This window comes from Motacilla alba, chromosome 4 (assembly GCF_015832195.1).
Source record: "Motacilla alba alba isolate MOTALB_02 chromosome 4, Motacilla_alba_V1.0_pri, whole genome shotgun sequence".
NCBI classification, from domain to species: domain Eukaryota; kingdom Metazoa; phylum Chordata; class Aves; order Passeriformes; family Motacillidae; genus Motacilla; species Motacilla alba.
In genome coordinates, this window is record NC_052019.1 from 12,405,244 (window position 1) to 12,607,179 (window position 201,936).

A 201,936-nucleotide genomic window follows, 5' to 3' on the forward strand; every position below is an offset into this window, starting at 1 on the left:
AAGACTGGGAAGATGGCAATAAGTGCTCTCTTGGAGCACATCTTCTGGTGTTGTATCATCCAAAAAGTATCTGATTTGGGTGCTAAAGCATGTACCAAAATGCAGTAGGGCTGTAAGGTTAGGGCATTTACTTCAAAAATGCCTTCCCAGCCTCAGTGGAGGTGCTAGCACTGTGGCATCGTATTTGGTTGATGTACAAAATCCCCCAGAGTAGCTCTTCTTGCTCAAAATAAAGATTTTCTTTCAGATCCAGATCAAGGTCCAAGATCACCATGCATTTTGATTGGAAGAGAACAATAGGTGTTTCCAGAAATAATCTGAAATCTTATCTAGTTTGGTCCTTCCCAAGGGAAATGAATATCAAGTAAAAAAAAAAAAAAAAGGATGGATGGGAAATAGTTTATTCTGGACAATGAAATCTATCCTCTTTCCAGAAAAATTTTGCTCCTTTGCTTGATCATATGATTATTTCAGCCTATGAGCAAATTAGGCAAAAAGACCGATACCATGCTTCTGACAGACAAAAAATCTTTACCTTTGTATATTTGTAAACTGTTTGTTGTTGATGATATGGAACACGGTATCATTTCATGGAGTGATAAAAATCTGTATTTGTGAAAAAGTTGTGACCAAAATTACATATAACATGAGACAAAATTTACAATAGATTAAATTACAAAGAAGTTTGTTTTGTAAAAGGATGGAAATGATGCCATAAAAATAGATTATTTCAAATAAAATGTTTCTCACTTCCAAAAACCTAACCTATTTGTTTTAAAAAGTTGAAATAAAATTTACTTACAGGTGGTAACCCTTCAAAACAAAAGCACAAATGGACAGAATAAACATGCATTTATTATCAAAATGTGGATGTACAAGTTGCAAAATATCGTAAATGTATGGAATTTTGGCTGCTGTTTAAAATAAAAGGATTTCATGTCAGCAATATTTTGACTAAAGTAGGTTTCTTTCTATTCAAGATAGTTTCATCCAGAATAGATCCATGAAAACAGAGACACATGTAACTTTTTAATATTTTATAACACTTAGCTATGGATCTGAGCAAATTCTTAATGTTTTTAGCTCTCCTTACTAAGCTGCTTTTCAGCTCTGGCTCAGTCAGCCTATTGTTACAAATAAAAAGGTGTTTCTGATCCTGCATCCACTAAAGTCACTAGCAAAACTTTGACTTGGCCAGGGTCACACCTTTTACTACAAAGCAGAACACATGATGTTAAAGAACAAGGTGAATACACTCACACTGCAACTTTTTCAATGAGTTTCAGGTATTTAAATGAAATTATTCAGTGTTTGGCCTATTTGACACTACATTAATATATTTACATCATGTACATCTGTTATAAACTCAACAGCAGGTGCTTAGAGACAGCTGTGTCCAGCAGTTTGACAAAATTTCAAACTGGACCATTTTAATTAACAGAGAGATTGGGGGTAATATTAAAGCCTTCAAGATAAAGCTGGCCCCAGTTGTCTCTTGCAAATATCCAGGAATGTGGCAATCTTTGAGAGGCTGCCTAATGAATTGTTTCAAGTTTTCTTCCAGGATTTTGAAAACAAAAGTCGCACTTAAAAAACTGTATTTTGCTGCTGATGGTCATTTTTCCAGGGGCAGAGTCCAGAGGAGAGCAGAGTTGTACGTGAAAAATCTCAGCCAGTGTGCTGTGTGGTCTTGTCCTTGGCCAGGGATCCTGTTTTGGAGGGGCCAGGTGGGATGCAGGGGTGCAGAGGAAGGGGTGCAGGGAGGAGCCCCCCTCGCCCTGGCTGTGGAGCAGGGCTGGGGCTCACTAACTGCTGCAGCCCCTGGTGCAGCCGTGTCCCAGCAAATTGTTGTTCCGCCCGTCTTGGAGCTTCTCGTGGCTCTGAAGAGATGCTCTGCTGTCAATGCTGGAAGTCTGTCCACCTTGATCCTGCTGTCTTCTTAATCTGCCAGAGGTTAAAAACATGGATAGAGCTGTCATGAGCAGGTTGCTGTATGGGAAGGACAGCTGCCTGCCCTGTGGATAGCCGCATCCTCCTGGGTATAAAACACTCCTGCACCATTTCACCTGTATTAAATGCTTGAGCTTTATAGCTGCCATTTCCTCTAAACGCTGATGATTGCTTCCCCCTAAATATGTGCAATTAGGTCTTGGAAAAATCCTGCTGCCCTTAATGCCTACCATAAAGAGCCAGCAGAGGAGAGTGCTGGCTTTAGCACCTCTGCTCAGACTGCACCTCGGTAAAACCTCTAGGTAGCTGGAGGCTGATGAAAGCTGCTGACTGGGCACACAACAGCTGCTCCCCTCTGTTGTCCTACAAAATTATCAGTAACCTTCATCAGTAAAAGAGAAAAATCATGAGATGAAAGTATTTTCAGCATTCCTCTTGCTATCACTTCATGTTATCAAAGCCTCATGAGTGGTGTCCAGGAACATCAGCAACAAAACCCTATGTTTAAAGACTGCAAAGTTATCTTCTTTTGGCATAATTTTCTGGAGAACAGCAACAGCCCTAGAAGAACCTGCAATCCCCACCAACTGTGTTATCAAAGAGCTTCCAGCATTTCTGCTCAATAGCAATCAGTGATTTTACTGTGATTCATGTCATACGTATTTTCCTCCAAACACTCTGTAAACTCTGTAACACTCTGTAAATACTTTCACGAACGATATAAAGATTCATGGGGAAGCTATGTGATGGGAGTCTTTTTTTTTTCTTTTGAAACATGAACAGCTACTGTTTTGAAGGATTTTTTTCTCTGACTGTTTCTTTTCTCAAAATGGGAAATAGTATTCCTCAAAAAGGCACCAAGGCTTGGCACCAGAGACATTATGGAAGAGCCCCTGGTACAGCAATTATAAAAGGTATATATGCTATACTCCAAAAAAAACCCCAACTTTGCAAGTAATATAGAATACCTACAAAATAGTCATTAGTGGAAAAGCATGCAAAAATCAAATTTTAAGTAAATTTCAAAGCCCTAAATATTTCCAGGTGGTGTAAACAATATGGAGACACCATACTGAACATTCAGAAGAGAATGTTACAGGACATGAAAATACTGTAATTAAACAGATGAATAGGGGAGGCTATAAAGGGGAAAAAAAAAGGGAACACGGTGTAAAAGGGCAGACACATTGAATGAAAAGCTGTAAGGCAGACTGAAAACAACAATTTAGAGGAACAAATTGCCAAAAGCCTTTTTGGTGACGTTTTTCAAGTGCACCAGAAATTCAATGGATACCATTGAATGTACAGGTCAGTGTATGAGTGGATTATTAGAGGATAGCACAGAAAATATGAGTCCCCAGCTGAAAAGAAATTATCTTCACCAATGTTCATGACAAATGAGCTGAGGAAGATTCCTTTCCTTATGAGGAATTCGTCCATCCTCTGCAGTTAAAACATGAGTGAAACAGCTTTAGAACCAGTTGCTTAAATTAATGTTGACAAAGCATCAAGACAATGGATTTTCACCCTAGGGACTTTAAGAAAATTATAACTTTTGCACAGCTGAATGGAGAGTGTAGCTCTTCAAATTGTCTTGGCACCATGGAAGACAACAGATGTGATGATGTTGGTCGTTTGTTGGTTTGGGGTGTTTTTTGTTTGCTTGCTGGTTTGGGTTTTTTTTAACAAGATCTTCAAAAAAGTTCCAAGAGACTACCAGGAGAGCAACAGACTTCAACTTGAGACTTCAAACATCTCGGGATCTGAGCTACTGGCACAAGACTGATGTATTTTTGGAATTCAAGAGAAAAGACTGCAGTGCTTGGAAACTCACATTGTAAAGTGTGGGTGGCAAACCTTGCAAACTGCTAAATAGTGGAGTGAGAAAAACTTTGGCTCTATAGAGATCTGAGGAATCATTGCGTTGGTCCAAGACACGTAAGTGCTTTCTTCCTGGAATTGTATATTTCCTTTGTTTGTAAAATGCTGAAAAATAACTGCACTGCTCAATTTAAAAGGAAAATAAGAATTCTCTCAACATGAAGCAAGAAAACACCAATTTAATTTTTTTTGAGAACCACTTGAACTAGCACAAAGGCAGAATGTATGTAAGGAGGACAGTGGAAAAAGGAGAGAAATAAAGCCCATGCTGAGACCAAAAGATACCTCTGGCCAGGTTCAATTTTTCACTCTCTACAGAGGTGGTTAATAATGCTGATTTATTTCCATTATTTTCTTTTATCCTGTTCCTACTCCCAGGTCTACTATTGAAACAGAATAAGGGGATTTGGAAGTGCTAAAGAAATGCATTGTTTTAGCAATGCTTCACTGTATTCCCTTTTCAGACACTTTCTTTTTTTATAACTGGATTCACTATGCATATTTCAAAATATAAAAGTAAGCAGTAGGTTATTAACCTGATGATAAGGTAAAAAATAACTGCTATTTAACTCTTTGATAATTTATTAATCACTGTATTTAGTTATTAAAATTACATTAAGGATTTCACTCTAGGGGTTTATTTATTATGGGCGTACAAAAACCTGCTTACCAGTGTACCCTTGGGGCTGGCAAACTGGACTAAGAACCAGGAGATGCTGATTCTGTTTCTATCTCTGTCACCCTTTGGACAAATTGCAGCACATTTCTGTGTCTCAGCTTCTTTCATCAGATGTCAAGCAGCTGCTGTCAAGAATGATGGAAGCTGAGAACTTTGTGTCTCTTAAGTGCTGCTCTGCGTCTCACAGGCCTGAGTGAAACAAGGAATTACAGTCTGGTGTCTGTGATAATTAGAAAAGAAGGTGGCATGTATAATCAACCAAAATATAATTATACTGCTTGTATAATTATGCCTGTATGCATTATTGACTATATAAAAATACAAAAGTAAAGAGAGTAGCTGGCTTAAAGCTACCGTGGAAAATAAAATATTGAACAGAAAAGGACTGCTACAACTATGGCAGGACAGAAAGAAAATCACAAGCATTTAATGAAAGCCAGTAGAAAACTGGGGACGAGAAGGGAATTGCTTGCAGCTCAGCTTTGTTCTCTACATGAAGAAGAATATTGAAGTTTGTCTTTAGGCTGCGTAATAGGATAAGTTCAATGACAAAGAATGAAAAGTTGCAGATTCAACATAACTGTCAAAATTGCAGATTTGCTAACACTAAGCCCTCCTCCCAACAGCACTGCAGTTTCAGAAAAAATAAAATAAAGCAATTGGTTTGTATTTCTCTTTATCTCAAACCTGCAGATTCAGGTCAAGACAAGGAGACATATGTGTGCACAGTCTCTTCAGTTAAAATATTGGACTGTTACAGAAGTGAAATTTCTCTCTTTTTGATGCATTCTTGATTCCTTCATGTCAAACCCAGAGCACTTTTCTGTCAGATCTTCTAAGCTTTTAAAAATGTGAGTACCTTGACATGCTTCCTGTAATCATGGCAAAATAAATGCAGTCTGGGCCATTCTGTTCAAAAATGACACTAGTACAATAAATCATTTGTAGGAAGCTGCTCTCCAGTGAATGACTTATCTTGCTTTTAAGCTGATGCAGCTACAGGCTGTGATAACTTTATAAAGGCCCAGGGAGAATGAATGGATTGATGGAGACTTTGTGGTGGAACTGAAGCAGGTACCTGCTCCTGTGCTGAGCATTGTTGGCTAAGAATAAATAATAAAATGGCCAGCTATGGATGAAAAAGTGAACAAGTGGTTCTAGTGGATATAGTCATATGGAACAAAAAAAAACCTGCAGGGAAAAGAGGATGAAAATGAGTTTGAACAGTGTCTGTTGCATTCATTCCATGACAGTTCTGTGCAAATACATAAGGAGTCTCAGAGGCAATTATGCTGGGAACTAAGAGTGGTTCTGCTGAACCAACAAAGAGTTTTCCTTCCCTTCACTATTGATCCATGCAATATTGATAGTGTGTGACACTGAGCCTTGCACAGACTCCTCTCCATCAGTGAGGAAGAAAGAGGCTGTTCCAGCCGCTACAGGAATGCATCAAGAACAGTAACTGAACCTCCAGCCAAATCTTGGTTTTGTCAGTATTTCTGGCAAAGAGAAAGAGCCTGTGTGAGCCATGAATTGCTATTTAAGGTTCTTACTTTCTCAATACTCAGATACTATAGTAGCATTCCTGCAGCATTGATTTCTGATACTGGATCTTGAATCTGATATCAGTCATTGGAAGGGAATTCAGAGGAGAGGGAAAAATACTGGGTCCAAACCCACTATAGCAGTAGAGAGCACTGGCATCAGGCTTTGCAAAATGCAGTTGCTGTGTTTGAGAGCCATGTGGAGGCTGTTGCACTGCCTGGTGTGTGGTATCACCTTTGTGCAGCTGATGCTTTCCTCAGTGGGTCTTGCCAGGCTCTCAGGGCGAAACTGAAGCCGGAGGAATGCCAGGAGTTGTCTCAAATTGTGGGCTTGCTCTCTGCAAGCATGAGAGGACAGAAGAGACTTTCTACTGACAAAAGAGAACTCAAGCCAGGCACAGCTGCCCCTCCCCTGAGACTCCCACACCCAGCACCTCCTAAAGGAAACTCTTTATTGTGAAAAATCTGCAAGTGAGTTTGCCAAAGTTGCACATCAAGTGTCCTGAGCGTGGAGGAAACTGAACAGTCTGAGTGGGCAGTGGATTTGCTTTGCCATTTCTAGATTTAGGATTTTACCTTGGTTTCTTGATATTTCACTTTGCTGGAGAAAACAGATGCTTTTGCTTTTGGTCTGGGGAAAAGAACAGCTTAATAAAATGAATTATAGAAACTAGTTTTATTGCAGGAAACAAAATGAAAACTTTTACATCCCTTGGGATAAGTTCTGAGGAATAGATAAATCTGTGGAATATTTATCCCAGTTATTCTTCACAAGGGATGGGGACTGAGATCAGAACAGATGAGGCATGTCTATGTTAGCTTTCTGAAATTCATGAATCCTGGAGGATAGTTTGCTAAATAATCAAACCCATCTCAGTTGTATGATTTAGCAGCTACACAGAAGTAATGCTGATGGCTGGTGCAGATGGCCTTGCTGTAATGCTAATTCTGAACATGTCAGAATCAGAGGAAAAAATTACTGATCTGCCATGAGGAATGACTGTGCTCAGGAAGGAACTATTCAAACTACATGTCTCTGACCATGTCACGTGTTTTGTCTACTGGACCACAGATACAGAAGTCACAAAGGGACTTTTAAAAAAGCAGTAAATGTCCTAATGTCCAAATCCCATATTTTTAGAATTAGTTGGCAAATAACATAGCATAGAAACTTTTCATTCTCAATAGAAAAGATCTAACAATGACATTTTGTGAAGGACTTAAAAGAAGCTGGAAAGGGACAGAGATAGGCACTATTTTTTATATCCCAGCCATAGAAAATAGAAACCTGGAAGTTATGTTATATAACTAAAATTGCTGGTTGTTATCATGTTGAAAAACTTACATCCAAATAATTTTTACAGGGTGGTATAATTCTGTAGAGGGACTCCATAAAGTAAGAAGATCCCAAAAGTAGCAATGTCTCACAAGGATCCTGTCAGAGCTGGGGAAACCCAGCATGTCCAGCCAAGATGGGAGCAAGTTGCTAAGATAGCCAAGGATGGAGAGAGAGATTTCTTGGCACTGAGGGCAGGTAAGGTATCAGTTTGGTAACCACTACTCTTTCCCACTGTTTGTTTCTAATTTTAATTTTTATTCCGTGTGGTATTGATGCATCCAAATTTGTACACAAACATAACCAAAAAATGCCTGGATGAATAAACCACAACCGGTCAAAACAATTTCTTCCTCAAGCTGGTGACTCTTTCACTATTCCCACAACACCACTGCCTGTCCCTGAACACAACTAATTTGTCTGGCTGATAACTCAGCAATTTTACCAAATGGTGCAGAAATTGCTTCCAAAGGAAATGGAAGTAGTTACCAGCTGGTTATCAAACTGGCTTCAAGGCTTGATTCCACACAAAAGAAAGATGAAATGCTCAACCCAAAGAGTTTGTAACAATTGTGGCAGTCTGGAGCTCCACAGACTATATCCCCATCCATCTCATTTGTTTCCAGCCAAAAAGTATAAGAAGGAAAACTTAATGGGACTTTGGAGTCCAACTGTGGCAATAAGATTTCCTTATTATGGAACAAGTACAGACTATATCTCTGTGTTACTCACATTTTAAGTGGTTTTATGCAGAGAAACATGGTCTAGAAAGAACAGAAGTATTTGGACTGTGAGGATCCAAAAGGACTCACACTGGGTGTGAAAAAATTATAACCACAAAGCTGCTGGGTAGTTTGAACTGTACATGTTGGTATATCCCTCATGAAAAGGGAGACGTTTTGGTTTACAGCTCAGTCCTAAATAATAAGTGTTCAGTGGTAAGTAGGAGGTTGACAGGTAGAAATTAATGTTGGTCATACCAGCTCATTTTCTGCATCAGCTCACCCAGCAGCCCCAAAAGGACTCTTCCTTTGGCTTGGCACTGAGGATAAATGTTCACAACACCCACAATCTCTCATGTTTTAGCCAGAAGAAGAGTCACCTCCCCAAAATCATGAAAACCCCATCACTTATAAAACCCCTGTCTAACCTTTACAGCAGCTCATGCGCTTCAGTAGAACAGACATACTGTGACAACAGGGCAAGGTTTTGGCAGTAAAATGTAGGTCCTGCAGTGCACACATGTCTTTTCAAAAATAATGGGCTGTATGCACGTGCATCTCACACTCCACTTTGAAAACTTCATCCATTATTTTTCTGCCATCATTTTAATATCAACTGCAGGCAATGATTGTGGAAATACTGATAACAGAGCATGACTTCTGGGACAATGAGCAGCTTGGCTTGTCATCTGCTTTCCTCTGTTGGGAATAAGAATGGACTTTGATACACAGTCCCTTAATAATTTTCTGCCTGCATGTTTTAAGGTTTCTCTTGTAAATTGGTCCTTGCTGTGTTCTATTTTTGTGGAAATGGAAGAAGCTGGCAGTATTTTTCAATTGTAAATGAGTGTCACTCTTTCTCTTATATCTCCTTTATTCTGCTCACTAGTTCTCTTGTGCCAGGTTTTCATTCAACTAAATCTTTCAGGGAAAAGGTGAAATAAAGAAGGAAGAAGTGAGCAAGGGGTTCCGATCGAGTTATTTTTTAACTGAATAAGTATCTTGGGAAGAGTATTTTTACTTTTCAAAACAAAATAGCCCACAAAATTTGTCACAAAGCCCTGAAAATTCCCAGATTTGCTTCTTTGTTTTTAAAAAAAAAGTTAGCAAAAATGAGCCTATGAGTTGATCACAAATTCAGACAATTTGCTCACTTTACACTTTCATTCATAAAGAAGAAAATAGTAACTTTGCTCAGTGTCAATGTTAAGGAACAGAGTCAAGTTTGTCCAAATACAATTAAATTCAATTTGAAAATATGTGCTCTAACTTCTTAACAATATACAGCAGAAATAATTGTTAATCCTGCTTAGGTTACATGGTAACCTGAACATCTGACAAATTATTCATCCATTTCCTATTCTCCAGTGGTATCTGGGAGGGCTCTCGTGACAGGCAGCAAATAGAGCCCTGCATGGGAATGTAATTCCTGCGTTTTAGGTAGGGATCAATGCCTGGGAGCTGAGTGAGTGGCACAGACTACCTCACATCCTTCTGGCTAATCTCTAATCTGTAAACCAGAGCTGTTGTACTCCAGCTGCTTGTTGGGCAGCCTTTGGTCAATGATAACCCCTGAAACATGAAGGGATTTGTTTCAGAGAGTGATTTTGGCCTGGGAAAAATTATGCCAGGGACCACATCAACAGCTGAGCAGTATGGAAGACTGCTTGTATACTGCCTTTGAAAAACAGGTAGAAAACAGCAGTGAAGGTGGAAAATGCAGAATAAGAAAAAAAAAGGAGTAAAAATGAAGGAAGGAGAGTTATACACTTTAAAAATGATGAAGCATTCAAAAGAATCCCAACCATGGAGATCGAATTAATTAAACTAAGTAATTATATAGCTAATTAAAGCTATCTCAAAAGACAGCTGTATATAGCTAATTTCCTTATTGGTTTGTTTAAAAAAATCCCACTTTACACCTAGCAGAGGAGCAGAAAGCATGGGAGAGTTAATAGTGGGCTTTTCTTTTCTTCAGTCTCTGCACAGAGTGATCTCAGAAGTCTTTTCAGGAAAACAGAAATCACTGAAAAGTGTATGAATTTTCTCTGTGCCAGAAGAAGCTTGGGGCAGACCAGGGCAGTATCAAGGAGCTGCTGAGGCAGAGACAACACTCATCAGTCAGCAACATCGGAGCTGAGTCACACAACTCCAAAGTGAAAATGAGTCTGTAAATGCAGATAATTTCCCCTTGATCTGGAGTTGGTGTAGAGAACCAATGTGTGCAGAGCAGCTTTAAATGGAACACAATCCTCCCCACTGTCTGTGTTACAGCTGGGGAGTGTTTTGGGAAACCTGGGTCCAAGCAGTAACTCCATCTAACCACTAGCCAAGAGTGGATGTCATTAATCTTTGGCACTTCCTTGAAAATGCTTCCAGCTATGGCTTGCTTGTTCTTGGTCTCCTGCCCCCATGGCTGTGGACATACAGTCCAATGCAGCTGCCTCATAAGTGATGCTTTGTGCTGCATGAGATGCCCTTGACCACCTGACACAGAGAGGGTGGTCAGACCACAGAGCACCTGTGCCTGCAGAACTGACACTTAGGAATTATCTGAGTGCACAAATGTGGGATGGATTTTGTGCCAGCTAACTGCAGACAACTGAAAAATTAGTTCAGGCTCTCTCTACAGGGTAAATAGAATCACCAACCTAGATTAATTTCTTCAGGTCTAAGCTATCCAATATATGTGTCACAGATCAGTCTTGGGAGATAGAAGGCTCTCCTCCCTAAGTACTAAAGGAGTTTAAATTAAAGAAATTATTTTTAGATATATGGATTTAAAGGGATACAGGCTTGTTGCATCTCTAGAAAAACACATATGCCTTCCCTCTTAGAGAAACAGATTCAAGACCCTTCCTGTTTAGTGGCTCTACCAGCTCAGCACAGACTGCACTGCTTAGCAGAGCCAATTTACTGCTGGATTAGAGCTCATTTGCACCCACACAGTTCAGGCGAGCAGAAATTGAATGGTCCCATCAGTCTATAACACAGCACAAGGTGAAGATCTCTGCCAAGAGCTTGGTAATGAAATCACCAACAAGAACAGGGCTGCCATTGCCTGTTCACCCGTGCAGATATGCCTGCAGTGTATTCAGGCTCTGGCTCTGCCAGGATTGGCTATTCTGCATGACTTGGTCTATATCTTGAAAAATACTTGGTCATCTAATTCTCCATTTATTTCAGATATCTCTGAAAAACCTTGTGTAGAGCCTGTGGGTAGGAGTTGTTCTCTGTATAACTACTATTTTGCTCAGGCTGTCTTTGACCCCAAACATGCTCTCTTGGTACTGCCTGATTTGATAGAAACAGCCAAAATCTCAGGTCTGTTCTCATAATGCACTGTGATGTATGTGTTTGGATAGCTCAGTAGACTACCAAGTAATCATTCAAATAATTATATTTTAACTCCATTTAAATTTAAATGAATGATTTTCAGATGAAAAGTTATGCTTTATTACAGCTGAATGTGAAAAGTAAAATTTTGGCAGCAGTATCCCCCATGTAGCACATATGTCTTCTTTTACCATTGACACTCATGGCATTTACTCCAAAATTTTTCCCCAAAAATCCTTGGGGAAACATTCTTAGAGTTTGGATAATTGATTCAGGTTGATGGTTCCTGCTGAGTAATTACACTCAGTAAATGGCTGTGAATATAATTTTCTATCAACCAGCAATTTATAATCAAACCTAGCGGGCTCAGGTGCACATACAGCGTGAGCGACATGTGAAATAATGGTATGCAGAAGGCAAGTGAAAAACTGTACTGGGTGCTATAGTATATTGACCTGTACTGTCTTGAGATCTGAGGTTTATCCTGGAATTTGATAAAGCAAAATAAGTAAAGACATGAAGTAAATAAATGAAGACTTCAAATGATGCGGACTCATTTAAGAAAGCATGACTAAACCAAGCTAATAACACGAACACTAAAGCCAGGTTCAGATGAGTAAAACAGGTGTTTCTTAGAAGTGGGCTATTGTCTCTTCAAGACCAGGTGCATCCTACCAATGTCTGTCTTGTTCAGGCACATTTTAAAATGTGCACAAAATTTCTAGTTTAAAGTGTTTGCAGATCCACATCTACAAGGAACAGGAGAGCAGCTATGAAATTTCCAATAACATACTGTGTTTCAGACCCTTTGGGATGGGAGAGAACCCTCAGAGGGGCTCCTCTAGAAAAGCAGATTCAATTGGCCCCTCCCCCCAACCGGTTCGGGAGAAAATACCTCCTTAGAGAAAAGTGGGAAAAACCCTGTTTAATAAACAATAAAACCTCTTGCTGCTCCAAAAGAGATGACAAACTCAGAAAAGTCCCCTCTCCGGGTTGCAGCTCAGCTCACTCAGTCTCTCATCAGTCCCTCTGACGCTGCAAATGCCGCGGCCACAGGTGCAGCTGCCGGTGCTCTGCTGGATGTTCAGTGCAGAGCAGGTAAAACAGGGCCAAAGAAAAGGAAAAACCACAGTCCAGGGAACTTCTTTGCCTCAGCTAGCTAAAACTAACTAAAACAAAGGAGAGCTCTGTCCCGCTGTCTGTCCATCCGCAGGCAGCACAGTCCCAGAGCAGGAATGTGGAGCAGTGAGAGCAGTGTCTGAAAACAAACTGCACTTCTTCTCTGCCCCCTTCACTCTCTGGAACAAGTCTCAAAGGTGCAAAATTCATTATTCAGCATAAACAGAGCAAGATGATTGGGGATAAAAGCATCATACAGTCAACACAGGACACAGGGAAAAAAAAAATTCTTTCTAGTTAGCCACAATCCAGTTTTGGCTAACTAGACTATAGGCACCTGTCCACAAATGAGGCTATTTCTCAGCAGGGTGGGCCAACCACCATTTTTTAAAAACTACATTAATTTCCTAGCCTGCCTTTGGTGTGTAGCCTGCAGGGTGTAGGCTCACCCTTTTGTTCAGCTACCTGCAGATGGATAGATCACATGGAGGTCAAGGGACCCACTCTGTAGCAGTTCATGAAGAAATGCAGTTGTGTGAGGAAACTCACATTGGAGCAGGGGAAGAGTGTGAGGAGGAACAGCAGCAGAGACAACATGTAGTGAACTGACCGCATTCCCCATCCACATGTGCCCCTCTCATGGAGGAGGCAGAGGTTTTGGGAATGACGTTGAGCCCAGAAGAAGGGAGGGGTAGAGGGAAGTTGGGTTTAAGATTTGGGGTTTATTTCTTACTATCACAGTCTTTTAGTTATTGGCAATAAATTAACCTTCCCCAAGCTGAGCCTGTTTTGCCCACTACAGTAACTGCTGAGTGATCTCTCCTTCCCTGTTCTTTCCTCAACCCATGAACCTTTTACTGTACTTTCCTTTCCCCTGCCCAACTGAAACGGAGTGACTTTGGCAGGCACCTGGTGCCCAGAGCCAACACACCTCCAAACTCAGACTGGTTCTGCCTAATTATTTGACCTAACAATAAATATTCTCAGGCTGGCATACGCATCTAGGAGTAAGCAGGTTCAGCCCTGCCCTTCTCACAGCACCAACTTCCAAGAATTAAAGGCTGTGAGTTGCCAGGGAACAGCCACAATCTGCCCTCACCTCTCTGCAAGCTCATCCCTCTCCACCTATTTTTAATGCAAGATTCCTCTGCCCCAGTCCCAAACTTAGCTCAGAAGAAGTCCACTCAACTGTGCAGCTGTTTCATTCCTTGTAGGGTGGACTCCACAAAAGGAGACTGAGCCAGGAGTTCACTTGTGATTGCACAGCATAATGTGTAGCCTTCAGTTAATCACCAAACCCCTGCACAAGGTGTGGGAAAGGTGGTGCCAAACACAGGGATCCCCAGAAGTCACTCTCCTGAACACCATGTCCCCTAGGTTAGTCGATGAGGTGCACCCACAACAGGAACGTGTATTGAGCCCCAGGAGGGACACAGGAAAATTACATCCAAATGGGAGGTCTTCCCAAAGGATGGGGGGTGTGTCCTGGAACCCAGCAATGGACAGTCTGAATCTTACCTAAATCTCTTACTGGCCTAAGTCTGCATTTCTTTTCCTATTTCCAGAAGGATATATATATATATATATATATATATACATGCATACTTGCATATATGCAATATAGGCATACTTGTATGCATATTTTACTGTTCAACCCTTGTGCCATTGTGAAGACTATATGAAAATGGAAACCTTGAAAGCTGTGAGAAGCCATAAATGCACATACCCAGAAATTCCACCTAACAAAGATTCCCCTTTCTCATAGTGGCCCATTTCAGACACTAGGGCATGCTGTTGATGAATAAGCTGCGTGGAGACAAATGTCTGCTGTGGCATACTCGCCTCACTTCTGACATTTCCAGATTTCCTGAACCAATGACTGCATCAGAAGCTTCACATCTCAAGGACCTTGATGGATTTTTTCCCATGAATTTCTCTAATCCTTTTCTGAATCTTTTTCTATGTTTAACATCCAAATCACCACTCAGCAACATGCTGCATTTCATAAAAAAAGCATGATTGGTTTTCTTATTAACCTGCTGCTGATAACTTTGTGACCTTGAGTTACCACAAAGAGTGAATAGTCATTGCTTAGTCATCTTCTCGATAAGTTTCAGAACATGTTATTATTTATCCTGTTTCTGTCTTTTCAGTTGCCTCTTCTCTTAGTTTAAATTAGTTCAAGTTTATTAAACCCTTCAACATGACCCATGTCCCCCCCCTGGCCAATCCTCTTTTTCTTGAAAACTCTCTAAGTCCTTTTTAACCTTTTTGAGATAAGGAAGCAGAGCTCTACACAGAATGGAAGATGTATGTATATGAACATACATGTATCCTGTTTTTTGCAGGAACATATCAATACCTTTTAGTCTTCCACTAAGCATTGTGCTACCCACAGTCTTTTCAAACTCTCCCTCCTTCATAACTGAAGCTAATTTTGAGTCTATTATCCTAAAGGTAAAATTTAGATTTTCTTCTTCTGACTGTATTTGCATTTATCAGTACTGATTTTGAGCTGCCATTTTCTCACCCTGCAACTCAGAACCATGGCTATCATTATCTACTGCAGCTCTTTTCACTCAGACTTAGTTGTGACTCTGGTATCATAACTGAACTTTATGATACTCTGGTATCATGAGTGAACTTTGTGACCTCAGCATTCACCTTCCTTCCCAGCTCATCTCCGAATGTGTTCAACAGACACATGGACATCAGAGAGACTGGCAGTAATAATGTTATCTGATTGCTGGTTTCTTTCTGCATTGCTTCAGCAACTGGACACAAATTGCTGTCTTAAAACAGGACAGGAGTTCAGTCTTCGTAACTCAATTTAGAGACGCATAACAAGTGAAAATTTATGTTAGTGTGGGACATTGAGAGTAAGGAAATTACCTCATGCAGGTATTCCCTATGGTAATGGAACAGTCATGACCTGTTATGCAGCCTTAATTTATCACAGATATGATTTGTCCCATGTAACCTGCTTAAAAAAAAAAAAAGGTACTCAGAATTATACACTTTTGATTCCCCTCCAAAGTCTGAGATGCACAAATGAAGACTCCTCTTTCCTCTGCCTGTGAATTGACTTCCAATTAATTTTTATGAATTGCATTTGTGTTTAGTTTTCTGTGAATAGAAACCAGTTTCTGGCCTCCAGTGCTGAGGATCTCCATCTGTTATCCTGATCCTTTCAGGACCGCATTTCAAGGTGGAGAACATGCTGACATATGCACCCCCATGCAACTTTCATTCCCAAAGTTGGATGGTGGAGTGTAGCCATTATAATGACATCATTATTTCTTTGGGAAAACCTTGACCATTTTTGCTGGAAGACTTTTAAAATGATGCTCCAGATACTGATTACCCTTTGCAGTTGGTTTTTTTTTCCCTTTTTTTCCCTTCATGAAACTGTGAAGGGAACACATTATTGAAACAATGGCATTTGTATGACCACTCCTTTCTCCAATAAAAGTGAATTTGAAGGTATACCTATAGAAAAATTACCAGTTTGGACCTGCTATACTCAAACTTTTAAGTAGCTTGGCTCACTAAGAAGAGAGTGACGTTTGGATTGGTAATTCTAAACCAGTAATAACAAGCAGGAATCAGAGGCAGAAGTGAAAGGGCTCGTGTTGGCAAGCAACAGTCATTACTGCCCGAACACAAACCAGGTTCAAACATCACATTCAGAAAAGCATCTTTCCAATTGCAAGAGCAATCTTCTAAAGCAGACAGATCCATTACAAAAGGGAGAAGAAAGATTCAGTGAAGAGCAGTGTAACCACTAGAAATGCCCAGAAAGAAATAGATTTGAACTGAATTAAGGTCAGCAGAAGGGGCAAGAAAAGGACTGCAGCCTCATCCAAAAAGCATTCAGACATTAGAAGGATTATGATAAATATCTCCAGAGACACTAAGAGACATAAAATGCATATTAAGAAAAATACATTCAATGAATTACACTGCAAATCATTATGAATATTCAATTTCAATCAAACTGAAATGAAAGAGAGTACTCAGGGACTCTGGATTTAAATCTTAAAAGACAATTAAAAGGAAAGAAAAAGAACTACAATAAGAGAGAAAATAAATTTGATCTTATAAAAAAATGCAGAGAATATTAAGTAAGCTTTTCATCTATGATATGGAAAAAATCAGACAACAAGATTTTAAGCATCTTAATATGCTTTAAATATGCTCCCTCAAATCTGCTATTTATTCTGGGAACAGAGAGCTCTCTGTTCACCTCGAGCTGTTCAGGATCATTTATAAGAGAGTAGATATGCTCAAATGGTAGGAATGATAGCAGGAAAAGACAGAGTAATGTGCTTCAATTTGTGGCACATTTTTTAGTGTGCTAGCATTGAATAAATCCTGAGAAGAGGAATAAGGTGTATAAGTACTTAGGGCAGAGATAAGTCTGTTCAGATCAGTGGGGACAAGAGAGCTGAATATCATAACAATGTTATTGCAGCATATGCCCATTAAGTAAAAAACCTCCAAATTCAAAATAACTAGTAATGTTTTGAAAGTTTTTACTGGAATTATTAAAAACATGGATATTTTCCTAATCAGTTCATTGTATTTGTTAAAATAGGTTTGCAGAATTCTAACCCATTTTCATGTACATTGGATATATGAAATACATATTCTACTCAGTAAAATGTGGATGTTTGATTTTGTTTTCTTTAGCAGGCTGATAATTTTGATTCAGTTTGTGAAGCATCTAACTGAAGGATTATTCTGCCTGATAGGCAAATATTTCTTGTGTTTTCTTCTCTTTTCTTTGATTTCTCACATCTTCAATCCTAAAGGCATCTTTCAGGGAGAAGGAGAGGCTCAGGACCATAAAGGGTAAGAAATATGATTTCATTACATGCAAATATTGGGTCTTTTTCTTAATTTCTGTTCATTTCAGGTTTTAGATATTCTTAAAGATATGTAGTTATATGTGAAGATCTGTTTAGTGATAACAGCAAAAAAAAATAGCAAAATAATCTCTGCTCAGCTTTTTAATAAAGCTAAAAGCAAACAGTGTGTCTTTATCTGTACAATCTCCCCCAACACAAACACACACAAAATTGAAAAAAGAAAACTTGAAAATGTGGCCTACAGCTTCTAAATGATATTAAATTCTGAAAAATTGCTGGCAATTCTATGGGAATACACATTAAGATACTGCAAAATGTTTGGTGCTGCGTTTCTGGATATTAAAAGAAAAACTATATACAGAAATGGAATTAAAAAACTAATTATTTTGCCACAAAAATGAGCCAAACAGATCCCTGAAAACTACTGCAGGTACTATTTTCAAGTTAATCAGTGTGTGGACTATTTGTGTATCAGAGTTTATTTAGTTTATGTGTTCAAAAACTAAGAGACTACACTGACACTTTTAACAATAGAAAACAAATCCTGCAAAAGCATTTTCCTATGTTATTTTTCTTTGGATCAGGGCAGTGTGTGCCACTCTCTTGTAGGTTCTGGAACATAATGTCACTGTGGACAGATGCCATACCCCATGTCACATCAAAACACACACACACGCGCACACACACACACACACACACACACACACACACACACACACACACAGAGGTATTTTAATTTGTAGCTCACATCCACTGAAATATTCAACAGAAGATGCCCTCTGATCAGGATTGTGTAAAGGATACAAATCTAACTTTTTTACCCACAGCCGACAATCTAACTTCGTGTCTTTGTCCATGAAGCCCTTGCTTAAAACATTCCTACAAATACCAGTTTTCCATTACTTAAACACTGAAAGCAACAGAAAAAATGTGCACGTTCTGTCTCTGTCTTCATTAACAAAAACTTTTAACATACTTCAGTTTCTTCCACTATGTTTTAATTCTTTTTAGCATAGTGGGCCTTTTCTCTACCTCTCCCTGCTCCTCTTGCCTGCAATCTAAGAGTTTCTGATAGTCTCCTGAGCTTCTTGAGAAGAAAGCAAGTATGACACATTGCAAGATTTGCAGTGTCTGTTGCAGGATGAAAGACACACAGTAGAAAAGAGGCACAGTGTAGAACTACCAGCAAGGCATTCAAAAATATCAGATTTTGCTTTTCATAGCAGATATTTCACAAGTACTGGATGGCAAGATGTTGTGGAACTGGGATGGTTAACACCACAAAATTAACTACATATTAATTCCTGACTTTATGTTGCTCAGTTAGAAGCATCTGAATTTTATCCTTGCATCCCTGCACTTTGGAGAGTCTCATTTTTTCCCTTGAAAGACATGTTACTTTTTTCCATCCTTTATTAGGATTTATGTAGTGTTCTGTGACACTGAAGTAAACTGAGCAGAAGGCTTAAGTGACAATAAAATGTAGATTTTTTACTGCTGAATATAATGAAGATCTAAGGAAATACACAGATACTTTCAACAGTTTCTGTGTAGAGGAACACGGAAGAATATCAAAACATCTGGCTGGATTAATCTGAGAGTTATTTAAAGGCCTGTTTGGGATTGACACCTCACCTAATGATACAATCACATTTTAATATGTATTATATTTGTAGGAGCAAATGGTTCACATCTTTCATCATAACTGTTCCTAAGAACTTGATGGGCCATGTGGCTTTGAAACCCATGAAAGCACAGCCTCAGCTTGTACATCCAGTCCTGAGGGCACAGAAGGTCTAAGGAAACCCACCAAGAGTTCCTCTGTGTATACTGTGGAGCTTCTGGTATGATGGCATCTGTGCCAGCCGCTGCTCCTGTTTTGTTCTTGTTAACTTGAATTCACTTTGCACTTCAAACATTTGACATCTGCTTTCTCCTTTCTTAACATTTTTTTTCCTTGAAAAGTATTACAGAAGTCTCCCCATGTCTTTCTTAAGCTATGATGCAATTTAAAAGAGAAATGGTTGTGATCTGGCTTTAGAAAATGCAGGATCTGTTATAGGTCTAAACTAAATATTCTTCCTTTACTTTCTCAAAGCCAATCAAGCAATGAGCAAAACACACGCTTTTCTGATTGAAGTGCATGTGGTTTGCCTTTTGCTTCCATTTTACTTGTACTCCATTTAAACTTGATCTCTCATCAGCCTCTCCAGAGTTCTTTATAGCTTGTTTTGTTACTGTGGTTGTGCAATATGAAGCAAATGAAAAAAAATTCATGCATAAAAAGATTTAAGAATAACACAGTAAAATCCTGACAAGAAAAATTGTTCAAGGTAGTGAACACACCAATGAGATTTTGAATGTCTTGCAAAATCTGGTGTTCTAACTTCCAAAAATTACTGCATATTGGATATGCCTCCTATATGACTCTAGGGTAGGTAGGAGACTAATACATGGAAATGAATTACTTGTATGAACAGCTTCTAGGAAACTCATCAAATTGATTAACAATGTAATATTTTTCTAATCTTGTTATTATGATCTCAATAATTTTGAATTTTGTGCGTTAAGCTACAAATTTCAAGCATTCACTAGTTCAACTGATTCAAGGAATCCACCAAGATACTTCTCAAAACTTTCTATGGGCTGACTTTCTTGTGCTAAAGATCATGCAAAATAACATGAAGCATCTGCTGGACCTTCCTTTTCTTTGTAAGACCTTGCAGTTTCTGTGAGCAGTCTGTATCAGTCAGAAATGTCCCACAGATTGTAACAGGAAGGTAGATCATGGCAGAATTTCCTTCATGCTATTGTGTGAATTGTGCAAAGCTGACAGTTCCTTTTTCAGTTTTAATTACAGAGACAGTAATTACCTGCATTGTGTGCATTAAGTAAAATAGTCACAACTTTTAAATTAATTTTTAACATCTCACAACTCTATTAGAAAGGCTTGCATATATAATTAGAACAAATAAAAACATGGAATGCACTTGAATGAAATGCAATAATTTGACCAAAGACACAAACAAATCCATTGTTATGACTTGTATCTGCTAATACAAAGAGGTCCATAATGAATGCATTTCAGAGGTAGTAATTATGAGAAAGTGCATTAATTGAAGCACGAAGATTACAAATATCCTTGGGAATCAGTCTTGTGCTTCTGTCAACCCTGACTGACCCTTAGATTAGAAGTTCTTGCTTCATGTTTGGTAGAGGTATAATACTTAGCTTTATTGAAATAGTTAATGTTGGAATACACTTTTTCTTTTTTTTTTTTTTTTAATAGTGTGGAAGTATGAACTGCTTTTGCAAGTTAGAACAGTGCTGTTCATATCATTAACATTTCATGAGTTATGGCTTCCCTCGGTTTTGTTTGAGTTGTGAAAAAGCAGTAATTTTATTGCATTCCTCTGCTTAATTACTGACAGTTTCTCTGGGGAGTTCCAGTAACATTTGGTTTATATTTCTAGCATACTTTCATCACAAGGTCTTCTGCTTTCTTGCAGAGATGGAAGAACTACAAAACCATCACACCAGAGACTATAAGAGGAAGAAATCAATGGAAATCCAGTCTTTTAGGCTCTGCTGCTGTGATCATTAATCACCTTACCTTACACTGTGTGAAAAAAAAATAGTTCTCAATTTAATTTTAGTACTGAATGCTAAAGAGGCATTAAGAAATGCACTTACTTCTCTCTGTTGAATATGATGAATTCTTTCCTAACGGTTTCCAAGCACTGCTGCAGGTGTACGTTCTTTAAAAAACAGCATGGATAGGTTGATTAAAAAAGATGAGGAATCATAGACAAAAATCACAACAACACAAACAACACTGAACAAAATGCTCATGAATGAATGCTATCAAGAGGCATTTCGAAGACTCATTAAATTGGGCTGTGATAGCACAATCAATCTCATTCTTTTGGAAGAAGTTCCTCACAAAGAATTCCTGAGGATTTTTACATCTGATAGCTCTAGGAAGAACAGCTTGCATGAACACTCATAATCATTAGGAGCAGCAGCATAATTTATAAAACCTCACTGGAATGATAATTCGGGTCTGGAAATTATTATTAATCTTCTGACTGTTCATACAATGCATCTTTCTACATGCAACACATTAGTCAAGAGTGGAAGAGACAGCTTTAACATATTTATAAATAACAAGACTTTTCACTGCATACTTTTAATTTTTGGTAGTAGTAGCAAATAAATATTCTTTGTAGCTATTTGTCCGTGTGTGGGAAGTGTTTTTCGCAACTGGCAAGAGTTTTTCATACTTTAAATGAGCATCTGTGATAATCTTAAAGATTATTATAGCTTAAAGATGTTGTTACTCTTTGACTGAAATAAATGGTTGCTTTTCATCTTGCTTTGGAGATGATTTATGCAATGTATAAAATGACAGACAGAGAGGTTGAGTATATTTTCAGAGGTGATAAAGCTGAACATAACTGAGTTTGCCTATCAGAGTGTAAACAAAATGCCACTGACTGCAGTCACAGTCCTCATCTTACCAGTGGGCAGGTTTCCTTAGCTCCATCTTTGGATTTGTTTTTGGCAAGTCGCTTTTTCTTTTTATGGAGAGGCTTGGACTCCAAAATCATTTCTTCAAGTTCAAATGTGGGATCACAGTTCAGTCTTCCTTTCTGGTACAAAAGGATTCAAAGTTACTCTTTGAAGCTTTGTTCTGGTTTTTTTTTAATTTTCTTGGCAAGTGTTAAGAGCAGTAATAATGAACCAGCTCCTCAATCACATCTGTAAAATGGAAACTGTCTTTTTAGGCCTGAAGTGATGCTCAAAGTTTAAATAAGGGAGATAAGATAAAAATCATATTATAAAGCAATTATAAAGGGTTAGATCCTCTTCCTAGTTATAAACAGATATATTCCTAGAGTGACAAAAGTTATGTTACCCCAGTGAGAGAGATTAACCTGGCCCAGGGTCTTCATCAGAATATCAGTTAGTGCTGTAGAGTGATAGTGACACCAGTAATAGTGCAGAAGAGCTGAGGAGTACCTCTAAGACCTTGCTGAAATCTGATTTGCTGAAATGTTGCAGTGGATTCATTTACTTAGATGCTGTCCATGAGAACAAAGGAAGGAGCAGGCCTGTTTAGGTTAGCAGCATTTGTAGAGAAAAGGGTTCACAGTATTATAGAATCCCAGGTTGGAAAGGCTCTCAAGGATAATCTCAAGGTCAAACTTTTCTGGGCAAAACCACAGTCCCCAATCTGGACAAGATGGCCCAGCAACCTGTCCAGCTGAATCTTAAAAGAGTCCAGTTTTACAGAATCCACTGTTTTCATGGGCAGATTCTTGAAATGGCTGATTGTTGTTGTAAAAAATTTTGCTCTTGTGTCCAACTGGAATCTTCCCAGGAGTTAATTGTACCCAATACACCTTGTCTTTTCCATGTGACTCCCTGTAAAAAGAGAGTCTCCATCATGGTAGCTAACCTTTAGGTAGTGGGACATGGTGATAAGGTGTCCCCTAATCCTTCTTTTCTCAAGGAAGCCCAGTTCTCTCAGCCTTTCCTCTTATGGCCTATTTCCCACTCCTCTGATCATCTCTGTGGCCCTTCTCTGGACCCTCTCCAGCCTGTCCACACCTTTTTTGTGTTGTGGGGACCAAAACTGAACACAGTATTTCAGGTGTGGCCTGGCACGTGTTAAGTACAGTGGGGCAATGACTTCTTTATCTCTGTTGGTGATGCACCTGTTGATGCAACTCAACATCCTGTTGGCTTTCTTTGCCATGGCAGCACCCTGGTCACTCACACTGAGCTTGCTGTCCACCTGGACCTCCAGAGCTGCTGGAGCTGTTCCTCAGCTGGATAGATCCCACCCTGTGCTAGACCTCTGGACTATATTTTCCCAGGTTTAAGACCTTACACTTGTTGAACCTCATAAGGTTCTCGTCGGCCCACTCCGACAAAGGTCTTCCTCCAGGGTAGTTCTCCCAAGATGTCACATTCCCACTCAGTTTGGTGTCATCAGTGGACTTCCTCAGGGTACACTTGATCCCCATCACTTGTTAGGGTATTAGGCATTGTTGGACCCAATATCAATCCCTGGGGGACCCGACTTGTGACAGGCTCCCAGTTTGAGGAGGAGATTTTCCACCTCCCCCAGATGCAGCCCATCAGCCAGTTCCCCACCCCTTACATGGATCACTTTTCTATACCATAACACATAAATTCTCCTTCTCACAAAGGAGACAGTGGGAAACTGTTTCAAAAGCCTTAGAGAAATCCAGGTAAACAATGAGAACCCCTTGCCCCATGTCAGCTGAGCAGGTTACTTTGTCATTGAATATGATAAGGTTTGGAAAGTCCCATTTGTCCTTGGAGAATCATTGCTGGCTTTTCCCAATCAGGTGCTTCATTCTAATCTATTATTCTTTTTCTATTCCATCCACTTTATTAAGTTTTTCTTTATCCATTACACATATTATTTAAATATTTTGGTTTCTTCATTAAAAAAATGTTATGCTAATTTCTGGCGTTTGAATCAAACTTTAAGATTCTTTGTTATACCAGAAAGTCCTTCACAAAAAATTTGCAAACAATTTGAATTGTATGGTGGAAGATGTTAAAAGCAACCTATTTTCCTCCGGGACTTCTGAGAGTTCAATCACACCATTGTCATTGTCAAGGTGGAAGAACTAAAATAAGTCATATATAAATGACAGATATTTATAGTAAGCAAAGACACTAAGCAGCAAAATCACATCAGAAAATACTTGTATCATTTGTGGTGTCCTACAATGAAACATTTGGTTTAGAGATCACTCCATCATTTTTATTCCTAGCAAAATCTGTATAGGCAGAGCATAATACTTAGATATCTGATGCCTTTTCCTGTATATTATCCAGCCAACTTTAGTAGAATATATTTGGATTTTATTACTGGCAGGTCACAGCTTATTTATATTTATTAAAAAATAAATAATATCTTAGGTTTCATCAATATCAGTTCCTCCCTTGAGCATCCATAGTTTTTAGATTTCATTGAGTACTTAAAAATATATCACTTTAATTCTGAAGCTTTAAAAATAAAAGCAAATTGTATTTTAAAAAACCCTGCAGCAATTTATGACTCCAAACTAAAAATGAAGAAAGGAACTATGCCATAAAGAAACACATGTGCTAATTAAGTAAGAACTATGTTTATGGAATCAAATTAAGCTGTTAGAAATTAAGCTATGGGACATTGCTCCCATGGGCCTCCTGTGTGCCCTCCTCGCTGTAGAAGGCAGACAAGCTCCTGACAGTCAAGCTGTCAAAATTTATAAAACTCTCTGGTTTCAAAACACAGGTCACAGGGGCCTTAGTTCACCTTCTCACCAAAGGCTGAAAAACAAGAAATGTTATGTTGTGTGGCCTCAATTAATCAGTGAAAATTTTGCTGGTGCTACAAAGAGAAAGTTCCTGGAAAATGTGTGACCAAACTTGGTCTCATGAAACAGCAAAGTTTCTATAAAAAGAAATGTTGGTCTAGAAAAGACACTTTGGTTCTCACCTCACTGTTTTTCCTGACATACTTGATCGACCAGGTGGAACAAGCCCTGCAATATCAGACTCTTCATGGAAGAGTCTGGTAGAGCTTGTAGTGGGATTTTCAGACTAATCTGGACAGGTAAATGAAACATTTTACTCCTATTTCCTTTTAAATGAAGAATATTATTTTGCTTCACATATTATAGATTTCCCCTTCAGTTTTATAGATGCTGCCAAAACACAAATAAAGTGAATCCAAATGTGAAAAGAAGAGCTGTCTTTGCAGAGTCTGAGACTCCTGGAACCCCACCTATGTGGTATCTTTGGGTATGGGGAACTGGGTCTCCCTTATGAAATACCATTTTGTGAAGTTTTCCACGTGCTGACAGCTGTGGATTAAACTTTTAGCTGGGAGTAGGAAGTGTAAATAATTGGTTGAGTTTTGCCTGAGAAGCAAGTCCGCACCTCTGATAGCTCAAAGAGCAGCTCTAACTTGAAAAAAGGAAAAGAGGAAAGCCAGTCTCCACTCATCTTATAGATGCACACACCAGGAGAATGGAGTCCAGCAGGCCAAGAAGGAGCTTTGCTCTGCATTGCTTTGCTTAGGACAGCGACCTGAGAGGGTGTAGAGGAGGATCCTGAACTGGCTCTGGAGTGCCTGTAAGAGGGGCTGGCCTTTCCCTTCTCCTGTTGTGCTTGTTACCTGCTGTGTTTCTGGTCTTTCTCCCAATTCCCTGAGGGAGACCCTGCTTGCCCACCCACAGCTGTCTTCTGCAGGATGTTGCTTCCAGAGAGGTTCTGGTCAGGTGCCAAGAAGCCCAGCAATCATGGAGAGCAGTGTCTTGGCAACACACCTGGCTACCTTTGCTCCATTAGGCAATACTCTCTCACTTTGAATTTCTGAAGGGCTGGATCCTGTCCCCATCATGTTTATCATGAACTCTGATGTGCACCTGGATGAAGACAGGATCCACCTATTCCACCTTCCTCATCTTTATTTACAGTTGCATAATAAAAAAAAAGAAAAAAACCCAGAAACAAACAAACCTTTGTATGCTACAAATGTGTTGTTTAGACAACAATTATAGCGCTACATGGCTGAAAAAAATGAAGCAGAATATTAACATCACCGTCATTACTTTTTTATTCATGGCCCTCAAATACATTTAACTTGACAATGAGCAAAAAGGAAATATTCAGAAAATACCAAAAAAAATGAGACCACATTAAAAAAGAAACCACCAGATTCCCTCACAGAATCAGAATGTTTTATTGTAAGAAACTGTCACAAAGAAAATAGGTCAGCCTTTTGGAACACGTTTTTTAAGTGAAAAACTAACAGCATGCTGGGATGTTAAAAAGTTTTTCAAATGTTATTCAAATGTCTAACTTTCACAGTCACAACAGTCTTCTTGGTATTCTTTGTCTCAGAGTTAACTCTGACAATCATTTGCTCTAACAGCTGAAATGCAAAGTCTGGAAAATGTTTTCTTTTATTTGAAAAGGAACAAAAAGTGAACAAAAGTTAATTAATTTTTGTTGTGATATATTGAAATGGGACAAATTTTCCCTTAGCTTTGACTGAGTAAAAGAAAGTAGAATCCAAAATAAATCACTGAAGAGCAATAAATACAAGCATAAACAAGTAAAATGGCAGTGATAATTAAAGTCAGAATTTAAAAACACTGTTCACCTGGAATATCCACTTACGTTAGGAACGAAGCCTGGGGTCACAGCTTTCTCTAGAACAGCATCCCAGTTGACATCAGCTAGGTATGGAGAGTTCTGGATGTCTGCAAGGCTTGAAAGGCGACACTCTGGGTCCTTAATGAGGAGCTGTGGTCAAGCACAAGGCATTTTCTAAGGAACTGGATGCCATATAGAACAGTAAATGTATCACATACATGAATTGTATGATACATATTTTTAAGTAAGTAAATTGCTAGGGAATCTTCTAACAGATGCTAGAAGTCCCAATTAAAAAAAAAATAAAGTAATAATTCATAGGATACGAGTACAGTTTAATTGGCAGATGGCTGTTTCAGGCATGAGGTGTATAAATGTATTAGCAACACGAGTCTGCTTACAAATACACAGGAGCCCTCGTGAAATGAAACATCACAGATCAATGCCACCCAACAATTTGTATTTTCTCTTTAATTTTTTGGAAAATACAGTTACACTGAGAATCCTGGCAGCAATTAAAATTATCCACCTTACTGCTCTATCTATTCAAGACTACATTGTTAATTGCTGCTAAAGACATGTATTTTTTATTACTCTATTCAGACATTCACAAATATTTCCTGTTCAAGTATCAATATTGATGATCTAAAATACCTAAAAGAGAGAGATTATCTTTGTGGTGTAGCCAGACAATTAAAGCAAACAAAAAACTGGGATTTTAGGAAGAGAACAACATTCAGGGTTGCATGCTTTCAGAAAGAGCCCTGCCTTGTGGCTTAGTGATGTTTACAGCAAAGTGGCTCAATTTTTGTTGTTGAACTATAGTAACATGGGACAGGAAGAGATACAGCCATTTTAATTCTAATCTCCCTGTCTGGAAACTGCAGCAGAAATTCAGAGGGCAGAGTGGTCCTTCCTTCCCTGTCCCACTTGCATATCCATAGCCGGGGGGAAATGAGGCCAGAGCACGAACAAGGAATTACTGATCCCCAGACTTTTACTATCTCTAGTGAATCAGCTTTAAAATAAAAGAAATTTAATTTTTTTACTTCTTTGAAGCCATGAAAAGCCTAAGCCTAAGAATACTGCACCTTCTGAAGAGAAAATACCCCACCACTCACATTCAGAACAGCCTAGAAATAAGCTCTGCTCTCTTCTCCTTGAGATGTTGACTACCTAATGTGTGTGTTTGTCTGATGCCTTTTCCAGTGTTGGAGAGGCTTCTGGAAGAGGAGAGAACAGAGGACAGAAGGCATTTGTGCTTTCTTACCTTTTTCAGTAGCGCTATCATGCCCTTGCACCATGCGGATGAGTAGTGAACTCTTTCGATCTTGAACATGTTGAGTATCTCATCAATGGGGGTGGCTGAATGAATTTCATAGGGCCTCTGGGATAAAATTAAATCAACATCAAGTCAAAAAGAAGGATAAAAGAGCGCAGACTAGTCACATTTTCCTGAGCTCAGTATTGTTTGTCTTGAAAATATCAAAACCACGAAAATATTGTATAACAATTTCAAGTCTAATCCTTTGTGTGTGTGCTTTTTTTTTGGTTGTAATGAATGTAATTTCTCATAGATGCTTTTCCTCTGCAAATTTTTCTCTCATGAAAGGAAGTATCAGTTCAAATGAGATGAATAAATAATTTTGTTCCTGGGGCATTCCATGTGAAATGTGGATTGTTTACTGCTTTTTGCTTGTAACACTAGTAATCAGTTCTTGTGACTTAAACCAACAAAATTGTAAAGAGGTGGCTGAAAGGAGCTTTGTCATCCTAATTTTACTGAGTTGTAGACAAAGAAACTAAAAAATGCTTACATAAGTCTGTGTCAGAATCACAGTAAAATAGAAGACTCCAAACTCCAATCCTTCTCCTTTGCTTTTTTTAAAATCCAAAGTTAGCACACTACATGGATTTGCTGTCATGTGTTTGCAGTGCCTAAATTCTTCTATAGATGAAGAAAAGCTCTGGTCTTTGCAGAGCTTTGTTCATTAAGTCTTCTCTGATATATCTTTTATTACATGCAGAATTTGGAAATAAAGTACTACATATAAATATATATTCTTGCTATTTTCTGTGCACATACTTGTGTATTTGAAGCAAGTTTTTATAATTATACTTAATGTATTTTAGTAAACAAGTGCAGAGAGTGGATTGCTAGTGAATTAAGTTGTATCCAGCAGGTGATAAATATGTGATATGAGATCTGCAGCTAAATGCCATCCTAGCAGCAGTGTGCAAATTAATGCATCATAATTCATAAACAACATAGAGTTACCTATTAATCCAATATCCTGAACAGCAAAGGGCAGATGCTCATTATCTTGACTAAGAAATGAATCATCTCCTTGCTAGTATGTACTGGTAGAAGATTATAATTTAAGAATATTTCTAGGTGTTAGTTATCTATTCTGTTAAGGAATTGGAGTCACTATTCATAAATACCCAGGACATATTCTTATTCTGGGACGATCCATGCATACATTTAACTTTCATATGTATGAAACCAAGTGCATTCCAAGGCACTGGAGTGTTCTAAAAATAAATTCAAAGATAGTCTAAATCTTTTTGCTTTGATTCACATTCAGTTAGCCCATTATCATTTAGCTATACCATGTCCATATGAACTCCACAGGGCCTAAATATCTGCTTTTAATGCATAATTTTCCGGAACTGGATTCAAAATTTTTATTAGAAATAGTCTGTCATATGCTTTCCCCTACATGTGGTAATGTTGCCATAAAACAGTTATTAAAAATGAAACTTTTACATGCTTTCTGTCTCCTAGAAGCAATATACTGCTGACTTAACTTGCTATAACAATGATCAATAGGATTTTTGAGACAGAATGTACATCAATTGTTGAAAGTGGCAATTAACTCCAAAATTAGCAACTATAAGGAATTACGAACCATCAAAAGTTTTTCTGTTAAGGATGTTTCTGCCCATGCCTTTTTCCTGACAGGAAAATCCCTAAAATTTGCCTTAGTTTCAAGATTATTTGCATTCTAAAATCTTGATGGTTTTAGATTTGCAGAGATTTTAAATATTTCTATTAGGTAATTCAAACTATAAATGACCATTATAAGTTTGGTCTTTTGAGGCCCTTCATACCTCTATCTCACCTGTTTTCACCTATTCAATCCACTCAAGGATCCCTTCAGTTGTATTTTACAGAAAAAGGAAAAAAATCTGGTTTGCTTTTGTTCAGGATTTTTTATCAAAGTTTGTTGTTAATTGTTCACATTGCAGTGAAAGTCAGAATCTAGGAATCCCACCTACTACTCGTTCCTTCACTTTGTCTCTATTGAATTCATGGTATATATATTTATTGCAGCATTTTAGCAGTTGTCTGTAGCTCAGGAACAGACTGACACATGGCATGGTTTGCATCACACAGTTTAATTACAGTTTAATTTCATGGACTTTGTGAAAAGATCGATGTTTGATGCAAAGCTGTATGAAATTGGTTTTTTCTTGCTAGCTTTTTTAGCAGCAGCTGGATAAAGAGAAAAATGTACCTATAACTTATTGAGAGATGTTAGCTGTACTATGGGTAACCAAAAAGTGGTGCAGAAAGCTCTGTACACAACATGCTCCTGTATCTACAGACTCATTTCAAGCAGAACATGGTTTTGGCTGCCCAGCAGTGAGAAGCCAGAAATGAGAATGGCTGGAAAGCCTTGATCACCCTGAGCAGCAGATGCAAATAAAACCAAAAATTCAGCTCAATGAAAACCAACTCATTTTTACTCATTTTTTTCTTTTACTTATCACCTCTTGAATGCAGGCTGTCAGCATCATACGCTATGCACAGCTCCGAGGTGGAAAACCGAATTTGTGATGTTTCTCATTTCTAATGCTCCTTTCTTTCCTGGCTCCTGCCTTTCCCACGCAGCAGCATGCACCAGGCTGCAGCTGCAGAATGCCCCATGTCCTGTGGCTCTGCCCTGTGCCACAGCCTCCTCTTTGCCCAGGGCTGCTGCTGCTGGCATGGTTGGGCTGCTCCGAGAGCCTGCCCATGTTCAGGGGGCAGTGGGGCTGTTTCCTCTGCTGGACAGAGTGTGGGAGCCTGGAGGAGCAGGGCTGCATGCCTGCAGGTCTAGCTCACAGCCTTGTGTGCAAACTGTGCCTCCACAGCCTTCTGCTGCTGCGGCAGATGGGGCTTCGGAGCTCGCAGTCGTTGAGACGGCAACGTGCCTCGGGTTAAGCACATCTCCTCAACCCACTGCGACTGCTCTTGTCATCACTCGTGTCAGTTCAGGCCTTGTTTAGGCTACAAAAATTTAGAAAATACACATCTTTTCCTTGTCCATACGGTGGTGTGAGGTGCCAAGCCATCCTCTGGCTTGCTCAGGAGCCAAGAGCTGCTCTTCAGGAGAAAACAAGCAGCTGGCTTAGGTCACTTGAGCAGGTTCAGATGGCAACATTTTTATTAAAAAAAAAAAAAAAAACTAACAAGAAATTGATTCAGTCTCAACTTTGCTTTGTTTGTAGCCAGATTGACTTACTCAGGAAAGACTGTATGGATCTTGGCAAATGGATATCATCCTATATAATTTTTCATTTTTAAAGTGAATTGTCACATTAAAGTGATCTTTTGTGATTAGTCTTGGGAGTTCAGCTGTCGTTAACAATTGTTCATTGCTCTCCTTTCTTGGAGAAAGTCACTGGTGAAAGGGTTGGTGTAAAACCATCAGAATGTTCTCTTAATTTACTGTAAGTGCAGCTAGAAGTACAGTCTGTGACTAGGACTGAGGATGTATTCTGTTCATCACTGCCAGACTTTAACTCCTCCATTCCAGGAGTAATGTCAGTCTAAAAACTCCCTAAGGTTTGAGAAAAAAATGGCAGAGAAAATTGGTAATAATTGTTAGTTGGTTATTTTTGTTAAGAAAGGTGTTTAATACTCCTTTATTTTGAGAGATGAAACAGTCTTTGCATGGGAGAGATCTTTGTCTCAGGAGCATGACTTTTGTTGTTCCTATGGAAATACAAAACAAATTGGCCAAATTTTAGGCCTTTGAAAATAGTAGCTTCTGAAGTAACAATATGCAGACACTCTGAAAATAGATTTTCCATTTAAAAATAAGAATAATAATTATTTCTTATTTATATTTTCCTTTATCTGTTTTCCTACATGAAATTGTGAGGTCTTTGTGGGATGAACTGTCTGACAAGGCAAGGTAGCCAAATTGTATTAGTGTCATAATATAAAAAAAAACCATACTGCAATGCAATAAAATCCACTTTCCAAAACAGGCATGAAAAAATAATTTTAAAAACCCCAAACAGCTGCTTTAGCTACATCATCCTCCTGAAATAGTATCTAAATTACTGTTTTCTGTGGGGAATACTAAATATTTAAGCAACTGACTAAAATCCTTTGAAGCAAAACAGAAAAGAATTTTCCATTATCTTCTGTGATATTCAACCATGCTCAGGAAGATTTTTCATTAAGCTTATTCACATAACTGATTAGATAAGAAATGAATGCACTGGCAGATAAGCATTTTCTGTAGTTGGGCCAAGCATTTTAGGATATTTCATTAGATCTCTTACGGTATTAGCCAAGAGAGTCAAAGAGAAAATAGAGTGTGAAGTAACTCAACTTCTATTTGAAAAAAATACCATTGTTTGCAATTCAGCATTATAAAGAAGCCATAAGCATTAGGCCTTTCCTTAGCCAAACTGAGGCAAGTTTCCATAACGTATTTGAGTGAAAGTGAAACTTTCCCAAGAGTGTTTTCAGCTGGGAAAGATCCAGGACAGCGTTCCTGACCTGGGCCTAGTACACTCAAATTTTATCCTGAAGAGTGCACACAGGGCCACTGCAAACTTGAGATTTTTGTTAGATAACAACAAACTCCATCATTCTTACCCAGCCCCTCAGTAATTCATATGCTGTAATTCCTAGAGACCACCAGTCTACAGGGTACGAGTATCCTGGACCTCCATCCATAAAAGCCTGGAACACTTCTGGAGCTAAAATAGTAAATCAAAATTGAACAAAAAAGCATTCAGTTAAGGTTAGACTATGGGCATTATTTCACAGCTGAAAAATTAATAAGGACTCAACAAGCTGGAATTAAATAGATTTAGAAGCACAGCATTTTCAGGGTGTAGTCCCAGTGCCTTGTTTTACTCATTGCAAACAACCTCCGCAGGGCAGGGTATTTCAAAAGTCAGTAATTTCATATGTTAATTCTTACTTGGTTCATTTAAGTTTTAAGTTATGTGGATAAAATAAGTAATAGGGGAATTCTAGACCTGAAGTGTGACTTAGAACATTTAGGGTAATGTAAACATTTTATGGGAGAAATATCTGCAGGTGAGGTGATTCTTCATGATTGATGAAGATGTTGAATATGGTAAATCTCATCCTTATTCTACATTTGGATAGAACTAATGAGACAGGTTTAAAGGTATTCAACATAGGAAACTGGTATTTAGATAGAAATCCTGGCACTGATTTTATGACGTGAGAAACTGTCTCAACTGGAAGAAAACACTCTGCCAATGAAGTAATGACTTCCATAAAAGTAACTTCTGTGAATGAAAAGAAAATGTATTTTCAGAACAAGGATCCACTTTGTCTTAATTTTATTAATAAACCTGTACTAAAAAATGTTACTGTAATTTCTTCAGAAAATCAGATATAAATGAGTGGAAATGAAATGAAACGAAATGAAATGAAATTAAATGAAATGAAAACTTGATTGTGTTTTTCTAATGATTTAACAGCAGAATCTCAGGACACTTTGTTAAAACAACATTTTCACTGGAGATTTTCTAAACAGCACTGTTCCCACCCATAACATGTTGCTAGAATACCATGTGAGCCTCTTGTGGCCATGATACCCAGGCTAATGCACTACATTACCACTTACTACCATGGCCTCACTTTGTGGTGTGCACATTGCAGTGAATGATGCAGTCCGGTCACACTTCTGACTGGCAGTTTGGGATTTGACTATTTATGGCATTTAGAGAAGCACCTTTAATAAATAGAAAGGCATTCCTTTTAGAGAAGTTTTTGCAGTCCTCACATTATGGATGGCAGCCTAATTATTTACAACTCCAGACCTGACTTCAGAAAGTCTTCAAGAGCCAAATATAATAGAAGAGTTCAGCATCCATTCATTAGTTATGGCAAAACTCTAATCTGTAGAATAAAAAGCAATGAATATATGAAAGTGGTCTTACACTCTTTGACAGCAGGACCATGTCTAAACATGTTTAGTATGAGATCTGCAGGCACCTAAATAAACATTTTTCCTGAAATACATGTGTTTGGAGAATAGATGACCAGTGGATCTCTGGCAGAGGAAAAGATCTGATCCAGCATGACATAAATCAACAATGCCATAAGAGTCACAACACTGAGTTAACTCTTTCTCACCTCCAGATGACATAGCTCCTGTGGCATGCTCTATCTTCATGGGTATTTTAACTCTTAGTTGCGTGCTGCCGGTGTGCAGGCACATCTTACAGTGTATCACATAGGTGGTGAGAGCATAAGCAGGATTCTTTTTATTACTTTAGTGGATCAATGCACTTAAATTGCACATCAGGGACCTAACATACATTTTGAATATCACCACAGGAACCTTGTAGTGAAGATTTTCTTGATTTAGCCCCATTTGTTATGGTTTTTGCCCACTGCGCCTAGATGATGTACAATATCTCATTACAGAAAATAGCCTTTTGGCATTTTTACTGAACTATGCAGATATAATGCTGGTTTCCCTATTTCTTTTATAGCTTTAACATTTTAATAATGAGACAGATCACTATCTGATTTCTGTGAGATAGAGGTGAAGGTACTTTATTGATGTAACCTATGACATTACCAGAGTGGTGCAGCTGTTTTGCTAATTTAGCTAATTTAGACTGAGCTATTGACTTTTGTTTTATTTTATTGTTCTAAAATTTTCATCCTACATTGAGCAGATCAGGAGAAAATGTTTTCTTTTGCCCTGGAGTTTTGAAGCCGTTTTCTCAACTTAAGCTGATGGCATTCTGAGGATAGAATCTGAACAGTTAAAGTCCTGATTTTTAAAGCAGATAGCCCCTTTTTTTTGCCCACTTTAACAGCATTATTTTCAGTCCAGCTGGAATGCCTCTCTGCATGCCATCAGCTCCAGTGAAGTGGATGTCAACACTCTCTCTTCCCATGGCGGGGGGACTGGCAGAGGGTGCAATATGATTTGCAGTATCCTATATTCAGTTTTTTTCTCAGGGTGAAATCTCAACCATGTTGAAGCCAAAAGACCTTCCTCTAGTTTGACAAGGCTGCTGAATACCCATTTCACACTAAGCTTGTGCTTAATGAGTCCAAAAGTGTTTTTGAATTGAGACATTAGGTGCAAACAGAGGGTTCCAGGCTGTGTGCAGACTTCTGGAGTTTGCCTGCTCGTTCAGAAACAGAGCATGATCTTACAGAAAGACGGCAGACCCTCCAAGTCATGGAATTAGCAAAGCTCTGAAGAACTAGAGCTATGAAATACAGGACATAATATTAGGTTTTGCTGTGAGAAATAACTATGCCTGGAGAACCAATTCAGAGTGCAAACTGGTTAGGATAAAAGCAAATAAAAACTCTATAAGGAAAGATTAAATTCTACATTGATTTTCTTTAACACCATTACTTAAATATCTGTAATCTTTTAAAATTTGAATTTGATCCCAGGATCAGCTTGGACAGCCATCCTGCAGCCTGCTCTGGGTAGATTCTTCCAAAGGATGATCAGATCTGAATTTGCCAGCTTGGATTTCTCCAGGCAACAGCTCTGCTGTGTGTACCTGTTGTGAACATATCCTCTCTTGCCATAACAGATTTAGGATGAGAAGAATACTTCATCTTTTACCCCCATGCATCTACACAGGCAGAGGTATTCTGCCTTCAAGAGTTTGTGCAAACAAGAGGGAGAGTACCTGCAAGAACAAGAGTTTCATATATTTTTCCTTTAAAAGCTTCCACTGAACAAAGGCTTTTCAGGAAAATAAATTGGGTGTGATCCTGCAGTTTGTTTTGGCCAAGAGCTGTAGTTGCAATCACACACACTTAAGGGAAAGGCAGTAGATATTTGCATGGCAGAAGCTCAGCTTTTAAAGAGTGAGGATAAATAAAGCAATAGCAAGTCTAGCAGCAAGAGTGAATTCAAAGAAAAGTAGAGAAGCGTTGCGGTTGGTAGATCCCACAGGTCCTCACAGTTCCCCCTGACTCAATTTCTTTGGTGTGGTGGGGAACTGCATATTCCTGGAGCTGCCTGAAAATGACTCAAGAGCAGGAACCTGGTCCAGCCTCACTGCTCGCCCTGCTTTGAGCAGAGTTGGAGTAGAGGCTCCTGGGGGCCATGCTGTCACCAGTCACCTCCCAGTCCTGTGATCCTAATGAAGCTCAAGCAGAGAGCTGCTCACAGCACAGCTGAGGGGGATGACAGGGGCCAGAAAGCCTCAATGGGATCTTTACAGCTTCTTCCTCTGGGCAGTCATCATGAACTGCATTGGCTCCTCACCTCTGCTCAGATGCTCAGACACCTGGAAAAGCTGTCACCCAAAGAACTGGGAACTTCAAAGTCTGGGACTCAGAAGCAATGCAATCTTTTTGTTTGGGTTATTCCTTTTCATGTTTTGCAAAGTGTGATCTGACACCTTTCATGCAGCTTTTTGAAAATGACAAAGAAACACCCCTTAAATATCAATGCCATTCCAAGATGGGACATCTGTACTAATTTTAACAGGGCAAATAAAATCAGGAATGCCTCTTTGTCTTATATAATAATGAATAATTGCACATACTAACTTTGGCAATTAGCCAAGCAAAAAGTCCTTCTATTGTTTCTTTGCTGCATCTGTATTTTTCTATTAATAATACACTTTCATTATTTTATTGTTTACTTGCTTTGCTTTCTTGAAAAGTCATATAAATGAATCCACATTTGTACTGTACTGTGTGCTTCAGTGCATTTCTTGGTTGTCCTCAATAAAAATTTCCAGTCAACACTTTTTTCCAACTAATAAATTAAAATAATATCTCTTCAGACATGTATCTTTTGATGCTTTTGCACTGTATCTTTTTAATAATGCCATACTACTGCAGACTGTAGAAAGTAAATAAATGGTTATTTCTCTCTAAAATGAAACCATACTAGAGGACAACCTCTGAACAAATTGAATGTGAAAGCAAATCTAGTGGTTCTGCATCCATCTCAGAAGCAGTGGCATACTGGGATATCCTTATTCCTGTTCTGTAGGTTTGTGCAAAAGGGAGTAATTTCTGACAAATCCATTCATGTATATAACTATCCACTGGAATTTTCATACCAGTCATATGATCTGCAATGTGAAATATGTAGATGGTGCATCTCATATTGCATACATATTTTCCTAGAGATTTGTAACAAAAATAAAGTTATAAAAAAGGAAATTTTATGGTTGGTAATTATCTACCTTTATTTGTGGAAAGATATTAGTATCTAACAATATGATTCATGAGCTTGAAATACAAGAGAATATTAATGTAAATGCAAATAATTCTACACCAAATTTTAACTATTTATTTCTATTGTAAAAGTCCATTTTGTACAAAGAATAAAGTCTTTTAATTAGGGTTTCTGCAAATCTGCTGAGTATTCATTGGTATCACAACTTCATAAATTGTAAGTGGTCTGGGTCTCTGAAATTCAGACTATTTTTAATTTGGTGCTCAAAGGTGAATTTGAAAATGCTGTCCATGATAGAATGATCAATTTGAGGTCTATCTCTTGGCTGGCAAAAAAAGAAAAGCTGCTGTTATTTCTGATGGAGCATCTACAAATTAACAAATTAGTCTATTTAAGCCATAACTTGCAAGTCAGTCTTGCAAGATGGATTACTGTAAGGAGCTGACTGTCAATGAAAAGCTAAATATTGCCAATGACAGCTGGTGATCAGCTCCTGCACAATGCCCTATGCCAGTGTTATCAATATGAGAAACTGAAAATAAAACAAACAAACAAAAAAACCCCAAGTGTTTTTGGTTGGTTTTTTTTTTTTTAATTGATCCAGTTCAGGTGGATATGTCCAAAACATTTCTTAAGAATGAAATCCCTGACACTGCTCCTCCAGTTGTTGAGCTACAGCTCTCCGATGCCTATTTGCATCTCAGCAGAGACTCTACATGTCAGTGAGGTGGATCAGAGGTTTGTGGTTTACTGGAGGGGTTGCAAAGCAACACACTCTGCTGTAGTCATTGCAGCAAAACATACTTCAGTGGGGTGGGTCTTACTGCAATGCCCGAGATTTCAGATTAGAAAATACATTCCAGAGTCATTAACTGAGATTCAGCATAATATCCCACTGCCAGGTATCACTCTCCTTCCACATCTTAGTCCCTGATCTTGGGGAAGAAACTGTGTGTGTAAATTGATATATACCCATACATACAACACACAGAATAAGTGATGTTTTGATAGACTAGCACAGGACAAGCTGTGAAAAGGTTAGATGTTTACATCTAACAAGCTTGTGAATGATGACGTATAGAACACATTTACAGTTTCACCTTGCTGAATAAGGCTTAAAGGATGACAGATTGAGCTGAATAAAAAATGAACTTGATTTTTGGAATAATATTCCAAGAACCTTGAACTGAGATGTTTCATTGAAATATTAATTGCTTTCTCAGCACTGTGATGATAATGTAATTTTCACTTTCCCCTGAGAAGTAAATTCAGGGGTCAGTAATTTTTTTGAATCATGGTTTAAATAAAAAAAACAGAAATCAAAGTACAATAATAACCAGTGATCTTTTATCCAGAGTAGAAGCTGTTTCAAGAGCAAAATGGAAGAAAACAACTTCCCTCTCCCTGAATAGAAATGTGGATTTGGTAAACTATCAATTTAGCTCCTAGTGTTTACTTTCTTATGTGCTAAAAGGGTCTAAATTATAATGGTCAGTCTTCTGACTCAGAGCTTTAGACTAGCCAGCTGCTAACTTCTATTTTATAAGGCAAAATGCTGCTTAAAGCCTGGGCATGCTGGGATGGCAATTTTCTAGCATGAGGTTTTTACTCGTTATAGCCATGTAACTGATTTTGCACCACTATGCACATTATACACCTCAATAGTTTTAATACTCATATTTAATGCAATTATTCAATCAAAGTAAATAATTTAGATACCATTACCTGAAAACAGACGTGGCATTTAGAATGCCTTATTAGTTTTCCATATGGCTGTAGAACCTGTCCTGCCCTTATTCAGTGTGCTGTCCTCATACAACCCCCTGCTCTACTCAACCACTGAACAGAACTCACTTCTTCTCCTTGCACAGAGAAGCCCTTGGTGGCTGAACATCTGGATCACCCCCAGAGGAACAACCTCCAGTTGCTATCCCTGCTGAAAGCAAGCCCAGCAGCCACAAGCAAGTCATGGTCTCCCATTATTGAACATGAAATTGTACACGAGCACCTTCATTACAAAAGCTCACAGTGGCTGCAGGGCCAGTTTTCCTAGCAATTTTTAGAAGGGATTTTGTCCAAAAATATCCATTTGGTGTTTGGAAGATTGTATAGACAGCAGCTGCTCTGCCCAGCACTGAAATTAGTGGGTCTGTGTAATGGGATTTTCAGGACAGACTGTACCTGACACACCAGAAGGACTGTTCCATGCTCCTGCATCACATACTCCCAGCAGGTTAGAAGATATCTTTGCATCTGTTTATGCATGCAAAAACCTGAGGAGTTGGCCTGACCAAAAACCAGGAGTTATCCAGGGGGCAGAAGGGCCCTGCTGGGGCATTTACCACCTCTGCTGGACCTCTGCTCCCCGGAGATCTGCCTGCAGAGCTCCACAGCTCACCAGGCCCTTTTAGGCAGGCAATAAATAAATAAACAAACAAATTAACAAAAAAAAAGCCCAAACCAAAACTACCTCTTGAACACAAGTGGGGTATTTATTAACTGAAATAGTCAAAGAAATGATTGTATTAGTAGTTTTGCTGGAAGGTCTTAAAGGATGGCAGCAGGTCAGAGAGCACAAAGAGGTGAAGAGCAGATGGAGGTAATAACTTCTTTCCTGATCTCCTGAGGTTCCTCACCTGCTTCTGTTCCTACTCATTAGTGTCAAAGTGGAACCAAAACCTGAATGCCTGCTCACAGCTCAGTGTTTAATCCCCTCAGCCACGTAGCTCCTAGCACGAGCTGAAAATCCCATCAGTGTGGGGAATATTTATTTCAGCACCTTGGAGTCTCACACAGCCACTCTCAGTTCTTGCTGATCAGAACAAAGAGAAGCCTCCCTTGTCATGCTGCCATCGTGAGATTTCCCTGGGATCAAAAGGTCAGGTAATGATGTGACCAGAGCAACTCTGCAGACAGGTAGTCAAACCCCCTGTAGGATAAAGGTGAGATTTTTAAAAACCTAAACACTACCTTAACTGCATTCAAAATGCAATGAGCTGGAAAACAATATTTAATTTCAGAGCACTGTTTAATATGAGTGTAAGAAAGACCAAAGAATGATGACTTTTGAAAACTCAACTCAAAATTTTCCCTGCTATATTTTAAGCATCTGGGAAACAAATTTAGCTCCATGGGATAATTTTTTCTATGTGAAAGGTTTACACCAGGACATCCACTGGCTTTCCTCTGAGTTCAATAGTACACCTACAGAGTATTAATTAATAAATATGGATGACTCATACATTTTTGAAGTTCAGTGGACCAGTGTAAATCCACAATACTCTGGTAATCTCAGGCATACAGTCATTCTTCACCATGACAGCAGCCTCTGAAAGGAGCTGTGAAAACCTGAGATAACAAGCCTGTGAGATAGGAACTGGGTAGCTGAAACCTTTCACATAATTTATGACTGATTTTATTGACTTAGGATTTTTGTCAGGTGCATTTGTGTAATAAAATGTATTTTATTGGTTCGATTTGAGGTAAAGTCACAGTGCATCATTTGAATATCTTCAGTCTCTGGCTGAGAAAAACAGCAAAGGCTCTACCTAGTCCCCCCACACCCTCCTACCACTAAAACCAAAAGCTCTCAAAAATCAAAGCAAAAATAAACAACAGCAACAAAATCACACAAAAAAACCCACATCAAAAAAACCCCAAACCTTAACCCCCACCCCCAAAATATAACCTGTGAATGGAAAGGTTTTGCAACAGCCAGAAAAATACACAGATCTATAGAAATTGATCATCCAAAATATTTCAGTAAGGAAAAAGCATTTGCTATAGGACTCAAACACACATCAATTTGCCAAAGTGAGGAATAAAAAAAAAGGTGACGCCTGTCATGTTTTCTAGATGTGTTTTACTGTTTAATTTTTGGGTTTGCAGCTGAGCACTCTATTCCAGGGTAGAGGGCTATCACTGCAGATGGGTGCCCAGCACAGAGCACATTTGAGACACGCAGATATTTCTTGCAGCATTGTTCAAAAGGGAGAAATTGAAGATATTTCCTTTTGTTTGGTTTTTGGTTTTTTTTCACTCATAAAGATGGAACAGTGTTGAAAGCAGCAAGGCCTTACAGAGGTGCTTCCAGTCAGCAAACACACACTTCCCTTTCTCACAAAAGGCCAAAGCAAAACCCTTCTGCAGGCAGAAGGAGTCACAGCTGAACAGAGCAGCCCATGCACCAGGGACCATGTCCTGCCCTGCCCTGGCTCTCCTGCCCCACATCCCCATGCCCCACATCCCCATCCATGGAGGATCCTCCACAGTGCTCATGGTCATTTGCTGGCAGCAGCTGTGCCTGCCAAAAGCCAGCCTGGTCTCCAAGGACATTTTGCATTGCTTGCCAGGGCAGGATGACAGCCTGAAACCCTACGAGTTTACCAAGAGCTATTCCTACAACAAAGCCTTGACAACACCCTCAGTCACTGGCATTGTATAACGTTTGAGCAGTGAATTTGTGAAGGTGTCAGGCACAGGTGACACACAGGTTTCCCAAATCAGCAGAGGGCACACATTGCCTTCCACAGTCCCAGCCACCTGAACAGCGCAAGACAAACTCGGAGGACCCCTAAACTCTAAGAAGTTGATCTCATTCAGCTTTTCAGGTCACTGGCTTTGAGAGGAAAAGCTGCAGAAGCAGCTGGAAGTGTCCTGCATTGCCAGCCTGTTGGCCTTGTTCTTTTCACATATACTGCTGTCCCTGTCTTTGTTCCTGTGTGTGGTGGGTATTTCACTTGTCTGAATGAATTGGCTGGGAAGGGGGGAACATGGAAACACACAGGGTTTCTAGAGCAACATTCAGGTTCAGGTACAGTGCATTCTGCCTGAACTCTTAATAAGTAGGGAAATAGGCAGGGAATATTTCAGGCTGAAATATTTGGGGCTAATGTGAAGTGGGATTAAGCAAAGAGTTTGGGGCTAAAAGGCTAATGTGAAGTGTGATTAAGCAAAGGCTGCAGGAGCTGACTCACACCATGCTTAGCATTACAAGATAGTCATCTTAATCAGAACAGCTAGGGCATTTTTATAACACAATATCAATTCACTCTGTTTTTTTTCCTGGAAACCATTTTTATTTGGTCATGCTGCATGTGAACAAATCACTCCCTAGCAATTTCTCAGCCTATTTCAATCAGATTTCAAAGAAGAATGGAGGCTTTAGAGATAAAGTTTTTCTGTTTATTTCCTTAAATTTGCCATAGCAAGAAGTGAGAAATCCTATAAGTGCCTCTGCTAAGGGAAAAGCTGGAGAGTCCCCTCATATCTGATTAAACATAACAGGCTCCACATGAAAGTAAAAAATTATAAAACTTCAAGAGGGGGAAATAGCTTTCATCACATCTCATACTGTCATCATTGTGAAAATCAGCATAGCATAAGGCATGTCTTACAGAAACTGCTGAGTGTCCTTGGTTCTGGCACTCAGCAGGTACCATGCTTGAAGGTTACTTTGTTACACCAAGGTTAAATTGTGGTTTGAATTCCTGGTAATAGAAACTTGCCAGCAACCATAGAGCCAACCTCCCCAATTCTGTTTTTTTCTATTTGTCTCATAGTCTAAATGTCTCAGGAGAGGCCACATGGAAAGCCTTTGATACAGCCTTACAATCAGAAGTCACTGCAACTGAAAAGTCCTTGTAGCATTTCACTGAAGTTAGAATTCCTCACAAAATAAAAGGTATAAACTAAAAGAGGAAAGCAGCACTGATGAACGTCTGACCATATCTGTCACACACTTAGTATTTGGTTTGTTGAAGCTTTGGTGTCCAAACTGTGCAACAGAGAATTCTTACCCATCACTTTTCATCTGAAATAGAGGATTTTTACAGCTAAAAGCTTTTCTGTCTTCTTACAGCTCCAAATAAATGCAAAGATGATTCTTCTGACTCTTTCTGAATGGTAAATACTGCAGTTGGGGCTCTTGCAGCAGCTTTGCATTTCGAAGAGGTGAGAAAGGTGCAATGAAGAGAAGGTAAGTTGGTGGATGGTGTGATAGCCTTCATAAAGGGAAGGAGAGAACTTTTTTGGTACTGTTTCTTCTTGTGAGGTTGATGGATATGGTGGAGATCTGATGAGTGGGGAGGAGGCTCCAGGAGTGGAACAACTACATGAGCTGAGGTGAACTTAGACCAGATCCATTAGTGAAAAGGTAAAATATTTTCCCTGTCTCCCATCTTTGCCTTGACCTCCTAATGCTCTGTGTGCCATGCCTGTGCTGCTCATTTTACCTAAGCTATATCATATATCATATATTAAGATATATCATATATTCTTGTGGTGCAAATATATCATATATTCTTGTCTCAAGGTGTGGGGGTTTACAGAAAGTAACACAGTTGAATTTTTCCTGAATTTGAATTCACAAAACCAAACAGAACCTGACTAGAAGAGTGTAGAGATCAAGCTCCTGTATAAAAGAACATCCAAACAACATCCTCCATCTCTGAAGATTTTCACTGCTGACACACAAATATACTGTCAAAAAATAAGTTGATCACATCTACTTTATGCTTTTAGAACTTAAAATCCTTTTGCTATACCATTAGTCAGTCTTAATATGTAACTTTTCTTACATTTTTAACGTATTGAAAACTTACCCATATAGGGTTTTGTGCCAGCCATAGAAGAAGCTTTTTCTGATCCTTTCACTATGGTTGCTACATTAAAGTCAGTGATATGAACGTGTCCTGCAATTGCACAAAGTAAAAACAGAAGTTAAAATAGCACATCATACAAATATTCCTCACTTTATCTAACGTCAAAGTGAAAATGGAAAGAAACACAATTGGAAACATATGTAACATTAATAGGAGCTTAATAATAAATGTTACTCTAAACTGGAAAAATCAATTTGGAAGAACAGTGATGGAATACTTTCCTTGTGTGGTTGCCCACTACCTGTCTGCACTCCTGTACTGTTTCTGCTGATCACTCCTGAATCTTCTCATGCCATGAACAAGGGCAGGAAGTGTGCCCACAAGAGCCTCATGAAGTTTGGCAAGTCCAAGAGTAAGGTACTGCACCTGAATGGGGGCAATCTCAGGCATGAGCCCACATTGGAGATAACACATTGACAGCAGCCCTGGGGGGCAGACCTTGGGGGTTCTTGTGGATGAAAAGCTGGAGGTGCCTCAGCAGTGTGCATGTGCAGCCCAGAAGGCTGACCCTGTCCTGGACTGCATCAAAGGAGGCAGCCAGCAGGCTGAGGGAGGTGATTTCCCTCTGCTCTGTCCTTGGAAGACCCCACCTGGCACAGGCTGCCCAGGGGGCTGTGGATGGGCCATCCCTGGCAGCGTTCAAGGCCAGGCTGGGTGGGGCTCTGAGCCCTGGTCTAATTGAAGTGTTCCTGCCCACAGCGGGAGGGTCGGAGCAAGGTGATCTTGAAGCCTCTTCCAACCAGAACCATTCTGTTATTCTGTTATTCTCTCTGTCTTCTCAGAAGTAACATGCAGAAGCAGAATGTGAAGCTGGGTGTGAAATTTGCCTCATCTCCAGCTACAGTCACCCCTCACATCTCAGGTACTCATGACACCGTCTACAATTGCATCCACTACAGGTTACCATCAGCCTGACTTTTTCTGAGTCTTCTCAGGGCAAACAGGGAGAGGAGAAGAAAAATGGTATTTTTATCACACAATAAATATAACACTATATCCATAATAGCCGAAGATGTGTATGTAACAGGAGCAGATCCCAAATCATCACTCATTTGACAGCAGGTGGCAAGATGAGCAGTAAGAGGCAGAAGTCAGCCTGAGAATGTGATGCCTGACCAGCCAGACATGATTTAAACTGCACTAATGAGGCTGAATGGCCCAAACCTTCTATTACTGTTTTCCTGGGATAGATTATGATAAGCATAGGTTCAATTGCTCCATCACTGTGAAGTAAAAGCTGTTAATCCTGGTTTGTTATAGGCAGATAAACTGAATAGAAATACAGCTTGAAAATATGTAAATCTTTAATTCGACAAGTCTGTTAGGTTTTGCATCTTTGCTCAAGGACTAGTGTTGTGGAGTGATGCAGATGCTATCCTTGCTGTGATTACATCGGGCAGTGCCATGGAGGACAGGGGTAGGGGCCTCCCTTCCCCGTCTTAGCTCTGCACTCAGATCAGGATTAATATATCATGTGTTAAGCTAGACTTCTGAGTGACAAATGTGGGGGGGGGGGGGGTTTATCAAGTCTCAGTCTCATTCAATCCACAGACTCAGGCTTTGGGCATGATGCAGTTGTTAAGCGAGGGAGGTTTTTAATCATGTTTGCTGCCAAAGATGAAAAGAGTGTAACAAATGACTGATGGATTTTACCGTGGTGCCTGGTGGAGGAAGAGCAGTCTCAACAAAATGTCATGCTGCTCCAACAATCTAACCTAGATCCTGCTCAAAGACCACAGGAAATGTATCAGCCAACCTCTAATTGTGCAGCTGTGCATGTGTGAACTGAAATTCTCAGAGCACCCCAATTTGGCCAGATCTGAGCTGATGTTGAAGGGGGAAGTACTTAAGAAGGTACCTCCCACTGCTAAACTTTAAGCTGTTTCTCCAAATGAGAGACACAGTAGAAGTTTTCAATGAAATGGTTTGCCCACTTTTCTGCCATTTTTCAAAAAAACCTACTTGCATTTATTAACAGTCTTTTTCCTAAGATGCCCAGGCCAGGAAGCCCTCTACACATGACAGAGAAAAAGTGTGAGCCAAGGAAAGACATCCCTTTATAAGAGGTGGGAAGTGTTAGGCTGCCATGACGAGAATCAGTGTTCACAGCCCAGTTTGACATAACAATTCCAAGGTGGTATCCTACTCCCTGCTGGCTGGAGTGTAGCATATTTGCAGTTTATTTCTGCCATCATAAAACATTGCGGCAGAAGGCTTCCATAAAAAGATAACTGAACTGATAAAGCCACCTCATGGCAGTAGTTTAAAGCAATTCTATGTACACTGTAGAATGAAAGGTTACAAGGATCTAGGTAGCCTAATACTATCTCTCTTTTTTTTTGACAGATAATATAAATAGAAATATATATGAAGTTCTGCCACTTAAACAACAGCATTGTAAGTGATGCTCCATTAGAGTGCCAGTATGACTGTCCATTGCAAAACATCTGTTGCATCACCTCCATTCAGACTGATCCAAATTGGTGATTTGCAATGAAAATTGCCTCTCCTGCAGTGCATTATTTTCTCTCCCTTTAATTAGATTTATTTTCATGTAACAAAACCCAAATAGCACACATGAAATGTTGTATACATTGTGGGTTTTTTGTTAAAAATGCCTTCCTGGAATGTAAGGGATGGATCATGAAGGTGGATTCTGCACAGCTCCTCTGCATCCTGCTGCCCATACAGCAACAGGCAGCTCCTGTACATGAGGTAGGGCACAGTTTACTGCTAGAAAAGCTGTCCCTTTGCTTCTCCCCATCACTGAGCTGCTCCACAACTCCCAGACTGTCTGCAGGTTGCCTTTGCCTGGTACTTGAGGGGCTGCTAATTAGTGCTGTAGTGAATGGAAGGTGTCCTGCAGGCAGAGGAGGTGCCTGGTGGGGGCTGAGGGCATGCAGAGGGGCTTTGTGTGGGACAGAGGCAGAGCAGGGGTGAACCCTGTGTGCCTGTGGTCAGTGAAGGAGGGCTGGAGGGGTGTTGAGGTGGAGCTCTGCCTGTCTGTGCACACCACTGGATGATTTCTACTCTCATAAGCCTAAGGGCATGGGGAGGTTGGTTTTGGGGTGGAGGTTTTTGGGGTTTGTTTTTTGGGGTTTTTTGTTTTGTTTCATTTTGCCGTTTTGCTTTGCTTTCTTTTGGTTTTTTAAATTTTTCATTCCTGGTGTGAATATTTCAAGGGACAATTAGACTCCAGTTCTCTGTAGGAGACTGTCTAATCAGCCTCTAAGACAAGTTTTTACTGCAACTCTTGCACATAGGAAAAGGGCAGGTTGCTGTTGCTGCAGTAAATATGCTGGGATTCCACCTGCTTCTTACTGTTTGCAAAATTTCTGTTTGTGGGAACTTTTTCCCATCTGAGCTTCACACCTTGTAGTTGATCTCCCTTTCTGGCTATGTTTGCGAACAATTAAATGTCCAAACCTAGTCTGCACCTTGTTACAATATTGAACTAAACAGAATGTCACTGTCACTTGGATTGAGCTCTTATGAACAGTGAAGCAGAGCAGTGCACAACAGATTCAGCAGCCCTAAATAAATTCTAGTTAGTCCAGGTACAGAGCTCACTTCTTAATCCTTGAAGCTGCACGGCCCCATATATGATAGGATGATGATAGAGAGAAGGGAACAAAATGCAAATGACCCCATTCCTTTGACTCTCTGCAGAGTGGGTTTTTCAAACCATCTCAGACTGCAGATTTCACATACAACAACACATACATTTGAAGAAGAAAGTATCTCAGTGGAAATTGTTTCAAAATTACATTCCTTCAGTCAGCTTCCAGTTAAGGCTCTAACTACCCACGGAACAGCGTGTGACTTTGAAAAGCTTTACGTGATGTGAATTCTATGTCTCACTTTTCAACATGGCCTGAAATTGCAGTACATGAGGTAATCAGCAAATGATCTGCATTTGGATTTAATTTTTGAGCAAATCTTGATGACGATTAGAACAAGTCCTGAAAGTTGGCTGGGACTAGCTGGCTAACATTCAGCAGAGGAAAATGTACATGACTTCGAACCTCATTGAATTTCTCAGAGTCTGAAACCAAAGGGGTGAGTGTGATGTCAGAGAGAAGAAATATTATACTGGAGTTCATGCCATCAACTCAGCAGCACCAGAGCTGGTTATAAATCTCAAACAGTAACATTTTGAAGTGCAGTCAAATATGATTTGCTCTCAGAAATCAAACCCTATGAAGAATTTAAAAAGCCTCTCTGGGTTCATCTGTACTATGTATGAGAGGCTGAGTTTCTACCCACCTGAGCTTGGCAGTCTGACATTTGTCATTAGGGAGATTGGTAGAAATTGCATGGCTGTAGCAAAGCTATGCACTTCAAAATGTTAGGCTGTTGAATGGCCATGTAGGCATGTAAATTTTTCAGATCCACTTTCAAAATCTAAAAAGCTTCAGGTAAATGAATTATGCTGGAACCTTTTGTCTTATTAATCAACACTGGAGGGTTAAACAAAGTAGAGTCCCTGCAAATTGTCTCACAGACATCAGTACACAGCAATAATATTGGCAGTTCTAGTATTCAGAAGTTAATATTGAGATTCCAGGAATTTATTTTTGAGTAGGTTTTTTCATCCTGTTTTTTGGTTTTAATGCCAAGATTGCTCATTGGCTACATCTTTCAATTTTGCTGAGACATTCCAAATAAGAGCTGAAATGTATTCAAGGAAATAGAGTTTTAAGGAAAACTTGGATGATCACAAACTAATATAATAATATATAATAAATGAATTCCGGCTTCAATTAATTTAGTTCACTCATAAGTGAAATTATTTTACTGAGTAAAATTATCACAATCAGATACAAAAATCCATCTAAGAAACCCCCAAAACCCAATAACATGTAAATTGCCCTGTTAAGTCTAAGAGTGAAATACTAGATCTGTGATTTCAGTATGGAGAGCCATCAGGAGACAGTTTCAAGATTAGAAATAGCAATCATTCAGTGAACTTAGAAAGTCAGACCTTCAAAATTAACACCTAGATAGTGGGTCTTCACATAATCTGTATTTAAGCTAGGGATCCTAGCACAAGATGTTAAGGATGATAAACGTTCTCTTCACTCAAGGAAGTGCCTTTCTGAGAAAAAAATCTCAGAAATGGTCACTGGAAGCTGTTAAATATGTGATTACCATGAGCCAGGAAATGCTTCAGTCACAAGAAGCTGGAGGTTGGGCGAGTACGTGGGAAAAGTCCACGAAAACTAGCCTCTTTTTTATATTCTCCTTTGTCATTCACTTTTTGGAGACTCCTGGAGACAAGAAACTCAATTAGATGGAGCTTTGATCTAGTGTGGTTGCCCTTCTGCCCTGAAACTGAAAGCCTGGATATCTGTAACTCTATCTATAGCAAGAAAGTGAAGGGCAAAACATCTCCCCAGCAGGGAGACACTAAAAAAGCTGAGGGTCTTCTGCTGACAGGAGGGTGCTAGAGGAGTTTTTGAGTATCTTGAATCTGGTGATTGTAAGTTATTATGCATTAAATCCTGGAATTCTAGATGTTTGGGGTTTGGGTTTTTTTTTGAAAGAAGAATGTTTTAAAACATAATAAAGAAAATACTTTTCTTTCTTGAAGGAGGGTAAACTTCTACAATTTGTTGAAAATTGTGGGTGATAGGCAGCACTGAAGCATCTAATGGCAAAGTGGCAAAAGGCATGTTCCACAAATAATGTTTCCTCTTGTCACCAGTTGCAACAAAATGCTGGCCAAGGTCTTGGTTCTGACCTAGCGGGGAGTCCTTCCTCAGTAAACCAAGCATGGATTTTGCTGCATGAAACCATGTTGTGGAAAACTTGCCTGAGAGGTGTTCAAACTCTTGCAGGCTTTTTGTAAACAGATTGTATTGATGGTGTGGTCACTTAGCAAAAGGCTAAGCCTGGATGAAAAAGTAGAGCTTGTAATTTCTGCAGAACCACCAGCAGTGTTAATTTCAATGGTGCTATCAAATAGCTGTAGACATAATGTTATCATCTCTTAAAAAAGTCAGTTTATTACGCTGCTTACCACTGCTTGTTTTTCTTCATTTAAGAAATTCTATTTCTCTTTGACATCATAGTTAATAGATCGTGCAAACTTTTAAAGATATCTTTAATTTCTTTGATATTTAGACAAAAATACAACATGGACCATACTTAGTAGATTCCAGATCCAAATGCTGTAACTTCAGTTATATTGTTCTAAACCATTAAAATTAAAGGAATAGAAGAGGAACAAGAATTCTGTCATTGAGAGAATTCTAAAATGCTTTTCTCTGTACAATACAATTGTAATAGCTCCCCTGATACACTAGGTAGTCCCTTCAGCTGTCACTGGAATAATTCTATTTCAGATATATGTTAGCAGAACAGAGAACTACTACTAATATTAAAGATTAGTGTTAGTCATAAGAGGTAGAGCTTTCTGGGAAAGCTGAGAAAGAAACATTAAAAAAAGGAGCTTTATTGGTTGAATTAATTTCCTTAGAGGGTCTGATTCTGATTCAGAGAATGAACCCTGAAACTGTCCCTGCTTTCTCTCCTCAGAGATGGGATGTGTATTCTCTCCAGGAGACTGTGCAGTCATCCTCTGACTGGGGCTGAGCTCCATTTTTAATGGCTGGTTATCCCATTCTCATGTACCATTATGCTTTTCAGGATCATCAAACATTTATTTCCACTGATGCATCAGAACATGCATCAGATGAGCAGTCCTGAGATGTGGTTTTGATGAAAAGCATATGGAAAAATTCAGACTGCCAGAATTCCTCTGCCAGAATGATTTTGAATATGTTGTATATGTTTTTGTGGGGTTTTTTAATTTGTAAATTAGATTGATCACTTTTAAGAAAAATCTTCTGTTTTCATTACTTCTGTATTCCTGAGGTATGTTCCCTAAGCCATACAGATAAATTACAGTGAAACTAGTTATACTGAGCACAAACATCTATAATATGTGCTCTTGGTATATGTTATGAAAGTTAGTCAATTTAACTGCTTGAAGATGTAAGGCAATGTGAATGGTGTAACACTAAATTTTGACTTCAGCCAGAATAGGTTTCTTCAGTGAGGCCAAAGAAATCTGAGTCACTGAGACAAAGTCTCAGTCAGAAATGTTGTGCATATCCAATTACATGATACTTTTTATGAGCATAGTTTGTTTAATGAAATGTAAGAAAGACCTAGGGGTAAAGCCAAGCATATGAGAAGCTGTTGTGCCATCTTAGAGGCCACAGGCTAAAATAAAGTTTCTTCCTGTACACCTGGTTAGGCTCATGTTAGGTGAATTTGTTATGCTTACTCTGAAGCCAAATATATTTGTGGTGCATATATTCAACATATTTTTCCATTGAGTGAAATCTGGTGATTTCATTAAAATGATGTTGCTATGTTGCAGCTTAGTGAGAGCTGTTAAGGACTTCAAGAAAAGCTTTCTTCTTGAAAAGCACTTCTGTAAGGTAAGCCTGAGGTAATTAGCATGGGACAGGCACATGTCCTACTGGTATCACCACATTCAGTGAGTTGAAGCGTATAGACAGACTCCTTTACAGGCTTCAGGGAATTCCTTCCCCCAGCCCCGTGACAGATCTTTGAACCTGTTTGAACCCATGAATTGGTAACTTCTGCTGACCAAGATTTGTGTGCTTGTCTGGAGAGGTCTGTTGTTTCACCCCTTGTCTGCAGGTGTGCTTTGAGGGAGCAGTATTCTGCTGCTTTGCAGAAGAGAGGCCATCCATCCCAAAATTTCCAAGCTGCCTGCAGATAACTTGGTTGCTGAATAGTTAATAATCACAAAAAATCCCCTTCATTTTGGATCAAGTGCTCACTCTGGTGTAGGTTCTTCTTTGTGATGCCTGAGTCCCTATAGGAAAGCTCTCACAGCAGAGCTTGTTTTTTAGCCAGGAGAGGCTGGTTTTGTGCACTCATTGACCTTGGTGAGGGGCAGGGAGAGATAAAGGTGACTGTGCTTGGAAGGTTGTTAATCAGAGATTTAACACACTCATACTAATTTTGTGTTGCTGTTGACATCTTTAATTCACCAGGACTTAAAGGCAAGAGATTTCTATTTCATGCTTGTTTGCTGATAGTAGAGTCTTGGGAACATTAGCACTTATGGGTCTGAAGCATTCAACTGCTGAAGTTCTAGACGGTTTAAAACTCCAATATTACTTAACTTTATTAGCTTTTGTGTCCCTAGGAACAAACATCATCTATGCTGAATGTTACCTCTTTAATCAACTTTTACTTGCATACCCAGCAGCTCTACAATGGATTTTGAAACATAATGCCATCACTGGCATAATTTCAATATTATAATTTCTCAGAGATTTTCTGCTTTTAATCAATTTTGGAAGTAAACAAAGCACAAGACTTTCCTACAGTAGCAAGCCCACATCTTTTTCTAACTAGGCTTTTTCCTCTGTGTAATTCTGTTCTAACTGATACAAGGTTAATGTCCTCTTTGCCTACATTTCTTATATTTTTCCTATAAGCAGTTGCAAGAAGATACATGACATTTTAACTAAATACTTCTTGAAGAGACTATATGTTTAAAATTTAAGTTTAAAGAAATCAGCTTCTTTTCTCTCATACCACGTCTTTTATCTTTCAGAACATGGAATTAGTAGTAAAACTTCAAAGCTGTTTCTTGTTGTCTCCTCCTTTTTATGCTTTTAAAGCCAGAGCTACATGTATGGAGACAAACTTTGCAGTCAAATTTCCAAAATCCCTATCTAGATTTTAGAAAGTTTATTTTAGATATCCACATGAGAAATAATTTGCTATGTGGAATTTCTTAGCCCTTCGGAAGTTCTAAAAGGGAAAATGGTACTGTTTGATACTGTTGGTACTGCTTGGTACTGGTCTATTGGTAGGCACCTAAAAAAGGACTATGATGTTTCACAGAATCCTTTTAATAAAATACTGACTTCTTTTTACCAAGTGTCCCTTCTTATCTCAATTCAGATTGAATTCCTTTCTATTCAGACCTTAAAAACTTCTGATCTGCACATTTCTTTGGCAATAGGAGGGAAAACTACGAAATCCTCAGGGTTTTCTGAGAAAGCCCAGATTTAGGTAGGAATTCAGCATTGGAGGTTGACTTACAAAGCATGTCATGAGCGTGCCACTGAGATCTCAGGAATTAGAGATTCTGAAGTAAAGCAATATTCACTTACCATGTTCATCCAGTAGTATGTTGTCAGGTTTGATGTCCCTGGAAAAAAAAGGAGAGGAAAATATTACATTTTGTACCCAAAGGAAATCTGCAATTTTAAAGTTTTCCCTATTTGAGTATGAGGACTAAGGCACTTAAATCATTACCAACCCAATGAAAACCATATAATACATAAAGGCAAATGATTTTAAGCTACATATTTTTGCTGCCCTGAGAAAACATGCATACTAAAGAGGCTCTCTGGGTTTCCATTTATTGTAGTTTTGTTTTCATATGGTTAGCATTGACATGGGTCTGGTTTTCAAGATTATGTGCTTTATTCTTTAAAGCAATGGTAAAATGAGAAGGCAGATTTGCATCTAGAAGGTGCCTCATTGCTTCAGGGACTCCACATTTGACAGAAATCATTTAATTGGAAGCATAGGTAGTTTACCCTGTCTGGCAGACCCCGCTAATCTGCCGTGCATGGTCACTCACACACAGCAGAGTCCTGTGATCTGTCTTGTGCTAATTGAGTATGTCCAGCAGCTCTGCTGTCACTCCCAGACCCCCACTTGGCTGTCTGTGACCAAGTACCATGCTGGGGGAAGGGGTAGGGATAAGGGAAGGTGGAGATATGACAGGCTGAAGCATCAGCTCAACTCTGTCATTCTTGGCACAAGAGAATGATATTGCCCTGGAGAGCTGCACTTTCAAGATTATCTTTTGTTGACCTAATTTCATGCTGCTGTGAGGAGGGGTGGAAACAACTTTTCCCCACCGCTGTCAGGCATTCCCACCCTCTTTCCTGGCCCAGAATTACTGCCATTGGCATGGAGCTGCTCAGGGAAAATTCATGTCTTGGCTTTGCTGGCCAGACTGGGCCCTGGTGAGGCTCAGCTGGGGCTGGGTGAGCACCACCTTGTCACTGGCAGCTTGGGGTGGGCCTGGTGGGACAGTGCTGTGTGGCACTGCCTCGTCACGGGCAGCTTGCACTTCATGCAGGTTTGAAACTCCTTGTTCTCAGTGAGGCAAGAAGATCTCCTTGTTCTCTGCATTGCCAGAGTGGCACAGCAACAGCTGAGCAACTTGAGCAACAAGTTTGGCCCTTGGGCTGAACTTTCCACTTGCCTCAAAAGACAAGGAAACATAAATTGGAAAATAAGCTCCTGAATGTCTGCAGATGAACTGCAAACACTCCCACCTCTGTAGTCTCTTTTAGATAAGAGATGGCTTGATTATTCTAATTTAAACATTTCCTAGGAAAGTTTTTTTTCACAACATGCCCATAAATGGAATAATCAAAAAAGTGAAGTGTTGCAAAAGGAAAATGTGTTACACCAGAATATTTTTTCCAAACTTAAAATAGAGAAGGACTTCTAAAGTAAACATTACACAGGAATAAGATAGCAAAAGCAATTATATTTATTGCTTGCATGATATGAACTCAGTCATCACCTAAGTTTCATATCTTTATTGACAGAAGAAGGAAACCTACATTTAGCATTCTGGATTCCATGCTTTCTAGCCCTTGCTGAGATTCATGTGAAATTATGGAGTATTCTAAAATTATTTTTATAATTTGTGTAGTGGAAGCTGAGGAAACACAGTACAAATAAGAAATTAGTTTGAATAATTCTCTGCACATTTGGAAATAATGTAGAATGCATATATATATATATATATATATGCATATATATGTCTGAGTAAGGAACAGAATCTCATTATGAAGAACCATCTGGCATGGAAATTTAGAGTTATACCAATATTTCAGTGTGAAATACTGGCTACCTATAATTGTCTGATTCAGCAGCAGTTCTAGTTATTTTTGTAATAAAAGGAACATCTGTCCTAGAGCTTATTTCACCCAAAATCTTCCAGACCCTGAGTTCTCTTTCCTTTCCCCTATAATCACTTGGCATATCATTTACCACACTATAATCTTTCCTTCCTTGATTTCATATGGGTGAAGTTGTGAGAAAATTTATATTTTATATTGTTATTATATATGTTTATATTATGAAACATGTTTGTGTTTTGTTTAAATTTGGAATTTTGTAGTTTGTTGGATTTGGTTAAATTAGCATAGGAGAGTCTATGCAATTCTAAGTGTAATGTTATATCTAATCTCTCAAGTGATGAGAGAGTTTTTGAAAGAGTTGATGCTCAGAAGGTTTGTATATTTTCTAGTGACAATATAGTCTTTGGTTTCTGATAAGAGTTGGAATTGTGATTTCCTGTTGAATAGTCTTTGTGGTTGATTCATGAAAATACAGCAACAACTTTTCATAGAAGTAAGTAAGTAAGCAATAGTTTTGATAGCTGAATTAAATATTTTAACCTTTGCCTTCACAAATTTTAACAAGCAGAAACGACTCTGCACTTCTCATGTGGGTAAAAAGATTGGGGTCATGCACTTGTACATTTGGGTCCTTTTGAGGCTTCCTGAAATCAGTGATACATTCAACAGAGCTCCAAACTCTTTTCCCCAATTTAAGAAAATGAAGAATTAGAATTATACAGTCATTAGAACTTCACCAAGAATAAAACTGATCAAAAGGAGAAATTCATCTTTATGAGCTACTGCCATGTGTATAACAATACAGCACCCAGGGATTGCTTGTTACAAGACAGTGCCTTTTTATCATTTTTTTTTAAAGAAGATCAGTTCAAACAATTTGAGTATCTGCTATGTTATTTCATCATTAAACAGTCTATACATTTTTATAGCCACCAGAAAAGACATTGACAAATCCACTTGACAACTGTACGTATCATCAGATATATTCTTCATTCAGTTTGTGTCTGTAATGTTCAGAAAGTTGAGTGGTAAAATTAGATCTGTGCTTATCCTTCCAGGGCTAATTCAGGCAGCGGCTGATACCTGATCCAGATGTGCACAAACCATAAAGCCTTTCCCACCTAAGGGGTGTTCCCCACTGTTGGCTTTGCTCATTTTGCTCAGGGGCAGAATGTAGCTGGGGGCAGGCGCCACAGGGTGTATGGCCTTGCACACAGCAGCCTGGTGGACTCACAGCCCTGCCTCAGACCTCAAACAGGATATTTTGAGCTGCTCTTACAGCAAGTGAATGTCGTGGGCTATTAAGGCAGAAGGTAAACAAGTTTATTGCATGAGACCCTGCTGCTCCGGGGTCACACGCCTGGGGATGCACAAGGTGCACGGACTCACATGGCAGGGGAGAAGGACAAGCAGAGGGTCACTGTGCACACAGAGTGTGCCTTCAGCAGCTCTCTGCTGTGGGATTGGCCCCAGTTTGCACTGAGCACTAGAAGCTCTGCTCTCCAGAGGCAGCTTGTTGAGAGCTCTAAAGGCTGCAGAGGAGCACGGGCTCTGCTCTGCCCTTGCACTGACCCTGCCAGCCAGGAGCAGGGCAGAGAACACCCAGCAGGGTCCAGGGACAGGTCCAGGTGCATTACAAGTTACTGGATGTATTCAGAACTGAGGGCTTCTGGAGTCTGTTGTATTTAGTTTCTCTAGATAAATACTCTGATTAAATTCACTAAACCACTGTTTTAGTGAATTTAAAAGATAAATCCTCTTTATTTAAGCAGTTTAAATTCAAACATACTGTGTAAGTGAAATTTTGGTTGGATTACACATCAATTTTTCTGAAAAAATTTCCCATTAGCAAAATGTTTAAACAGCAGGGTGTGAAATGCATCACCTTAACTTCAGGGTTTTCCTATTACACATATCCCTAGTTAAGAGAATTAATTGAAACATTCATTTAATAATCCAAGTACTTTGAACCATCTCATAGGAGAAATTGAAGGACTTTTGCAAGGATCACATTCACCGTGGTTTGGATTCAGATATGCCCTGGGCTTCTCTCTCACCATTCATCACGCAATGACCAACAGAGCTATGGAACATCCTCGACACTGATCTCATAAATACAACTTTGTCAGTCTGTACCAGTACTACTCCAACTGTTTTTGTTTGCAGAAATATCAGAGCCACATAGGAATGAGAGTAGAGAAACCTTCAAAGTCTTTTGGTCAGTGACAGGACAAGGCATAACTAACATAAAAACTGGCTCAGAAACTCAGAGGTGCAAACAATTGAGAAAAAAAGAGAAAAATCCCACAATTGATATTGCCTGTGAAACCATGTCGAGATCTCTTCAATTGCCTTAGCTACAAATATCAAACTGCCTGAAGGATGAAAGTTGAATTAGAGGATGCTGCATATAATTTCCAAGTAGGAAAGAATGATTAATAATCTACTTGCATCTTTTATAATATCTAGGCTGTGTTTGCATCCCACGTGCTTGAAGATTTTCTGTCTGCATGGAATAAAACCATGCACATGGCTCAACTCATGTTCACTGCACCTGCCAGTCAATGTCCTCCCTGGAAAGGCTCACAATGCTTATAAAGGACCTAGGTTCAAGAATCTGCAGTTTTAATTACCTTTTCCATCAGTTTCCTTCTGATGTTATGAAGTGAAGTGGGTTTCTAGGACAAGAGGTGGAGAAGTCATGCAGACTTCATCCTTGTTGGTTTTCAAGACCTGACTGGACAAATCCCAAATAACCTGCTCTGATCTGAAGGCTGACCCTGCTTTGGGAAGATTATTATGCCAGAGGTGTCTGTAGGTCCCTTCCACCCTGAATTAGTCTGAGTCAATGAAAAACAATGTATCCAAGTTCAAAGACTGTCTTACTTCCCCTCCTTTTGACTGCTAGGAAGTTCATGAAAGATTGAAGAAAGCGGTGAGAGAACTGTGGAATTTAGTGAGTCTTTGATATAGTCCATAGCAGCTGGCAGCTAATGAGAGCTTTCACCTCTTGAATTCTGTCATGGGGCTTGAATGCTCATGAAGAAAATAGTCAGAATAAATAGCCTATCTTCATCTTGAAATGAGGTTAAAATTGAAATGCCCAGCAGTTCAGCACTGGAGAGGTGTAACACAGTATTTATTAGCTATGTGAGTGGTAAAAGAATGAGGATTAAATCACCTGAAGAGGATTCTGAGAAATCTCAGTAGGAATGACTAAGTCTAGATGACTGTATTGCTAGTGTCAGATAAAATGACAGCAATTATATATATATATACATCAAAAGAGGAGAATCTGAATTGCTCACCTGGATTAATGACCATAAATAACCTTCCAGAGGTCACACTTTTGTGTTCCTCATTCGATTCAATAATTATAATAAAAAGACTGAAAACCAGGTGATGATGGCACTTGCTCTAAAGCTTGAAATTCAATACAATCTCAAAAAAAGTTTCATGTGATGTGATCAATCAGGACTTTTAGTCTCTGTTTTTACTGACTGGACTTGAAACATCCATCTACAAAAGAAAGGAGCATCTCTGGTGAATTCAATCATTAATTGCCCATTTTTCTCGAGGAAAAATTGATGGCTGGTTCATTGGCTACCACTTCACATTGAAAACAACTAATTTTAAGTAGGTTACAGAAAATTACTTTTAAAAGGTGCTATGCAATAATTTTAAATAACATAGGTCCTTCTGGTTATACAATTTCTTAGCATCTGTAAGAAAAACAGTCAAAAAAAGAAAATATCTCAGGCTAAACAAAAAAATCCCTTGTAAATAAAGAACAAATAGATAAGGTTCCTTACTTAACAGCAGAGACCCCTAAGATGTGATGAGACAAATAATAGTATCTACATGGTCAAAAAAACTTCTCTATTTGCTTTTGGAACATGAACCTGGATTCATATTCCATAAAACCAAAGTAAGCTAAACAAACAGCATTTTATTTTTACAACAGAGAATTAAACTCAAGTTGATTACTACAAGACATAATTTCATAAAAATGCTTCTGAGGCTTAAGCAAAGATTTAGCCATTGATGTGAAAAACAGAACTATCAGCTAGAGCTACCCAAGCTAAGATCAATCTAATTGATTAAGGAAAGCACTTCTACAGCAAATACAGACACTGTATGCCTCCTCCTCCAGGGCAGTGCTGATGCCTAGAGCCCATGGACAACAAAACTCCATGGGTCACAGGACATGTTTGTCTCAGTCTGTGTGTAGCCACCCAAAATTCACATGTGAATCACTGAAAATTCATTGGCTGGCAGTGAAGGCAACCCATGTCCTTGCAGAAGGATAAGGGGTTTTTTCTCAGAAATATTTTCAACACATCACAGAGAAATCAAATTAGATGGATTTTACACCCTCATAAGGATGCAGAAGAAGGATTAGGATTCAGACAAAGGATAAGGATTCAGACAAAGGCCCTTGAGGTCAGTGGAAGGATTACTGGCTTCAGTCAACATTGTTTCCACTCTAATCAAGGTTTTATAAAACATTTTTCTCTTTAGTGCTAACAACCCATCTATTGTGTAAGATAAACCTTAAAATATTGAGTTAAAGTTTTTTTCTTAATCACGCAGTTTGTGTCTAATGATAATAATTTTTTCCTTACACAGAAATAAGCATTAAGATTAATACTAGATGCATAGCAGTTCTCAACAGCCATAAAAAGGGCAATGAGTTGGGATATATAAGCTTCAGCTATGGATTATTTGAGTTCACATGAGACATCACTGGATCAGAGCACTGAAGTGAACCATATAATGTATGATAAAGGGTTTTCTCCTAGTTATGGAAAGAAATGTAAAGAAATTCTGATTTTCACAGAGAGGGATCTTATTTCCTTCCTATTTTTTTTATTACACTCACAAATAATACCAATATCCAAGGCATGGAGCTCGTAAAAGAAGTGACTGCATAGATATTGAGGTTTTCTTTAGCTGAATTTATTGATGCTTTGGATAAAGAAAAAGTCAATATATATTAGCTACTGTACTCCCAAGAGATTAATTTTTCCAAACATGTTTTGCTTCTGTGAGCATGGCCCAGAACTGAGGTATCTTCCAGAGCTGAACTGTGCAGAGTAACTACCAGGAGAACTTGCTCAAGAAATAGCCTTAATGAAGTGTGATGGGTCTTTTCTTCCCTTTGTCAACACCTCATCACTCATTTATCTTTTCTTTTTCTGTTCCTGACCAACATTATTTCTAGTTTCCAGAACTGCTCAATGGTTTTTAAAAAAGGTCATAGTAAGAATCTCAGGGTTCTTTACTGTTATTTACAATGACATGAATGGGAATGAAAGACTCTGACAGCTCCAGGCCTCTGATTGCCTGTTCACATATCACTTAGATCTCAGCAGTAATTGCTGCCACTTACTGTCCTTTCGAAAAAAGATCTTCAGAACCTTCTGTTCCTGCTCAAATGAATGTTGTGACAGTATATGACCCTGTGCATCACTGTAATTTTGAAATTTAAACAATTCAGTAAAACTGAAAATAAGCTGAGAAGATTAGGTATTATTTTACCTAATAATACCTGAGGTATTAGATTATTCTGGTTTTCTCTGCAATTCTGCCTCCTGGGCTTTGATGCAGAAACGAAAAATCCATAACTACTTCCAACTACTTGTCTGGTAGCAAGCACTTACATGTTTCTAATCAAACTCCTGTCATCCAGTCCATTATCACATTTTGGAGCTTTTTCCTTCTGTGGGACAACCTGTGTGGCAAGACCATTGTCTAGTCTGCATGAAACATAACTGCTGTAATAATTTTCACAGGCAAAAAAGCTCTCACCCATGAAGGCCTCTGGAGGCCCTACCTCTCCCCAAGTACATTTAAAGAATATCTGGGTGCCTGGCTCAAGGCTTGTGATTGTAGTGCCAGTTATATAGGAACAAGTTACTGTGATGCTGAGTTGTGTGCTGCCTGGAGCTCCTTTCCAGTTTAGTACTATTTTTCACCTGGTGTCCATGACAATGTTGGATTTTCTTAACACTCATACTAGCCAATTTTATATAGCTCTGAAAATAAAGCTGTCAAAGAAGATATCAAAACATGTTTATTTACAAATGCCTTAACTGGAACAAGATTGTTATTTTCCAATTTTATCCCCATGCGGAAATATACAAATATGAAAACATCTTCAATTCTTTCCTTGTAGCAATAGGTGGCAGTAATGATATCTATATTTGTCTGGATGGCCAGTGGGCTTTGGAAACACTGTATTTGTCAGTTTTAGCTTGGATAAATAGATGTAATATATGTTGCTATCCCAGGTTGAAGAAAATTACCTTTTCACAAAAAAGGAATCCTATAGCTAACCTTTCAAATTTCTGGGTATGTATAGCCAGATAATAGTCTTCTTTGGCTATGTTCAACTTCTGAATTTGCACAGATGTCAAATTAAAATGAAATATTAAACACACATTATTTCATTACATTGTTCTTATTGAATAACCCAAAATTGCTTTACCACAGAGGTAATTATATACTGCAGTAGCAAGAAAAATAGGCAAAGAATCTTAAATTTTATAAAAGCTAGAAAGATTTGCCCAAAGGAGTCTGTGAATCTGTACTTTGTCTCCTGTGTGCTGATATCTCAGAGAATGGGATTGGAAAGTACTACTGCAGCCTTATAAACTGAGCTTTTCTATAGCAAAGCCCAGGCTATATTATCCAGGATTTGTCTTCCTGACACAATGGTTCTTTTTCAACTAAACATTTATAAGCACAAGCAACTTGCAGGCAGTCTAATGCTTAGTTTTTATTTTGCCTGAAGGACTTGAAGTAATGACAAATGTTACACTTCCTTTGCCAGAACTGTTTTCTAGAGTTAATGTTGCACAGGTACAGGTCTTGGAATTCCACACAGTGCTGAAGGGAACCTGGGACAGGTGTCAACACTGATGATGCCATTGCTGCATTTCAAATAAAAAGCTTCTTCAGCCAAATGCTTCTTCAGGTCACGTGGAGGAGTCGTGCAAAATCACCACAGGGCAGTAATTTTTGATAATCTCACAGCTGATGACTCTATTATTTTCTGTGTTGTTGAGTCAAGTATTACTGAGACCTTCTGTGTGTACATGTACAAGGGTCAAACCACTCTGTGTGAATCAGCTTTTAAGAGCAGGTGACACCTCTGGTAACCATGGGAAGGGCACGACTCATTAGGCATGAACTGGAGCGTGGCACTTGGAAAGAATTATCTGGTACAGCAGGGAAGTGTGTGCATTGCAATGGTGATGCTTTCTTCCATGGCCCTGTGTAGAGAGCTTTTGACTAGAAAAAAGGGAGAATGTACTTGGTGTGTACTCTGCCAGCAATTGCAAGACTATCAGTCTCCTTCCAGTGGAAGGCATAGGCTCTCTTCCAATTTTCACAGGCAGAAGTCCATGTGAGAAAGTAAATGAGAGAAGAAATTGGTGGCATTTGCCCTCTGCCTAAAGTCAAATCAGGAGAACATTGTTACTGATAAGCACATTTGGCTTCATCTGTTGTAAAAAGCCAGCATCGTAAGTGTGGTGTTTTGTGATGACTGAAGTTTATATAGCTGTTCCTTTGTTTTTCTCTGCATGAAATATGGAATAGATCTATTCAGATGTATTGCATCCCCAAGTGTTTGCTCAGCTTATCAGGCAAATTCCAAAAGAAAATTTACAAAATTCCAAGCACACAGGTGTGCTTGTCAGCCACTGTTCTTCAGTGTGTAATTACTGCATAATATCCCTAATATTTACCTTAAACCCTCTACCAACCTCTATACCTAGAAGTTCATGTGCCACCTGCTAGAACAACAGTATCCACAGTAATATTATTTTTAATAATAATGTTCCAGCTGTTTCCTTCATCCCCACCATAGTGCAACCAATTACAGTCAACATGGATGACAACTGAAGTGTGGCTCAGCACGGTGCTCTTCATGTGCAAGGCAAGGAGAGAAACAGCAACTTCTGAAGGTTCCAGACTTTCACCAAGTGCCTGGCTCAGTGCAGCAGTGAAACTTCCCAATAAGCACATTTTCTGCTGAGCTGAGTTCCAGCAGCACAGTGGAGCAGGGAGAAGGGCTGCAGACCAGCAATCAGGAAACAGCCACGTGAGGCTGTGAGGTTCACTCTGATCTGAAGCCCCAAATCACCCTCACCTCTGACAGCATCTCCTGCTGACTTGTGCCTCTGACATGGATATGAGTATTTGGACATTTATTCCTCAAACTGGCCACCTGGCATCCCATAATCTACACAACCAGAACATATCACTAAGAGGATATTGAATGTTTTCCACAGACAAGTGAACTTTGGTGTCCTGCATATGCTTCTCCTTCTGGGTCATTTTATGAATTTAATGTATGCAGAAGTTTACTGCAGTAGACCAGGAAGGGAGGTGCAGTCTATTCTAGAAAAGAAAATTATATTTTATAAATTATTAAAAACCTGACCTGCTGCTACCTGAAATGTCAGTAGGATGTCCCATGACACTTCTCTATGTTGTGCTTCACAAATCTTAGTAATAAGCTACTTGTAAGAATAATTTTGTATGCTTTTAAGAAATAAAATTTGCAAACAAACTCACAGAGCAAAAAACATGTGTATTAATGCATATTGCTGTTTTGTATACATGAGACATGATAGGCAACATTTGACCCAAACCCAAATCCTAGTTCAGTACACCACCCTATTAAGAAGTTTCTCTGTTCTAGGAGATGTCAACAACATACTGCTTGTTGCCTGAAATCAAGCAGCCAAGAATTCTGACTCCTCTTAAAGAATCTGGATGAGGAATCAGGAATTGGCAATACTGTTTGAGCCCACAGACTGCAGTGCCTGGTTAACGGGATTAACTAGGCAAGAATACAGTCGGGCTGAAGGTGAATTCAGGCTCTGTGCCGAGAAACTGCTGCTACAGTAACTACTTGCACTGAAATGATTATAAGGATTGTTCTTGCTGTTTATTCAAGTGAAAATAGATGTGGGATTTTGATCTCAGGTTAAAACACCTGGATTAGGTTCTATTGTGAATTAGGCATCTACATACCCATTTATTGCCATCAGATGTATAAACATCACAGTCTTTGGAGTGCAGAAGCCATTCATATGACTGCCTATTTTTAGATGAACTGAAAGCTTTGTAGATTTTTTTTGTTTTTGTAGATTTTTTTGCTAGGTTGGCTTGTTTGAACAGGCAACTAGAAAAGTACAGACTCCCTCATTTGAATCTTGGCGAGCTGTGGACCACGTTTTTAAAGACATAAGAAAATCTTGCATGCTGTGTGAAATTATGAAAACAACTGGGGATGTTCTCAAGTCAAATTATTGTAAGGTGTTATCACAGAAGTGCAGGCAGGTGTTTAAGCCTCTTGCTGGAGTCACGCTTGGGGCTCTCATTGTCTTGTTTGACGTCATCTCACACCATGAACAACGCAATCCTTCTTACATGATTAATTGTGCTGTATTTAAAACACCTTGCACACTTCAGAAATTTTTTAGTTGCTGCCTTAAAAAAACCCCATACTTCTCATTAGCAGCATGAACCTTCTAAAGCTCTGTATTGTCTTCTCTGTGTGTGAGGCTCAGAGGGAGATGTCTGTGGAAGGCGCCTGGGGGTTCCTTGCTTCCCCCCAAGGCAGGTGGAGTTCACAAGCTCAGCTGTTTGTGGCATGCAGGGAACCTGGAAATACCACATAGTGGTACAACTTTTTGTTGCTTGTGTACAACTGGAGCCACATTTCAGCTTGAGGAGTTAACATCTTGTGTCATGTAAGGAAACTTGTGACCAAGTGTTTCATAGGAAGGAGCAACAGGCAATGACTGACCCCATTAACTGAAGAGTTACAGTGGTCTGATGTATAGGTTCAAAAATCTAGCTATCTAAGGCTTAATAATTCCATTTCTTGGCTGCAGATCTCATGTGCTATTCCTTTTTGACACTGTCTCTTCAAAAGCAAATATTAAACAATAATGACAGGGAAAAAGACTGTTTGCTGGAAATGTACTTCCTTAAGTACATGCTCATAATTCTTCGTTTCAGCAGCAGAGGTACTCTGGGACTCAGGGAAATAAGCTGGTACTTTAATTAGTGTTAACTCTCTTTACATATGTAAGTGCATGTGTTTGCATTGGGGTGCATCTGTAAAGCATTTCTGTGGCTTAGGAGATTTGCAGAAGACAGTTGAAGAAGCACCACCAGGGGAAAATTCTGCAGCATCTCAAAATTAAGAGGCAAGCTGTGACTCTCTGTGGGTTTTAAAGGCAGAACTCTAGATAACTAATACATTTAATTAGCATAAAAGCTGAGAAATGAAGCATCCTGGCAATAGCTTTTCCACTCAGCAAGTCTTGTTAAGTGACTGTATTAGTAATTGTTACTGATTATTGAAAATACATCTATTATTTTTATTGGATTTCATTCAAAATAGACCTCTGACACTTACTGAGTAGTCCTGTTGGTCTGATATTTTAATGAAGATCATATCTTAATTATTGTAGCAACTTGGGGGAGAAACATAGGAAATGCAAAACTGCATTTCCCCACATCATCAGCTTTTCTAGAAATTCACGGAGATTGATCTTTATGTCCATGTGTTAATTTTATCTGCAGAGCTCTGAGCAGAGGTTTTCACAGCTGGCAAATAAAGCTGTTTGAGCCCTACAATGACAATGAAAGACTTACTCAAAACCACTGAGCCTTCAGTAAATCTTATCCCACTGACTGGGAGTTCACACACTGCCACCAAGCCCCTATTTCCTCTGTTACTGCACCCCTATGTTCACTCTCTCTGCTCACTCCTAGCTTTGGCTTTTAGGGTCTGACTCTTTCCACAGCAGTTTTCTCTTGCCCAGCCCTACAGCACACTCTGCACTCCCTGGTCTTTTCCTCAGCCATCCTAGTTCCCCTCTGGACATCTCTGCCCCACTAGATGCAGGTAGATGACATCTTTGTTTTGGTGCCCTCAAATCCAACTATCTTACCTCCAATTTCTCTTTTATTGCTACTGTCTGTCCAAAGAGTAGATGCCCAAAAGACTTGCAATCTAAACTCAGCCTGATAGCAAAGAGAGTATCTGAGTATAGAAAGAGGGCCCACAGTTTTATCATAAAACCCTCACATTTATCTTCTAATCTATCTGTGTCCATAACTAAAACTCCAAACCTTAAAAATTGTGACATGTGCACTAAGAATATCACTGAAATAAAATTTGAGATTCCAATGTGATTAGGAACAGAATTGTCACTCTGAAAGGCCAAAAAAGAGAGATGCTCCAGTTTTGTATTGTGCTTTTCTTGGGCCAGAAAGGAACTCTTCTGCATTCAGAACACTACAAAAGTTTCACATTTATAACAAAATGAAGAGCTAAACGCCTTAATTAAAATGGGTAGCCACTGGATAGAGACTATTTCTCATTATTATTAGTCAGACTGTAGAGATGATTTTGATCATCACTATAAAGAATGACCCAATTAATCTGAACCCAATTTAATAAATTTTGGTTTATTGAATGTGCGCTGCCTACCAAGTGCTGTTCCCACCTTGCAAGGTCCCAGTTTGACATAGTATTTTAATGTCTTTCCCCACTGACAGTTTTTCTTCATGTGCAAGAGCACCACAACTGCTGAATTGCAGCTTTGCCTTGTCTCCTCTGCTGCAGGAAAGCACGATTATCCACACTGCATTATCTGGGGAATTCCCCTGGGATAAATGTAAGCTGTGCATGCACATGTTGGGAGAAGCAGAGGCTCATCAGTAGCACTGTCTGTCATACAACATCAAAGCTTTGAACTGCTGTGCTTTGTCCTCTCTAAAACCCATCCAGGGGAGTTGGGACAGGATTTTACAGAGAATATAGGAGTGTTTGAAAATAACCTTGAGGGAGTGTCATGAGGAGCATCCAAGGAGGGGTAGAGAGAAGAAATCCAAGGGAAAAAAATTGAAAAGGCAACTTCAGCATTACAAAAATGATGGCAACTTGTATCTTAATTGCAATCCCTGCTCACAAAATAATTTATTTTTAAAGAAGAAACTGCCAGATGATCACAATTACAACTCACACTCTTTCTCATCTCTCAGTATATCTGTGAAGACAAAAGTTGTACAAAGGAGACCACATCTCACCTGAAATATCAAAGCTGTATTGAAAGCCTCTGAATGCATTCCAAGGCATGAAGGAAGCTCAAATTGCAATATCCATTAATGAAATATCTTTGGCCATACCATGACCAGTTCATTCAACACCTGAGATAGAGAAGACTACTGCAGGCATGAAGAAATCAAGTAAAAGTGCACCATTTTCTTAAGTCTTTTTTTTTATTTTGCAGTATATTAGAAAAACTTACATTGTAAGGAAATCTCCAAGGGAATGATAGAATACTTTATGTACATGTTGCTCATCCAAACTGAAAAATATGTTGCCACCACTGAAGCAGAAACGGGAGAAAGAAACAATTGTCCATATGTTGCTCTTGGTTCATATTTGCTTAGCATGTAATTTACAGCCTTTTTCCATATTCCCTTTTCCATCTACATACTTTAATCAAAGAGTTTAAATTTCTTCACTGACTGCAAACGAAAACGATTCAAGCAGCACACTGCCTGCAAATCTGCCATTTCAGTGGAGAGAATGTGCCTGCTCAGAGTCATGATGGTGTGAAATTTCCAAGATACAAAGATGTCAGAATACTTACAATACTAACACTAAAGCTTTGGAGAAAAAGGGATTAATGTTGCATCACATATGGTTAGCTCTTGTTCTCTGTTAGTTGGGACTTCACATCATTGCTCATTTGATCTCTCTGGATCAGCCTTTCATCCACTTTCAGATGTGTGGAGGAGTTGGGGTTGGAGGTGGAAGGCCAAAAACCAGAGTAAGCCAGGCAGAGCCATATGAGTCAGTGGATACTCTTATGCCTCTGTAGAAAGAGTGCCTAATCATTTTAATTATTAGTCAAAATTATTTGCATATATTTATTCATACTCTTGATTATTGTATTTAGCATAACAGTATCAACATGCTACTAATATGGTGGTCTTTGCTGGCATAAATCGTCTGGGAGCAGACACCCATACTAAAACCACTTGGAGCTTTAAAGCAACACCAGCAATTTTTAAAATGGATTTCTGTGAAATAAAGATATCTTTTATAGCTGGCCACAAAGAAACTAGCAGTATGCTAAAGCAGAAAACTGGCATTAACCAGATCAGATTTGTGGGTGGAGACCTGAGATAATCTTGAAAACAAAGCTTTGCTTTAATTCTTTCAGCATCTTCTGCTTCAGTGTCTGATAGTCTAAAAAGGATTCATGATTGAAATTTCAATACTGAGAAGTGGGTGAAGGAAGAAAGGAAGGAAACAAAGCATTAAATTTTATTATCCATCAATAGGATGCTAAATTATGGAGATGAGGGATATGTAGCATTTTAATACTTGTCATGAGCCCTAAAGCCTTCTTTTCCTGAAAGTTTATGTAAATGGATTATTGAAGAAATCCAGTAAGGGAAAAGCAGGAACACAGACAGGTGATGGCAGCTGATTTACATGGGGGTGCAACCAATGTTTGTGTTCGTGGTGTGCACAGCACAATAGTTGGTTTTCTTATTGAATGCTTCTCTTTTCAAAAACAGAGGCCCAGACAAGTGTTGATATGATCTAGACACAAAGGAGTGTATGACAGATTTAGAAGAAAGAGTTATTAATTCTTCTAGAAAGAATTTCAAACAATGTTATCTGAATCATCTTTTTTTTTTCACTGATTTAAAGGTTTCACTGAATCCTCCCCCACTTCATTGTCATTCAGCTGCAACCAACAGAAAAACCATGAGAAATCTCTAAAATCACAATGCCATCACTAGGGCATAGTGGACTTCTACATGTCTAGATCATATCTACCCTTGCCTGGGTGCCTGATTTTAAACAGAGAAGCAATCAATGAGAAAACCAGCTGTTGTGCTGTGTATGTCACAAACACACATTTAAGATGGCCTTGATTTAAGTTATCTTTAGCCACTAGTTTTGTTACCTAATGCAAAATGGTCAGCCAAGCTCAGTCTATAAGTCACGTGGTCCATCTCCCATTATTGACCAGACCCGTAAATTCTAAATTATTTAGGGCTTGTGAGATGAGTTTTCTTTGGCTAAACAAAAGATTTCATATAAGCACATTCCTACTACTATTGCTAATAATGAGAGAGGGAAGTTGAAAGAAAGGGAGAAGAGGTGACTTCATCTACTCACTTGAAAACTGTAAGGAAAAAGCAATTCCCTGCTGGCTTCAGTGAGGGTGTCTCAGCCTGGGGAATTGAAGGAGTGAGGGTGTGATGGGCACCTTCTGGCATTTCACCTTGGTGAGGATGGGAGAGCACATCAGGCCCACAATAAAAGATTGTATTTGTGCCAGTGACAGGAACTGGAGCACCTGATGGGGCATCATGCATCTCAGAGTGCTCCTTGTGTCTCCTTCCCAATACAGCCTGTTTTACTTTATTTGTAGTTTATATACTCTGTGTATGGAATTCTCTGTATTTCCAAACCAGCTTCATTTATTAGCAGTATCTTATCTGGTGTATCAAATAACTTTTTCTGTAGCTAAACAGAAGTAAAATTAATTTGTTCTTGTAGGGGGAGAACTCCGTTCAGAAGTTGAAAGGCATGTTCTCTGTGAATTTGTATCTTGTGGTATCTAATTCTTTGTTAAGTGCATGACTGAAATTTAAATATCCTTTGTGCCTAGAATTTATGAATCACTTTCTTTTTTCATCTTTGCTGGCTCATAAGCATTCAGCAGGTGTTCAGGGCTTTATGGTTTGCATCGTGCTTCTTTTTTGACTGGTTTTGATGTTTTCTGATTTACTTCTCTTACATAGCTCATTGCTCAGTTCCTGTAATTTTTCCTCAGAATAATGTGGGCTAGCACTTGTTTGAAGAACATAATACAATGCCATGGAAGAGACATGGGAACACAAACTAAGAGAATTCAGTGAACAAGCATCTTGATCTGCTATGATCTTTGATATGCTGCTTATGAACTGTAGCCGTATTTTTTCCCTAGTTCATCTACTTCCGACCCTGCTAAATTTTTTCTTCATCTACACACACTTGCCAGAAAGTAAAAGACTGTTAGTATGAGTCGAAATCTGTAAGGACCTGTGTTTCCTTTAGTATATCCAGCTAAATCTCAGGTTGGCAGTATTCTGCCTGACACCTGTGAAAATCTAGGGGCAAATTTTGCATCTCCAAGTAATTTTCAAAACTATTTACTGCTTACATACTAAATGGAAAATGTTATGAAGGGCACCCTTTTAAGCAGAGTTTGTTCTTTTGCAGTATGTTGTCACAAGTGAGACAGGGAAGGTCCATTTTAAATAAGTGTCTAATCATATAAATGTAGTATCTTATTTCACCAGACTGTCAAACAGCTTGGCAGACTCCATGATAATGAACAAACAGGTTCAGTTCTGAACACAGAGTAACTCTTGTCTAGCTGGTAGCAGGAAGACAACCTTACCCTGCAGTGGATCATCTGGCAGAGGAAAATGCAATGCTCAATTTGCCACCATTTTCCATTAGCTTTGGCCCACCCTGTTATTGAGTTACTCAGAGCTGGAATAACTCCTTGTGCAGTTCTCCATTGGAAGCAGAACTTGGAGGAATGGAAAACAGACTGGTGATGAAATAACACAGACCTGCCAAGCCAGGCTGATTCCTGTCATATTGTGCTCAAAAAAAATTTAAATGTACACTTATATATGTACACCTACACACATGAACAGTTTTGAATTAAATAAACCGCACTAAAATAAAAGTGTCCTGGACACACTGATCAAACAGCTAGTCCAGTATCCTAAAATTGTGCTGGAAGGTTACTGCAATTTCCATTCCAGACATCTGCCACATCCAGCCTCCTCTCTAAGCAGATGAAAACCAGTGGAGCCAGACGATGATGAAAAGTTGTGAGGGCAATGCAGTTAACACTTGTCCCTTAGAAAGAGAAAATGTGATTTTTTTTCAGCATGAGCATGTTACCAGGGCAGCAGCCACGGCATTGCAGGGCCAGCACTGCTCTGAGCCAAGGCTGTAGCTGTAAGAGCATCCTGGAAGAGACAACCCTGGAGCTACTGCCGGAAGAACTCTCTGAATGCAGCCTACTTTGGTGAGGAGGCAGGTGGATAATTGAAATGAACAGCAGCATTTGTGAAAGGAAAAGGTTGAGTTACTCATGGCTGAAATAAGTTTATTCAGCCTTTGATGAGAAAACTTTTGTCCAATACATTATTCACTGGCATTATGCAGCCAGTTCTGGAAGGAATGTGTTTAGTCATACCATCTTGAAATGGCAGAATTCCGGATTTGATGACAAATTTGAGAATGTTTGAGATGATGTATACTGTAAGAAGTCTTTCTGGGTGTACTGGGATCCAAGGGTCTATAAGAAATGCCACCCATCCAGCTTTAAAAGAATATTTTTTTTCATGTGAGACTTGTGGATAAAATATAATTACAGCAAGGCTGTGAGAAAAAAAGAATTTTTGGTGTAACTTTTATCTGTGACCAGCAATCTCAATAACAAGTTAGCTGTTGTATAAGTGAAAAATTTACTCAGAATAGCCTCCAAGTAATAGCTTGAAACTCAGATATTTTCTTTTTAAAGTTTTTATAATTCTGGGTGAACATCCATGCAAATGCAAACATTTACAATAGAGCTGCAAGACACAGAGCAGCATTCATTATTGTACCATAATAAATAAATCTACTATTGCAGAACTATGCATGACAAATATGGATTTTATACACATGGATGTGATTAATAAAAATTGCAAGTTTCATAAATACACCAGAACAGTAGTGGGTTTTTCTATTTTATTCTATTTCTGGTTAAATTTTTCCCTGCAGTAACAATAGTCCTATTGCTGAAATGATTGCCTCATTCAACATACACACCACTAACCACATCAGCAAACACAGAGGCATTGCAAGTCATCTGCAAGGGGAATGGGCACAGTACTGATCTCTACACTTCTTTACCCATTCATCCATGCTGGGAATTCCTGTCCCCTTCAGCACCATTTCCTTTTCTAGCAAACTCCTGGGGCCACAGGTTAACCTAGAAAAACCCATTCTGTCATGTTGCTGGATGCCATAGTAATGGAAACCTGAACATGTTTCATACACAACAGTATATCAGGAGGAATTAAACTCCTGATTCACACCCCATATATTCAGTTCTTTATGATTCTGCAGTTTGAAAATCCACCAACTCAGACTGATAAATCATTCAACTATTCTTTCTTTGTAGCCAAGACAACATCTAGGAGATGTCGTCTCTCTGAGGCTCTCTCAATGACTCTCTGACTTACTAAGTTTTTTTTCCTTTTTGCTGCCAACATATTCATTTTTAAATGAAAGATCAAATATAGGTTAGCATGTGAAGGCTGACTGGAAGCACTTGGTAACAATTATATTGCTGAGGCCTGCTACCACAAGGTATGAACACCAAGCAGATCACTGATTTAATCTCCAAACGAGATGGTGTGTTTGCAGTGATAAAGGAATGACTAGATGTGTCCTCACCATGCGTCACTGCTGGCTCTGCTCCTGCACCAAATTAAGTCAGCACTGTGCTCTTGATGCCAGACATGCTACAGAGATTTAAGGCAGCTGAAGACCCATCCCACAGACTGTTGTTCCAGGTGGTGGTGAGGCAGCAGGCAGAATGTTCTGGGTCTCACCTGGCTAAATAACATGTTCATGGGCATATGGATCATTTGGGATTTTGCTGTAGCTAGTGAGAAGATGAGAGGCAAAAGACTCCTCATGCCACCGTTGTCACATGTGGGCAGTGAGCAGTGAAGTGGAACAGGCACATTCAGATCTCAGGACTGCCAGCTTCAAAATAAACATCTCTTCCGTAACACAGCAGAGTCCTGAACCAGATCCCTAGACAACAATCCTAGCTAATCAGTCGGTAACACTCTCTGCAGGCTGAGCGAGAGCTATTTTGTCCAATCTTTCTGTCAAAACTTTTGGTGCAGAGTGAAAGCAAAATCCAAACCCCAGAACTTGCTCCCAAATGGAGCCAACAACCAGCTCTGGATGACCATGCCTTCCCCCACCTCCGTGCAAATCAGCGAGTATTCACTTGACTAAGTAATAGAAAAGAGATCAAAGAGTCAAGACCAGTTTCATAGTCCCATAGTGGGACCATGACATAGCAGACGTTGTCACAAAAAGCTATGAACAACAATCCAGTCCTTCATTCTTTCAAGACATCTGCCACCTTTCTCAGGCTTTTCTGGGATACATTTTTAAGCTACAGACTTCTAGCAAAATACAAGTTTTGATTGCAAACTAGATTATCTCATGAATATTTTGCCAGCCTATTTGCATAAAAGATCTCATCAATTTGTTTTCCAGCAAGAACATTCCTTAAGGTATTAGGAACAAAGGGCAGCTATAATTCTGAGCTCCACTTTTAAAATACTCACTGAGAAAATAAAATTTATGCAAAATACATGGAAATATACTAAAATAGTAACAGTATACTAAAGAATTTTCTTGCAATATTTGCAAGTTTTATTACATTTGGAGTTCTAACTGCAAGCAAAGCAAATGTTGCAATGTTCAGTGGAATTTTGGCTTGCACAGTTTCAGTAACACAAAATACCCACTGCATCTCTGCTCAGATAGATTTCATTCTGGCCATTCCTCCTCTGAAAGTCAGACCATACTTTTTATTGTATCTTTATTGCAAAATCATGAGGCAGCTCCAGCAAGTGGATGGGGTGAAAACTCTCCATTAATGTATTTGAAGGAATTTGTTCATACTGGACTTTGGGAGATCTATGGCACAGCTTAGTTTAGTTTGATCTCAAAAAGTCACATCCAGATTTTGTACATACAAAACTGTATTTTTGTATTCATACCACTCTAAATCAGAAAAGATAACCCTGAAATTAGCCTAAAAAAAGAGTAAAAAAATGGTTCAAGCCCATAAATTTATAATTTCATAGTTACTGTGTTGACATAAAAATAGAAGTTATCCCTGCTCCTTCAGTTAAATGCCTAAATGTTTAGGGAAAACAGACCCTGATCCCTGACATGTTTTTCGAAGTGGATACTATCTTTGCTTCTGAATGGCAGAAAACCTAACAGATTGCTGTAATATAGAAAGCGCAAAAAGGATGCAGCATCTGTCATTGTTCCAATTTATTTGTACTATTATTCCTATTTCCCCACCTCTCTTCCTCCTGACCTTCATGCAGATGCTGCCAGTGAACAAATTATTCTCAGCTTTAGGTTCTGTAACTGTCCCCTGATGTTGTTATGGGAAGCTCTGGTACTGGATTACCAGAGCAGCATCTTTGTGTTCAGTAACATTGGGACACTGGAGAATTCAAAATAAATTGAAAGCAATCAGGGTGCCACTATGGGTTGTATTTAGTGTTTGAAGACCATAGTGAAAAATGTACATAGTATGAGATCAGAAGGAGAAAAGGGCAGTATGAGAAGGATACAAGGCTACTGAATGGCTGTGGACTGAAAGAAAGCACTTTAAAAGAAAACCTTTCAGACCCAAATTCCACTCTTGAATAGCAATGGGAACTTTACAGGCATTCTGAATAAACAGAGCTACAAAATCAGATATATGATAAAGTTCCTCTGCTCTGCCAAAAGCAAGCAGCCCACTCCTCAAATGAAATTCACTCACCTGTGAATGATGTGGTATCTCTGCAAATAATCCAAGGAAAGTGCCAGCTCACAAATGTACAGTTTAACAGTTCCTTCATTGAAGTGCACGTTCTGCTGCAAATGGTAGCGCAGGTCACCTCCGAGTAAGAGATCAACCACCATGAACATGTCCTCTTCATCTTGAAAGGAGTACCTGGAGGAAAGAGTTACAGCTGAGATCTCAGGGTGGATGATGCAGTCACAGCCGCGCCTTGGGCTGGCTCTCATTGAGGACATCCTGGTAGGTCTTTGATTTGCTCAAAAGGCATGCACAGAAAGGCATTCTCACTGCTGAGGTCCAGTCCTGCAAACAGGCTTTGATTGTGGTGGGACTCAGAAGGTTTAAGTGATGTGCTTTAACCCCAGTGACAGCCAAGTACTGTTCAGATGCTCGCTCACTCCTCTTTCCCCCAGGGAGTTGGGGAGGAGAACCAGAAAAAAGTAAAAACTTGTGGGTTTAGTAATTGAAAAAAAAGAAAGTATAATAATAGTACTAAGGATAAAAATAGTAATAATTGCAATGAAAGAAGACAAAGAAAGAAAACCTGAGGAGAACAAGTGACGCACAACACCAGTGCTCACCACCCTCTGAACGATGTCAAGCCTGTTCCCCAGTGGCTATCAGCCCTTCCCTTCCAAATGCCCCAGTTTATATAAGCATGATACTTTATGGTACTTTATGGGTGGAATATCCCTTTGGACAGTTTGGATCAGCTGTCTCAGCTGTTCTCCCTTCCAACTCCTTCGGCAGCTCCTCCCTGGCAGACATGAGCCACTGAAAAGTCCTTGATGTAGGGTGAGCTCTGCTGAGCAGCAGCCAAAACATCAGAGTGTGATCAACATTATTCTCATCCTAAATCCAAAACACGGCACTGTTCTAGTAAGAACAAAACTAATTTTATCCCATCTGAAACCAGAACATGAAGGCAAGCAGATCTTGTTACTGTTGTATTTTAAACATGGATTAATGCCTGAATGTTAAGAAAACAGAATTTAAAATACCTTTAAGATTTTTACATTCTTAAATAACCATATACTCATTCAGGTGACAAAATAGCTTACAAAGTAGTACCAATAAAATGGAAGGCCTTGAAACACACTTGATATTTACAGACATACAACTCTAGTTCAGTGCTTATGGAAAGTATCCTGGCAGCATTGAGAGCTGCTGTCTCAGGGGTATTTTCCAGATTCAATAAAAATACACAATGTTCTATTAGCTGAGTATTTTTTACAGCTTGCAGTGTAGGTCCAAATTCAATAAGGACTAAAACTGCAATTTTACTGCCTAACAATACTTTTTTTTTTTCAGTCAGCAACCTATATCTTATAAAATGACAGTCTTCGTGGTTACTGACTGAATTGTTCTGGACCCTTTCCCAGAACTGCCTGCTGAACACTCTGAGGTCCAAATTTTGATGTGATTTAAATCCTGTAAATCCCAAGGTGTAGCCAGTCAATGTACAGCATATATATATACATATATAGTGTTTGGGCAAGCAGGAATTTCCATGTGTTTCTACTTACCATGGCTATGCTGTGATTGCTCTGGTTTTTTGTGGTCTGAGTGAACTGACAGAAACTCTCTGGGTTTTGTTTCTAAATGCAACTGTATAAGATAAAGTTTTCCCAAATGGGGAATGGTAAATACCTTATTTCTGATGTGAAAGCACTCTTTTCTTAGAAATTGCTTTAGAAATAATTTTGATGTGAAGCAGCTCTCTTACACCAGATATACATGGAGTTCTGAGAGGTGATCCATAATGACAGTGCCTCTTCCAGCACCTTTCCTCCCGTGAGGTGTGTAATGTGTGTTGGCTACAGATGTGATTCTGTTCTCCTGAACTATATAGTTTATACCAAGAAAATGGAAGAGAGAGGGCTTCCAGAAAATCTGTGCACACCCTCCCCCCAGAGGCAGAAAAGTCTATATTAGAGTATTTTAATTGACAGTTACGTACAGTTTCACTTTCATTCCCAGGCTTGCACTTACTGAAATAAGGCACTGCTGAGGGGTTGTCACAGATGGTTCATTTTGAATTTAATGCTTGTTATTCTTTCTGAACACAGTTCTGAGAAGTGACTTTCTCTCATACTCTGCTCTTCTGTTGCATTTCCCTGTGACTGCCAAATGCCAGGAGGGGAAAGTCATTTTATTTGCATTAAGCTTACTTCTCAATAAGTGAAACCTCTGAAGCAAAATGGCAAAGTGGTGTCTGCTCACCTCTAGAGAGGCAGAATTTTGTAATACACAAACATATAAACAGGATAACAAAAAAGCAGGCTTCAAATATATTCAAATTCTTCCAAGTATCGTGCATTACTGAGCTTGGAGCAATTGCAGAAGCAAAGCTTAAATGTGTAATTACATTTAAGAATTTTTTTTTCTTTTTTGACAATGTTGTTATTTTAGGTGAAAAAAATTGTAGCATGGAGCAGTGGTAAAATCATCATCATAGAATGGCTTTGGTTGGAAGGAGTCTTAAAAATCATCTGCTTCCAACTCTGCTGCCATGTGTAGGGACACCTTGCACGCACTAGACCAGGTTGCTCAAAGCCCCGTCCAACCTGGCCTTGAACACTTCCAAGGACTGAGCAGCCACAGTTGCTCTGGGCAACCTATCCCAGTGCTTCACCATCCTCTGAAAAATGTTAATTTTTCTCTTCAGTTACCACTTAAGTAAGTGTTCTGGTTCAGAATGGGGGGAAAATTTAGGGAAGTGATGTTAAGTTTTTTGTGTAACTGATAGTCTGTTAAACTACTGAGAAGTTAGATATGTTTTTGTGAAACACATATGTTAAAGATTAAACAATTTGGGTACTCTTTTTTTCCTTTTTGGTTGGTGAGGAGCAGGTGGGCCTTGGCTTCAGTTTTTGTTTTGGTTAGGCAGAACCAAAACAATCCCAAACCACCTAAACCTAAAGGTGGTTCCTTTCAAACTAAAACCACCACAGTAAACTGAAAACTAAAACTAAAACCACCACAGTAAGGTACAGATTTTGTTTCTTTCTTTTTATATTATTAAAATAAGTTTTGAAAAAAGATTGCAGATTGAAAACTCTACTTAAATGGATAGTCAAATATTGTGTCTTGTCTGGGACTAAAGAGCACTCTTGGTGTCTAAAGTCATTTGATGACATGTCAGTAGAAATGGTACTGATGCACCTCTAGTTTTGAGATATAAATGTCCTTAGTAATTTTTTTGGGTAAAGAGTGATGGCTGTGAACTTGCTTTTAAATCCAATGATTATTCCCTTTTTTTTTTTTTTTTAATTAGGAATGTGTTTGAAGGTGAATGTTCAGTCTAGACAAAAGACCCATGAGAACCATCCATGGAATGTGCGATCTTGTTCACATCCAGATAAATGCTAACACATGGTAGAACATGATTTTCACTTCAAGCATGGTTTTAGGCTGATGTACTCTGGTTTTCTATGCTTGTGAGTGGGGAATGCTGGTCCTTTGTCACCTGCTAGGCAAGCTTTTGTGCATTTGTAATTATTAATGATTTAAAAGAGATATCAAACAAAGCTTTCCTACAGGGCTCAGCCAACCTGCACCCATTCAGTGCCTCGGAACTCTCAGGGAATCTCTGGGAATCCAGGCTGGGATGACAACAGCTGGGTTTAGTCCAGGGGCTGTCAGATCTGCTCATGAATCAATCTCCTGCTACTTTGCCTTGCCTCTCAGGTAAACACATGAAGTGCAGTCCCTAAGGACAGAGCTGCAAGGCATTCCAGAAATGACTGTACCTCTAGAACAAAATACTTTGAACCCAAACACAAAACCCAACTAAACAAAACCCTCAACAAAACCAAAAATACCCCCAACAACCCCACAACTAAACTGGGAGGCATTCAGAAGTACAACTAATGCTTGCACTAGGCAGCCTTCCCACGCAGGACACTTCTCAGATTTGTCTGGGCCATTTTGACTAGATCATGATTTGCTAAGAAAGTTGGAGCAGATGATCCTTGAGATCCTTCTACCCTTTTATTCTATGATTCTGTGATCTTTCATGACCTGTGGAGGGAACACACGTCAGTTTTATTTACATGTTGAAGGTAGAATGATGTACACCAAAACACAGCGGTTGTGAAGCTCCCTATATCCTCTCTGGTGCTCTGCTCCTGCACTCAGAGTTACTCTTTTTCTTTTGTACTGATATGTGTCTCTGGTAACTCTGCCAGAAGTGTTGTGTATACTGGCTCATTTAAGACAAAAGCTGTATAGGCACAGTTTGAAGGATTGGACATGTTCAGTATATCAGCAGATTTTCCCATCCCCTCTAAATTCTATCACACCTGACACACATCATTATGCTACTCTTACACTTGTTCTCGTGGGTAGTGGTGTCTTCCCCACACAGTGATCCAGCTGGGTCAAACATTCATGGATGTGGTTCCCTGTCTGGATGAGACCACAGTTTGATTAAGACCACTCCAAGACATTTTCTGGAGGGTAAAGAAATTCATCCTAGTGAGACTGTGTGTCTTTGACCTAGAGGACAGCTTGGGCATAGCAAACAGGAGAAGGCTCTGACAGGCACTCCACTAAGCAGATTTTGCAGCTACCAATTTCTAACCTACTGAATGCAGAGCAGGAGTTTCTCCAGATCCTGCTGTGCAGGTGGGTAACAAATGGTATTATTTTCCTCCAACCCTGCTTTAAGGACTAACAGGACTCTGTGTACCAGCTCAGACAAATTTGGTTTGTCATGGTCACAAGCAATCTAGTCCTATGCCTCTCTCCCTCACACAAATACAGTATTCTGCCTTTACATAAGAAATGAGATATTGCCTTTATCTTTTCTATTTTATTGCAGTATTTTAAGAAAAAAGAGCTTTTGACATATTGGTCAAAGAATTGAAATAGACAAGTGAAATATTGGCCATGGGAGAAAGGAATCTTTGAAAATATTGCTGCTGGTTGGGGAGGAGCTGGTGGCAAATCAGACCAGTGGAGATTAGTTTTTGAGCAAACACTATAATTTTATTTTTGTAAGCTTCTTATCTGTTCAAAGGGAAATTACATAGAAAAGGGTTGATTGGTTTTTGAAATAAACTCAGGGGTTGTTTGGGATTTTTATGTTAACCAGGTAGCTGAGAAATACCTTCCAAATGAATTGGAACATTGTGACTTATGTTGAATATTAATCAATTGGTATTGAATACCAATAATACATTATTAGTTACCCTAATGACAACGTTTTAATCCTCCTTGAAATGAAAGAGTAAATGACTTGAAATAATAGTTCTTGTTTCCTAAGTAGAGTCATTTTCCAGTTATAGGAAAACTGTTCTAAATACAGATCCAACCTCTGCTTTCACTTGGTTGAAGAAAAGTTTGAATGCATTATAATAATCTTTCTCCAAATTAAGATAAAATAATAAAGCCCTCAGCAAACAGGGAATTGAATTTTTATTATCTTCAGACTGGAAGATAAACTATTATTGAACATAGTCCTTGATGGAAACACATTTAAACAAAGTACTCTTTGAATAAGTTGTATCTGTTTCCACATTTATATCTGGATATTTTTTAATAATATCTAAATTTTTTTGTATTTATATCATATTTTTATTTATTATTTTTAACTGTCTTCATAAAAGCAGTTACGGATAAATTATTAAGATAATTTTCCCCCTTCAATTCCTTCTTTTTAGTTAACCAGGGTAATTTTTCATTTAAATCCTTCCAGTTGAGGCACCCAGTATTCATATATCTTGTTTCATATGAATTACCTGGGGAAAATGACATAGTGGTCGATATTTTATATATGACTTAAATTAAAGATTAGAAACAGATTAGAAAAATTTTATCATTAAGACTAAACCTAACTTCATAATCTTGAGGTAATCAGTTAAAGCAAGATATGCACAGTTCATACATTCAGATAACACTTCTGCTTTCAACTGAATATGACAAATGATTGATCCTTGGTGTCTCCTAACTACAAAATTAAAGGAGGATTCTTTTCCAGTTTTCCTGTGGTAACATTAAAGGAAATTTTTTCAATGACATAAATCCCCCACTAGTAACTGTAGATTTTCCTAGTGTAGATGTAGATGCCATTTCTTGATATGATTACCTTGCTTTTTTTTTCTTACCAGTCCACTTTGTGTAACTATGTTATAGAATACTCCTCACCCACTGTAAAGCAGCAACAGGTTTAACCAAGATTTGCTGCATTGAAAAAGAACTGGTGACTTAAAGGCCTGAATAATTTGACATTTGCCAAAGAACAGTTAGAGCAGAAAAATAACAGTCCAGAGCTCTCTTGTATGGGTATGGTGGAATAAAATATAGACTAATATAAGGTGGTATAAGTTCAGGATATAATATAGGTGCCAAAAATAGCAACTTTCATCAGTCAAACATCAAATAATTTCAAACTGTCCCGTGCTGAGAAGGTGTGCTGAAAACTGTTACACCCACTGTGACTGGAACTAGCAAATACTTACCTTTGAATTACATTTTTCATAAAATGAATTGTCCAAGTCAACCCAATTAATGTTTTTGTTAAAGTTTGTGTGTTCTGCCAGCTGAGGACAAGCATCAAGAGTCAAAGCCTCAAGATATATTAACTTTGTAAATATAAATATGCAAATATTTTGAAGGAATGTTGGAAATGTTCCTTCATAATGTCTGTTTTCTTTACATTTCTATAGATTTCTTTGTTATTTTGGAAAATGGATAAACATTAGTTATTGGAATTTGAGATTTGTGCTTGCAAAGTCTTTAATACAAGTCCATTGTTGGAAAGAAAAGGAAATACGCCTGTTTCCAAACTCAGAAAGACGAGTAATTTCTACAAATGTTGTTAAGAACTAAGGAAGATTACTTCCTTTATTCTTCCTATATTTCTTTATAAAGATAAGAAAATATGTCTCAATATTCTCTAAGAAAACTTTTGAGAGCAGAGACTTTCTTCTATAGAGAATTAGGTTGCTCATGCTTATACCTTCTCAAATTCTATTTAGTGCTGAAGTGACCAAATAAAACCAGTAAGAAAAATGCCTAAATAAAAAGTAGCCTGAAATTAAGTTGAAAGATGACTAAAATTTGTTTCAACAAAGATAGTAAGAGACTTATTAGCCCAGTAAATATTTACCGTTAGCTCCCATACAGGCAAGGATTACTAATTAGAGACAGCTTAGTATTTGTCCTCACAAGGAAGAAAATTTTTTCCCTCAAGAAGGTTGAGAAGACCACAAATCCTCTTTGATCTGGGAAAGAACTGTTCATCATCTGGACATGAGCTGGCCATGTGCATTCACAGCCCAGAGAGCCAAATGTGTCCTGGGCTGCATCCAAGGCAGTGTGGGCAGCAGGGCCAGGGAGGGGATTCTGCCCCCCTGCTCTGCTCTGCTGAGACCCCACCTGCAGGGCTGCATCAGCTCTGGGGCCTCCAGCACAGGAAGGACATCGACCTGCTGGAGCAAGTCCGGAGGAGGCCACCAAGATGATCAGAGGAATGGAGCCCCTTTTCTGCGAGGAAATGCTGAGAGAATTGGGATTGCTCAGTGTGGAAAAGAAAAGGCTTTGGGGTGACCTAACTGGGGCCTTCCTATACCAGAAGGGAGCCTACAAGAAAGAAAGCATGTAGGGATAGGACAAGGGGGAATGGCTGTAAACTGAGGACAAGTTTAGATTTGATGTTAGGAACAAATTCTTTACTCAGAGGCACTGGAACAGGTTGCCCAGAGAAGCTGAGGATGGCCCATTCATGGAAGTGTTCAAGGCCAGGTTGGATGGGGCTTTGAGCAGCCTGATCTAGTGGGAGGTGTCCCTGCCCATTGGAAGAAGGTGATCCTTAAGGTCCCTCCCAACCCTAACCATTCTATGAAAAGATGGTATTTTGTTTGTCTTTCACCATGATGATACGGTAGAGAAATCATGAGAGAGACCATAAGATTAAAGGTAGGTGGTCATCTACTACATGAGAAAGAATTCTTGCTGTTTTCTCTTCCTTTTAGGCTGGGACTAAAGAGCTTAGATCCAGGGTTTGGATATGACCCAGTCACGTTTTACACTATGATTAGATAGTCTTCACTGAACATTAACATAGACACACAGAATAATTTTGGATGGAAAAGCTCTTCAGATGTCAGGAATTCCAAATGCCAACCTCCTCAAAGCAGGGCTAATTTCAAACTAGGTCAAGTTTTCTGGGACCTGATCCAGGGCAGTTTTGAAAATCTCCAAGGATGAGAATTCCACAGCCTCTCAGGGAAGCATGTTCCAGCCACTCATTTAGTCTTGCAGAGACACTTTGCTTATATCCAGTTAGGATTTCTCTTGCTGACCTATGTCACTAGTGTCACTCATCCTTTTGGTGTACATGAGTTTTTCTCCATCTTCATGTCATCACCACCACACCTTTGGGTAATAGCTGTAATCAATTCCCTCCCTCAGCTCAGCAGTGTCATGTCCCTGCTCTGCTCTCCAAACCAAGAACAATGATGCTTCTTCAGATCTTGTAGAAAAGGGCTGTCTGAATTATTTCAAGGAAGACTACTGCAGTAGGTAAATTTTGAGAAAATAAATTACATTAGTTGAAACTTTCATGAGCACTTAAGGCCCAGAAAATTTCAGACAAATAGGATGAATTTTTGGTACACTATGAACAATCAAAGGGAGGAAAAAAACCACACTGCTATCAATTACTGTGACTCTGGAAACATTTTTATTCCCACATATTAAGAGCTCTGTTTTTACAAAAGGCTGGTCTCTAAAAGTGTTTTCTCATAATTTATTTTTCAGGAGAAAATTAATTACTTTTCTGGCTCATTTGCTCATATACTCGTAGACTTAATGACACAGTCTCATGATAAAGTCTGTGTTTTCTCAAATATTATTAGACCAATGATAAAGTAAGACTTGCAAATGAATGCAAAATAGGCTCATTTCTCAGTCTATTTGTTTGGGATTTTTAGTAGACTTGGATGCAATATCCTCAAAGCTCATTTTAATTGTTCTACTATCATGAAAAGCATGGCAGCTTTCACCAGCCTCACTCAGTTTTACTCTCTGAGACCAAAGTCTGCTTCATTCTTCATCAATTGTTTTCCAAGTGTTTTATCTTTCATATATCTTTTGTTGAGTGGAATAAAGAAAAGCCTCCACTATCTTCTGTTCTATTTATAGTCTTTAAAATAGATACATCACAATTATACATGAGACCTCTATTTTGTTTGAGTGAATTAGAACATATATAGAAAGCACTTGGGGTTTGTTGATTCTCTCATCTGAATGCAGCCTCTAAACTCCATTCAGCTGTGTTGGAGATGTGCTGTGACTTGGCGAATGTTCACCAAGTTCTTCATTATCACTTCATGTTATTATCACTGCCAATTTATAGCACTTCATGTGCACGTGGCACTACAGCAGTAGCAATTATGTCTGCAGTGCCAACGAGTCTCTCTTGTCCCTGGCTTGTCTCAAACACTTCCAATTAAAGCAGGCAACAGACAGCTTGTGTGACAAACTCAGGGAAACTGCTCACACAAACAAGGGCCCCACTACCAATACAGCAAACTGCTCACCTAGGAAAATAGGTACTTTAGGAATCTGTGGGTCAGGAAAAAGCTCTTGGGGAATAATGGACTGAAAACTTGTACCCCATTTGAGATGCAGGTCGAGATCTCAGTCTGTAACTTGGAAAGCTTGATATATTAATAAATTATGGAATAACAGAGTCCTTTAGATTGGAAAGGACCTGTAAGATCAAGTCCCACCATTAACCCAGTACTGCCAAGCCTACCACTGAACTGTGTCCTTAAGACCCACATCTACATGTCTTTGAACACCTCCAGGGATGCTTACTCTACCAGTGCGTTCCAATGCTTGACATGGTCCACCCTGATAAGTAGAAAATCAAGCACAAGAAGAAGGAAGCCAGCATGGATGAGCAAGGACATCCTAACTGAACTCAGAGAGTAAAAAAAAGTGTACAAGAGGTGGAAGTAGGGGTGGATAATCCAGGAGGAACATAGAGTTGTTACCTGATCTTGCAGAGATAGGGTTAGGAAAGCCAAGGTTAACCTGGACTACTGCATCCCATTCTTGGCTCCCCAGTCCATGAAGATTAAAGTGCAGGGCCACAAAGATGAATAAAGGACTGGAGCATTTTTCATGTGAGGAAAGGTTGGGAGAGCCAAGACTGTTCTCCATGGAGAAGAGAAGGTTTAGGTGGGATCTCATCGATGTGTGCAAATAGCTGATGGGCAGAAATGGAGAAATGGGAGACAGACTCTTCTCTGTGGTGCTCTGTGGCAGACAAAGAGCTAATGAGCACAAATTAAAACACATTAATCCCATATGAGCACAAGGAAATACTTCTGTGAGGATTGTCAAACATTAGTTGAACAGGTTGCTCAGAGAGGCTGTGGAGTCTTCCTTTGGGGAGATACTAAAATCCCAATGGGGGAAACCTGTCTTAGGTGACTCTGCTTCAGCTGAGGGTTTGCATTAGGTGAGCTCAAGATGTGCCCAAACTCAACAATTCTGTGATTCTGCAGCCTTTTCATTGCAGCAGCTAACTGGCTTTCTAAACTACATGCAATTAAAGGAGTGTTGAAGGACAGAATTTGAGCAGAGGTTTGTCTCCGGAGACAATAGAAAATTTCCTCTGTTTCTCTTCCCTCTTTCTCACAATCTCATTATTTGACGTTCACAATTCTTCATTTAGTAGAAGGTTTTAAAAAAATTAGTTACCAATGCTATTAGCTAACTACTAAACAAGTATTTCACTTGATCAAATAACCCAAATAATTGGAGCACAGAGCAATAAAATTGTGCTGGGACAACAGAAGCTAATGAAAGAAAACTACTGCAAGTCTGGACTTATGTTTTCTTGAAACCCAAGGTTCAGCAGTCAAACTTGTGATAGATTACCAAATGATTCCTAACTCTATTTTTAACTTCAAACGCTGTAATATTTTAGAGACAATTTTGTGTCTTTTTTTTTTTCAGTTTGATGAAGCAAAGATACATCAAAATTGCAGCACTTATCATTAAGCTTCAGTCATAACAAATTTAATCTTCAGCACATGATTCATTGAATGAACAACAAATCACATACTGGAGTAAAGAATAGGTATATGTTTTTGCTGTGTGTAACCTTAGACACTGCCCTGATTGTGTATGTGTATTTCTGTGTGTTTGGCATCTTGCATAGGTTAAGAGGCTTAAAATAGCGCTTTTCTTTTTCACTTACTTAGCCATGAATGAGATTTTCCTCTGAGCTACATAAACCCCTTCATTTTCCTGGTATGGAACCTAGAAAGGGCAGGTCAGTCTTTGCTTGCATGCATACTCCTTCTGTGGTTACTCACTGGAATTGGACAAATTTCCTATTATCCCTTCCCTCTTCCTGACTTCACTGTAAAGGAAAATTTCTCACTGCTACTGAAATAAATGTTCATCTTATTTTGATTTTGTTAGAAATATACAAACGCTTTTCAACTGGCTTCCAGACAATCTCCTTCACTCCAGTATAATTCTGGTGAATAAAGCCAGCTACTCAAAAGGTTTCACTCAAGCAGCTTCTCTTAATTTTTTTATCAATAAAATAGTTAATTTAAAACTCTGGTGCTGATTATGATGCTTTCAATCATGTGTTGATGCCTACAAACATTTTTAGACATTCCTCTTAGCATGATGTACCTTATTTCTTAATTGTGGGTATTTCTAAAATGTTAAAATAAATTAAAGAAGATGGACCAAAACACATCTCACTCTGTTAAATCTTCACTAGCTCATTTCAGATTTACCCTCTTTATTGGCATGCAAGTTATTTTGCAATCTTTCCAAACTCAAAAGATGAAGCAAAAATCTGAATAGTAATGTGAAGAATGTAGTGCAAAACAAATTAGGCTTATTGTTTCTCAGTCATTTTAAATGAGGACAGAAAGCTGTTTTCAGTTTAAATTGAAAGACAATTTCTTTCATACAAAAATTTCCTTACAAAATTCAATTTCCATGCAAAACCCAATTCTTCTGGAAGGAATGTGAAATAAGTGTGATTTAAGTGATCCTTCAAGCAGCATGAGCATACATTAAATAACCTTTTCTTTTTACTGTTGTTTCTCACCCATACACCAAATCTAGGAGAAACCTTAAAAATCCAAATGGGCAGGTGCTCAACAGCTTACTGGAATTGAGTTTCTTAGACCCAATTTTGTCCAGAGTACCTTTGGGTTCATGATTAATGTACTTTGGGTTAAAAAAGCTGTTTCTCTATGGCCACTGTGCAGTAAGCAGGACACCTATGGTCCTGCTCACAGCTGTGGTCACTGCCCTCTGGAATTTCTTTATTTTCCCACTAATTACAGAGGCAGACCAAGGAGATGAGGCTGATATTTGAAGTGAGCTGGGAAGAATTCAAGCTCTCTAGAGCTTGTTTTTTCTTGTTTTAGGAAGTCCCTAATATACTCAGCGCATCACAGTCACATGTACGTTTTCACTGGTACAGAAAGGTTATAAAGGAAGATAAACCTTCATCTATTCACGTTGAAAAGATGGGAAAGTCATTAACTTACAAACACAACAGTATGATCATAACCCAGGAAAAAAGGCAAATAATGAAAATTTCCCTTATTTTCTATCTATGTTGCTCAACCTCATCTGAAGAAGCTTTTTGTTAATGTTCAATTTCATGTAAAGGCACCTTGTTCTTTAATAAGAACAAGATTTAGTGCAAAGAGACATGGAAAGAATAAAGAGCCTTTCAGGTTAGGGATCCTGAATTGAGATTCTTTAAGGCAGTTATAAGTAAAGTAAATAAACATAGGCAATTCTTCTGTGCTTTTTTTTTTTTTTATATTGCTGTCTCTACATAAACCCAAGCATATCAGTGAAGATCAAAGGAAGAAAAGTTGCTCAAAAATCTCCTCTGTTTAACACATCATACTCCCACATGATGATAAGCAATTGAGTTTCTCCAGATACTGCAGTAGTCAGTGACACAGCTGATCCCAAAGTAACCTGCACTGGCTCGCAGCAGTGTGAGGGTTCAGACCAGGACATCTCTGTGGTTAATTCTCAGCAAGCAGCACTTAGTGCTCATTAAATTGAGTATGAGCACTCAGATAATCAATGCCCATGATTGTTGGTGTCCTGTCTCATGGCAGCTCTTGTGCCACGCTCACGCCATGCTTACTGCCATTGGAGGCAATGAGGCTTCCATTTCTATTTCGTGTGTGCCACATCTTCCTGTCTCCTCCTTTTCCTAGCATGTGAACTGGAACATCTTCCCTTGGTAGACCTTTTGGGTCCTTTTATTTTCTGAAATGTGCAGCACTGTGAGTACTGTTAGGAACGTTCTTTGATGCTCTCAGCAGATAGAGAAGTTGTTTAATACAGTCCTTAGAGCATAGTTAGAACCATAGTTCTAAAGAAAAAAAAAAGGACAAAAACCTTTTTACTGCTTTATTTTATCCATGAACTAGGCAAATCTATGAGTACAAATATATATATATATTTTAGAGAGGATGTGCTGAATGGGAATTTATGATCTCATCAAGTGAAAAAAAACAAAACAAAAACAAACCCAAACTCTAGTTCCGCCTGTATTTTCTTTGTTTAAATTTTCTGGGAATGGATCTAAATTATTCACTTTCTTTATTCATTGTAACTGCTGCCAAAGAGCAACATTTTTGTCATGGCAGAAATTTATTTCAGAATATGAATAATCAAACCTTACTGCCACCCTTAGATTCAGCATCTTGTTTTTTCAATTCCAATTGTAGTCACAATTAATGTTAAGATTTGTTACAAAACTGAGATAACTCTTGCCTTTCTAATTATAATTGAGTTTATCAAGTTGATTCAGAGCAATCACAAAGCAACTTCAGATGGGAACTACTATCATTCTATCTCACCCCAGATATTTAAGTTATGCTGTCTGTCAAGCCTACAGTGTTCCCTCTTTTTTTAAATTTAACATGTCAGAGTCATATTATTTGTGGCAACATTGCTTAGGTTAATAGAGGTGAGAGAGGAGGAGCATGTCAAACTGTGAGGAACAAGGGAGAGATCCCAATGAGTGCAAAGAACATCACCTTCAAAAGCACCATTGCACTGAGGAGGGATCATGAACAAAATCCAGGGCTGTACAGAGGGCCTTTGTCATCCAACATCTTTTTTTCCAGATGCAAAGATAAACAGACATGAAGGAGTAACACTAAAAACTGCCTCATGAGCATTACTTCCCAGCTTCCACATACAGGGCTTCTTGAACCACTATTTCTGTGTTAAGAGTACAACAAAATGCAGCAGTTATTAATTACAGTAGATTTAAATGGATTTACTGGTGTCTATCAGGAAGACTCCCCTGACTGCATGTTCTGCACTACTGCAGGCCACCAGCCAGAGAGAGGCTATGCTACTGGTTCAGAAGATGAGACAAGGAATAAAATGGATGCAATGGCTGTGGATGGCCAAATCTACAGCTGGAGAGCCACAGCCCATTCTCTGTATTGATGAGCAAATGGCTGGGCAGTTGCTTTTTCCAGGGACTCCAGACAGGATGGAATGTTGCTTCCTTTCCTGACCTGTCCTGCCTCTGCACAACTATGTCCTGATCTTACCTTGAATCTCTCTTAAGCTGTTTCCTTCTAAAGAAAATAAAGGAAATTTAAGCAACTGTGCTTCAAAATTAGTTTCACTGATACTTATAAACATCCATGGAAATATCAGGTTTTTATATTTCGTTTTAACCTGTGCCCAAACGCTACAAAAGCTGGGAAAGGCACCAGGCTGGTGACATGACAACTTCAGAGCAGGGCAGTCCAGAAACTGAGGTGGGTGTAGATCTTCTGGCTCAGGCAATCCTGCATATGGGAGAAGGAGGCAGAAATCCAACCTGGGAGCTCTTTCTTCTTCCTAACCCACTAGCAAGGGAGTCAAGAATCTGGCTGTCTAACAGTCTTCCAGGCAAAACAAGTAGGGGGCAAGTTTCCAACAATTTTTTTTCTTAATTGACACGTCTTCAGAACATTTGATTCGCGTTAATTGAGGTTCTTCTCATTTTTCTGTAAAAGTCTCAGCCAGGTTCAAACAAACAGCAAATTTATCTTACTCCACATGAAGAGAAAATGATTATAAGCTGTCCCCCCAAGTTGAATTTGTCTTAATTTGAAGCAATAATTGAAGTGGATCTGACTCTCAGTGCTAAGGCTGGCAGCTGTAGCTAAATTGGATGGGACAATGGAAACAATATATTCCTTTAATAAGCTCTATGAGACTGAAAAACGTTTGCATTTGGGACTGGGACCAAGAAAGAAACATCACTTTGTTGAACACATTAACCAAGCTTCTAGCAGAGCCTAATGGCAATTTACACACAATAGCAGAAAGTGGGAAGGTACTTTTAGCATTCAAATATGTAGACTGAAGATGTAAATTTATCCTCTGACAGAGGGAGGCAAATAGCTGCAGAAAAAGGATGTTTCCTTTGTGAATTCATGTATTAACCACAATCTTGAGTGCAGACATGGTAATGCAGTGGAAGCAGACGAGAAAGCTGAAATTCTGAGAATGAAGTTGGGTAACAGCCTAAAACCAAAACCAGCAGGGACCTTATTTTTTTTCCTTGGTCTCACATTCTTCTGAATTCTTAGGTCACATCTTTAAATAGGCAGGAAAAAAGCAGGAAATTCTTTGTATCTATAAGTTTATCCATGTGCATATATGGAATCACCTGTACACACACCTGAGCACTACACCAGTGTAATAAATCTGTCTGTCATCTCTCTTTTTTCTAATTTTCAGTATTCAGCACCCTCATAAACTTGTCCTTAGGAGGAAATGATGAGTGCAGAGCATCCTGGACATCCTACTGTACTGAGGCTGTTACCCCACTGTTCTAGTTTGTGGTTCTGCCTCAGGAAAGGAAATTGTATTGCAAGATGTAGGACTGATTGCACTGGAAAACAGAAATTAAAAGAAAGGAAGGTTTTTAACAATGGGCAAGGCACACACTGCCTTCTGTCACTGCCCTGCATTTTGTCAACAGCATCCCATTTTAACAGGAGCACAGCTCATTGCTGTGCCTGGCCAGATCCCCAGGTCAGAGGTTTTTGACTCTGACTTCCCAGAGCAGGAACAACCAGACAGCACTGGTTAGAGGTGAAACAGTCTGTTCCAAATGGATACTTATGAGACAACCAATACGAAATGTCCTTGTTTTTACACAGCAGCTTATTATACAGAAGTGAGAGAACAAATGCCCCATGGACCAATGTCATTATCCCTGGTTATCCCTTTTTCACTTCTGAGAAAGGATTCCATTTGCCAGCAGGGAGGAGGGGAGTCTGGGCTGTGACACTGCCCAGCTGCTCTTTCACATCCAGCCTGTGGACTCCAGATCACATTCTCCCTTTGTTTCCCTGCTGTCCTCAACATCGGTTCCTAGATTTCCACCCCAAGTCCCTGCTTGTAGAAATTCACATTGTACTAAAGCATCTCCCATTTTGGCTCTGCACCAAATCACATCCACCCACATTGCTTTCCAGTAAAGATCCTCTGACCTAATCACTGGGCAGTGATTTAGTTCACTCATTAAGTGCATATAGTTCATATAGAAAAGCAGATCCAAACCAGAACCTTTAAGCAAGCCTTCTCACCTGCTGGGAGGCAGGTCATTCAAAAAGAAGCCCACTAGTTTTTGCACAGAAGTGATTGGCACTTTCTTACTTATGAAATGAGGAAAGAAAAACACTATTTAATCAGAAAAGCTCAAAAGTAGTTTAACATAACATTTATAGTGAGGTGGATGTGATGATGGTCTGTGCTCAGAAAGATAAGAGCAGAGTATGAGATAAAAATTCACCTCTAATGAATAATCAAGAGAATAATATTAAAAATAAAAAAGGGCTAATACAATTATTTTCCCAAATGCCAGACTGTAAATCACCTTATCTCAGAGCCTCAAGCCCTCTCTCACAATATGGCAGAAAAATATTTAATGACAAAAATACGCATTCACACCCACCACAAAAAACCCCAAAGAACTTGATAAAAGCAAACAAAGCAATTACTACAGAAGTAAAAAAAAATGTTCAATTAAAAGACCCGTTTAAATATCTATAAGGGAGGACAAACTATTTGTTTGTTCCTTTGCTACCATTATAACTTGCTACTTTTGTTTTTGGCACTGCTGATGCACAGAACTGGTGACAATTCTCAGAAGGATGATCTGGTGGGAGCTGGAAAGGGAACAGAAGAATATCAGCATTTAGTGGAATATTAATAGGGTGAAAACTGTAAAATCAGCTGATGGCAGCATGAGGCCATCAAGGTACCAGCAGAACTGAAGTTTGGTCTCCATGACAATGTCATAAATTGTGTATGAAATTAATATTTAAAAGGGAGGAAGGAAGTCCTCTGAAGCACCAGGGTTTCATCAGACAGCACACAAAAAGGCCAGTAGACACCTTGAACTAAATATTTCCAGAAAAACACTTTAACAGCTGGGAAAGTCATTCAGTACTTTCTCCAAGTCCTCAGCCATTTTCCACATCAGTGTTATAACTAAATTCTCTGAAACAAAACCTTTGTAGCATTGATGTAGCTCATGTATTTGTCAGATCTGCTGACCTGTACATTTGAATTTTACAAATATGCTGAAATATGCACTTTCTTCCCACCTAAAGCAAATTGTATTTTTATAGCCATCAAGAGTTGAGATTTGAGAGGCAATTAAAAGGTGTTTTAGATGTTTAATTATTTTACCTCTAACAGGTGGGTTTGCCTTGGTTTTTGGCATTTAATTGCACTGTGCAACAAAAAAAATTACCCAAACGCTTTTAAACAATTGGTGAATATCCAATTTGGCTTTTTATAACTTTTCTTATATATAATTACATAATACTGGGTATTTATTCATTTGCTTACTAATAGAAATTTGTGTGTATTTGACCAGTAATTCAAAAGGAGACATTGATTGGTTTTGTTTCATTTTTGCTCTCTCAGCTTCTGCATTTCAAGACAGTGGGTCAAACCCTGAATTTTTCAATATTGGTGAATTCTGAATGGTACAACTCTTTAGGACCTTCCACTTCTTCCTTTTTTTCACAGTCATCTCAATTACTATCCTACAAGTGCCAAAATGAAGCATAGTAAGAAGCAGAAGAGAGATAATGCTAACTGAGAGTTTATTTCCTGAAGTCAAATTAGTAAGAAATACCATTTTCAAAATGTCATATTAAGTTCACAATAAACTGCTTCTACTACATCAGTACACCAGTGACTTCTCCATTAGTTCCAAACTTTAAAAGACAGGAATTCCAGCAATTTCAAACCCATCTCATTTTCCAACCTCTCCTGCTCCAAATGAGAACACCCAATTTCAGGGACTGTGCCAGCTCACAGAATCAATCTCTTCATTAGAAGAAAACTGAAGTGTTCACAACTCATTAACACTGATCTTGTCTATTAAATCATAATTGTCACCTCTCCCAGAACAGACCCATTTCTTCTCAAGAGTGTTCTCATCTCTTACCAGCTCTTCCCCACACTTATCTGCGTGGTTCTAAAAACTAATTTTTCATCTTAAGTAATATCCTTCTTTTCCCTTGCTCTTCAGGTTCCCCTGTTCAAGGTTAGCTGACCACAGTATGTCCTCAGGATGAGGCACACAGGCAACCTGCTCTATCTGCTCTTTCTCCTCTCCACATCTCATGCTACTCACAGAGGCAACCTGTGTCAGTCTTATGAGCAGTTTACTCATATAGAATCCTCAGGGTTGCTGTTTTTTCCAGGACAGGACTTGCTGCTATCAGTAGAAAAGCTGCTGTGTAAATCCACTCCTTGCTTATGCCTCTATTTCCATGTCCAGGGTTTAGCTCCTGTACCTCAGGAGTCATGAGATACAGCACAAATACACAGAGATCTTTAAAATTAAATGTATGAAGCAACTCTCCTCCCAGCAATCATCTTTATGCAGGAAAGGGAGAAATCTTCAAAGCCTTTAAAGAGGAGTATCACATTGATATGAATTAAAGAATTAATAGGCCTCAAGTACAATACTGATTAGTGACTTTTAATGGGTTTCACAGCATCCCTGTGAATTATGTGGGTAACACTCATGTCTCCATTCTACTAATACATTTGAAAGAATAAGATAACCTAAAGCTGCTGAGACCTGTTCATCTCATTAGTGGAATCCAATATCGAAAGGATTTCTCAATTCCTATCTGTAAGAACACTGCCACAAGAGATCAGGTCAGGTCTAGCATCAAATGCAATGAAACGATGTTCAGTGTCTTGGTCTTTCAATTATTTTAAATACTCAGTGACTGTAATTGCCTTTCTTTCTAATGCTTGGTTTTAATTAGGCAGCAGCTCATTAGTATGCCACAGTTCTTCTTTAAATAATCTGGTAGAAAATTTCTTTATTGATATTTCAGGTGATTCAAAAGAAAAAGAGGGAAATTTCATGACCAAAACTTCAGATTTTGGCAATTATTGCAGAAAGATGATCTGATTCTATGCTGTTATGCTGTGGTTTTAGTGTTCATATTATAAGCAAATTTCTAAAAGACTGATGAGATATAAGAGTCAGGACACTTTTAATTCACTGGTGAAAGAGGTGATATGGCCAACAAATGAGTTTAAAAGTCCAATGGAGATTTGTTAGATTTAATAATGCAAATAAGGAGCTGCTGTTTTCAATGAGTTGTTGGATGTTAATCAGTGGAGTCAATAATTACCAGCTACTGCTTATAGAAATGTGAATGTTGCTCTGACAGAGTGGTTTCTGGGCTATTGCATCTGCAAATGTGATTCCCTACAGTTGTTGGGATGTTCATTTTGAATCATGACTGGTTAACCTTGGCACATGCCTTTAGCTGAACAAACACTTTGTGCTACTTCTTACCACTCAACTGACACGTAAATGATTTTACAGCATGGGGAACAGAGCAAGAGCTGTCAAAATGAAAGTTTACTCTGGAAAATTATTCCAAGCCAGTACAAAAAAGCAATTAAGACGAATACCCATCATGATGATGACATATACATCATGTTTCACGTAATTTAGAGAGAGTATCTGGAAGTTTAATGTAAAAATTTTACAAAATGTAGAACTTTTGGTAAGGTGTATGAGAGTCTCAAAGAAACAAAACATCAGTCCACCTGTAGACTATTAACTAAAATATTCAAGTGATCTAAATCACCCATTTATACAGAAATGCCTAATATTTTCAGACAAAGACAAAAGTAGGTATTTTGATTGTGAGACATAAATTAGGTGAGCTTTCCTACAGCATAAATGATTGCAATATCCCATTTTCACATTTGAGAAGGGATAGTTGATGGTACCACATTCACTCTTTACTCACACTTGTTCTGTCTCAGAACCAAGCTGTTTGAAACTGCCCAAAGAATTTAACTATTGGAATAAAATTTAGTAAGAAACATTCCAGGGTTAATTTTATTCATTAATCAGCAGTATTTTTTCTCTGTTAATCCCACAGAGGACACAGTAGGATTTGGGCAGTAGGGAATACAGACAATATTGATAACCAGAGACACTCTTATGCTTTTGAGCCATTATATCTGAAGAAAAATATTGTGATCTTAAAAACAAATAAGCATTTTCAGACTTCTCTTTTTGTTCCTTTATTTTGAAGCTTTCAATTAATATATTTGAGCTCTTCACCACTACATGATAGTCCCACATTAGGTGATGTGCTTCAGAAGTGAGTCAATTTTCCACAGTTCCTTAACTCCAGGATATTATACATAAATAAAAACAACTCATGGAAAAAATAAACTTCTTTCATATTTTATGAATACTTTCTCAGGGTTCATTCTTCCCTTTTCCACAATATTTCATTTGTTCTCCTATAAGCACTTGGATAGTTCAGAAATGCTTCTGAATGACACATGTCACTCAACTGTTTGTTCCCCCTGGTGAAAATGTATTTTGTCCAAAACACCGTTTAATTAATAAATGTCCCTTGGCTCTATTGTTTTACTTAAAGACCACCAGAAATATTCCTGAACCGTATTTGATTGAAGCAGTTGCTGCTTTTATAGATGCAGTTTTTGCTGTCAAGATGTCTGATTTGCCAGTCACTGACCCCTGAAACTTGGTTTCCACTTGCCAAGGAAAATGTATATTTTGTACTGCATATTCTGGCTTTGATCTGAACATCTAAGCCTCCATTTGGAGGACAAACACACATTAATCAAAGAAAAGTATAAAACTCCGGGGTATATCCTAATTTCAAGTAGCAGTTGCACTATTAGTTCTGAACTTTCTACTTGACTATTCACTTAATGGAATGAAATAGAATTGTAGCAGGAGGCAGAATGTGATTCAAGCTCAAATCTGGCTTTTGAATTACAAATGGCTGTATTATCTTTGCACCAAGAGAAAGGCAAAGTAGTAGCTAATAATCTGCAACAGAATCAACATACACAAGAGAAGTTAATTTGCATGCTTTTCAATTTTTATGGAAGACTGGAAAACAAAATCTAGCAAGCAAGATTAATTTATATGTTAGAATAGTACTTTGAAGGGAAAAACACATGAAAATACATAAAGGGAGAGCAGTGAGGGAGAAAAATCTCTCAGCAGGGAATTCTTCAGTTATTTTTCAAAACTATGCAGATAGTGATGTACGAAACAAGTCAACAATTTGCTAACAATTGGAAGATGTTCCCAAACAAAGACCAAAGCACAAGGGGAATACTTTTGCAGAAGAACAGCACCACAACCATTTTGTATGCATTTGAATGAACTTCAGATCTTTCAGATGTAGATAAGATATCATCTGGAGATACCAGTGGTAGACACAGAACACATGTGAGCTGATCTTCAGCAAACCATGCTTACATCCCACATCACAAGCTGTGAAGCCTGAGATGACAGACACTGCAAGTACATACAGTATTACCTCAAGTCCGGAAAATTGTTTCTGGTTTTGGTTTGTGGGTTTGTTTTTTGTTTTTTTTTCACTACTTTCAGACATGCTTAATGTTCGAAAGTCATAGTTTATCTTAAAGAGGAGAAATGAATATTCCTCTCTTGAAAAAAGGTTCTCATAGTAGACTTCTCAGTGTTTAAAAGGGGACAGTCCCTCCCCACAAAACAACCAAAAAACAAACAAGCAAATAAAACCAGTTACAAAAATAAAACCTTCAAACAAACAGAAAAAGCAAGCCAAAACCAGCTCCTCATACACTGTCTGTTCATGTTGTCAGTTTGATATTTGACCTTCCTGTGAGATCTGACATACAGAGAAAGGGCAATTTATGAGGTTCTGGTCCATTGAGTAAAAGGAGCATTTAATTTCAAAACGTAGGCAGCTGTGTACATTGGGTAGACAGCATCTGTTTTGCATTAATGGTCAGGAGACCAGGTGCTGACTCTTCCTGTAGAATAGAAATCAGCCTGCACTGTGCTACCATGCTGAAAGACCTTTTCTGTTCTTGTGCCTTACAGAGCTGTAAGATTCATCCATATTCTACCCATGTACTAATGATTTTCCATCAATCCCCCTGGCATGCTGGATGATCCTGGCATACCCTCTATGCCCAGCCATTCTGAATGTAGTCAATACAAAGTGACACACTTTTAAAGTGATCCTGGGGCTGAAATGTCACTGATGGCCCACATTTGAAGCACAATTCAAGCTGTATTTATATAGAATTGAACTGATATTCAGTAGGAAACCCAAACCTTTTCTTACAAGTTCATCCAGCTGATATGGAAGCCATGAAATTCTGTGGCCAGAGTGATCTCCACATGTATGGAGCCAAAGGGGCCCAGTGGAGCAAGAGGACAAGGAAGAACTGAACTGTTCCTTCACCTGGCTTCTCTCAGAACTGCAGCACAGGAGATGCAACTACTTGATGGACCACCCAAGTCTGAGTCCCACTTCCAAAGAGATACACACTGTGTATACACATTAACATGCATATTATTTCCCAGTAGGAGACTGTCATCCTGGATAAAGCCACTGGTGGTGCTTGAGAGTGCTGTGTGTTCTACCTGTATCAATCTGTGTGCCTGGCACAAGTATGTGGGTGGTTTCCATGTGTGCCTGGTGGGAAAACATGCTCAGCCTTACTCCTGGTAAGGTGAGACCTGAAAGCACAGAGCTCTGCTGGCCTACTACACTTTGCAACCCGTGACAGAAACAGGGATATTTCACCTTCAGAGAAGTGAAATTGTGCCAACAACAGTAAGGGTTTGCAATAGACTTCCTTTAAAATGGGAATAATTTTAAATTCCTACTTATCTGCATCTTACAGATCTGATTTTAACAAACCCATTTGATGATGTTATTTCAGTGGCAAAATCTAGATAAGACAAGACATTGTGTCATTTCACTGTTACTTTCCAGACTTTAGCACACATTAATATGCTTATGTGTGTTCTGCTAGCAGGGATGGTGACATTTGAGTAGCCTTTTTTAATTAATTTTGACCTTTTGTTGTCAATAAATAATTTCCAAATACATTTTGCCCTTGTTCATTGCAATTTTTTGCTGTAGATTGGATGTTGTGTTTTCAGAGTAATTGGTAAACAATGCTGGTGATCACTAAAGCAGGATTCCTCTGTAGAAGAGCAGTGATACTGGAACAATAGGACCATGTCAGACTCAGAGACTCAGACTGAGACCAAGTCAGAGGTGCTGGAAATTTACCAGAAATTCTTAGTTTCCCCAAATTATTTAATGGTGAGAAAAATCCAGGGCTTCCTGGCTGGAAAGCTTTGCTGAGCTAATTCTCCTGTATCAGTGGAGGATGTGCACTGCACCTGCAGCCAGTGCTCACTGTACATGTCATGGTTAACTCCAGCTGGCAGCTCAGCCACTCACTGCCCCCACAGCAGGATGGGGGAGAGAACCAGAATGGGAAAAGTGGGTTGAGCTAAAGGCAGTTTAATAGAGAAAGGAAAAGGCACATGCCCAAGCAAAGCAAAGTGGGAATTCATTCACCATGGGCAGGCAGGTGTTCAGCCACGCCAGGACAGCAGGGCTCCATCACAGGTAACAGTGATTTGGGAAGGCAAACACCATCACTCCAAATGTTATCCCCTTCCTTCTCCTTCCCCCAGCTGAGCATGACTTCATTCATGAAGCCATATGATCTGGAACATCCCTGGGGTCAGCTGCCCTGGCTCTGTCGCTCCCCAGCCTCCTCACTGGTGAGACGGGTGAGGAGCAGAAAGGTGTGAGCACTGCCCAGCAACAGCTAAATCCCTGGGTCACCAACTGTTTCCAGCCCAAATCCCAGCACAGCCCTGTACTGTGCAGGCAATTAACCCTACCACAGCCAAAAGCAGCACAGTATCTTACACCCACAGCTGCCCAGGGCACAGGCAAATTTGCTGCTTTTCTATTGCTGTGCCCTTCTGCAACATCTGCATGTATCAAACAAGGCAGAGTCGGCAGTGATTGCTTTCTATTGCTGTGCCGTGATGTGCATTTAAAGCAGAATGGAAATTCTAGTTTTTTCACATTTGCAGGCTAGATTCAATGCATTATGTTTGCTGGCGTATTTTAAATTTTGTGAGCAAGACATTAAAACATTTCAATTTGTCTCCAAGACAAAGTATTTCCCTACATCCTAAAGTCCCCAGTCAATAAAAATGGATAGGTTTTCTATACAGAAAAATTATCATAATGTCTTGGGGATTAAATCTCAGAATTCAATTAATTCTGATTTTGATCAATCACTTCCCAACTTCTTTGCAATTTGAAGAGCTGCACAAGGGGAAAACAGAATATCCTAGATGCCCAGCTTCTTACTCTTGCCATTATAGTTGCCATAATTCATTATGTATGTCCTACTGTCTTTGTGGACTGTGAATGTATCTTGGGTTTAGAAATAACCAGTGGGTTGTTTCCACTCACCCACTGCACAGCACAAGTCAGAAACATTTTACTCAAGCTTTCATTTACTAAGAGTAATAATCAGTATTTAATTATATAAATTAGTTTGAAGACATTTAAACAAATTGAGTTCACACATTAGCTGGTATTCACAAAAGGCAGAAAGTTGTCATACGTGTACCAACAAGCTTAAAACAATTAAAAGTTAAGGTCTTGCAAGAAATTTATGGTGGTCACCTGATGATTAAAACCATCTTATGTTGTTTTGTTTCCTAAAAATCCCTCTCTTAGAATATCAGTGACATTAGATTTTTGGTACAGGATGTGATAACTGAACACGTGGGAGTTTATTCTGCCCTAAAAATGCTCATACCCTATTTAACTACAACACAGACCTATTACAGTAAATATGACAACTAATCAAGATAATCTAAGGTCAAAAGGAGCAAACCAACGCTTATTCTTGCATTCTGGATGCCATAAAGAAACCAGAAAATGTAATTTCTAATACATTATTCTCTCTCTACCTGGACTTTGTAGATTTGAAGATCTCAAGAAAACCACGCTACCACAGTTTATATCATGTGACACTTTGTGATCAATATGCATTTTTTTAAAAAGAAAATAAAAATTAAAGATAATTTCAGCCCAATTGGTCTATCCTGAAGTTAGGTATGTATGGCAAAAAACATCCATAAGATTTTCTGACCAAAGTTAACTTTTTTCTCCAAATCCTACTGAAACTGCTTTCCATCAGGAAATTTAGACCAATCTGACCAAATCAAACTGCTAAAATCAGGTATCCTAAGCTTATAACTGAGTAACTAATATGAAACATTCACAAAACCATGAACTTTCACAGCAATAAAAAGTGCCCACATAAGGAAATGTGTATATTTTTTGCATGCTAAAGGCCCAAGCTATATGAGACTATATGATCAGCCCCTCAGCTTTTGAAGTCTATACAGACATTGATGGACTTTTCTGTAAGATTTCACTTTACCCTCCTCTTCCTGCTGCTGATTCAAAGGACACACATCTTGAGAAAAAAGAATTTAAAAGGTTGAAATAACAGTAACAGTACAAGTTAGGAACATCCCCCTGGTTTTTGCACTCAACATCAGAGTGAGACCTCTCAACTCTTACAAAAGTATTTGCTAAACAAAGGGAATGTCAGCAATGGACAAGGACATCTTTCAAACCACCACCACATCCACTGGCTTCCAAAGCAGAGCGCTGGTCTGTGGGGCACTCACCTCCCCAGTGAGAATATGACATTCTCAGTTTTTCTGAAAAGAATTTACTGAAACACCTTTGTACCCTGCGTAGCAATAACTAATTTCCAGACAAACATTGCCTGAGATGTGACAGAACATTAATTAAGGGTCTGCTAAGTTACGGCGACTTCTGCTGATAACCAAACACACGTTTTGTGCCCAGGCTTTGACAGCAAATATTACATTTGGGAGACTGATAAACATCTCCTTCAACAAGACACTAAACAAGCTTCTCCATTTCTGATTGCTTTTGTAAGGAAACATGTGCAAAGTGAGTAAAACAATTTAATTTATTCATTATATGGGTCATTAGATTTTCATTTATTAAAAGCAAACTTGTCACAGTACTGAGCTAGGATAATAATTAAAATTCATATGAAATCACTTTTGCTCCTGTTTCCTTTATGTTGTATTTGAATGGCAAGAAAGCAAACAACAAGCTCCTAGCAGAAGCCCTGATTACCTTACCCTGTCAGGTTAGCTTAGAACCATGTCTTACATCAGAATGGTTTTTGATACAGCCTAGGAGGTTTTTTGGATGAAAGCAAATTTTGAAATTGCTGGTGCCAGGATACAATTATAAAGACAGAAGAAATAAGCGTGGTCTGAGGAACAAGTGAGTACTATTACTTTGAGAAATTGGCTTTCCATTTAATCTTAAGTTGTTGAAGTTTTTTCTTATTTGGGAATTTGGGAATCTGAATTCTTTGAGATGTTTTGAGAAGAATATAATATGAATAATTTTGACTGGTAGCACAATACATTAAAATTATTGGATTTCTTTACAACCTGTATATATTGTAAACTAGGAAAAATCTGATGAAACATACATATTTAATTTTCATTGTTTCCCACTGATATTTTTTCTTTTGACAAAGAAATATATCTATCCCCAAGAAATGGATTTAAGTTTTCCAGTGAAAGACTGAGGAACATAAAATTCTGATTCTGTTTGGTAAAAAGAGAATCTATTTTTATATGAAATGGCAACCACGAGCATTGCTAAAGCTCTGCTTTTTATTCTACCATATTTTTTCATTTACATGGTACCCTATACTTTCTTTTCATAGAAGCGTAGGGGGGTCTGGGGTTTTGGGAATATTTTCTATTCTACTGCTGGCCTGAGAGGTTTTTTGAAAGACAGTTTAACAAACAGTTTCTAATGGCAGTTTATCCATTTTTCAAGATGCAAAATTACAGGCAAAATAAAATAAGAGGATCCATATCAGTAATTTTTTTCACAGTGAGACATAAATACTGTTCTTTTACTCTTACTAAAAAAACATCTGTTGCACTAGGAAAAAAGGCTTTTGATTTACAGTTTCTTAAAGCTGAAATACTTCTACAGAATAGTGACCCTTTCCTGAAAGGAATCAGAAAATGAGCTGACTTGAAGAATGACTCCCTCTCTCAGTTGAAGGACCCATGCACCACATGGTCAATTCTTGACTGAATGCCAAAGAGATTCTGGCTCAGGAATAGATCACACAACCAAAATACCATGAATGCAAACAGCTTGACCCCAAAAATTCTTTTGAGCAGTTACTCCAGAACATGCATTTGGAAAGGATTAACACATTTGGCCATTGTGACTTTGCCAGCATCATGAATATTTGTCAGCAGCACAAAACCCTTTAGGGCAGGCATCACAAGAACAGAAAAAGCAATTATGACACCAGATTTCCTTTGGCATTCCTGAAACAAATACCATACTTGGGCAGTGGAATTAAAGCAGTATTGCCCCATTCCTATCTTTATTTTCCCTGCATATTTACAGAGTCATTCAAAAATTAACTTGTCTCACCCAGTTCTACTCAGGTATTTATTGTGCTGTTATATATTAAACAATTTTTCAATATATAAATATTTTCTTCGCTGGATATAAAATATTTCAAAATATTAGATATTATAGATAACCGTGGGATATAGACTGTTAGATGTTATTCTTGATAAATTTTATTATATAAGAATAACAATGACTATTTATTAAAGTGATACTGTTTTCCATCTTCCAATGGAGTTGAAGAGACCCACAGAAATATTTGCTGAATAAATATCAAAATTACTGAAAAATACAAAAATAATAAAACAGTAGCATGACAAAGTCTTCAAAAATCAGGGATTTGAGCTCACAAGAATTGGAAGTGTCCCAAAATCAGTATGGTCTTACTAGAGGACAATGAAGAGTATCATTGCTGTAGCCCTCAGGAAAAAGAAATTTATTATGTCATAAGAGAGCATCATTGACACTTTGGAGCTGACTCAGTGTTATTAAGTGCAGCACTGGGCTCTTTGTGCAGTGTTAATGCAAGGAAACAATGATATCTCAATGAAGGAAATTCAAATTAACTGTGACCTAACACTTTGTTATTGGAAGTGTTGTCAATGCATTCTTCTTGTAAAAAGATTCAGTGCCAACTAGTCACTGATCTGAAAATTTTAGAGAGCATCTGGCTGTAGAATGGCATATACATACTGACAAAGATGTACCAGTTTTAAAATCCAAGTCTGTGTAGAGTCTGCTAGAAGAAAAACCATTTAGACACTTCAATAAGTTGCATGCATTTGTCATAATCTATGATGGACAGCATAAGACAGAAGACCAAATTTTAATACCAGAAACATTTCTACAGCCTTAAAGCTTTCATGCTTACAGTGGAATATCACTAAATATCAAAGTTAATTTGGTCAATTAATTGTTTATTTTATTCAACCAAAATTTTCAGATGTCATTTTCCATTTAAGTAGCAATGAATCCTTGCATGTTCCTCTTACAGGGCACGTTTCTCTTGCATTCATGAGACAATAAACTCCTCCTGTTTGTATCTGTTATGATCACTTAAATATTGCTGAGACAGCCACAGCACTAGTCCAAATGAGAAAAAATGTCTTCAGAAAGTTTTAGCCAAAATAAAACTACCAAATTAACAAAGAAATAATATCTGTGAAACTGGGCTTCTAGTACTGACCTTTGCTGAAGCATTGAATATTCCTACAGACAAGTTCTGAGGCTGTAAATCAGCTGGAAAGGAGCAGAGGAAGGCAGAGTTATGCAGCTAGAGGCAGAGGAAGGGGGCAGAGGAAGGCAGATAAAGGGGCAGAGGAAGGCAGAGCTGTGCAGCTGTCAGAGGCTAAGTGCTGACTGCAAGGCAAGGACAGTCAGAAACCACAGTCCGTGCATGCACACAGTACCTGTGAGTCAACCACAGCAACACCAGGCTGAAACCAACAGCAAGAACAGGGATGGACCCTTAAAAACTGATATCACGATCTCTCAGATGTTGAAGTGTCTTTCTTGTACCAACATTTGGCAAGTTCTTTGCTAGCAACAGAGCTGCATACAACAATTTTAGTCACCTATATAATAGGTGCATAACAGGATGATGTATGCGTGGTAAGATATTTGCAGCTTTGGGAAAGGGAGATTATACTTCCTTTATTCTGGAAACTATTACATTAATAATACAAATATATGTACATTAATAAGGCAGGGAGAGGAAATAAAATGGGTGACAAGAAGGCAGAACTTTTTCAGGTTGGATCAGCTTGGATCAGCTGAGGCTCCTGAGATAACTGGTCCAGATACTGGCACATAAGCGAAATTGTGCCTTCCATAGCTTTCAATTTCTTAAATTCCCAGCCAAAAAGTCTCAGAATCTATTGAAAATGGAGAAGAGCTCTGTGGTTTCAGGAACTGATGTCATTCTGAGTCAAACCTTGGCTTTCACAGCAAGAAATTTTAATTGCTTTGTGATCAACATCACAACAAGAGTTGTTGAGGAAGAAAACTGTAAGAACAGGTTTTAAATACATAGAAACATTGTCTCTGTAAGAAGGTATACTTTCAGATATTCATCTCAAGGAAAGAGAGATTAGAATAAGTATTCTGGGCTAAGAGCAAAATTACAGTGGCCTTATTAACTCAGAAAATTACACTGGTATAAAACTGGTGATACAATTCAGACTTAATGCAAATCTTCTCATCCATATAGCTAGAGCAAAACCAAACCCCAAAATATATAATAGCTATGTCTGGTAATTTCTTGCCTTTTACCTGCTGTAAGCCTTTCCCTTATGGAGTGATGAATGTTGCTAATTGCAATAAAAATGCTGTCACGAACGAATGAAATAATTTCACACTCATTTTCTATGGGAATTTATGTAAAGCTTGAAACAGCAGAGACTTCTGCAAAAACAGAAAAAGTCTGTCATATTTAAATTAATTCTGGGCAGTTCACAACTTTAAGTGGAAGACAAAAATTACAATTTTTAAACTATTAGTAGTTCAAATTCACTGGATCTCAAGAGCCTCTACCTGAAGTGGAAGAAATTTTCATCTTTATTCCATATATATGTGTCTTTCAGTGTTGTAGAAACTGAAGTGAAATAACTCCTGGGGTATGTTTTCCTTGTGATACTCTTCGGAAGGTTTAGGAGGAGTGTGGTGCTCCCAGCAAAGAGCACAGGTGTGTGCTGAGGCAAATGCCAGTGATGCACTGACAGTGTGTGTGGCAGCACTCAGCTGCAGAGTCCTGACACTCAAGAAATTCAAAGGCAGAGAAAGATGAAGGGTAAATAATGATTCCTCTCTCCACAGCCAGCTCCTGGTCTTTTATCTACACCGGGGTAAATAATTTTGGCATTACAGATGTAATCAACTTCAGCTTCCTGAAGGGTGGCTGTGGTGAGCTGGGGTCAGTCTCTTTCTCTGGGCAACAACAGACAGAACAAGAAGACACAGTCTCAAGCTGCACCAAGGGAGATACAGGCTAGAATTAAGGAGGAAGTTTTCACAGAAAGAGTGGTCAAATACTGGAATCATCTGCCCGGGGAGGTGGTGGAGTCACCATCCCTGGATGTGTTTAAAAAAAGACTGGATGTGGCACTTGGTGCCATGATCTAGTTGAGGTGTTAGAACATGGGTTGGACTCGATGATCTTAAAGGTCTCTTCCAACCTGGAAATTCTGTGATTCTGTGATTCTGTATCCTTTTTTCTTATATGGTTGAGAGCTTCATCTGAAAAGAGAGTTTAGGCAGCTTCATCAGAGAGACACATGTTTCACTGAAGGATGGACAGGTACCAGCTCCTTCTCAGCTATTTATTCCTCTGAAACTAACTTTGCTCCAGTAACCTGACTGCTTCCTGTTTAAGCAGAAGCAGATCTGGCTGTTAAAAGTGCAGCACAAATGCATCTTTCATTTCCTCCCTTTCAGCAGCTGTTTATGACTCACCATTAGCAATTTTAATTATAAAAGCCTCCAGTTATCATTTTTATATTTTCCCATTATTACTTATCACTACACACCTAAATCTAATTACTATGAGGTAATTACTGCTGTTGAATTATGACAGTCATCTATCTTTGATTTAAACTATAAAATCAATGGTTCTGCCTCCAAAGAAGCCACCACCATAAAATATTGATCAAATAACTTTACAGTGTTGGAAGCAGTATAATATGATATTTAAGACCAGCAATTAGCAGGAGACTTTGCTGAACACAATGACATTTAAATCAGTGGCGGATGTCCGAAATGCCAGAGAGAGTTATCTACAAAATGAAAGGGTTCTTACTGCTTAATGAGGGTTAAAGATTTTCACTGCTCTGAACCTGAGCCTTGAAAATAATATTTGTTGCATGGTGCCTTAGGTGGTCAACTTATTGTGACAGTGAAGAAGGACCTTTCATTTGCAAACATCCTGCCTGCCCTACTTGCACGCCCCAAAGGCACTGGGGCAGGGCTCTGCCTGAAGGGAAACCATCCCATGTGCCTTTGCCTGTTTGTTCAACAGTTTGTGGAGTGCCCTCACAGCTTTACCTCTTCACATTCCCCTTGAAGGTTCTAACTTTACAGCCCTGAAAATAACATGGTACATAATCATTAACTAACATGATGGGTGTGCAGGGCTTGGCCAGCCAACGCACAACAAGGGCACCTGGGCTGCTAGGGGTGCTCGTGCCATCATAAGAAAAAAGCCCTGACAGGGAGTTTGAGAGAGCGCCAGTGTCCACCACCATGGTTCCAGTCCCCAAACTCAGACTCAAGCAAAGCACCCTGAAATGGGTATAGCATTGGTCTTCAAACACCAGCAAGCACTGCTTCACTCCAGAAATCCATTCCTAGAGGGCGAGCAGTGTGCTCCTGGCTGCTACAGACACAGCCTGAAAGAACTAAATAAAACACAGTCAGACCTTTCAGCCACCACTCTGCTGTTGATGATTGGTTGCAACAATTTCTCATCTTTCTCCAAGAAGGACTAACATGTAAATTCGTTTACCACTTCATGAGCATTTTAATTTTCTGTAATAAGACCAATACATCCCAGCTTGGGTTATCACAGTTCATTCTCCATTGAAATAGATCTGAACTAAAGAGCTCACAGGTTCTAGAAGACCAACTGAGCTATGGGAAACCAAAACCTTGAATCTTTGGGGTCTGTACTAAAAATATGGTGTTCCAGTACTTTCAAACACTGGACATTTTTTTCCCTTCACATTTTTTTAGCCAAAAGAAGCTAACTTAGTTGACATCTTAGTTTAGAAACAGCTCATCTGAAAAACAACTTGCTACAACTTAGATGGTAAGACAGCTACAAAATCAAAAGACAAGAAAGAGCTCAAACTACTTTTCTCAAAGCCATGAAACAAAAAATTGATTGAGCATAGAAGGATATTCCCATTGGCAATGCGGATAGAAAATATTATCTTCAAAAATGCAGAATATAGAACCCCTATTAGGCTAAGAATTCAGAAAAGTAAAATGAAGATTTACAGCATTTTTTGCTTTAGAGCAATACTCTTAAAGAAAAACAAGCAAACAAACAATCATATAGTAAAAAAAAAACAAGGAAGACCCCACCTACAAAAGGAGTTCTCCCTATATTTTACCCAAACCACCCCCAAATCCAACTGTGTAAGGTGTTACCGTTCTGTGAGTTAGTGAGATGCTGTGATAAGTAGATCTCGTATGGAAAATAAAACATACCATGGACAATAAAGGAAAGATATAGATAAAAGCTGCTTTAAAAATAAAATATTTCATCCTGTAGCCATTTTTTTGGTACAGAATCTTTAGTTTTCTCTCCAGACTTAGATTTCAGCTCCACCCTTCTCCCTCAATTATACAGCCAAAGTCAGGAGGCTTCTTTCTTCCTCCAGAAAAGCTCTTGTCTCAGCCCTGCCTCCTGCCTGCCCCACCACAGAGGGTGGTGTTACAGAAGCCCTCCTTGCCAACAGCCTCTTCAAGCACTAGGAGCTACTGAAGTGGCAAGCACAGACACACGTCACGCAGCATTTTACTTTGTCTTTTTTTCTCCTTTCTCTCCGGCAGAGAGAAAGGAGTCGAAACAAAACAGTCTTTAAGAGACATTTACAAAACAGTCTTTAAGAGACATTTAGATTGGTTTGTGTCAGAGGCCAAAACAGCATTACTGCAGGGGAAGATACAATTTACTAGAATTATGATTGTTCCTGTCCTCAAATGACTGTAATATCTGGCCTCTTTCAAGGGCAAAGGGTTTAAGTATCTGCTGCTTCCCAGCTGTTCGGGAACGCTTCTTTCCTTCTGCAGCATAATTACTCATAGTAAATATGCCTCTGGTTAAACTGTGAGCCATTTCCATTTTTCTGAGCCCCTGCAACACTGCCCTGCTATGCCTCATCTAGCTTAAAAGTTTCTAGAATTGTATTTACTTCTTTACAGTGGCCCAATTCCATTTTTTGTTTCTACCTCTGAGGCTTGTGCTCTCTGTGGGAATTTGTAGATGAACCACTCTACCACATCCTATACAGATCAGTCTCATGAGTACAGCAAAAGAGGATTCCAAATACTCTTTTCCTATGCACTTGCAGGCCAAACATTAATCCACCCTTCATCTCCAAGACTTATTCCAGTAGGTTAGCATGGCAAGGTTTTGGTAGCAGGTAGCTGCAGGTGTGGCTTCTGTGAGAATTAAGCTGATTTCTCCAGGTGGAGTCTGTTTTGCCTGTGATGGTCGCCAGTGAATGATCTCCCCTATCCTTATCTTGACCCCTGAGCCTGTTATTCTATTTTCTCTCCCCCATCCAGCTGAGGAGGGCAGTGACAGAGTGGCACCTGAAGCGCAGCCAGGGTCAACCCAATACATTTACCTTTTCCAGAAACTCCCTTTACCATTCTCAATGTCATTATTTCTACTTTCAATTTATCTGTACTCAGATTATATCAGCAGCACATAGAGGGAGAGGCAGATTTATTCCAAAATAAAATGAGCCAAATGGGAGGGTTTTGAGTATCCCCACAAGCACTGAACCAGTCTCAAACCCTCCCCTGTAATTCCTTCTCTTTGAAGGCAGGCTGTCACCACTGTAATCAGATTCCCATTCAACTCAGTCATTTTTGTAATGACCTAATTCTCCAATGCATCCTGTACCAGGAGGTTCCATTTGGGGTTTCATTTGTGATCCTTTTCACTCCCATCACATCTTTAGACATCAAACCACTTTCAGAGTTTTCTTTTTACAGAGCTACCAGCCATCCTCAGGCTTTACAAATGGATTGTTTTCTCCAGCAGCCAAGTTTTGCATTTCTAAAATGTTACCAGAAGTAACAGGTGTGCCAAAGCAAACCTCTCTTGCACAAAGCACACCTTGTAACTGTCAAAGGCAGAATTTATAGAAGTCATTTTTCCTTAAAGGCAAGTAATAACAGAAACCACTTTTTCCAGTCCACCGTTACTTACTCAAGGAAAGTTTATAATGTCCATCCTGATTAACCTTTTGTGAAGACCATTTGTCTCAAAAATCCTTGGCATAGCTTGCCTTCTCTTCCAGTACAGTTATTTCCAATATTTATTTTCCTTTGAAAAATCCAAATTGAACAAGCAACTCCTCCTTTCACTACTCAAGCCCCTCCAGAGTGTCCATCTTTGAGCTGTTTGGTCCTTTAGTATTTTAAATTGTGCAGTTTTCTACCATTTGTGATGCAATATCTTTTTATACGCAGAAAGTGGTGCAAGGTGCAAAATCTGATTTCTCATGCCTAGCACATTACCCCTGTGGAGGAGCAGGGTGGGAATGTATCTTGCACTCTATAAATAGTGCAGTCAGTTGCTTGGGCCTTCAGAGACATCCATAAGATGGCATCTAGAAGGACCCAGGGTGAGGCTGATGATGTTTGGGGAGGGGGTGGAGCACACAATTTTCATTATCTGAAAATTTACATACCACCAAGAACTGGGTCTGGTGAAGTCACATTCTCTTCAGCCAGCTCTCCCCAGCTGCTAACAAGTTTATTTCAACTGAACATGTTGAATAGTTGAATTGGGCACTTTGCCCACCTTGTCATAAAATGTGACAACTGCCCCTCAGGTATCTGACCCCAACTTTTGTATTTGGAAGGTTCTGCTGCCTGAAATTTCTCTTAGAAAAAGTGGAAATGTCTCTGTCTTGTGCCAATGAAACACAGATGAAACTTTGGAGCTATACTCAGACCCTGATGCTCCAGAAAGATAGCTGAACGTATGAGGAATTATTGTATCTGTGTATTTCAACAAAATATGTCAGTGCTTTCCATAACACACAAAAGAAGGAGCATTTTAAGGTGGGAAACGCTGTTCACCAAAGTCAGCTTAATGTTTTGGAGTAGGCTGATTTATTATGTAGACCTAATCAGATCCATTTGACAGAAAGAATATTAAAATCAAAGTTCTTGTCTATCAGCACTTAAGAAAATTTACAATAACTTCATAGTTCCACTCTTTGCAGTTCTCCACGGGGAAATCTGCAGCTATCTTAAATACCTGTGCTGCAGGCTAATATTGATGGCTAAAAATATGAATAGAAATCATATATTTCCAGAATTTTTTTCCTAAGCACTTTTTACAGCAAGGTGCAAACTTTCTCTTAAAAATACCTATGTCAATGTGTGCAAATTAGATCATTGTGTGTGCCTAAACTCCTCTCATCTTTGTCTCTAGGTTGAAACAGTGAGCAAATGCAACAGACTACAATTTGCAGTAGAATCGATGCCAGCATTGGAGAATCTAGATGATTCTGGAGTTCATATTTTTTTCTAGTAGAAGACAGACATTTAGAAGAAGAAAAAAAACCCAGATTTTAGTTGGAATGCCATTTTCTGTTAAAACTATTTTAAGGCATCTCTACACATGATTTTCATATAACTATGTAGTTAGCCTACAGCATAACAACTCCTGAATAAAACAACTCCTACCCTAATAAAATAGGGTTTTATTACTCCTTATTACTGCATTAGTTAGGATAAAACCCCTTATTGTATTTGAATAGACTATTCTGCAAATAACAGAGAGTCAAAATTGTAGATCAGCATCTCATAATAGTTTACATTTTTACAGAAGACTGCTGTAAATAAAGACACAGCAGTATAATATGTGACAAAACACTCAGACAATCTAATTATTTAAATGTACATCACATTTTTAAGACTACTGACCAGAATGCAAATTGTTAGTTTTAACTACTGACTTTGACTGATTTTTCTCTGTGCTGTCATGGAAACCTGCATTAAAGACAAAGAAACAATGGAACCTAATTAATGTCTCGTCATTCTTCTGTAGAGAAAATGTATTGGGCAATACTTGGTAACATTATGGCAGCACATACAACATGATTTTCAACTGCATAGTTAAAGGATTTCTGCCAAAACAAAATTTTTGCTATAAAATATTTCAAAAAAGAAGACAAAGATAGATAAAGGAGAGTCTCTCCCACCACTCTTCCCCCAGATACATTTTGAGGATAAATTTAGAGGAGGAAACACCACTTTGAAATGTTCTTGCATTCAGACCCTGCATTCAGACCCCTGATGGTTTCTGTGTAAGATAAAGGATCACCTTGGGTTAGAAGCAAGAGCCTGTCAGGTTGCCAGGGTGTGGGTGCTGGCAGAGAGAGGCAGCATCAAGATGGTGGCAAGAGGGTGTTAAAGCAAAAATTGAGAAAGAAGAACCTCTCTTCATTAAACTCTTTGTCACCTGCCAGATTTCATTCTTCTGTGTACTGTGATACCTCTGTACTTTACTTCCAGATCTGATTTTTCCCCAAAGATTCCATATTTAAAGTGGTACAAACCACCACTGCTTTTCCAGTCTTGTCCTTAGAAGAAGGCTCTGCAAACACAATGATACACATGATGCTTTTATACCCTGCTGCAGCTTCATGTTATAAATTCAGTATTCACAGAGAATATGGGAGAGGATAGCATGGGTGAAAGCTTAACTGGAACTTTTTATTTATTACATAATGAAGTTCTGCAAGTAGGTTAGACAGGAGATAGGGAATAATATTTTTTTCCCCAGGTTAAACGATGGATATTTAGAGAATTTTTTCTTTACCCCAATTCTAGACTGCAACAAAACCCACCATGTCGTAGGGAACGAGATGCTTGTTGGACACTATAAGTCAATTTCATTATAACTTTACATCCTCTTCTTCTGGGAGTTATGAATGAATAAAACAAAGACTCTTCCCAATGTTAAACTGAATCACTTCACACACAACTGATTAAACAGGAAAAAAGTGTTTGAGCATATTGATTTCTGCCGATGTGCACCAAATTGTCTGTCTGTGGCAGTGACAGGACCCTGGTTCCAGCTGCCTCATGCTGTCAGCCTGGCTGGGTGCCTCAGCCAAGACTCCTGCCCCCTTCTGTGCCCAGCTCTGCTCCCCAGCCTCATTGTGTCTGACAGCCCCACCACTCCAAAGCTACTGACAGCATCCTTAGCTTCTTGTGATCTATAGGTCATAACAAAGCCATGCTTGCAAGGCTGTAGAGGCATTATTCAGCCACGATTTCCTACTTAGACAGAAGCTGGACAACAATCTGGAGGGTCTTCTTTTTCTCTTGTCCCTGGGAAAGAGCACAGACATACCAGGAGAGCACAAGAGCCTCAGTGACAAAAAGTTTTCAGTTGTCTCACGTCTCTCAAGAGAGATAAAAAAAAAAAGTGTGAAATTAAACTGTTCATTAGAACAGGTACAGAAAAATGAATGTAGGATGTCATTAAAGCAGGCTATACTTGTCAAAGGTTGTGATAATAATAATTAAAAATTAATTTCTTCTGAATTGGGAGTATCAACCATTGTTACTAGTTATGCAGATACTGCGCACGTGGCATCAATTGTACTAAATAGGTAGCTAAAGAAAGAACCACAGGCAGCTCTACATTTATTGATGGGGCATCCTGAAGCTGGCATGCCAAACCCTACTAAAAAGGTCATAAGATTTTCTTGCATTATATACAGAAAAGAAAATAGAAGAGAGGTATTAAAAAAATTCATGGTTCCTCCAGCCACAGAGGAGACCCAGAGATACCTCTGAGCAAGCATTTCTCTGTGTGTCACAAGTGAGTGACAGACCTTGCTGAGCAGGAAAATGCCTATCATGATTGATTAGGAACAGACAGACACTGTGTGGAGCTCTTTTAAGAGCTCAAAGGAAACTGAAATACAAGCTTGCTGAAAATGCAGTGCCAGCAGAAAAGTGCAAACTCTTCTTCAGCACTGAACTTTGTTAGAGAGTCATAAGAGTATTATATTTTTCCCTGTTAGTCTAAATGGATCCTGTTGTGCTGTTTAGCTGCCTCAGGCTGCTGAGGCACACAATGGTCAAAGAGATTTTTACTTGCTGTGTGGAGGAAGAGCTGTTAGTTTCTTGCTAGCACACATACATGAGGCAATCACCTCATGCATGAGGCCAGTCCCAAAGACACCCTGTGCTCTGTGATTCCAGATACGGTGATATTTTCAATGTGTCACTGCTTTTTAAAAGACTGCCTTATCATTCCTATATCTTTGTATGCTACTTGCTGCTGTCAATTTTTCATTGCAACTATGATTCCAGTTTCTACTTGAACAAATGCTAGAAAACTCAATGTTTAATTAGTACCATTCTGCAATTTAGTGATCACAATTTATGGATCACAATCAGAGTTTTGTCATTATTATTTCATAAGGACTTTGTTATACACCATATTCCACCAACTTTTAGAGGAGAGACAGGACCACTGCAGGTAGCTTGGCCCAAACCATAATTTGCTAAAGGCTACAGCAATGCAGGCAACTCCACCATGGCTGAAGCCGAATGGAAGGCGTTGCTGCATCAGACCTCCCAGACCCAGCAAAAACATGCAGGTGCTCACCACATGAACCTGGATCGTGCAGTGAAGCTGGTACAAGAAATGGAAATTGTCCTACCTGTCAGTTCCACAGAGCTGGTTGCAGTGGCTGGAAAGAGGCCATGCTTATCCTTCCCTTAGGAATGCAGTACTGTACTGCCAAGGCTACAGATGTCACCATTTACTAAGCAACGAACAATAATGAAAAGGATAATGCTTGAGACTGGCATAACATATTTTATTCCTCTCTGATGTCAATATCTTCACTTCTAAATTATAGCTCTACATTATTTTAGTGCTTTATGAAGCTTGACTCCTAAAATTCCTTTTAAATGGGAAAGTTCCTGTTCCTTTTTATCATATAATTTGATAATTTATCAATTACCAAATTTTCTATATGAAGGAATATCTAGGTTTTTAATATTTTCTTCAAATAAAGGACATTTTTCTCAAGAGAGAATTTCAAGTTCTCAAGTTTAAGATGAAAAAATATTATTAAATATTTGATTTTTTTTAAAAGGTTTCAAATTTTTCCACTTCCACAGAAAGAACAACCTGCACAGAAATCTGTAGTTCATTTCTCTTTCATTGGAGAGACAAGAAAGAACACCTGATTTTCTCTTCTGCTTTCTTTTCAGATATCAGTAAAGGAAGTCCAGACCTTGAAGAATCTTATTTATGATATTGGTTACACTTTCTAATTAGGTTAGATTTTGTACCACTGAAGGAGAAAAATGCCTTCTCCTTTCAGCTCACAGTTCACCAGGCTCATTCTCACCATTCTCACCAGGCTCATCACCATTTTTGTTTGCACCTGCATTTTCTCTTGTCCTTCTCCCAGCCCATCTCTTGGTGAGGCTGTGAAAGCTATGGGCAAGAAGAATAATATTCTTTGTTAGGTCTGTTTCACTTACTCATTTGTCAGCAAGGTTCAATCCCATCCTCTCAGCTTTTACAGGAAAGAATTTGCTCTCTGCACCCTGGATAAATTCTGGTTCAGGTAGTTAGAGAGAATTTGATGGGCAGAAGTAATTTTCCTACTGGCCATATCCATTTTGCAGAGGATTTAAATAGTCATCTTCACAACCTTTCTTTGTTCTGGATGTTAATTTGTAACGTGTACATCACCACAGAAAAGGAACTTTAAATCCTCCTTTAAATCCTCCTTTATGTGTCATGTACTTATGAAACATGAGAGTGATCCTCTACACTGCACAACTGTCATTAATCTTGAAACAGGATGCCATTAATAATTTTCTGAAGGCTTAGCATCAGGTTCTCACTGCACTTTACAAGTACAATAAATATAATTTTTGTTCAACAAAATGAAATTAAAAGCACACTTATGCTGTAAAAATCTGTAGTTGACTTTTAAATTAATAAATGCTTTGATAAATTTTAATGAGTTAAAGCAAAGATTCTCCTAGGCAGGCAAAATTAATGCATTACAGAATTTCCTGCTATGGTTTAATTGCACTATTTTCCACTTTAAATTCACTCTGATACAATTCTAACAACGGACATTTTAAATTGCCTTGCACTCAGGATTTTTATTATTATTATTATTATTTAATCATATATTTACATCTATTTTACCCTTATATGCAGGCTCTTAGATTCTGTTCTGTCCTTTTGAACAGTGGGCAAAAATCATCCCCAATACTTGGAACTTGAAAAATGTACTTGACATCCTTGCAGAAACAAAAAGGAAATATGATTTGGATAGGTAACATATCACCTGAAGCACATAGATATTCAATTACCACTATTCTGGTATCTCTTGCTAGTTCCATGGGGCTTTGGTCTTGTTTTTAGTATCACTACTCTGACTTTTCCTTCAGCCTGCTATAAATAAAAAAGAATTCCCCTATGTGTTTTGCCTGGTTTGAACAAAAAAGCATCATGACCAAAACCACAAATATATTCAAAAGCAAACCAGAACAAGTTTCTATAAATGTTACAGCTGTAACATTTTCAGACTAGTTGTGTATCTGTAGGATCTGTTCAGTACCAAAGTTTTGCAGTGGAAGTGTTAAGGACTTATTTTCCTTCTGTAACAATCATCAACATTCACACTTTGGATGGTTTTACAGGTGCATCCGAGACAGTTTTGCCCTCTGATGGCCATTCCACTGTGGTTGGGCTTTGCCAATGCAGCACTGAGCTGCATCTTGTACAATCTACATTTAACAGAGCCTTTACTACAGGCTAATTGCAGTTCTAGTTTCCACAGCATAAATAAGAGTTGATCCTGACTGGAAACTGTAGATTTACATGATGTACTCATTACTCTGTCAAAAAAAACCACTTTACCTACAGGACCTTGGTTATCAGTCTAATTGCACACTCTAGGTATTGTGTTTGGCATTCAGAACCTTTAAAGCAGAGAATGGAAAAAAGAAAGAAAAAGGAAAAAAAGCATTGCTTGCCGAAAGTGGCAATTGAGGAGTCTGAAGCAATATCTAAGTGCTTTTCTTCTTTCTTTCACATCACATTAGATTGAGAGCACCAAAACCCTGCTCTCATGCTCTCTTGAGAATGCCCCTGCCGCAGCACTGGAGCTCTGCATCTGCCCAAAAGGAATAACACTCATTCCTGCCATAAATGTGCCCAGGATTTCTGCAGCTCTGTACACCACAAATGTGAGACATGGCCAAGACCCCTCCAAGCTCAAGAGGGTCTGCTTTGGGTAGCATCTACCCCACTGTGAAGCCCAAACAAGCTAAGAATTGCAAATTCGTAAGAGGAACATGGCTGGAAATGGAAATTTTTAGAACAGAAGGGATTATTTTTTCCCAGCAGTTCAATATTTATCAATATTTATAGTAAGATTCCTCTTGCAGAAAAAGCTTCCTGTGAGAAAAATTTATTAGGGTCAGCAAATAAAGCGTGTGTCTCAGTAAGAATGATGCAGAAGGCACTCTCCTAAGAAGGGTCTCAGCATGCAGAGAGACACACAGGAGATGAAATGTCTCGTGCAGCAGTTTCTAATGCAAAAAAGATCAAAACTTAAACTATGCCAAAGGCCAATTCCTGCTTTAAGAGGAATGTATGAAAGTTGAGCCCAAAGGTATATTTTTCAAGGTGACAGCAATTTCTCACAGGAAACAATTAGTCACCAGAATAAAACTTATCCAGACAGTGTCCCAATACTGCAAATTGTTATCTTAGGTTATTAAAATCAGCACAAAAAATAAATAACTGCTGGATCACGCTTTCATCAGTTGTTGATGATGTTACAGCTAACATTCATTTAGCAAAACACCCAGAGGTCACCAGCTGGCAGTGTTGAGTCCAATGTAATTTCCACAGCTAGAAATAATATCCTGAACATTTACAACTCAAGTCAAATCTATTCTATACTCTTTTCTTCCAATTATCTTACTCTTCCTGCTGCCTCATCACCTTTCTCTGCCCTTTTCCCTCCATCATTATCTCTTCTAAGTCTCTAGAGAACAGAAAATTTTTTCAGTCTTTTTCAATATCTTTACCTATTTCAGATTTACATTAATCCGGTGATGAATTAATCTAGCTATTTGAGAAAGCTACTCACCCTTTGCTTCATCTATAGCAAAAATAATTCACCCATCTAAGATCTGTGCAAGATGCTAAATATATCTTCCTCCCTTGATTTACAATCTCTTCTTGGCTGGGAAAGAAACTTAGACACTGTCAAATATCTGGAAAGGACCAGGATTACAAGCCTGGCATTCATGACCTCAGCTAAATTCACAAAAGTAAGAAACACACGTTGCATCAATAAATACATCAGTGGCTGTGCCCAAATGCACTGAGACCAAATGGCACAGAAAAGTCTGTTCCTGGTCAGCTCCCAACCCCAGGGACAGGGTGTGCAGGTTTCCTACCTGCTGCACCTGGGGTCCTCTGGGATGGTGCTCATGCCCCAACCCACAGCGAGGCTGGGAGTGGGCCTAGAAACATTTTGCAATATGGAATATTGGGTTTGACAGCCCAGAGAGGATACCTTGTTCTAAGTTACTGGTCTAGACACAGCCAATGAGGAGGACACTGAAGTCTTGCTTCCCATAAACCAGACTTGGAGCAGCTGGGTATAACCAGAGAGCAAAGATCATTAAGCAGCTTCGTTACTCTCGAGGAAAACTGAATGTGTGTCAGGATTTTTTCAAGACCTTTTTGGAATCCACCACATATTATGAAGACAGACATCAGTACAGTTTACCTTTCCTCTTCATCAGAACTTCTTACTGCTCACGGGGCTGTCAGTCCAATTGCAAACACCCAGCCTGGGTCCTAGCAGGAAACAACACAACCCCACTGTTCCCTTCCAAAAACAGAATGCAATTATTCTGTTAGATCATTAACTTTACTCACAGCCTTTATTGTGATGTCTCATGAAGATCAGAAAACTAGTCACAACACGTCAGAAAAGAAATTTTGAATCCTCCTGTAAAGTCTTATCACTCCACATTAGGCCACCTACATCCAGGCAATTTAGGCAGCCACAAGACCACAGCCACTAAACAAGCTCACTGGAGATGGACCTAAACCACCTCCTCTCATTGCTTTGGTCTCTGATAGGTAATTGGAGTTCCTTGGCTGGTCGTTTTCATCTCCACCCAGCAGTAAAACACATGGTCAGGTGTTCTTGCTTCCCTAAGTTTGTAGATTTATGCACATTTTGATACCAACCTCAGGAGCAAAGCCATGCTATGAGGCAGCCCAAGGTGACCTTGCTCCCAAAATACTGTAGAAAGAGCACCTTTCACAGGGAAGTGTTAATTTCCAGTTGTGTATCTGTATATGTGTGTACATTGAGCAACCCATCCAACACTTGAGACTGAACAAATAATTTCTTGTCTCCAGAATCCTTTTTTTCTCTTTTTTACCTTCTCTTTCTTTTGAAGACATGTTGGGGTCCTAGAAGAAATCAGAAATCCATGAACTTTTTTGCTGCAATGTGTGTTCTTCAGTTTTCACTGGATTTGAAACTTAGTCTTACTGTAGCTGTCAACAGTAATGTACTTCTGTGGGTCTGCCATGGAATACATGCACTTTCCACAGACTGATAAGTGAAAAGAAAAATACATCACAGTATATAGCCACTCAGAGAATGCAGCTAACACTTCTTGTTAAATAAATAATGGCTTGTTAAATAAATCAAACATACTATTTTGTCTATAGCAGGAAAAATACCTATAAGCTGAAAACAGAAAATGGTCATCCTTCTCCCCCTGTTGCTTTACAAAATGTTCTGGCAGGATAAATTTTTTCAAGGCTATTAAAAACACAGCCACTTCAATGTTTCAAAACTTTTGAGAAATGGTCCATTTTTTTTTATTTTTTTCAGTTCCTCATCAGCATAGAAATCACTTTGATAGATGATTTTTTTGAGAAAAAGTTCTGTCTTTTGTGGTAAGCCGTGTTGTTTTCCAAACAGCCAGGGGATGCTTCAAACATCTCTTCATGATTGAGGACAAATCACATAATACCAAACCTGCCTGCACTGGTACCTGGCAAGTAACCTGGCTCCTGGCTCAGTCCTAATGCATGTTGTAAGAAATGTATTTAAAACATGAATGCTTTCAGAAACACCACTCATCTTGCCCAGGGGACACTCAGATATCTGGGGAAGGGTAAACATGGATAAAATGCTGAATATTAGGGAGAAACAGACTCAAGGTGGGACCAAGTTGGCAGCTGACATTTCTACAGCCCATTCATCTATGCTAGAAATACCCACGACAAAAAAAAAAAAAAAAAAAAGGTGTGATAAAAAACAGGACTGCATTTTATTTTAAGAAGAAATCTCTATTATCAGAAATGCCTCTAATGGTGATAAAAGTGGCTTTAAGCATTTATTCAATTTCATTTCTAAAATGAAGGTTATAAATCAACCCCAAACCCTTCCTGAAAAACACTGTTATCCTCCAAGCTTTTATGAGCATTTACAGAAAAATGATTCCTTCAGTGTCAGATGTTATGAAAGACAGTTCATACTTCAAATAATGTGATTTATAAGTTGAGACTGTGAAGTTAAATTTAATAAAGCTCAGAGAAGATGCATGAGCCTCAAAAGGCTTAATAGAGATCTTTCAGAGTTGAGATGCTACCCTTGTTTTATATGAGCTTCTCTGTACTCTTGTGTAAGCTGTGGTTACTGATAGATCCAGCAGAACCACCCACCAGAGAACATTTACCTTCTTTCCTCTTCTTTTTATCTCCACAAGAATTGAACTGATGAAGGATTGTGCACACACATCTCATTACTTTCTTCAGTTATCATGACAAACTGAAGGACTTTCCAGTTTGTTTCTTAAACTGCCAGTTTTTATTTTTGGTGATGTAATTTCTCAAAGAAAGATTAATATGTTCAAGAAGTTGTTAGGATATTTATCACTATTTGAATTTTATTTTGAAATCCAGATGATAAATTTTTCAAAATCAGCTGTTCACATCAGGGAAAGCACCACAAACTCATGAAAAGCTTATCATGATGGAATTTCCTTCAAATATATTTTTCAATATTGATTTAGGATTTGACATTTTGAATTGAAAGATGTGGGATTTAATTTCAATTCATCACAATGAAAAAAAATAGGACACTGAAATTATTTATACAGAGAATGATACTTTATGAAAAATAAAAATATTTTAATTTCAGGATTTTAGTTACCAAAATCTTACCTTAGACAGGATTTCTAAAAACTGACGTGAACACTTAGAGGGTATGATAGAGCCTGGAAAGAGAGACTAGGCCAAAAGGACCTTGGCATTGAAACAAGCTGAAGTTGTCTTATTCCCCATGGACCATGACATTACTGTTCCTTGTTAGATTAATATTGCAGTTTCTGAAACAATACAGGCTTAGTCATTCCTGTTAGAGACCCTTTGTACATTTACAGTGCAATCAACAAAACAGCAAAATCCAACTCTGAGAAATGAAACTAATCTAGCTGCAATTACTACAGAAGAAATGCAGATTCAACAGTTTCCTTCCATTAGTGTGTCAGGAATTTACTCATAGGAGGAAAACTCATGGATTCATGCCAATCTTCTAATATAAGTTATAACTACAATGTAAATGTATTTGATGCAAATCATTATTGCAGCTAACTGCAAGTAGAAATACATTTAACAGTGTTCTAGTTCACCAGCAATCAATGAAAATGTTATTTTAAGAAATTATTTCTGGGAACAACATATTTCATCACTATTCCATTCACACTTGCAGTGTTCCTTTTCCCATGGTAGAAATAAAAATGTAGTTTCAAATATTAAACAAATGAAATATAATTAATATGTTTAAAAGCTTCATATGGCTTGAACAGATGTGACCATTATTCATGGATCATTTATGATTTTTGTGCTGTGCCTTTGTTGCAGTTCAATAACAAAGGTCATTATTTGAAGACAATGTGTAGAATATCTTGAAATTCAGCTGAAAATTGAGACAGAGAAGTCAGAGGTCTGGAAAATTCTTCTGCAGCCTGCAAGTGTAGACACTCCAGAAATATATCACAAGTTAATTTAAATTCACTTAGGATTGTTCATGGCTAATTTTTTATAGAGACATATTTTAAGCCTGATACAAGGAAAGAGTTATTCAGGGTTGACTAGGTTAATTTTGGGAAGGTTCAGGCTCAAGATTTCTCTTTGTTGCCCAGGGTGAAATGTGAAATACAGGCTCTCCAGCAGTTCAGTAGCTCACTCTGGAGTCAGATCTTTGAATCACCAGACATTTGAATGTGCAGTGTTTGAGGTGAGCACTTCAGGTGAAAATAATAAGGGTCAATGAAAGTTGTTTTTTTTAATTTCTACAATTCTAATTGTATTATTTTGAGTCCCTTAATGTCAGTAGAGCCTCATACAAAATCACAGAACCACTGAACACCCTGTGTTGGAAGGGACCCACAGGGATCATGGAGTCCAACTCCTGGCCCTACACAGGACATCCCCAAGAGTCACACCCTGTGCCTGAGAGCATTGTCCAAATGTTTCTTGAGCTCCGTCAGGCTGGTGTTGTGACCCCTTCCCTGGGGAGCTGTTCCAGTGCCCAACCACTCCCTGGGTGAAGAACCTTTCCCTCATATCCAACCTAAACCTCTTCTGCCTCGACTTCATGACATTTCCTCGAGTCCTGTCACTGGTCAGGAGAGTGAAGAGATCAGTGCTTGTAAATAGATTGGTCAGCTATTACCATTGTTAGGGACATCAAATATAAAACACTGTTAGTGCACTGAAGCATCTTGAATAGTGTCCTGTTTGCCTGAAATGTTTTGCCACACTAGAGTACTGTATTTCTCTTTCATTTTCTGCATTTCTCATAAACACATATAGTATAGCATTTGAGTCTTGATATCCTCTGATGGTATCTTAGAAGTGTAGGAAGGATAAAAGGCATCATAATGCCCAGAGTACTTTAAGGTATTGTTTATTTCAAGTTTAATCTTTGGCACGGAAAAAGAAAATGTGAAAGAATATTTATCATCTGAGTATAACTCAGTAATGGAAATCTAACATTCTTTTTGTTTCACAATAAATATTTGATCTTCAGTCTTTCAGCACTGCTATGTTTATCTCTCAGATCACATTAACCTATGACTGTTTCTGTGCAGTGTCTAGTTACACAGTGGAAACTTCCACACCTCCTCATAAAGAACAAAAGTTTGTGGGATTTCAAAAAAGGTAGACAAATACATAACAGAGAACTCCACAGGCTCCTAAGCACAGATATATATACCATATCTTTGGTAAAGCAATCCCAAGACTACAGCTTGCTGGAACCTTGGAAAATATACTGGGAAAATTTGTATTGCAGTCACAATGACGTATTTTTTAAAGCCTTCAGCAGGATATTAGATTAGCTTAGATCATTCATATGAAGTGAAGAGCACATATGTATGTATATAATTAGGTCCTTTTGGACCTAATTTGAAATCAATTTTGTGTTCAAATGCTTTCTATCAGAGTGCAATTGTACTAAAGCTGTGTTCACTCAAGACAGAACACAATTTGGCTTTTAATTTGTGAAAGGTGCTAACCTGTCACCAGGAGTGAGCTCAGGGATGGGCAGAACACTGTAGGTTGGGTAGTGACCTCAAGTAAGAAAGCTAAAACTCGCAAGACACAAGTTCAGTGTGCATTGCAACCATCTGCAGCCAATCAAGCTATTCACAGACTGAATAATTTTCATATTGTTATGGTTTATGTCCCCTCTACCTTTTCATTTTTTGAATTATACAGGACATTAGATAAGGAGGAAAACTCTGCATCCCATTACTCCTATCACTACAAAAGCCAGCAAGTATTATCACACAACATAAGAGCCAGCAAATATTTTAAGCTGCTGGTGTAGTTGAAGCTAGTCACTGCTTGACCAGCCTTTTCTCACTGTCATATGTGACCAAAAGATTCAGTGTCTAGCATGGAGAAGATAAGGGAAATTCCAGGTGAAAAAAAGGCACTTTTCTGTTGTCCAGTGACAGTAATTTTAGAAAGAAATTGAGTTTTTTAATTTCTCTGAATCAACTAAAATCAACTAACTAATTTAAAAAATTATTATTTGTTTTGATATTCCACAGCTTTATTAGACATGTTTAGTCCAGGTATTGTCAAAAACAAATGGGACAGGACAACACGTTTCAACACAGTGTCATAACACTTTGTAGAGAAACCAAAGCAAAAATGAGCAGATGAATATTATGTTTAAATATTCCAATCAAAAAAGACACCTTAAAAATACTCATGAAAAATAAAACTCCCTGTGAAACCTAAGACCTTTAACAAAGGAAGGTTTTTGTTCTTTTCAGCTTTCCAGTCTTCCATATTCTGAACTGATTCAGCAACAAAAAGAAAATGAGAGCTCCATGAAAGCATTTTAATGATTTTCTTACCACAGATTGACCAGGAAGGGATGTTCCAGGCCTTGCATTATCTGCAGCTCCCGGAAAACATTGCGAACTTCATCTCTCTCAATGCATTTCTGTTTGTTCATATACTTCATGGCATACATTTTCTTGGTGTCTCTCTTCTGTACAATGCACACCTAATTGGCAGCAAAGTAAAAGAAAAATTTTTGACACTTTGAAAAAGTGAATTCAATTGTGACTTTGGAAAAAAGGAGTATTCAATGATTTTTCAATAATTCAGATCTGGATATTACAACTGAGTAACACATTCACTTCACAGCTCTGCAGGATCCTTTGTAATAGATAGTAATTGAAAATTAACAAAAACCCAACCAAACCCTGTATAAGAGGACCCAGAAAAATATCATAACTTTCAGAACGTACATGGTAAAGCTGAGAGTAATATGCTGCAATGGCTGAAATCACAGGCTATTTAATTATTCAGAGAAATTACTGCCTCCTGCCTAGGAAAATGCTCAGTCACTGTCCTCATTCCCACAAGTCAATACTCACATCTTGATTACTGCATCATAAACCATGCCTGTGTTCCCAAGGCTCAATTTTTCATCTAAATATCAGAATTATGCTCCCTTAATTACTGTTGAAAGGAAAAGAATTTTTATACAGGTATTCATCATAATATTTCTGAATTCACAAAAGACCATTACAATGATTTAGTCTCCCGCAGTAAACATCTACGCTTTTACTTTATCTTTTTTTTTTTTTTTTGACAAAAGCCAAATCATGCAAATGCATGAAAAAAATCTTAGTAAAGAGAACTTCCATAGGAACTCTGGATTTCCTTTCATCATGGTATTTCACCTTGAGGATGGAGTGGGAGACTGGCACAAGCACCACAACCCCACAACCAAGCATCAGGTTAAGTACAATTTTTGGCAACAGGGAAATACAAAATTGTTCTGAATATACTGGAAATATCTAGTTTAGGTATCCCAGGTCTGCAGTGTCTAAGTTCAAAGGTATTCTGGATTCACTTGGTGTGGGCATTATTTTTTTATTTGTATATTTAAATACATACACATACATGCACGCATACATGCTTCCATATTTTACACACAAAAAATTATACTATACACTCATAAATTCATGTTAAGGTATCAGATTACAACACAGTGGCATCCAAAAAGAAATCCTTTCTGTCTGTATTTAAGGAATTTATGCACCCAATATTTAGGAACAATCAGAAGTAAGGCAACTTCCCACAGCTGAAACTGGAAGGAACAGAGTCAGTAAAGTCAAACCATGTTTATTTCTCGGAAACTCTATTTTCATAAAGTGTGTCCTTGAGCACAAATCTACTCCAAATAGAGGAGTTAATAGAGTACCTTTAACCTATAATGATAAGGCATGATTAAGCAGTGTTTCTAATTGCCTTTCCTAGTATCAGGTGATGTTCTGCTATTAAGGAAATCAGGGATGGTAACATTTTGTTTTGAGCCCATCAATGTTGCACAATGGTGAGTACTGAAGTTTTATTTTATTTTTCACTTTGGACTGTTATAAAATATCTGAAAATTGTTGGTACTCTTAAGGTAACCTTTAAGATATAAAGGTTCACATTTATATGGAAAGAACCCTGGCTGTGGAAAAAGGGGAATTGTGTTTGGCCTTTTGGAGGAAGAAAAAGTAGCAAGTGGGATCAAGCTGAAACTGCGTGGGAAAAGTAGGGATGAAAATGAATTGTTCAAGCTCCCACAGGTCCTTCAAAAGCATAAGCATGATTTTCAGGGGCAAATCCTGACATCCTGTCTTAGAATATGTGGAGAGTCCACTTTAGCGAGTCACATTATAAAGTGCAACATTTGGGGATTTTAGCTCAGAACCTAAGTCCAGAAATTCAGTCATGTACATTAGTTTGCATCATGATTTTCATGTACAACTTGGCCAAGAGTTAGGTGTTTGCAGAAGTCTCCTAGTTCATTACAATAAAAGCCTCCCTATTGAAGGATTGACTAGAGAGACTGCTGAGAGAATGGGTTTGAGAATTACAGCTTTGACCAATGTGGCAAACCAAGATCATCTGCAGCACCAAAATACGTAATGTAAACCAGTTTTGCAACGCTGCTGGGACTCCAGAAGGCACTCAGCTCTCTTACCTGGCAGTAAAGACAAGGGTGCTCAGCACAGCAGAAACAGACCTTCTGTTGTTGGTAGAAGCTTGCCTAACACACAGCTAGCTTCAAAGCAGAATGATAGTAAACATTTTCTGGCAATGTGTACCTACGCAAATCCTTTAACATGGTTACAAAATCAATAGCATTTTAATGAATATAATGAAGCTACTTTCTAGTAAAAATCAGGAAATACAACCTGCATCCATGTTGATGTTATTGTAAAAAAATGCCTGACATTGCCATGACAGCACAAGATTGTATTGGAGATCCTCCCTGGCGCTTTTACTTGCTGGCTGTCAGCTCCTCTCCTGAACAGGACATCAATGGATTGAAACTTTCCATTAAAGCAAGAAAGAAAGGAAAAGCCCTTGAGCCCTTTCTCACATGTGCAGTCTTAATGGGAAATGTTTAAGTTGGGGGTTTTTTTGTTCCAAAGGAGCAATTTTAAAAAAGGAATAAACAGGTGCTCTGGAACCTCAACAAAAAATTCTGTGATGACTCATTATGATTAAAGTCTGTGCAGAATTGCCTTACTTACATGTATTAGTATGGAAGCCTGTCACACTCACAGTCTTTCCATTTTTCTGTGAATATCATTTACCAAAGGCCAGACAGTGTGATGATTCAGAGCAAATATGCGTTCTGAACTCAACAACTATCCAGCTTCATAGTCTACTGAAGGACAGCAGCCATCTCCACAAGTTATGGATCTAAAGAGGTACAGGGGACCATCTCGGTACCTGGAATGGTTTCCCTCTAATATCCCCTAAAGAGGCTGTAGATTACCAGGTTGGATATAGGCATCCATCTTGTACATGTTTAAAGGCAGGCATTATAAACCCCATTAATTTTCTCTGGAGTGGTAGAGTGCTATTTTTAAAAATCTCTTGTGAAAATATTCCCTTTCTAAAGGGTTTCTTTAATGTATCTTAGTTGTTATCACAGGGTGGTGTCTTTTGTTATTTCTGGTAGAAGGCAACAGTGAGCTGCCTTAAAACCTATCAGGTTAGAAGAAATTTAACCAGAGAGTGACTTGGGGCCACTTTCCCTCAGAATCTGGGGAAAGAAGCCAATAGATAATGGCTGCAGGGCTAAGCTTCATTTTTCAAGAGCAACATGTGCTGTGGTCCACTTCTAAACTACCTTCTTGGATTTCCTCTGATTTCACATGCAAAAAACAAAGATTGCTGAAGGAAGCTGCATAATGCTGTGTTGGCAGAGAGCAACCACGGGTAGCTTCAACAAACTTTTTCCCAGAGAAAAGATGAAATATCAGACTTGCTGCAAAACACAGATTTTTCCTGTTTTCTGCTAGAAGAGACTTACAGCTACTATGTGCATGGTGTGGAAAGAACAAGGTGCACTTAGTGTCAATTTTGGTCTAAATTTAGCACAGGAGTACTTAGACTCTCAGACTGCCACAAGATGTGGTTTCACAACAGGTGATAAAAGAGGAGAAAGGCAAACCCACAGCCAAAAGAACCTCTGCATGAGGCCACTGCTAGGTGGAGAGCTGGAAGCTGGGGTGCTCACTCACCCCTGCTCCTGTATGATATTTTACATCTCACACCAGCAGGTGAGATGGGGCAGCTTTGGCTGCCATGAGGAGTCCCAGCCCACCAGAGGAGCTGTGGCACTGCACGGGCAGAAGCACTCGCCCAACACAGAGGGCTACAAGACAGAAATCAGATACACTCCAGATGGGAATTGATGAACCTGCTGTTGAGCATCTGCCTGAAATACTGCTCCCTTGTCTGTCCCACCCCTGTGCTCTGAAAAACTGGTTCTCATAGTCTTAGCCTACAAGCAGAGCTGGCAAGATTTACTCAAAGAGGCTGGAGAATGGATGTCTTCAGGTTGCCAGGGGATTTCCTTTAAATAGGGAGATTTATTCCCAGTTCCCTTGAGCAAAGCCTGACATCTGGAGCAGCCAAAGCATCTGCTTGGTATCCTTTCATATTAACTCAAGCTAAAAAACAGGTCACAATACTGTCAAAAATATTAATATTCTGCAGTTGTGTGTTATATTGCTTTTAGGATAGAAGCATTTTTTTTTTCTGAATTATTTTGCATACTATTTACTAAAGTACTCTCAATCAGTGCAGACATGATTCTGGGCTCCCATCTGGTTTACACCACTGTAATTTCAATTTTACTTCATCACAGGAAGTCACTGTTTTATTCAACCAAATTAATCAGAACTAAGTCTTATGTCTCAGCATCTTAGACAAACAGGAGAGAGTTTGTACCTTGAAATTATAATTTGAATTCAATTTAAGGATGTTAGATTGTTTAATATAACTACTCCCACGAACAGAGAAGTCAGAGAAAATTGGTACTATAATATCTCTGCGAACTAGTTGTTACACCTGAATACAAATTATTTTGCAGCAGTAACCCTGCAATTATGTGGTTATTGTTGCAGTAAAGGACAACAAGTATTCTTGTATTTCAATCCTTGTTGGATTTGTACTTATTGGATGATCTTCAAATATATAATTTTTTGCAATAATTTGTTTGAGAAGAGTGCTAGCTCTACATATAACAATATTGAAAAAAATAGCCAGATTAAGCAGGAGACAGCACTTCTAACATATCACATCTCCCTGTTTCTACTGTCTCTGCCCTTGCAAAGGAGCCCTCAGCCTTTCACATCATACAGGAAAATAGAACAAGCCCACTTTATGAAGGCTTGGTTGATTTTGATCCACTCTTCTCCAAAGCACCCAGGAAACTGGTGAATGTTTCTATGATATTTCTAGAAATATCTAATTTTTTTACAGGTTAATATGAGTGTGGTTCTTGTGAGCCCGCTTTGGGGAATCTGTATTGGTGAAAATAGAGTTGCATTACCCTCAGAGAACACGATTAAAGTATGAGTTCCCTCTAAACTTAAATCCTTATTTTGCAGTTGTCAAATGCAACAGGAAAGTCCATGGTCTAACAAGTTTCTTTTTCCCAGATAAGTACAGGCTTCTGACAAATCACCTTGTTTTTCCTTCCATGGGCAAGGGAAAGAGAGAAGCCCATTTTAAAATGACCTATTATAACATAGCCAAGAGCACAACATGGTAAATCAGTCACCATTTCAAATGTCTGTCTCTGTGAGTCAGTCTTGCCTTTATTGTTCATTTAGAAGCCGTGTTGCTGACAACTTTTCCTATTATTGTCCTTCTGGAAGTACCTGGCAGCAGAAAATGTCAAAAAAGGATGCAAGACTGTTAATCTCTATCGTGGGGTGTTTACTGCTCGGGGTCTGCTGTGCTCCAGCATCTTGCAGCTTATAACACCATGTTCAGTACCACGCTTTCTTAAACTGCCTGCTTCCTTTATGGCTCCTCTGTGGCCTTTTCTGTTTTCTGAGAGAAACAGGATGTTTTAAGACATGCTCTATTTTTTTTATTTTATCGCTCTTGGTACAATATCCCTGTGTCTCTCTCTCAATATTTCTTAAATTACTGTGGTTGCCGCAGCAACCGTAGGCCTGTGCAGATGTTGCTGCAGGAGGTATCTGGTATGGCAGAGCCCCTGTGCTGCTCAGCTCGCTGCTGTGCCCAGAGCTCGGGGTGATGCTCAGCCCCTCAGCTCCTCCACCGGGCTGGCTGCCTCGGCAGCTGGGATCTGTCCCCCTAGCTGGCTTCAGAAATCAGCTCCCTGCCTTGTCTCTGACATTTTCAATTCGCAGTCGCAACATTTGCTGTCACAGGAACTCCTAGGCCATTTGGTACCAAATACTTTGTATCTCAAGTTCCTGTCTTTTCTGAGAAGTGGCCACCTGCTTTCAGCTGCTGCCTCTGTACCTAGTTCTTCGTAGGGACACCTTAAGAGCAGGTGCCATCTCCTAGACGCTGTTGAATATTTTTCAGGAAAAGATACACCACAGCAATTTTGAGGAGGGTAGGAAATGCTTGTGGAGAGAAGAGAAACCATGAGCATGCTCTTTTTTCTAGAAACAAACAAGCTCACTTCAAAGGCGTCCTTTGAGAGCGCAGGCTGTGCCTTGTTGAGGGACAGATAAAGGAGGTGAGGTCTGAGCCTGCTGGGACCATCTCAGCCACAGCTTCTGTGGAAGTTGGCTGTTCTTTTGCTCAAGGCAAGTGACGGGCAAGCTGTGGCAGAATGTGTGTGGCCACTCATGGAGCAGCTCCCACACTTCTAGGCACATGCAGACCTACCTGGGGTATTATCTGTGCAGACAGACACTGGCACAGACCTGGAGGATTGTCTGCTGCACACCCAAAGAGGCACAGACAGGGCAGGGATCAGTGGTACCCGAGCAAGGTGCAGGGCACTTCTCTAAAAGGAGCTTTTCTGGCTTCAGTGACCTTGCTTTGCCAAGCAGATGAAGGCAGCTCTTTGCTTATGCTTTGGTCTTCATAAACACCAGGAAATTGTTTGTTTGTTTGTTTGTAGAAGACTTTTATACCAGTTATGCTTAGCATATTCCAGTTACTAGTGATTCCAAGTACATTGAAAGATGGTGGGGTGGAAATTCTGATGAAACAAGTTTTATTTGTATATTAAAAATTTGCCAAGTGAATTCAGAAGCAGGCAATTTGAAACCAAAAATGCTGAACTCTGATCTAAGTATCTATTCCTTTGTGAGGGTCAACATGATTTGGATATGTCTTTAACTTTTTTCCTGTACACAACTTGCACTCTTGGACCTTCACTTAGTTTGACTTGGTATTCCATCTCTGTATTGTGATAATAACAATCACAGATCTCTGCTGCCCTGATTTTGAGGGCTTTTTAAGTACCTTTTTGCCCAAGCAGGATATACTCCTATTGACCTCAAAGACAGTTTCTGCTGAAAACTCCTGAATTGAATAAGGACGGTGCAATGAAGGACCATGCTGTTCTGCAAGAAGTATTTCTGGCCTCTCTAAAATTAAAGTCATTGTTCTGCGTGGAGGCCAAGAACCAGCAAAATTCTTTGGGTGTTCTTAATGTATGGCTACAGAAGTGCCTCACCAGCACTGAGCTGGCATATACTCAGGAATCATTGAAATCAAGATCTAGACAGCTGTTGTTTCATCAGTCACCTGATCAAGTATCACTTATATTTCACCTTCAGATCTATTTCTGTGAGAAATAGTTTCTAACATTTTTAAATAGTATTTTCTCTGACTGTGTGGCTTTGTATTTGTATTATATGTGGCTATGTGGCTTTGTATTATAGATTTAAAACCTTGCTATAACCACTATTTATAGGAAAGAAAGGTTGTCTACTCAAGTGTAAACAAACCATTAATCTTCTCTGTTTCAGAAAAATCCTGTTGAATTGAACAAACATTTACTCAATGATCAAAATTATATTGTATGTCAGTTTACACAGTCCCAAGAGGATTTATTCTATGTAAAATGCCTTTAAAATACTGCAATTATTTTAAAGACACAAATAAGTTCTGAGATTTAAGAACAAGATCACTTTGGTGGACTGTCTAAAGAAGTAGTCTGCTCCTACCTTTTTGTTGATTATTGTTTCCAGGACAGATTTCTAAATTCTGCTAATCTTCATTTGGAATAATTAATTATTATAATAATTTTTGCTCAGTTAATTTTAATGAATAGATTATAATAGAAATAATTTAATGAAGAGACAGATCATACTGGTGGTCAGATGTCCTTAAGAAGGAAAAGGCTACAAAACCTATATTCTTTTACCATTATCAAGGCAGAAAAACACAAAGGTATTTCCTATTAGACATTTAACTGCTAAAAATAAATTGATTCTTACCTTTCCAAAACTCCCTTTCCCAATAGCCCGCAATATTTGAAAGTGGTCAAAGTTAACTGCAAAATAAAGGAGAGAAGAAAAGGAAAATAGTTTGTAGTGTGCTAAGTCAGAATCAGAAATCAGATAAGAAATTACAGCGTGTCCAACTAATGCCTTTTTACAATGTGGTATTCCATTTTTCCTCTTAAAACACCAAATATACTTAATAGCTAGCAAAGAAGCTGTTTGCTTTAAAATATGCTGCATTCATTTTGTTCCTCAATTCATCTTGGACCAATGTCTTCAGTGCCCAGTACCTCCAAAAAGAAATATATTTCTGTCCTAACCAAGTAATAACACAAAAGTTAGCATTTTGCAGCCAGTAGCAGAAACTGCTCAGCATTTTCCAGAAATATTGAGATCTGAATAATTCAAGTAAGTAACACCCTCTACCTACAGATATGTAATAACATATGGTTACTATTTTTGCAGTAGTCACTCTTCAGGATAATTCCCTTATTTTGTTACAGTGATGGGAACTTGTCCCATGATGAGGTAGTATGATCACCAAAGTTTTCCACCTTAATGCAATACATAATGCTAATATTTTAAGAAGACTATTTCATAATTTTAGCATAAGTTTGTTTTGAGAGATTGCATTATAGGTTGGAAGTGGAATGGATTTACTTGCATTTCAGGAAAATCTAACAGCACAGCCTGCTCGAGACACTGCTTTGTTGGTAGGGTGAATGAGATTTCATTTCTCAGAAATGCCATTTTTATTGGTGTTACATGAGTTTAAACACAGCATGACCTTCAAATCTTCATGGTATATCTGGCGGTTTTAAAAAAATTCCAACATCCTGAACAAAATTGATTCAAAGTCACTGAAATACAAACACGACAATGTGCGATACAGTTTTTACAGTCACTTCTCAGAAAAAATCACACTTAGAACTAAATTCAGTGAACCAGAGATGACAAGGTTCAGTGCAACATAACAGGATTTTTTTTTAATTAAAACTTATGTTCCTGGCTTTGGGCATGGACCTTTATCTATGCACCTATCATTGATGTAACAGTAACTGGCAAAATTGTGGAGGCAGACCATCACTGGAAAAATCATAGAACCATACAATGGTTTGGGTTGGAAGGGACCTTAAAGATTATCTCATTCCAACTCCTCTGCCATGGGCAGGGCCATTTTTGCCTAGACCAATTTCTCAAAGCCCCATCCAGCCAGGCCTTGAGCCCTCCAGGGATGGGAGCAGCCACAGCCTCTCTGGGCAACCTGGGCCACGTCCACCCAAAAATGTGGTAACAAGAACAAATACAACAAAAATGTGACACATCCAGGTGAAGGGTAAAATTCTATAAAACTCATAATATAAATATTTGCCAAAAAAAGTTGTCCATCTCAAGCTAAGCTTTGCATAGAAAGTTGAAAGGTTGATAGCTATCAAGCCTCTAAAAAAGGTTTAATATCTTACTTTCTCTGTTGCAATAATATCTCATTTACACTATTAACACCACAAAGAATTTGTTTATTTATGCTTGCTTATACTGCCTTCAAGGAAGCATGGTTGCTCCTTTCATTAGTGCAGCATAGCAACCACCTTCCTGGTAATTGCTGGAGACAAATCAAGCCCAGAGCTGAGAGCAGCAGACTCTGCTCTGCAGGAAACAAAGATGGTGAATGTAGCAGCTTTAGAATTTGGATACTGAAGTAAAAATGCATGGCCCTGGAAAGGATTCATAACCTGCTTGGAAACTGAAAATTGGAAAAAAAATTTTGAGCTGAATCCTGTGGGAGTTACGGCTGCCCAGAGGTTTGAGAAGCAGGATTGTCTGTCAGCAACCTGCAGCTGGGGTCTCTGCTGAGAGATTTTACAGTGGGGCACTCTCATGTAGTTCTTGCTGGCCAGTAGTGGTCTGATGAACAAGATAGTCAGTTTACAAAACCCCCTTCCACATAAACTTACATCCATTTAAATCCTGTTCCCACCAGTCATCCCTCCCAAGTGCATGACTGGGCTGTCTGAGATGACCCTTAATTTAGGTAGGAATTCAACACAGTGTAGAAAATATCCTAAACAACATGTTAATCTCATTAATTTCTTTGATGGGAAAAAATAATCCAAAAATGCAGCACAGCATGCTGGTGGTTTTTGTGTCACTCCTCCGTTTTCAAACTGTCTCATGTTTCTGCTTATTTTGCTAAAGATTTAACATGCACCTTCCATAAAAAAAAAGCTTATTTTGAATTTGTTCTTTACCTTGCAGTCATTCAGCTGAGTCCAGTTGCCAAAACAAGTGAGAAATTGTAGAATGAGTCTGTAATTATCTCAATTTGAGTCAAGTCACATTTCAGTAATACTTGACTATATTATATTCTGAAATCTGACATGTTTTGAAATACATCAGTTTGAAGAATGATTTTGTTTTTGTAAAACTAAGATTAAGCATTTATCTGTAGTTATGTAAAAGATATTTTTTATTGTCCACATAACTTCTATTTCTCTGTACTTCCATCTTTCCTGTGTTTATTGCTCTGAATGCCTAGAACAAGTTAATTTTTTAATTAGATTATTTGTAAATTGGACTTCCATGCAAATTAAATTATTAAATGAGGCACTAGGATATGGAGTTGAAGATGGATTACTAGTAAGCTAAATAAGTGCTTAAAAATCATAGATGCAACAATTGATCAAATTTTCTCAATTTCTATGTTTATCTTGAAGAGAAAGTGAGATGTTACATTTTCATATCTTCATTAAGAAAAACACCATTTTTTTCTATAGCTAACAGTCCCATGAGCCCTATAGAAATTAAGGTACAGTGATTGTAAGTCATTTTTTGCAAGAGAAAATAAAGCCAATTTTAAATTACTGAGAAAATATGTAAACATGCCTGAGCCTGCATCTAAAATGAGCAAGGCTTGCAGCCACTGTGGTTCTCTGGAAAGGGATAATTCACTGAAGGGAGACAATTCAGTCTCTCTTGATCATTCAAACATACTCCCAATATTGCAGATTCACAACTGAGCAAGTTCCTCCTTTGGAATATTAGGACAGAATAAAAAGTGGGCTACCTTGCAGCTGAGACTAATACCAAATTCCCTGAGTAAAACTAAGGTGCTTCAAACAGCAGTTCCATCTAGGACAGAGCAGCACCTCCCTGATAACAGCGAAGGGTTGAGGTAAGTCCACTGCCACCTTGGTACTACATTAGCCACACACCCCAGGTGTTCTCCTCAGATGTTTTTAATCTCACACTCTCAAAATTTTGGGCTAATTTTGTTCATCTCAATTTTTTTTTTTCACATTCTGCATGTGCTTTTTTGTCTTTTCTGGTGACAATTCAATGCCAAAATATCACCACTTACTCTGAGAAGAATTACAGCTCATCATGACCTCTGTCATTTTCCAATGTTGAAAATATCAAGTTCAAACACTGCCATCTCCTCTGTGCAATGAGGACATCACAAGTATTAAATTCTTGTCCTCCAAAACATGGCTTGTCTTGCTCTTGTGGTGCCTGGTGTTGCAGCTGATGACATTTTTCTAGTGCAAAGCCCCACTGAGATAATGGTATGGCTGGCAGAAGGACATTTTCTTCTGTATCAGTAATATGTCTATTACTCTTTTGAAAACAGCTTTCTTTACTCAAGAGAAAATACTCCAGTTCTCAAGAGAATACTTTCTTTTGCAAAGAAAAAAATATATTTTCCAACTCTTTGAGCACTTCTTTCATTTTATTAGCACACCATACATTGGAGGTCCTGCACATTGTCTCAGAATTTGAGTATAAGAATATGAACTATTTTCAGAAAACAAAATTTGTTTGTATTGTCTTCAGGTAATTTTTCATTCAAGTAAACCCACAGTTAAACTTATTAACAACACCATGAGAGAGTTTATTTCCAGTTTCTTTGATTTCCATCAATTTGGAAAAATCAAGTATTATGATTTCTCCCCACTCATCTCCCACCTTCATCCCTTAAAATGTCACCATTAATTCAAAACTAAGAAGGAATATAGAATAAACCAGATATTTGGCTAACTAAGATAGAAAATAGATCAGCATTTATGACACCTGTTTCATGTTCTGTTATTAGAGCAATGGATGCCTGTTATTTTCAGCAATGTGTTGTATATACACACATAAATACATTATTTTGTTTCTTTCCATTTAGTCATACTCAAATAAACCTTCAATTCATCCCTTTGCACAGATTCAACTCTCTATTAACAACTATTAGTGCAAGCATACCTTACTTGGATTAGAATATTAGATATTTTCAAATTAGCCCCAGGTAGAGCATTTTCCTGTAGTTTGATCTTGAACAAATAAGAGCCAGATGATAGTAACAGGATTCACAGCTGAATTAAAGGTTTCATCCTGCTTGCCATGAAAAAGCAAAAAAAAATGTGGTCTTAACCATTATAGATACTTGGTCAAATATATTAGTGCACTCAAAAACTCTCAGGAATATCTCTCTAGAAGGATAATGCTGTGGTTTGTGACTGAGTTACGCACAGGAGCATCTCTGCTGCCACAGTCTTCTCATGTGGCCTTAGGTGAGTGCTCCAATATCTTCTGCTGCTGTCTGTAGAGAAATGAATCACTACATCTCCAGGCAGCTGTAAAATTAGGTATGGAAAGCACCTTAGAGCTCAGATACACAAGTAATTGGGGGAGTAGTAAAAGCCAATTCAGGTAATAGTGCTTTATAAAAGCACCATGAAGACTGAACGCCATTTTTAAAGTGTGAGGAGTCTACACCACCGTGGAAACAGAGGTACAGAGATCAGTAGATTGAGTCAAACCCCACACATCAGGTTGTGGCAGAGCTGAGAGCAGAACCCAGCCTCCACTTCACACCACACCTCCTCATGCATGTCCTCCAAACTGCACCAGCCCTGTTGGAGCAGATATTTGGTATCAAACTTTCTAGTGGAAGATAAAATACTTATTTCTTTCTCCACTGCTCCCTGAGGATAAAGTATACTTTGGAGAAAATATTCACATCACAGACTTGTGTTTTTACAACACACTGCAAAAACATTGGATAGTTTTAGTGGAAATGCCTATTCTTTTTTTAATCAGCACTATACACACAATGATATATGTTAAAACAATGAAGTATATGCATTCACCTCTGCTGCATTATTCACAAATACTATGTTTGCTTGAACAAAAAAAAAACAAAGTTACATCAGCAACACACCATTATGTGCTATGTGTTTGATTTATGATCTTCCAATGAGTATGAGATTTTTACCCTTTCACTTGCAGTTTTACTCTTCCAGATATTCTCAATTTGTTGTACAGTATTTGTTCAAGTGTAAATTACATTTAGCTAAAGAGGCAATATGAATATTGGGTGGATTCTAGGTAGAGCTGACACCTGTTTTCTCACTGCAGCTGAGGAATATTAATTGTATGTATATGTGATTAGTCCAAATACACTCAATAACCATTACCTGAGAGAGCTTTGTTTCTCCTAGAGAAAATATCCAGCTGAATGTGGCCAAATCACAGGCATATATGTGCATTGGAGAATGAAAAATAGAGGCCTTTCTGGAAGAACTTGATAAGCCAAATTCAGACTCACCTTCCCTGGTTGAGTCCCACTGATTTATCTAGACTGTCTGGGAGTAGCCAAAACCAGAACACGAGCACTAAGGCATTAGAAGGTGTACAGTAAAGCCATATTTTTAACACAATGAGCAACACACTGAGATTCATTCTCACTGATCTCAAGAGAAAACAGAAATGAGGAGATATGATGTGGCCATTAGCCAAGAAAATAGATTTTTATTAAAGTCTGACCCCTGTCTTGCAGGTCTGTTTTGGGGTGATTTAATGCTTCCTGTTTCTGTGAATCAGGAAAACAGAACAATAACTAGGAAAACAGAATAAGAACTAAACCAAATTTCCTTCTAGATTTGGCCTGTATGGTTTGACCTGAGACTCATTGGATAGCACTGCTGTTAGGATTTCAAACTAGGTCTGCAGTCCTCTTTCCATGTCTGTCTGCTTTTCAGATGCTCCAGCCTTTTCCAGGGAGGGCCACAGGCTGTGCTGACAGAACCTCAGTAGAACTTACCATCCATCAGATCTTGTTAAAATTGTTGCTGTCCTTCCACACAAAACACACAGGATGAGTAACCAAGTATACACAGACATATATATTCAATACTAATAATAAAATCCCCTGCTTGAATGGACATAGATAGGACAAACATGAACAGAGCCTAAAAATCAAATTAAGGATCATAAAATGGTTTGGGCAGTCATAAGGAGTCACATTCCATCATGCTCTGTTCATGGTAAGTGCATTAGTGAAGAAAAGCTCTGCTTAAATTAAGGAAGAAATGAATTTCTGCTGACAGAATGATAAAGCCAGGCATGTCTTTGAAGTGAACAAAGAGTAAAAATCTGCATAGCCCTACAGGTTTCTGAGTAAAATAGACCATTGCTATACATCATTTGGCTGGGAAACTTACTAGTTAGACAAAGATACATAACCTAAAAGAAGTTTCAGAGCTGGTTTTATCTCACTAATCATGAATCATGGTGTTTCTGATAATATTTAGGGGCTTTGTATTTAAATAGCATTACAATATCTCAATTCTTCATGATTAATGAGTGTTTTAGTCTCAATATAAACTAATTATGTTAATATGTTTTTATAATTATTCAGAATTTATTTGCAATTAGAATGAATTTAAGATCTTTGTATGCAAAACAAATTTTATTTAAAATTCAGCTAATTTTGTTTTGGACTGTACAATGCATTTCAGTTTGATCATGTTTGCACACTTCACTTTCTTCAGTGGAAGTGGAACATTTCTGTACTGTCAAAAGACTCATTTCAGAGCTCTTGGCTGATCCAGAGTGGCTTTTTCACAGCAGTTCATTTCTGTATTTTGCTTACTTGTGAAGCCACCTGCAGGCTGGGATCCATGGCTGGGCTGCATGTCCCTGTCAGGGCTGGGATCTGTGCCTGGGCTGCATGTCCCTGTCAGAGCTGTCCTACAGCACCTGCCTGGGCTGTGTTCTGCTCCCCTGAGCTGGTGGCCCTCCTGTGCTGGCTGTGGGAGCTGTAAACAGGCACACGGTCTGGATTTGCAGAAGGGATACAAGGATCAGATTCCAACACCTTTGAAGAAGTGTCACATCACAGAAATGTAGTCCAGCTTTGAACTGGGCCAGAAGGAGATCTGAAAAGGTAAACTTGAATTCCATTCAAACTTTCAAAACCAGTCTTGTTTTCCCAGCATAAGGCTGAATTTTTATCTGGGAAAGTAACAGCATTTTAATCTGGCAACAAGTTCAATAGTCCATTAAAATTGTTTTCAGAGGAAAAGTCTGTTTCAAAAGAAAAAATAAAACAGAGTGACACAGTTCTTCTTATCTTCCATCTATGTCACATTTCAAACAAGACATAGGGGAAGCAACCTTTTCCCTTATTGAAATGGGGGGAAATCTCAGAACCAGGATGCTGGAAAACCAGCAATGTGATTTTATTTATACTTCTCTTATTTCTATATTCTATAAATAAATAGCTGATACCATAGATAAAAGAGTGGGCTAAAGAACATCTGCTGTGATGCATTACAGACATTCTGATTTCCTTATGTCAATCCTCCTACAAGGAGTACTTCACATGCAATTTAGCTTCACATTTGATGACATTCACGGAATATTTAGACCGTGCATGGTTTCTTCATCCAAAGCAGTGACAGCATCATGGGGTTCTACACTGTAATTAGTGAAATCCACCTCACATCACATCATTAAAATGAGTGGGGTTTTCCCTAAATGGCTGGGAAATTTTCTGAATGTGTTAGTTAAAATGAATACTGGAAAGAACTAAAACAGCCTTCTATTTTTCAAAATGCTATAAAAACAGATTGGAAGAATTTGGTGAATCAGCTAATAATTTACACTGTTACAGAACAGGCATGTGTTGCCACAACCAGAAGTAAAATTGAAATTCTAAAGATAATTAGCATTTGAAAGTAACCAAGATGCTAAGTAAAAAAGATCTAAGGACTGACTCTCAAAACTCTTCTTCCTTTTAAATTCTGTAAAAGAACATAATTGTATTTCTAATGCTATTCTATAAAAGCCGCAAAAAAAAAGAAAAAAAAAAAAGAGAGATGAGATTTTGCATTCACAAGGCAACTGTAACTCCTTGGTAAACAAGAATCTGTTTGAACCCAGGATCAAATGAAAATTTCTTTCCAGAGCTGCTGATTAAATAAGCCAATAAGCCAAATTAAAATGATACTGCCATTAAATACATCTATTCTGAAAAATGTATTAGGCAGCTACCTGAAGCCAGTAAAACAAAGTTTCCTCCTTGGACAAGTAGAACAGACTGCAAATCATTACAGCTTTTCTCTGAAACTGACACTCCTGAGTGCCATCCCACAATCTCCAGACCTTGCCTGGGAAACTGGAGGTCTATCCCTAAACCAAAAATCAAGAAAAGACATCTGACGCTTTTAGGGATGTGGGTGTCAACTTCTGTGAGCCACTGGGAGGGATTTGTCTGCCAGCCACTGAAGTCAGGACAAAGTAGGATTTTGTGGCATTGACGTTCTCTGAACAGAGGGAGACATAATTCTCTCTCCCAGGATTTTTCCTGGGAAAGGCAGCACAGAGGGAGAAGAGAAAACAATTCTTATCTCTACTGGCTGCTCCTGCTGTTTGGCACATGCGGAATGTGTTACGGAGATTGTTTACTGAAGGTGAGGGCTGTTTGGATTGACTGGCCAGTTGGGTCAAACCTGTGTCGTGGCTGTCACCAGACAGTCACACGGTTTTGTTCAGTATCTCTTTAGTACAGTTATAGTACAGTATTAGTGTAATAGAATATAGCTTAATAAAGCATTTCTTCAGCCTTCTGAATCATGGAGTCAGAGCACACTATTCGCTGTGATGGGGTCATCCTGCATAGATGGATTTGATAGATTTAGATAGATTTAGATCCATAGATGGATTTTGGTCTAAGAACACAACAATCAGTTTTTGCCTAAAGTCTACTGAGAGGTTGCTCATTGGTAGCCCTAGTAAAGGCTTCACCAGCAGCACCAGTGACTCCAGGGGTTGCAGTTATTGTTATCCTGTGGAAAAACAAAAGTTTCTTGTTCTGTGGAAGGTGTGGGGATGTTTAGCTGCTGCTTTGCTCCACAAGAATTTTAGCACAGATAGGATTAAATTAGCTGTTCTTTCTGAAGGATTGAGCACAAATAGGTGTTTACTGGCAAAGATTAGTTGTACAGATCAGAAGAGCTCTTGTGGCTGCATCTCTCCCCACAGTGTTTCTTGGGAGCATTAGATTAAAAAATAAAGTTTGGGGTTTTTTTAATCTTTATGCCTCCTTAAAACTAGTACAAATTTTTACCATAACAACTCCTCATTGGAGATTTTAGTTTGCTGCCTCCGTCTTCAGACAGGTTACTCTGTTTCAGACCCATACAGCAGTACTCTCAGGCGGCTGGGGGGAAAAATAGAGTAAATGAAAAGCCAATTCTTGCCTGTAATGGTTTGTGTGAGCAAATCCAGGAGGAGGTGAGAGAAAAAACTATTCTTATAAATAAATAATCTCAGTCTGAAGGATACAAAGCAATATGAAAGTTCTGTTCCTTTGAGTAAGGATGTGACTTCAGCTCCAATGAAAGCAAACAGAAAGTTACCTAGTTTTGGAGTCTTTCTCATCATTTTGCTTTGTGCCTTGTTTCCATTTTTCATCTTTTTTATTGGAGAAGGAATAGAAAGAACTACAAAATCAAAAGGTCTTCACTGATCTCAGCTGAAATGAAAAATTTCTGAGTATTGATTCGTGATGATTTCTGCTTCACTATTATTGCTGTCTGTGTCCATTTAGAGTGAGTGCATTTTTGGTATTTTTTTTCTGAAATGAGAACACTTGAAGAAATTCTCCTTTTCAATTTGCTTTTGGCTTTTCACAGGAAAGATTTCTAATTTCATACAGCCTAATAATGAGAGGAAGTAGAAAATGTTTATATTTCCCATATGTTTCAGAAACATATGCTTTGGACCCTACACCACACCAAAGATCTCTCACAGTCCACCTCACCGACTGTATTTTAGCCATCTATGAACCTTTTCATGTGATGCTGTGAAGAGAGAACAATCATCCAGGAAAAGACTTGATCTTTGAAAAACTGACAAGAAAATGAGGCAATCAGAGAGACACCATGTCTGGCATGCTGCAGCAGCAGGAACAGAGCAGAGCACCAGCACATGCCTTTTGATGGCAGTAGGGGTGTTCAGAGCAGATTAAGCTGATTGTGACACCCCATGACACCCCATAACACACCTGTGATGTTGCTTTGGTTAGAAGTCTGGTTGCAAGGGCAGTGAAATGATATGGTCACCTCCACAGGGAAGTTATAATGCTTACTAGTACAGAATTTGTGTATTTTACTTTAATGGGAATTGCTTTATATCAAAGTAGAGATCAAACTCTGATCCCTGCCATGTTAATGTACACTGACACCAATATTTGCATTCTCCCTCACACATAAGTGAGCACAGGCAATAAAGACAAATTTAAAATGATCTTCTGAGCATGTCTTTTCACTTTGATAGCAATTCCAGGAAGGCAACCAATTAATTTTCGGAAAATAGGTAAGAATAGTAGTAAACATCCTATATCAGAAAAATTTAAGCTAATAAAAGTTCAATTGCTATTATTTGAAGGCAAACTTAATCATTAAAGTTAATGAATTTTAACTTGTTTCTGATTAATAAACAACAGCAAAAAGGAGGTCAAATATTGCTGTCAGAGCTTGGCAGAAGGAACATGCAATATGTGTTATCATGGCAAAAAGTCATCTGGACAATCTAGTAGGAATCAAGCCTAAATTCATAGCATGTCCTCATTGGCAGTGCAGTACAAAACAGGAAAGGATGACTGTCTGTGTAACGTCACCACTGATGATGTCAGCTGCAAAAAAAATTAGCCCAGACAATGACATGTTTTAGTTGTCTTTTTTTGGGGTAATGCAAGATCTTCAGAAATCCTGATGATGACTAATAGTACAGGCAATTACCAAGGTGAAGCTCCCTTGACAAATACTTAAGATTTAAAACAGCAGCCGCTGAGACAGCTTAAAAGGAAAAAGAGACAAAACAGTGGCAAGCATGAATGGAGGACAACACTGCAAAAAGTCAATTAAATTTATAATAATTCCTGTCCCAGGATATCATCAATTGAAAGGCAAGTTCAGAAAGGGATAGAATTAGCACATGGTGAAGGCACAAAGTGGGAAAGACTCTGACTGTGACTAAGAAGAGAGACCTGTGCAGAGCTGACCCTTTGCAGGGCAACCACAAATAACACTCTTTTAATACTACTTCCATGCCCATGGAGGTGGAGGGTCACTGATCTGATCAGTCTATGTGATACCATGGACTGAGAATGAGAATTTGAATGTTTGTGATAGGCTATCAGCCCAGATGATCTTGATTGTGTGGGTCAGTATAGTGTAATCTTTCAGCAGCATCATTTTAAAGCAGACCTTTTCAACATCTCATTATCTTCTGTTATGATGTCTGGTTAAACATCCATAAATTGAGCTAAAAAAAAAACCAAAACAATTTGACTTCAAAAAAATAGGCTTTTACTATTAGATTTAACTGAAAAAACAAAAGGAATTTGGAGTGCCAAATCTATGACTCTTTTTCAATAAAGAACAAACAGCACTGCATTGTTGTGAAAAGCCTGTAGCAGCTGATCAGGGATTTTACATATTGGTGTATAACTCAGTGCTATGAAAAATGTCATGAGGTCAAATGTTCCTCTGGATGGACTGAAATATGGTAACAATCCTCACCTTTGCTAAATAACTGATATTGATGTCTGGAAATGACCAAAGCCTGGTTAACATTTTTCTGAAGTCAGAAAAGATTTGCTAGTAGTTGAAAGCAGCACACAGCATGGCAGGTATGTTCACTTCTTGTGCAAAAGATTCAGTGTGACTGGTCACATGGAGCTGGCCACGTGAAAATGGCCACACCACTCTATGATTTTATGAAAGGACATGATTCTCTCTCTATTTAGACTGGCACTGAAGCTAAGTGACATGAATAACTGGAATTATAATGTTATAATAAGGTTTGATGCATTGGCTAACAGTGAAACTGTTAGTCCATAGCACTGACCTCACTGTCCCACAGAAATTATCAGGATTTACTCAGGCGGTGTCAAATCTTCAGTATAACCAGAGGTTAGTTTGTCATAACAGAGCTGTTTTGGCTGCTTCTATGTTCTGTTAGCATATAGCACTCAGGTAACCTATTTTCCAGTAGAAAGGTTTCTTTTCATTGACTCATTTGGTTCAGTGGAAAGTAATTGGAACTTCTCATCCATGTATCCTATTATAACCAGCAATTTACAGAATTCTACTATTATAAACCCACAAGTTGGTGAATTATTTTTTCGATAAGTGGAAGTCTCAATTAAAGATCCCTTTTTGTTGCCATCAAAACACTTCTGTTTTGTGACAGGACAGAGATTTGGTTCAGAAAAGCTGTTAACTTAGCAGCACCACTGAAACATCAGAAGTTGTCAAGGAGCTGGATTGATGTACTGGCCCTTACCACAGCCAGTGAATAGCAGGGAAGCCTCTGTGAGTCTCCATGCTTTTCACAGTTCTCTCAAAAGACATTGACATTGAAACTAAGGAAAAAAGTTTCAGGACCTGCTCCAACATAAAATGTAGGACCTCTGTTAAGTGATAAAATGTAGCACCCTTTGTTGAGAAAAGAGAGATTCTGATCGACCATGTTGTTCTCTTATGGATGAGCTGACAAAAACAATCTCTGAAATCATTGCAAGGAGAAACAGGTTGACAGGTATAAGCAGCAGAAAAGATACTCCTTTAGAAAATGTATTGCTACAATATAGAAAATCTAAATTTCACTTTAGTGTAATAGACTTCCCTGTGAGATCAGGATACACATAATGGACTATGAAGCATCTTTTTCAGCTGGAAAGTGGGAATATTCACCTCCCTCAGAGTTTCTATGAAAATAACCTCATTAATAACTGAACTGGAAAGCTCTCTGAGGGAAGTTGCTATGGGAATAAAATGTCAAATATCAGTGTACCAAACTGTTTTCTCCTGCTATAAAATTTATCAGAGAGATCCCCAGGTGAAGGAAAATTCTTTAAATTAAGTTAACAACAAAATCCTCAGTGAGACATCCATCAATCTTATCCATGCAAAGGTCTCTGTAATTCCAAACATGCCAGAGGAAGTGACTAAACCTCTTTGCTCTCAGCTCCTCAGGGCAGTGGCTCTGAAGGCATTGTTCTTGCAGATCAAAATGAGTCTTGGTGCTATGTTAATGGGAGGTTGGGGACCCATGTGAAGAAGCTTTTTACTCAAACACCTAGAGACAGTAGGAGTTGTTCTCTTTTTCTTATGAATTCAGAACCCAAGACATGCGGAGTCTCTCTCCAGAACTGAATATTGAAGAATTATCTCTTCTATTTTTAACCACAACTACAAATTAAATACTTGGGGCGGGTAAGGACGCTAAACATCAGAATTATTCCTATTTCAATTGGGATTGCCTCCCATTTAGCAATTTTAAACCAAACCATCACTGTGGGCTTCAAATAAATGTTCCCAGTTCTAAATAGCAGCAGGAGCATGCCTGGAGTGTCCTGCCTGCTCCAGCTGCAGTGGCATATCCCAGCACAGCCTGGGCCTGCCTGTGGGATCCAACTGCAGGCAGGGGGGTTGCACAGCATTAGCTGTGGGTAGAATGGGGATTGTGAAGAGGAAATCTGCTCCTCATCATGGAAAAATGCAGTATTTAATTAAATATACAGCACACCTAGTGAGCACATTTAAGGGCCAGATCTCCAGTACAGAAGAATTAAAGAAAATTTCAAGTATTCCATTACTGCCTGACCACAAAATAGCACCTCAGAGTCCAGCAGACACTAGATAACTCTTAAACTGGCCAGATTTCTATTGGCTGTTTAAATAGAAGACAAAACATACTTTTAAGAGGGCTGACCTCCTCCATTAATTCTATCTGTTAGCCTATCCATGGTTATCCATCCTCTGCAGTTAAATGACTTTCACTATGTATTTCAGTGCTCAAGTTGCATTTTGTTCATGGGCCTTGCAAATGTTTTAAGCTGGTTATATTTCTTAGAAAAATAATAAAATCCATTTTAGAGATGGAACCTCAAATCCCAGCTTCTGAGTTTGTAAAGGCACTGACCTGAACTCATTTTGACAGTTCTGATTTTTAGAGTTAGCTGGAGCCAGGAAGAGGCTTCTTTCTGATTCTGTCTAGAGATCATAATATTTCTCTGTGTGAATCATCTACTTGCGTAAGAATTACTCCACCTTCTCTGCCATTTTGGAGGAAAGCAGGTCTCACAAAAAGGGTTTTTTTTTACCTACATGCTTCAGACTAAACTATTGTTGATCAAACATGATCAATTTTTTCCAACTTCAGATGAAGTGATATCCTGACCTATTAATTATCATTAACACCTTTTGTATACATCACTTTTTGTGGCTGGTTCTATTCAGGGTGGTATAGGAAGGGTAGGGGGAAAAATGATTATAACAGCTATATTTAATTCATAAAAAATTCCATAATTTCAGTGCAAGGCATATTTCTTCATCTCAGTGTTTACAGATAAATATTTGATGATGGAATGGGTAGTTTTTCTATGGAGACTGAAAAAAAATGGGCTGACTGCTGTTCATAAAATGACCATCTAACTGTAGAAGTGTTTTTACTTGGTGCTGATGATTTATTCTCTCATCGTTGTGCTTCTTACCTCTGGGAAATCCTTGTACACTTATTTACAAGTTATTTATAAGTATGCTTATTTACACTCCACAAGCAATTACACCAAAGCTGATAGGATCATTCACTACATAAAACAGTAAATATGAATAAAGAAAGCAGGCACTTTATCTTATCTACCCACTGCTAAGATTAGGAGTTGTCCTTGTTTCAGCTGGAATAGAGTTAATTTTCTTCTTTGTATCTATTATAGCGTTGTTTATTATTATTATCATCATTATTATAATTTACTTTATTTCAATTATTTTCTTATCTCAACCCACATGTTTCACCTTATTCTGGCTCTCCTCTCCATCCAGCTGGGAAGGGGGGCAGAGTGGGCAAGGAGGTGTGTGGTATTTTGTTGCCATCTGAGATTAAAACCACAACTGAAGTGAAATATTAAAGACTTCAAGCAAAGCAAGCATAGATACACTTACAAAACAAACCAAATCCCCTTCAGGTCAGCTGGTACAGAGGTGACTGAGGAGAGAAGGAGGACTTCAGATCAGCCACAATTCCCAGGTTAAGGCTGGGTGTTGGCATTAACAGCAGAAGGTCAGTAGACTCTAAGCTACAGCTTAGATTTACCTCATATCATCACACAACAGGCAAAAAATAAAAATGTTCGCTTGGCAAGCAGGGTGGGGAGCTGATAGATATTGATGTAGAGAGCACAGGTTCTAATTTTAACCACAGAAGTTATTAGGTGCAAAGCACAAACAAATGGTGAGCTGCAGAGGATAAATTTTCTCAATGTAGCAAAGTATTCTCAGAATACTTCTTAGTGCCTAAAACATTCAGTGGCACTAAATGTGCCATACCATTTATGTATAATCACAGAAATAGAACCTCAAATAAGTTTAATTATAGATGTTAGATGAAAATAATGAATATTGGTGACTCAGTTCTAGAGCTCCCTACTGCATACACTGAGTTTGTTTTGATGAGAGTAAAGAACAGGAAAAAAAAAATCTGTGTTTTTATAGAGAAAAAGAAGGAGAAAGAGAGAGAGTCAGTACAATAAGTATGTATTTATATTATATTTTCTTAACTAGAACAAAATGGCAAATTGTATATCAGAGCTTCTTCTGGCTATATATGAAAATAATATTAAACAACCTTGGCTTCTTCACACTACAGAATGGAAAGCTTACAACATGGCAAAAAAATTGTGTTTTTTTTTTTATTTACAGTTTGTGAAAGGGACTGGGAATCATATCATTAAAGACTAGAAGAAACATGTTGTATACAACAGTTGCCAGCAATCTTTCTTGGGTGATCTGATGGCGGGTATTCTTCTTTACCAAATAGGAATGTAGTGCTTCAGGAAGATCTTCCCAATATCCAGGACGTCCTGTCATTCAAAAAACCAGGATGTCATCGATCCACATATGTCTGTGGATCACAAGATGTATATGAACTACCTAGCAGAGAAGGTTAGAGGGCTGAGAGCAGCCTGTAGTTACTCTCAAGTATTTGTATGCCCAGGGAAGCACTTAAAATTCTCTGCATCTCACAAGTGAGAAACCTGAATGCCACAATCTTTTCTCTGAAATGGACTACAGTGAAAGGGCTGCCTTCTGTTAAGGCATTTTAGAATCCATGACTGTGCTCATCCGACACCGCTGAGACAGACTGATGGCTTCTGGCTTGGGAGCATCAAGGGCCTGAAGTCAAAGCAGCACTCAGCCTAAGTGCTTGAAACCACTGAAAACTTGGTGTCTCTTCACTGCCACCCACTACTCAATCTTTTCTAAACAGCAGATATAACCTCTCCTCACTCTCAGAAAAGCCTTGTGAAAGCCATTCAGAGAGCAGATGCCATCCCAGCAACAGCTGGAATTTGCCTCCACTTGGATGTCCTGCCTCCCACAGACACAGCCAACACCTGTGAACCTGATGCCCAGTACTTTTCCCAAACTATAATTTAAAATAAAATAGACTGGGTGATTGTAAATAATTTTTTTTTGCTATTTTGAAGCTGCCCAGGCAACTTTACTGTAGCTGCTCTCTTCCCCTGTTATCAACAGAGATCTTACTAAATCCAAAAGAAAAAGAAAAATTATTGTCCTGCTGAACATTTGGATCGACAGCAAGTGTTAAGTACACTATGACTCCTTTTCAGCAAAATTGCACAACACTTAGTGCTGACAATTTTGTTCAATAAAGATCAATAAATCCTTCCAGAAAGTCTTTCAATACTGAGATTTTTATGGAGAATTTCACACTAAAAATATATTTCTCTTTTAAAAGTACTTTTCATGTGTTATTATTATTTGCACCATACAAAAAACCTCTAGTTTAATAACTTAGCTCAAAAACTTGAGCAAGAGATCTCAAAGGCATGCCACTGGGCAGGAAAAGATGTGGCAATAAGGGCATAATTGGCATGCAGTTACTGAAAAATCACATGAAAAGGCTGGGCAGAGAAGAATCTCATGAATCTACATAAAACTTCTGGCTAATCTGTTCCTCGTGTTATGTCCAAACCAATCTCAATAAAAGCTAACCTGGTTTTACAGCAATTCCCCACACATAAGATTGTATTTCTGTAGTTTTCACATGCTAAAACAGTCTAATATGATCTGGGCTTAAGAGAATGACTTTTCCTCCTTCTCAAAGTGATCTTTTGATGGTCTCTTGTTGTTTGACTTCAAGCTCTGTGTAGCAGTTCACAGTCCTTAAGATGTGGTATTGCCCCAAAAGCATTTGCAGGCTTTACAGCTTGGAAAAAGATTTATCTAAACCTTACCCCAAAAGGCACAAAATCAATCTTCCTAGCATAATGTGAAAGCAGTCCAGGGGGAAGTGGAAGATAGTTTCAGAAAGGTGTGAAGGACACTCAGGAGGCTGACAGTGATTTTGTGATTATATTGCATCTTTGTTTTAACAAGGTAGCTAAGAACAGTTCTCATTGCTCAGCAAGGGAGGTGGAAAAATCTCAAAAGGAAATAATAATTACTGGAAGGATTAACTCAGTTTGCATTTTTATATCTTAAATAAGGAACAGAAGGTGTTCCCTTATCGCGGCAAAAATAGGAAAAAGAAGGAAAGTATTTTTTGTCCACTGCAGCAGGTTGCCTTGTAGTGTATTTATCTTACTAAATACAACAGTCCTTCTTACACAGAACAGTGCTAACAATAGAATAATGAAGTCACTGCCCTATTTTGTTCAGGATCATATCAAGCAAAAAAAAATGACGGGGCAGAAAAGTACATCAGGTGTAGAACTTACCTAAATGTTTCTAAATTTCAAAGAACTAAGATTGATATTTATTTCTTAAAGAAAAAGAAAAAAAGAAAGAAAATGAGAAAGAAAGTCGGAATAGACACAAAATCAATAAAATATTACCAGATAGAAGTTAAAAACACTGATTTAATTCATATTTTGAGTCAGATAAACAAACTGTAGGGTAGATTTCATGAATATATCTAAAAATAGACCAAAATAGAAAAAAAAAATTAAGTATAAAACAGAAAATTTCATAATATGTTGTGATATTATAAAGAAAATATTTATGGGAATATAAAATTTGGGAAATAAATTTCAGATTCATCAGCCATGTTCAGTTATCATTAGCACCTCAAAAACCTGTTTAAATGAGCTGCCACCAACCCTGGTAAAGCTTTCCAAGAAGCATCCTTCAATTTAAAAGGAAAATACCATTGTCTTAATTACGGGATGAATGAAACTTAGGTGGCTACATTGTACTGAATACCCATGTCAGAAAATACAACACAACATTTCTAAGAACAAAAGCATTACAGTGTTTGATACTTTTGTGTCAAGACCTGTGACAGCAAGCAGAAAAAGTGTGTAGGAGAAAAACTGATTATAAAGATCTTCCATTAGTTGTAGCAGAAATAAATCATATGCAAAACTGCAAGAAAAACCTTGATGTCCTGACTACCAGTAAAATAAACTGAAACCAAAGAATCAGACAATATTTTTTTATGTTGGAAAAGGCATTTAAAATCTTTAAGCCCAACCATAAAGCTAACACTGCCAAGTCCACAATTAAACCATGTCTGTAAGGCCCCAGTCTCCTCTAAGCTTTCCTTGCCAGGTTGGAAAATACAGAAAGCTGATAGTCTTTAGAAGAGAGGTGGTGAACTAAGAAGACTTTTGCAAACACCTTTTTGCAGAGTTCGAATTTCCAGTGATTAAAACCAGACCAGTCCAGTGACCTCACAAATCCTAGCCTTTCCATTCAGACTGTTTCATTTCCTTATTAAAATGCACGTTGATGAGAGTCAAAGTGGAAATTAAGGAGTTAAAGATGAGGTCAAACTGAGCATGTGAGAGACAGCTGCATGTAAATAAGTCTTCTAATTATTGACGTGGAAAATAGTTTATTTAGGAATGAAAGGAAGGAAAGCCTCATTTCTGTGATACAAAAGTACAGCCCTACTCATACCCTTGTTGATGGATATTTGAGGTGAATGCTGACTGCCTGAGGGAATGGACCAATGTAAAACATTCAGGTTTTCTTGAGGACAAGCTGAATACACGTCACATGCGGTGCTTTCATTCTATTTGCCAGATTTCAGTAAAGTGAGGGCTTTAGTAAAGGGAAAGCCTGATAGTACTCACCAGTGAACAGATGCCTTCTTTCTTTCCTCTTTCCTCCAGAAATGTGTGTTTTATAAAGGTACAGTACTATAGTGTAGTATATATAAATAGTATCTATTAGCCTAACTATAAAATTGTACTATATACATGTAATGTGGAATTTAAACAGTATAATGTTAATTTCTAAGGCTCTAAAATTAAATATAAGGATGTACCATCAAATACTTTATTAAGAGAATCAGTTCTAAGTTTTGATGATCATATTTATGCTCAACATCCTCTTATACTGAGAAGGTGGAGGCATCTTGGGCCCCATCAGTGCTCATCTGCAGATGTAGTGTGGTTTGAACATACATTTCTGATAAAGAAAAATAGTTTCCTGGGATCAAGTACAGCCAAATAAAAACCAGTGTTATTCTTCAAAACATTTAATGTATTAGACACTGAACCCTAGAAAGTAAACAAACTTTGTTCTTCTTTAACCATAGGGGAAAAAAAACCAAGCTATTTGCCTTTTTTTTTTTTCTAAGACCCTGTATTTGCTACTCATGCTGGATTTTGATTGAGTCCAAGAAAACTCAGAGTATGATTTAGTTAAGAAAATAACTTCTATTGATCTCTTCGTTTTTCATGTTTATATAATAATAGTATATAATGTTTATATAATAGTAGTATAATATAATAATCATATATATAATATATAATATATATTATATATTATATATTATAATAATATAATAATATAATAATATAATAATAATAGTATTTTACTTTTTCCTGTTGCAGGGAATCTTACACACACATACACAGTGTTCCAAAATACAACAGCAAATGAGGCAACAGTTCAGCACAGGCCTACATTAGGCAATAAGCAAAGTCGCTCAAGATAATCAATTTAACTAGCTCATGAAACTAAGTGGAGCTGTGCTCAAGAGAGATCACACCCTCTGATGTGCACACTGCTTGCTACTGCTGCTCTTCCCCCTCCAAAAAGTCCAGGCTTTTCCTGCTGAGTTTGGTGGGTGTCCTATAACTTTTGTTCCTTCTCCTCACATGTTTTACCCTGACAGGATGCTGTGGAGCTCATCTACCAGACTGAAATAGAAGTTTTCCTTTTTAATTGAATATTGTCTAAGAATTTTTAATTTGTGTTGATTGATCTCAGTAGCAACCTTTTCCCGTCCACACCTTTCCCATCAGCTCAGCATTAGCTCACTCTGGCTAGGTCAAAATGTTGTGAAACCACCAAAATAACTTGACATTCCTCTATCCCACCCTTCAATGCTTAGTCACAGGTATCAGTGCCCACCACGTTTTCCTTCAGGATGGTTTCAACTTCTGCCTTTTCAAGCTTGCATTTTTAATGAGAAGTGCAGAAAAAACTGAGTCTTGTGCTTGCACTGCCTTCTTTGCTTTTATGCCCACATTCAGAAAATACTGTACAAAGACAGTTCTGGTGAGACGGTCCTCTGAGGATCTATGAACAAGAACAGAATTCCTTACATGTTTATTTCCCAAAGATTTTCTTGGCTATTTTCTAATTCAGTCAGGTACAACATTTTATTCCAGGCTGAACTTCATCCATTGGACAGTATGGCACCCAAGGCTCACTAAAAGCTCCCTTGAAGATACTGCTGGCCTTGTAACCCACATTCACACATCCACATCAAGGAACTCTTTCACTTTCACGCCAAGTACTGTCCAGGACTCAGTGTCTGTCACACTGCAGCCAGGCAGGGTGAGGTAGATCTGTTCCCCCTTGTTCTATGGGAAACTGTCAGACCTTTTGAACTCTACTGGAAGTGAAGCCAATATTGAGCAGTATAGTCAGTACATTTGAAAACCATTTTTCCTGGGATAAAACCAAACATTTACTTCTCAGATTGCCACCATTCCACCATTCAGCTTTTCCAGTCCTTCAGAACCCAACTCTCTGAAAGTCTGCTCTTTGGCACAGAAAACAACAGCAGCACAGCTGAAGGAACAAAACCTTTTCACTTCAAGCAACAGCTGTGGACAGGGATGGGAGACAATGTCGGAATTTGTCAAGGAGGCATTATAAAAGCAATGGTGTTGAGATTGAGACAATAATCTTGTTTTCTGAGTTTATTTCACAATCAAATTTTTTCCTTCATCTTGAATAGGAGTCTCTAAGGTTACCTTGCTCAATGCTTGGTTAACTTTGAATTATTTATACTTATTCACAAAAAGCCTATCTTGATATCCAGGCACACCACATAACACATATTGCAACAAGGGTAAAATGTTACCTCTCCTGAGCTCCTCCTCAAAAACAAGCCAACACAAAATTCCTTCACACTCTTAGAGTTAGGTGTCATGCCAACCACTTCTGCAAATTTTGGAAGTCTACAAAAGCAGCAGCAATGACTTCCATGATGCCTTTGTTTAAGATGGAGGTCCTGACAAGGATGTTTCCATTGAAGAACTAAATCTTGGAAATGTAGTAAATATTGTTAGGAAGGATCTTGAAAATTTATCTGGACCATCTCTAAGATATTGCTGGCAGAGACTTTGTTGAATCTGGATGATGTAAAGTTAACTACAATTGACAAATACTTTAGCTGTCCCTGGAAAGGATCTTTGTTCTAATCCTGACAGTGTGAGGTCAATCTGATACTGCACAGCCTTTTTAGGATATTCAAATGGAACAGAGATGCAGCTCATTTGAGAGAGCAAGAAGCTAAGATGAAAGTGCCAGATTCATCTCCTTTGGAGTTCCCTGTAAAAAAGGGAAAACTGATATAGTATTAAACTTCACCTCCAATTATCATTTAGTGTCTGAAGAGGTCCACATTATTTGTGTGCATTGTACCAAAGCCCAAGCCAGGAAGATCAGGGCTGATGGTGATTGCAATGTCATGATATTCCTTCTGAACCTCCTTGGACACAGACCATGTAAACTGTCAACAACAGTTTGGCATTTGGTACCTCTGTGGCTACCTGAAATGATCATATTGCCCTGTGCTCTCCTTTCTGTCTATATTCTCCCACTGTCTCATATTATGCTGTAAGTGTAAGCTCAACACTGATCTATTTTGCTCTGTGATTGTACAGACACTGGTATTAGGGTTTCTGAAGTGTTTTTCACTACACATAATGATGAATTCCTGTCTAAAGTTCAATAAATGCAAAATAAAATTGTATAAAATTCAACATGATCATAAAACAAAGTATAAAAAGATCCAGTGGTCTGTATCTAATCTATCCAAAATATTGATATTCAGCATAAAATAATGCCTTTGACAGCTGTGGTTTTCAACAGAACTGCCTTTGAGCAGTTTTTAAACCACATTTTGGTATTCTTATCCAATTCAGTTGTAAAGGGAACTGGAATATTCATCTTTGCAAGGAAAAAAATAAAAAACACACAGCACAGAACTTTCACGAACAAACTAAAAATCCAGCAGAAATATTGATCCCACATGATGTGTGCTACTCTCTCTAACAGAAGGTATTTAGGTTCCAACTCTTTATTTAACTGTTCTTTAGGGCTCTATCTTATGAAACAAGTAGTTTGAAAAGAGTGTGTTATTATCCTCGTGATCTGAGTCGTGTGCAGCAGCTCTGTCTGTGACTGCATCAGACACTGTCCATTACAGCTGTGTGGCAGCAGGGTGATGAGCACCATCAGATCACTGACAATAAATGGACACTGCGTGCTCTGTTCTCAATCTGACTCACTTTGACATTTAACCATTGCTTTAAATTGGTTCCAAGCAAAACTCTTGTTTGTCATTTTTCCCTATGTCACTTTATAGTTCTTCAGCTTTCACTGCACTTATACCTAAACTCAGCCATTATGCTCAGAATTTAGCTACCTGAATCCATACCAATTTCAGGCATTTTTCTTAGGCTCTTTATCTGGGTTTTAGGCTTTTAGCGCAAGTCTTTGCAGCAGCTGGCCATTTAATAATGATGTTTTCTGACACTCGCCAACAATTTTAAATCCTTCATTTAAGCTGAAGGCTTTTCTACAGAGGAGAGGTGGAAATCAATTTTAAATTACATCTTCAAATTGGAAGTTTAAGTCCAGAGGATGGATGCTATATTCTCTAGTACATAAGATTTCCATTGAGCTCTGCAGGTATGACACTGCAGCAGAACAAAGCCCTGTGGCTCAGGCAAGGAAGTGGGACTTCAGCACTTCCTTGAAGCAGATAAGCTCTACAGTGAATCAGGTTCTGGCCATGGAGAATAAGCCCAGGCATGTTGCTGTGCCTCATTCCCCACAGACAAGACTACACTACTGAGGCACAGCCTGCCACAATGACCTCCACAGAGGGTTCGAGCTCTGCAGCTTCAGTGGAAGGTTCTCTGGAAATACATATTTATCTTAAATGTAAAGTCATGTACACCAAAAACAGAAACAAGTCCTTTAAAAGTTCAGTATACTTATTTCTAAAAGTAACTGTAGCAAAGCTGACTTTTTAAGCCCCAAATAGTCAAATACAACTGCCGTATCACTTGGCAGGACCAACTTCTAACTTCTAATACTTCGTTTCTTATCCTTTCCTCTATATCTTCCACCGCAATGTAGGCAAATACATTATTCCTGTTTGATAGTAGTATCTCTCCTGAGTCAGGTCTTTTCTAAATTACTCTTTTTGACTATCTAATTTTCACACTTTGAATATGATTGAAATTTTAACCTAACACAGTCAAGCAAATCCAGCATGAAAGACATTCTTTACAAGCACTAGGTTATTGCTAATATATTCATTACTTGTGATATTTACTGAGAATTTGCAAGGAGAATTTACCAATGGTGAATATTAGCCTTACGCTTCTATTGTCACTCTTGTGAACATATTGCTGTTTGTGAAGAGTTGAACATGAGGAAAAATTTATTTCTTTGCTCTCCTGATGGTAGCACTGGATATACTTATTCAGGAGAGGGTAGTTGTTATGGGACTAGGCAGTATTCAAGGCAAAGAGAGTCAGGTTCCTTTGCTTCAGTGGTATTAACCAAAGTAAAACTGTTTTCCTTTTACCTGAATTGACTACACAATTTGTGTAGTACCTTGCTTAAAATGCTTTTTAAATGTCTGAAAAAATGTCTGTTATAGTTCCACACTATATAAGGGTCTTGCTTTGGTAAGGGGTAGTGATGCTGCACAACACCAGATGTAGTTCTCTATGCAAACTATATAGCAATAAAAATCAAGAAATGAAAACTATTTTTCTATATCTTTAGCCAGAGTACAAGGTCTAGGCAAACAAAGGGCTCTGTTCCCTGGATTATTCCTAGCTGTTGTTGTGCCGTAACCTAGGCTAAGAAGAGAAAATTTGATAAATACAACATGATTTTACCAGAAGTTTTTTGCATGTGAGCAACCAGACATTTTTCCTTGATGACAAACTTATTTTGTAGATGATAGAGTTGGCTTAAATTTAATTTTTCTCAGTTTCAGTGAAATGAGATGTAAGAAAGTATAAGCAAAGCTGAATAAGGTGAGGATAAACTGACAAAAGGCAAGGTGGGCAGCTGTGCTGGTTTTGGCTGAAATAGAGTTAATTTCCTTCAGAGCAGCTAGTGTGGGGCTGTGTTTGGGGTTTGTGCTGGAAACAGAGCTGGTAACTCAGGGATATTTTAGCTATTGCTGAGCAGCACTTCCACAAAGCCAAGGCCTTCCCTGTCCATCATCCCACCCCACCAGAGAGGAGGCTGGGGGTGCACAAGGAGCTGGGAGGGGACACAGCCAGGAGGCTGACCCCAACTGAGCACAGGGATATCCCACACCATATCCCACACCCTATGGCTTCATGCTCAAGATATAAAGATGGATGATGAAGGAAGGGGGAAACACTCAGTGTGATGTCTTCCCAAGTCACCATCACACGTGATGGGCCCTGCTCTCCTGGCTACGGCTGAGCACTGCCTGCCCTGGGAAGCAGTGAATCAATTGCTTGTTTTGCACTGTTTGTGTGCACAGCTTTTGCTTTCCCTGTTAAACTGTCTTTATCTCAACCCATGTAACTTTTGGTCTTCTGATTCTCTCCCTCATCCCACCCGGGGGTGTGAGCTAGCGGCTGTGTGGGGCTGGGCGAGTTGCTGCTTGGGTTAAACCGTGGCAGTAACAGAGGAAAAAATATTATTTAGAAATGGGAAATATGGCTGGCAGGGGTTAAAAGCAAAGAAGATTAAGTCTGGATACGATCCAGCTGAATACTTACACAAAGTGTTCTGTCGTCTTGATAACTGACATGATCAGTGTGGTCATAATTTAAAACATTGTATTAAAAAGAATCAGAGTGTTGCAAGGAAAGAAGCAAGTGATCATCTTTGAGACTATGAATAGCAGAAGTGGACCAAAATTCAGTCCTGCAAAAGGCCATGTACATAGGAACACCAAAATTTCTAATGTGAATTGGAGTTCATCAGTAGAAATTACTGAGCAGGGCACTGACCACAGGGTGACAGAACTGTTCCCATGGTATGTCCATGAAAAGGGCATATGTAATTATAGACTGTGCTAGAACTTATTTCCAGTAGAGAACAGGATGTATTCTTTCCAACACACAGTGCTGGGGAAAACTCACCCACAATTCTGTGTATAATTTGGGTTATCTGTGTGAAACCAAGACAGGTTCAAATGCAGACAGATGCAGGGCACGGGAAATGAGAAAGCAGGAGAAATAATAGAAAAATAGAAAAGGTTTCCTACAAATTAAAGAGTGAGAGGGGACATTTTTGCTGTCCCAAATCTCCAGAATAATCTTGGAGGGGGAGAGCATTTTAAACTAACAAAAACTTGAATTAAGCACAAATCTTGTAAGTAGGTGAAGAAACCTAGTCACAAAACCAGACATTTCTAACCATTCAAAGAGTGAAGTTCTGGAAGATCCTTCTAATAAAAATGGAACACAGAGAACTAACGCAGCTGGTAAAAATGGTATGCATTACTGCCTTTAAAAAGATTAGTGTATGATAACGCTGTGTTGTACTGGCTGTAATAACTGGGAACTAACAGCATGTAGTTCAGGCTTCTGCCTCTCCAGAATATTTTTTCCAATACCCTGAGAATGGAGGGGAGTCTACATACAGCTTACAGTTTTTAGATCTGCTCAATGGAGCAACACCTCTTCTCATCAGAAAGCAGAAGGTGTAACTCTGGAACAGACACCCCATAGGCTTGTCAGGCAGCACCTGGGTGCTCTTCATACACTATTTCTATATATTTATTTATTAGCCAATACACTGGGTAAGTAGCTTTTTTCTATTATTTCCAGAGTGTTGATAAAGGGCTTTAAACCTTTACTTCCAAAACTCATGTTTTGTTCTAAACTCATCATAAACATGCATGGATATAAAATGGCAATACTTTTTTTCTGTTTACTTTTATAATTTTAAGAGGCAGCTGTGACTTTATACACAATACACTAAATAGATTTGTTCCTAATATTCCTACATCTTCATACACAACTTACCTATTCCAGTTCTCTATGAACTGATTGTTATTCTTGAGCAATTATACCATCTCAAGAAACAAATCCACTTTCCCTTGTTATACTTTTTCAATAGCTTTTTTTTTTTCAAAGTACATATTGAGTCCAATATTGTGGGAAATTGTGACTTTTATAGCTACTAGTGGGAACATACATAAACAGCTTCATTTTGTATTAAATTCTGTTAGATACATTTTCAAAGAGGAGATATTTCCCCATATTGTTTAGGTACTTGGGAGAATGCTATCCTGGATAATATTTTGTAAGTACTATTGGAAATTGGTTATTGTTTCAAAAGCAATGGACTCTTCTGAATTAGATGGTTGTGCCAAGCAAAATATATTAAGAGAAATTAAAGATTATGTTAGCAACATTCATAATGGGGAAAACCACCTCAGAACAAAACAAAACCATGCAAAGAATAAATAATGACCTAATTGAAATCCATAAATATTTCATGTGCTTTTTTTTTTTTTATTAGCTGTTAATCATGGCTGTATTGCAGAAATGCTTTCTGGATAGAAAGAGAACTAAGTGCCATGAAGGCATTTCTGCAATAATTTACTATTGAACTTTGTTCATTTTGTCCAAAAACTGACCACAGTTTTGTAGCATTACCCTGGGAAAAAAAATAAAGCTGGTAATAATTCAAGGAAACTGCTAACTCAAGGGGGCCCAATTAGAAGTCTTCAAAGGTAGGAGTATGGGTATCTTTTTACCTTAGGGTGTCTGGACAAGACTAGCAGCATGCTTTCACTCTGGAGTATTTCTCAGTGAGTTTCCTCAAGGTTTACAACTCCAATTGAGCATGGTTGAGACTTTGCCTGGGGGGAGGTGAGGGGGGCTCTTTCTCACTTGTATGTTTACACAGCATGACCTATGGTAAAGATCTGAAATTTTTTATCGCTACAAGGAAATGGCAGCTATGGCTCCACAACACACAAATGGGAAGCAATCTGTCCCATTCCCCACACAAACAATGGAATGTTGTAAACCACACCTACCTCACCACGCTTTGCCAAGGAATAGGAAATGGCAATCTCGTCTTAAGTGCAAGATGTAGTCACCCTTTCAAGCACTTTACATGCATATAAGACATTTCCCCCCTACTAGAAAAACAATAAAAATATCTCCATGTGCCCTGAACATATAGGGCAGAACATACATGTTTTTGACTTGTTATGAAACCCAAAAAGCCAATGCGAATCTATTAAGGCACAATCACTTCCTAAAAAAATATATTGGGAACTTCTGGGGAAGTTCCTCAAAATTAAGCACCCATTGCCTAGATAGGCAGCAACATCTATCCCATAAGTAACATTAAAAACATTTCTACATTAACATACAAATATCTGCTCTCTAAGAGTGCTGTGTTCTCTCTGCTTCAAGACCCAAAATTATTTTAACTGAAATGCATTCACATCATTCTAATTAAACACAGTCTACATTGGCAAAATTACACTGAAATATACAAAGAGCAAAGAAACACCACATTTTAGGCAAACTTTTCCATCGCCTTCCACAAACTTCACAAGATACACTATCTTATGACATGTTATCTAGGTAGGAAGTAGAAACTCGGAGTAATAGAACATGGGGAAAAAAGTTTCAGAAAGTAAAGGTGATGGAATAAGTATAGAGTAAGAGAGACATCACCATCTAAAACAGGCAGGTGGGCAAAGCGACAACTATAAACAAAACTAAAAACGCGGGCATCCATCTCACAGACTATGCCCATTCATAAACGCAGGTTTGAAGCCACCTGCCATGTGCTTAAACCCCGGCTGACGATGTGCTAGACTTGAGCCACCCACTCTCTCGGCGAGGATGGCTGGACAAAGGCGGGCTCTCCCGCTGCTTCCCGGGCAGCGCACCCGCGGCTGGCAGCCCTCGGGAGGCTCCGCGCCCGCGGCTCCCGCACGGAGCGGGGCCGGACCCCGCCCGGCCGGAGGAGCCGCGGCCCCGGCGCAGCCCGGACGGGGCGCGGCTCGGTACCGCGGACAGCTCCGCACTCACCGTCCTCATTCTCGTCGAAGACGGGCGCCCTGTGGGAGTGGCCGCCCCCCATGTTAGTCCGCGGCCGGCTCCGCATCCCCCGCCGCCAGCATCCCGCGGGGCGCGCCGGCGGCACCCCGGCAGCGGGGCAGCTGCCCGCCCGCCGCCTGCCCGGCCCGGCCCGGCCCGGCCGGGGGAGCCTCCGCAGGGCTAGCAGTCACCCTGCGACATGAAAGCGATCCGTCTGCCCCTGGCAGAGAGCGCTGCTGGCTGGCGCGCACCGACCTGGCCCTTCTCTCATCGCGGAGGGGCAGGGGAGGGAGGGAGGGAGTTAGGGGAGGAGGGAGGGATGGAGGGGGGAGGGAGGGAGGAGGCGGAGGTCCTGCTGCCGGTGGCTTTTGGTAAGCGGTAAAAGCTGGATCTACCTGGATCCTCGCGGATCCTCCCTCCTCCCCTTTCCCTCCTACCAGACCTCCACTGGGGAGCTCCTGCCCCGGCAGCGGGGCCGGCCCCGCGCCCTGCCCTGCCCTGCCCTGCCCGCCCCCCCGGCGGCGATGTCTGAGGGGGAGCGGGCGCAGAGCCGCTCCTGCCGCCCGGCCGCGCTGACAGCACCGAGTGCCCATCGCTCCCGAGGCGCGGGAGAGGCGGGAGGGTGAACACCGCCTGCCCTGGCTCCAGATGGTTTTTTGGTTTGCCTCCCCACTGGGAGGGGGCGTTCATCGGCCGACCGAAGTTCGCAGAGTTTACGAAGTGGCAAAAAGAACCGAAGGAACCAAAGGGAGCGGTTCCGCTCCCTCCCGCTCCCTCCCGCTCCCTCCCGCTCCCCGGGCGGGGCGGCCCCGGAGCTCGGCCGGAGCGGGCGGGGCGGCGCGGGCAGCCCGGCCCCGCAGCGCCACCTGCCGCCCGCACCGCGCAGCCCCGCGCCGGGACCGCGGCGGGAACGGGGGGCGGCAGCTCCTGCAGAGCCGGGGGAGGAGAGGGACAGGGTAAAGATGTGTGCGTGTATACACGCGTGTGTGTGTGTGTGTGTGTGGAGAGGGACAGGGTAAAGATGTGTGCGTGTATACACGTGTGTGTGTGTGTGTGTGTGTGTGTGTGTGTGGAGAGGGACAGGGTAAAGATGTGTACATGTGTGTGTATGGAGAGGGACAGGGTAAAGATGTGTGCATGCATACGCGTGTGTGTGGAGAGGGACAGGTAAATATGTGTGTGTATATACACGTGTGTGTGTGTGTGGAGATGGACAGGGTAAATGTGTGTGTGTACATGTGTGGAGGTGGACAGGGTAAAGATGTGTGCATGCATACACATGTGTGTGTGGAGATGGACACAGGTAAATATGTGTCTGTGTACATGCATACACGTGTGTGTCTGGAAATCACTTCCCTCTAAAAGTGCATTAGGGAAAACTGCCAGCACTGGTAAGGGATTACACGGATCACCTGCCATGTACCAAACAATGAGAGCTTTCTAGGCTTGCTGTTGATATTTATAGACAGAAATAGCTGTATCACTCACTTACAAAAATTTTACCGTTAGCAACCTTTGATTGAAGTAGAAACAATTGTGTTCGGCACTTCCTCCAAAGGGAAACAGGTGAAAAAATTAAATATCTATATTAATACTGTATCCAGGTCAAAGCCTTTGCAGTTCCTACAGGAGAAACCTGCAGACAGAAAAAAAAATCAAATGAAAGTTGCATTTTTGGCTTCTTCACTGTTACATGGGGAGAAGAGGGAGAAGGAATAGAAGCCAGAAACTAGGGTATATGTATTTCCATATATAGAGGCAGAAAGGCTTTACCATTCTCCTGTAATATTTACCACCCTTCTTTCAGTATAGCTGTTTAGAAAAGCCCAAGAACAAATACTACAAAGCAGAAGAACTTTCAGTCTATTTGTATATGACTTTTACCTGCCTTAGTTACTCTCATGACCTGTCTCTGAACTCTATATAATGCTGCTGTAACCTCTCTGGGAAAGGCTGATTAGACGTAAATGAAGTGGGTAAGATCCTGCACTGTGTGGCTGAGAACTTAAGAGCTTACAGCCTCCAAAAACCCAGAAATGGATAAATTCAGAAATGGTGATATTTTTTCCATAAGTAGACATGGACAGATTGTATCACCTGCTGATGTCCTTTACTTAAATTATTTGGGTTATCATTACTTCCATGTGAAAACACTTGCAAAATAGGGAAGCTTTCAAAACTTTGACCCATAATTATTCTTCTAAAATGTAGTCTGGAAAGCATGACTTACTCTATTGTTCTTTTGTTTATTACTCGCCCATTCAAAGATTTAGTCATCCAGTCAGGAGCAGAAATAATGTAATGTTACTGAGTTTGTGTTCCTTCAGCCAGAAGACAGCAATAACACTTAGAAATCACAGAGCTTCAGCTCTCTTTTGAGTTAACTAACCAACATGGTGCTTGATGTTAATGCATTTTCTTTAGCAGGAACAAGGAGAACTGCACTGGGGTTTCAGCTGATAAGAGTTACCTTCTGCCTGAGCTAAGGACTTACATCCAGGAGCTTACATCAATCTAACTGCTTCAATTCACATGGAAGTGTTTCAAAGTGGCTTCCAAGCAATGTGAGGAGCTAGTTTTCCAGTGAGCCCCCAGGATGATCAATCATTTTACACATGAGAAACCCATCCATAGAATATAGATATGAGGGATGAGCAGGGGCAGTTTTGTATCCCACTGCATGCAAAAAATACAAATTAGTTGAAAACTACTTAAAACTGCCTCCAAGAGTTGTTCCATTTCTTTTTTGTGTCTGACTTCTTTCACATAGACCAGAAGTCTAACAACATTTCTGAGATTACTTTCTTGATTTCATATGACAAGACCCATCATGAACCAAAACAGTACTAACAATTTACAGAACAATGAGTTGTACCTATCCATTAATTAGTCACTTCAAATAGACTGGTGTGTCGTTTTGACTTCTTTTTGACAGCTTTGCAATAAATCTGCCCTTGATTTGTGAAAAATTTGGGTTTATGTTTAAACCTCAGCATAGCTTGGTTAAGACAAAGGGCATACTGTGTCAAAGTGAAATGTGAAAAATTAACATTTAGTAATAAAGTATTAATGAGACATTATTTTTTTTATTAATTGATAACATTATATTCCTCTATAACGCTTGTATTTGAGTAGTGCCAGGCATTATCCTTCACAGCCATTTTCTGCAGGAACAGCCAAAAAAAAAAAAGATGATCTGACAAGAATTGTTGGGTTTGCTCTTCTGAAAGCAATGTAATGTATTCTTTGCATCAGTGTCTGTGCTCTGAGCTAAGATGTGTTTGCATGATACTCATCATCTTCCTGGGAGCATAAGTGTTTCTGCAACTAAATCAGGAGTTGTTTATACAATGGTGTCCAATGGTGCTAAGCTTAAATGTGTGCTCAGAGCCCAGCCAAGACTCAAAGAAACCAGTGGCAGTTTTCCAGTACCTTTGACATGAGTAATGTCAAGCCTTGGACACATGGGCTGCTTATTCATGTGGTCCTGGGCTCCCCTTTGTCCTTTGAAACCCTGAATGCATGCTAAACTCTGAACAGAGGCTTAACTCCAGCATCGTTTTTTCTTAAAAATATTCAGAACAATCTGAATTCCATTGCATCTGCTTCAAATTTAGCAACAACTCTTCAAGAACAATTACTCATATGTTTTTCCAATTGCTTTTGTAAACCAGAAATAAGTCTGAAATTCTTTATCCTAACATCATGCATATCAGTACAGCTCTCTGAAGCCTGAGAATTCTCAGAACAATTAAATGTTTACTCTTCTGGGACAGAGATTTCTAAGCTACAAGCAGTCTCAAAGTCTTGCAAGACCAAAACCAAACCAAACTTCTCATGCTTATTCTTTCTCTGAAAAGACTATCAGGTTTTGCTTGAGATAAACAAAGTTCTAAACTTAAAAACACATTTTATTTTTAGCAGGTAACTGCTGCATAGCCTATGCAGAAAACACAGTAAGGGAAAAGGACAGTCAAATAGAGCTCTTTTCTTCCCCCTCTTTTCTTTCCTCCTTCCTCCTGCAATCAGCATGAACATCATTTTGAGATATTGTTTTACATTTTCATTTAAGTCCTATGTTGTCTGGCTTAGATTAATAGTGATTTTTTCAGATCTCCATGCAGCAGTAGCAATAAAGAAAATCAAATATGATTACAATCCTTTGCATTATAAAACTTCCCTCAGGGAATTCAGTGGTTTAAAGCCAGTAATTCTGTGATTACAAGTTTTGTATTAAAATGCTTCTGATGAGACTTACGAGGTGAGGGTGACCTTACAGTTCTTGATTTCACAGCATACTTGTTGATATGCTAATATTTTTAAATTTCAGACTGTTTACACTGACATTTTTGTGTTTGAATACTATCCTGGAGTTAACAAAGAAGATATTAAAATAGCATCTCTTGTCTTTATGACTATGACTACTTTAAAAGGAAAGATGATGGGTCAAAAAAGTCCCCTCCTTGGAAACCACTAGGGTCACCTATTCTATTCTATTCTATTCTATTCTATTCTATTCTATTCTATTCTATTCTATTCTTTAACTTTGCACAGAACTGCAGTAAGCTCACTTTGGCTGTTCACTATGTCAGCTGAAGCAGTGGTAAATCTGCTCAAATCCTGTTTTCAAACCACATATACTCTCCTCTGACCCTTTTGAGATCAGTTGGATGTGATAAAAGGCAGAACATGCTGAAATCAGAAGAAAAATTTTGTCTTTCCATAGTTTGCTCTCAGATCATGGCCTCTGCTCATATTTATTTTTGTTTTAGAGACTTTATGCATTGGGAGTATTTGCTAAAGAATCAAGCAACAGGCAAGAACCTGAAGTACAGTCTGATAGTTTTCTATTCCCTCTTCAGGCATAAGTGCTTGCTGTTCCCAAGAAAGGCCAGAGACTGTGCAAATTGACTGACTCTTATTTAACTCCAGATGATTTTGGAGAAAACTCCTTCTCCTGAGACTCTATCAAAATAGTGTTAAACCCCTGGAGTTTTATTGAGATTTACTGTGAAAAGCAGTGACTCTAATTGACATAATCTGGCATATCCATGTGAGAGACAGATTATAAATTCAAGCATAGATCAAAGTTTCCAACAAAGGGTCCAAGCACAGACCAAAGTTTCCTTTACTTTTCCAAGGTGAAGAAAATGGTGGAAGAGAGTGGCTTAGTTTGGCTTCACAACCTACTCTCCTAACTGCTCCTTCCCCAGCAGTCCCATCTCTATTCCCAAGACACCAGTTTAAAGCATAACAGAGTTTTGGACTAATCCCAGTACGGGTCACCAGGCATGGATTTGTGTGAGGATACAAGCATCTATTCCAAGATAATGGAGTATGGAATAAATTCATGGACAAGTCACGCACAATCACACCTCATGGTTAGAATGTGAGTGTTGCTTTTCCCACCATCCATTTTACAGGAAGGCTGACAGATTTCACTAAGGGTTATCTAAAAAAGGCTGCCAGCCAGATCCTTCATTTCCACTGCATCTGTGTGAACACAACACAACAACACAGCACAACACCACAGCAGCGACCATTTACTGAGACCTGCTGTATCTTCAGCCTTCTTTCAGGAGAAAAAGAAAGTGGTGAGTCACAGGTAAGCTCAGGAAATCATAGAAAACTTTTACCACCTTTAAAAGGACATAAAGGACAAGAAGAACAAGGACACCTGAGTAAGTTATGTATCAGAGCAAAACTGGAAACATTTGTTTGTACAGAACCTAAACAGATTAAGAGGGGGAAGTCAGTTCTGTACTACATCAAATGCAGTGGGGTCCTAATAACAGTAGGTTTAGGACTGGGCTTCTAGTTAAGTTCTAGTCTTACTTATCATATATACTTAATCTGTACAATACTGGGATGCCAGCCAAGTAATCAAATGAGATTAAATTACCTACTTGCACAGCAAACACCGTTCCAGCATTGGCTCTCTTAAAAGAGTCCCCAACCCACTGGAGTCCATCAGAAGCTGATTGTCTATGGAAAGGAAGTCAGCTTCCTGTGCCTACTCAAGGAGTGAACAGAAAATGGTTACTGGAATCTAAGATCAAAAGTAATTACAGTTACAGAATTGCTGGCCCCAGCTTGGACATATGAGTATTGAGCTGTGGTTTTACAATTGGCTTCAGTCACAGCCTGATCAGGTCCATTATTGCCCATCTTGTGATTTGACACTGTTACACTGAAGCTCAGATTGATAAATCCTAAGCAATTTTCAGTGCAGTATATAGCAGAAATCACTTCAAAAGAGAGCATTTTGTTCTTTTTCAGCTTTTACTTGTTTTCTCTGGAATTCAATGTGGTATGCACCATTTATTTCCCTCAGCACAGAAATAGCATGGAAAGCTTGTGAGAGATTTTCCTAAGTACCTTCCTTGATATGACTGAAGTTTTGAAGTCCAGGGTGGGAGAAAGCAAACTCTGATGGTACAGCTGGAATGTGAGAAACTTTGTGATGTAAAACCAAAAAAAAAGTATAACAAAAAGTCAAGAGATTGGTTTTTACTCCATGCAGGAACATGAACAGGAAGCATGAACAAAATATCTTCTACCTGTACAGGTTTTGGTCACAGCCTTTGGTTTTGTGTTTAGGATGTTAAAAAGGAATTTTTTTATGCCTTCTGAGGTTGTCTAAACAGGTGTAGGACAAAAGACTTGGAACACCACAGGACATTGTTTTGATCAACTTACTGCAACACCATGCACTTGAGCATATTCAGCTTGGGCATGAAACTGTCACTTGGGATCCCCATATTCCAGTCCAGCTGTCTATGGTCTGTGACCATTACACTCTTCTTTGTCTTTTCACCAGGTGTTTTCATGTACAAAGTATTTTTTTGAAGTAGGCTTCTTGCAACCCAAGGAAGGGGCAAATGAAAATGTCTGGAGCTCCTTTCCTTGCTTTAGAGACACAAACTGGTTCCAGCACCTAACACTCCTCCTGCTCTTCCCCACAGCTAGGTATTCAAAGGAGGTCATTCTGGATCTGTGCTTCCCAGGGCAGCCTGCTCTGCTGTTCTGCTGCTCAGCAGTGCTGCCATTACCCTGCCCTGTGATAGCTCAGCCGTTCTCCTTCACAGCCTGTACCAGCCCTGTGTGGTTTATGTTCCCCTCAATCTTAGCTGTTTAATAAGCTTTATTGCTTAACGATTTTTCCCTTCCTCTCTTCATGTGATACAGCTGGATCAGGAGCACTGGTGATTCTCCATTAATAACTTGTCCTATTGTGTTTTGTCACGTCCTTTCTTGTGACTAGTAATTTATCAGCAGCATTGATTGATGTAAAATTATAGACTTCCCAATCTTTCCTAGCCTGCAGTGTGTCTTTCAAGAACTCATAAAGCAGATCAAGTGATGAAGAGCCCTACTTAGAAGAATAGTTAAGAGGCTGCTCTTTTAGAGCTATTACATTTGGGCTATTAAGGCAAAACACTTAAATACACGTGCCAGGATGACTTACACCTCTCTTGTTTCTTTTCTTTTCAGGAGTATAGCTACACCTTCTCACTTCGGTTTTGTGTTGGTTTGTTTTTTTTTTTAATTTGGACATAAAAATCCAAAGCTGCTCAAGACGTGTATTCTCATCTCAGAGGTAAAAAAATATAAGATTGTTATTTGAAAACTGAAGTCCCCTGCTGAATTCACAAGATAAAACCATGCAAGTTGAGGAACCATGATGGTTTTGAAACCAGGTAGCTGAGAAATGAAAGAAAGAAAAATCAATTGGTCACAAAAGTGGCACCTGGATGAACTGTTATCAACAATAATTGGATGTATAAAATAAAGGAAAACATTAGTTGCTGAGTAACCCCTTCCATTTGCTAAAATGTGTCAGAGTAAAGCCTAGATAGATGCATTCATTAATTGTTCAAGTTTGCAGCAGAGGGGGAAAAATTCACATTATAATTTGCAGAGCAAATGAACAAAATTTAAAGGTTGTCATGCATCTGCTGAAAAAATAAATGAGAATCTAAGGTTTTATAAGTGTTACTGAAATTAGCAATTTTATTATTTTGCACTGCCTTAATTGCTTAAAGGGTAGAAAATAAATACTTGCTGATACTTTTCAGGACAAAAAGCTGAAGAACAGCACAGTAGTCCTAAGAAAGATATCTGTGTTTTCCTCTGTTTTGTTTGCTTTGCTCTGCTTCAGATTTAATCACATCTCTCTTTGCCCCTGTCTCATAAAGAGATTTGCTGCATGTACATTCAGTACATGCATACAAGACTCTAATCTGTGCAATAGGATGGTAGAAAAGACAAAGCAGGAGGGATAGGCTTAAGTGTGCTGTGCAAGTGAGGCTCAGTGGTGCTTGAGAAGTACATGGGTTTGGAAAGTTAGAGCTATGCAATTTCACCTTATGAAAAACAGCAGGAATTATGTATCTGACACCTTGTAATTTACCTTTGGTCACACATAAGCATGGGAAAGCATTTTGCTGCTCATTGCTATTACATTTACTGGAATCATATCCAATTAATACAAGAGCCCAGCCATCTCTCAGAACCTTGTTATAGAGCCAAAGTCATCTCCAATCTAAAATATACTTCCATGAACCCACTAAGCTCCTTTACCCCCCTAATCATGCATTAATTCAATGAAAAAATGAGACTAATAAAGCTTTCATGGAGGGATGTTTGTCTTAGCTCTAGGATTTCCCCCAAGTGAAGCTACTGCAGATGTCCTGGACAAACACATTCCCAGGACTGTGACCACATGCATTTTTGTCCCCCAGCACTGGCTGCATTGACACTGCTGGTTTGGTTTGACACATGAGTGCACTTTTCAAGCAAGCCTCACAGCTGAGTCAGTCCAAGTCTGGGCTCCTTTGGGGGGCACCAGACCCAGAAGGTGCCTTGCAGGAGGGCACCCTGTGCAGCCTGATGGTACTGGGCGTTTAGCCCACGGCACCAGAAGGGAGGTCATCCAAGTGAACCCCCAAAACACACACACAGTGTGGATATTACAGCCTCAGCACTAACTCTTTCTCACTCCAGATCTGGTCCAACAGCACTGAACTGACTGCTAATATAGATTGAGAAGACATTCCAAGGCTCTAAATGTTACAGCCCCTGTTTCATGATTTTTTTTCCTCCCTCCTCCCTTCCCAACCCCCATCCTAAATGTTTCTGTCATTATCATGTCCATGAAGCAGCACATCATCAGGAGAATAGCAGAGTTTAGCTGTTCTTTCTTTCTTCGTTCCTTCTCTAAAAAAAGAAAACAATGTGAAAATACATCTTATGGAAAAAAGAGTGGTGAATAAAACTCTCTTGTTATGTACAGTCACAACAGCATATAGCTCCAAGTTACACTCCAGCTTATCTCAATTTACATTCAAACAATGATTGAAGCAGAAAAATGTGTACCAGGAGAGGCAGCCCATTTAGAGTCCTCAGTAGCGTGCATGTGTGCAGGTGATGAGCAGACCACAGCCAGACACATCAGCTGTCCCTGGGAGCCAGTCAGCTGTGAGAAAGGAGTTTGGCTCCTGGGGGATCCTGCAGGATAACACACATTCGCAGCAGCAATTTTTTTCTTGTTAAAGTAGAATTGGACACCCAGTTTTGTTCAGTCATGCTTGCTTAGGAAGGGGAAAGAGCTCTTTCTACACAGACTAGTCAGAGCAGAAGGGGAAAACTTGCTCTGCTCATGCTCTCTGAGGTCCTCTAGGATTCCAAGGATACGCAGTTCTGTAGATGCCATTGATTTGATGCAGTTGTGAGTCCTTATAGTGTGAAGAAGTTTCTTATTATTCTGCATGTCTATTTTATTCAGATAATATAGCACTGTTTTCCTCTGAAAAACTCTGTGTGATGGCATAGTTAAATTCAGGAAAGAAATTTCTGTCAAAGGCTAAATATACAGTAAATTTATGCTTTTAAAATATCTTAATGTTAGAATTTTATATGCCTTTTAAAATAATTTTATAATTAAAAAGTAATTAACCTTTTCAATAAGTATAGATCTATGGCAGTGTCATTTTATATGTCTGATATTTTTCTGACTTTTCTGGACACAATCACTCAGGAAAGAAGAGAAAAAAGGCAGCCAACACTGAATGGGGATCCAATTTCTCCTGTCTTGATACAGAAATGAGACTTATGACAACTTGGTCTAGATTTTAAAGCTTTTCAGACCTACTGTAACCTTCAGCGCTCTTCACTCTTCAAGCCTGTTTATTTTATATCTTTCCTGAATTCTTTTTTATCTTCCTAGACTCTTTCCTGAAAGGGAATAGAGAGAGGAAATAGTACAGTAACAAATGCACAAAATTTTCTACAGCTGGTGACACCATATAATATATGATTTTTATATGAGTTTTATGATTTTACCTCCTTTTAAGGATGTTTAAAAATAGCTTTAGAGTACATTTGAGGGAATCGTGACATTTACAGACAATTATCATTCCTGTTAGAACCTTAAAAATGGATCTAGCTTCCAGGAGGATCCTTTTTTACCTGCATATAAAGGTGTTTGTCTCTTCTGCTTCCAAACAAACATTTGTGAGCACAGAGTTACAAACATTGATGCTCAGCAGCCACTGCCACCTGCCACATCCATTCTTCTGCCTTTGTGTGTATTTTCCATAAGGAAAGCCCCACTGCATCTTCGAGATGGAAGATGAGCCTAAAGTAGTGATGCAAATGGTGAACTGGGAGTTAAAGAAGCTGAAGAAAACGTGGCTCCTGTTTCCATTATGCTGAAGCCAAAATCTGATTACCATCACTGAAGGCAGCTTGTGAAAATTGTTTCATTTGGAATCACAGTTCCCAAAAGCAGGAGACCCTTCATGTCTCCTGAAAAGCACGAGAACTTTTCAGGTCAAAGAAGTGTGATGTTCACCCTGCAAATGGGCTTTACCCCTCAGCCTGGAGAGGAGAAACTGCAGCAAGACCAGGGAAGGAACAGAAGCTCCTGCAGGTAGGCAAAGTGCAAATATTTGGGTTATTTTTCTGCAGCAGGAAAATGTTTTATCTTGCTTATCTGTTTTTGTTTCAACTCTCTTTATAGCCTTTGTCTTGCTGGGCTGGGAGAGGGTGATTTGTGATTTGGAGCACATTTGTGTGCCTGAATGAAGTCAGAGTGTGCTTGCTTGGAGGGAAATGTGTTACTGTTTCTTGCTGTGACACTGCTGCTGTTGATTGAAAGGAGCCTGCTGTGCCTTATTGCTAAAATTACAGGAATCTTCAATAGACCGACCAACAGCCCTTGGAGAGGGATAAAAAACACAGAAAGGAGAATGCTGATATAAAATTATGTTGGTGGTGAAGCTTGTTGATATTAACTGTTCCTGCTATGAGCCCAAATGTGACCTTTTCTCACACGGGGTGCTGGAGCTTGTTCCAGGAGAAAGTATTTGAGAGTGTGCTCACTAATGAGGATTTTACAGAAATCCAGGCAGTTTCTTGTGAGTCATCTCACAAGAATGGGGCAACAGCAAGAGTGCAAGGAGCCAAACACCCCAGCTCATCACTGCTACGATCACTGCTACGATCTGTGGGCACGGCAGCAATTTGGGAGCAAATATGAGCTCTTGCTGGTTTCAAAGCCATTTGGCTTCAGTTGATTACTGAAAATTAATAGACCAGAAAGCATCCAATTTTCTTAAGAATACTACAGGACTGTTTAGAAGGTAGTATGTGCAGAGGAGTCAGAATACACTTCCTATTCTGCACTGACCAAGAGAAAAATGAGTCTCCAGCAATACCCATTCTAGTGTGTGGACTCTAGGTGTGTGTAGTTACTGTAGCAATCAGTAACCCAATTATTAAAGGTGCTTCAAAAGCTGCTTTTGAAATTGAATACTACACAGGAAAGAAAAGGAGGCAAAATTGTAAAAATCAGAGTGAAACATGGTGAAACAATCAGTGAATTTTTTTGTATGTTTTGGTTTACATGCTACCTGTACCTAAAGAGGTGTGGTATGTTCAGCTAGTGCAGAGATACATTCCAAGCCAGTGGCATTGTGTATGCTTGAAACACATCTGAATGTGTTTTTTTCCCTATATTTTGTGAAAACATTTACTTTCTTGCCAAAAAGACCAGAAATTATCTTTAGACAGCATTGAGCACACAGCTCCTGCTTGCTTGAACACACAACTTGTGTTTGCTCACTTGCTTTACTCAGTGCGTAACTCGCTGGTCATTTACCACCATGATTGCTTGTCCACAGTTCATTCTGTGCTCTCCCACTTCCCATGCCCTCAGGGTTTTCATCCTCACTCCCAGACAGACACCAGCTCAAAATATTTCATTCTCAGTCCTCAGTGTCATCAAGATTGAAGCCACCACAGAGAAGAAAACAACTCTCGGGCATGTGGCACACACAGTCCAGTGGCTGGCACTGGACTCCTCTGTGCAGTGCCAAATGAGCCTCCATTAGAGAATTATGGACATTAAAGTGACAGGAATTGAGCTGAGGCCTTCTGAAGCTGAATACACGAGCTGGAGCAGGATAGCCAAGTTCTTGGTGCTCTGAAAGCTCTCTGCTCTGTGATGTGTTAGTACAAAGGAAGAGTTTCCTTTTTGGGTTCAAACCCAAACAGAAGAAACTGTTTACAAAGACTGACACAGTCAATGTGCTATTCATCCTAAATATTGCCAGATGAAATAAACTCCTAAAGCAGCATTTCTTCTTCTAGGAAGAACTGTTGGAGGAGCAGCTGGCCAGTCTGAAAATCCCATGTGCACAAAACCCCCAAATCAGTTGCAGACTTTTCCAGATGTATGTGTGTGCTCTTGGGAGGGAGAGAAATTGGAGTACCTTCTCAGCGTACTATCTCAAGAAGGAATGATTCATTGATGCCAGTAGACACAGCAGTGAGAAATCCACCATATTAACACAGACATTTTTCATGTATTGATTTCATGAAACAAATGCTAAGCAGGCATGCAATTGCCAGACAAGAAAATACATCATTATTAATGCACTGTAAGGAACCAACCTGTGGAGAAAAACAGCAGTAGGTTAAACAGAGAAGTGTGCAGAGGTTACAGCAAAGTTCTGTGACCCAGAGATCATCTTTTCACCACATGTTTACACAGCTTCTAGCTCAGTGGGAGTCTTGATGTATGGCTTTGCCCCCTAAGCTGTAATCCATACAGAAGTGCTAACAACATATGTCATCTGGAAATTGGTCTCCAACCCTCAGCAGTGTAGTAGATAATGACATGGAATGTCTTCTTATTCTGTGCTTCAGATATCCTCTAGTTACACTAACAGCAGATTTCATTCCCTCACTGGAGGCTGTGAGCCAAAAGACAAAAGGAATTTTTTAAAAAAGTATGCATAAATTAAAAAAAAGGACAAATCATTATAGTCCCTAAGGCATCTATGCTTCAGAAGGACCAATGGCCACATGATTTATTGAAGAAGATTCTGCATTATGCATTAAAAGCTCCAGCACAGAGTCCACCTAAGCATACTTCACTTGAGTAGGTAGTTGCACACAAGTATTTGTCCATAACTTTTTCTGGGTGTTTTTTATTACACTTGGTGCACACATGCACACAGTTTCAAGTCAAAGGGTGCCCTTACTGAATTCACCAGCAGACTGTGAGCCTTGAGCTTTGCCCCAAGAAGAACACCATCATCTTTTAATCAGTGCTCTCTTTGAAAAAAAGGTCAGCATTTGATGCTGGTCTCTAACACAGCTGAAGGTCTTTCAGGGACTGGACTGGGAATTCAGGTAATTTATACACCAATTCTGTAGCAAGAATCTCTCAACATCAGCAGACTAACACAAAATTATTTTGTTTTTCTTCTAAGAATATAGTTGTCACATCTACTGTTTAATGTTAACTTGAGCACCAGAATAATGTGAAGGGGAAAGAAACACCCTCATTTACATTAGTCTTATCCTAGGTTTTAAGTATCTGCTTTCTAATTACTAATAAAATTCCAATAAACTCATTTGCTAATAAGTGATGGTGCATTCAACACTGTCCAAAATACTTATAAATATTTTATGCCTAGAACTTTATGCCTTTAAAACTTTATGCCTACTTAGCAGTGACTTTTAGTGAAGCAAGCTGCAGCATCCATTCCAGTGCTTGTGATGTTTTCACCTGAAGTCATTTTTCTGTATCACTGCAGCATCTGGCACCTCTTGACCTTTGTTCACCTAAGACAGGACCATCCAGCTTCTGGCTCTTCCTCTGCTCCACCTGGGAAAGCTGGCAATGGAGGGAGCCCCAAGAGAGAGTCCTTGAGCTCACTGCCATGAGGGGCTGTGATCCTCAGGGACTTTGCCTGGGCAGCAGAGGAGGGGCCCCTATCATTGGGTCTGGCAGGACAAGTACATTCATGGTTTGTCCTCATGTTTGGTCATCTGAACCATATGCAAGCAGCCCACAAATCCCTGGTGCCTTTAGTTCCTGTGATCAGAACCTACCAAAAAAAAATTAAATAAATAAAAATCTTGATAAATAAAAGTTCAATAAATAAAGACATATATATATATATATATATATATAGAGAGAGAGAGAGAGAGAGAGAGAGAAATGTGTTAAATAAACAAAAATATAATGAATAATTATATTATTCATTAATATAAAATATTATAAATAATATAGAAAATATAATAGAGTATAATACAGAGAGGCTCTGGCCTAATAGCATCTGTGTTTCAGGGTTGAAGCCAAGTCCTAAGTGGGGGTGAGACTCTGATAGTTTCAATCCAGTTACTGTATCAGTTGTCCAGTTCCTGACACCAGCTGCCAAAGTGGATGCCAGCATCTGGCTCCACTCAAGAATAAAATAGAACTTGATTTTTCTCATAGCTCTGCCTTGAGTGAGTGAAAAGAGAAGAATGCATGAAAGAGTAATCATACATACATGACTTCTCTTACCTCCTGACTTACATGATTCTCCTCCAGAGCCACAAACTGTGCAGCAAACTGACTCATGACAACAATTGCCACTCTCCATGTCTGTCTCACACATGGCAGAAACAAGTAAGTGCTGTATATGCAAATATTTTTTTCCATGTTGTTTTTGGGGTTTTTTCCCCACTCTGACATGGCCAGAGGATATTGGGGTGCCATTGGACAGTGCTCCCTGTGTTCAGAAAATGCCTATATTGGTCCACAGCCCAGCTGGTAAAAACAAAGAATGTGAAAACACAATTCAACATGCGCTGAAGTTCAGATTCCAGACCCACGACTGGTTTGTTTTCTCTTCAAGCTTTGAATTCTTCTAATAGAGGGCCTGTGTGCGTGTGTGTGTGTGGTTTGGCTTCAATATTTCCTGGAGGAATGTGTCCAGACAGCTAAACAAAATACCTCCCTGGGGGCAACTTGGGCTTCACAGTCGCTGCAGCACAGAGAGAAAATTTGATTTTACAAAGACAGAAGTGGAATACATCCTGCCAGGGTATGAGAAAATGTCATGCTTGACATCATTAATGGTCAAATGATAACATCGAAAAAAATCATATTTTCCTTCAGTGCATTTAGATCAGGTGCCTTGAAACCTTGTCTATGTCTTTGGGAAAATAATGGGAGATAGATACATTAAAATAATCAATATTTTCCAGCTATAAAAGTACTATGGTCAGACACCTTTTCCAAAATGCTCTTGCATGCCTTGTAAGTTGCTTTTTTTTTTTTTCCTGAGGCTTGGTCTGCTAACAAAGAGGTGTATTAAATACAGATGAACAAAAAATCTGCTCAGAGCTTTTCCTCGTGCTTGCAAATGCTGATTTGTCTATAGGGCTACTCAGGCCTGACACCAGGTCTCTCTCAATGAAGGTTCAGCTTCCTCAAAGAACAACAAATACATTTAGCCTTTTCCTAGCAAGTTCAAAATTTGATAGAAAGGCTTAGAAAATGCGACTCACTGAAGAGTTTTTTTGTTCCTGCTCCTATCAAAGCATGAAGCTAAACAGAGCTGGTTTATTGGCATCAAGAACGGACAGAGTGTGTTTGGAAATGTAACACTTCTTTGAAAAGTATGTGTAAAGCAGAATCAAAGAGTCTGCTTTGATCACTTTGATACTTTCCTGAATGTGTTTGGTTTCTTTGACTCCATTTGCTTCATTTCTCTTTGGTGTCAGAGAGACAATGGTGTGGACAATGCTATCATTCTCTGCCCAGCGCATTATTACAGAAGCTGATGTACCTAAATTATGCAGTAGGAAGAACTGGAACTGTATCTTTTTGATGTGAACAAAGTTGATGCCAATCTTTTTTGTTAGCATATATTTAATGAATAAAACGGGTTGATGTTCTGTGTGTAGCAGCTGCTTTGCTGCCTGTACATGTGCTTTTCATGTTCCCCAGGAGCAGAACCAGCCTTTCTGAGAGCGCTGTGTAGCTGCACAGTGCTGCTGGCATTCAATGGAGCATGTAAATGCTCCATTCAGACCAGGTGGGACAACTGTCCTTCTCTGGCCAGGGCATTGTCACGTCCTTCTCCGGGCTGGACTCCAAGGCCTCCAGCCTCCATTTCAGGCAGCTGTGAGCTCTCTCCTAGAAAGCCATGGACCATTATCCTGTGCCTCTGCAGCTTCAATTCTCACCTCAGTCAGTGGTAGCCACTGGCCAGCCACCAAGGCAGAGCCCAACAAAAAGTGTTGGGCACAGAAGCAGAGCTCCTACTTTGCCTGGGCTCTACAGTCTCAGTGTGCCTGAACTTGAGAGGCTGGGATGTATGTGCATAGTGAGCTACAGGAACACCTCCCTTTCTATCCCCTACTACAGAATTCCCAGCAGCAGCCATGGCAAAATGGATTGTGAGCAAGGCAGGCTGTGATGGGCATGGAGTGCCCTGAGCAGCACAGTTGAGGGCTGGCTTTGGCAGGAGAAAACAGGGACCCGGGTGTTGGAAGAGTAACTGGGGTGACAAGGAAAGAGAGGTAGGAAATATGGACGTGTCATCCCAACTTTCCCATACACTGAATATTCTCACTGTTTCTTTCTGCACCCCCTGCAGTCTGAATTCATCCTCCACAGCTGTGGGTGGCCAAAAGTGGCCCATATGCCAGATGAGCAGATCCCTGCATTTATACCGGCACCAATATCTCCTTGTCCCTGCTGGCTGTAACTCCTCTGACACATCCTAAGATTAAATTCACCTAATTCATGGCAATTCTAACTAGAGGCTAATATTTATCCCACGATTTATGAGCAAGTAGGGTGCTAATTAACTTAGCACCTTTTTTTTTTGCATCCTCCATAGTCAACATATAATGAGTTCTTGCACTGCAGTAGAAATTTTGTGTGAAATCTCATAGACAAACACATAGTGTTATTGGATTTGATTCTTTCCATTAATCCAGTCTCTAGTTATCTGCTTTTTATTTCTGATCATTTATGTTGATACAGACTCATAAATGTTTACATTAGGTCAGTGGAAGGGTACATGGTAATACTTGCCACAAAGATAGATTGTGATTAATATAGATTAAAACTTCAGCTGTGTGTCTCTGTGTTACCAGGAAGTCATTATTTCACACAAGCTGCTTGGTTACAAGGTGATGAGGACTTTAAGTCTGGATAATTTAAGATAAACAGACATGGTTTTCCTTCAGTATTTCCTCAAGATTACTGGGGAATTGGGAATGGTCTTTCCCTCTTGTGCACTCTCACATGCTTTTCCCCATTTTGGGCTATTTATTTGAGAAACAAAGAACATTTAAATTGTCCCTGCAGACTTTAGCGTGACTTCACTCTTGTGTATTCTATATATATGTATATCAGAAGGACACTTTACATTTCAAAAGCAACAGTCCTCAGTTTTTTGAAGACAGTTGCTTATTTCAAGGGAGCTTCTCGTTTGCAAGGGTAGCCTCAGCTCTCAGCAAGAGAGATCACTGCAGTGATACAACTGACTCTCATTGCTGATAAGATTGCTTTTTGCCCAAATGCAGTTTGCCTAGTTTTCAGCTTGGGAAACTTCTTTAAATTCTCCACTGACTTTGCCAGCTAGACAACGACAGCATCAGAGTGTGAATCACACCATTTCAATGGGCTGATTGTGAAATAAATATGAACAGGAACAGCAGGGGGTAGCTTTTCTTTAGCACTCACAATTTCCTTTTCACTATATGCCCTTAAAATGCCCAGGCAGACCATTAGCAAAGGGGAAGATTGATAGAATTGCATTTACATCTTAAATCAAGCCAAGTTCTCTCTTCCCCAGCCACAACCCTTCCAAAACATCAAACAAACAAACAAAACAAAACAAAGCAAGTAAAGCTGCAGCCAAATAGAAAGAAGGAAAATAAATGTTAATTTGATTAGCCTTCCAATGGAAATTAGCTTAATGGTCCAAAATTAAAAGTATAGATGTTTAAGACTTTGGTTCTACACATGAAAGATATAGCGCTGCAACTAGAGTGATTCTTCACTCAAAATATTTCTCTTTTTGCCATCCCTCAGTGCTTTCTTCACTACAATACCCAGCAGCAATGTTGTCTCACTTTTGTGTCACTATTTCTTGTTTCTTTTGGGAATAATTATAAACCAAAAGCTTATAAAAGTGTGACAGTAAGTAGACACATCTGCTGGGGAAGGCCTCTGAGCCAGCCTTAGCTCTGCCACCACCCAGGTAGTGACCATGAACACACATCCCTGGCCTGGCACCTGCTGCCCTGTCTCCCCATGCCACTGCTTATCCCAGGGCTGGGTTAACCCAATGCTGGGAGCTCTCTGGAAAGCTGCCTGAGAACAGGCTGACAGGCAGGAGGGGCCTGTCCAGCACCTCATCCTTGCAAATGTTCTCAAAACTATCTGTGAGGCTGACAGGGCAATCTCCAGGTGTAGGCAAGACCCACCACAAGCTACAGACTTATTGTCATAGCAAGCTATCAACTATACAGTTGATACTGTACAGTTGATACTGTGCAGCTACCCTCTGTGTATCTTCAACTCATTCTCTCCTTAGTCACCCAACTTAAACAAAACCAAACTAAAACCACACTTGTAGGGACACTTAGTCATCTGGGAACACATGTAATATGTGATTCAGAAACAGAAAGAGATCCTTTTGCTGTTTTATTTTTATCAAAACAATTTAAAACAGAAAAGTTGTTCAGGTTTAGGTGGCAATTACCTCTGAAACACAGTCTGTTGTTAACACCAGTTTCTGACATTGTCTGGCATTTATTTTTTTTCTGTGTTTCAAGACAACTGGCAGAACAAAAATACAATTACTAAGTTTATGGGTTTTTTAAAAATAAAATGAACCTCCACTAATTTTCATCACTTCTGGATATTAGCAAGTAGAGTAGATCCTCAGCTATCCCCCTCTATTTTATACAATTGTATTCCTTGGAAGAGTGTTTTAGCTGCACAAGGTATTTGTCACATCATTTGGTTTCAAGGGACTGACAAAGCTCTGAATCTGTGTTGTGTCACCAACTCACAGGACTCCAAAGGTAATACTCTGTGAGAAACAAGAAATAATGTGACTGATTTACTCTTACTTTGGCTTCAGGGCTTTTGTGCTACTAAGGCCAACTGAACTGAACAAGTTTTAATCTAAAGTGAGAATGTGGATCCACAGGAGTCTGTGACTTGTGTTACTGATTTCAGAGATGGCAGGATTTCTTCCACTATGCTTAGTTATAAAACTCGAAAGCCATGTTCAGGAAGAAAGCAGAACTAGGAAGACCTGATGTATCTTGTGGACTTGTACCTTGCCTTCTCAGCCAGCTGAGATGAGAATTTATGTTACCTTGCTGTTGCTGGAAGTACTGTTGTTTGTATCCAGAAATACACACAACACAAGCTATGACATTTGCAGTTTTCTGGGCAAGAATAAGTAGAAAACTGTGCCTGCTAGCATGCCAAGCAGCTACTAAAAAGCTCTTGTGTAGGCAGTAGTTCAGCAAAGTCTCTTTGGATTCTTGTTTGGCTTGGATTGGATTGTTATACAGAGCTGCATTTTCAGTCTCATAATTCTTTCAGTGACATAATTCTTCTGAAAGGTGCTGGAATACCAGTCCTAAAAAGTCCCTCATCTCCTTGCATATTAACCACAATGTAGACAAGAGCTCCTTGGAGGGACAGCAGAGAGCTTAGACCTTGCATTTTTCAACATTTGAATTCCCCAGGGGGCTTGTATCAGGGACAAATTTGGTAGATGAATACATTTATTTATATCACCTCCAGTACACTCCTCAGTGGCTGACATCATTTTTCATCAGGAGGGTAATCAGGGAGGGTGGGAAGCTGACCAGCAATGATAAGACCTGGAGCTATCTGCCACACTTGCATGAGAGAGGGGGAGAGAGAGAGAAGGAGAGAGAGGGATGAGGACAGAAAGCAAAGCACAGCAGGAAAGTGTGAATAACTTGAAATACTGCTGCTGTAAACATGAGCAAGGCTCCCTCCTTGTAACTCTGCTATTGTAACCCTGACTGCAGTGTTAATAAAGAATGGTATTACCATGGGGTAACTCACACACAGGAGCGGTCTCAAAGCCCAGGCAGGGTCCAGACAAGGCACTTGTGTGTTACTGGGACAAGGCAGCTCTGCCTGTGCCATGGCCAGAGAGGGAGCCAGGCTGAAAGCACCACTGTTATTTCACTGGAGAGGTCTGCAAGTTACTCCAAGCTAAAATTGACTTTTCTTAGCAAGGCGGTGAAGGCTTAAGCCTCTAAATCCTGCATTGCTTGAATCAATACGCCTTGCAGTCACTGCAAAGAGTATCCCTGACAGGCTAAACTGCATAATCTCTGTCTCCCTGGTGCTGATGGCTGAGTTCCCACAGTGTCTGTGGGAAATACCATTATCCCCACTATGGAGACAGCAGCCAGGACAGAGACAGGGCAGGCTATGCCTGTGCTACAGTGACAGACACTCGTGAGGACATCTCTGTGCTGTCCTGGGCTCTGCCATCCTCCAGAGCATTGTGTGCCCTCTGGATGCAGGACACTGCTGCTGCCTGAGCCCCTGCTCTGCTGCAAAGGCAGGCTGGACACTGCCTGCAGAGAGGGCTGGTCAGCACAGACAGTGAAAGTGATTTGGTAACCGGTCTGAGACAGCACAGGGAAATGATTCCTGTTCCCCAGCTCTGCTGGGCTGCCCTGTCTCTGTCCCGGACCACAGGACTCCCCATTTCCATATGTTTTTCTTCAGGGAAAGTACCCAGTGCCAGGTTCATGCTAGCAAGACCAACAGATTTCAGAACATCTAATTTCTTTTTCTGACCCAGATGACTTTACCTGCTTCTATAATTATTTTATGTAAGAACAGGCTATCGAGCAGTAGCATTAGTTTCCTCAATATATATGTAAATTTTTAAAAATAACAATAACAGGAAAGAAAAAAGAAGCCTGTACCACTGAGTAAGCAAAGGGGACTTTTGCTTAATTATCATGGGGAAAGGGCACTGCAGCACCAGCCCAGAGACAGCTCTGAGATCCTGCCCGCCTTGCCCATTGCTCATAGCTTGGCCAAACCATGCAGATCACCAACAGAACCTTACTGCTATCAAGGAAGAGAAAATAAAACAAAACACATAGGATTAACCCCAGCTTCAAATGCAGGCACACAGTGCTGCCACATCAGGCTTCCCTCTGTGCCAGGAAAGTGCCAGCTTTGTGCACCAGCACCCCCAGACTCAGGGCAATGTGAGGCTGCACAACCTCTGCACTGAATTCCAGCTGATGTTTATGGGAAAGCTCAGCAAAGTGTACTGTTGCACAGCGAGGAAAAACAGGACAAACAGATGAGACCTTAAACAAAAGGCCAGGGTTTCCAAAAAGTCTTGTTCTGAGCTGGAAGCTTGCACAGCAGTTAAGCCCTGCTCTGAAGCAAGAAGTGGCACCTTCCCCACAACAAACAGCTGAGTCTCTTTGGGCTTTGAGGTGCTGCTTGAATACACAGGGCTTTCTTTGTTTTACTGTTTTTATGTTTTACTGTTTTTATGTTTTACCTTTCCTATTTTTCAATATAATCAGAAATTCATTTCATGTGGTGTCTCATGACAGCCCCCAACTATTTTAAAATCAACATTTTAATTAAGCAGGTGGATTTTGGTATTAAGAAATCAGCAACTTGCAAGGGCTTTTATCAAAAGTTGGCGGACACCCTGGTAGACTGCTCAAACATGAGAGGAATTTCTGTCTGCATAGTGAGCCCCTAGACTTTTAGAATAATATTATTGTTTGAGTTTTCAGTAAATTGGAAGCAAAAAGACAACATAGTCAAATTTTTCTTTCAATAAAAATATGTCATTTTTAGTAAAAATGACAGTTATGTCATTGTAGGCTTCTAAGTTTCTTCTCAGCCCATGTGTCTGCTTTTGCTATGGAATATTCCTGATATAAGAGTAAATAAATGCACTGGGAAGAGCACTTAGAGCTGTAGTGACATCATCAGCCTCAAGAGTTAATGCAAAATTGTGAGAGGGGTCCTGAGCCCTCGAAGCCCCATGCTCACTGAAAGGAAGAGCATGATAAAGATGTGTCTGTGCTGGAGATACCCACAGAGTGATGGTTATAACAAATATGGAGACACTGACTGACTCCTGCTGTGCTCCCTCCTAATACCAGCCTGAGCATTGTCCCACTGACTGGAGGGGCTGTAAATAGCTGCTTCTCCATAGAGGCAATCCTTAGGCAAATTTTGACTATAATATATTTTGATCCTTTCCCCCTTCCCCACCCGTAGCTCTAAATTCTATTTCCGTGTCCATTTTGAATATTGCCTCCAAGAGGCTATTAGCCTTTGTGAAGAACAGCTTGTGTTTCCCTGTTAAAGACCTTCTCTGCCCAAGGCAGGGAATGCACCAGAATTAATAAGTGGCTTTGCATAAGTGACTGGATAAAAACAGTCACTGAAAAGATTCTGGAGTTTCAAGGGCTTTGGTAGCTGTGTATCTGGTTCACAGTTGTGCCAGGTGCCTCAGACTGAAAGGACTCCCAGTGCCTGGTGTCACTTTCAAGTTTTCCTGAAGTCATCACTGAGCTTCTTAGAGAAAGAAGAAATTATTTACTCATGCCTGGACCATGAATTGAATGAACTCAGAGATCAAGGATAATTTTGCTGATGAGCTACAAATAGAAATAACTGAGAAGAAAGAATTTGTCTTTGTTTAACTGAATTGCAGATTCTGCATGCTGAGATAGGCAGTAGTGCTGATGAGATAGTGGATATTGGAAAATACTCATTTGGGTCAGAGTCAACTATACAAGTAAATCTGGCCCAGGGAAAATATGTGGGTAAGGAAATTAAACTCTAGTACTTTGTGTTTTTTTCAGGGAAAAATCCCCCCTACTGTTTCTGAGGGTAGCTGAGGAAAAATCTCACAGCAAATTGTCTCAGCAATTTTTCCCCTTCACAAAACAGCTATTTGGGGTGGAATTTTATTGTGGCTTTTTTGTTGTTGTTGTTTTTTGTTGTGGTGGTTATTGTTTGTTTGTTTGTTTGTTTGGGGTTTGTTCATTTGTTTGGTGGTGGTTTTGCTTTGGTTGGGTTTGGGGGGGCGTTGTGGGGGTTTTTTTGGTGGGTTTTTTTTGTTTAGTTGGTTGGTCGGGTTTTTTGTTTTTTAAATTTGATTAAGTGTTTTGCTGAAGCCTGAATCTAGTCTTTTCTTTCCGAAGTCATCCTTGGCAGCAGCTGGGTTGCTGACTTGTAGTACTGGGAGACCATTTACGCTGCTCAGAAAACTGCTGTTCTGGCAGAGCAACTACATTTTAGCAGCTTGCCAAACATGACTGTGGTAGAAGGATAATATTTCACTCCTACCTTCAGCTATTCTTTACAGCAATGAGATGGTGATTAAGTGTCTGTTTCTTTACCAGCAAGACTCCCAGTCAGTAGGATCCTTTCCTTGGACATGCACCAGGTAGCTGTGTTTAGATCGATGATCTGGTTGCTTAGGGTCAAAGGCTTCCTGTCTCTGGCCTCTTCACTGACTTGTCCAGGCAGCTCTTCCTGAAAATAGGATCCAGCAGTCCTAAAATTCCCACAACCAGGACTCTGAACTTTTCTTTCCTCTCCGAGGATCTACCACTTTAACATTCAGGAGCACATGTTGTTACTAAACCAACTGTTCTTTAAGAAGACAAAGAAGTGTGTAACAAGACAGTACTATACAGCCCTGTTCTCCTGCTTCCCCCAGGTGTTTTGGTGCATTTAACTCAGAATTCCCTGCAAGAGTATGTCTTTTTCTCCAAACCTAGTTTTCCTACCTTAAGGTGAATCTTCCTGGTGTACTACAATGCCAGGGGACTGCAATACTTCATCAGATATTTTTTTGTTTTAGTTAGTATCTTATTAAAATCTGAATTTAAAAATTTGGGGGTGGCATAACTTTCAAAATAACCAGTTCTTCATTCAAGGGTACCTCCATTTTACAGGGCAATTAACATATAAAACAACATATGTTCAGCTTCAGGCCTGTATTCCAGCATCTGGATTTCTCAGCTCCATCTGGCATCTAATAAAAGAACAAAGCCTCATAAATTCAACTCAGAAAGCAAAATCACTTTTATACATTTATCAAAGCCATATAGAGATGTATTCACTTTGCTTGAGACTATGGATATGTAAATACATGGGTCTTCCCAAGCAGCCATCTTGTTTTGATTGGCACTACTGTTTTGATTGACAAATTGTGAATAATAGAATTATAGAATGGCTTGTTTTGGAAGCAACTTTAAAAATCCTCTTGTTCCAAACACATTGTCATGGATGGGGACACCTTCCACCAGACCAGATTGCTTGCTCAGAATGCAATCCAACCCAGCCTTCAACTCTTCTGCAGATTGGGCATTCCCAAATTCTAGAGGCAACCTGTTTCAGTGCCTCACCAACTTCACAGGAAATAATTTCTTCTTGATATCTAGCCTAAACTTACTCTTTTTCAGTTTAAATCCATTCCTTGTCGTGTCACTACCTGCCCCTGTAAAAAGTTCCTCTTTATCTTTCTTGTAGGCTTCCTTCAAGTACTGGAAGGTGGCAATTAGGTCATGCTGACATTTTCTCCTCTCCAGGCAGAACAATCCCAATTCCTTATTCTGTTAGCCTTTCATTATAGGAGAGCTGCTCCATCCCTTTAATCAACTTGATGGCCTCCTCTGGACTCACTGCAACAAGGTCCATGCCCTTCCTGTGCCAGGGAAGTTTGCTTTTAGGAAGGATTTCCCTCTATCTGCAGCCTATGTAGTCCCACAGCTCAGAGAAGAGACAGCATTAGGGCCTATGACACTTTGAGCACCCTGTGCTTTTCCTTACTTGTATTTCTGTTGTTTGTGATGCTCACTGGGCTGTATTCCTTCTGGAATGAAAAGAGCCAGTGGTGTTATTTTTTGTTCCACTCGTTCCCTCTTTCCCTGCTCTGGGCAGGAAAGCTCTTGCAGCTCTGCCTCATAGGCTGGCAGGAAATTTAAGACGGCAGTAAGCTGCTGCTCGGACCACCCCCAGACTTTTCTTCCTGTTCATGCAGGAGACTATTTAATTGAGGGCTGATTTGTTCAGCTTGCTTGTTGATGCTCAGCAGTACCTACCTAACTAGTGGGAGTGATTTTGTCCCTGCCTTCCTCCTCTTTGGACAAACTGCCCACAATGAAGATGCTGCTGCTCCTGATTGCTCTGCTCTCTGCTGCCCTGCTAGCCAGCGCAGCCCCTCCGACTTGCTACTCCAGGGTGCTGTCTCTGAGCAAGGAAATCACACAGTCCTTTAATGAGTTGCAGACCTCCAAAACCGTGGTGAGTCCGCCTAAAAAATGCTCCTGCACAGACACTGCAGGTTGCCACTTTTGACAGAGATTTCTCTCAAAACAAAATCGCAACGAGTCTTTCCTCCTTCCCGCAGGACGCGTGCGTGGGGACGCTGCCCAGGCTGTACTTGGACATACACGTAAGTTTACACACTTCTTTCTTACTGTTGTGCAGGAAAAGCAGTCAATGAAAAGTGAGAATAACTCCTAATATTATTTAAATCATCCCAGAGGAGTGATTTAAAAGGATTTTTAAAAGTTTAGTTAACTAGACAGATGAGTGACCAAAAAAAAACCTTTTAATAAGGTTTGAACCTTATTAAAATCCCAATGGACTTTCTGAGATTTTACTTGATTAAAAATTTTAAAATTAGGAAATCAATGTTTTTAAGTTATTACCATATGCACACAATTAATTTACTGTGATAGAGCCTTTTCAGAAGTTAAATAAGTGCAACAAAATTTTGAATAATAGTGTAAAAGGAGAAGTATAGAATTAACTTTCTTCACTCAACAAATCTGCATAATTTTATATCCTGAGTGGTTTTTGGCATTTAGTTTTAATAAAAAGCAATGCAAGAATACCTTGCTGGCTTTTCCTCTTTGAAAGAACTACTTGTTGAATACAGAAAGAAAAAGCATGCCTGAGGACTTGGAAGTGTGATACTGAGGGGAAAAAAAAGCAATAGTTGTCTCCCAGCTAAGAAAAAATAACCTGCACACACAGTTAGTATCCTAGTGTTCGGCGGTGGGGTATTTGACACATTTTGCTTCTTTTTCCAGCATTCAACATAGTAGATTAAAAAAAATAGAAAATATCAGACAAAACAAATTTCTGACACATTTTTTCCATAAGCAACTACACCAAGTCTTGTAATTTGGGACATTCTAGATCCCAATTCCAGAGCTGCCAGGGTCTTACATCATGGCAAAGACCAAGGAATGTGATTCCAGTGCCTCAGTTTCCCTGACTTTAAAGCAAAAGATGGGATATTTATTTACCTGCTTCACAAGGACATTATGAAATTCATGTTGTCTGTGTTTTATTTTGATAACACAAAGTCTGAGGTAAAAAATTACTTCAAAAAATCAGGACTGGTCACTGTTTCTCCTATCTTACAGGAATAGAGGAATCAAGTCTGTGAGATCTTGATAATCTCTTCATCTGCTAAATCAGGTGCTCTCTAAAAAGTGAGGGAGTGCACCTATTCTGTAGAGTACTCCACCTACTACGGGAGCAGATTTGTTGTATTGGCGTTGCTGCCTCCTAAAGCATGTGAGAAATTAGCTGGCAGACTAAGACTGCATATATGCAATTTTCCAAGCACTTATTTGGACCAAACATCTTTATTGTAAAATATTGATGATTAATTTGCCTGACTAAAGGTTGCATAGATTACATGTACATAGAGGTAGGAATTCAAGGTTCCTACATAGTATTAAGAATTTTGGAAGTGGTGGACTTAACATAAATCTGTGTTTGTGCAGGGTTACACAGACCTCTTTTCCATGCTTTGCAGAATTACTGTGTGTTGGCAAAACTCCGTGACTTTGTGGCCTACCCTGGATGTGACAGAGTGGTTGAAGTGAATGAGCTGAAGGAAAAAGCCCGGAGCCTGTACACCATCTTGATCTCTTACTGCAGAAGGGTAGGTCAAGATGCATCAGCAGGGACTGAGTCCCTGCTTTTAACCCTGCCTGTCCCCACACTGTCCCCTGACCACCAAAACTGGATCAGGCCCAAGCTTCTCACTGTGCTGGCCTTTGCCTTCCTCCTTATAAATCTCACGCTTCTCTTTTTTTTTTCTTTTTTTTTTTTCTTTTCCAGGACCTGGTGTTCCTCACTGATGACTGTAATGCTCTGGAAATTCCTATTTCACCTCCCATTGAACACTCCACCACTGAGAGCTGAAAGACAGTTAACCCAAAAGTTCCACCTGGGAAAGTTTCAAGGAGACCAAAAGTCAAAATATGTATATGCAGTCTATAACATTAACAACTAAGATATTTTTCAAGCACACTAGCAATATAATCTCAGACCTACCCATTTTTCTCTGCCTTGGCAGGAAATGAATTGCATGCCTTGCATACCTACTGAGCTGCTAGGGAGCCTACCATTAGGGAGCAGTTTTTCGTTTGGCAAGGTACAATATTTCAGCTTAGCCAAATGCATAAAGTATGTTTTGTTTAAACATCAGAAACTAGATTTTTTTTTATTTTTGCTCTTTTATGAATAACTAGACTCATATATATATATTCTCTCTTGACTTAGCTGTTTTTCTTGTATTAGATGGGCATGGAAGGGACCTTTTTTTTTTTCTTAGAATGTTTGATAGAAGAGTAATGCTGTACTGACAGATTTCTCTGCCTGTATATCTCATATATATATATATCTTGATAGTTTTTGATGTCAGATTTGTGAGAATAGAGGTGAAAGAAACATGTCTCTGTGGAAAACTAAATAAAAACAATCTTCTAATCCAGATGCTTGTGTTGCAATATGTCTTTCAAGATCAAGCTGAAAGGTGTCGCTCTTATAAACTTATTTTTCACAGTCACTTGCAAGTTGTTTTTCCCAGCATAACCTTTGTTTCCATAGCAATGCAAACTTTGTTGTGTCTGCATGCTTCGACAATGTGTAAGTCTCTACTAGTAGAATTTTTCTAAACTAGAGACAATTTGTTTGGTGAAATTAGTGATTTGTTTTTAATAGTATTTCTGGGTTGCAAGATAAATTCTGAGCCAGAGGCTCAGAAAGCCTATTAAAATTTCAGACAGTTTTTTGAGACACAACCCATATAGCTGAGCCAGCGGGATTAATAAAACTTCCAGACAGTAATTCCAAAGTCATGGGTCATGGGTGTCTTCAAGGATGTGCAGCACATGAGACCTTCACAATCAACAGCTCTTTGGTGCCAAGAACAGAAAATATCTTCCCCATATTCTTTGAAGTAGCTGCTGTTACCTCAGAGAATCCCTTCCTTCCCCCAGTGCAAGTAATTCCTCTCTCTCCAGAATAGTATTTGTTGACCATTCATCTACAGCACTGCCAGCCCTGGTGACTTGGTCAGTGGTCTCACCACGTTTTGTAAAAGCCCTATCTTCCATAACTCAGTGTTTACATGACAATCTCCTCTACTTGACATCCTGATGGTACAAATCAACATGTTTGACAACTGTTAGGTAAATAAGTGAATAATAAGATTAATTCAAAGCAAAAAGAGTGTTGGGGATGGGCAGGAAAGGGTTTTTTCTGCCTTATGCAATCACCTTGTTTTATTGAAACTACTAGTCTGATTTTAGTAATAGAAAATATGAATGTGCCTTTGAATAGAACAAGGGTGGAAAATCTGACCTCAGGAGAGGTACAGGGGGAAAAAGTAAACGAGGGCTTTTCTTTCCAGTTTGTTTCAATTCTAAGTGTACATTCAAGGAGAGTGCCTATCAGACTTTGTAATTCCCTCTTGAAGATTAAGTCCTCATGCGCTAACCCTACTAATCCTTTAGATGAGCCATTCTGCCTGCAGTGGTTTCACTCCAGTGTGTCTGCAAGCATCTGGTAGAGACAGTGGCAACTCAGCAATCCAATCTAGTACCAGGCTGAACTCAAAAGCATGCAACAGCTCAGATAGTCCTACTATCAGGAAAATCATTGCTTAGTTTGCCTTTCAGAACCCTTCTCTCCAAGCCAACAGCCTCTGTACAATACCCAACACACTCTAGAGATACACTACCTATTTTTCTGCATCACCTGGACACGCCCAAGGCAAACTCCTTCCACAATAGCCATTCTGCAATAAGGGCACTTAGCATGCTGGCAGGTAGCCTGGTACCCACAGAAGGAGTGTGTAAGCATTGGCAGGTCCCTGGATCAAGGAGAAATACAGATAGAGTTGAATCATTTGCTGTCAGACTCCACATTCAAATTTTTGCTCCCTCTAACCAGGGAATGAGACCCCTCCTGGGGAAACAAGCAGTGCTGTGATAACATCAAATTCTATTCACTTCCATAAAAGTACCAAAACCACATCACAGCCTTTGTTTTCCATATCTTTATACAAAGGCAGCCATGGACGAACCCTTCAAGAAAGTGTGGTACAGTCACCACAGGCCATGGTGCTTACAAAGCTAACCCAGGGACTGGACAGTACATGTGCCTGGAAAATGGCAGCAGAAACTGTTAATTTTTGGCTGTTTTTTCCACCTCCAAACGTCACAGGTTTTAAACACTGGCCTGTTGTAAAGCTTGTATTGTCACTTGGTAAGCAAGCTGCAGAGCAAGATGTGTTTCCTCTCCTGCAGAAGCCCATACCTCACTGCCTAGAACCAGACCTTGGGTAAACATGCAGGTAACTGTGGCCCTTCTGCCCCTGCTGCTTTCCTGTCCCAGGAACACACACTCTCTGAAACTGAGTATTTGATGAGGATTTTCTCATGGATCTCCTAAAACTCCCTCCCTAGACATTTTGATGAAATGTGCAATCCTAACTCCAGATCTCTCCTGTGATGTTCCCATTCCTTCAACCATCTTCCAAATATATTTTCACCTGTTTCAGGCTGATTACTTCTGTGAAGAAAACGTAACCTAATTTATTTACTACTAAATATCTTGCAAGAAGTCTTCGGAACTGGAAACAGAATAGAAATCATTGTTTTATTTGCACTGTTTGTTAGTGACTTTAGCTTTTTCATGACCGACAGGGACATGCTCTGAGGTACACTCACCATGGCTGCTTACCAACAGCTCTGTTCTGCACTGGTACATCCTAGCTCTGCAGAAGCTGCAAAAAGCAAGTTGGTGCTTTGGGGAATGTACATACTTGAATGGACTTTAAAAGCCTATCTCTATTTGCAGATGTTGTATATTTTATTCCCAGAATCAGGTTTTTCTGGTTGTTGGTGGGCTTTTACAAGTATATTCCCTATGGCTTTTGCTGTGACTCTCTCTACGTCTCATATGACATTTTTAATGGAAAGTGTGCTGAGACCAAAGCTCTGCTCTTTCAGTTCACAGTAACCTCCTGTCATTCAGACTGTCTTAATAAGATTTGTGATTAGATTAAACCTTTTTATGAACAATGTATTTTCCTAGGTTTTCACAGTCCAGGGGCAAAAAAAAAAAAAAAAAAAAAAACAACCCACTGATAAAGAGATATAATACACTTGTAATTTGGCAGGAAAATATCCACCCCTCCCTTTCAGTACAACATTAAGTTAACCAACTTTTTTAGTCATCAGATATATAAGGAGCACTGGAGCCATTCATGCAGCTGAGCATTTATTCCTGCAACACAGCAGTCCAGACTCATTAGGGCTCTGGCCAACAAGGGAGACTGTGAAGGGATTAAGAAGGACATATTTGTTGTAATGTGCCAACTGGCACCTTGCCTAGTTATTGCAGAATATTACTATAAGCACATCATTAAGAAACTGCACTCAGTTTGTACAGTGATTAGGGAAGAACTGTAGGAAGACAAAACATCTGTTCTGTTTTCTTGCCTGCTGAAGGAGGTTTGTTGGAAGGAGCAGTCAGTCCTAGGAATAGGTTTTCTTTTGGAGACTTCTCTGGCTCTGCAAGAAGCCTCACTAAAGACTTGCCCTAGGACTGCTAAAATCTCTCTTATATTATATGGAATCCCAAGATCTTGGGTACTGTCTTTGCAAAGCATTAAAAATATCAATTTCCAATTTTGCAAAAAATTCATAGATCAATTTTACTGGAACCAGCTCCTTTCCCTTCTCTTTTTTCGTAGTCAAATTGGCTTTCCTTAAATAGGCACTCTGATCACTTAACTCCTCAGACACTGGGTTTTGTGAAATCAGGAAGGATGGCAGACTTCAAACAAATAATTAGGTCATTCAGGGTGATGAGGTTCCACTGGATAGAATGGGATTTGCTAGTAATTAAAGTGGTACAAATATTATGGGATTTTTGTTTTGTTTGTTCTTGGTTTTTATTTTGTTTTTGTTTGGGGTTTTTTTTGGGGGGTTTTTTGTTTGTTTGTTTGTTTGAAGGTTTTTTGTTATGAAAAGGGAAAGCATTATTGCAGCATTGAGGAGGAATCTGATCTTTTAGGCTGTACACTTTGAGCAGAGCATTGCTTTGTCCAAACACCACATTTGGAAGTGCCCATTTGTCCATTGTGCTATTTCCAATGCTTGAGGTGTTTGCAGGTTGCCTTAATAGGATTCTGACCTAGATTTTCCAAAAATTTGCTACAATGCGAAAGTCTGGTGAATAGTGTTACCTTACAAACATTTAACCACTGTACTTGGACCACTACTTTTATCGACATTAAAATCTTCTCATTTTTGGAGCATATGGCAGTGCAAGTGAAAATTACAACGGACAAGCTCCAGCAAGTTTATTTGTGCAAACTTTCGGGTTCACAATTTTCTTTTGCTATGGCCAGGAACCCTGTGCCATCCAGAGTAAACAAACCCGTCTGCAAGGGAGCTTTTGGTAACTAAGTGAAAATTCAGAGATAATGTCCAGAGAAGGGTCATGATCTTATCATCAAGGGATTTTTCATTGTCTAAGTTTCCTCAGCATATGGTAAATGTATATCCTGAGATGAATACTATAGCAATGAACAGAAAACCTAGCAAAATATTTATTTTTCTAATACAAATAACTATATAGATATATAGCCTGAAATCTTTGTCATATTTGCAGATTCGTAAAGAGGGTGTGTTCAGACAGATGAGATGGTTTTGAAGCCAAACAGATGTGGAGGAAAGAAAAATTTCTCCAAAGGTGTTTTGCAATAGATTGGAATATATTGGCATTACTTCATTAATATTCAAATCTTACAGAAGGAGAAACCAAAGTCATAGAACAAGAAAGAAACTCAAGATCTCCTACTGCATCCCTTAAGCCCAAGACTAGCCTGACTATCACAGGTCTTTTCTGGTATCAGTTGGCCTGAAAGACTTTATTAACCAGTTGATCTAGAAAGCCCACAGAAGTTCAAATCAATCCATTCCAGACCCCACTTCTGTTACAAAGTTTTACAAGGAACCCAACTTACCCTCTCAAAATGTAAACCCTTTGTTTTCAGATTTATTCATCACAGAAATAGGATGAAATTGGATTGTTATTTCTTGTCTTTGCAACAGATGTTAGTTGAAAGACTTCCATCTCTCTCCCTATTCTCCCTATTCCCTATACAATTTATTTCTTTCAATCTTTCTTCATTGATCAGAGGTCTAGAAAACACTTCTTGTTGCCTTTCTATTATCTCTATTCACTTATTTCCCATCTTTTTTTGGAGCACAGTGCCTGACATTAAATATAGACATCCAGCTGAGACTTTATCAATGTCAAGTAGTGTAGAAAGAAAGATTTATTGGTATTGCCATGAAAACAGTATATTACAAAGGAAAAATGATCTCCAAGTATTTGGAGACAATTTTTCATTTTTTTATTTGAATTTTAAAATGAATATAAAAAGTTAGAGTACACGTTGTCCTCACTGCTCCATTAAAAAAAAAAAAAAAAACACTTGGGGGGAAAACAAACAAAAGCAATGGATAATGAAATACAATGGCTGCTCCTTCTGCTGTCCTGTCCTAACTAGTAAACACTTGCCTTTCTAATCAGAGTGGCTGCAGTCAAGTCACTCCTTGGCAATGGTCTCTTGTCCATGCTATCCCCTAGAACACATCCAAAACTTGTTTGGAAGAGTGATATCTTCCCCAGGTCAAAACTGTGCCCAGAACTGTTATAACAATTTCCAAGTAGCTGAGCATGCTTCAGTACCTGGAATGTTCCTAACACTGAGCAAATAAATAACTGATTTCGGAGCACAGTGTTACAGTTGCTCTCCTGGGAGGAGCTGTGCTTTTCAAATTGTTAATGCATTTCATATTATTATTGAGTTTAAACACAAACCCTGAAGTAGTGAAGGGAACAGACCCCAGATCTTCCCAGCCTCCTGGTGACTTTGTCATTGGATAAGTACCAGATAAATGAGTTAGAAAGGTGTTACTCCTACCGAGAGATAAAGGGAAGTAAGAATGTCATTTTTAGCAAACCAAGATCAGACAGAACACTAATGACTTTGAAAGAAAAGAAAATGTTATTTGAACATCACAGCCTATTTTTTTTTTTTGTTTGTTTTTCACTGTTTAATACAGAGGGATCTTTTTCTGCAGTTGCAGAATTAAAAGTTTTCTTCCCACTGTGAGTTCTCTGAGGTCCATAAGTGCTAGGCTGTTCCTGTCTTCTTATGACAGCTAGACAGTCAGGAGATGTGGGTTTGGAAAGCATGTTGTTTATCAAAACTTTTTCCTTGATCAGGACACAGAGGCCAGGTCAAGGAAGAAAAGAAATACACTCAGGCTGTTCTATAGCCTCCCTCTTCTAGTGAATAAGTCACTAGCCATACATCTGGGAATTTTTTGCATTTGATGCCCCAAAGCAGAACAACCTGTCTCTTAGTTGCTGTGAAATATACTGCTTGCCTTAGTGCCCTCCTCTGAAATTTTAAGAACGAGCCATAATTGTTTTTTTTAAAGAATTTTTTTTTAGAAGACCTGCAGACTCAGTCCTTGACTAAAACATGTCCTGAGTACCTTTTGTTCAGCCTTTACACTCACCAGATTGTGCAGCCTGGGCCTGACCCACATCCAGCTGGTGCAGTTCAGAGCTGGGGAAGCCATACCTTTCTTCACTTCCTTCTTTAATTCCCTTCAATCACTACTGTATTGTTTGCATTAAATATCTGAGTGTGTCATGATGAAGAAGTCCTAGGAGTCTGTCCTAGCCCTAGAGCACCTAGCTCTATGTTCTGAGCTTTCCCAGATGCTAGGAGAAAGTCTGTGGCCAAATTATTTGGAGCATGGGGTGCATACGTGATCCCTGAAATCTTCTGCATTAAAGGTAAAAAATGCCATGAAGTGATACAAAAGTGGCAGAAAGAATGATACAGCATCAGTGTTTGCAGGAGAAGGATGGTTGGGCAAACTTCCACCGTGGCCACCAGAAGCACACAGAGGGTCAGAGCCACATCTTCCCCCTCCCCTGTCCCACACCCAACTCACTGTTCAGCACTTGTGAGAACAAATGGGCTTATCCAACTGCCTGAGATAAACTTGATATAAACTTTGTCCAAAAATTTCAGCTGCTCCTAAAGGTCATTTGGTCATTTTGTCCGAATAGAGAGCAGACAATGGGGATGGGAATGAAGAAAAACTAGGAAAGAATATCCTGCCTTCTTGGTTTTTTCAAAGAACGATACTTAAATTTCCACAAAACTGTTTTCTTCAATCAATGCAAATTCATCAGTCTTGCTCCAGTCTCCTGTAATAGCATTTTATCACTTATGTCCTCATAAAGCAGGCTTATGCAGAAGAAAAATTATGCAAATAAAATCATTTCTAATCATCACTGTCTTCAAAGGAGGACAACAAAAAGTTGCTTTCAAAAAAAATCTATTGATAAGGATAATTATACTATTAGGCTTTCTCAGTCATCTCTTCATTCACACAGTAATTGCTTTCAACTTAGAATTTTTTATCAGCATGGCATAAAAATCTGCATAGAGGTGTAGACAGGTGAAGAAAAGATCATGAAGTGTTTTATTTACATTAATTACACTTCATAATACCTCTGACAACTCAGAAAGAGATTATTAAGTTCAGGCATTGAGGCCTCTAAACAGGCAGCTTATTTTGTTATTTAAATGTGGTTTTGAGGATGTGTGTATGAACACTGTAGCACAAACAGCAGGCCTAGAATCAGACAGCAAATTGGTGACAGTGACAGAAATAAACCAGGCGCCTTTTGAGCTTTCTCCTCCAGCACTCTGCTCAGTAACTCCAGCACATCCTCACACTGTCTGGGTGTGGCTCACAACCGGTATTTTACATGGCAATCAAATAAATTGCTATTTTATTGTTCTTGGCAAGCTTTTGGCCAAAGATAGGTTTGTGGTCCAAATTTAAAATGTATTATTATATGTGCCAGAACCAGTGTGAAGAAATATTTCCTCCATGTTAAAACTATTGTCAAGCCAAACAAAGGTCAGCCTGCTCTCTGTAATACTCTCACAGTGACTTGCATGGGACTCATGATACTGAAAAACAAAGACCTGATGGTCACAGCAAAATGTACTTTACAAATTGCCTCTTGGAAAGAACAAAATCCAGAATTCAGCAGCAAACAATAATTTCAGAACTGCCGTGGATTCCTTAAAAAATGTTGAAATCCTGAAGAACAATAACAAACTGTTTAAGCTGGATCACTAAAAGCACAGTAATTCATTATTAATGTCTCCAAAAGCCAATTCTGCAGCCCTCACCACTGAGACCATGTGTGTCTCCATACACATGGCATGTTTAGAGTCAGACATCAAGTAGGCCCCACACCTCTTCTCTCTTTTACCTGGGCAATCAAATGCAATTTCATACAATGCCACTGTACAGCTGGTGAAAGTCAAGAGTCCAGTCAGGATCAGGGTTGACAAATCTTACTAAAAATGAGGGAAATGAATCAACATATATAAGAGGTGTTAACTATGTTACTGTAAGTTAGCACTAGTATTTTAAGTGGGATTTGTACTGACTGTAATGATACGTTATTGAGAATTTAGGGTAGACATCACATCAAGTAATGGATCATAGTAAACAGGAAGCTCTAGCAGGCAGCAATATCCTTTTATGCAACTATGCAGACCAAGCAATACCAGGATCTTACACAAATATGCAGTGTAGTTAAAGGGATGTTCTGCCATACTGCAGTTGCTGTGGGACCTAAAAGAAGACTCCCAGGAGAGGATGTGCTCACAAACATCCTGTCCTTTCTCCATTACACAAACCCCTGCATGAGTTGGCACCATGCTAAAACTCACGCAATGAGTACAAAGGATCTGCACTGATCATAGATTTGTTAAAAAAAATCTTTATAGCTTTCTATTACTGCTACTTGAAGCCAGTTGATCTGCTAAGTTGTAAGTAACCCTTGCTCATTGCCTGTTCAATCTGGAAAATGGATGCTGTGTCTCAGCATCTGAGTCATTGAGCTGGACTCAAAAGAAAAAAACACAGCAGAAACACTCCTACCAACTTTTGAAACTGAGTGCTACATAAGTTTTAACAGCACATTTGCAGTGAAAACAGTGAGGTTGGCAATAATAACTCACACCTTTCAACTCTAGTTTTTTTTTTCCTTAGCTCAAGCTAACTCTTAAAAGACAGTATGCTGGTAAGTTCAAACAGGTTTTACAATCAGGATTTTGGCATTTCACCATTTTTGCTTTTCATCTATTAATTTATGACTCAGTTCACCAAGTCAGATTGCAAAGTCAGATAGCTGCTGCATGGACTGTTTTTGTCTTCTTCACTCCACTTAGCATCATTGATTTTGAAATCTGCCTCTCTACAGCTGACTCAGGGTTTATTATTAACAAAGCCAGACAGATTCTGATGCTACTTGATGCTGAAGATAGCTTTGGATAAATTGGAGGAAGATTGTTGTAATGCAAGAAAGCATGAGGATCAGCTTTGTCTCTGTAAATCTGGAGTACAGAAAGTTCATTGCCATATTTCATTTCTCTTTGCAGGAAGACACATGAACTCCAAGAAATAAATTTGTCCCAAATGTGCAGAAAACAGTGCATCACATAAAAACCGAGATCATTTATCCTTTCAGTCAATTCCCATAAATAAACTCCCAAAAATGTGATTTATTAGCATCCTATTATATAATGGAAGTTGCACACTGTAAATCTATTCCCCTTAAAATTACACTCCCTGTGCTCCACACTTTTCAAAGAGGGTATCTTTACCCATGCTAAAGCAAGAGCACCTAAAGGCCTGCATAGGTAACCAAGGAGATCCTGTCAAAACTCAAATATAAAAATAAAGCTTACATGAGGCAATATTGAAGTCAGAAGACTGAGGAGGATATAGAGGCACTGTCTGAGCAATCTGAGAAAGGGTTGGGCAAGACACAACTCGTCCTGAATCTGGCAAGGGATTGTAAGGGGTCCTACAGGTCCATGGACCTACATTCTCCAGCAGCCTGGAGTCACTGCTGGAAGAGCAGGAGGCAAAGCTGGAGGCAAAAGTACTCACTGCCTTTTTCATCTTTATCTTTACTGATAAGATCAGACTTCAGAAATCTCAGGCCTCAGAGAGCATTAGGAACATCTGAAGCAAAGAAGACTTACTCTGGGGGGACAAGAGTTGTGTGATGAACATTTAGATGATCTGGACCTACTTAAGTCTGGGCAGTATGATGGGTTTCACTTGTGAGTGCTGAGGGTTAGTGTCATTGCAAGGCCACTCTCAATTATCTTTGAAAAGTAATGGTGTTTGTGGGAGGTTTCCAAGGACCAGAAGAAAGCAAAAGTTGTACCTTGGAGTAGGTAAAAAGAATTTGTGGAATTGCAGGTTGGTTGACGTAACCTCCATCCCTGAACAAGGGCTCCTGAAAACTATTTCCAAACATGTAATGGGAAAGTAGGTGATATGGTTGGTTGGGATTTATGAAGGGGAAAATCAAGTTTAACCAGCCTGACCGACTTCTGCAACCAGCTGATGAGAACAGTGGGTGAGAGGAAAACAGGATTCTGTTTACCTCAACCTCAAAAAGGCTTTCCCATAATATCAACAAAAACAAACTGGCATACAGCCTAGGAAAAATAAACAAGATGATTGAAAACTGGAAAAATTGCCAGGTTCAAAGGGCTATTATTAGCCAAATGAAGTCCACTTAGAGGCTGGCCACTAGTGACATACATCAAGGATTGATGCTGGGGTCAACAGTTTTGGTCTGTTGTACAAGGTCTGCACTTGGAGAGGAGCAACCCCAGGCACAAGAGTGCAGACCAAGAGTCCAGAAAGAAGCTTTGTAGAAAAGGACCTGGAAATGCTGATGGACACCAGATTAAACACGCACCAACAATTCCCAGCTGTGGCTGCAATGGAAAGAGTGCTGCCAACAGCTTGATGGAAGTGATCCTTCCCCTCTGCTTCCCCCACTCACTCCTACTGTGAGGGTGGCCTGACACTGGGACAGGCTGACCAGAGAGATTGAAGAGTTTCTGTCTTTGAGGATATTTGAAGTGTAACTGGGCAGGGTCCTCAGAGACCTGTTCTAGCTGATTCTGCATTGAGCATGTGGGGTGAATTTGACTTCCTCGAAATCTGAACCTTTCTGTGATTCTGCAATGACATCCATGTGGTTTTGCAGGCACATGCTCCTGATGACTATCTCTAAGGAATACAGGTTAGTGCAGCTTTACCAAAGCTATCTGAAAGGTTTATTCTGTTCTCAGCAGAGAAAGGACTCCATTAAAAGGTAGTTTATATAACAGACTCCACCAGGGCAGCAGCTTTTCCTCTTAAAACCTTTTCCTCCAAACTATTAGTTTCTCTGACAGAAGGACTAAATATAGGCTTAGTCAAAAAAACAGTTGCAGTAGTCCAATCTATTTAAACAGCTCATGTGGGATTTTCCATTCACAAGAGCTCTTTGGTAATTTTTACACTTGCAAATAGCTTTCTGTTAAGTCTAGCTTGGAATAGCAGAAACAGTTGCTTCTGTCATAGAAGCGAAGAGGGTGGGGTGACCTGTGTGTTTTCTTTATTTGGAGGATAGACATCTTCCTTGAGAATGGAAAAACAAACTGAAAAAAGCCACAATTACTCTTCAAGAGCACTGAGGTGAGTAGCACTTGACAGGGCTCATTCCATGAGCTGCTGCCTTCCCACACTCAATCTCTTCCCTTTCCTTCTGTTCTGTGACCACATACTCAGTGTTAGAAACATTCCTCTAGGGAAGACACACTACTTCCTTTCCCCTCCTTTTTAAATTAAATTCCTAATCAAGTCTCAACAAAGAAGAGATTTAAGATATCAAAGGCAGAACCATCACCATCTCTTGACAGCAGAGGATGATTCTGATGGCCCTAAAGCTCACATTGTATCTTTCCCCCAATAAAAGGAGCAGTGTGTTGATGTGGTTCCACAGTGAACACAAGGGCTGGATGGCCCACCCAAAAAAACTTGTCACCAATTATCACCTGTTACTACCTTGTTTAATGACTGTAGGCTCAGCTCAACAAATTGGATAGATAGTTATGCGTTAAATCTATATTTAAATGTTATGCTAATTTGGAATGGATTTTAAAACAAAGCATAGAATGAGCTTCTAACCTGATATTACAGAAGAGTTTTGTAGGGAAATGTGTTCTCAGGCAATGTACCAAAGTAAGGTGGGCCTATTTTACTTAATCCCTTTTTAAAATTAATGGTTTATGCTGTTCCAGTAAGAGAAGAACAACAGCAAGGATACATAAGATGCTCTCCTGAATTATATCAATCTTTTTGTATCTAGGGAAAACAAAGTCTCTTTTCTCCAAGTACATAAATGTTGAGGTCATCCAGGGAGCTATTAATACGTCAACATATATGAATTCTAGGAGTACCTTGTAGACCAATTAATTGGACGAATCGTGCAAACTGAATACTTTGCAGACGTGTGGGCATGAAAAACGTAATTTTAGTAATCTCTTTGAGTTCAAGAGATTATTCTGAAAAGTTACCCAGTACCCCAACACTAAACTTTCCAAAGGTTAAACACACAAATACCTTGAACAAGATTGGGTACAAGCATCTCAAGAGTTGTATCACAGTAATAGAAGCTGTCAGAAAAGTGTGGATAAAATCGATACCCACTGTAAAGACTAGAAAAAGTTTAAAAATATTTAGACACTATTATGTGTCCTGCCATTGAGGGAAAAAAAAGTGTAGGCAAGAAATAAGGCATTTGCACAACTGTTACTAAATCAGTTTCTGCAATCACCAACAGAGATAAGTCCCGCTGTGCCTATCAAATTTACTTGTGTTCCAAACAACATACCTAGAAAAAAAACTAACAGATGAATTTGCTTCAATGTAGCAGGCACAGGCCCTGCGAACCTGCCTTGGCGTTCAGAGACAGAATGCTGAGTCAGGATGACTGGACAAAAGGAGCCCCTCTCTCCCGCTCTCGGACCCTTGCTTATCTCTCTGTAAAGCTATAGGTCACTTTCCTTTAACCCTTACCATTGGACAATTCTCAATCCTCCCTAACCCTATATAAACCCCTGTTTCTGCCCGGCTCGGGGGAGCCGCTGTCCCTGAGACCCTTCGAGACACCCCGCAAAAGAGCTACGAAGAAGACCAATAAAGACATCGTCTTGGAACCTCACACGGCGCTCTCCTCTCTTTCCTGGTCTTCCGAGTGCCTGCTGCGTGCCCCAGCCAAGCCTAGCAAGCCCAAAGAGCTGAAATCACTCATGAGCTGATAATCACTGAGCTGAAATCACTAAAGGCTTGCTAAGGCATAGGCTAGGGGCACCGCCAGAGCTTGGGCTGATTAGCCCCCCTCAGAGCTATGCTATCCGGCTTTGATGCAGCTCCTGGGTACACCCCGTATCCCAGCCAGCGGCATTAACTGACGCACCGAACGAGGGGACCTGAAACCCTGGAGAGCAGCATTTCTTCCTGAAATAGTAACTGCCTTCGGATCGTCAAACCCCAGAAGAAGTAAGGCCTCCGTTTTAGAAGGTCTACTTCGGAGGGACTCAGTCGAACCTCACCTTGACAGCTGGACGACTGTCCGAGGAGACTTGAGACGGGAGACCACCTACCAGCAGACTCTTGACCCCATCTGGCTGAAAAAGTGTAAGTTTTAAAAATCAGCCTTTCTTGCGCGCAAAAAATTCACTTGGGTCTCTTTTTAGTTTTTTTTTCTTTTTTTTCTCTTTTTTCTGCTGGTAGGGAATGGGATTAATGGGATCCAAACTTAGTACAAGATCCCAGGATAAAAAGAGAGAAATTTATTTACTAATCCTAGAAATCCTATCTACTAACAACTTCTCTTTTTCTAAAGGTAATCT

At 39.2% G+C, this 201,936-nt stretch overlaps 2 protein-coding genes across 4 annotated transcripts; one reads left to right on the forward strand and one right to left on the reverse strand.

Annotated features, from left to right (window-relative positions):
* Positions 1-835: 835 nt before the first annotated feature.
* Positions 836-160,829, reverse strand: STK32B (serine/threonine kinase 32B). Of its 2 annotated transcripts, XM_038134456.1 has the most exons (12): positions 160,352-160,828; positions 131,449-131,504; positions 123,559-123,710; positions 74,396-74,569; positions 52,908-52,945; positions 43,678-43,767; positions 32,509-32,612; positions 27,898-28,014; positions 26,652-26,777; positions 21,959-22,090; positions 21,132-21,196; positions 836-1,944 (listed from the first exon to the last, which is right to left on the reverse strand). In XM_038134456.1, exons 1-12 carry the CDS (start codon positions 160,425-160,427, stop codon positions 1,806-1,808), a joined length of 1,269 nt encoding a protein of 422 aa, XP_037990384.1. In that variant the 5' UTR covers positions 160,428-160,828; the 3' UTR covers positions 836-1,805. The 2 variants fall into 2 exon arrangements, with proteins under 2 accessions (XP_037990384.1, XP_037990385.1); XM_038134457.1 differs by lacking the exon at positions 21,132-21,196 and having other exon boundaries at positions 160,352-160,829.
* Positions 160,830-185,731: 24,902 nt separating this feature from the next.
* On the forward strand, positions 185,732-188,529 carry CYTL1 (cytokine like 1). 2 transcript variants are annotated; one of them, XM_038135691.1, is made up of 4 exons: positions 185,732-186,032; positions 186,142-186,186; positions 187,567-187,695; positions 187,875-188,529. In XM_038135691.1, the coding sequence occupies exons 1-4, from the start codon at positions 185,892-185,894 to the stop codon at positions 187,956-187,958; spliced, it is 399 nt and encodes a 132-aa protein (XP_037991619.1). In that variant the 5' UTR covers positions 185,732-185,891; the 3' UTR covers positions 187,959-188,529. The 2 variants fall into 2 exon arrangements, with proteins under 2 accessions (XP_037991619.1, XP_037991618.1); XM_038135690.1 differs by having other exon boundaries at positions 185,736-186,035.
* The last annotated feature ends 13,407 nt before the right edge of the window (positions 188,530-201,936 follow it).

Excerpts from the sequence above, each read along its gene's own strand:
- STK32B (XM_038134456.1), bottom strand. The coding sequence starts at position 160,427 with ATGCGGAGCCGGCCGCGGACTAACATGGGGGGCGGCCACTCCCACAGG. Across the intron at positions 123,711-131,448 it reads GGAAAGGGAGTTTTGGAAAG|GTGTGCATTGTACAGAAGAG; the intron begins GTAAGAATCAAT and ends GCTGCCAATTAG. Across the intron at positions 28,015-32,508 it reads ATGAATTACTGAGGGGCTGG|AGGCCCTATGAAATTCATTC; the intron begins GTAAGAATGATG and ends ATTTTATCCCAG.
- CYTL1 (XM_038135690.1), top strand. The coding sequence starts at position 185,892 with ATGAAGATGCTGCTGCTCCTGATTGCTCTGCTCTCTGCTGCCCTGCTA. Across the intron at positions 186,036-186,141 it reads TGCAGACCTCCAAAACCGTG|GACGCGTGCGTGGGGACGCT; the intron begins GTGAGTCCGCCT and ends TCCTTCCCGCAG. Across the intron at positions 187,696-187,874 it reads TGATCTCTTACTGCAGAAGG|GACCTGGTGTTCCTCACTGA; the intron begins GTAGGTCAAGAT and ends TTTCTTTTCCAG.